The following is a 254,026-nucleotide window of genomic DNA, read 5'->3' on the forward strand; positions in this document are numbered from 1 at the left end:
GGATTCTGACATCTTCACCTGTCCTTGCAACAAGTATTTGTACGCAGTGTCAGGTCTGGATGGGTGCAGTTTCCTACAGGGGACAGTATGAACATTAAGGACCAGCTCACATTCACTCCCAGTACAAGAGCTGGGGAACACCAGGGAAGGCTGGTAAGTGAAAGGTTCAATGTAAGCAAAAGGATTTTGCTTGCAAAAGTGATTCTTCACGTAGTGTGTAGTTAAGCTGCGGATCACCTTGCTGCAAATGATGGAAGATGACATGGGGTCAGGAGGAGCCTTGGTAACTTTAAAGAAGAGAAATGAGAAAAGGGTTAGTAAATACATAGAAACCACCTCTGCCTTGAGAAATCACTGAGACACAGATGGCTGTAGTAAAGTAGTCAAAAGCCCTGTCACAATTTCTTGCCTATTACATTCCAGATGTCAACTCTGGACCACCAGGTACTGTCCTAGATGGATTTTTGTCCTGAGCTAATGGACACTTTTGTATTCTTCTGTCTCAGGCTGCCCTGGGATTGAATGGACCCAGAAGTTTCATAGAAGCTGGAGCACAATCCATCTTTGCCAGCCTATGAGTTGCCCAAGGTCACTTAAAATGTTAATGGCAGAGCTACAAATAAAACAGAATTGTCTCACCACCTACACTCATTCTGATGACTCAGCCTTGTCTGTACACAGCAGAGCAAAGAAAGAATTAACAAGCAATGAAGACAGCAAAACTCTTTCATCACAGCATAGCTCTAATTTGTCCTTTGCTCTTGCATATGCACACCATGATTCTTTATGAATCGGGAAGACAGTGACCACTTCTGAGCTGACAGCATGTCTCGATGACAAAAACTACTCTTAATGGAACCAGGTATGAATGATAGTTCTGTCATTGATATAAGAATATTCTGGTATTCAAAAAGTACAGGAGTTCATGGTAGTCAGTGAAGGTTTTAGCAACCAACCTTTTTTTTTTTTTGCTCAGCTAGGCCCTTTCCAAAGTACAATATTAAAAGCAAGGATTTTCTGTTGTATGATAAGGAACTACATAATGTAGAAAATCTTATAGGTCTCATAAATTCTGACATGAAAAGGTAATGAAAAAACATTGTTTGGAGTTTAATGTGAAGCCAGGATTGTGGAGAATGATGCAGTTCATAAATTTGTAATAAAGGTCAGATCATAGGCAAAGATAAAGTAAGCTAACTTCTGCAAAATTTATCTTCTGTTATTTGAGGATCCTTTCTTAAGTAGAGGGATCATTTGTGGAAATCCCAGTATTTCAGCTGAAGGTAAGCAGTCTTCATTTCTTTCCTTTACTCAGTCTTCTCCATAGCTTCATTTTTGGTCACTCCATCAGATCACTAATTACTCTGACAAACAGACCAGTGGCACACTGGGGATACTATGAACTCTAGCCTACTTTTTTTCCACAGATTTCCTAACAATTTCTCTAGCAGTGTACTATTTGGCAGCCGTGGAAAAGGAAGAGACCAAGTTCAGAGGCAAAGCCTGTAAAGGAAGTCAGGCCACATGGGACCTAACCAGTGACCCTGCGACGTCAACCCATCTTTCATTCCCTCCACTTCCCAGTAAGTTCAGGCAGGCAAATCAAGTTCATTTCTTGTCCTGCAGTGAAATTTGGATAAACATTGCAGGACTGAACCATGAAGCCGGTCTTTATCATCGTAAGGCACTGACGACATCTTTAGACCTGAATCCTAGCTTTGGAAATCAGATCAGACGTACATAGCTCACGGCTAACGTTCAACAGCTTATTGTTCATACTAAAGAAAACTGTCTATTTGCAGGTAAGGATCAGTGCAAGACATTATCACAGAGGACCTGCACAAGTGCTAAAAAATAAAGGTATTACTTCTTAGCGTTGGGGTTTTTGTAAAGAGTTGGAGCAAAAGCTGTTTTCTCACCCATCTTTTTTTTTCTTTATTACTATTAAAATGCATTTTGTGGACTTCAGGAAATTCTAGATGGAGACATACAACGTATCAAATCTATTATAAACTGGAAAGATATTTGATAAGCAATTAATATTAATTATCAGTACTAAGCATATTTGCAATTGCAGAGAGCTAATATCAAGGAAATTCAATGAAACCATCTCAAATTCAAGAAAGCAAACTAAAGCAGATCTAAAGATCACATGAATTGTTGCTTGCCACATATGTATAAGGGGTAAAAAAAAGTGGATTTAGGGATCAAAAGAAAACCTATTTGTCTTGGTAGATGCACTTGCATGGTAGTCCATCTTAGCTTAACAAACTGCATGACCATCTATTGAATAGAAAATAACTCCTGTCAGCTGTTCTGTGATGGTTTATGCAAGTAATGATAGGAATATATAAAATATTCAGACATATCTTGCAAGAATCTGAGTTCTCTTAGGTTATAAGAGAGTGAAGAGGAAAGTCTGTTTTATTGTTGTAGAACCAGACTCTACTGGAGAATCCTGTTTTATCTAACATCTCTGAAGCATTTATTGCACGATATCCTGGTAGAAGATACAGCTACCAACTTCATGCAAGACCCTGCTTATAAGCACAGCATTGTTTATTCCTGTTGAATCAGGACAATTGAGTGATTGAATCTAAATGGAAAAGGCAACACAAAAAAAAATTGCATTCAGTTTCTCTCCTTGTTTTGTCTAAAGCAGCTACTTTTTATATTTGGATTGCCATATAAAAAAAAAACACATCAAATTAAATGTGTAGGTAAAATTTGCATTGGCATTTTCAAGCGTAAAGCTTTTTACCCTTATTAGTATAATGTGTATCGTTAGTGCAATTTCATATATTTTTAAGATAGCAAGCTTGAGGAAAAAAAAAAAAAGAAAAATATCAGTATGGAAATTATATTACCCCCATAGAAGGAGGAAGCTGTAGATTATCAACCTAATTACCACCTTTCCTAATGTTAGAAGTGGCACAGCTGGAGTGGTGCTCTAGCTATATTTACCCAGTCAACACAGAACCACAGCTGCCTAAAGCAGGCTGGCCGTCCTTGTGGAAAAGACTCTGGCACACAACTGAAGCTGAATGCCAATAAAACAGCCCAGGAGAGAAAGGGGACAAGAGCTCCTGTCTTAGAGAAGAGTGTGCAGCATCCTGTTGTGGCAAAAAGGCCAGGATTTTCATCTAGAAACATGGAGACCAAATACTCCATCACCACATCTCAGATGCAGTGGATAGCAGCTCATTAGATCATGCCTCACTTTCATCGACTATGTGAGCAGTTTTTGACTGAACATTTGCTTCTGGTGACTTAAGTCACTTGCTAATACTGGACATGACAAGAGCAGACAGCCCTGATTTCTCAGCTGTGAGGCAAAACTACCTCCCAGTTCTAACTGACGGCATCTCACGGAAAAGTAAGTGAGTAAATCTAAGCTGAAGGGACTGGAACGTGCCATGTGAGGTGAGATACTCAGGTAGTAACAGCAAGCCTTTAAAAAGTTCTGTGCACAAATAGCACGAGGATTTACTGACACTAACTTAAATAGATTTTCATCCTTTGACTATTCAGTGTCTTTTTCCTTCTGACAGGCTTTTTTTTTTCCCCAACTCAAATTATACTTCCCCAATGTATCTCTTAGAAATAACTGAACTGGCTTTGCTGAAATTTCCAAAAAGAAAAATTATGCACAAAGAGGACATGTCAGAAATGTATTATTATTTATAGTTGAGTAAACTCACAAAAACCAAACTGAAGGAATTAAAAACTAAGCAACTTCAACTATGCCTGGTATCTTGACAAGAAATAAAAATCATCCACACATGTTCATATTCCTGTAGCACTGTATGTCCCAGGAGATCCCAAAGGACTTAACAGATCCAGGCCTCTGTGGTCTTACAGGCTATGGCTTTAAGGAGATGAATTGTCTTCAACTCAATGAGCTGCTTGTGTCAGAGTTAGGAGCTACTTGTTTCCATGAAATCAAAAAGTAAAATAATTATTTAAGTCAAAAGGTGAAGACCTTTTAATGGATTTCTGTATTTTTGCAAATACTGAGTACACAATTCTGTCAGAAGAAATATTATCTGCTGCCCCAATAGAATCACACAACAATTTAGGCTGGACGAAGTCTCTGAAGGCCATCTGCTCCAACCCCTCCTCCTCCTCTCATGCCACCCCTTGCTGAAAGCAGGGCCAGCCTCCAGCAGGTCACCCTGGCTTGTGTCTGGTGGAGTTTTCGGCCTCTCCAGGGATGGAGGTTCCACAGCCTCTCCAAGCAACCTCCTCTAGTGCTCTGCCACCCTCACGCCAACACTCTGCTCCAGCAGAGCAAAGTCAGTCTCAAGGAGACTCACTTAGGCTCCCAAATCAAACGAGTTCTGGCACTGCTTTATGAGGTGAGGCTCCGCTCTCTGCACAGGTCATATATAATGGCAGAAATGTACTTTCCATCCAACTAAAGTTGCAGCAGAATATTACTGATTTACTTTAAAGAAAATATATTGTAGGACTTTATTATGTGCATGTCAACCGAGCTTATTTACATTTCAACATAAAAGCAATGTACAAGTGATGAAACAGTTAATAATGTTAAATTTTAAATTTTCGGTATTAGGGGTCAGGATAACAACCAGCTGCTTGAATGCAAGGGAGGGAGAATCTTTCAAGCTCACGTTTCAGTCAGCCTGCTGGCAGGACTTCAGTGCCGTGCACTGCTGTCACATTCCACACCCAGCTTCTGAATGGCAGCTTTGCAATGTAAAATATTTAAACATAATCCTTACATCTTCCAGTTCATCCTTCTGCTAAGAGAATGTGAACATGTAGTAAATTCCACAGGCAGGGAAATGCATGCATGAGATTCTCAGAAAGATGGGTGTTTTCTGGTTGTGTAGCTGCTTTTCAAGCAGCTTTTGTAGAGTGTGTACTCTTCTGACCTGGTTTCTCTAGGCATGTCCATCTTAAGGAACAGCTGGGGAGTCATTTTATTCTGACATAAATCTGACCTGTCACTAACACGGTTAGTCCCATCATTCTTGTTCCCAGCTGCTCATACTTGCTGTCTCCATCATGCCACTTCAATCACTCATGTACCTGAGCTGTAAATTGTATCAGAGAACCCACCTTGCTGAAAAATAATCTCCTTCCCGGTTTGCTGAGGTAGGTTCAGCTTTCTGCTACACTGAATCTGATCTAACTGTCCTATCCCCTCCCTACGCTGCCCACAGCACGCTAAAAAACAAATTCACACACACACAAGATTTTTTGAGGGTAGATCAGTTCACTGCACAGCCACTTCAATAACAGCTACAGCATGAGGAACAAGTCCTTTGGCCTGAAGAGCAGGTGCCTCTCTTTCAGTAGCAGCTTGGACACATGCTGGTTTAAAGACACTGGTTTGGCTGTTTATCTCACAGAAGTACTTTGTCAGATGAAACATTAATAAACAAGTTTACAAGAGCACATAAATCATAACCTTGCAAGCTTTTCAACATACTACTATAGCAGAAGATGCATTTTTACTTTCTTGGGTTCTTCTCATGCATTTTCTTCTGGAAATGGATGTCTGCTCACCATCACACTCAGAAATACTGGCCTATATTTACTGCATAATCTCTACAAAACCTCTGAGCGCATGCCCACATCCAAAATAAATCCTGAAGAGAAACCGATTAAAACAGATTCAGTCAACAAAACGCGTTTTATTTTCACAGAGTATTCTTCATGTTAATGACCACAAACATAAAATGAATAAATGGAAACAATTACATATGAACATCTGTATAAAAGCAGATTTCAAAACATTACCAGAAAAAGCTATTTTGAAGTCCTGTAAAGGAATAATACTTCATGTCCTTGTTGCGATCAATAAGCTGGTAGAGAGAAAGGCAAAACCTCAGCCTACTAACAAATATTAGTTGTTTGTAAGAAATATTAAATTTTTTGTTACCAATATATTTTTATATAATAAAATATTTGTAAGAAATGGTATGCTGCTACCATTCTGACAAGCATAATGACTGTTTGATTTTTTTTTTATTTAAAAAGGTACAACTAGAATCACAGTGGGCCACTCAAATTTGTCTGTAAATGCTGTTTGATACAAAGTACAGGAAAGTGGTGTGCACAGAAAGTAGAATATTTTCATTGTTCAGCTAAACAGCCTTGTGGTGGTTTAATATATTGGAGCAGAAGGAGCCCAGTGGGCAAGAAGGAGCCTCTGATTAACATTTTTGGAAGATCACTGTCATCTTAATTTGTAAACACAGAAGTGACATAACTGACTGATGTTTAATCTGGAGATTAAGATACTCCAGTTGTACTGGAGGGCAGATATAAAAGAATGAGCTTGGTTTACAAAAAGTCAGTTAGCCTGGCAATTTGCCCAAGATTATTATTTTTTTTATTACTTACTAATGTCAGTAATTCAGGTTGTGGGCTCATATTACAGCTAAAACGCACAGACAACTACTGTCAAGGTGCAGCCTTGCTCCTAGAATGCCCAGCCGTGTACTCCTTCGACATTTCCTTCATGCCAACGCTGGGACTCACCTGCTGCTGTACTGAGCCAGTTCAGGCAATTGAACCTCAGAAAACCAGTCCCACAAAGGTAACGACTAATCTTCAGCCAGTCTGGCTGATCTTTGTAAGTAAATAAAAACACCTATACACGAGTGTTCCAAAACCTTACCAAAAAGGTATTTGAAAGTCCTGCAAAGGAATACTACTTCATATCCCTGTTGTGATCAATAAGTTAATAGATGGAAGAGGAAATTATCTTTCTATAATTAAAAAATTGTTAAAGTGAAGGTAAACATTTGGTAGCACAAATTTTGATTTTTTCTTTATCAGTCAGGAACACTTATTCTGCCTCTGGATCTCTGCTTAGCTAAGGTTGTAGTTAATTGTCTAACGATTTCTTAGTGATAGTTGAGAGTCAAGACTTTTCACCCAGCAGGAACTGGGGGCTCATCTAAGAGGAGCCACTTACAATGCAGTCAGAGACCAACTGGCACCCTGATCTCCAAGAAACCGAGTTACAACTGGTTTGTTTGTTTTTAGGTGCCCCTCATTTGCAATTATTTATTTTCAGGTCCCGCTGACCTCACTAGTCCCTTTGCGTTCAGGGTCAACAAACCACAGCAGAAAATGGAAAGCCATGTCACCACGCAGGTAGCGTTTCTCCCTCTTGCGAGCCTGCCCGGCAAACTCGCCGCGCTCTTCCCAAGTGAGAGCCGCGCCGGGCAGAGCCGCGCCGGGCAGAGCCGTCACACCCCGAGCCCTGCGGCCCTCAAGGCCCCGCCCGCGATTCCTCACCCGCTGGCGGCCACACGGCTCCGCCACCGGCTCCGCGAAGCGGGAGAGGCCGGGGCGCCCCATTGCAGCCACGCGCATGCGCACTTCCGTGCATGCCGAGTAACGGCCTGCCAAAAATCAGGCCCCGACCTGATTGGAGGAGCCGCCCCCGCCCGTTGCCGCCCGTCACCGGGCCCGAGGTGAGCGGAGCCTCCCCGAGCGCCCGCGGCTGCCATGGGTGAGGCGGCGCAGCCCTCGCGGCCCGGGATCGGCGTGGGGGTGGTAGTCACCAGCCCCGCGCACCCCAACTGCATCCTCCTGGGCAAGAGGAAAGGCGTGGTGGGGGCCGGCACCTACCAGCTCCCCGGAGGCCACCTGGAGTTCGGGTAGGAGCCCCACGTCCCCCCGTTGCACTCCCCCCCCCCCCCCCCCCGCGGCCCTCCCACCCTTTCCCGTGTGCTGAGGCGGCCGTGCCTTCCCCCCGCCCGCAGGGAGAGCCTGGCGCAGTGCGCCGCGCGGGAGACGCTGGAAGAGGCGGGGCTGCGGCTGCGCAACCTGCGCTTCGCCTCCGCCGTCAACGCGGCGTGCGCCGCCGCGCGCTACCACTACGTCACCGTCCTGATGAAGGGCGAGGCGGAGCCGGGGGCGGAGCCCTGCAACCGCGAGCCCGAGAAGAACGAGGGTGAGGGGGAAGCGCGCCCGCGCGCGCGCGCGCGGCGGGGGCGGGGCCGCGGCTCTCTGGGAATACGCGTTTTAGCTCAATTTACGTCATAGTTCCCTTTATTGCGTCGCGCCCTGACATAACGAGGTCAGGGAGTGGCTACGTTTGTTCCGCAGATCGGGGAAAACGCTCGTGTCCAGTAGCGTCGGGACTTCAGGGGAGGAGGGTAATAAATTTAAAATAATTGCGTAGGCAACCAATAACTCGAATACGTCGTTGGCGGTTTCTGTACCTGAACCATCCACCCAGGCCTGCAGAGGCCGGATTGTTACATGATTAATTTTAAATTCTGCCTTTATTTTTTTTTTCCCCCTACAGGTTGGGAATGGGTGCGATGGGATGAATTCCCTCCAGCAGATCAGCTGTTCTGGGGCTTACGCTGTTTGAGGGAGCAAGGTTACAACCCCTTTACGGAGGAGCTCGATCATCTAAAGGGGTACACAGGAAGCCACCAACTGGCATGAAGACTCATGACTTAACAAACTGAAGGACAGACCTGCTTTTTTTTGGTGTAAAAGAGAAAAGGTTATATCATGCTTAGTCCACCCATGTGAAAAATATTACCATTCTTAAAGCCAGAAAGATGTCAAATGTTTCAGTGCTTTTACCATATTTCACACAACAACTGTCTCCCATTCCAGAGTGGCTAACAATTCATAGAATTGTTATAGAAATAGAAAACTCACTTTCATAGAAAACTCACGGTGTTTTCTCTGTTTAACCTTTACATAGGCGAATAGCCCTGTGGAAGGCAGAACCAGCCAGAGAAGCTTACTCACTGGGAAGCAGTTGCAGCATCAGGCCCAAGAGAAACAGATTTGTTTGAACCACTGTCCTGCTTTCTATGCAAAACTACTTTGTAGATCGTGCTGCTTTCCTGTAATTGTGAATCTTGGACCAATTTTGAAACTTAGCCTTGTCAATAGCTTCAGTTAAGGTAACTGTCATGAACAAAAGTCACATCTTCCACACAATGCCTCATTCTCCTGCAGACAGTAGTACATACTTGAAAGTCAGGGTATCATAAACATGAAGAGGCTGCGGTGCCTTGTTGTGGGGAATGAAAATTCCCTGACCCTTCTTGCCACCCCCTTTCATTACAGAGTTTTGTTTGTAGCCTCAGTTGTATTAGAATTTATCAGCAGAAGCATTCCAGATCTCTGCAGTTGATCCTAACTCCTCATGATGTTACTGAACTCTTAATATTTTAATGGAGAGGTGCCTACAGTTCTCCTAGGCTGACACAAATAACATGGTACAAACTGGTCTCATTATAGATGTTGCTCTATGGCAGACGGTCATACTTTTTGGCTAAAGAGGGCTGCTGGGATGTGATAAAATTGTTAATTTTCAGTTTGATGCAACTAAATGATTGAATCACTAGTGAATGAAATCACAGTACACAAAGACATAAACAAAACCAAGGAGTTTATATTTTTCATTTTTCTAGAATCTGTAACCAAATTTGATGATTTCCCAGTTGTAGTCATTAGGACAACAGCAATTAGTTTTAGGATGACTTTTAAAAAATCACTAATCAGCTCTTTTTTTCTCTTCAGGGTTCTTTTAAAACACAGGTTTTTTTCTGTTTCCTTTAGATATATTCATCATGCAAAAAGTTCTGAGATACCTTTAATTTGTTTTAAATAAAGCATCAGCACAATATTGAAAGATTTAAATTGTCTGAAATTATGGATTGACTTGTCAGTTCTTAAAAGAAATGAGCTTGAAGAGTTTAAAGCTCTTCCTGACTTTGCACGTACATTTTCTTAAATGGAGACGGCTCTTTTTGCTGAGAAGCCGTCAGAGTGATACGAGGTGTAAGGATGTCACTGACGATCAGAAGCCTCCTGCTTACAATTTGTAGTACTAACTATGCACAACTTCCCTTAGGACAGATACACTTTCTCTGAAGCAAAGAAAAAAGATAAAATTATAAAGCAGTTTTGAAATGGGAAATAGCACTGAAAATGCCTTTACTACTGTGTATTTGTAGAAAGCCTGGTTTTTTTCTATTCACAAGTGGAGATTTTCTTCCTGAAAGCAGCTTTATGTATACTGAAAATTATTCCATTCAGCTCTTAACAAAGAGGCTGCAGGAAGAATTGACAGATGTTCTGCCCATGTGTCCCAAAGAACAATGAAAAAAAAAGAAAGTATTTAGTGCATTAGTGCAATTTTAAATTTTAGAAGGCCTCTAGTTCCTGATGGGAAAACAGGGGTCACTGTAAAATGGTTTGTCATGCAATAAATATTTTGTTACCATTAATGGTTATTCTATTTGTTGTAAATATACAAGTGGTTACTGAAATGGAGACACAAACAGCATTCCATATGTCAGGGTTTCTGTATCCTTTCTAAGTGGACTGATTAAATTGCTACAGTGCATTACTGCCATCAGCTGTCAGCAATCCCTAACTTAAATAATCTGATTCTTAGTAGTTTTTAGCTTCTAAGACTCGGTCCTTTTAACTGAATGTTATGTTTACTTTGAGTTTTGGTACTTTTGCTAAATAGGAAAATCTATTACATACACATCTAAGCCACTGAATAACAGAACACACAGTTAAAACTTTGTAGTTTGCTAATTCACCTAAAATGGCATTGTAGTTCTCCAGCACTGGGAAACAGTATACACTGAACAGTATATAGTTTTGAGCATTGGTGTAAAGAAGCTGATTAGGATGCATCTTATACCCAGAGTCTGATTTTATGCTAAGTGAAAAGTGGGCAGAGCTGTCTTCTTACCTATTTCTTAGATGTAACACATTGGTCCCATTTAATCCTTTAACAGACTAGCAAACAACCCCAAAATATAAGTGGTTGTTGCTCCTGTTCACTCTTAGTTATATCTGGAAACAATCGCCCACCTCCACAATATTTCAGTTAGTGAGTCACATGACAATACCCATATAAGAATTTTGGGTAGACTCTACATTACACTTTCCATGACTTAATTATCTCTATTTGTATTTAATTCCAAGAATGTCCTTACAAATGAGAAGACTAAAGAGCCTAGTGAACTGCGTCTGTCTTAAGATGTGTTGAGACGGGCACATACGGAAGAAAATACTAATCCCATAGTACAAAGCATTAAGAAACTGCATTTTGCAGTACTGTGTATGATTCTGATCACAAATGTTTAAGTTAAAAAAAAAAAATAACTAGAACAGGGGTAGGCAAGGTTAACTAGGATGATTGAGACAGGCCAGATGTATTTGGATTAACATGAATTAAAGAGGAAACACAGTTCTCTATAAAGACATCAGGCAGGGGTAAACACCAAAAAGGAAAAGATGATACTGAGTAAAGGTAAAATATATATGTATATGAATAACTTCAGACTGCAGCAGAGGAATGAAATTCTAAAGACTCTGAAAATACTTCCAAAAGGAACATCTGAGACAAAAAAAACCTCCCCATTCCTCTTTTAAAACAAAAAACAGTGCCCCATATTGTGTGATTGAACCTGACTGAAGAGGTCCTTTTCATTTTTATATCCTTAAGGGATTTCTACATATGTTGGTCATGCAGCATTACTGACAGCAATATTTGAAAAATTGAGCAAATGAGGAAGTACCTAATTTACCAGCTACTTCCTGCAAGGAATCTACAAAGTGGAAAAGTGGAGAGAATTGTGGTCTGTGCTTCAGGAAGCCTCGTTGCAGGGCAAAAACCTGTAACTGCCCTGAGCAACAGTTCACATTAGTTTTTTGATTTGATCAGAGGGTTACTTAAGAGAAAAGCAGTCATAAAATGACTCCTTAAGCAAAACAGAACACGGAAAGGGAAGCGCCTTTGGAAAGAAGAAAGCACACTGTAGCTTGGGCAAGAAATGCAACTGCTAAAGTAAACAAATCAGCAGGTTCAAAGAACTGAAAAAAAATATGGATGACAAAAATAAAGACTCTGTGAGCACTTTGAACTGAAAGGAGCTGAACACGCAGTGTGCCCCAAAGCATGTCATCTCCAGGGTCCCTGGATGCTTAACCAAAGCACTGTTGAAGCCTTGCAAATGGGGACCCTCAGGGTCTGCCCAGTTATGTGTGTCCCTGATGAAACTCAGCTGAAAAAGACAGACTTTCAGTTCCTGACTGCTCAGCTGCTTCTCATACTGACTTGGCATTTTGCAAAGGGGAAAACAGAGTACAAAGTTCTGAAAATCAATCAGAATTCAACCACATACTGGGATAAATATGCTGAGTATTTGTCCTGGTTTCAGCAGGGATGGAGTTAATTTTCTTCTCAGTAGCCGGTGTGTTTTGGATTTCGTGTGTGAAGAATGTTGATAAAAACATTCTGATGATACGAGTTGTTGTTAACGAGACCAAGGACACTGTCTGGCTTTCCAAGTCTCGCTAATGTGCAGGTGCAGGAAGCTGGGAGAAAGACAGACAGAATAATTGACCCAAACTGGCCAAAGGGAGTATTCTGTGCCGTAAATGTCATGCTCAGTATATAAGTGGGGGTTGGCCAGGGCAGGTATCTGCCTTCCTGACAGCCATCTCGCTCTCTCATTCACTGGCATCGTTCCCTCTACTTTGTTGGCTCCCTTTTCGCTCCTTTGCTGGCTGCTCAGTTTCATTTCTGTGATCACTGCTTGGGACGGGCTCTATCAGTCACTGGGTGGCGAGAAAACATACATTGTTCAATTTGTATATTTTAATATCCTTATATTCTGTTATTACTGTAGTTTTCCTTTGTTATTTTAGTAAACTGTCTTTATCTCAACCCACGAGTTTTCCTTTCTCGCCAGTTCTCTCCCCAGTTCCTGCTGGCGAGGGGGAGCGTGAGAAGAAACTGTGTGATAACTCAGGCTAAACCATCACAGTATTGAAGTTACACAATTAATCATCTAAGATTTAAGTTTGCAAAATGAAATGTAAAGTTACATCAAAGCTGAGTTTATTTATGACAAATCATTCATTATATATTACAATAATTACAAACTTCTTACACCTTATTGCCATATTTTTGTTCTTGGCACACGTGATCAAGAACATGGATTTAGGCAGTAACAAAAAAGATATTAAAATTACAAACCTCATGTCTCATTTCTGTGCCATACAAAAGGCTATCATCAAAAGAGTAAAGTTACTAACAAACATACAAGGAGATTCCCCTTACACCTTTTTTCCCAGGAACATTTGTCATCTAACATGTAGTAAATATATATATACGTGTCTCTTGCAAACATACACATTCACACATTTACATAATCACTGGAAATTTGACATCTCTCCTCAAGCAGAAAGCTCCCAGTCATTTTACTTGCAGATCTAATGGAAAAAAATTTCTGAAGTCCATGGTTTTAAGTTAGTCACCCTATTTCTGAGCCAGCTGTTATCTTCTCCCTACACAGGGCCGCCAGCATAACAAAAGGGTACTACTGCAGTTTGTGATGAACAGCATCCAACCTACCTTCACCACAGGAAAGGTCTACTAGGGATACTGTCCCTCTTGTACCTAGTCTGAGTCACTGCTGCTGCTTGAGGAGTCTGTTGACATAACTTCTACATCATCTTCATTCTCTTTATTGTGTCCTGGAGGCTCCAACATGAAGTCATTACTATGATTAGGAGGTAGCATGTTCATTGACATATCACTTGACTGCCAAGGATACTGAGGAGCAAGCACATCTGGAAAAAAGGGTCAAAATCAATCAATCAGCTTTGTGTATCAAGAAATTCAACAGGACAGCTCATCCAGAACTCAAATTTAAAATGAAAACAAATCTTAAAATCCTTCCTGAATTTTGGACAGATTAAATCCTCTGGTAACAGCTGGAAAACATCTCATGATGGAGCCATTACGTGGCTCTTGATCTCTCACCACTCCACTTCAAAATAGTATATATTTTCACACAGAGCTTTTCACCTTCAAAGCGTAGTTTGAACTGACTTAACATTCACAGCCACTGGTAGTAATGAAAATTGTCACTCTCTGTCAGTGTGCAAAAATAAATGAAAATGTTAGATCAAAAAAAAACCCCACAAAACTTAAGGTAGAGCAAAGAAATTCAGAATAAAAGGTTTTATCCAAACGTGGCTGTAACACCTTGGTTATTGTTTTTCCAACAGCAAATACGGTGCATCAAGTGCAAAGGAGAAGAGTGTCCTACTACAAAACCAGGGCCACAGACAGAGATACTTCAGAGGTAGGAATACTCCACTGTGCCCCAGGCAGGCCAGCCTCAGTTGCCTCTGACTTCTCTCAGCTCTCACTGCCTCTCTTCTCCTCCTACTTCCAAACCCATCTCATACTGTATTCCCTACCAACATACCCTCCTCCCACACCACTTTCCAGTATTTCCCTTCCTTGCCTCCAGAATGGCTCCCATTTCAAAGCTGCAGTACACACCCATATGCCATTTCTGCTCCCTTCCTTTTAATTTATGCTCATACTGCTGTGCTTCAGTTCCTCTCCACTTATTACCAAGCACTGCAGCTAAGTCTATCTCATAGAAGAAACCAGCTATCTCCTGCTTACAGCAAGAATTACAAATAATTACAGTCAGAAGTGGACAAAAGCCCACTCACATAGGAGTTTGAGTACAGAAAGAGAGTGTACTATGTAAGTGGGGGGTCATATATGGTAGACTTACTCTCACACTGTCTAACTCAGAAGCACAGACTCCACACACATAGTAGCTTCTGATCTTTAAGTCTGCAGACACCTGAGATGCCACATACAAACTACAGCCACTGTCCTCTAATACAAGATGCATTACCTAGCTGTACAAATCTGACCCACCAGCTGATGCGAGGACATAATACAGCCTTTATGCAAGTCCTGTGCTTGCTTTAAGGAGACCAACAATAGTACCTGGTGGTCTCATCCCAGCTGTGGTGAAGTGAACCAACTTCATTTGAAACAGCTGAGGATGTAAGCCAGTGTTTTACATCCTGTGGCCATCCTTCAGTGCTGGAACCAGTCCACTATTAAATCAGGTTGAATGCATGCACTAAGCAGCCTCAAAGTTTTGAGGCTACCAAGCAGCCCGGTGGCTGGCTTGCAGACTCATTAAAAACTCCATAACTGGACATCTCTCTGCAGAAGTCTCTAAAAGGACTAGAGCCCAGAATTAGCATTCTTGGCAGATGCCTCCACACACTAACAGATTCAGGATCCCTACACAAAAAGCCGGGGCAGCCTCTACTTTCTTTTAAATGAAGTTTTGATGTTTCCATTTTTCTGACAATCTAGTAATTAAGAGGGTTTCCCCTGACCTAGCAGACTCAGATTCAATTAACAACTTCACTTGAGGAGTTTAAATCACACATTTTCCATCTTCTAAAGGAAAAATCCTAAAGAGTGGGCTTTCAGTTTTTACTGAGACAGCACTCAAAAGTAAGAGGAGCAAGTCTGCACCTCCTAAAGCAAAGGAGCCAGCCAGAATGGGCTCTATCAAAACTTCTGGCAATAACTGCTTGAAGTCCATGAGGGAGACACAACCTTAACATCTCCTCTGACCATATTTCAAAAGAACAGAAAATACACATGGGCCCATCCTCAGCGTTTCACTGCTGGGTTGCTATGGACAGATATCAAGGTCCCACTCCTGTTCAGCTCACCGACCCATTTTATCTAAGGCCAGAGGTTTAGAAAGTGAGATGATGCAGAACTTCAAGTCAGTGCCTAAGAGGTGACAATACTATTACACTGATGATCAGAAACACATAATCCAAGTTTACTATTTTTCCAAAGGAGTAGCAATACAGGTTTTTTTAATATATTCAGTATAATTTCAGAAAACAAGCTTTCCGTAACACCTGCAAGAGGCTTAACAAGTAAGAACTGTTACTTATCTCTGAATCCACATTAAGAATTTTTCCACAATTTAGTCTAACCATGGTAGATTAATGCTGCATAGGTACAGAACCACTGAATTCTGGATTCAGTTACTGTAATTTACTGCTAAATTATATTTTAGCATGAATGACTGAATCTCACTAAAGTCAATGCAAGTGCCCATTTCACTAAGCAATTAAGGGATTAAAGCGCGATTCCTACACTCAAGGTATTACCTCACCAGCAGTCTTTTGCAATCTCTTTTCAACCCAGAACTTCTAAGCAAACAGTCTTGCTATATAGAGCGTAGACTTAAAGGAAGGTAGGGGATGACAATAAACCTTCTTCCAAATACACCTTTCACAATTCCATACTTTCTGACATCACTGCTAAGAAAAGTTTGCTTTGAAAATGCTTCTTTCTAATATGACTTGATATCACTTAATTTACAGCAATTTAAAATAGGTGAATTGAAGGGCAACTAAGTGAGTTTTGTTTACATTTATTTAGTTGTAGTGCCTGCACTATGATTTGGCATGAAGTAAAATAAAATTATGTAATTTCTAATTTTAAACTTTATTTACTAGATCTTCACTGCTAGGGAACATTAGCCATAACTTTCATTATTTTAACTCTGATTTGCCTTTTCTAATGGAAATGTGTAAATGCTGTGACTGTATAAGGAATAAAGAAAAGCAAAATCAAAGTGAGTTTCTCTTACCTGGCAGTCTGCCCGCAGCAAGTGCATCCCCTGGTAAGTGTCCATTAACTCCATTGGTAGATGGGTTGTTCATCTGACCCAAGAGACCGCTCCTCATTTCCAGATCTGTAGGATATGGCCTACGTGGGTCCCCTTTAAGAAAAAAAAAGCAATGTTTTTAAATATTTAACAATTGTCTTGCAGACATTAACTTTTTCTTCAGCATCTAGTTTCCTGACAAACAAAAAAACCAAAAAAAAACATACTCTGATCACTTGGATCAGCAATGAACATCCCACCTGTTTTGCTAAAATCCAAGTCTGTGCCTTTCACTTAGACTTTCTTTGTTCACTTAAACTTGGCAGAAAAAACACATTAAAAAAAAATCCAAACCAAACCAAAATGTTTAGAAGATATCGTAGCTCTCCCTGCTACTTCACAGCTAAACAGCAAGGACAGGAACTGGAAAAGAACACATTCTCATTTTGAACAAGGAGGATCGTTCCCAAAATTGAAACCTGACATAATGAAAGCCCTGCTTCTGACTCCACTGATAACTAACATCCTCTGAAAAGTATATTATATGGGGCAGGAGGGAACACAACCAAGCACATGGACAACCCTTTACATACTCGGTTTTAACTTATAACTGGAACCAACATTGAAGGGAAAAAGCAAATAAAGGAGAGCAGAGGCCAGCCAGTTAATGGAAGCATGCAGTTTCATAGCCTTTTGAAGACATACGTAAAGTCTACAGGACTTTGTGTATAAATTTTTGTTGAAAATATTAGATATAACAGCCGATAAACCCCACCGTTTTTCACTGTTTAAAAGCACTGTAAGACCAGATACTGACCATGCTTTATTATTTTAATAAATAAATAAATAAATAAAAATCTATTGTCATAAATGTGATAGTTACCTGGTACCCATGTCAGAGGGGCACAAACAGCATTGCTAGCACTGATCCTATGAGCATATTTAATTATTTCTTCAGAGGAAATGGCACCTAGAAGAACAGTAGAAAAGTTACTATATTCTCAAGAGATTGCATCATTCAATTATTCCAGAATATTGGACACTAACACCTAAAAGACTGGGAATGTAGTTCTGTTGGACATTAAGAGCATGCTTCAAATGCAATGACTTCTTAGAGGATTCTCAGACTATGCAAGGACAATCTTCACAGTGAACTGATTTTACAGCCACGAGTTCAGTACACCTTCAAGGTCAACAGTTCTTCAACTTTGTGAAAAACACAAACCAATCTCTTAAGCAGTGTACTTGACAAGCACGATTGGGAAGAAAACTTCAGGACCTGCTTTATTATGGAATCTTCTGTAGTAAAGAATTATTTTTCTTTGTTTAGCAATTGTTAAGCATACATGTAGCAGCCCTTCTAAATATGTGCCTATATTACAGTAATAGAAACTTCATGAAATTCCTTGATTTTTTTAGATGAAAGAGGAATAACAAAATTATAAAAGACACTGAAAAAACCCACCAAGAAAACGCCTCCCATAAAAAAAAAATCTGTTTATCTTTGTAAGTGCCACAGAATGGCAGGAGTTGCTACAAATACAAACCAGTATCACCAGCTAGTCAATCTTTCAAATACAATGCACATAAACATTTTCTCCCTTTCCTCAGCAGACCTACTCAGGCAATCTGGTGAGACACTTAAATGATCAGATAGACTATTATCAGTCCAAGAAGAGTGTTGAGACATTTAAATTTACATTTAATATTGAAATATGTTTGCCCCAAAAACTAATTCATTCCTGCCTTTATTCTGAGGAAATAGTTATAGGTTCATAATGAAATGGAAATTTGTTTACACATAAAGCATCTGAAGTTTGTGATGGTAGAACCAAATAAAATAACCCTAACCTGAGCTCACTCACAACTCACTTTACAACTGCATTTACGTAGTACATACAATTATAGATACTTACCTTTTCTTGCCTTTTCAATTGATTTCAGCTTTTCCTTTGCTTGATAAACAGCTGTTGCCTAGTTGTGGAAAAACAATAAACTAAACCAAACTTTCAATACATCTTTCATTTGTAAACTTCTACATAAAGTCTGCTTTTTGAATCAACCTTTGCATTTAACTGCATTTTAAGAGAGAAACTATTCAGTGAACATTTTCAAAATATGCAGAAATAAAGGAGGTTTGGAAGAAAATTAGCATTATAAAACAAAACTGAATACCATGATATCTAAATAGTATTTGACTACTGATAAAAACTCCAAACCACTAAGCTCTTAGCAAGTTTTTAATATTTAAATCTTCTCAAACGAACACATCACTTTCTTTAGAACCACCCTTTTCACAAGTAGATGCTCAAAAGCAAACACATCATTATGAACTTACCAGTATATGCTCTGCTTCTTTTAGCTGTTTCTGCAGCTGCTGAATATCATTATCCCTCTTTTCTACTACCTTTTCTAAAAGCTGCATTTCGTGATGGATTTTCCCCTGATCAACTGCCAACTTCATTAGCTCTTGAAACTCTCCATCTCTCTGAATCAGCAATTCCAGGATCTATTGAACAAGATTTTTGTAGGACTTTTAATTTAGCTAGAGTTAACAACACACCCTCAGTTGTGCTGCAAAGAACAACTGACATCCACAGGAGTATTTCTGTTTGCACAAGAAATGAAACAAAATTTCTTCCTCTGTTTGCAGAAACAGTCCATGAAGCATACAACAAATTAACAGACAAACAAAAAACAACATGAGGAGCAAGAATGCCTTTGTAATGGGGCCAAAACCTCATTATCATCAGTGCCCTGCAAGGCCAAAGGAGAAAGAAAAAAAAAAAAAGGAAAAAAATAGAATTAAAGCATTGTGCTTAGCCAAAGAAATACAGTTTAGAAAGTCAGCTTACCTGGCTCTCCTCTCCCGGTTGTGGAAGTTTCTGGTTTCTTGAAATTGCCAAAATTTCAATTAGTTCCCTGAAAGGAAAATTCTGTGTTTGTGCAATTTTCTAAGGCATTATTTGCAAGTCACGTCATGGCACGTATCATTACAAAAGCACTCATGGACTTGAGTATTTTACAGTTTTATAGTACAGTGTTGGCAGGGATTTCTCAACTAAGAGTAATTCTGTGAATAGTCTCACAACTGGAGCACGTTTTCTTCTTTGTTTTTAGAGCTCATGAAGCGCTCACGTGTATTTGTACTCATGCAACTTGCTCAATTCCTGCCAAACTACGTAAGACATAAGCAGAAGCTGAGAGAAGAAACAGCACAATGAAATGTATACACACCCTACTTCTACTGCCTTTGTTTGTTGCAAGAGGGCACGAAAGTTGTCTTCACTATTTTACTTCTCTACTTTTTCTCCACGTTTTCCCAACAGAGAGTTTCACACTTGCATTAAAAGCAATTAAGTCTACACTTTCAAACATCTAAAGAGTTTGTTGTGAAAGTACTTCTACAATAACAGGTGTTTCCACAATGGTATATTAGCTGTACACCAAACACACAAAAATACCAAAAAATAAAAATATTCTGGTGCTAGGAACAGTACTGATTCTTTGCTTGGTCTGTTGCACGCAGCTCAGTGGGGTGTACGACTAACACAGCAGTGGGGCCAGAACCTTAAAATGAAAACAGGTACTTTTCAAAACATCTGAAAGAGCCCCTCACCATTTAACCTCTAAATAGCATCTCAGTCTATGTCTGTTGGTCATTCCTGAACACTGAAATGACTTAAAACAATTAGAGAATAGAGAAACTTGTCATTATCACTACAGCTTTATTCTACCTGATCAACACTGAGCAGCAGAAAATAAAATCTGTTGTAAACAGATCAACTACTGCCATCAAGACTGATATCATGCAGGGTTGTAATTCTGTCCTGTGTCAGCTGGATAATGCACAGGCACAGATTCAAAACTATACAAGGGCTACAGGTTAGACATGTTGCTTAATTTTTGCCCCTACCCTCAAGCCAGCAACATTGACTGTGAAGGGCCTAGCTCCACGGTGCTGCAACACTTGCTGATCAACAGGAAGATTCACTAAATGCTGCTCTGCATTAATTATGGTGGAATATTAGTCTCAAGTTTTGGTTTTTTTTTTTTTTAAATAGATGGAGATCAAATATTTTTCTTAAAAAAAGACATGTTCTCCAGCAACCCATACGTCACAATAAAATTTAAAACTAAAAATAAAACCTAACCAGAAACAAGAGCAACTGACAAATATATTTATCTTGTCCTTCCAGCAGTAAACATACAGAATGAGCCAACCACATAGATAGCATGGGTTACTCCCTATGAAAAAGTTTTCTTAAGCTCCTGTTCTCCTTGAGAGGAGGAAAATAATTAGGAACCAGTTTAACTGCACTGCCAGCTGTGCCTCCACAACATGGTGGACAACTTGCACAAGTGTTATCAGTCCAGCCTCAAGAGCGTGGACTAAGTATCTGAGCACTTACATCACTTCAAAGGCGGGCTCTGCAGCCTACTCGGAGTGAGTTCAACACTAATACAGGCAACGGCCAGAATGACTTAAGTCATGTAATACCATCTACAAATTTCTGACTTAAGCATGTTTTTTAGCGAATGATAAAGAGCCTGAAATCAGAGTGTGTGTGTTTATTCACAGGAAATGCAGGTGTCAACCAAGAAAGCCTGAAATCCTGGGGGATGTATGTGTATTCACAGGAAACGCAGGTGTCAACCAAGAAAGACAAGTGGGAGAATAAGGAAGCTCTCCCCCTGCTCTGAAAATAGGAAATAAAGTGCCGTCGGTGCTTTCCTCCCCGGGTGAGAAGCGCGGAGCAGCGCATGAGGCCGGACCGAGCCCCCCGGCGCAGCACCAACCCCTCTCCCGCAGGATCCGGCCTGGGAACGACAGAAGAGCCAGGAACACGCCTGTACCCGGGCCGGGCCGGGCCTGGCCCTCTTGCCGCCCAGCGCAGGGTCGGGTCAGGCCGATCCCCTCCCAGCCCAGCGGCACCCGCTCCTCTCCCCGCTCCGGTCGGAGGTTTCACCCACGTCCAGCGCCGAGCACCCTCACCTCACCCCCGGCGCCGCTACCCGAGGCCCTCCCATCCGAGCACCGGGGGCAGTGCGCGGTACCTGGCCAAGAGCTCGAGATCCTCCAGCGCCGCCAGGAGCCGGTCCCGGGTGCTGCTCCGTTCCCCGCCTCCTCCGGCCGCCGACGCCGCTGCCGCCGCCATCACGATCCCGGGCGCGGACCCGAGCGGGAACCACCTCCCGGCGGCGGCGCCAGCCCCGCGCGGGCGGGCGAGCGGGCAGGCAGGCAGCCGGCAGCGCCCCCTGCAGGGGCGAGTTACAGCCGCCCGGCGGGTGGGCGCATGCGTAGTGCGGCTTGGCAGGCGGGAGGGCGGTGTCTGCCCCTCCTCCCCCCCGTGCGGCGCGCGCGGGGGGCGGGGAGGGGGCTGAGGGGTAACGGCTCCCCTGAGGCGCGGAGGGGCCGGGCGGGGCCGGGGAAGGAAGGGCTGGGCGGCCGGGGAGGGGGGAAAGGGGGGAGATGAGCGGTGCTGGTGGCGGAGAGCCGTGGGTGTGAGGGGAAAAGGAGGTCACATCTGCCTCGGCGACGCCAGATGCGCGTTTGTAAAGGCCCTCTCCTGGAGCCGGGTCGTTACACAAGGTTCTGCGCTTGTTGCTCTTGTGAATGCATTTCCAGCCCCCGGATTTCCACTGGAGAGCCTTTAAGTGAGATTCAGATGAACGCTAAAGACACAAAAAACGAACTGCAGAGAAAGGGTGTGTGACTGCATTATGTCTTAAGTATTTAATTCAATTTTTGAGAGTCCTGATATCCAAAAATCCCTTAGGTGCTTTTTATCAGTTGGAGGACGAAATAGTGCTTTACTAATGGCTAAAGAAAGTTAAGTGACCAATACTGAAAATATAACAAAACCCTGAGTTTTGGATCAGACAGAGCCAAGAGCTTTAACCTAGGCTGGCTGGCCGGTAAGTGACGGGAGCTGGCCTGTCACTCCTGTCTGTGGAGGCTAAAGGCAGCTTTGCATCCATTACAGAGGTCTGCGCAGGTAACAGATGCAAATCCTACCCCCAATCCTGGCAGCAGTTCAGCTATAATTAAAAAATACTGTTGTGTTGGGGTTTTTTTTTGTTTGGTTGGCTGTTTTTTTTTTTTTAATCTTGCTGTATATGGGCTGGTGCAGTAAACAGGCCTGTAGTTCTGGGTGGGGTCACAGTGAGGCCAATGGAATTTTTAATAGTTATGAAAGTTTCAGTAATGCAAAGAGACTGAGAGAGAAGTGAGGGTGGACGGCAGATGAGGGAGCGGGGAGTGAAAGCTAAGCTGGGGGCAGGGTTTATAACCAGGGCAAGCACTTCCACAGAAGAGCAGAGAGTCCCCAGACCCAACATCCTGCTGTCAGCAGGCAGCTGCAAAACCTGCCAGCAAACAGTGATTCTCTTCTCTCCTGATGAGAGAAAGCGCTAGATGAATGATAACATCCCTGACTATTCTGGTATTTACTCTGATTATCTTTCTACCTTCTGCAATAAATTTGTCCCTGAGAAATTTACACTTACTGAAAAAAAAAAAAGGCAAGAAATTAATTAGTTAGAGATTCTTTGAATTGTGGTTTAAATAAGCAATTCAGCATTATGAGATTTGTGATAAAGCAAGGAGATTTGGCAACCCTGAGAAGAAGATAACTGCCAACAGGAGTTATTTAAAATTCATTTACAATACACAACAACCCTCAACGTTCTGATTGTAGATAGTTTGGGAATTCTCTTTAAACTACATAGCAGATAAAATCTCATCAAATAGTTCTGCCCTTTAAATAACTTTTGCTTGCTTTTTTCCCCCCTGTATTTCACTAGTTTTGTTCAAGGAAAGACCCAGGTAACTACAGGCCGGTCAGCCTCACCTCTGTGCCTGGCAAGGTCATGGAGCAGATTCTCCTGGAAACCATGCTAAGGCATATGGAGAGCAAGGAGGTGCTTGGTGACAGCCAACATGGCTTCACCAAGGGCAGATTGTGCCTGACCAATTTGGTGGCCTTCTATGACGGGGTGACGGCATCGGTGGACAAGGGATGAGCAACTGACTTGTGCAAAGCTTTTGACACTGTCCCACACGACATCCTTCTCTCTAAACTAGAGAGACATGGGTTTGATGGACGGACCACTCGGTGGATAAGGAGTTGGCTGGATGGCCGCACTCAGAGAGTGGTGGTCAACGGCTCAATGTCCATGTGGAGACCGGTCACGAGTGGCGTCCCTCAGGGGTCCGTGCTGGGCCCGGCCCTGTTCAACATCTTTGTTGGCGATATGGACAGTGGGATAGAGTGCACCCTCAGCAAGTTCGCCGACGACACCAATCTGTGTGGTGCCGTTGACACGCTGGAAGGGAGGGATGCCATCCAGAGGGACCTTGACAGGCTGGAGAGGTGGGCCCATGCCAACCTCATGAAGTTCAGCCAGGCCAAGTGCAAGGTCCTGCACCTGGGTCATGGCAATCCCAGGCACAAATACAGGCTGGGCGGGGAACGGATTGAGAGCAGCCCTGAGGAGAAGGACTTGGGAGTGCTGGTGGATGAGAAGCTTAACATGAGCAGGCAATGCGCCTTTGCGGCCCAAAAGGCCAACCGCATCCTGGGCTGCATCAAGAGAAGCGTGGCCAGCAGGTCGAGGGAGGTGATTCTCCCCCTCTACTCTGCCCCGGTGAGACCCCACCTGCTTTACTGTGTCCAGTTCTGGAGCCCCCAACACAAGAAGGACATGGACCAGTTGGAGAAGGTCCAGAGGAGGGCCACGAAAATGGTAAAAGGGCTGGAGCACCTCTCCTATGAGGACAGGCTGAGAGAGTTGGGGCTGTTCAGCCTGCAAAAGAGGAGGCTCCGGGGAGACCTTAGAGCGGCCTTCCAGTACCTCAAGGGGGCCTACAAGAAAGATGGGGAAAGGCTGTTCGATAGGGCCTGTTGCGATAGGACAAGAGGTAATGGTTTTAAAATAGAGGGAGGTAGATTTAGATTGGATATTAGGAAAAAATTTTTTACGATGCGAGTTATAGAACATTGGAACAGGTTGCCCAGAGAGGTGGTGGAGGCCCCATCTCTGGAAACGTTCAAGGCCAGGCTGGATGAGGCTCTGAGCAACCTGATCTAGTTGGGGATGTCCCTGCTCCTTGCAGGGGGGTTGGACTAGATGACCTTTGAAGGTCCCTTCCAACCCTAACCATTCTATGATTCTATGTAATCAGTGACACTGTCTGGTTGTGCATCCAGTTCACTGATTTGTTAAGTGTCTGTATGGGTGCATAAAGAGAAAGAAATAGCAATTTTGAAAACAAAGCAATCGTTCCACTAAATCATTTTCTTCCTGATATTCATTTTGACATCTGAATTATTTAGACCTGAAGTACTTTGGATGTATTTCAGGGCCACAATACTAGTTTCACTAGAGCTAAAAGCTTGTGGTGTTAATAGGACACTCACACTTGACAGGCCAAGGAGTATCAGTTATAAGAGGTTCTTGTAGGCTGATCTTTCCCTCTGCTTGTGCCCAGGAGCCTCTTCTCTCCCTTCCTTTTGACAGCAGAAGTACTACTCCCACCCAACCAGGCCAACACCACCAGTCTTTCACTGGAGCAGCCCCTTGTCTCCCCACTTCTCAAACTGCTGCTCGTCTTCCAGGCAACACAGACATCTAGCTGCTTTCTGCTGCCCAGTCCTAACCCTCTCCTTGCCCTGGGGATGGGGCAGTGGCTGGGAAGCGCAGGTCCATAAGCAGACTTACTTGTGCTCCTGCCTCTATGTGGGAGGACAGGGTGAGACCGGAGGCATCAGGGAATGGCTGCCTGCGCGAAGACACAGAAAGTCATTCAGACTGTGTCGGAGGGGTCATCTCCTTCAGACAAAGGGAAAGGCTGGGTGAAATGGGCGCATGCCCCAAACTTGCCCCGTGCGTCCATTGCTTTAAGACTGAGTGGATAATTTGCTGAATAGACTTCTGAGGCACTTGCCCATACAAAACAACAGAGCCTCTGTTTCCCCAGTATTGGTTCCTCTGTTTCCTCAGTTCTTCAGTGCTTTTGGCCTTCTTTCCCCTGAGTAAACTTTTTTCATAGTTCTATTGGTTTTGAGCCAGATCTGCTTCTTTAAAGCTCATGTCTTTCCTGAATAACTGAGCATTGTTAACAATTTTTTTCAGTAGTCTGAGAACTTTTTAGGTTGTGTGGCCACAAACATATCTTTCCGTCCACAGTGAGAGTATCAGACATTTCAGAGCTCTTTGATTGCAGATTGTCTTTTCAATGGCATACTGAATGTATTCTTAAGACTCTGTTAGCACAAGCAAAAATAGCTTATTTTATCCTGTTTAGTTGAGTCTTGTCTTTTCGAGAATCGTCCTCTATGTGATGATCTGCAGAGCAAACTGATTCCTGTAGGCAGATCCATGAGCAGCTGAGTTGATTTAATAGTTCACCAGTGCTGAGAAGCAGAGATGTTGCTGACTCCACATCTCCCAACTGCAGATTTTCACCCTTTCTTAGATCCTCCTTGGTATTTGCCATATGTTTCCATGAGCCACTTCAACTCAAAAACAAGACTGAGGAATATTTAGTTTGGGGGGAGTGTTCATTTCCTTCTGGGTTAGTGAGTGAAACCTAACCTCACCATATGGAACCATGCCTTCAGAGTGTGGTTTTGTGTTACAACTAATTTAGTATGACCATGGGCCAATGCTGGAAAGTGCAGTCCTCTCCATCTCTCTCCAGCCATGTATTTCGTCTCGCTCCCCCCTTACATGAGGCGTAGTGACTGTGAGACTGCAGAATGAATCAGGTGAGAGCAAGTTCAGTGGAAAAGCGTCGTCTTTCTGGTGGATTGTTTTCTGTCCGATGAGCTTGTTGAAGCAATTGAGGTCAGGGCTAGCCATTGCTAGGTCACTGGACACAAGGGACTATGTGGCCAGGGGAGGGAAAGAGGGATGCTACTCTTATTCCTAGTTAAGTGAAATTCGGGCCTAGGATTCTTCTGGTGCAAATCCTTTTCTTCCAACATGCTATTGTGATTTCTTAACTCCTAGTGTTACTACCTTACTTTTCATGAACTAGAGGATCACTTTGGAACTTGGAAGTTGAATTGTAAAGAACCTCATGTAAGAAGCCCAAAGCAGATATGTGTTTCAATTTCAGCCTGTATCTTTTCCAGGCTACAGTGCTTTTTGTCTGTCTTCTTATTTATACGTTCCAGACACTAAACATCAGGTGTTCAGTTGGCAAGTGTTCAGCATCCCACACCTTAAAATAATAACGGAAAATATTGACTACAGAAGATACGTAACTCTTGAAGACTCTCAGGTGTCTCACCATGTGTAATAAAACATTGCAAACAGTACAAATAAAAAAGCAGGAGAATAAGCAAGGAGAGCAAGTAGGAAAAAGGACAGAACAAATACTAATTTCCACTTCTCCTAGATAATGCAAAAATAAAATCCTTTCTGTCAAATATCGACTAAAATAAAAATCAAACATCTAGAGCATTGCTTGGAAGGGTGCCACAGCTGTACTTTGGTCTGTGGAGATGAGAATAATCATCCCTTATTTGTCAAGCTGTCTTTACACCATTAATATTTTTATATGTCTTCATAAATCATCAATTTCTTATTGCTATTTTAAAAGAAATCTTTATTTCCCTGCACACTTATTTGGGACAGTGATTCTAGACTGATGAGATGAGAAAGGGAAAAAAAGGTGGTTTTGCCTAGTAGGTGTAATTCTAGAACAGGTTAAAGATGAGGAAAAAAAAATAGATAATACTATGAGCCAAAGCTTATTATTTGTGGAAGGAGTGTGAAACACTACTACATATGGCCAAAACTAGAGTTTGGTACACCATTCCAGACTGTTCCAGCACAAAATTAGCTCTGCTTTGAGCTATATTAAACCTGAGTTACACTGATTTCTGCTGCTGTAAATTTGGGCACAGAGTCCTCAAGACAGGAAGTCACCCAGGCAGAAAGCAGTTGCAGCTTTCAATCTGCTGGAGGGCTTGTTGGGACCGGTGCTGCCTATGAAGTAGGAGGTGTTGAGAGGGAGAGAGAATCAAAACTGGCCCTGGATAGCAAGAGGAGGAAAAAAAAAAACAAAACATGAATGTCTTTTGAAAAGGGAAAGCTTGTTTGACAGCTTGGCCACTAGAGATACTCACAATCCTGCCAAGTGTTCCCAGGAATAAAGGAAAAATTGGGGGCAATTAAATATGAGATCTTTTCCCTCACCAAGCTAAAAGTTAACGCTGACTACTTCATGAAATAAAACATCCAATTAGGGATAATGAGACTCCTGGGGTAACCCCTCAACATATATTAATTTTGAATCTTCATTAAGTTAAAATTGTTTATTTGGAAAAAATTCTTGTTTTCCTTGCGGCTCCTGCTGTAACCTGTTTACCAAACACTACTGGGACACCCACACAAGCTTCTATAGAAGCTAGGCTGAAATTTAGAGTTGTTTACTTCCCCTCACAAAAACAAAAACAACAAAAAAAAAAACAAAAACAAAAACCAAGGGCAGTGATGACAGCAGCAGAGTCTGTGCTCTCTCACATGCTGAATTCCATCTAGGCTGACAGGAGTTGTAATTTACTTAGGATGAATCTCTTCCCACACCTCCCTCATCCTTTTATTGTGCCCCATTGCCAGCTAAAGATAAAGCTGTCGTCTCTTCCTGTTCAGACTAGGTCACCTGGCCTTTAACCAGGCAAGTTCATCCTCTGACCTCCAAGGTGCTTCTCAGATTTTCACCTGCTTCACAATAATGCAACTTCCAGACAGGTTTTCAGATACCTGCAACTGACACCAGCTTCTGTTCATGAAATTCAGAAAGAGCAGAACACCAGCCAGAAGTAGGAGTCGCTGGCTTAAATTAGCTGTGAGGACTGAGTTCTAGGGTAAAGATAAAAAGGAAGATTTATTTAGAAACCTAGAAGAGCAATAATGAAAAAAAAAAAAAAAAGTGGTTTCTCTCCTAGCAGTTGGAGATGAGTAGTGGTAAAACTCCTTGTGAGTCTTGGGAGAAGTGAGGCAAGCTTTTATGGGCAGCTGAGAAAACAGTACGATAAACTATTCCAAAAGCAATTACAGAATGACTTGTACTCGGCAGACAAGCAGGATCCCATGGGAGATTCTGAAATCAAACAAACTACTAACAATGCTGGTTCCATGTGAAATGAGGGGACAGTTCATAGCTGTTAAGCCTGGGAAAGACTACTGTGATCAGTAGTAGTCTGTCCCATGTGAAGCAGGCCGTACAATTACATGCATGGATCTCTACTTCAGGACTGCGCCATTTCTTGGGACATTAACATGCCATGCAGAAAGGAACCCTCTGCTTCATTTAAGTGCTGGCAGATATATTATGTCTGTAGATGAGTTGTTCAAGGGTTAGTGGTAGGGCCAGGTGAGGAGTTATTTCCATAGTTTTGATCATCCACAAACATAGATACTGAAAGCACATTGAACAGTCATTCTTCTGCAGTGACTTACGTGGATGCTTTCAGGTGGCCAAGAGAGGCCCTTAGAGAGTCACCTCATCTGCTTCCAAAATGGATGAAGCCATTCAGCAGCATTGTCAATGCAGAATCAGAGACCGCATCTCAAATTCACACCAAACCTCCCTCCAGCAGACAAATCCCAACTACAGTTCATGTTTATTCATGTCACATCTCCTTTTTAGCTCAAACTGCAACATAGTATTGACATGAGGTCATTAAAAGCCATGCACTCTTATCATGCCATCTTGTGCTAGATAGGTGGCAGTCAATGAAAAGAATCTGCCAGGAGTCCATACATAGTTAAAATAAATGTATCGCTGGCATCCAGGGCATTTTGAAAGGATCTTGGGTGTTTCGCCTCTTTAATCTAAGCCTCTTCTGCCAGGAATTGTCTATCGTGCCTTGTAAGGACACAGAATCTTGCTCAGATCCAAGCTGCTTCTCAGAATTTTGTACGCTATATATATGGCAACACTCGCGTTGGAAAGTGCTTCGTTAAGAGCTGATTTGTAGGCATGAACTTGGGCATGCAAAGCATATATGCAAAATGCACTGTGGAATACAGAATATGAAAAGCAACCAGCACAATCTGTCACATTTTTACAGACCCCGAAAAGTGTCATGACAGGAGTATCATTTACATGTTAACCTCACCAAATTCCTTTCATAATCCCTCACTTGCCCTGCTCCCACCCCAGTAAGAGATATAGTCATTGCAGTAGGAGGGAAGGTGGCCAGGCTGGGATCGTATGTAATTCTTGTCCCCAGGTGCTTCATAAATCATGCTTAGGTTATCTGGTAATAAAGTTGGCAATGAAAAGGATGTGGCAGCAGTGAGTTTGCAGGTAGTGTGGCAAGGCGTTCACCCCAGAGAACCCTCTTACTCAGTCGTCTGCTTCTTCCCTCACAGTACCCCTTGTGCATCTCATTCTCCCTTGTCTCTGACTTTGTTCTGGTTACTCAGACCCTGAGTCATACACCTCGCAATAACAGTCACCCTCATTTCCAAATTCAAGCCTCAAAGACACATGAACAATTATGGTACTTCAAGAAATTAAGGTTCAGTTTTGCCAAGGGTTGACCTTGTGAAGTGCTGAGCTTCTTTTGCTCTCACTTCAATAGCATGCCTCTCCCTGTGTTTAGCTTTAAGCTTTGGATTCATTGCTTGCAGTTAAGCACATATTTAAGCCGTTTGGTAGATTGTGGCCTGAGTATACAGTACCTGGCAGATTCCAGTCTTGCAGGACAGAGTACTCGGGGACACATTTGTGCTAGGGCTGCACAAGTACATTTATTCTAGAGGCTGGTAACTCTGCCACGTGCTTGCTGATACTCTGCCTTCCAAGTTGTGACATTTTATCCTGTAAAATACAGTATAGTTCTGCTGTTCCTGGAGCACTTCCACAAGCATGGAATTGCACCCAGTATGGATGCAGGCAGGATGCTTATAGAATTGCGGGCAGTTTTATGGACTAACTGGCTTGCTTCTTATATGACCCCTCCATTGTCACAGGAGGGTATCCTTCCACTTTCACCCAACACCTCAAACTCCTTAGACAACCAGTATAGATTAGATGTTAGTGCTGGAGATGGCGATATACTGTACTCTCCCTGCCAGCACTGACTATAGCATTCTGTATGTGCAGCTGCAAGCAAAAGAATCTCTTGGGGTATGTCTAAACTCCAGAACCCAAAAGTGCCTCCACGGTAGTCCCAAGTCCAGACACATGTCTCTGGTATGCTAGGGTGAGCCTTGGGTGTGCACCAACCTATCCTTTTGCCTCACCCACTTCTTCACACCTTCATTTCATGGGAAATAAACTCAGGCCAAAAGACAACCATGACACATTCTTCCAGACCCCCAAGCGAAGAACATACTGTCAGGTATTCCAGACCTGCATTCTGCATGTAGCCACATGTTCTGTGTTGTTTTAGGGACCTAAGGCCTTCTCTTTCTGTTAATGCACAGCACTTGTCTTGGTATACAGTTTTAAAAATTTATTTTTCATGAAACACAAGTATTTCATCAACAACCTTGCTTTTGTCTCTGTGAAAAGGTTATCCTATCCCTCTGGCACATTTACAGCATGGAACTTCCACTTCTGTCAGGCTATCAGATGCCTTGCAAAGGTGTCCCTTGCTCATTAGGGACCCACATAAAACTCCTGGTTGTGAATTCACAGGTGCCTTTGGTTCTGTCGCCCTCCTGGACAAATAGCTGCCTCTCTCTCACCAAAATACGCAATCCAGGTGCAGCCTCAGAAGAGAGGGCCATGTCAGACTCTGCAGATATAAAATCCAAAATCCATAATCTTCCTTCTCATCCAGCTCCTCTTCCTGGCCTGAACAGAGGTGCCAAGAAAACAAGAAATGCAGAACTTCAAGGAACGAATAGTGCTTTTATAAATAACAGCCTAATGCTACAGAGTTTTGTAAACAAGAGGAGGACTCAGTACAGGTCTTTAAGATTATTTATGCAAGGAAATGATACAGAAATTCTGTTCTGATATAAGCAGTTTGAAAAAGGTTTCAGACTTTGATAAAATTCTACCCTTAAAATTTAAAAATCTTTAATCCTTAAAAGTTTTGCAAAGAGACTTTAGTTTTGCTTTTTTACATGATTTTAGTGTCTGTCTGTTTCAGACCTCATACAAGTATTTACTGTTGATCCCATGTGCCCGATTACCTCAAGGCTTGTTTTTATCAAAACAAAATGCTGTGGTTTGTTTCAACATCTGAACATCAGAGGTAGGTCAGCTGGAGAAGCCATGCGATATCCCTAATTTCAGACTGACCTCTGGCAATCCTACCTCCTGATGGAATAACGACATTGTATGTTCACTTCCAAACACCTGACATGCACTAACTTTCCAGAAGTAACAGCAGGTAGGATGGGAATCTTACCCTCAGTCAAACCCCATTGCGTCTATCTTTTGGAGAGATGACAGATTTCTATTAAGAGAAGGAGAAACAAGTCCTTTCCAATTTGAAGTTTCACACATTTGCAGGAATATGCTCACCAAAGTTTGCTGAAAATAAAATGGAAAGTGATGCGGAAGCTAAAGTAACTTCACATGCTATATTCAAAGCTAGACTGTGAATGGATTTCTTGAAATATCAAATTTTAACTGTAGAAAAACCTGTCAGAATGCATCACATATGAGCACAGAAAGATATTAGAGACTGAGAGGAGATTAATATCTGTGATGAGAAAAACAACCCAACTGGCATATAGAGGAATGCTTGAAGCCTCCTTTGTTATGACTACAGTAAAAATACACATCTATTTTCCTAGAATAACAAAGCATTCATTCTATTCTCCTGCTTGGAGCTATTGGTCATTTACAGCATGTTATTAGCAACTGTACAAATGTCTTGTGTTTTGAAAAATCAAAGGAATTAGTGAGTAAGGAGAATTAATACCTTCCTTATAGCCCTGCCTCTAGATTTGCTTATGTGTTTTGCTTTAAGGAGTCCCTGGATTAAAAAAATGTAATCTATTCCAGAATCAAGGACTGGCGCCCGAGACTTCCATCTCTCAGGGGAGCACCTCTATAATTAAGGTACAGAGTTGGGCTTCCTATTATTGCTTGTGCTTTTCCTGGCTTTGTGATTCTTCAGTGCTTTTTTGTCCAGTGATCTCTGCTGCGGGAGGGCAAGCTCATGCAGCTTAGCCTCCTAGCTCCTTCTTTGAGAAGAAGGGAGCTGCAGGTTTGAACACTGTCTCCTGGGTAGAACCCCGATCCCTTTTTTCCTTGTGTAGATATTCAAACCATAATGTATTTCTCCTTGAAGGCTATGTTTCAGCAAGATACACATTTGTTCCCTAGGGCAATAGCTAGAAGGGAATTAAAAAATCTAGAAGGGAATGAAAGGAAGGAGGGCTCAAAATGTGTTCCGGTCTCATACACACAGAAGTCTAAATCTGGGAAGAGGAACCTCAGCTCTCCTCTTTGCCTTCTCATTTCCCACTGGCTGGTTTCAACAGATGCCGCTGTCCCTTATTCAGAGGTTTTGTTGTGAGGAAAAGGATGCACCGCTGCCTGACTCCCTCTGATCCTGGAAGGTGAGATGGATGTGTGAATCAAACTCATTAATTACAGTCCTTGAGTACCTGCCTAGAGATAACTCAGCCTGAGCCCCTTGTGAATCTTATCCTTTTGTTCCTAGTGCCTAAGCTTGAAAACATGCCTACCATGCGTATTAAAATACTAAAAGGTTATTAAAAAGGCAAAGTATCTTCCTCTCCTTTGTTAATGCCATCAGATAAATGTTTGTACCCCTTCCCTTGCATAAGATGGACTTCTGCAGTGGTCTGATTCAGAAAACAGATTCCTTAGGAAACAAGCCACTTTCTAACAGGTTAGATTCTGGCTAGACCAGCTCCCTGAGCTTCGTTTATCTTCTGGTTCCACTGGCACCAATGCCATGCAAGACACACGGCCAAAACGTGCGGGAAAGGAAGAAATGTGTGAGTGAGGAGGGAGGGGAATCAAGCAGCAGTAGCCCAAATTTAGAGCAGCTTATGCTGTGTTGGAATCATACTCCAAGGTACAATTTGGGCTGTTATCTGCCCAGTGGATTGCCATCATCCATACCTCCTGTAAAATAAATCTGTTTGAACTGCATACCAAGTCCCAAAATAGATTAGATATCACCCACTGTAGGGTTTTGTGATTCAAAAAAAAAAAAAAAAAAAAAAAAAAGGACTTGGCAATGAGCAAGGCCCAAGGATGGGGTTTCATGTGACGCTGAATGCAATTTAAATGCAATTTAACAGCTTGCTGCTGCTGAAAGGGGGCTGCTCATCTTTTTTTTCCCCTGCATTTCCTCCCTCACAGGCACATGCCGTTAGTGCTTGCCTTGCACCAACTCCACCATTCATCTTGCACTTGGTTTGCGAGTGGGTCAGTCTGTCTTGCTAACCATGTCAGAAAACAAAGCCAGCAAAACAAGTGAGTGGTCTACTGGGCTTAGGAGCTGAGTCAGCTTTCTTGGCTACCTGGCTTGGTCGGATGAGCGCCACACTGAGCGATTCCAGGGAAGGGGCAGGAGGCCCAGCTGGGAGCAGGAGGATGCGGGGGCAGGTGGGAGCAGGATCACATCCTGTTGGCAACACGAAGGTGCTAGGTTGGCTCAGTTTCCTGCCAAATTGCAGCCCAGCTCTTCTTGGACTTTGTTATCCAGAGCACATTATTAAATGTATGCAACTCCTGCGTCAGAGTCCTGCCAGACTTTTACTGCTATGCATGATAGAATCATAGAATGGTTAGAGTTGGAAGGGACCTTCAAAGGTCATCTAGTCCAACCCCCCTGCAAGAAGCGGGGACATCCCTGAATAGATCAGGTTGCTCAGAGCCTCATCCAGCCTGGCCTTGAACGTTTCCAGGGATGGGGCTTCCACCACCACTCTGGGCAACCTGGGCCAGTGTTCTACAACTCACATTGTAAAAATTTTTTTCCTAATATCTTATCTAAATCTACCTCCCTCTATTTTAAAACCATTACCCCTCGTCCTATCACAACAGGCCCTATCGAACAGCCTCTCCCCATCTTTCCTGTAGGCCCCCTTGAGGTACTGGAAGACCACTATAAGGTCTCCCCGGAGCCTCGTCTTCTCCAGGCTGAACAGCCCCAACTCTCTCAGCCTGTCCTTATAGGAGAGGTGCTCCAGCCCTTTTATCATCTTCGTGGCCCTCCTCTGGACCTTCTCCAACTGGTCCATGTCCTTCTTGTGTTGGGGGCTCCAGAACTGGACACAGTACTCCAGGTGGGGTCTCACCAGGGCAGAGCAGAGGGGGAGAATCACCTCTCTCAACCTGCTGGCCACGCTCTTTGATGCAGCCCAGGATGCGGTTGGCCTTCTGGGCCATGATGGACCAAATGAATTTGCAGATCCGTGTGGATTCAAGAACCAGCTTTGTTCTTGGCTCTTGCTGGCAGCTTGGGCAAGTTGTGGAACAGCGGTGCAATGTGCTTCCCCTCCAGGAAATTCTGCTTGCTAAGGCAGCAATCTAATTACGTGCTTGAAGCTTTTGGAGAATCTGTAACGCCAGCCTCCTGGAGGGGAGCTGCAGTAATCCAGATGCTAGGCAACAATAGGAGGAAATGCTGTGATGAAGCCTGCATTCAGCAGGGAAAAATGTCACTTAAATGACAAATACCTACTTGAGAACTTCCTCTCTTTGAGCAGCAGTCTACTGACTCCTTTGTTAAGAGGAGTTGACCTTTTGCTCACTGTCAGGTCACAGATCTTACAGGCAGCTGTCATAATGGGCCCAGCCCCTCTCTACTGGCACTTACAAGCCAGGAGATTCACAGATCTGTTTCATAGGTCACAGCTCTGGCCCTTCCCTGTTCCCCAAACAAAACTGATTTCAGTTGGCCAGTAGTCAAGCAGAAAGGAGAGCTCTTTCACCTCTGAGAACCTGCAGGATCCAGTTTGAGTGATTACAATCTACAAAGTCATCCACATTCCTCAGACAGAAAAACAATCACCTCTGTCCCTGAGCCCCAGACACTCAGGCAATAAGATTCACTTAGAGCAGTTGAGACCCACTGTGATTTTGCAGAAGCTGTGATGGAGACATGGGAACCTTTCTTCCCCTCCCACACATGAGCAACATGAGCTTTCCAACATCCTTCACACTGAAGTCAAGTTACCTCAGTGAAAATTGCAGTGTATACACCGAGTTCCTACCAACAGCTCCTGCTGCTGAGTTGTTGTTGAGCATATAACGGAGCCATAGGAACCCCAGACTCCAGATTTTTCCTCACAAAATCATTCGGTTACTGTGTTTCTGTGTTGCCAAGATCTGGAAAGAGGATGTGTGCACTTTCTGACAGAATTTGGGAAGTGCGTGTGTTTCAGTATCGTGGCCAAGGATTTCTGAAGAGGAGGTGTGCGGAGTTTCTTGGCAGGGGTGAAAGAAGCAGGTCTGAGACACCCGTGGTGTAGCAGCGCTTCCATATTTTCATTCGAGATGGTGGTTGCATTTTCTGCTTTTCCACACTTATGCCACAGCGTGCACGGTCTTTGCACCCCATTTCAGGATCAAGTTGTGCAAAGGAAGATGATTTGTTGTGGCTGCATTCAGGGCCTGGTGTGGAGCCTACTTCCTGAGAACACGCTCGCCTTAGGCTTGCAGCCTGAGTCTTCAGATATGCTTAGCATTAAAATGCGGTTAACTCGGTTTCTAGCCCAGCTGAACTTCTACAATTAAGGCAGACGTTGTGCAGTGAAATCAGACTTTTGTGTTTATTTATTTTTAGCTTCTGTGGAAATTACAATGATGTAATCGTGCTCGGAGTGTATGTGTGCTCTTGTGTGTCTGTCTGTCCTCCCTTTGCAAATAACTCCTGGCCATTTTCAGCCCAATTTCAATTAAAGCTAGTGGTTTCAAACGTACTGAGTCCCTACATATTTTATGAAAACAGACAGTTGAATATAGCAGAGGGACAGCCTATAGCCTTATATGGAAGAAAACATATACCATCAACCCAAGCCATGTTAGGCACAGAAGTATCTACACAGGAGAGCAATATTATATGTCCCAACCTCATGAAAAGTTTTAATCAGAGGTGGCACTACCAGAGGATCCCACTAAGAGATGAAAATGAGTTGGAAACCAGGTTTCATTTGCTGTGTGGCATATGGAAATACTTGATTACTCAGGAGAGTAAAAATTAAATACTAATTTTGTCTCCCACTCTCGCCTGCTCTCTTGCTTTGCTTCCTTTGCTGCAGGCCTGTAATAGAGAAGCAGATCCTGTGTGACCAGGAAGTGAAGGTTGATAACTATGGATAGAGGGCTTAATTTTAAGAGAAAGTTAATGAAACTTATCCTTTGAATTTGAACAAGGATCATTTTACTTCTCAAGTCCTGTACGTCTTTTCCTTAACCCCACATTGGTTAGGTCTTAGCGTGTCACTCACTGCATGTTTGGTATGTCCATCACTGCAACTATAAAATATACTATCCCCATAGATGAATTAAAAGGCTTTATTGGAGGAAAAAAAAAAAAACAAACAATAAAACTGTGCTAGCTTTAAAGTTCTGGTGGGCTTCTAGCTACTTTCAACAATCCACATAATCTTGTGATTTCTGTCTTACCTTCCCAAAACTGAATGATTCATACTACCAATTTTCTGAATCAACATAGCAAAGTACTAACAGAAATATAATATAAATTTCAGTTGCCAAAATAAATAAATGAAATGTTTTAATGTGCATTCCCGGTGGCTTTTACTGTCTCTTTGTCTCAGCCACAGTACGTCAAACCTTTAAGTATGGAAGTAACTCTATGCATATAAATAGCCAGCAGATCTTCTCAAGTGTTTGGAGAAATGTGGCTTCACACAACAAATACATATGAGTATGCAGAGACTGATGTTGTAATAATTACTAATCAAATTGTAGTTTTACATATATAGTACAACGTACTAGCACTATACCTTTATTATTATGAGTTATTCTGTTGACTTCAGCATATTTATTCATGTTAGTAGACAAATGCACTGTCCTCCCTATACTGGTAAAGTAAACAGTGAATGTCCCCTGGAACTAGTAGAATTTGAGCATCCAGACTATTAAACTGGGAGGATTTTCTGACTCTTGTCCTAGGGTGTGCAGCCCTTCCCGACAGAGTTCCTAGATGCTGTGTGGTAATCAGTCGGGGACCATTCGCAATAAGCAATCTGGAAGCAGCCACCCTGTTTTGGGAGATAAGAGAGTTTAACAAAATGGGTAGTCACAGTGGGCCTCAGCGGGATCACCAGCACATTTAATTTACTAGCACAGGCGTGGCCTCAGTGTCTTGCAGTTGCTAACATGGATATAGCTAATGTGAATTTGTAAGTATAGAAAGAATCTCCTTTAAAGTCTGACTAATTATTTGCTACTCTTGTTTATCCATTTTGTTCTTCTAAAGATGGTTTTAACATCAGTTCCTCCTTCCCCTTTGAGGCCCAGCTGTCAGCATTTCCCATTTCCACAGCTCATCCTTAAACTAAGGTAGACTCCTGATGCTTCCCTAAGTAGCAGTGATGTCAGCAAGTATTGCAGAAGCAATGCAGAGCCAGAAAGAAAGGCCTGAACTCATCTTTGGCAGATTCAAAAGCCTGTCATCTCTCAGTGCAAGAACAAGCCTATGTAAGAAAGGATTAGCTGAGAATGCATTTTACATAAAAATTCAAACACTGTCATAAGAGAAAGATGCGTTTATTATTTTTTTTCTTTTTTTTTTTTTTTTCCCCCAAAGGAAAACATTCCAGTGGATATTTTAATTATTGTTTATTCTGCTTCTGAGAAAAGTCTGTGGAGGAAGAGTAAAAATAACAAAATACTGTTTAAATAGGGTAAAACTTGAGTAATAGCCATTTTTATTAGTCATAGACATATATTAGTCAATAGTATTAAACATGTTAAAACCTGCTGTTTAGTCTTCAATTACTTTTCATTTCCTTATTGCTATTTTTTTTTAATACTGTCAAAGGATCTAGATGCCCAGTCCTGACTGAGGAGTAGGATCCTCATTTTCCTCACACAAAGAACTTAATGTTTTGTGGGTTTATCTTTCTTTCAAAATGGTTGTTCCACTATGGTTATTACTCAAATGATGCAATACTATGAATATATACTTCTGATTACCATGGACAGATGGTGTTGAATCAGTTCACTGTGTTTTGTTGTTTTAATAAATTACATGCTTTAATTAAGAGAGAACTCAGCCAGACATTTTCCTACCAATTTTCCATAGGCTTCGTTTGCTCTTTTAATTGTAACATCAGCCATTTCACATTTATGTGTGAAGAATATCTGTATTAACGCAACCTTTCATTGATAATTTTGAAGCCACCTGTGAATCAAGTGCTTACAGACAAATTATTATTCTCTTGGTACACTCATCTGATCGTGAAAAGAGCTGCCATTGTCAGCATTCCTTGCTTTGCTGTAAAGTATTATTCCTGTTTTACAGAGGAGGGCAGTAAGAAACACAGTTTAATCTCTAATTTTTGAAAGCTGTTATCAAGCAACTTGTACCATCTGGGTGTGTCTCAAATTGTGGGACCAGACACTTTTAAGTTCCTAAAATGTACCCTGTCTGCATTGTAACTGCATATGGGGATAAAGTTCTGATCTACAGTTTTTTTTCACCCTTCCTGCATCCTAGTTTCCACTGGAAGGAAATTTAGGTGTGTGGAAAATGAAGGATCTACAGTGTGCTCCAACTGGTCTCCATCTGGACAGGCACAGTATCACAACAGGGGTGAGGACAGGGAAGGGGAAGGACAGAGGAAGGACACACCCGGTGAAACCCATAGTACCCTGCACATCACCTGTTACCAACAATAATAGATATGTAGGGTGAAAAACTCCCATTAGCATTGGGGTCCAGATAAATGAACTTCCTGGCAAATAGGGGACTAGGGCACATCTTTTTGATTGAGGGTTTTGATCTTATGCCAGGATCATTCTTTCCCTCGTTTCCGTTTGTCTGCTGCTACAGAACCATTCTGGATACTGTGATATTCATGTTACACTTGCAAAATAATGCTCTGTGCAGTTTAAGAAAGCAACTTGTGATAGTAAATCTGAGAAACCAACAGATTTCCTTCCTATGAAGGTTCATCTATAACCTCTCTCTACAGCCACATTTTTCCGGTCCCTGATACTCACCTATAGATCATGGGTTTTTTCAGTTTTTATTTCCATTACTCCTCTTCATCTATGAGAATTATTTCAGTTTCCCCGCAGCAGACTGGCATTTTTTTCTGGGATGTTTCAAGGGGAGCTAATTTACCTCAGGAAATTGCTTCAAGGTGATCCATCTGGGACAGTCAAAGACTTTGCATACTCTCTATGTGCTATGTGGACATATTTTGCTATTTCTTTTGTACTTCACACATCACCTCTGGCTCACAAGCATCCCCCACCATAACTAGTCTTTGCCATTTTCATAATAAGTGGGCAATAAACATGTAGTTGTTAATCATGGCATCCCAAGAAAACTGTGAGGGAAGAGTCCATCCAAACATAATCAACAGCTGGAAAATAAAAGGGGCTCCCATGGATCAAGACTGACTTCCAGCTTTAAGGGAAGAAGTGCTAAGGGACAAAAACAGGTCCCTTCTTTGCCTGGAGATATTGTGAAAAGACTGCTTAGAATGTCCTTCCTTTCTGCAGAAGGTTACATTTTTTTCTAAGTAGAAAACCTGTTTATTTTCTGCCATGTCCCGAGTTGGAAATGCAAAATGCTTCATTTAGCACAGAGCCATTCAGCATCCACTCGATGGAAGCCACGCAAGAACTTCAACAGGACTGAATAAAAACAGTTCCAGAGGGAGATGTACTGATGTATCCTACTTTGTTGACTGACACTATTCACATTCAGAGCTACATATGTGCCTGGTCACAAGACAGGGAAAACACTGCATTTCTGCAAAGCTCCATTTCCCTCTCCCCATCCAGCCTTGATCTCAGCCAGAAAGGAAAAAAATGGGATTGCTTCGAAGTGGGGAGTAGCGTGTACTTGCAATATGCTGCCGCATTTCAAGCCAGCCCATGGCACGGCTCTCATTGCACAGAAGATGTGGCTTTTCTTCTTTCTCTTTCCTCCCTCTTCCTTCCATTCAACCACTTTTTTTTTTTTTTATCAGTTGAGCTGATTAGGCCAATAAAAAGCTAGTTCAGGTGTCCTTCAAAGAGGCTACACAGCCATAACAAACGTGTCCACTGAATCTTCTAATGCCATGGCTCCATTAGACAGAGATGTCCATGCTTTCTGCCCCTCACGTCTTTCTCCTGAGAAGACTTTCTCCAGAAACATCAGTAAGCTTCTCATCTTACACTGTTCCTCAAGTACTTGATTACATTCTGCAAAACTATCCTTTTTGAGAAGAGCTGACAACGGTGCTGAGACTGTCATGCAGGTCTGTCATGACACCCGAGTTGTTGTACTGCCTGGTTTGTCTGTTCTGCTCTGTTGCCTCCCTCCTGAGAGGTAGAGACCTTCTGTCTTGTGTCAGTACAGCACATAGCAGTATGGTGTCCTGTGTCCATTGCTTCAGGTTTCTAAAAATGCATGCAATCTGATTGTTCCTAATTGCTCTTCTCCATTTCTAATGTTTAATCGTATTTTGTGTAACCCTATTCCCCCTGCCTAAACGAGTATGAAATGAGAGCAGCAAAATCTGCGGGGATGGGGAATGAAAACTATTTCCTTGACTTCTCATTAATTTTTGGGACTCTAGTATGTCTCCTTCTCAGGGGCTCCTACACAGGACTTTTGTGCTCTAGGCCTCTGAAAGTGCTATAGCCACACCATAACAGGCCTCTCAAACCTACTCCCTCTAAGATTTCTACTGGTTCACCCCAAAATGGGCAACCTCTGCCTGTAGCACACATAGGTAGTAAAAGTTCTCAGCCAGATCTGCCCTTCCTCTATCTCTCCCCAAGCACAAAAGAGCCAGCTTGAGATGGTACTGAGAGCATAGCCTTGCGCTGGGCTGGTGCTTCCAGGGCCAGATAGGAACCTGCTAGACGAAGTCAGTGATTAGAACCACAGTGTTAAAAAAAAAGATCCTGTGTCACTGTGTATTTGGTGGTTGCTTTGTGGTGGAGAGAACGCTGTCTGAAACTGCGCAGTTCAGGATGTGTTTTAGTAGCAGTGCAAGTATCAACCTAAACTGAATGTGTTAGATTACAAAAACACACAAACTGTTGTGTGACAGTAACGCAAAAGAAACTTGAAAAGATACTAATGCCTCTACATTGTCAGAAAGGTAAAAATGGGGCATAGAATCACAGAATAGTTTGGGTTGGAAGGGACCTTTAAAGGTCATCTAGTCCAAACCCCCTGCAAGGAGCAGGGACATCTCCAACCAGATCAGGTTGCTCAGAGCCCCGTCCAACCTGGCCTTGAATGTTTCCAGGGAAGGGACATCCACCACCTCTCTGGGCAACCTGTTCCAGTGTTCCACCACTGTCATTTTAAAAATACTGGAGTATGGATAGACAGGGCGTATGTGCAGGGTTACTGGTTTGGTAGAGTATTGAGAAATTGCTCTCTGTAAACTGTCTTTTCAGCATCTGCTCATTCTGTTGTTGTGTGAATGCACTGCCAAAGTGCTGGACACAACTTGCCATCACTCATAAAAAAATTGCCATTCAGGGCATCAGAACGCACCGCCCCAGTACAGCGCATCCTTGCCCACTCTTCTCCAAAGTGACATCATTCCCTGAAAGAGATGGGCAGCCAAGAGGAGGCAAGTTCATGTTTGTGGTGGCTGTAGAAGTGGCTAGGGTTGACCATCCTGTTGGAGATATGCAGAGGTAAAACAAGTAATATTATTCAATCCCTCTAAATAGTTAACAAGACAGACAAGACATGGCCCTGGGAGAAGGAGTAGGATGGCACCTTAAATCAGCCAAACAAGAAAATACCAAGATAAGCAAAGGGAAGGAACCTGCTGATAAAAGCCAAAGGGAAAATTACTTGAACTATGAGTGAACTATCCTAATTAACATAGTAAAAAACCCACCCTCGGGTAGGGAAAGCCACCTACCAAAAAAAAAAAAACCCTTCCTCATTGAATATGTGCAGTAAAAAGGGAGGATGCTGTGACTTCTGAAGACAAGAACCCATGGGAATGAGGGTGACTATGCACAACTGTAAGAACTACTGATAACTGTTGCTCAGAATGTATAAATGCTTACCGTGTGTTAGCTGAGGTGTACTACCTCTGTGGATTTACCACTGAGCACCCATCTCTGCGTAGAAATTAAATAAACAAATATCTCAACTCTGTGTGTGATTAGCTCTTGACACATTGGGTAAAGAACCCAGATTTCGCCACAACAGACCTACATGAGAGTCTGCCTGAAAACTGTTCCCACCCCAGTGACTGAAGAACCCTTTGACGACAGCAGGTTCCTGTCCCCAGTCACCTTAAGGAAACGTGGGGGAATTTACGGCAAAGCAAAGGGGCCTCAGAGGAGCCGGATCCTGGAAACACCCAGCTCGACTGGAATCCTCATTTGTCTTGTGTCACTCTATGAATCCGTAATATTTGATATTTTTAAAGCCATTTTTCATACTGGACACAAAAAAAAGCTTCCCATTTCAGTTTCAGGGTTCCCTTGGGCTATGTTTCATACCTAAGACATCATGCAGTCATTATTTTACTACCTCGCTGCTGGCTCAGTGTCCCTCTTTACCTGCTCCCTACTTAAAAAGTACCATCATCACAGCCACCTCCCATCCTCCACAGAGACACACACACCAGTGTACCTCAGTTTTTCTGCTAGGATCTCAGTTCCCATCCCACACCAAAAGGTCTCTGTCGATACCATTTTCCCTTGCCATCTACCCTCCTACCCAGTGCAAAGATTTTTTCTTCCTCTCATTTTTCCTACTCATGGCTCAGTTCACCTTGATTTCCTTATGCTAAGGACTTTATGCTCTTTTTTTTTTTCTTTTCAATTCAAGCTCCCCCCACTTCCTTCCCTCCTCACCTCCAGGGCTGGGTTCATACCTATTTCCCCACTATTGTAATGAGGCGGGGGGGGGGGGGTGATGGTTTCTGTCTGGGAGAGGAATTATTCAGTGTGTGGGTGTTTCCCAGCTGTACTAAAAGGACAAACAGAGGATGGATGAGCACTGTTGTCTTGGAAGATGTTAAGGGATTTTTGATCCAGTATACACTTAGAGAAGTGCCCAAGACTGTACTTCTGATAAACAGAAACTGGAAAAGACTCTGTACCCTCTTCATTTTTTCTTCCTTCTTCATTATTACATATTTACCAAAATCAAGAGAGTTCTGCCCGCTCATGCCAAGAATACTCCCTGAAACTTAAGAAATAAATGGAAACTGTGTTCAGAAGTTACTGCTTTAGAGAAGCCAGAGGTATCGTGAGGCTGTGCAGGGCTCACAAACTCCACCCATAACTCGTACAAAACAGGAGAAAACACAGAATCTAGCAAATATGATAATGTGACTTATTCAAAGATGTTTTCACACTGAAGAACATCTCTTTAGGCCTCCTAAACCAAAACAAGGTGATAGCCCCCATGCATACTGAGAAAAGCGTGATATGCCAAAATATGCTTACCCTTTTTTGAAAAGAAAATACTTACCACTTTCTTCTTAATTTGGGTTTAAAACTAGCATGAAAATTGTCTTAATCTCCACACTCCCAGTCTCATTAAACTGTCTCTTGCTTTTTTTTCCTCCGGTTTATTTATTTTTGGCTCCTTCTCTGGCATTCCTGGTTCATATTTATTTGTGTTTGTTCTTGTTTTTCAAACAGGAGACCTGCTTCTATTGTCTTTACCCAGACGATTCTTTATTGAAAGCAAATGGCAGTCCTACTGGAGAAAAGGCAACGGAAATGATCCATGGTTTTCATATTAGGAACTTGCTTCTGTGGCAAGCTGCACGCTAGTAGAGATATTCACCAATATACAAGTAGCCTCAGATTTAATTGCAGATGACCAGTTAAATACTATGTTTCCATTTACAATCTATATAAGGAATTCATTGTTCATAAAGTTTTCTGGTTTTAACCTATTTTTTAAAAATGGTTTCTGCTCAGAAGGAGCAGTATTATTTAGGAATCTAATTCTTGTACTATGAATTATTTAAGACTGAAGGAAAACTAACTGGTTTGCTGGCAAGGTACATACATAAAACACTGACCCATGCCTTTGACTGATGGTGGCTTCTTGTCAAAACATTTGAGTGATGCAATCTGTGCAAAAACCTTTGTATTCTTCTCCATTGCTTCCAGAAATGGCCAGGTGTTTCTTGGTACATAAATTTTATTAAACTTGAAAGGGTATTGTAAGATTTTTTTATCAGAGTGAAGATGGATGATTTATCTCTAAGGCAGTCAAGACTCATCATTGCACATATTCAGTATTGCTCTTGACTTCAGTAACTACAGAACAAAGTCATAAGCAGGAAGACAGATTTTTTTTTTTTTCCTAACCCTCCCCAGAGGAGATAGTTGAGAATTTTTCTTAGATTGAGACTATGGTTTTCTTCTCAAAGTCTTGACATTTCCTTATAAATTACCATTATCTTTATTTTTCCTGCTAATTTATCTCCCTAGTGCAGAGTCTGAGCCATCCTGAACAAGTAGGCAACCACCTTGCCACAGCTTGTTTTACCCTGTGCTGGTGCAGCCAGTGCTGTATTGTGTTGGATACGGAGATGTTCATAACAGACCACAGGGATTTCCTGAGAAACTAGGAAATATTTCTTATATGTCTTTCATCTTCGTAATCATATCACTACCCCACTAACCAGCCTCAAAAATATAAAGGAAACTGTTAGCTCTATAGCTTTAAATAATCCTGAAGAGAAAAATGTTGGGCAGAGATTGCATGTTACTGATTTTTTTTGCCTCTATAATCAGGCAAAAGATGAGGCCTTCTAGGGAGTAAACACCATTCCACAAATCCATTCAGGATTTGAGGTGGTGGTCTTTTAGTAAATTTTCCTGAAGGAAGTTTTAAAACAGGTTTAAATTATTGCCAGATACCCAACTCTCTTTGGCCCAGGGACAATACTTAACAAGCAGTATGCTGCAGCCCACTCCAAATTCTGCTCTCATTATAATCCATGGTTTTAAATTTTCTCTTCTCTTCTCTTCTCTTCTCTTCTCTTCTCTTCTCTTCTCTTCTCTTCTCTTCTCTTCTCTTCTCTTCTCTTCTCTTCTCTTCTCTTCTCTTCTCTTCTCTTCTCTTCTCTTCTCTTCTCTTCTCTTCTCTTCTCTTCTCCTCTCTTCTCTTCTCTTCTCCTCTCTTCTCTTTCTCTTCTCTCTTTAAATTGTGAGCAAGACTGGAAAGTTTGGGCTGTATGAGTCAAACAAGTCATAAGCTGAGCATGCATGTTTTATTGCTCTGCTTTACTAGAATTACCATATCACAAAGGAAACCTCCCTCATGTCAGGGGAAGTCTTTTCTTGTTCTTATAAAACCAGGTGATCTTACTGACCTTACAGATCTTTCAAAAATATATAAAATGGAGTGGGCTATTTTACAGGTCTCTAAATTGAGCAGAAACGTAACTAACGTCCAAGCATCTTAAAAACGTATTTTATCTTCAATGCAAATGTAAGTTGTCCAAAATTCAGTGTAATGTGAAACTCCTCAACATATCAGGTGGTGCTTTTAACACGCAGGTCTGGGTGCAGCCTCTGACTCTCGCTGTTTGGGAAGGTTTGTCTTAGGAGTGGCAGAGCAGCTAGCACATAAATTAACCCTTCAGCACAAGACATCAAGTTTGCTGTTCTCTGAGCCAGGTTGTGAGCCAACCACATTGAAACCTGTTTAAACAGGATAGAGCCTTTCATGCTTTCTCTTGTGTAATTCATGCAGCTTTGCAGAAGTTTATCCTAAAAACCAACAGTTGCTATGTAGAACCAATCTTATAGCATCAGTTCCTTCTTTCTTTTTTTGCCCCTATGCATTTGAAAATCAATAAAGTCAACCAAAGCTTTAGGGAAGGAAAAAAAAAAGCAACCAAAAACCAAACCTTGGTTAATAGAAATTTTGACAAATTTGGTAAATGAAAATTTTGTTCCGATCCCACACTGCTGACATCCCCCACCCTGAGCTTGCTTCAAACCCCCAAGACAAACAGCAAGGATGCTGTCTGGATGGTTTGTACCAGAGAGTGCCTAGGGGCACTGGGCTAGTTAGCTTGTTGCAGCAAGCACTGTGTGCATGCTCACACTTACACAGGGTCTATGAAAAGGCAATCTCAAGTCCAGAAGAGCCATGGGAACATAGTGACAGACAGCAGACTGGGGGAAAGGGGGTGAAAACAAGGGTGCAGAGCAATGGTAAGATGATTTGGAGTAGTGAGATGAGCAGCCTATCACTTCACCTCAGCAGAGCTCTCATCTTACCTGCACATCAGTGCACTGGAGGCTGTATGTTGAGACCCAGGACCGCAGAGGAACAGTAGCGTTAGGGCCTCACAGAGTGTGGGTCCATCCCGCAGGCTCAGTGTTTCTGGTCTGGCTTCATCTTCTCCTCTCTATAGACCCTGTTTGCCCCGAGGAAGAGAGACACTGTAGCGTTTTAAGTGCAAGTGTGCAAGATCTTAGGGATCTGGCTGGGAAGTGTGAGATAAGAGCAAGTTTGCAGCAGTAATGATCTGTAGGACCTACCATGAGATCTAATGACCGATATAGACAGGCCCATGTGCCAGCCAGGGAATGCCTGTGAAGACATTTGGCCTGTGAAGGCCAAGTGAAGACATTTGCATTTGATGCAGCAGAAAAGGAGACAAAAGGACAGGTACAAAAAAACCCTGCGGCCTGAACAGAAATTTGAGACTATCACACTTTATGCTAGGATATACTGTAATGGAGCAAGCTGAATTCGTCTTTAACCTCCTAAAGCAGGTGTCCTGTGGTAAATTAACCAACTGCACCCAGCAGTTCTGGCAGTCTTGGGTGCTAATGGACAAAACAAAAAGGAGTGATAGTATCAGCTCAATAAAGCCTAAAGGACAAAAGATATTTGCAGCATGTATTTAATGCATTAAAAGGGTGAAAATGGCATTTGTTGGGCTGGTAAGAAGAAGGCAGCAGCTGCTAGGATACTAGAGGATGAGGGCTTGCACACGTTTTTTATTTCTGTGAACGGAAATGAGAGAAGAAAAATTGCTTAAGGGAAAAGAGAGGGAGCCTTCAAAGTTATTCTGTGTCCTTAGCTTCCCTGAGAATTTTTTGTTACTGTATCTGACTTAGAGTATAAAATCCCTGGGGCAGCAATAGTCTTTAATTTGAGTTTTCTACAGTACTGTCCAAATCATTGATGCTTAATGAGCAAATAAAATGTTGATAAATTAATATAAAGGTTGCCTTCCTGCAGTCTGGCATTTAATAGATGACACCCAGTTAGAAGTGAGGTAAAAACATTTGTATTGAATCTGAGCACAGGATCAGCTCTACGAGAAGTGCATGAGAGTCCTTCCACTGCCTTCAGATGAGGGAGGATCTAGTTCATGAGATTAAGAGTGTGCAACTGGGTACTGTACACACAGGTATGTTTCTGTATATTGCATATGGTAATTTCCCACCAGACAAACTACAGACCCAGTCAGGCAAGCTGCTGTGTTTTGGTGGACCCCGGGGTTCCTCCACCCTGGGGCTCCTCCACATGGGTGCTGAAACTGGCCATGCAAAGCAGCTTGCTGGATTATGGCATAATTCATTGCTGTGGTGCCACTTCCACACTCTATGGGCTTTGTTCACAGCAGGGATGACTGAGGTGCCGGGAGGCACAAGCCAAGTTGAAATAGATTTGTCAAGCTTATTTCATGCTTTGTTGCAGTCGCTACACTTTAGACAGATTGTAAAAATTATGTTATTTTTAAGATTTAGATTATGATACTGCCTAGAGAATAATAAAAATTGGGGATTCTGCTGCAATGGTTGAATCTTAAAATATGTGACAACACCAACAGTCTGCAATCTCAACCATCTGAAAGCTAAAGCATGGCAAATATTTATGTACCATTCAGTTTGCCAACTTCAGCAGGCTCTGGGATTTTAAGAGTATAGAGGCTGATAAACAGATTTACATGCCTTTTGATATATTTTCTTTCCTATCCTATTTACAATACTAAGTGCCATCTTTTCCCTTCTCCTTTAGCCATCAGGAAAGGTCTTTTTGTTTTGAGCTGTTACAGGACAGGTAGATTTGGAGGTGTAGCAGATTTAACTCAAGACAAAGCTAAAAAAATGCTGCCATGGCCATATTCCCCCATCTAACCACAATAAACAATCTGGAAAAAGTTTCCCATACCAACACATGAAGAAATGGTAAAAAAAAAATGCCTTTTGTTGATAAAGTGGCATTCCCAGAACAGAGTTTTGTCACTGGAATTATACAAGTAAAACTACTAGTCTTACCTGTGTACTAATGTATCTAAGACTAAGTCTACTCATAGTACAAGTCCTTGTGAATTAATTCAGGGATCACGTAAAAGGGACACTGTGACAGCAAATTTTTTGTAGACCATTTGGGCAAGAATCTGGCAGATGAGACTTGTCTCAGGTGGAGCTGAGGGGGCTGTGCAGAGAAGAAGGGGAGGTGGAAGGCGGAACAGAGTAGAGAGGAAGAGCCACTGATGATGTGAAAAGCTTTGAAACAGTGTAAGTGGATTTCAACTTCTAGCTAAGAAAGCAAGCTGAAGAAACGTCTGTCACAGAAACAACTTCTGCTTGTCTCCTCCCTCCCCCTGCCCCAAGAAATGAGAATGATATACATAGACAGAGATAGATAGATATCAACATAAAACTGGGAAGAGTGGTTGAGGAAAAAATAAGACATACCGTATCAAAATGTCAGGCAGTTAACAGGAAACAAGGAGTAGAAGAAACACGTAAAAAATACTGTGACACCATATGGAACTTTCCACGTTCAGTTGCATTTAAAAGCTTTATAAAAGAAACTTAAAAAACAAATACATTCTGCTTATCTCAAAGTAATGTCCTTTTTTGGAAGACAATACTGTTATTTAACACACACCCCCCCACACCCCTCCGGTTTTACGTGCTTGAATCCACAGATTGTCTAGGACAGGCATTAGAAACTTATGATCCTAGTTTAAGAGACAGCATACAGGCTGATTTTGAATTGTAGATGGGCAAGCAGAGGTGCGGCTTGGAGCATCATGGCATTTTAAGAGAGTCATCAGAAAGAGAAAGTGACTCCCAGTCCAGATGGATGCCATAGCCATTTTCCACTCACAGTAAACAAGGAATCAGTGAGATGCCCCTTTTTAGTGTCAGCTGAAACAATGGAAAACCTCTGCCCAAGGACACAAACACACAGAACTAAACAGCGTAGGTTGACAGTATAGGTTGTCTATTCCTAGGGGGGTTCCCAAGATCCAATAAACAATGGGGTAGGGGAGTGAAGGAAATTAAGCCTTGTACATGAGAGAGAAGGGGCAGAAATGTGAGAGAGAATGAGAAAGTCGTCCGGATATAAACTGAGATGCACGTACTTGCCTGAGAAAAAAAACTGAGGCTGTGGTTTTGAGAGGTGTGTTGATCTGACTGAATACTTGTATCTATGCAGAAGAGAGGAGGCCTTCCTCCCCACTTCCCCCCTCCTCCCCATTCTTGGTCTCGCAGGCCCACCGTTTATGCTGGTGCTGGTCCCTATATCTTTATGAACTGATGTAACTCACCAATGCAGCACAAAAGTAACCCAGAAAAACTTAGATCTGCATGGATCATACATGTAGTTTGGGTATTGGGTGGGGTTGCTGGTGGAAGGAGGGGAGTATGAAGGGTGAGAGGAGGGGGAAGGTGAAGGGCAGGAGGAGGAAGAAAATGAGGCAAGATTTCCTTTCAGAGGAACAGAGCCACCTGATCGGCTCAGCTGCCTGTGAAACCACAGCCTGAAAGCAAGCATGTGGAAGCAAAGAATTGTCTAGAAGTAAGCCAAGAGGTTCTGGTGCTTTATTCTTACCATGTTCTCTAATAGAAAGAACCCCAAGTATCCTAAATTCTCACTAAAGGTCAGAAGTGGCAACACTGTAAGGGTGATGCTCTAATCCAGCTGCGGTAAGCTGCCATGATTTGTAAATATGATTCAAGAAGCAGACAGGGTATATTTGATCTGGAAAGATATGCTGCCCGGGGAAAGAGTTAGATATACTTTGACATGGATAATAAAATGCCATGCCTTGATTGTCTTTTGCATACCCATCTTTCTGTGAGGAATATCTGAAGATGTTGTTAAGGAGAACAAAGCAAAGCAAAACTCTGAACTGCAGCCTTTGCATGCTAAATATCTACTTGAATACAAAATGCACCTGCAGATTCCCATTGAAATGGGAGCAGAGGTGTCACTTGGTGCTTTTCTTGATCTGGAAGCGGGACAATGAAGTCACACTTAAAAAAAAAAAAGAAAATTGTCCAGGAAAATGTAGCTTATGATAGCCTTATTAAAGTATTTCATGGTTTTCATGTAGAATGCTCAAACACTTTTAATGAAAGTCTAAAGCAGAACCTCCAGGATCATACCCAATATGGCTGGAAAGTGGCTAGAGAAATCTCTATATTGTGTCTTCCTTGGCACCCATGACTTTTTATAGTTCAGTGAAATATCTGCAAATGATTCAGTTAACCTCTGTTGAATTTTAAGGTAGGTAGACTGAAATCTTGGAATACTTGGGGCAATTTGCAGTCTTGGGTGCAACTTGTACCATCAGCTGTTTTATCTTGAGATCACATAAAATTATCATGGTTTGCTTTGTGGATTTTATATCTTTATCAGAAAAAAAAAAAAGATCCTTAAATTATCCGTAGATCTTTAGGTGAAAATACTTTAGGATGATAGAATGAACCCGGTTAAGCTAGCTTTTCTGTCAGCCATTTTAGGTCAACAATTTTCAAGGACACCAATGACCAGGCACATAGCGTAAGGACAGTTCAGTCCTGGTGCCATCTAATGCCGTGCAGAGAAAGACCAGATTTTGCCCAAGTCAGCAGCAGAGTGCCCGCTGAGCTCAAGGACTGCATTTTCCTTGCCAGGTATCTTACCAAGAATGACAGAAACATTACTCCGCCAAGCTCTTGCCAGGAAATCAACTCTACCCAAGTGAGTCACTAAAATGAGATCCTTTTTGAAGCAGACTATAGCTATACCCACAACACGACTGCGTGCATTGCGTGGTTTTACTGAAGAGCACCCTACTCAGGATGGTGTGATGGGTTTGCTTGACTTCTTATACCCACGGTGTTGGAGAGGAAGGTCACACCTCAATTTTCCCTGTACTCCTTGTATCCTTCCCAAAGAGTTTAACAACTGGTGGAATTCACCTCCATGCTGCCTATATAGAATTTTTTTTATTTTCTTCCCGATTGTAACACCCATAAATTTTCTTTTTAATAAAAAATCACATTAAACCGGCAGCTTGAAAAATGCAGACGCTGCACCGAGTCAACCAAACCGCTTGTGCCACCCCAAGCCCCCCGAGGAAGGTGGCACCCCCATGCGAAACCGCAACTCGACAGCGGGGCCAGCAGCGCGCCAAGGGCCCGCCAGGCCGCCGCCGCCGAGCCCGGGCCGGCCCCGGAGGCCTTGCAGAGAAGCCAGGCCCGGGGCTGAGCGGGGACGGCTCCCTGCGGGGCTCCGTGCCGGGGCCAGGGCGCAGGCCCCAGGCCGCAGCAGGCGATACCGCCCGGGGCCGCAGCCAGGCACCGGGGAGGAGGTGACTGCGCAGGGCACTTGGCCGGTCCCCGCACCTCAACGGACCGGTCGGAGGGCGGGGCCCCGCCGCCCTCGTTACCTCCCCCATTCCCTCCCGCCCGCCCTGTCAGGTACCGCCTCCTGCTCTCTCCGCCCCATCGCAGGCCGCGGTTCCCTCTTCTCCTCCGCCGCCTGACAAGGGGACAGGGGTGGCAGTCGCGGTGAGGAGTGTGGGGACGACAAGGCAGGAGGCAGCCGGTAGCTCTCGAAGCTCCGCCGGCCCAGGCTCCCTCTCGTCTTCTTTCTTCTGCGTGCGGGGCGTTAAGGAGCAGCCATGGTGAAGGTGTCGTTCAACTCCGCGTTGGCGCAGAAGGAGGCGGCGAAGAAGGAGGAGGAGAACAGCCAGGTGCTGATCCTGCCGCCGGACGCCAAGGTGAGGGCGGCGGGGGACCGAGCCGAGGGGACTGGCCCGGCTGCGCTGCGGCCGCTCGGCTCGGTGCTGCAGAGAGAAGGGAAAAGCGCTGGGGACGATTTTATTCTTTATAGGCTTTTCCCCTCCCCACCCTGGCGATAAACCGCGGGCGGGTCAGCGGGGAAAGCTGCGCAGCGGTGTGCCCCGCCGTCCCTCTCAGCTCACGCTTCTAAAATGGCTGACGGGAGAACGAGCTTTAAAGCTCCGCTTCTCCCTACTTTGGGAATTTTTGTGGTGGTTTTTATTTTTATTTATTTATTTATTAAGCCCGGCAGCGCTTGGACCGGGTCCAGTTCGGCTTTTAAAGGCGCTTTCGTCTCCTTTTGCGGCGTGTCCCGTCCGGACCCGCCAGTCACGGCGAACTGAGGGGGCCGGCCCCGGGTAGGGGCTGCCCGGGAAGGGTCTGCCCCTCGCCGGCCCACCGCGCTTATAGGCGAGGACGGGCCAGCTGCCCTCAGTCCGGCTGTTCCCAGCCTGTCTCTGTCTGCGGTGGGGGAGGTCGGGGCGTCCCTTGCGTGTTTTTGGGGTCGGTCGTGGAGGCTGTTTTGTGTGGGTCGCGTCTGGTCTCCACACCGCCCTTAATCCCTCCCGACGAGCTGCTAGGGAGCTCGCAAACCTAAAAATGCCTCAGGTCGGGGTGAAGTTGGGAGGTTTGGCCGCGTTTGCAGAGCCGGGTGATACTGTGTTACAGCGAACTTCGCCTTGAAACTTGGGCTGGGTTAAATAAAGGAACAAAGAGCTGCCTCCCCCTGCCCCAAAACAGCACCCCAACTCCAGCCTCTTTTGCCTTCCCTTCGCGTCGCCAAACAGCAACAAAGAACAAAACAGCAGCAGCTTTTAAAGTTTTTGAAGTGCAAAACTGCCCAGAATATGAAGGTTCTTGGTTGCAATTTCTGTGCTTCTGTAATCAAAACCAGTTTTTAATTAGGAGTAGTGTAATTTGCCCTGAGCTCTTTGAAAAGAGAACGAAAACTTGAGTTTGCTTTCACAATCTTTTGTGCATCAGGCCTCTGAATTATGAGATTGGATCTGCAAAAGAGATAGTGGTTTTTTAATTTCCTAAGTCTTTGTGATGATATTGTGCCTGGGAAGACAGTATCTGTTAAATTTTTAGCATGAAGTTGTCCCCTGCTGTAGGTTTTGCTGTGGTTCTGATGCGGCTAGGTTCTTCACCAGCAGAATCCACTGTCATTTCAAAGCCAAGGGGGACCACAAGATGTTTTCTAGTTACATCTTCCTGATATAGCAAATGGTGAAATTTCACACTTCTGCTGAACATACGGCATTTTTCTAAAACTCGGATCAAAGTATTTAAGCCCTTAGAACAATGTGCCACAACAAATGAGACAATATCATTACTCAAATTGCCTGCGATTATGGGAAATCCGTTAGGTGATCTGTGTGCTTAGTTGTTCCTAGTAGGAGTGCCCTACTCTAGAAGGTAGTGGATTCCTTGAGCCCAGCTTGAGCTGTGGAGTTCCTTCCTGACCCCAGGTTTGGAGATCAGTTTGACACCAAGCACATAAGCAAGACACACACTACAAGTTTCAGAAAAGGGTTTTTCATACTACCTTGGAAACCAGATCTGCCCTGGATGATGTTTGTTTCCAGATAGCCTACCCATTTCGGCTTGTTCTTCCTACTGCTAAACAAACTAAATACATCTGGCTAATCGTACACTGGGGAGCAAATCCTCCTGACCCCGTCCAGATACTGACGGAAGTGTGTTATTTGACTATGGTTTCCTTAACGCAGAGCTGTAAACTCTTGCAGCTGAGGATGAGGTACAGGATCTGCTGTAACTCTGATCAGGTCTTAGCACTGCTTTCTTTGCCTAGAAATGAGACTTGCAAACATTTATTAACCAGGTCAAAAGGTGGTCTGGTCTTACAGTAGCTACTTACAAGTTCTTGCACAGTTATCGGGGGATGAACACGCCTGAACAAGGCTTAAAACAGTCCTAAAATAGCATGCTAGGGGTGGATGCTCTGTACAGATGAAAATTCCAAAAGCAAATGAGCACTCTTAAGGGACATCAAGCCTTTGACATTCTCCTTGACACATTTCCATCTTTTCTCAGTGGAACTGCAGACCTACAACTACCAGTGTGCAAAATTCTCTTGAATAAGCTTTTTTTCAGCTTACGTGTTTTAAAGCATAAATAAAAGCAGATCTGAGTACACTAACGTAATTTCTAGTCTTAGTAGAAAAGGCTATGCAATCCATACAGGATTAACAGTAATGAGGGAAATTATGTCAAATAGCTGTAGAGGTATTTGGATCTTCAAGTCTGGGAGTTTATTCTCAGATCTCAGACCAAAAAAGTAACCGAGGGCCATTGTAAAACTTGATACCTTTGAGGTAAGTGCAAGATATACTCTCTGAACTTTCCCTTCTGCAATATAAATGCATTGGAAACAAATCTTTTTACTCCCTCCACAAGGAACTTCTACTGCCTGTGCAGTTCTTTGGAGGGCAGGGGAAAAATAAACCACATCTGACAAATGTATTATTCCTATCACTTCATTGCTGGAAAACCCTTAGCTTCAAGTGAGGATTGAAGGCAATATGGGAAGATATGTAGAAGAGTGAATTCTGATAGATTGGAAAAAGGTCACATCTCCAAACCAGTGTATATGGGACACTTGTTTTCCCCTCTCTTGTATTGTTACAGACATTGTTTCTGTAGGACAATAAATAGATGTAGATCACAGATGTAGTAATTCATTACTACATTTTATGAATAAAGTCCTGGGAGGTGTGTGGGACTTGAAGTAAATGGAAACACTTAAGAATGGAAGAGGATCAGTGGAATGGCAGGTTCAGAATTTTATTATCAAGAACTTCCAAAGATTTGAGCAAGAGATTTTAGTAAACCAATTTATATTAATGAATAAAGCAAAATACTCTGAAATGTCCAGAAAATAAAGATTTGTGGAATGAGCTTTTGGGCTAGTTCTTGACAGTCTCGTTCTGCTGCTTTTCCCGGCATGGTGTCATGAAGACTGCCACTCTGTCTGCCATCACAGGATTACTGTCAAGTGGATAATCTTCCTATGGCTTATTAAAGAGCGTTTGCAGTCAAAATATGCTGATGATGTGCCACAGAAGTACTCTGATCTCACCGAAATTTGCAAAGTAACCTCTGATGCAGACACTGGGAGGAAATTAATTGGAGAAGAGAGGAGAGCTTCGAAGATGCGAGAAGGGATGTATCAGGGGAACAACAGCATAAAAAAAGCTTTGCAGAAGGCAATGGTCTTAAGGATTGGAATATGCTGCTTAAAAAGAAGTTTAAATATGAAGAGTGCTAATCCTGCCTCTGTATAAATTACTTGCCAGTATTATTGCATGTTGTGGAAGTGGCTCCATACTTCCTGTAGGGAACCGTTACACCTCCGCTACTGCTGCTGGGGAGGGGTACTTCTGTGCCATAATTCTTGGCCGAAGTACAGAATACTCTTGGTGAAGGTTCTCAGGCCACATTTAATTTTCCGCTTTGCTCGTTGTCAGTTCAATAGGGTATTTTATGACCCAGTTTCCCAACAAACAAACAATGCATGATATTTTAACATTTCTCCCCTACAATAGATCTTTGGAGAGCCAAAGATGGTTCTGAGCATAGTTGAAGTCTTCACACATTTTGCAGAGTCCATTCAATAGATAAAGTCCTCCTCAAAGCTCTTTGGGCCATCAGTAACTTGCAGGCAATTGCTCCCTTCTGCTAGGGTAGGTAGCAAACTTTTTTTTTCTTTTTTTTTTTTTTTTTTTTTTAGTTGAGGTGCTCAACTCAGCACATCTTTACAAAATACATCTTTGGGCACGGAAGCTGTGGGTTCACACGTATATATCATAGCTGACCTTTGGGTAGCTGTGTCTGCAGAGAGTTCAATGTGAATGTGTATTTGTTACGAATTTTAAAAGCAGCAGCTTTCTGCATTTATTCCTTATCAGAGCATTATTACTGTACACTCTAAAATGAATTTTTTTTTTTTTTTTCAGTTTAGCATAATCTTTTCTAAAGCATACTAAAATAGGCACTTTAACCACAGAGTAAGAGGGGTCCACCTGGGAAATACTGTTGAGCAACTAATGAGCATTATTTTTTCATGTAGAAAAACCCTTAGATTTAGTGTAATTGATGTTAGATGTTTCTGAATTAAAGATGTTAGCTTTACAGTTGCTATACTGTGTGTGTGTGTAAATATGTATAAATACTAAATAACATTTATATGCTATATATGCTAGTATACATGGTAATCAATAGACATTTGCTTATTGTTTTGCTCTTAGGAAAGCAGGTTTTTCCACTTTATGGGACATGTTTGTAGACGGATGTTTTGAGGTTGTTTTGTTTGGTTTTATTTTTTTTTTTTTCTTGGAGGAGCTTCCTTATTCCCTTTATAGCCTTCCTCCAGCTAAATGTTCTACAGGCTTTTCACCAGTCACCACTGGGGAAAGAGCAGTCTTTGTATTTTCTGTGATGCAACTAGGTCATTGAACCAACCAGCTTCTGCTGTCTGTCAGAGCATTCTGGATTAAGGCATGATTATTTAAAAGAGGACCAGAAGTAAAAAATCTTAGCAAACTGAATTCTCTCCTCCTTCTCCCTGACTTTGCTGAGATTTTAATGAAAAGCCACCAAACCTGAGATGAAAACTTTTCAGTTTCAGACACAGAGGATAACTAGGATTCTGTTACTGATTTGGCTTTATGGGTGCCTGCAAGCATGAATTCTGGGAAATTGAGTTTATGTAAACAAAACTTGTGGCAGGGGTTGTCCATGAGGAACTCTTCCTAAGAAAAGAAGCCTGGCTGATGTCATCCCCTGCATCCTTTTACACGGTGAATCTGCGCTACTGGTTAAGTACTGCAGCTTCCTGAAAATGAGATAGCTGTGTTCTTGAGACGCTTGGCTCATAAAGCTGTTCTGTAGAGGTTGCCAGTGGTTGAGAGAACAATACTAAAAAACCAAGATCTTTTAAAGTTTATGGTGCTCCTCTGAAAATCTCTTGCTATTTTGATTTGGAATTAGAAGCTAGAAAGTTCAAAAAGTGATCTGAAGAGCCTGTGTCATTCCCGTCCCCTCAAGCAATGGAAATGAACCTGTGGGACAGAGGAGTTCTGCCAGTGGTCCGTATCTTGCTTCCTTTTCTGTTTCTCATCACTTCCTGACCTGAATAACAAATACAAAGCTTTGGTTGGGAAATACAACCATTTCCCAGAAGAATGATATTTAATATTTCAAACAGGATGTGTTCTACCAGACCTTTGTGATAACTGCTTTGTCAGATGTTTGTATCATTTATGGTTTTGGCTGGCTGAGCAAGAGCTGATGTCTGTACATTACAGCTTCTATGAATTCAGTGCAGGGATGAGCATAGAGACAATGCAAATACTGTACACAGTTCTAAATAGTTTATCTTTTCAGATTAACAAACTTATACTTGGCTGAGGCTACTTGCCCTAAAAATGTATTTGGAGAACTTTTTCTTTGCTTAACATTGTCATGTGGAAAAGTCTGTAATTAGATGAAACTTTATATAGTGCAATATGTAGAAAACCTATCCTCTGCTGTCATGTATTGTTATAGTTAATGCCATAAATACTTCTCTTATGTTCACTCCTGTGTTTCTGTGCTGCAGTACTCTGATAACCTTCAAGAAACTAGTTTGGATATTAACATTGCATAGTGGTATGAAGAATGCCACTTAAATAGAGTCTGTTGGAACAAAAAGTTCTGTTCAGTGGGAAAAACTAAAGTTAAATTAGTTCATTTCTGAAGATGTGGATCAAGATGAAATGCTGAACTTTCCTGTAAAAACAAACATTTCAAATAAAGTGTTATTGGAATCATAATATTTTAAAGGGAAATGGTTTACACTCCTTCTATTATAGTGAATATTTAATCCAACATATGGACAGTGGCATAGAGTACACCCTCAGCAAGTTTGTTGATGACATCAAGCTGTGTGGTACAGACATCACGCTGGAGGGAAGGCATGCCATCCAGAGGGACCTTGACAGGATGGAGAGGTGGGCCCATGAGAACCTCATGAAGTTCAGCCAGGCCAAGTGCAAGGTCCTGCACCTGGGTCGTGGCAATCCCAGGCACAAATACAGGCTGGGTGGATAATGGATTGAGAGCAACCCTGAGGAGAAGGACTTGGGGGTACTGGTGGATGAGATGAGAAGATCAACATGATCCAGCAAGGCATGTCCTCAGCCCAGAAAGCCAGCTTCATCCTGGGCTGTATCAAAAGAAGCTTGGCCAGCAGGTCAAGCGGGGTGATTCTCCCCCTCTATTCTGCTCTCATGAGACCCCATCTGCAGTACTGCGTCCATCTCTGGAGCTCCCAACATAAGAAGGACATGGACCAGTTCGAGTGGGTCCAGAGGAGGGCCATGAAGATGACCAGGGGGCTGGAGCACCTCTCCTGTAAGGACAGGCTGAGAGTTGGGGCTGTTCAGCCTGGAGAAGGCTCTGGGGAGACCTTGTAGTGGCCTTCCTGTACCTAAAGGGGGCTTGTAAGAAAGATGGAGACAGACATTTTACTTGGGCCTGTGGGCCTGTAGCAACAGGACAAGGGATAATGGTTTTAACTAGAAGGAGATAGATTTAGACTAGATACAGCTATAGGGTGGTAGAACAATGGCACAGGTTGCCCAGAGAGGTGGTTGATGCTCTGTCACTGGAAACATTCAAGGCCAGGTTGGACTGAGCAATCTGGTCTGGTTGAAGATGTCCCTGCTCCTTGCAGGGGGCTTGGACTAGATGACCTTTAAAGATCCCTTCCAACCCTAACTATTCTATGATTATATGAATGTCTATTTCCATACAAGTTTAATTTAAAAATATAATGTGTATATCTGGAGGTTTTTTTCCTGTTAAGTATTTTAATGAAACATTTACAGTTGCAAATGTAATCTAATAGGTTTGGTTTTATAGACTCAAATAAATCATTTTTTTTTTTATTTGCATTGCTTTTTCCATTTTGTTCGTATCAGTAAATTAATAAATTTTGATGCTAATAGTCTTTTGAGGGGGGCTTATAAAGATGGTAAGCATACTTACTTCCAGTTATGTTTTCAGTTAACTATTCTGCAGTTGCGATTTTGGAATATTTCTCAGCTTTATACGTATTTTCTATCCAGTAGCCACTAGCTACAGGCACCAAATAGCTTGCATACAGATGAAATAGTTGTCCCTGTGACCTTTGGGAAATATGTTTGAAAGTAAATACTGCATTTTTAAGTCCTAGTCATTTTAAATATTTTCTATGCTGTACTTCCAAAAACATTATGATTTATTTACAACATAAGAACTACAGCTGGGATAAGTAATTGTCTGTTCTGTTAGCTATTGCATAGGTTCCTTTTTCTTTCCTTTTTTTTTTTTTCCTCTCCCTGTCCCTTCCATTTATGCTATGATTGACAAAGGTTAGTATTATCTGTTTTTAGTCTCCTGATCCATATGAATAATACAACATTCATTTTCTTACTATTTATGTACTGCTTTTTATCCTCAGTGGAAATTACTTTGAATCTACAGATGAGAAGCATGCTAATTTATAAAACTCTGATATCTGTCCTAATTTTACAGTTGTGGTAAACCAAAGGAATGAGGTAATTAATAAGACTGAGCTCTGCAATGAAGTCAGAAATGGTTTTGCAGCAGACATCACGTGGCCTAGGGTTTGGACCGCAATGGACTTACAGAGAGACTCCCGCTCCTATCTGGGTGATCCGTGCAGCATCTACAAGCAAGGGTCCTTTGTGCGACAGCCTTACAAAATGTACCATGCAAATACTGGCACAGTAATATTTGCCCAGCAATTATTGTAGAGGTCGTGGTAAAAATAGGTTGATTTTTTTTTCCCCATTCCAAATATTATTATGTCTATAATATATATATATAAAAATATATATACACACACACACACACACACATAAAAATAAAACCCACAAGCATTTTAAGAGTAGAGTTCCTTGAATGCAAATCCTTCCATAATTTGTGGTTGTCTTCCTCCTAGGGTTCAGCAAACTTCTGCTTTTGACTGTGGCTTTCTGCTGTTTTGAGAGCAGAATGAGATGGTGGAATGACTCTGGAAAAGAGTATGTTGGGGAGATCATAACTGGGAAGGGCAGTGGTCTCTGGGGTGGATCTTACATGGTTGCTGAATCATGAAGATCTAGTTACTTAATTTAGAAGATACAGTCTGCATAGAAAACACTTGTGTTCACACATTTGAAAATCCAGTATCCTTTGCAGGGTGGGAGGCTGAACATGATTTTTCGAGGCCGCTGCACAGTGTGGTGAGTTGTCTTGCCGAAGGCTTGCAGTTTTGGTGTTGGTGAGGTGTTTCAACACCAGCCAGTGTCTGTGTTTCTCCAGGGTGTGATGCAGCCAGGTGCTGCGTACTGGAGTGTGTGCTCCACTTGAGGCTTTGAATAGTCTAATTGCAGTGAAGCCCTTTAGATTGTTAGAATAGTTTCTTCTAGAAAGAGGGCATAATTAAAAGCCTTTCAAGGTCAGCTGTTCTGTGCTGATACTCATAAGTGCTACAATTAAATGATACTCTGTATTTGCATGTAGAATGGCTTCCACACAGAGAGCTCTGCTTGCTGTACAGGTACTATGCATCGTAATTCACCAACACCTGTATTAGCAAGGTATGTTTTTTGAGGACAGGGCTGCTGTTCAGAGGGACCCCAGCAGACTACAGTAATGGGCGGACCAGAATCTCATGAGTTTCAGAAATAATAAATGCAAAGTCCTGTACCTGGAATCCACCTGGAATCACCCCTCCATCAGGACAGGCTGGGGACCACCTTGGCTGGGAAGCTGATCTGCTTGAGAAAAACCCAGAGCTCCTGGTGGACAGTCAGCTGGGCATGAGTCACTGGCATCGCTGAAGGCTGAGAGCTTTCTGATCCAAAAAAAAAAAAAAAGACATCAACAAACTTGTGCAAGTCTGGCAGGTGCCACTACGATGGTTGGGGGCTGGAGCACATACCCTGTGAGGAGTGGCCAAGGGAGTGGGGCTTGTTCAGCCTGAACGTGAAACTGCTGCGGAGGGACTTCACAGCAGCATCTCAGCACCTAGGGAGGTAACTGAAAAGACAGTGGCCATAAATTGAAAAAGGAGAGCTTCCAACTGGGTATAAGCAAAATATTTTTCAATCTGAGGAGAACTGAATGCTGAGCCCAGAGGTGCTTTGAAGTCACAGTCCTTGGAGGTTTTCAAACCTGGCTGGACAAGAGCCCTGAGGAACCTGGACAGGCTTCAGAGTCCACTCTCCTTTTGAGCAAGAGGCTGGAATAGAGACCTCCCAAGTGGTTTATGTGATGCTATATTCAACTTTCGAGAGAAACTGAGACACGCTGTTTGTAACTTGCTTGAGATGACATACCATCTGTGGCTGAACTGGGAATAGAGTTATTAAATTCTGAGGCTCAGTGGTGCATATGTGCATGCTAATGAGATCTCTTGGGTGAAAGAGCCATCACCGCTTGGGAAAATAGCCTTGAGAGAAATCTAGGTTAAATCCACATAGCGTTCCATCATGCTGATGTCTTGAGATTCAGACAGTCGTAGGAAAAAAGCAGAGAAATTTCAGACATAAGAAGCAAGCAGGATGAGGAAGAGACAGGAACTGGAACAGTCAAGGTCAAAAAGATAATTTAGTATTGATCCATTTTAAGTGGAATAGGAACCTTCTCGGTTCCTGTTTTCAAACATTGATCTAATTCAGGATAAAGCTGAGAGAAATATTGCATTTAAAGTTACAGATTTATTTAGTGTGGTTTTTGTAAGTATGATAGAACACAAGTCAATTGTAAGTCAAAGAATGCAGATGGGGGAAAGGGTTTATTTTGGCAACGTGTGAAAATGAAGCCTTTTTCAAAATTGGACAGTTTAATGAAATGCCGTGTTTGACATGCTGTAACCATAAAGGGTGTAGTGATTTTGTTTTCTGAAAGCAAAATGTGTTCTGAAAAATGTACCATATAACCTCTTACGTTTGGGGTTTCTTGTTTTTAAAAAATAAACATCCCTCAGGCACCTCTTGCCAGATACTTGTGCAAGCTTTCATCTGCCTGGCAAAATGTTGTACCAGAACACTTCTCTCTTCTTAAAATACTTCAGAAGAATAGATGTGGAACGCAGAACAAAATTCCGTTGTTCTAACTTATGAAGATGTGTTAGTAAATTCATCAACATTTACATATCATGTAAAAAAACCTGACTTTCACCACCTTTTTCACTAGCCCAGCTTATGAAAACTTTTCGTATTCAGTGCAGTGGCAGTTGCAAATCTCTGTGGCTGTCAGTGGCACAAGAACTTTTGAATTCAGCGTCCAGACATTTAAAGGCAACACATTTTCCAAGTGTCATAGGTTTTATTGAAGTTTTGTGTTGTGGGTGAGGTGGGGGGAGACAGCAGAAGAGTCATAAAGCCCCAAAGCAAAGGAAATAGATGTGTGGAGCTTTACTCAGCGGTCCTGGATTTTTTTTTTTTTTTTTTTTTAATGATTTGTTAATCTTTTCCCTGCATGGTGTTAGTGTTACTTAAAAACTGTAGATGTGCATCACAGAATGGTTGAAGTTGGAAGGGACCTTTGGAGATCATCTGGTCCAAGCAGGGCTACCTAAAGCCAGGTGCCCAGGACCATCTCTAGATGGCTTTTGAGTATCTCAGAGGATGGAGACTCCACAGCCTCCCTGGGCAACCTGTGCCAGTGCTCAGTCACCCTCACAGTAAAAAAGTATTTCCTGATGTTCAGACGGAATATGAGCTGGTATTAAGATCCTGTTGTGCTAACTGCTGTGCAGAAAAAGAAGGGAGGGCAGTCCTTGGCCCCTGTTTACAGTGAAAATGCGGGACAAGAGGCACAGGAGCGTTGGTTGGTGGGGCAGGCTAAAGGTACAGAGCACCTCTGTGGCCACAGCCCAGCTCCTCTTCCCCAGAGTGTAGCACGGTGGTGCAGTGAATGGTTTATCTTGTAGCAGTAATGAAGGGAGAGGAAACACAAATAAGGTACATCCAGTGCTCTGCATGTGGCAGAGACTGGAGAACTTGGCTTTGGGATGGGGAAATATACAGGGGGCAGAGACACAGGATAAGAAGGAAATTATAGGAAGACTTGAAACCATTGGGTTTGGTGGTGAGAGAAGGGAGCTGGAGGATCTTGGAACTGGACAGAGAGAAAAGGAACAATTTGGGGAAGGAGCACAGTTTGAAGAAAATACAGTAAAATATAGTGTGTGGTTAGTTACACAGTTGCTCTAGACAGCCTTGGATGAGGATATAGCCAAAAGCAGTGCATGTGAGTCACCTAAAGAAAGTCCTTGCCTAGTCTATAAAGACAGAAATTTCAGGCCGTTTAAATAAATGTGTTTGGTTTTGTTTTTTTTTTTCCTCCCACTTTCTACTCCACGTAAGACCAAAGCTAACAATAAAAATAACCACTCTTGTCAATACTGCTCCCAAATTTAATCAGAGCAGCAGACTAAATAGTTACAGGCTTCTTCCTTCTTTACCTGTCCTCTTTAATTGTTAGCTGCTATCAAGTTTTGTAATCTCTTGTCTCAGAAGTTGAAGGCAGTGTTTTGGTAAATCAGGATTACTCACAGCAGTTAAGAGTTGCAGGATTACTCTTCCAAGACAGCTTTTTTAATTGTCCCTCCATCACGTAGCTGTGGGTGAACTGCTGATTCACAGCCTTTACATTCACTTTACAGCTGTAATTTTCCTTGACTTCCTGCAGAGAAATGGAAGTCTTCATGTTCCACCATGTTTCGCTCTAGTTTTATTTCCTGCTCCCCTTTTCTTGATGGGTTTTCTCCTTTTATTTTGTTCTCCCTTCACCTCTGTCTTTCCTGATACATGCAACTTCCTTCCTATCCACCAGCACCGATTCCCTTTTTAAGATGATCTTGAGCTAACTGCTTATATTAATGTTTTCATTCTGTGATGGTTATCATGTTTGAACCATGAAGTGAGTCATTTGACAGACACTTGATTTTTTAAATAAAACACTCCCATTTGGTGAAAGGTAGCATTCAACTAATATAAAAATGACCTTGGACTTTGGAAATCTCTTGGCATGTATTTTCTTCTCACTGCTGGATTTCCTAGTGCTGTACAACAGATTTTGTATTTACAATATTATTTTATAGAACATATACAAATATTAGAAATACAGGAAGAGGTTAATAGTACCAAGTGCCTAATTAATTAATCTCCTCTGTTATCCAAGCTACGTGACTGCAGCAAAAAACATCAGAACTAAGGTCTGGTTTTCATGCTATTCCTCAGGCAGAGAGCCTCTGGCCAGATGGACAAGTCCCTGTCCATCTTGACAGAAGAAGAACTGGCAGTGCTGACACAGAGGCGTTGCAGTGTTCAGATATCAACTGCACATAAACAACTATAGCTTGTTTTCAGGCTTCATCGTCCGTGTAGAGAGAATACGTCACTCCTTGTGGTAAGCGAGAGATCTCTGAAGCATCTGTTGTATATAGTTTGTTTTTCCAACTACCAAGTTAAAAGATCATTGTACTTAAATTTTAAATTTAATTTCATTAGGAAGCATAAAATTACTGCTTGAGAGGCAGCTCAGTATGATGTCCTTCCAGATTCACAGCATCTGCCAAGTGAGGAGTCTTGCAAAAGCCTGCCTTAATTTCCCATCTGCAACAAGTAATAAATAGAATACCAGGCTTGGAGCAGTCTTCAGGCAGGAATACCATGGGAGGAATGCAGAGCTCTTTCTAAATTGAGTTCATTTTAAATTGACTGTCTTTTGGGAGGATTTTCTACAGATGTCAGATTTACAAGTCAGAGCAGGCGAGCCTGACCAACAGAATTCAGTTTATGCAGCCGTTGGTCAATATTTTATTTTAGGACTTTTTAGCCTCCCTCATTAAAAAAACACTTTTAGGGAGTCATCATTAACTTCCCTTCTCCACATTCCACTAATTAAAGCGGCAGTTGGTCAATATTTGCCTTTAGGAAGCTCAGTCTGCCTCACTGCATTCTGTCCATCCGTGTGAGCTAACTGGCACACAAAGGACCTCGGAAGAAAACTGTTCTGAACAGCTTCCAGCCAGTTCTGCCCACACTAATTGTAAGCTTGGGGGGGGTGGGGGGCGGCGGGGAAATTTGTGTATTAGATGTTATTCTCAGATGCATAATTACGGATGGTTTGTGTATTATGCTGCAGACATTTTTAGTAATATTTGTAATACTCAGTAATACTCTGCATCTGCTTTTTCTGTGGATCAAAGACTGCGTGTTGGTTCTGAAAGACATTTCCCCCTCTCAAAATTATTGCTATTGTATCTGTTTTTGAATTTGGGCCATTATCTTTTGCATAGGTGCACATCGTTCATGCAATATTCTGGGCTCTCTACAGCATATCCATTGTATCTGGTTTAGGTGGGTTCTTACTAATTGATCCAAATGAATTTTTCTTTTACTCATATAATTGATGTGTCCTTAATTTCTGCAAAGGAACACGGTCTGATAATCTTCTCACCCATTTTAATATGAACTAGACATATGCCATGTAAGTTTTTAGACTGCTTTACTTTCATAATGTTAAAGCAATTATATTCCACTATGTACAAAAAGCCACAAGGGAAAAATCTAAGTAATTACCAAGTCTAATTAAACACATTTGTGCCTCAGTATTGAAGTTTCTTAGAAAAATTTTGTGATGTTACCCCAAATATGAATTTGATGGTTCTGAAATTCATCATTTATTTAAAGAAAACAAAAGTAGCACTAAAATTGAACTGAAAAGAGCAAGAGAATATAGGGCCAGTAGCCATTAATAATTGCTAATGTATGCAGATTTAGAGGTCATTAATTTTTTTTTTCTTTCTGTCCACTCAAGAACATTGTTTTAAGTATGTTCTTGTGAGGATCTCTCTTTCTGTAATTGAGAGGTGGTTTGGTAAATAGTTTGTGGTATCATTTGTCTATCTCTAAAGTATTTCATTGTTCCAGTAACAAGACAGAGTGCAGCTTTATATTAGCTGCTGTGGTCACTGATGAAGGGATCTTTAGTGAAAACTGCAGTCATCTTGTAACTTCTTTGTGAGAAGAAGACAGATTTGAATCTTGCCAATCTCAGATAATAAAGAATTTAATACTTCTCATTTTCTATCTACAGGAAAATTGTTCCTGCAGAGCTTGAAGCTATTCAGGTTGGGAAGTTCCGAACCATTTAATTTTGACGCTGTAGGATTTAGTGTACAAGTGGCAGAGAGGTGCTTCTGTTTCATGTCTTGTCCATGGGAAATACGCTAATCAAATGTTTTCCAATTAGAACAATCAGCTCATCAAGGGAAACAAGCCAGGATTGGGCTTGCATCCAGTTCCTCCTGAGGCATTTTGCATCAGAGGAGGTTAGTTCTGTGGCATCATCATAAGGTTGAGGATTCACCAGGGAGTTGGAAGTAATGGAGCAGGGATGAAGCAGAAGAAAGGAAGGAAAAGCTCCATAACAGCAATGATTAATTATTGCTGCTCGTAAAATAGAGCAGCACATTTTTAGAGGTCAATCTTCACCTCAAGTATACGCTGCATGCTTTTGTCAGATACCTCTGGCAGCGGAAAGCTGACCTAGAGAAAAACTAGTCAGTGAGGCTGCAATCTCATATTGCGCTCTGGCTTCAGAAGCTGGTGCTGCTATCTGGGAACAAAGTGCAGTCGTAACTATGTGGGGAGAGGTGCTAATTCAGCACTGTCCCTCTTAGCGGGGATCTGCTTTCACTTAATGTTTTTCTTTCAGAACATGAGTCACCTGGAAGGAGGGTGAGCATCTGTCACACTTTCTTCTCTTGCTGTGTGGAGGGTCAGATTTATACAGCGAGAGATGAAGTGTTCTTTTGGGTCAGTTCAGCCCAGACTAAGCTGTCATGGCAACAATACAAAAGCTTAGCCAGCTTAGCCACGGGACAGCTAATAATATGAGTATAATTTAGCTTCAGTAGGTTATTTATAATATTTTAATTTAAGATGGTTTTACACTGTTTGATGGTGTACTTGGTTTTCAGATTCAGAAGAGAAAATAAATTCTTTATTCTCTCTCCTTCAACAGCATAAAATGTTTTCAGTGTTACCTAATGCTTGTGGTTCCTCTGTACTGAGATGCAGTACTTTCATGCACTGTCCTAAGCAAGAGCTCTAAATTTGATGTGCTGTTTTCAGTAGGCTGTGGACAAATCAATGCAATAGGCAACTACAAATACAAAATATGGTGATGTGCCATTATTAGGGTTGCCTTCAGAAATAATAATGATAAAATTTAGCTGCTGTTAGAGGATTAGAGAGTTACATTAAGCCTGTTGTTTACATCTGTCATCTCATATATCCAAGCAAAATTATTTAGGATGGAATACTGATAATCTTGTCCTTCAGGTTCTTCCTAGTATGGCAAAAGTGTAAAAGTTACTTTCCTTTTTTCTGGTTATTTTTGTGACCTATGCAAAATTAATTTGACATTAATCCCCATGTCCAGGTAGATGTTTATGCTGTATATGCCTTCTGCACCATTTCCCAGATGCATATGTTGTCAGTCTTTCTGAACGTACAAAATGATGGACAAATGGAAGAGGCAGTTATTCCACTAATGGATAATTCTGCTTGAAGTTAAAAAAAGGGGGAGAATAAAAGCAGCACTGGGAAAGAATAAAGATACTCTTTATATTCTTCATTAGGGAGCATTTTGGCATTGTATCCTACAGCCAGTTTGCTATCCGTTTTTCAGACATAAACTTAGAACAATTTAAATTAGAGTTATTTTTAAAAGTTTCAATTGGGTGTCCTTTATGTTTTGAAATATCTAGGGAAATAGTTACCTAATGATAGAGGGCAACATAAAAATAAAAATCCTTGTTTTACCTGGTTTAGATTTATAATTGAGATGATTTGTAGAAGAATCCACAGTGAATCTTAACCTGACCTGAAAGTTAATTAGATTACCATGGGTATTATGTCCTATTCTCAGTCTTTGCAAACAGCCAGGTTAAAAACCATGAAGCCAGTAATCCTGTAATTCTTTACACTGAATTTCTTAAATAATTACTAATGTAAAAAGTTTTAATAGTTGCTACTTGTCTTTTCATTCTGCTTTTTCAGTTCATGGCAACTGTTTTCTAGCCACTCTTGTTTTGCTTTGCAATGTATCCCAGAAATGTTGGTTCGAAGGAGCCTCTGGAAGTCATCTAGTCCAACCTCCGTTTAGAAACAGGATGGTTGCCAAAGCAAGATCAGTCATGGCTTTGTCTAGTTGAGTCTTGAAAACCTCCAAAGATGGAGATTTCACAATCTGATTTATTGCAGTACTTTGCGAGGAGGTAACGTAAAACAAAATCTGTGAAATACCTTCAGAGTTTGACTCTGAATATTTCAGAATCAGATTTTGGCAGCCGCTTCCTGGCAAAGAAGCTGCATTGCCACTTCTTTGTGAAAGATAATTGCTATGTACTGTAAAGGTGGGTTTCACATCACCTAATTTTAGCTACATATGAATTAGGTACCCAGTTTGTTAACCAAGGAATCTCCCTCTATAATCAGTGTAAAGAAGTCTCTCCAAAAGACGACTACTCCCTCTCAGGGATGATTGTGATGAGTCATTCTCAGGAAGCGCCTCTTTTTCCCCCACCATTTACAGGGAGGGTCCCCTTTCCATTTGGTATCAGACTTGCTTAGATGGCTTTGGCTGGATGAGGGGAATTCCTTTCCTACTGGAGCAAGACAGTGTGGGGACTACATCCACAACTTTGTTCAAATGGGAAATCATCTTAGTTAGCAAATACTGCAAAAAAACCATGAGGCAGAAGATAAACTGAGAACCATAGCTATCAGTGCCTTCTCAAGTGCTTCCCTTATGCTTGTCTTTGATTTTCTGGTTTGAGACTTTTTGCTTATTTGGTCGTAATTCTTTTGCCTTAGTCATCATGCTACCCTATTGGGGTTTTTTTTTGTTGCAAAGACATAATGAATTGCTTTGTATTTATTTGAATTCTGGTATTTTCCCATTATTATCATGGCTTGGAAGAGGGTGAGTCAAAGATGGGGTTTTGTTTGTTTTTTTTATTTTTTTTTTGTATGAGAGTTATGCAAACACTCGAGAGAGGAAAGAGCATTGTAATGTGACTGATAGAGAGGAAAGGTTTTGCAAGCAGCAGTTTATTGCTGAGGATGCCTGTAGGGACTGCATGGTTATGCAAACTAGTGCCCCAGAGGGGAAACATCCCGTCACTCCTTTAGCATAACATGCACAGCAGATAGATTGAGGCACGGCCAACGCTGTCTTAGAGCAGAAAACTTCCTTAACTGCAACTTTTTTTCATTCCCGCTCTTATTGTTCTGCCAGCAAAGAGGCAGTAAAGTCTCTTTCTTCCTGATAGAACAACATAGGAAAGGATATATTTTGCTCTCCTTAGTACTTTTGATCTTTTGTCGGTTCTTCAGGTTCACTTAAATTGCGTATACCAAGATAAAAAAGAATCTGACCTTTCTGAATTGACTTCCTTGCTCTGCTATTGTTGGCATGGAGGTTGCCTGAGAACGGATATTTTTCTGTCTGCAATCTGTGAAGTGGCTTACTGTGTGTTATTAGGTATCTCGGGAGTTTTTGTTATGTTTTTCTCTTCCTTAAGTCTGCTGATTTGGTCAGTGATGATGACATTAAAGGTAACTGTTAGTATAAAGTGTTCCTAATCCTCAACTTAAATTATCTGTTTTAAACTTTGTTAAATAAAATAAGTTTTCAAACAATTGTGATAAAGAACATATAGCCTTTTCTGATGGATGCAATGTTTGTACTTGCTGGGCCTGACGTACCTGCTGTCATGTGTCTTGGGAACAGTGTGTTGAGGCTCTCTCTGATGCACTGCAGGACCCTGAGGATGCCGTGCCTGTTGGGCAGAGGAGGGCCTGGTGCTGGTGCATGTGCTTCGGATTGGCCTTTATGCTGGCTGGTGTGATCCTGGGTGGTGCCTATCTGTACAAATATTTTGCATTCCAGGTAAGTCGAATACATTTTGTTATGGGAGGGTTGCATTTTTCTCTGTTAGGCTTTATGTTTAGAAGAGGGAAGAGGAGCAGCAGACTAAACCAAATAGCCTTGCTGCTCGCATTTTTATCTTTCTCAAACTTCAGCTTTTCTAAGGGTAAAGCGTTTGACCTGCTCTGAAGTTACCTGTTGGGAGAGGAGGGCAGGAGCAAAGCTGGCAAATAAAAGACAGCAACACTTTTTGAAAACCTTACTTTGTGGAGAAAGGATTCTATCGAAATAGGACTTGGGTTTAGGAACCCCAGTGGTGCCCCAGATTTTCACCTGCTCTCATGTTCCGAAGTCCTGAATAGTGGAGGTAGATTAACCCCTTGCAAGCCTCCTTGTTTGACTCCAGATTTCCTAGAGCGTGTGGTACTGCTAATGCCCAGGGAAGGGACTGCTTCTCAGAGCAGTGCAGTGACTCTCCTCCTTCCTAGCCTCCACAGAGATAAGAAAACCAGACCCTGCAGGGGACTTGAGAGAAGCACAGTCAACCTGGTTAAACATGCTCTGTCAAGCCTAATCCGCGCTGACAAGATTAGACCTCTAACAAAATGTATTTTCGGTCTTTAACAAATGGCACCACTGCAAGAGGAGCCTTCTGAAGGCAGTGGTGCCAGGGAAGTGGAGCATTTACCTGAAACATGGGAGAACCAAGTTAAATGTTGTTTGTCTTCCTCAGGGGAAATTGTCACTGGGTGGTGGTGGATATTGCCCAAGTGGTGTGAGCACACGCTCTCTCCTTTAGAAACTGCCGGTGTTGCAAGATTCACAAGGTCAGAAAGGGAGAGTGTAAGCAAAATATGAATCCCTCTAGCCCACTGGTTAGTGCATATAATTATAAGGCAGAAATTCAGTGTTCTTGTCCCTGCTACCAGGATTATTTTTTTAAACCATTTTAGTAGCTGCTAGTGTAGAAGGCAAAGTAATTAAACATGAGAAATTCTAGCTGAATTTGCAATTTACAGTCTCTTTGGCTATCACGTTAAGCTATTTTACAGGGGAGTGGTAGTGTCGCAAACAGGGCTTAAACAACATAGCGTATCTTGGTGGATTAACAGGCTGAAGACCTGCTGTATTACTAATGCGCGTTTCATCCCTGCTTAGCACCGCAGCGCTCCACCTTTCACATGCCAGCTAGCTGAAACGGAAAGTGCCATTTAATTCAGCCCTGTGGTGCTTGTTAATGTGTCAGACCTGTGCTGAAGGAGATATCCAGGAATTGAGTTAACATAGCACTGAAGAGATGTTTTCAAAGTATAACTTTAAATTGATGGCATGTGCATATGCATAAGTTGTGTGTTTCTAAAACTGTCTGGCCTATGAATTTGGTATATGACTTCCTCAGACTCAGAACTGTATTTTACACTTCGCTTAGGTAACCTGCCGTATGTATTGTGACAGAAAGATACAAACTGGTTGTTTTAATTTATTTTTATTACCTTTTTGTCTTTTAAAACTGTTCACAACAAAAAATAATTTATAATTTATAATAATGTATAATTTTAGAAACTGACTTCCAAAACTTCTGAAGCCTTGCAAAACTGTGCAACTTCACAGAATAATTGAGGTTGGAAGAAAACTCCTGAAGTCGTTTGATCCAACCCCCTGCTGCAAGCAGGACCAAATTCAGAGTTACACTTGCATTTCAGAAGTGATTTTTGATTACCAGTTTCAATGTCTTAAAATGTAATTATTGACTGCAGTTAAATCATAACATAATAAAAATAATAATATGCATACATATAGGCATAGGAACTTCATTGTCCTTCTGAAAACAAGATGCAATGTGCCACAGATAATGGATGCAAAATAGAAGACTAGATTTTAAGAACCTGCTTCTGGGATCCTGTTTCCCTTGAATTCAAGGGAAGGACTCCCTCTGGGTTCAGTACAATCAAGGTTTTACCCATGGTCTTGTTGCAGAGAGCAACTGGCTCCTACTTTGATGTATGAATCAAATTAAAGGGAAAACATTTCCTCTAGTCTGACAAGTTTTTCTTCTCCACAGTCCTTTGAGAATATTAGTTTTAAACTTCTAACAAGGCTACTGCTGTCTTTGTTGCTGAGTTGTTCACTATTTTTAGCAGGGTGGCGTGTATTTCTGTGGAATAAAGTACATTGAAGATGGCTTAAGTTTACCTGAGCCTGGGGCAGAGGCTCAGAGTGCTCGCTACCACACAATTGAGCAAAATATTCAGATCTTGGAGGAGGAAGATGTTGAGTTTATCAGTGTGCCAGTCCCTGAGTTTGCTGACAGTGATCCTGCTGATATCGTCCATGACTTCCACCGGGTAAGAAATATTTCTGAAGAAGTTGAAAGCATTTAAAACTTGAAAAACGTTCCCCTTCCATCATCCTGATAAATGTACTCCCTAATTATTGTGGTAGAGGAAAGCAGAGGGTGGAGGAGGCAGCAGAAACATTTTGATCAGCAGTAGGCTGCAAGCAATTATTAACCGGGCATACAAAGTACAGCGTTATACAACCATGAGGTAGTTTGTAAACCACCATTTGCAAATATGGTTCTGTTTTTAGAAAGGAAAAAATCTTAGAGCTATTTCCTTTCCTTAGTATGAGGAAGTAAAGAGAATAAAGTTCTTGCTGTGCTGAGTCCCCCAAGCCAGAATTTGACCCAACTGCTGTGGTGCTGAGGGAAGTTTAGAAAGGGCTGTCATAGCTTTGACCTCAACTTGCAGGAGCTGATGGTGTCTGATGTCTCTAGGTATGTTCAGGCACCCCAGAGATTGCTCTCATAGCACAGCTCAAAAACTCCAAAGCAGCAGCAGAAAGGGAAGGAAGCAGCCAGCTGACTGACCATGGGAAGAGAGCTCATTTTCCGAATGCCGTAGGAAGCCTAGCAGAAGCTAAATTTTCCTTGTGCACCACAGGCTACTGTGATTCCTAAAGGCACTGAATCAGGGAATGGAAACACTTTAGCTGTTTCTTCCTTTTTGGTAGAAAAAACTTTTATAGGAATCGTGGTAATAAATTTTTAGTAAGGCAGCTGACAGGCCTACAGCTCTTTGTATTAATGACAGCTGTAAAACAATTAGAAGCCCTTCTTTGCTGTATCAGCCTGATGGGATCTGTCTGATAGCAATGAAATGTTCTACAGCTGGTTTTCAGGAAGCTAAATTTCTGTGAATATTTGAATACTTCACTGATCAACCTTTTAAAGCAAGGCTGAAAAAGAAAAATAGGGAAGCATCCTATTTTTTTTACGCAAGCTTCAGAGTTTAAAGTTTTCCAGGCAAAATGAGTGCTATCTATCAAAAATTCACAACCAGATTTGGAGGAAAACATTACTTGCTTGAGCTATGTCATTTAAAAATATTCCTGAATATATTTAGGGAGCTTCTGTTAAGAGTTAGAGCAAAGCCTCTAAAGACAGAAAAGCAGAAGAAAAAAAGCAGCAGTATGTAAGAAGTTAATAGGAACAATATAATATTACAAATTTACTTTTTGCTTTAATTGGTTAAAGGCTTTGCTCTAAAGGTCAGTGGAAGGATCATTTGCCATAGGCACAGCACTTACTCTCATGTAATGAGATTAGTTGTGCTGATGGTTGCTGTCCTGGTGCTATTTTGACTGTTGGGCTCTTGGTGCTCAGTATTTTATATATGTCCACAGCCTTAGAGCTTTCAGCAGCTTGAGATAATGTCGTCTTTAGCAAGAACAGATGCAGTAAAACACAGCTCAGTGAACAGAGCCATAGGATTCATCAGGATAATTCCCTGGGCTTTTATATCTCTTTTCTTACCAAATAATGGCAAATATTGCAGTTCAGGTACTATAAAGAGAATAATTCAGCTATGACTAATCATGAATAATTCAAGTCAGTAGTATTTTTTAAAATAAAAATATTATTGTCACATTATCTGTAACAGTATTTTTTTTCCTTCTATATTTTGTTCTTACCAGCAGCATTTCCCCTTTACACTGTAACAAAATACAAAAGCGTGGAGATTAGAGCAAGGTTTTTATCCTATTGTTTCAAAATGCAGGTGCTAGGAATCAGTGAATACTGTACTTGCTTCCCTAGCAGCTCAGATACACCTTTGTAATTTCATTACTGTAGTGCATTTGAGCTAATTATTGCCTGCTGCCTTGCACAATCCCTGTCATAGATTTAAACTGTCATCAAGACTGCCTTTTATTTCTGCGTTTGCTTACCCTCACATTGGAGTTTGTTGGACAGACTTTATAGTGAACAAAACAATAATTTGAAGAACAGCACAGGGCAATAGCAGTTTTGCAAAGTCTGTGTGTGAATTTTCTGATGTTCTCATTATTTTGATTTTGATTAAAATAAATATTTCCTCAACAGAGACTCACTGCCTATCTTGACCTTAGCCTGGATAAGTGCTATGTGATTCCTCTGAACACGTCAGTTGTTATGCCACCAAAAAATTTCCTGGAGCTGCTCATCAACATCAAGGTACAGTTAAATTGTAACTAATTTTTTCTTAAGACAGAGAGCAAGGAGAATTCCCCCCCACCCCCTCGAACTCTGGCATTCATATAAGGTGCATGTGTTAGAACTTCGCAAAGAGAGAAGAAAAAGTCAAAAACCTTCTTAGTTAATTAACTACAGTCATGAAGGAATTATTAATTCAGAGGAAGACAAACAAACCTGATTTCATTCTTAGATGCTACAGATTTGACTGACAAAACGTGTAGATGTGGTGTACCTGGACTCTTTGATAGTAGTCTGTGTGGATTTTAATTTATAATCCACTGTGACTAAAGTTCCCATAAGGCATTCATGCGCTGGACTAAGACTGGTTAGCTGAGAGGCTTAAAGCAGATAGACTGAGAAATCCTTTTAACGTGGGCATTATTTAAAGCATAGGTCCCTAGGGTTGGTGCCCTCGTTGAACTGATCCAGTGGCTTGAGAGTGATGTACATGAGGTGTGTTGGATCTGCTGTGTGTGCTCAGGGAAATTAGATGTGGCACTATGTGTGATTGACTAGCACTGGATGCGAGTTCAAGGCTGCTTCCAGCAGCCTTAAGACGGATCTTCCAGTTTCCAGGGAGGTTTTGTAGGAGTGATCAGGATTTGGACTGTGTGATTAGCAAAGCCCATTTAAGCAAGAGGGGTTTTTATATAGCCAGATTCCTGGTTCTGCAAGCACCAGACTGTCAGAACAAGATTCATTGTCCTTAAAAACAAGGACTGTGGAAAGGACTGAGATATCACAATCGCTGAACAACTCAACATGAGTTTTCAGTATCGTGTTGTGGCAACTCCTAATCGCTTCCCAGCAGGGTTTGATAATTGAATGCTACTGCCGGGCCTGTGGTGCTGGTGCTGGTGCTGGCTGGCTTGTCACCACCATGGGGACACACTGTTCTGTTAGTAGTAGTAACTGAATGAAACGTGATGGCCTGTGAAATTGAGGAGGCCAAAGTACATAATCTAATGGGGTATGAATCAGCTTTCTCTTTTTTTTTGTTTTTGAGCTCTTACATAGGTATGCTTTTAATGCAGATTCAAATAGTATTTACCCTGGTTTTCAGACTGCTTATTTCTTTACAGAGCAGCAAATCTCTCAGAGCGGGGATGAAAGCTGATAAGCTAACTTGTGTGTAAAATTTGGGGAGGGTGTTTTAAATTTTTGTTTCAGTGGACCTTTGTAACTTTAGAAATGTTAATATCATCTTTGGGTTTGCATCTTTCAAACAAGGCTTTGGGGTTAGGACTCCAGGGAGCATTTCAGCCATTTCTGAGTGGTTTGTGTATATAAATAAATTTCATGTGAAAAATGACTTCACAAGTAAGTCCTCTGCTGCTTTTTTGCTGTCTGTTTCGAGACTGGCTATTTAACTACACTTTCATTTCCTGTACGTAAGGATGAGATGGTGTCTGTAAAACTCAGTGACCTCATATTTTTTTACTTTGTGTATGCTGTTTTGTTTCCATTTCTAGTTCACATAAATTCCACTATTAAAATCTGTTAATTCCCTAGATTGTCATTGATTCTCAATCAAATACGCTTGGTTTACAACTAAGAAGATAACCAGACATCATGCATTTAATTGAAAATCTGTGCAAAAGCAAATTGTTTTGATCATTGTCCCCAACAGTGACTGCCCTAATTTTATGAGACATCTGTTTAATTCTCATTGTATTAACAAAAAGCTGTGGGCATTTGATGTCTCAGAAAATCAGGCTGAATGTTTTGTAACTGAAATTTGTGAAACCATTCTGCAGATGTACAAAGTGAGTAAATTTCTCTTCACTGTCCTGCAGTCACACTGGTTGCACAAGGAAAAAAATTAGGAAATTAAAGTGCTCAGTTAATTAAAATGAGCTCTGAATACATGCAGAGGGCATTTTATGAAAATAGAGGTGGTCTAGGCTGTTTTGTTTTTTTTAAGAAAAGCCATCATTTTAGCTTAAAGAACCACATTTCTATATATTGATACAGTTTACTTGCATATGCAGACAGTGAAAGGCCTCCTTTCCTTGAGAAGCAAGGCCAAAACTCAGGTATATTTGTTCATCTACCTTGTTCCCGTTGTTGAGACAACTGGCCAGTTTTAACTGTGTGCAACGCATAGGACCTCGCAGAGATAATGACATTTGTGGCTGTGCTGGGTCTCAGTGCTGGGTTATTGCTCCTGCAGCAGCTTAGCAGAGTAGATTCCTGCACTGAGCTCTCCCTCCTCCTGCGCCCCCCAGGAGGGCTGAGAAGGCCAAGTTTGAGGGAGATCCAGGAGATCCTGGGAGGTTCTGTGGTTTGGAGGGCATGGGCCCAGGAGTGTCCTTGCAGGCTGCCCCAAGTCCTCAGCACCGCTGCCCACTCTGCTGGTGCCCTGCGCTGCTGCTTTGTTCTGGGGCTCCCTCGGGGCGCTCTCCTGAAAATCAAGAGACCAGGGGTTAAGATACAGTAATTTACAGTGATTTAATTACCAAATAATGAGTGGGATAATTCGTTAGTGTGAAGTTTTCTAAGCTCTTATTTAAAAAAAAAATGCTGTTGTTTTCCTCATAGTGTGTGCTGAAGAAAATTTTTGTAATTTAAAGTTAATTTAATCCAGTTCTTTCTTTCTTTGCTAAAAAGAATAGCATTTAATCCGCTTTTTCTCAACATGTCACTTGGACTGAAAAGACAGTCTTGTTTTGCAATGGAAATTTCAAGTTGTTTATTGTCAATAAAAAACATTGTTATCTTTTGCCACAGAAGCTGAATTTGTTTCCATAATAAATGATCATTTTATTTTTAGAAGCAAGCAACACCTTCTTTACTGCCGTAAATAAGAATCACACGAACAGGATTTCTTAAATGAAGTAATATTTAAAAAAAAGCTGATGATTATTTACCAGTGGCAGTATTAGGAAATCGGCTGACAGCGAAGTATGTGCATCTTCAGTTGTGTACAGTGAGGTGTGCACACAGCCAGATTCCTGTGTCATTTCCACTGTGGCAAAGTAACACTGAAGGAAGTAGAAAAGGCTTGGGAAGCCTTTACGGGTTGTCCCAGCTCTTCTCTTTAAGTGTATTTCCTCAAAACACCTAATATGCTACCATGGCTTTCTAATACTTTTCCATTTAAACAATTGTGGGAGTTGCCATTATAACTTAACGAGGCTAGACGCTCTCGTCTTGCATTTGGCTTGAGTTGTGACCTACGCTATGAATATGTTCAAGGCTTCCCAAACCCTCTGGACTGCAGCTGGAGTATACCACAGCCGGTGTGCTTCATCAGCAAGAGTATGTAGAGCATGCTGCGTGTAGAGCGTGCTTCTGCCAGCTCCTGTGTGGGAGTGGCTCCCACTGAGGTCCGTTGGGCTGTTGTTAATTAAGTGAAAACTTTGCAGGACTGATCCGTGACAGTGGGTGCTCCTGGAAGGAAACGTTTCTTCTCTGCTGAAAACTGACGTCTGTAGCAGGACGTATGCATCAGTGGAAGTTTTGTGACCTTTTTGAATATAATTGTTATGTATTTCTGTAGTGCAGTGCAGTCATGTTTGCACATTTAGAATAAAATTCAGTGAGTAATACATATTTTGAAATAATTCAAAGAACATGTCACAGCCGTGTTAAAGAAACAGTGCAAAGTGTTTCTTGCGTACTTACACCGTGAAAGAGATGGCTTTTGACATTTTTGACATTTTTGTTGTATTTTTGTTCAACAGGCTGGAACATATTTGCCTCAGTCATATTTGATTCATGAGCAGATGATTGTTACTGATCGCATTGAAAATGTGGATCAGCTGGGATTCTTTATTTACCGCCTCTGCCGTGGCAAGGAAACCTATAAACTACAACGCAAAGAAGCCATGAAAGGTAAATGTTCCTCCTGTGAGCTTTTGTGTTGGCAGAAAGTTCAGTGCCACTTGAGTTCAATAAATAGGCTTGATTGTGTTGAAAGGAATGACTTTTATTAACGCAAGGGTTACTTATTGCAGTAAGCGGCTCTGTGGGCTTAAGTACATCTGATGTTTTCTGTGTAGGTATGGAAATAAGTTGTTTGATTGTGCAGTAGTGCTCAAGGCCCCAGTGGGCTAGGAGCTGCTGAAATGTGTGTGTATGCATGGGTACCTTCTCTGTGCTTCAGGCTTTCATTGATGCTTTTCTTTAATCTTGGTTCTTCACCCACTCTCCCCCAACCCAAAACAAAAAAACCCCCTTAAATATATGAGAAGCCATAGCCTTGTAGTCCAAGTACAGAATTGCAGGTTCTTCTTGTCATTAAAGCCATCTGTAAATTACTCCACATCTTCCTGTTTGTATCAGTGAAATTAAGAGTTGTCTTCACAGCAGAACTGTAGTGCTTGGTACTCCTTAATGGAAAATGTTTGAAAAACATAATTTGGAAGAGTCTTCACAAGCTATTAAGCACTACCTTAAAAATTTCACTCAGATTTTACTCAGACTTGCTTTTTTTTTTTTTTATGTTAAACTCTATGTGATGTGCAAGTGCACACTGAAGCAGTTTAATTGCTTTAGTCGTATTGTTGGACCTGGCTGCTTGGGTAAACAAGGAAAAGAAATAACATTTTACAAAAATAATTTAGAACAATGTTTAAAAATGAAAAGGTCTTAATAGCAAAATCCATTTCAAAATTCAGTATGTTGATCCTGTGGTAATAAATTACAAGCATAGGCTGGCAGTGAGCATTAGTTTGACTAAAATTTGGTTAAATTATTTCTCTGATTCCCAGATATTGTTGTTTAAACACTACTAATCCACTCTTTTTTGCCGATAGCAGTTTATTCCTTTGTTGTTCCCTCTCTGATGTCCCCACAACCATTTTTACAAATGCACAGAGAGGGAGTTTGGGAACTGATCTGGGTTCAAACTAGCCAGTGGGAGGTTTTGGCAGGTTGGTTTTGACTAAACCAGTACTGCGATTTGGTTCACCACACCTTCAGGATCATTGCCTGCTTATAGATTGTCAGCATATGAATGTGTGCCTGCGTGGGTCTCCTCTGAGAGGGGGCTTCTGGTGACATCTTATTATAATAAATGTAAAACTATTAAGTCTCTGATGCACCTCATCCCCTCTTCTGTTTACCCTCCTTTCTTCTGCGCTAATACAAACAGGAATTCAGAAACGTGAAGCCGTCAATTGCCGAAAGATTCGACACTTCGAGAACAGGTTTGCTATGGAAACACTCATCTGTGAACAGTAATGAGGAATATTACTGTTACAGGAGACTTAAAAACTACAGTATGACCCCACCCTTTGTATTGTGTGCAGTGATTATTTTTTAAAATCTTCTTTTATGTAAGTAGTGGACAGGGCTTTATTGCTGAACACCTTCCATACTTCTCATCTCATGATACATGTAAAATCAATACATTTTAGTTTTTTCCTTATTTTCTGATGTGGTGTTCTTATATTTGAATAGCAATTGTATAAAGACTTAGTTGCTAGTGCATTTCATGTGATGAATCCTGAATACTAGGAAGAAGAGAAGGTCTTTGAAATATCCACCAGTTTTTAATTAAGTAAAATTGAAAAGAATTATTAATGTACAAAGGGACTGCAAGAGCTACTTCTAACTGTAATATTACCTGCTATATAGTTTGTTACAGCATATAGACAAACCTGTATTTGACTCTCCCTAACAAAGTGCAATTTGTTTTGTTTTTAAAATATTGTCATATTTACCTTTTTAGATTGATTTCTGACTTGATGTTTTAAAATGGCAAGTGTTTGCTGTAACAATCTCTTTTAGAAAATTAAGAAGTAACTTATGTTACTAACTTGTATATAATCCATGTATGTGCAATGGAAAATAAATCTTATAAACCTGTTTGTCTAAAAGTCTTGTGTTTTCTTTTGCTATTACTGGGGGGGGGTGATTTACAGTTAAATTTAAAGTTAAAATTAATGCTTTTTACCTGCAGAGCTATTTTTTAAAGTAAGAGGATAAAACAGAATAGGTGATGGCTGAGAAATGAAATATGAACAAAGAAGCATGTTTTTCTGTTCTTTTTTTTCATTTAAAGGCAATATTGTGCTGCTTGCTTAAACTCTGGGTTGGTATTTCCACAATGCATACAATGGAGATCCAAAGCTGACTTAACGTGTTGTTAATATCCGAAATCCCTGTCCTGAGTATTTGACAAATGATGTACATAACCTAGACCGTGCCGTGAGTCAGGCTGACCCAGCTGACAACCTGGAGCGTTCATGCAGGACTTTGCATTCCCCTTTGTTCAATTTCTGTCAGCCTGTGCCATTGAGCTATGTCAGTTAGTCTGGAGCGAGCTCAAATATCACTAATACCCTTCTGTATCGTGCCATTTACACTTAAAAATGCCTTTAGAATCATAGAATGATTTGGGTTGGAAGTGGTCTGTAAAGGTCCTCTAGTCCAGCCCCCCTGCAAGGACCAGGGACATCTCCAAGCAGACCAGGTTGCTCAGAGCCCCATCCAACCTGGCCTTGAATGTTTTCAGGGACGGGGCATCCACCACCTCTCTGGGCAACCTGTTCCAGTGTTCCACCACCCTCAGTGTAAAAAATTTCTTTCTTATAGCTAGTCTGAATCTACCCTTTTTTAGTTTAAAACCACTACCCCTTGTCCTATCACAACAGGCCTTGCTAAAAAGCTTGTCCTTGTCTTTCTTATAAACCCCCTTTAAGTATTGAAAGGCTGCAATAAGGTCTCGCCGGAGCCTTCTCTACTCCACACTGAACAACCTGAACTCTCTCAGCCTGTCCTCATAGGAGAGTGCGGCCATCCAGCTAATTCCTTATCTACCAAGTTGTCCATCTGTCAAATCCATAGCTCTCCAGTTTAGAGACAAGGATGTTGTACGGGACAGTGTCAAATGCTTTGCACAAGTCCAGGTAGATGACATCAATTGGTTGTCCCTTATCCACCAACACTAAACCCCATTGTAAAAGCAACCAAATTGGTCAGGCACGATTTGCCCTTAGTGAAGCCGTGTTGGCTGTGACCAATCACCTCCTTGTATTCCTTGTGCCTTAGCACGGTTTCCAGGAGAATCTGCGCCATGACCTTGCCAGGCACAGAGATGAGACTGGCTTGTAGTTCCCCAGGTCTTCCTTTTTTCCCATTTGAAAAATGGGGGTTATGTTTTCCCTTTTCCAGTCAGTGGGAACCTCACTGAACTACTACAATTTCTCAAGTATGATGGATGGTGGCTTAGCAACTTCAGTCAGGAGGCTTTGGACTAATCTTATTTTTCATCTATTAAAGAGTCTTTTCTTAATATAGGTGGGAGGATGCTTTACTGGTTTTGGAGCTATTATACAGTTGTAAACATGCTATCATCCAGCTTCCTGCTATTGTGAATGTTTGGATTGAGATAAAATAATTTGTTTCAGAGGAAGTTTCTTAAATACACAATAACATTTTTAAAAACTCATCTACATTTGGCTTAATTTACAATTTAGTCTTAGTGTAGGAGCATTATCTATAAAATGAAAAGTCTAATTGTCACTTTCCGAAAGCTGGACTTTTAAAATCCATTCTTGATGGTACATCGCTGTCATGAACATCAAATAAAGCCTCACTTAGATATAGGTTAGATGCTCATGTATAAATTGTATTTACTTAGCTACAGTTCTGTATAGATGTAAACAAACTGGAAAACCTGCTGGGAAAAGTTCAGCTGCGGACATTCAGGATGTTGCAATTGTGTGCTTGCAATAAAGGTCAAACGTACATCAGGACAGGGTTACTCGTGCGTTCTTTGGAGCCTTGTGTGACACGAGATTCATGCTGAAGTACTTTTAAACGTTTCCTACTTATTTTCATGAGTGTACCGTTCCTATTTTCCGTAAGTTAAACATGAAACTTGTTAATTTTTAAGTAAGCCTCGCATCATCCTTAACTTATTTTCAAAATAAAACTCAGTAGGAAACTTTGTGATCTATGGTATGTCCTTTAACGGAGACACCAGCAAATGTGGCTGTTGTGGAGGGGTGAGAAATAGATTTGTTCTTATAGACAGGAGGTTTGTATGACCATGCTGCATGCCTCTGTCCCTAACAACTTCTGAGCCTGTTGGAGGGTGGAGCAAAATTTATTTCTATCAGTAGTGTGAAAATAATTGGGAAGAAGGGAGAAACCTGTGTATGCTGAGGGAAATCTCCCAGTGTGTGCTCATGTCTTACTAAATGCCCGGCAGTTTGTATGGGAAGGTGACCTAAAACATTCTGAGTGCAGGAAAAGCTCCCATTGGAACTTCTGCTTTCTTAGACAAAGTTGATGAGGCATGGGACACAAATCTCTGGAAAAAAAAAATAGCTCTAGGAGCTGCTTGGGCTTTTTTTCCTTTTTTAGTTTTTAAGTAAACAAAAGAGCATAATAAACAAACATAGCTGTGCTATACTGTAGAAAACCACATTTCTAGCTCAATGAATTCCAGAAAAGGGTTAGAATAAAAATGACCTCATTGGACAGTTATCTTTGCAAATATTTTTAAAACTCCTCGTAAGACAGAAAATGAATCCTAATGCTGAGACACACTTTGTCACTGAAGTACCAAAATCAAAGAAGTGCCACTATCCTATGCCACCGTGTTTATTTGGTGGAGGGGCTTGTGTTGATCTCTCACAGCTGCTTGGTGAAAAATTTCATCATCCAAGGCGCACTCTTAACAAAAAGAAAAAAAAAACAAGATCACAGGTAGATTTAATCCAGACAAATTCCTGTCTGTTCACTATAGGCTACGGTTGGTAATTTTCAATTGGTTTACAGGTTGTCAGTTAAAATTCATTTAATTCCTGAGACCTGCTACTAGTAGAATGTATTCTGCTTCTTGTGGGCTTAGGAAATCTTGGAAGAGGAGGCATGGGAAACATCCTCACTGGGGAGACCGCCAGCAGCAGGACAGGGTGTTGCCCGTGCCGGAACACGCTTTCTCATGAGGTCAGAGGAAGCAGAACCTGGGACTGAGCAGGATGGGAAGGAAGGGATCACAACGGGGTCATTAATGTGGCTGTATAATTGGCAAGCAACAAGAGGGCTGTGGTTTTTTTTCTGACCTTTATTTCATTACCAGTTGGCAGTATCAACCAAAATGAACTGCCTCACAGAGGGGAAGCAGGACGCCCTGCACACCCCAGGGGTAGAATGTGTCAGGGGTTAGAAGCGCTTTGCCTGCTGGGGACACACAGGACAGTACCTGCATGACAAAACACGTAGGGTGATGCAGCGGTGCATGCAGAGACATGTTTTATACCAGTGTCTGGACACCTTCCATAAGCAAGGAAAGCTGTACCAGGAACGATTAGTTTTTTGTTTTTTTTTTTTTTTCTGCTGGAATTGCACTTGCCCTAGGGCTTAATCTGATAAATTGCATCTGTCAGGGATTTTATTTTTTAGTACTCTGGTCCTCAATGCCAGAACAAATCTGTAAAATAGACACAACTCTGACAGACATTTTCACTTATAAAGAACACGCAATGTATAAGGTCTTTATACAGTTATAAGTACTTAGGATTTTTCTATAAATAGAAAAATAAAATTATCTCACTAAAAAGAGAAAAAAAATCAAGTCTAAATATTCTGATAATACAAAACCTCTCTAAACCAATCTCAAAGGGTGAGAACTAGAAGCACCTGTGTAATGGCATGGGTTTAGATTTTTCATATAGGCATCACATACGAGCAGACAATTCTCCATCCAGCAGCAATAAGTCATCGTGTCCTTTCAGATCCCACTAAGAATTTGGTCAGACACTTTATTGATAAAGATTCCTGCCTTAAACTTATCACTGCAGTATCTGAGAGCCCAGCAGCACACTACATAATGCTCTGAGAAGAACAAGTCACAGATGTGTTTAAATGTAGAGTGAAAATATTCTTTTTATTAATAATGTGTATATATAGAGAGAGGCTTTGAACTGTTAGAGGAGGCAACATCTAACAAATAGCTCTCTGTTTAGAGAGAAATGAGCTGAGGTTTGTCATGATCCCTATGGATATTACATCACTATAGGAATACTTTTAGAAATGGTTTATATCCTTCATATTTTGAATGGGGTCTTTATGTAGGATACAATGATATTAGAGGCCAGGCTCACCAACAACAGGTACAACCAGCCAGCTTTACCCCATCACAGCCCTAAACCATTTCCATCTTCAAGGGCAGAGCTGATGGCAGCACAATTGCAAGGCAGCATTACCAGGGGAGGTCATGCTGGAGTGCAGAAGAGGCCTGGTTCAAACCACGGCCTTAGTGTTGCTGAGGCACTCCTGAAGCGGAACCGTCAGTGAAGTTGCTCTAGAAGGTCCAGAGAAGTCCTTCGTAAAGCCTGGGGCTCATAAGGCAGCAGCTGGAGAGAAGCTAGCCTGCTGGGACAGGTCCATCACCTCCTTGCTCCAGCTAGCAGTTGTGCTGGGGCGTTAAAAGGGACAGCTGAGCTCCAGGTGATGCTGATGATGGGGGAGCTGGTGGCTGCTGCACAGTGCAAGGGATGTCCGTGCACAGCAAAGGCTGGCTGGGAGAGGCTATGCCCACTCCCTGGTCGATTCTGCTTGTTACAGGCAGGGAAATGGGGTGTGATTTGGGGCAGACATTTGTATAATCCATGAATTTTACAGTCTATGGGCTTTATTAAAGCAAAAATTCTGCCAATATTTAGTGCTTGGACTAAAACCCAGAAGCTCCCAATGTAGTGGTTTTAGTGTATACATTTCTGTCATGCATCTCCAGAAGAACTGATTTTATTATAATTGTAACTAAGGTGGTAGAGGTCTGTGATAAAGTAGGAACAAGCAGCTAGTCTTGGTAGACCATGAGGTGCACTTAAATCAGGTTTCCCCATCACAAATATTTCATTTTTACAAAAACTAAAAAAAGTAGCAACCTTCTATCATATCTGAGCAGTAAGAGTCAAAATAAAGAGGCTTGGTTTCATCTGCAATGAAAGCATGACTTCTATTCCCACCAACAATTACCATAAAACTATAGCAACAGTTTTAAGTGAAAAAAAATTAAGATAATAAAATTACTTAAGATTGTGTAGCAGCTGGAAACAATGAGTCAGGACTGCTTGACTGGGCAATGTTTCACAGGCTGCCATCTGTCTATGACCTACACTTTAAAAGCTGTTGTAGCAAGATGTTTAGAATAGAGATTTTGTCAGGTCAGATGAGAAACTATCGTTAATACTTTATTTGACCTTGCAGTGTTTCCTTTGTTTCTTTTTTATTCCCACTAAGAGCTGTTTTTCTTCTTTCCTTTGTCATTTTATTCCAAAAGCCCAAAGGCTCCATTTAAAAGAAAATGTTTAAAAATACAGGATCAAAACATTCAAATCTGTGTATCTAACAATGGGGCGGGGGGGGGGGAAGCGCAGCAATTTACATACGGTTTTACACATCCATGTGCCTTTCTTTGGGAGTACATACATCCATGTTAAGTCCTTTTACTGCAGTTTAGATGTAGTTACTACATCTGAGGCTCTGGGATGGAGGATTAAAGGTTATTGTACCTCAATTCATCTGCTGCGTCCCTTCTTCTCCCTCCAGTTGTAACGCAAAGCATTCTGAGATTATATTTCGGTTGTACCTGCTTATGGAGGGGAGCCCTAAGTGCCTTGCTTGATGAAAATGTGCATAAAATTCGACTTGAGAAGGTGCTTGGCATACCAACAATTCTAGAAAATTAGCATTCACACTGAGGCTGGTTGTTGACTCTTTAAAAGGCTATGGTGTTCCCGGAGCACTAACGCACAGGGGGCTATGAGAGCAACACGAATTATTTGCCTACCATTTGGATGATCTAGGGCCTGACTCTAAAAGCATGTTAAAGCAGCTGTGAGGGAAGCTGCCCAGGAGGGTGTGTTTCCTTCTTGCTGACAGCTGGGAGGGTCTCCACTGGGTCCGACCAAGTTTTCTGAGATGCTTTGCTCTCATTTTAAATTCTTCCATGCTCTTAAAGCCAGCTGTGAGGAGAGGGCAATGGAGTCATCTGTGGTTTAGGGTTTTAGTTTATTTTTCCAAGCTGGTAGATCTGCCTAGCTGTCTGTGGTTCAACTCTAGACGACATGCAGTCTTAGACTCTGAACCTTCCACAGCATCTGCTATCACCTGATTAGAAGAAGTATTTTAAATACGCTTAGAAACAGGGTAAAATTACTGTGACAGTTTTACTGGAATCATAATAAGGAATGTCTAAATCCCCCTACAATCTACAATTCAAACATTTCATTTGGCATTTATGTACCTTATTTTGCCTCAGAAATTCCATTTGTTCTGTATTCACTTTACTGTAATTGGTTTAATTCTCATTATAAACCAGAAAAAGACTGTTCTCCTATTTTAAAATAAGTTAATGAATATAAAGAAAAAGCTCGAACAAATTAATAAAATGTGTGAATCTTAAAACTACTGGCAAAATTTTATTGTATACAATAGTTGTACTCATGGTTTTTTTCTTTAAATCCAGAACTTTGACTGCAATCTCACTAAAATTAGTTGCTTTACAGATGAGTGATAAATATGTGCATGTATTAAGAGTCCTTACATACATGCATTTTGCTTTTTCTAACAAGTTGTCATCATAAAAATCTGAAAGGAAATGTGCTAATTTGCAGCACTCATCTGCCTTCTAAATGCAGATATGTGATTGCAGACAACAGAGTGGATTTTTAAGATCTGTGAATCACGGCACTGGGGATTTGAATCTCATTGGCTTAAAATCCAGAAAATGCCCAAAGCCTGGAGAATTTCCTACATTAAATGTAACTGTAATGCACAGTGTTAAAAGTAGTATTTTAGTTAGGACTCGGATGAATGTCAGATTGAGAGAGAGTCATTTGTAATTTCTGTCCTGCTCTACATCTGTAGTTATTTATTTTTATGTGTATGTCTACGGTTCTTCCCATGCCGATGTGTCGACTGCCTTCCACTTGTTGAGTACCTGAAGTGTCAGAAACAGCTAGCTGAGTGTCTCTGGAGTGACTGAAGGACCCTGGAGGATCTCTTAATGCTCAGGCTACAAGTGCTCATTCTGGGAGGAAGCAGCATTGACCTCCTCGCCAAGACATCCTTTCTCTGTCACCTGCCATCTACGGCTGAGATAGCCGGATGCTGTTGCTCCTTCCCTTGCTGCATCCTCAGCTTTGACTCACTTCAGCTGTGAAATCAAGTCTAGGAGGGTGGGAGACATCACTGGGCATGGGGCAGCTGCCCCAGTGTTGTCCCAAAGCTGGGATCGTTTGCCCAGTGTGCAGTATGCCGATCTTACACAGAGCAGAGGAAGTTATTCATTTATTTATTTATTTAACGTCTGCACAGGGATGGGGTGCTAGGCCGCAATTCCAAAAGAAACAACATAATTTGTCTTGTGATATGATTAGTAAGAACCTGCCTAACTTTATGCTCATTGGTTAGTAATGACCATTCTGTCTGTCACCAGGCAGCTAAATCAGCCTCGTTTGCTCTGTAAATTGCCGCTCGTGCTCCTTACAGGTGTGGGGGGAGAGTTTTCTAGGTCTTGAATTGAGTCGGCGGTTGTGATCCCCCCCGCCATCTCTACCTTTCCCCCCGTTACTGCAGATCCTTGCTGACTTCACGTTCCTTTGGCAATCACCCAGCTTTCTGCACCTTCCGGGGCAGGACGTTTCTTTTTTGTCTGTCCTTCCGTTCTTCTTGATGGGTATGGTGGCAAGCACGGCACGCATTGTTTACACACAGTACCCTGGCTTGCTCCAACCAGATCCTGTTTCACCCGATACCCATTGTCCTTGCCTAACGGAAAATTCCATAGAACTGTTGTCTCTCACCGGTACCCGCCGGCGGTGAGGCCCGGCCGCCATCACGCCGCTACCTCAGGGCGCCTCGCGCCGCGGGGCGCGCCCTCGCTCCCGTTGCCGGGACGTGCGAAGCAGAGCCGGTTCCTATTGGCTAGCGGGGAGAAAGGAGCGCGTTCATTGGCTGAGACGCTGGCGCGGGCAGCGTCTCCTTCCGGGTTCGGGGACGCGCTCAGCCGGTTTGTGCTTGGGGGGGGGGGGTGGGGGAGACGCGGCCGCCGCTCCTTGCCGGCGGGTGGGGCGGAGGAGCGGCAGCCGGTCCGGAAGTGACGGCGCGGGGCTCGCGGTGACGCAGTTTTCCCGCGTTTTGGGGAGAAGGGAAGGGGAGAGCGGCAGCCGGCGGCCCGACGTTATTGCGCGCCGCCGGCGGGCGCTTGAACGGCGGGGCCCAACGGCCGTCCGCGCGCGCGGGCCGCTATGCCGCCCAAGCCCCACCGCAGGGCGGGCGCCGCCGCCAGGATCCAACGCGCCAGCCCCGACAGCGGCTCCGCGCTTCCACCGCCGCCCCCCGCCGCCCCCCGGTAAGCGCCGCCCGGGCCGGGACCGTACTGCGCGGGGCTGGGGGAGCGGTCGGGCTGCCCCGCGGCTGGAGGTGGCGGGCTCGGGGGTCCGGGTTGTGCCTCTTCCCGGGCTCTTCTGCGGGGTGGGGCGGTGTCAGCGCGGGGAGCCCCGCGGTAGCGCCCTGCTCCGGTACGCAGGCGGTGTGCGGTACCGAGCCGCCGCTGCTGATGTCTTCTCTCCCTAGGCTGGAAATAGGCGAAGCGGACTTCGTGGTGCTCTGTGATGCTCTGAAAGTGTCGGAGAGCGTGAGGGAGAAGGCGTGGAGGACGTACGAGAACTTGTCGGCTGTGGATGGAGCTCTAGTGAGTACCTGCTGCTCGTAACTCAGGCCCCTGCTGTGGTGTCTGCCCTGGGCCCGAGGTGAAATATTAAACTGTAACTTTGCTGGAGCCAAGGCTTAGTGCAGTTAGACTGAAGTTGGATGTTGCTGTGTGCGTATATACCCTGGTTTCTATACATCTTACTTTTCTGTTAATGTTTTCCAATAAAAGTATGGACTCAAGAATTCTTTTAGATTACTAATAAATGATAGCAGAAAACAATACCATGTGATCAGCTAATTCGTCAAACTGCAAGTTATTTCAAATATGGCTGAGTCAGCTTTATACGGGATCTCATCGTGTGTTTCTCTGTATTTCTTCCCTTCGCATCCTTCTTTTTGCGGCTGCAGAAAGGATCTGGAGAAGACTGTTGCAGAGAAAGGGATGTTTGTATGTTAAACTCTCCTTTTTTCTACTTCATGATGTTAACCTGTATGTACTTATCGTTCAGGTATTTCCGTTTGAAGTTAGTCATTGGGCATGTGTAAACAGATTAAAATGTTATGCCCTTTCCTGATTTTTTTTTCCCCCCCTTCTTCTCAGCATATCAGTGCTCTCTCAACAAACTGACTCAGAGAACCGCTCCAATACAATTAAGTCATGACTGAAGCTTTGTTATACAGACCTGAATTATATTTAAAATACTTAGCTAAGGTATTATTTCCACTGTGTGGGCTAGCGTCCATGTATTTGTTGTGACTTCTGCTTACTCTTCTGCAACGTGAACTGACCTGCCACAGCAATGCTGTCGCTAGTAAAACCTTGTTGTCTGTGGTTTTTAAACCACAGTATGAGTATGCCAGCTTTTGATGCATTTGAGTTTTGCAACACAACATGGTAACAGCACAGGAGAGAGACTGTGTGTAGCTCTTTCAGTAACAGGTACAATTTCTGGCCACGGATGTTTGTAGGGGGAACGTTTACGTAAAAGCATAGCCTAGCTTGCCTATGTGCACTGAAACAGGAGTAGTCTGTTCTATTGAGTGAAAAAAACAAGGCAGATTTCAGTATAACTCTGCAAATTTCACTCACTGGTGAAATTTTCTTTTCACTGATTATTACTTAGCAGTGGCCTGGTAAGACACAACACGTTTGCAACTCTTCAGCATCTGAAGATGACCTCCTTTACTTATTCAGAAGAGGACAATGACTAGATTTTAATTATGACATATAGCTAGTATTTATTGACTTGCATTTAAAGCCTATGCAAAGAACCTTTCAATGTATAGGAAAAAGCCTACATTACATTGTGGTTCAATCCAAGGCCTTTTCCTCAAACTTTCTGATGCATTGCCAAGGTGTTGAAATGAGGAAGCTGGCAAGCATGTGCCTTCACGGGGACCTGGCAGGCACTGGAGTTGCTACTTACAGCCGAGACCAGTGCAGGCTTCGTCTGAGTGTGAAGTCAAGCAAATTAACAGCCTGACTAATTGCTGCTTCTCTTTCCAAGTCAAGCTGTTGTCATGGGGAGCAGAGCTTCTCAGAGTGACTCTCTGGTTCAGGCTGCAGGGATTGATGAGGAGGCTGTGTTTAAAAGCCCACTCTTTTCTCCCCTGTGGAAAAGGTAATGTGTTGAAGGGTCTGTCCCAGGGTTTGTCCTGCAAGCACCAGCTGTGTATGTTTTGATCAATGTGGTTTAGTGCTAACCTGTTCAGTTCTGAACTGGAACAGAAGCTGCTGCTTATGCAGTAGCTTTCTGTTCTCAAGCAAAAAGGGAAATAGCAGGACACCACTTGAGACGAATACTTCTAGAACACTTTTCTTTAAGCCTGTAGTTAGTTTGACTTGAGGAAGCTTAAATCATCAGACCACTGATGGAAATAGAGGCAGCATCTCATGATTGTATGTATGCATTTACAGAGCATAAAGACCTGAAACCTTACTTTCCCTGGTACACTGGCCTTGTTTGTTGTGGTTGATCTCAGAATTGTGCCTGCCAAGACTCTGAGGATGTGGAGGGGACTTGTAGTGCTAACTAGGAAGCAATGTGGCCCAGGCATAAGATGCTGTGGTAACTGGCAGAGAATCAGGGTGCAAGTGTAGGCTTGGACCTAGTGTAAACACCTGCTATGTCCTTGCTCAGTGAGTGTTTAGTGACTTAAAGTGAAAACATCTATTAGTACTGCCCTTTTTGGGTAACTCGGAGTACTTGTAGCCATGTTGCAGAGAGACTGCAAATAAGGTATAGGCAGCTTAAAAGTATAAAGCAATTACTTTTGGCACGTGCACACAAAAGATTACTAGGATGTAGTGACCTATCAGCTTAAGTGTGCCTGCACTCCAGTGAGACATCCAAGGAGTCTTTGCTGGCCAGGGAGGCATCAGTTAGGAGGAGAAAAGTTGGTATCTGCTGCTCCATGGAATGAATTATGTGGGCCAATGCCCGCCTAAGCCACTGGCACCACCAAAACTGTCTGACGCGCTGCTGTGTGGAAAGGATGTCACACCTTTCCACACTGATATATTTTCTTTTGAATCTTTGAGCTACTAATGATCCTACTTCTCTCTGAAATTTCACCTTTCTTACCTTGCATAGCTCTGTGCTGTAGCTTTTCTTGCAGTGCTCTCAACTTACCTGTTTTGGCAGCGATGTGAGTCAAGGATATACAGCTGCACCCTGTCACAGTTGAGCCTTGAAGCAGCTGAACCCCTGTGGGAGATGTGGAGGAGGAGGAAGATGACAGGAGAGAGATTACATGATCTTTCTGGAAAAGTGAGGCTGACTTGTAGTTGGAAGACTAGACCTGCAGAGAGAGATTGTTCAAAGCACTACAACTGGCTGTTAAGTATGGTGGTAAAGTTGTCCTTTATGACAGCCAGAGTTTAATTACACTTTTCTACAATCAAATTGTGACTTGAAATCTCTGAGACAAAACCCCGAACACTGGTTCAGGAAACGTGGTTCTGAATCAGTGCTGTTGGTGTGTGGTGTAAAGGAAGATATCTGATGCATGACGAGAAAGATGTTTTATTTTAAAAATCTTTTTATATCTGGTGAACTCCCACCCAAGTTTATTGTAAACACAGAGGTGTATATATAAGCAAGAACTTTTGCATTAGTGTCATACAAAGACTTTTGTTCTTTGTCATTTCTCTTGTTTAGCAAACCAAGCTACCTAAGTAAACAGAATACTTGTTTTAGAGTTGTGGGTTTTACTATCTTAATTTCAAAACTCTTAGAAACCAACAGGGGTTGCCTTAGAAGATTGACTCTGATGCTTGCTTCTGCTGTAGTGTTATTTTTTTGTAACTGTCCTGAAATCTGTATTATGAATCAACAGTGCTTGTAAACTCTAGATGGAGTAAATAGATTTAGTGGAATTACTAATGTACTTTGGTGCGCAGCATGTGATTGTTGGTCTAAGAAAGACTAGGAGAGGTCCTGGAAGCCATACTGATACTGCTAGAAAAATGTTCAGGGTGTTCTGCTGCTGCTTGTTTTGGTAAAGAACAGCAAAATGAGATCTGCAGTAGAGTATTGGGTGGTGTAAGCAGGAAAAAGAAACTTAAGTGAATTGTTGCTCAATATATTGGAAAGAACCAATTTGAAGAACAGATGATATGGTGACTAAATTGGAACCAAATCTGAAGTGGTTTGGGAAATTGATAGAAATTGGAGTCTGCCAGGGGCCAGAGGCATAGGGTCTGGTGTGTTTCAACTTCAGCAGCCCAACTTGCTGTAGTACATAGTGTGTGGGTAGGAGCTTCATTTTTTGTTTGCTATTCATAGCACTGTTTGGGAAATGTGGCCCACTGTTCTCCCACTGCTGCTCAGCTGTTCAGACTCATGAATTACTGAGTCATTTTTATCAAGTATGTCTCTAACCTGCTATTAAAAAATTCTGATAATAAAAGATGTACAGTCTGCATAGTTAGTCCTTCTTAGTTTAATTTTCTTTGCCTGTGAATTTTTCCCCCAAATGCTACACTAATCTGTTTCCATGTTTGATTCAGGCCAGTCACGGTTATTCTATACCCCATGGACATGTGGCTGTATTATTGCCATCTTTTTTTTTTTTTTTAGAAAGTCTTTAGCATGTGAAAATATTTGTCATCTCTTCTTGTTTCTAATCACTCATCTTAGGTTCTGAAATTCTCTCCAATTTGTGACTTATGCTGGTATGCAGATACTGCAGAGCACTTGATTTGCTCAGGAGTTCAACTATGTTCTTAATGAAGAAGACGTAAAAGATGAACTCCAGCTTAAGTGGAGGAATTAAATGAGCTCTTAAATATAGGAAAGTTGCTCTGTATAGACAGAAAAGTTAGTGATCAGCAGGTCAAATCTTCCCAACCGGTAAAACTTCACATTTAAATTAAATCAGTTCATTTTGGTTGTAGTTTCTTGTGAAAAAGACATTGCAGTTGGTAAACCACCTACTGCTCATGTTAAAAGACATGCAGAGGTTTCTTGCTTTTGGCAAAAGCATGAAACACACATGAGCTAATAGTCTTTTCTGTCTCGAGCTTTGTCTCTTATTTATAGAACTGCAGCAAAACTGAACCTGATTCCATGGAATGAGCAGAATTACAGATCTTTCTAGGATCCTCTGTGGTTAAACAAAATACAAAGAGCTGTTGAAAGTCTTAAGGCAAACAAGTCATCACCATGGCCTCTTGCTGGTGATATTTAGTATCTTAGTAGCAGGTGTATTGCATGTGTGTGTTGTGCCCTTACACTTTAAAAGCATAGCTGACTGGCATACAATTTGGTTTTTTTTCTCATATTCCGCCCATTCTGGGGAAAGACTGGTGTCCTCTGCAGTTTAGCTACATGCAAGAAAAGTGTAATGATAAGTTTTCATATCAGAAGAAATATTTTCATCAGTTCAATAATTTCCACTAACTTAGAATCATAGAATGGTTAGGGTTGGAAGGGACCTTCAAAGGTCATCTAGTCCAACCCCCCTGCAAGAAGCAGGGACATCCCCGACTAGATCAGGTTGCTCAGAGCCTCATCCAGCCTGGCCTTGAATGTTTCCAGGGATGGGGCTTCCATCACCTTTCTGGGCAACCTGTTGCAGTGTTCTATAACTCGCATTGGAAATTAGGAAAAAATTTTTTACAATCTAAACCTACTCCCCACTATCACAACAGGCCCTACTAAACAGCCTCTCCCCATCTTTCTTATAGGCCCCCTTGAGGTACTGGAAGACCGCTCTAAGGTCTCCCTGGAGCCTCCTCTTCTCCAGGCTGAACAGCCCCAACTCTCTCAGCCTGTCCTCATAAGAGAGGTGCTCCAGCCCTTTTATCATCTTCGTGGCCCTCCTCTGGATCTTCTCCAACTGGTCCATGTCCTTCTTGTGTTGGGGGCTCCAGAACTGGACACAGTACTCCAGGTGGGGTCTCACCAGGGCAGAGTAGAGGGGGAGAACTTCCATTACTAGTATTGTAATTACTTTTAGCTAGTATTGTATTTGAATATTGTATTTTTGCTGAAAAATGGAGGTGCTAACTGTCTTTATGTGGAACAACCTCTGTGTAGACAGTGGTTACTTTATTTGTTTTCCAATTTTTTTTTTTTCTGGAAAATTTTTCCTACAGGTCTTAATTCTGATCAATTTTTTTATTATGAATGCTTCTTGACCCTTTTTGACTGCTATCTTCCCCATGTAATCGTAAACATATCTGTGAGTGTTTCTTGCAGCATCTAGCAAGTTCTCTGTATTGATTAGAATATGGTGGCTGAGGTTTTAGTAAGCCAACAATCTTCCCCTTAAAAACCTAATGGTTTTGGTGTTTACAGTGTGACATCCAATATCTAATTTAATTCAAGTACCTGTCTCTGCATATTTGTCATCTACATTTCTCTTGACCTTCTTTTACACAACATCATTCGGATTTTCTATTGCTGGATCGCTTTTGTAGGCTATCATCAAAACTGTTATCAGGGTTTGGAGAGTAATAAACATATCTAACAGCAAACTAGAACTGAGACTTCCTGTGACCTTCTCCTCCATGTGACTGATTTAGCACTGGAGAACCTGTTGAGGTAGAGAACAGAAAATATTTCTATTAGTGCCTTTAACACCTTGCAACAATATCTGGCAAGGGTCCCATTTCACAATAGTTCAGTCTGATGTGCATTTTAAGCCTATGACTCCTCCAGCTTGTTTTCACCTGATGAGGCATACTGATGATCAGCTAAAAATAGATTAAATAGTAGTAATAGTAAATCCAGAACGAGAAATGAAGATTTTGAAAGAGTTTGTAAGAGTTTTAGATCTTTTCCTGCTGAGAACTATATTGATTCAACAGAACTGACCTATATTGCACAAAGTTATAGCATTGGTTCCCCAGAATCCTAAATTAAAAAGGAAGAAATCTATGCAGACTACTAGGTGCTAAATAATCCTTTGAGTTAGTGACTGGTAAGCTCTGATTTATGATGAGTTGAAATAAGGTCACTGGGAGTCGTCTTATTGGAACTGACTGACAGCCAAGGACAAACGTTGAACTGTTGTCCTCTGCATTTTCTGTAGTGGTGTTGTATCAACAAAGATCTTGAGTCAGGCTGTGGTCAAGAAGAAAAGCCCTCAGAAACGAATTTCTCGCTGTGAATTTGCCTTGTGTCTATTCCCATGCCCTCAGGTCCATCTGGGATGAATCGTCTGGCTTTGGCTGTAAACAAACCGTTAATTTGTGTCATAGGATTGACTCCCCTGGAGTTATGACACTGGCAAAATAGTTGAACGGAATGATACTGCCATATTTTTGTTCAACAGTCAGGTTTCAGTCATTTGCATAGGAAACAACTTAAAAAAATGTGAGCTTTGTGCAGGAAGGAGTACGAGGAGGAGAATACTCAGGAGTCCTGCCTGACAGGAATAGCTCTCCTCATCTCTTCTTCCTTTCTCCTACCCCATAATGTTTATTTTATGTATTAAAAACGTTAAAATCTTCATGCATGTGTATGGGCAAATAGTCTTATTTTCTGAGGAAACAGTAGTTTGCCTACATCTTTGGGTGTTTTAACTAGCAGTAGCTGGTGGGATAGCCCAGCCTCGTAGTATTACATGTTTTCCTCTCTGTTGTGCAGCTGATGTTACAAGAGGTGGACACACTCAAACACTGCTTACATTTTCTTAGCTACTAGAAAAAGAAAATCATAATTTATTAGTTTATCTTGGATTCTGGTAATATTTTTGTTAGGCCAGCACTCATCCAGCATCTTCTGTGTGGTTGAGGAGAAGGCCAAAGCATCCTGTAATGTGGGGATAATGCCGATACCGGTTTGACTCACTGTAATGGTTTGAATCCAGTGGATCGACATGCTTGTCATCTTGTTTAATGGTAGAAATGAGTTCTTACACTGAACCGTACTGGTTTGATAAGGAGCCTAAAGATTATTCTTGCAAAACCAGACCTCACTTTTACTGAATAAACCATTCAGGCATTCATCCTCCCAGGGCAGAGCTAAGCTGCCTAGAAGAGCTAGGTTTGTTTGGCTAGGCAGCAAACTGGGAACAATTTCACCACTTCCTAGAGCTGAGTCCTCTTGCCCTACGAGATGATATATTTACAGAACAAAGTCATGGTCCAGGTTTGCAGTAGCATGAAGCGAGGGGAACTTATTTATTAAGCAACGTCAACCGACTCCCGTGGCAGCGGTGTCCTTGGTGAGTGAGTAGTCATCCTTCTTGTTGGTAGGTCACTAGCTAGCCTTAACCTTCAAGATTTTTTACAATGCATCACAGATGTATTACTGCAGGAAAACAGACATCCTCATCCTACAGGACATGTTTTGTTTTTATGTGCCTGGTAGCTTGTTGTACCTGTCAGCAAAGGACTGGCTGAGACAGTGGAAACTCATCTCTTAGCAAAGGTTTTCTTCCCTGCAAAACCACATCGAGAGCAATTTTTTTCCCTCATCTTTGGGTTGGTGGTGGTACATGATGGTACATAAAATATCTAAAAGGTGGGAGTTTCCAAGAAACAAGAGACAGTGACTATTTATAGCAGTCTTCCAGTACCTAAAGGGTGCTTATAGGAAGGACAGGGAAAAGCTCTTCAGCAGGGCTTGTTGTGAAAGGACGAGGAATAATGGTTTTAAAATAGGAGGCAGATTCAGACTAGACATCAGGGAAAAAATTTTTAGAGTAAGGGTGGTGAAACACTGGGACAGGTTGCCGAGAGAGGTGATGGATGCCTCATCCCTAGAAACGTTCAAGGCCAAGTTGGACAAGGCTCTGAGCGACTTGTTCTGGTTGGAAATGTTCCTGCTTCTTGCAGGGAGGTCCCTTCTGATCCTAACTATTCTATGATTCTATGATTCCATTTGATATTAATATCTATTCTTATGTATCATCAAATGCATCTCAGTCTTTTAATAGTTCTTTCGAATAATTCTCTGTTGTACAAGGTTTCACAATTCATAGAAATACTCAAATAGGAATGCAGGAAGAAAGCAGTCACTTAAATAATAGACAGTTACCTCGTTGTTGAAGGTGGCTGGTTACTTTAGTGTTCAGCCTTGTTCTATAACTCTTATAAATTGCATAAACCAATGAAACTTTTCATTCTTTGGAGGCGGCCCTAGCCAATCTTCACGGATATCTATGGTGCCAAGAAAGAAGCAGAGAAATTGCAAAAAAAAAATTGAAAAATTGTTAGCAATGTTAGTTAAATTGTTCTTGTTTATGAGCACAGCAAGCTATTCATCATGTTTATGCTGGTAAGTGAGGATATGAGTGGGTGCTGAGGATGCAGAGCCTTTCAGGGTAGTTTTTGAAGACCCTCTAAGGTGGAGGGAGCCAGGTATGGGTGCAACTTCATTCCTTTTGCCTTTTGGGAGTATTTTCTAGAGCGAACTGACCCCTGTGGTTTGCATTGGTGTTGTCTGGAAGGCAGCTAGGTGGAGAGATCAGGGAAGGATAAAAAAATAGGCCAGGGAGAGAGCTGAAGCTAAGCAGTACAGAAGGACTGGGGTTTGGTATTTCAGCTTAGTCGCTCCCAGGGGTCCATTTCACCTCCATCCCATAATGGATATCACATCCAACCTAGAGCAACTGAGAAACGTGCTCAAACTCTGCTGCTTTGCTAAAGGGGCTGTGAACCTGAGTGGCATGGGAGATTTATTTACAAGGACATCCAAAGAGTATTTCATGACTATACAGTTTTAGGAGTTTTGCAGGACTGCACCAATGCCTGTGGTATACCTGCTTGGGGTTTTTCTTCCGTGCTTCTACAGAACATCCCTCTTTAGAGATTTTTCCGTTGAGATGCTGTTTTGGTGGAAGGGTACTGGAGTCATAACTGATGCCCAACTGGCTCCAAGTGACTAGCTTGTGAACCATTAAGAGTGAACTCCATTTGGATGGCACATCTGTCATGGTGGGATTTTCTTTGGTGGAAGATGATGGATTACAGCTTGTACCTTATTTCTAAGCAGCAGAAGACAAACCTTAAGTGTACATGTATGGTAGGAAAATGCCTGAAGGTGCTTGTTACTATCACGCTTTAATAAACAAAGATATGGATTTGTGGTTCAGTTGTGATAAGTGGTTGAGACCTATCTGGAGAATAAAGTTTATGAGTGTTTATTGCCTGTTCTTGTAATAATTTCATATTGCCTTCTTATGGCTTCTCTCTTGATTCCTTAACCTTCAGAGTCTTGTTATGGTCAAATACGGTAACTTCAAAATAAAAAGAATCATGGCTTCTGCTTTGCATAAATGTTCCACGGAACCAAAGCGTCTGTTTTGAAGCTTTACTAAATTGTATGGGTAAAATTGGTCTTGTACTCTAGAATAAGAGTTGAAGTGCTTGGTCTTTCATCTGTAATATAAAACTTGTAACGGTTTTCAGTTGTCACATAATTGGCTATCATAGTTCATGTTTGCTTGAGGGTGTTTTGTTTTACTATTTCTAATCTAGTTTGGACAAATTAATGCTTTCAAACTGTTTTCTCTTTTTCTGAAAGGCTTATAACAAAAAGAAAAAGGAAACCTGGGGAGTCTGTATATTTATTGTAGCAATTGATCTGGATGAAGTGACATTCACTTTCACAGAGCTTCTGAAAAGTATAAGCATAAGGTAAGAGAATTTAAGTGTGAATTTAGATTGCGAGAATTAATAGTCCACATTTTTATAAAGAGAATGTTTTTAAGGCATTGTGAGTCTTCGTGCTTATCAGGCTAGTTGATTTTAAAATGAAGGTTACTTATGGGAATTCTGAATATTTTGGTAAACTAGGCATCTTGCTATCATATTTTAGTTGAGGGAGCAACGATACTTGTTTGTTTCAACTGTGATTGGCTTTGGTTGTATCACACAGCTGATTTTTGTTCTTGCTCAACCAACAGTCTTCATCAATTTAACTTGGTGTAAGTTACACTTCAAATATTTTCCTTTCTTCTGTCAAGATTTTATATAAAAACTTTTTTCCATCATTAGGCTTATGCTAAATCAAGAAGTAGAAAAAAGTGTTACTTTTCAAATAATTTGCCAGTATACTGCTCTTTTTCAAACATTTTAATGCCAGTCTAAATTTGTATGTGCTTTTTGCTATGGGATTGTATTATATATTCACTAAGTTCATAAGACAGAAATTAAGATTATAGGCCAATATCTGCTTTTAAGGTAAATTTAGGTGACAACAGCAATAAGCATACCCTTGTGTAAGATTAATCTGAGGAAAGGATTCCAGTGCCATCTGCCTCATAACTGTGCCGTACGTTGAAAGCACGTGCAGGAGCAGAGCCCTTGGATGCTCTGGGGCAGGAGGCTAAGGCAGAATGCCGGGCACGTTGTGGTGGTAACCCCAGGCTTGGGGTTAAAAATCCTCATGTTGGAAGTAATCAGTTACAATTAGACCTCCGTGCCGCTCCTGTGTTCCCCATCGTCTCTCAGAGCAGGGGTCAGGTCCTATATTTTGACTTAATCTCTTCAGTCTTGACTGTATTGGAACCACATGGATGAAATCTAATTGCATTTGTGCAGCAATATTCAGCATCTTCCACCTGAGTACAGACCAACTTGTGCTGCTAACTGAAAGAGACTTTTTTCCCTTGGGGTTTCAAAGAGTGAGCTATTACTCTGCCAATTTTTATTTTAGCAATACTCAGTTGTTTGTTAGCCCTGGGCTTTTTGTCAGCTATAAGGTCAATCTGGCAGAGATTTCTACCAGTCATCTTGTCCTCTAGAGCCACACAGATATATTGGAAAGATTTTTCATTCCGCGGTAAAAGAATTCCCAAATGGATTCCTGACTGGTTTTGTATTCTGTTTTCTAATCTGACAAAGATCAAAAGGTCTGTCAGAATCCTATATTCTGATAAAGGATCAAAAGTGATATAGTTGAAATAGTTGAATATACTTGATAGCTTCCTCCTCCTTATTTTTTAGTAATCTGCGCATTTTGGTTATCAACATAACAACAAAATGCTTTCTTGATGGCCATAATGTTTCGTGGATGAGTAGGGAAAAATTTGGTCCCCTGTGTAATACTATTTCCAAAGGGTAAGACTGTCATTGTCTCTGGTGGCTGTTAAAAGACTTGGAATTCCACATAATTCAGTGCATTCATCTCAGTTTTCATTCCTAGGTCTCTCTTTAACATCGATGGAGCCAAAGTTCATATTCTTCGAGTAGTAACAACATTTCTGAAGTAGAACTTTTGTCTATAACAGAAGAGTTGAGATGTCTGTGTTGGATATTTGTGGTTTTACTGGCAGAGCAAGGAAGAAAGATGTGTCTAGTTAGAAATTCTGACTTCCAAAGATAATATCTGTGCTTGCCAAGGAAATTCTCTTTCTGTAGTAGAGCCCATATCGCGAGAGGCCTGTGCTATCTAGTTGAACAGTTTTCCTACATCTGGAAAATGTAAAGGTGGCATATGGGGCTCAAGGTAAGCAAGCAGTGTTTTGCAAAGCAAGGTTCTCAGTCACTGCTAGTTGTAGTAAGAATATACTGGACTCTAGTGAAGTAAGGCAGTGGGTTTTGGTGGGGTTTTTAAAGGGCTGTTGCATAATGGTCATTCTCAGTTAGATAATCTGGTATCTTTTTTTCCTTTTTTTTTCAGTGTATGCACATTTTTTCAGTTTCTGAAAGAGGTGGATGTTAACATGGATACTGTAAGCACTAAAGTTGATAGCACTGTATCAAGGCTGAAAAAAAAATATGATGTATTACTTGCACTATACCACAAGTTTGAAAGGTAGTGTACATTTTTCGTTTTGAAATTATGATTTCTTTATGGCTGTCAAAATTTAAGTATTTAGATTTTTCAAACTGCATATTAGGAGAGCCCATTTAAACTCTGTGTGCTGGTATTTACAGAACAGTGAAATGGAACTGTTTGCATGCATTAAACAAACACATCTTACATTTTATTCCATGACTATTACAATGCTTTATTAAACAATCCCCTTGTTGCAGTACAAACAATAGTAAAAGTGAAATGAGGAGTGTTTGCTTGTCCCTTTGTTAAGATTTTTAGAAATATAAGGATTGGTTTACTGTCTAATACCTTTTTATTTAAAGGACTTTCCATTTCTACCTGCCCAGCCCTCCCCAAATCCTGATCTAAGGGTTTCTTTCTAAGGAGTTCTAGACAGAAAAAAAGGCACAAATAAGATAGTCTCTCTTTCCCAGATCTGGAACTGAAGGCTGTTTGTTTCAGTGTCTAGGGACATTGTGGAGCCTGCTCTATTAGTAGTTCTCACTTGTAATCAAGGTAAACCTTCCCAAGTGGTTTAGCTGAACATACGATGAAAATGGAGGACCGTTCTCTTTGTACAGAGTAAATTGAATGTGCTTATGGCAGAGTACTAAGCGCTCTTGTAACTTGAAAATCAGGAAATTCTCAGATGGATACTTTTTTTTGAGTTGCTGTTTCTCCAAGGTGGTAAGTTGCCGCACTCTGCTTTAATGGGAAGATGGAGATGATAAAGGCTTTAGATCCTTTTACTGGCTAATGTGTGCTAGCACAGATGTGTATTGGCAAGATCTGATATACTCTGAGGCAATTTTTAATCAGTCTGTGAAATTCTCTATAGTATATACCAGTAGAAAACTGTTTCATGTTATTGAATTACTGAAACATCGCTCTGTGATGCTCATATTACTTGATCCCATTGCTTCAGAACATTGTGGTATTTTTTACCTACAGGAATTTGAGTCACTGTAGCATTTTGCTTCCCAAACCACAAAAGGCTCTCAAATATCCCTTGAAGACCTTTGAGAGGGGTAGCAGGTCACCCCTTGGTAGTTTATAGAATCAAGGCACAAATGTGATATAAGTTTTATTTGTCTTTTCAAAGTCCAGTCAATCACACTTACCATTGGCTTGGATAATGTATATATCAGCATTTTTGAAAGTTTGTAGTCGCATTAAAGCTATAAATGTCTATGAAAGTTTTAGATAATTTGTTCTTACCCATTGCAAGTCTTTTCTGGGCTGTAAAAGTGTCATTACATATTTACACAGGCATGTTTTGGTTTTTGTTCCTCCTCTAACTCTTCTTCACTTGCTTACTATTTCAAAACTTGAATTGCAGTAACAGTTTTTTAAAACGGAAGTATTTGAAATCTGTGTTTTCCTCATTTTCTTTTTGGATAAACTGAATTTGTCTTGAAGTGACATGTACCTAGGATAATTGGGAAGAAACATTACACCACAAGGTTTGCAGTGACACTGCAGAAGGAGTAAAGGTTTAAAATGCCGTTATTGTGTTCTGCGCAGGTGTAGCACATACTTTGCTGTGTTTTACAAACCACTGAGTAACAATGTACGTACGAATCCTATCTTTCTGGAAGAAAACAATAACAAATTTTATTATACAAAATTAAAATTGTTTTTGCTATGTAAGCTTTGACATAACCATGCAAGCAACAGCGTTATTTCAGCTCTGGAAGGACTTTAGTTGGTCTGTTGTTAATCTGTTGTCCAAGAGTCAGCAACTTTTTACGTTAGAACAGTGTTTTGTGAGCTGGTGTATTTTTTTTACTACATTGAAGTGAAAGATATTACACAGTTTGCTTTCAGAAAAGTGTTTAAAAATAGGTATTTATTTTTATTTTCTAGGACTTGTGGCCTTATTTATCTGGAACAACCTAGTAGTGAGTAAGTTTGACTTTCCTAAATTGTGTATATCAAGATAAGATCTTAAATGTGTCAGCATTTTATTTTTTAACCCAGTAAGATTGACCTAAGTCATAGTATGTTGTGTGTTTAATTTAGATGTAGTGGGGACTTTGAATTTCAGTGAGAGATGATGAAAGCTGCAGAAGTGATATGTATGTATTTGATCACTTCCTCCATGAAGGATCGCCACTCAATGGTGGGTGTCTCGGCATGGTGGAAACGAACATTTGGAGAGTGAGCTTCCTAATCATGGCAACAAATGAACGGATGAAAAGATGCCTTAGCAACTCCCAAATGAGCTTGCGTTCATGCTGTGACTGGAGAATAGGGCATTAGTCAAAGGCACAAGAGAGAAAACAGCTTATAACAGTTAAGTGAATTATCCACATTCACTTTTCTTTTCCAAGGATGATCCAGATATTTCCTGATTCTTGAATGGCTTTACAGAGTCTTAATTTTTTCAAATGTGTAGTCATAATTATGTAGGGAATGGAATGAGGTCCTGCTGACCTGATGACCCAGGTCCTGCACCTGGGTCATGGCAATCCCAGGCACAAATACAGGCTGGGCGGAGAATGGATCAGGAGCAGCCCTGAGGAGAAGGACTTGGGAGTGCTGGTTGATGAGAAGCTCAACATGAGCCAGCAATGCTCCCTTGCAGCTCAGAAAGCCAACCGCATCCTGGGCTGCATCAAGAGGAGAGTGGCCAGCAGGTCGAGGGAGGTGATTCTCCCCCTCTACTCTGCCCTGGTGAGACCCCACCTGGAGTACTGTGTCCAGTTCTGGAGCCCCCAACATAAGAAGGACATGGACCAGCTGGAGAGGGTCCAGAGGAGGGCCACGAAGATGATCAGAGGGCTGGAGCACCTCTCTTATGAGGACAGGCTGAGAGAGTTTGGGCTGTTCAGCCTGGAGAAGAGGAGGCTCCGGGGAGACCTGATAGCGGCCTTCCAGTACCTCAAGGGGGCCTATAAGAAAGATGGGGAGAGGCTGTTCGATAGGGCCTGTTGTGATAGGACGAGGGGTAATGGTTTTAAAATAGAGGGAGGTAGATTTAGATTAGATATTAGGAAAAAAATTTTTACAGTGAGGGTTGTAGAACACTGGCCCAGGTTGCCCAGAGAGGTGGTGGAAGCCCCATCCCTGGAAACGTTCAAGGCCAGGCTGGATGAGGCTCTGAGCAACCTGATCTAGTTGGAGATGTCCCTGCTTCTTGCAGGGGGGTTGGACTAGATGGCCTTTGTAGGTCCATTCCAACTCTAACCATTCTATGATTCTAATAAACTTAACTATATGGGAAATGTTGCATGTTATCTTAAATTTTTCCATAGACTAAAGCATGTTTTCATAAACTATAGTTTAAATTATTACAGAGTTGTTAATGCAAAGAGTTAAAATCTTTGTGTCTTTACAGGATTTCTGCTGAACTCAGTTCTGTATTAGTCCTAAAAAATTACTGGATTACTTTTTTGCTGGCAAAAGGTAAGTTTTGATTAAAAGACAGTTATTTTAATGAATATTGTTGAAGTGAGTTTATGGGTTTGTTTTACATGTTCAGTATGATACTGATGTCCTTATTATAAACGTCCATAGTACACGCCCAGAATATTTTGACTGGCTTTTGTAACTCCTCAGCAGTATTTCTTTCTATACAGTTTGGCTCTTCTTTTAACTTCTATTACTTCCTGTGTATGTATTTTTTTTTTTAAGCCTTATAAGTTTGTTTGTTTTTTTTTACTTTGAAGGCTGGTATTCTGTATTTGAGTCTATTCTGAGGTGCTTTATAATCTACCCGTATTTTAATAATGGATGATTACCTGAAAAAACTGGCAGAATGTTTTAAATAGGCTTACATATATTATAAATATTTTTTAAAAATATAAATAAATACATTAAATCAAATAATAATTATTATAAGATAATAAGCCCCTGAAATGATATATACTACAATTCTTCTTAGACAAGGCTGAAGTTCCAGTTAAAGCTGAGTGATGGGACAATTACAGTAGTCCATGCAGTCCTGTCTCATTGTACTGCTCCTACAGAGAGGAATGAATCATGTATCTTAATTGCTGCTTATGCCAGGTCTGTGTTATCAGCGAAGTGTACACATCTCTGCCATCAAAATCGGTCTTGGATGAGCTGAGCTTCCTGGAGCTTTTTCACTAGAATTCTCTAAGCATAAAGCAAAACCCACAAAGTTTTTCCAGTCTGCCTTTTCATTGAGAATAAGGAATGCTAAAATTTACCAACAAATAGTTGAAATCACAGGAGAGCCTGGGTGATGCTTGCTAATTCTGATGGAAAATAAATATGAAAATCGCATGTGTAAATAGAGCACAAGTAGCGGTCTGTCTGAATCACTATCAGCTTTCCAAATTTTTCATGGAAAAACATCCCATCTTGGAATGGCCCTGTATATCTTTTCTGGCATATGAATCATAATTTGGGAACAGCTGGAATAATGTAGTTTTAAAAGTGCTCTTCATGCTAATATTTGTGTGACTTTTAAATAATTTCCTATAAATTTGACATTTGAGCATACAATGTAGATAGCAAGTTTTGAATTTCTCTTCACTATATACTAGCAACTCCTCCTTTCTGAATACTTAGCAGCTTTCACAAAGCTTGCGTAGCACCACAAAAAAGAAAGTGAAGAGTCGCACAGAAATAAGAGGTACATGCAGGTAAAATGGTCTACACAGTTACTCCACTGTAGTAAAATGAAAAAGAAATCAGGAGAGAGCACTGAGAGGCAGGAATTTTGTGCGCACTGAATTTACTTATATGTATGCTATCTAGGACGCAACAAACCTCTTAGGAACTGTAAGTTTTAAAATTGATAGCCTTTAAAGAACATTAACATCCTGTATGATGCTTTCTAAGAACTCTTATTGTAGTGTTTTATTAAATGAACTTCCAAACATTTTTTTTTTCAAAATTACTTTTAAAATCAAGTTAAACATCTCACAAAGGTTTTCTTTGCCTTTTTAAACATTTGCAGGTAAAGTGTTGCAAGTGGAAGATGACCTGGTGATTTCTTTCCAGTTATTGCTGTGTGTCTTAGATTACTTTATCAAACTGTCACCTCCTGCTATGCTCAAGGAACCATACAGTAAGGATTTTGTTATTGTTCACTGAAGTAGAAAGTAAATTGGTTAAATTTCTATTAGAGTCATGCTAACATTCGTAATTAACATAATCAAACTTCTTAAGCTTATTAAAATGGATTTTTGGATGTTTTAGTTTAGATCATAGTGAACTTGAATTAAATTATCTGAATGTGGCAGTGTGTCATAGTTCAACCCTGACCAGGACCAGACTACGCAGTCTCTCTCTCACTCCCCCCACTCCCCGAGAGAATAGGGAGAGAAAATGTAAGAAAAACAGCTCAAGGTTTGAGATAAGGACAGGGAGAAAATCCTTAAAGTTACTGTCATGGGCAAAACAGACTCGACTTGGGGAAAACTATTCATTTATTTCTAAAATTAGCAGGAGAATGAGACAGGGAACAAGATAACCTCCGCCCACCCCTCCCTCTTCCCGGGCTTAACATTATCTCTACCACCTTCCCAACCCCCCGCCCTGAGCGGCACAGCGGGGAAGAGGGAATGGGGGTTATGGTCAGTTCATCACGTGTTGTTCTATGCCGCTGCTTTGTGGTCGGGGAAAGAACTCCTCACCTTCCTCCTCTGCTCCATTGTGGGGTCCCTCCCACGGTCCACAGTCCTTCATGAAACTGCTCCGGCGTGGGTCATCTCTTCCATGGGGTGCAGTCCCTCCAGAACAGCTGCCCCAGCGGGCCCTCCACGGGCTACAGCCTCCTTCAGGCCTCCACCTGCTCTGGCGTGGGGTCCTCCACGGGCTGCAGGTGGATCTCTGCCCCTCTGTGGGCCTCCATGGGCTGCAGGGGGACAACCTGCTCCACCATGGTCGTCACCACGAGTTGCAGGGGAATCTTGGCCAGGAGCCGCATTACTCCTCCCCCTCCTTCTTCACTGACTTTAGTGTCTGCAGCTGTTCCTCACAAAAAAAATTCTTCACAACAGGCTGGCAGACACCTCTCAGAATCTTTTTACATCTCATTCACTTCTCATCTCCTCTCCACTTCTTGCAGCTGGGCTGGGCCAAGTTGGGCCCAGTCAGCTGCCCGGCGGGAGGCCAGAGGGTGAGGGCTGCAAGGCCCACAAGGCTCGTGCTTCCCCCTCTCTGCGCCGGCTCAGCTGATTCACATCTTCTCCCCCCCCACCCCGTTTTCCCCTTCTTAAATACATTATCACAGAGGCTTTATCATGGGACATTCTGCTACCAATAGGCTCGGCCTTGGCCAGCAGCGGGTCTGCCCTAGGCCCAGCCGAGTCCACTGCACAAAGGGGAGCGACTTCTAGCAGTTTCCTACAGAACCTACCACCTTAGCCCCCTCCCCACTAAACAAAACCAGAACACAGTGTATTTAATATAATTTTTTTTTTCCTATTCCTACCATCCATTTGCTATGTCCTCTGACTATACAAGTTGTTCAAGGGCTTGTTAAAACTTGTTTCACTTCGGTAAAAGAATTCAGGTTCTGGGTAGGTGATGACAGAACTATTTGGTTTGCTTTGAGTTACAAAAGGAAAAGGTGATGCTATGACTCTTTTATTTCATTGGCATGAAACACTGTGATGACAACAGAAATGTACAAGATACTGGACGACACAGGCATTTAAGAAATATATGGTGGATAGAAAACCAGATTGCAGTGGTAGCTCAAAATAAAATGTTAAGAGGTAAAATGTACATAGCTTTGCTTTTATTACATCCTCTTTGTTATTAGCAAATGTCTTTTTAAAGAAAAGATATAAAGGATCTTCACTGTAGAAACTCCTGTTCAGCAGTAACTTTTTGTATACTCAGTTTTTGTACCTAAAATCTGGTAAACCTCACTAAAAAGTCAGAGAAAGTAAGCATTTATGGTAACTTTCAAAGATAGAATTCTATTTTTGTAGAATATTTTATTCTGCAAGCTGTGGAATTGATATACTGAAGTATGGAGCTGCAGTATGTAGAAAACATTTTTTTTTAATATTAATTAATATTAATTAGCCTAAATCTACTTGCCTTATTTCTTTGTTTCACAACTAAATTATCTACTTGGGTTATAATGTTCTAGAGTAGATGATGTATTCACAATTATATTCTTTAAATCCCATGTTTTGGAGGATATTTATCTGACCTAGTAGTTATTTGTTGCAGGTAAGAACAAATAACCTCACTTTTATTGTAATGCCAATACAAATAAAGGGTGGGAGTGGATGGGCTTGTGGCAAGCAAATCTCTGCCCTCCTCCAGTGCTATTTTGAATTTAAGTTTGTCCTTCATAGCAGGACACACATACGCTACGGCTTATTTCAGATGTTATAAAGTAGATATTTTTCAAAGAACACTGAATTGCGGCTACCTGGTTTTGAACTCTGTGTTCATACTGATTTTTTATTTTTTTTTTTAGTGAAACTAAGGACTAGATGCTCATTATTAGAAACAGTCTGGTTCTGGGTTCTGTGCATCGTATCTTGAAAAGAAATGCTGCCGCTTCAGACTAAATTACTAATATGGGTATCATGATCATAAGTTAGAAATCTAATGCTTTACACTTGAAGCTGTGTGCTATGTGCAGGTGCTGTGTGAAGTGTCAAACAGCGCTTCTTTCTTTCAGCACATAACACAGTGTATTGTTCAAATCCTCGTGACAAAGAGGCTTCACGTTGTGCTAAATGATGTCAAGCTTCATGATCTGACTAAGGCTGAGGGGATTAAGATGCAACCACCCAAGCAGTGTAGTTTGTCAGATTTTCTCAGAACAGTTATCAAATACAAATGAAGTTACAGATGAGAACAGCATGCTGATTAGAATGTCACTTTTAAACCAGCAATATTTAATGATATTAATGTATGTTATTAATATAATTCACATGTTTCAAACTGGCAACGTTGAAGCCATGTACTTTTTGCTTAACAAAATTAGATATTTTAACCTCACTGAATTAAGGTTTTTTGATATCTTCTTCAAGGTTAACTTGTTTGTTCCTACTTTTTTTCCTGGGGCTGTTGGGGAAAGGAGGAATTCCCTGCAGAACCATATTCCAGGTTCCCACCAGCACTTAAGTCCTGCATTGACTTTATTAACCTTCAGACATGTAGAATGAATTACCCTTTCAGCTCCTTGTTTTACGCTTCTGTAAAAATAGAAGAAATAGTTACTTATCTGTGAAAAGATAAGGCTTTCCTTGCTTTGCAAAACAAATGCTTCTTCAAAGCTACTTATAAAAAGTGTTATTACATTCTGTGTTGAATATTTTTTTAAGACAAAATGTCCAAATACTGATACGGAAATTTAAAAATCAGTTTTCTTTTTATATAGACTTTCTGTAATGAAGGCCTCTTACCCAGCTGAACAGATCAAAAGAGAAATATTTAACAGGAGGACCTGAAAAATCATATAAAAATTTAAATCTCTCAGGTTTAAAAATTTAAATATCTTCTCTCTCAAGATGACTCTAACCTTGTGATCGTTCTGACTATCTTTCCAGAGTCTGCTGTGACTGCAGTAACTGTTAATGGTTCAGCTCGAACTCCAAGAAGAGGTCAGAATAGGAGTCCGCGTACTTCAAAGCAGATCGATACTGATACGAAAGTTATTGAAGCCCTTTGTAAAGAGCATGATTGTAATTTAGATGAGGTAATGCCTGTGATTTAAAGTCTCTTAGATCTTTTTGCTAAACCTCACCTGGAATGTGCATTTATTTAAATGATCTTTTTAAATCTCAATACTTGCTCTTGCTTAACTATTCCCTCAAGTTCAGTAGTGAAGGTATTCTGCCATTCTGTAGTTTCTCTAGTAGGTAGTTTAAAAAAAAAAAAAAAAACCAACACAAAAAACCCCCAGAAAAACAAAAACTCAACAAAAAACTACAAAAACCCAGGCCCTTGCGTATGGATGGTAACTTTGCCAGGGAAACTGAACTGTGAAGAATGCAGGACAAAGTTATGCACTGATCACTGCATATAGTGTGTGGACACAGGGCTGCTCTGGTGGGGTTTCACAGCTGCATCCCACAAAGAGAAAATGTACACAACAAGCATAATCCTTCTGCATGGGATCTTAAAGACCCTGTTCCCCTTTTCCTTCGCTGATTAATCTATTCCCGTGTAAAAAGGACTGATTTTTGTTGATCCAAGCAGATAATGGAAGCAGAAATTCAAGAGGGCTAGGAAAAGTACAGTTCTTTCCCAGTTCAGTCTTTTAATGTTCCAGCAATGGATTATGTGCTGCATGCTTACATATCCCTATGTTCTGGATGTGCAGGCAATTTAATTTTTGCTTTATTAAGACAAAACACAGTGCATTACAAAAATGTCTCATTTAGTTTCTTGATTTAAAGACACAGAAGCAGTGTATGCATGGCTGCCTCTGTACATTGCTAATGTTATGTTTTTTCTTTTTTTAGGTCAAAAATTTGTATTTTACAAGCTTTCTTCCTTTCTTGAATTCTGTTGGTATTGTAGCTTCAAATGGACTACCAGAGGTAATTTAAGACAGTTCAACAGTAATGCTTTACATAATGCCAAATTACTTAAGATTCTCTTTACACATTGATGAAGTTCTACTAGATTCTTCTAAAATAATCTAGCAAAATGCATTGTTTTTCAGGAATGTGGCTTAGCAAGGATTCCAGTATTCATGGAGTATTTTTAGCTTTTACATTTGAATTTAAGAAATGAATTTCTTGAGGCTGAACCAGTGCTTTTGCTCAAAGCAAAACCTGACATGAGTTTCATATCCGTGATCTTGTTGTGATTGTTAATCTAGAATACAATTATTACAGTATCAAGTCTCTGAAGTCACTCTGTAAATGCATACAGTCTTAACTTACACACCTTAAAAAATGATGCCTTTGAAGAAAAATCTGGTCACACGATCCTTGCTTCTGAAACTTGAGTGCCTGAGGGGATGTTCTGAAACAAAGCACAAAGTTACAGCTATATTTCAGAGGTAGTCAGTTCATATATGTAATCCAGCTAACCATCAGCCATAGCTGAGATCATTAGTACAATAGCTAGTAATAAGGGCATTTAAATTGAGTTTCATTTTCCTAAAAAACTACTGAGCTTTTGATAAATTTTAATCTGGTTTCCAAACCAAGAAAAGCTTTTGAACCTTAATGTTGGTGTTTCATTTGTCTTCACTGTGTTTTTGATAGTCAGGCTGTATGAACTGATGAATAGATTGATTCAGAACTTTTATTTTTGGCTCAAAGTTTCTTCCTACTTAGTCCAGTAGAGCCATTTTGTCTAAGAGCTACTGTTTTTGTTTTTTTTTTCAGTGAGAATCTGAATTTTCTAGAGGTTTATGAAATACTGAAATATTTTGGACAAAAAGAACACATAAGCCATTAGGAAGATAATGGAAAATGAAAAGATAATTAACTTTTAAAATAAAAAATATAGTGAAAATAGGAATTGAAAGATCATTTTTGATCTATTAGTCCTAACCTCAAAGATTAACCATGAGATCAGTTTGGATCAAATTCATTTGGCAAAGGTAAAAGGAGAGAATGAGGAGAAAAGCTGTGTGAGAGGTATTTGCAGCTGGCTTTTTCTTGGGACTGGAAGAGGACTAATTTGGTTTCTTACGCACTGTTGCCTCTTTTCTAGCAGGAATTTGCCAGAGCACAGCATCATTTAGTATTTTTAAAGGCTCAGTGAATAGATAAATGAGGTGACTGCCTACTTCTGTAGGAGCACAGCAACAGATTTGAAGTGGAGGCTAGTATCTGTCCCTGATAAAAAAATTCCAGATTTCCAGTTAATATTAGTCACTCAAAATAAAAAAAAAAACCCACAAACTTGTCCATGCAAAATGAAGTCATATCAGTATGGGATGTAATCAACTAAGAAACTTTTAACAGTAATTTAAAAAGCATGTGAATATGAAGTAGTGGTCTGATTTTCTGTAGAAATAGACATGTGTCTTTAAGAACTACAACACTACAAATGTTAATATGAAATGGAGAAACCCTTACACTTAGGAAAAGAAGGTTTGAGTTTAGGTCTTAGCCTTCATGTCCAGCTATTCTAAGGACAATCATTTTACATTTTCTGCTCCTGGGCACACCTCTTTTTTTTCTGGAAGGAAAGATTTAAAAGCCTGGAAATGTTAGTTTGATTTGCAGGTCTGTGTCTCCCACTGTAGCTATTTTTAGCTCTTTTACAGTGTCAAGACCTACATTTCTTTAAAAAAAGTCTCATGATCTTGAATTGTTTTCTCTTATAAAATATTATCTTTGTTTGTGTGTGGGAACAATAATTTTCCTCTGAGTATGTTTCAGCTGTTGTGCAAGAAGTGACTTTGTGAGCTCCAAGGTCTTTCTCTTAGCATTTCAGCATTGTATTCATGAGGTAGGACTAGCTTGTATTATTCACTAAATTGTCAAACTTATTCCTATACAATAAAGGGATTTTTTTTCACTGTTTTTTGAGGTTGAGGTTCTCTCGAAACAGTATGACGAGCTCTATCTCAAAAACAAAGATATAGACGCAAGATTATTTCTGGATGATGATGAAACTCTACAGCCTGATGCCATAGCATGGTAATATTTCCATTTACTGCTTTCATTTTATAGTAGAAAATGTAAACTTGTGGTTTTTTCCATCCCTTCATGTTATAAATTAAGATCTCAGTAACCTGTTGACCTCAGGTTTGTAGTTCAGCTAAGGTATTTCTGACATCACCAGCCTTGCTTTACATTATTTCTTAAATAATTAGAAAACATATGACTATCACTCTGCCTAAAATGATTTGGAAGAGCTCTACTCTAATTCTTACTCTGCAAGCTCCTGTCATCCAGGTGAAGCTGAGGAATTGTGAAGAGGAGCAGGAGGCTGATGCTGTGTCATGCTTGTTGATTTTATATGCCTGAGGTGGTGTTACAGCTATGGGGCCAACTGACATGGAATGGCTTGGGTCCTCACTGTCCAGCCTCTCCTTCCTAAAACCAGACGGTGGCATTTGGAAGCTGCCTGCTGGGAGTGGCCCTCAGCCCATTCTGACTTCTGACCTGTTACCCACAAATTGTTTGGGGAATGGTAGTTTGCATGGGACAGAAATGTGCCACCGATGGTTTAGCAGGAGAAACAGTAGAGTAGCAGTGCCCAGGGACATTCACTGGTGCTGTTCAGTAATACAGTTGTCATAGACCTCTTGGAGCCAGTTGAGAGGAGGGCCACAAAAATGGTCAGAGGGATGGAACACCTCTCTTCTGAAGAAAGACTGAGAAAGCTGGGGTTGTTCAGCCTGGAGAAAAGAAGGCTCTGGGTAGATCTTTCAACAACCTTTCAATAGTCTTTCAATACTTAAATGGGGGCTCATAGGAAAGATGGGAACAAACTTCTTAGCAGGACAAGGACTAATAGTTTTAAAATAGAGGAGGTAGATTCAGACTAGGTATAAGGAAGAATTTTTTTACAATGAGGGTGGTGGAGCACTAGAACAGGTTGCCCAGAGAGGTGGTGGACGGGGCTCTGAGCAACCTAATCTGGTTGGAGATGTCCCTACTCACTGCAGGGAGGTTGGACTAGATGGCCTTTAAAGGTCCCTTCCAACACAAACTATTCTGTGATCTTATTTGATTTTTTTTTTTGTCATGCTCTTAAATTCCAGTAGTTCCAGATAAGTCAATATTTCCATAACTTGTGAGCTCACAGTGTGAGTCTCTGACTTTATCTGTGCTAGAAAAATACATTCATTTAAAAATGGATTAAAATGGAGCTAATACTACCTGTACATATAAATTAAGCTGTTTAGAAATAGAATTCTAGAAAATAATAAAGAAGTTGGAAGGGAACTTTGGAGGTTATCTAGTCCATCATCCTGTTCAAAGCAGATCTTCTTGGGAATTGAAATTATATTGTTCTAACAACTGGAGTGGTTGGACATTTAGATCTTCTATCTGTTCTACAGTTTTCTCTTCAGATTAATAAATCTTTGTAGAAAATACACTTTTTTGAATTAGATTAGTTCTTCACAAATTTGTTTTCCATTTCTGTAGCTCACAGTTGGAGAGGACACCACTAAAAAACAATCCAGATGAGGATCTTAATGTTATACTTCCACAGACTCCTGTTCGGTATGAGTTTTTCTTATAAACTATGTGGTGTTTTTTGGGGGTTGTTTTTTTTTTGTTGTTAGAAATACTCATCTTTAGAGCAGTTGTTTTAATTTTAAAGCAACTGGAGCTGGTTTTTTTTTTTGTTTGTTTTCTGGGTGTGGGTTGTTTGGTTTTGTTTTTTTTTCATAAAACAGACTGTAGTTCTGGTGACTAATGAGCAGTGAGCCTGTACTGGGGAGCGCTGAGTTCCCTCAGTTCCTGGTGAAGCTGTTGGAAAACAGACAAAGCTTTTTACTGAATTGTCTAAGAAGTGTAAGATATCTGTAAGTTGATTGCTGTATTTGTTGTTTGCTCTTGTGAGAATGCAACTTTATACTTCCATGGTAGTACTTTTATCTGCTATAATTCCATCTTCCATTCCCATCTTTACTCTAGCTCTGTCTCTTCTGGCTTCCTTTTCTGACACCGAATTGTGTATGCACGCGCATTTCTTCTCCCATGATTTTTTTCTTCTTAGTATTGTTTTTTTTTCTGTATGGGAAGATTACTATTACCAGGTTCCCCCCTCTGCCCCGCATAGGGGAGATGAAGATTTTGGAGTGCAAACTTATTTTGGTATGTGGGGAAAATGAACAGATATGGTAGAAATGTGCTAGCAGTTGGAGATTGTTTGATCTACAATCAAACACAGAAAAACCACAAACTTAAATGCAGTTAACCAAAGGAAAGGAGATTTGCATGTACCATTTCTCCTTTCTGCCACAGAATTTTTTTGACAAAATCAGTATGGTTTTGCTTGATGGTGCTTAGAAATTCCTGGACACTCAGGAACCAACCAGCTGTGTCACTGCAATGCCATGTGCTGTGTGGACAGAGAAGTGTTTGCACAGGCAGTCATTCTTAAGGTGTTAGGTTTAATAAAATTAGACAGTGAAGTTCTTGTTCCATGCTTCGTGTACAAATGCCTTTCATTTTAGCCTGCTGTAAAGATGTAAGAAGTTAAAATATTGTACCCTTAATTTTTCTTCAGTTTTCTCAATTAAGTAAAATTATCTTTGCTTTTATTAAAAATACTTTTACAGTCTTTATATGCTTGTGGAGGAATTAATTAGTCTGGGCTTGTGCATATGCTATAAATCTACTAAATGGCGTCTGCAGAAACTAATTGTTTTTTAGCCAACAGAGCAGCAAGGTTCTGAAAAGCTTCTTCATAAAAATAATAAAAGGAGACATGCAGCTGAGATAGATACTGATCAGTATATGAAAGAACTTCTGATCGCCTGTGACTGTGAAAGACTTTGTTTGCCTTAGTGGTCCCTTCTAGTCTTACGCTTCAGACCTTTAACTGCCAGTGATGGTTTTTCAGTCGTAAAGGCATCAGCTTGCCTTTCAGTTCCCAGAGGGAATGTGTGGTGTCAGGAACTAGACCATCTATGTAACATGCAGTGTGTTTAACAAGATGGTCATCGACAATAAATCCCATTTTTTTAAATAAATATAGATAGCTATTGATGCTTTTCAATTGTATTAGAATTAAAGCCCTGTAACACTGTGAAAGATGCTTCATGGAAGTTCTTGACATGGAAGCCTTACTAAAGAAAGTCAAGGAGTACCAAGTTTCTGCATTGCTCAACACTTGAAATGTGTTAAACCAGCTTTGATCTTGAGAGGAGGTCTAGTGACATATTTTGATTCTCTCCATCCACACTTGGGCTTTTCTCAGAGTTTTCCAAAACTGATGCCATTTAAGAACGTTCAAGTGAATGCTTATTCACCAGCTATGATTTTGACTGTAGCAACTGTTTTTCATAAAGCACAGAGTTGTCACTAGATGGCAGTAGAACTTTGATCACCAGCAAAGAGTGGACCGTGTATCATCAACTCTCACTGCATTAAATAGAACCCCTTAGGGGTTATGTTAAAAGCACCATACTTATTACTTTCAGTCTTCTAACAATGTCTTCTTTCTGGACCTAGACACTTAGGATCTACTTTAAAGACCCCTGAAATTGGTGAGAATCTAATAAATTTAATTTGTGTCTGGTCATTTATGTAGAATCAGTAGATAAAACAGGTGTAAGTACTAGTTTAGAGCATAATGAGAATGGGTTGTCTGTTTTCATTTTAGTTTTTTCCACTGTCCTCGTGCTTTTCCTTATCACTAGTAGAGTTTTGATGGAACTGGTTTTACCAAAACCTTCTAAAAAATACATTAAAGAAAAATGCATTTTTGCACTATTACAATTGTAACAATTGAACATATTTTTCTTCTTTTGCCACTTTGAGTGATATGAGCCAAATTATGGTTAAATAGCACAGAAATTTAAAACAAACAAACAAAAAACCCCACAAAAAATAAACCACAATGAAAAATTCAGAAAGTAACAATACCATTGGAAGAATCAAACTGTTTCTTAAATGTTAGGAAAGACATTAATACATTAACCTCTGCAAAAGAAGAGAGACTTAATGCTGTTGCTTATTATGCAACTTAAAATACTTTTAAAAAACAACCAGGCCACATTAGTACTTATGGACATACTTGATATATTATTACTTCTGTATGTATGTGCAAATAATAAAGGCAGAACAATACATGATACCCCCAGAAGCTGGAAATGTGGGCTGTTTAGATGCTAGTTCATGCGCATATGTTCTTGTCCTATATGTTCTTATTTTCCCATCTATAGATACTTCAGTCACCTCCTGGATAATACATGCTTTTTCAGAAGAGGCCATGTTTGTTATTGAAAAATAATGATCTTTCTGAAAGTCATGAAAAATGTTTGTCATCAGGATTTTAGTTCTAGAAGAGAAACTGAAAAATGCTTTCTTCGGAGTGATACACACTCACCCTAACAAGGCATTTAACTTTGGACTAACAAGGAATTTAACTTGGAATAAACAGGATCCTATGCACATGTCTTAAAAGTATTCTCAGTTCTTTAAATTACTACAGCTTTTCTGAAATACTGCTGTTACTGGGGTTAGCTTTAGTTGTTTTCTATGTTAAGACATTGGATGTGTATCAATGGATATTACTTGTGGCTTTGAATATTTTTTTAGCAAGAAAATCCTTGGCATTAAGTAGAGATACAAATAGTTTTGATGTCAGTGTTTTTTGTTCACTCTGTACCTGTAAAATAATGACAACAAGATTGTATATGGAGGCATACTTCAGTATGTCCAACTTAATAAAATGTTATTCAGATTTCTTTATTTACTTTCCAGGTATACAAAAAAATATTTTTGTTCTGCTTTTTAGGAAGATACTGTTTGTGTTTATTGGGAACACTGAAAAATGTCTTTCGTGTCCACATCCTTTTCCCGCCCCATAATACTTTAAAAGTTAAGAAGATTTTGTATTTAAGATCCTAACCTAGTGATGGATACAGCAGGTAGAATAAGAATTACAGCAAATGGGTACCATTTTCTTGAAAATAGAGGAAATAGGAGTTAAAGTAAGGATTTAAGTTTTAATGTGACTTTTGGGTTCAGATCCAGAGAGGGAGAAGACTGTATATTCATGCCGTTGCCAATAAGAATTTTGACAGCTCTGCCTCTGAAAAATGTAGGTTTTTAAAAGCATCCGTGTTAAAAAAGGCTGTGTTTTCTTGTGACTACCATATTTTAATACATCTTACTTATTATGTGTGTGAACAGGTGACTTGAAACGTAAAAGCTGTCTTCATTCACCAGACATTTCTATTATTTTTGGACAAAAGCCAAAGAGATTTTTTGTTAGGGAGTTGCTTGATTTAACGTAATATTTTCACATACAAGGATTGCCATTCCACCATTTTCTTGCTTTTAAAAGTGCTTGTTAGTGTTTATTACTTAATTTAAGTTCTTTTGCTTGTTTACTTATGGATTGTAATAATTCTAATAACTACATGATTCAATGAATTAGATTATTAGGATTCACAATGGTGGACACAGTACAACAGTTTTTCCCAGCAGATTGTTTGATAACTGAGTTGAGAACTAAAATAATAATTTTGAGTTTTTACTTGTAGAAGTACTGTTCAGTTTCTAGAAACTGTCTAGTCAGCCTTAATGTTTATTATGCATTTTGTTGTATTTTTTTCAGAGCGGCAATGAATAACATTCAGCAATTGATTATGATTTTAAACTCAGCAACTGATAAACCTTCAGATACTCTCATCATGTATTTCAATGTAAGTGACTAGAAGGAAGATTTGTGAAAGACTCTTGGATTATTGCTCAAGTGAAATATACACCTGTAGATCTGATGCACGTGTTTTGGGAAACTCCTTTATTAACAACGGTTTTTTGAATAAGTACATTTTAATTGGGATTGTTTAGATGTAATTACTCATTTTAAAAAGCACATTAACTGGTGTGTACAGGAACCTTGAAAGTCCTTAAATCTATCTGTTACTGCACTAAATATTAAGGTTGGTTTATATATGTATCAGATGGAAAAAAAAGGGAGACAAAGAAGAGCAGGAGGATGTACTAATGGAGGATCTCTTGTATCCACATTGAGCAATTTAAGCATATTTCTAAATTTAAAGACATCAACGTTGATGGTACTACTCGCCTATTAGTTAGGTTAGTTGCGGCTATTTGCTTGTGAGGCATGAAGTTGTAGTTACTGGAAATTGTTGAAACATATACAATCATTCTGTCTTTTTTTAAATACTCCACTTTTATTTATGCTGATGAGCTGACTGAGAGATGTTACTAAGTGACTCAGGACTAATGTGATTAAACCTTTAAAATGTTTTTGTAGTAAAATGTCCTTTCCTTCTGCTGCCCTCTTTCCTGTACTTCATTAGAATTGCACAGTGAACCCTAAGGATAGTATCCTGAAAAGAGTGGAAAGTCTTGACCACATTTTCAAAAAGAAATTTGCAGAAGCAGTTGGACAGGGATGTGCTGAAATTGGCTCACAGGTAACTAGCATTTTGGTTGAGTGTTACTCATTTCAGCTCTGTTGGTACTACTTAATGTGAGACCTGGCTTATTGATTGTCCTCCTTCAGTACAGATTAATAAAGGTAAAAAGAAGCAATATTGTTTTCAACTTGACTGACATATTTTTTCCTAAAGCTCTGTAAAGATAATATTCAACAAATTATTCTTAATATAAAAGGAACTAGGAGGAAGTATGTTGGAAATACTTTAATGAAGAATGGGAAAATTGCGGGGCAAAGTATATTTAGTGAAACATTTGCATTCATTAAGGTAACTTAGCCTAAAACTGCACAAGGTGACTCACTTCCTCTTAAAACCTGTAGGTGGGTTGTGCTTTCAGCAAGGATATTGGAAAACAAATCCAACCAAGTTTGTACTTGACAGTCTCATGTCTGTCAGCACTGGTTTTTATCCTGTTAGCTGTGAATTGACATAAACACTTGATTATTTGGTCTTCATGTGGTTGGAGTAGTCACAAACCCTAGCAACCTTTGAAGCCTCTCCAGTGCTATTGGGAAATGGAGCTGAGGATAAAGATTTCTTTACAGTGACTCTTCCAAAAAATAGACATGTTCTGAACTGTTAAAACACGAGAGTCTACCTGTTGTAGTCTGTTAATTCTTACAATATTCTTTAATTTCTTCTTTTTTTAACAGAGATACAAGCTTGGAGTACGTCTGTATTACAGAGTAATGGAGTCTATGCTAAAGTCGGTAAGTTTAGTACTGGTAGCTCAGTACTGGCATTGCATTTACAAATACTAAGAATATGCACAAGTTTGGTTTTATTTATTTATTTCAGGAGGAAGAGCGCCTCTCAGTGCAGAATTTTAGGTATGTGCTTCTAACTTGTTATTTAAGTCTGCTATTTTAGTGTTAGGACAAGTATTAATAACTTTCTTTCTCCTCAGCAAACTTCTGAATGATAACATCTTCCACACATCTCTTCTTGCGTGTGCTGTTGAGGTGGTCATGGCTACATATGGCAGTAAGTTGAATCTAAAGTGCTAAATAGCATTCTTATTTATTGATAATCATTGCCATTTGTTCTAATACATAAAGTAAAATAAATAGCAAAAAGCCAGAAAAGTGCTCACAGAAATTTCTGAACTAGCAATGATTCAACAAATGCAAAAAGGAAAAAATGTCAGAAGTGAAAGGATGCAGTACTCTTGACAATATTAGTCCATCTTCCCTGCAGGAAATGCTTCACAAAGTGATGGTACCAGTGCTGAAACAGACTTGTCTTTCCCGTGGATTCTCAATGTATTTGATCTGAAAGCTTTTGACTTCTACAAGGTGATTGAAAGCTTTATTAAAGCGGAGCCAAGCCTAACAAGGGAAATGATAAAGCATCTGGAACGCTGTGAACATCGAATTATGGAGTCTCTTGCTTGGCAATCTGTAAGTGATGTTTTAAAGTAGTATTTGTCTGTGTGTAACATGCATATCTAGAAAAAGGAAATCACAATCAATTCTATAAAGCAAGTTGTGGTCTTGCTAGGATTTATTTCTAGCAAAATAAATTACAAGAGCAAAACAAGATTAGTTTTGACATGTCTCTAGATTTTGAAAAAAAGATATATCAGAGGAAGAAGTCGACATAGCTCTACTAATTTATGTGATTGTAAGCCAACATCATCTTAACTATTCTGGCATGAATCTTAAGGATAGTACCCTTAAACGGTATTTTGGTGCCAAAGACAAGGCAATAAATTCTATGCTTTTATTTGTAGGTTAACTTTTATCCAGTTGCTATTTCCACTTGGCAATAGGGCCTTAGTTCTGTTCGTCTGATGTGTGTTAATAGTACATAAAAATAGTGATTTGCATTGTCCTTTGCACTTCAGTCACTTTGGTGTTTTTGGATGCCATTAAAATAAAATACTGGGAGGTTAGGTTGTTTTTTTTTTTTTAAGTTGGATCTCAGTAAATCAAACATTGTTTCTTTATATCATGCATTACCTATAAAACAAAAATATGCTATTAATGCCACAAAACAGGAGACTGTAAAGACTGCTAATTTTTACCAGAGAGACATAAAGTGACTGTTTTAAGAACCCATCCCATATCTTGCAGTTCTGGGAAGTTTAAGGAATGCAGTATGCCATAGTTAATGGGATAGTTTAATCGTGAACAAAGTTTTATTTTCAGGGTAATCTGCATTTGGTTTGTGTATGACTTCAGAGTAAAAATCTAAGTTTTCTAGTACTGGTGGTACTTTACCAGGCTGTGGGCTTGTACTCCTGGATTTGAGGAGCAATGTTTTGCCTGAGCAGCGAGAGCCCCATCTGTGTTCGGGTTTCGAGGAGAAGCACGCTGGCCTCAGAGGTGTATGGAAGCAATTGCCATGCTTCAAACTGAACCCGGCCCTTGCCACTTGATTTTCTTTGCCAGCACAGTCAATGGGCACATGCCAGGCAGCTCCCTGAATGTGCCCTGTTATGAAGGTGACCTTTCCATTGAGTGAACCAAGACTTGTATATCCAGCTCCACGCTCGTCACTACGACACTTTTATTTGCCTCAGGATTTCTTGTGCAGTGCCATAGCTGCTGTACCAGAGTGTAAATTTTTTCCCTCTGTAATGCTTTTTGCATGTTTGTTTGATGTCTTGAGAAATGCACATAGCTTCTCCATTGCTGTATGAATTTCTTTGTGGTTTTGCTGTTCTTTGAACAAAACTACCTGAAAACTGAGAGCCTTTTACTAGAGCCTACAGAAACAGGGAAAATGAGGTAGTGTTTCAAGAGGCAGCCAGTATTTTAAGAAGCTTGCAGGCATATAAAAAGTGCTTATTTAAGAATTGTAACAGTCGGAGGACAAAGACAGAGGTACAGATACCCAAGGCAAAAAGTGGCTGCTGCTACCTTCTGTAAAGCAGGCTGAAGTCAGCTTACTGATCAGCTGCACCTACTCATTTCTACCCAGCAATTCAAGTACCACATGCAGATAATCTGATTTGGACTTGGGCTTTCAGACTGGAAAATGCAAAGCATTATATTTTAAAAAATTACAGATATAGTTGCAGGCTTTTGTGAAACAAATTGTAACGGCAACAACAAGCACAGGATTATTTCAAGTTTTCAGAGTGCTCTGTTTGAATGTATTTTAATGTACTGAATTTATCGAGTTGACAGAGGTATTATGTTTGGTACTATTTTGGGATGGCTTACTTAGTGATTGGAGTGTGAATAGAATAGCTCAGTTGGAAGGGACCTACAGTGATCATCTAGTGCCAGTGAAGTATGTGGAATGGAGCACAGTGGAGGGGATAAAAAGAAATGTGCAGTACAAGGGCCCTTCTGCTTCACTGACCTGTGTGCCATGTCTCACTCATCTGGCTCTCCCCAGGAATGGAGGTTTGTCACTAGAGCACAGAGCAGGGTTCCCTCAAAAGCTGTGGGAAGCTGTGGCAGCCAGCTATGAGCAAGCAGTTGGAGCCGGCATGCAGGCACCCTGTGATTCTGCGCTGGCCGCCATTGCCTCTTCCAGCTGCCCTGAAGGGATGGGCTGTGAGTTGTACGCACAGACGACTGCGTAGTGGTGGCTCAGGAGATGTATACTAGTGAAGCATTATCTGTGCTAAAATGTCTTGCTGAGTCTCTGGGTCACTGCAGTGAAGGACCTGAGGCCTGTACATTGTAAGGCTGCACATGGAAACGTAAAGCCATGAGTCCTCTAGTGCAGAAAATCCACCAGTGCCTCACATCTAAATATTGGCTTAGTCTGAAAATTGTAATGTATTAACAACAGCAGAAAATGCTTCCTTCCGTGGCTGACTTGCAAGGCTGTTGAGGTCAGGTGTCCCAGAAAGGCTCACCTAGTGAACAAAGGAGTGGTTTACCCTATTCCTCTGCAGTTTCTTACCTGCATATTGTTTCACTACCTGGATATTATCACATGTAATGGTGTACAACATTTACAAAGTGTCTGCTTAATTACTGGTTCCCTCAAGCCTCAAGAAAGGGTAGGTAATTGGAGAAGTGTAGTTCATATCAGTAAATGTCTCTTACCTCCAAACACTCTACAAAGGAGGAGAGAAAATCCACATGACTCTTGCTTAGTCATAAACAGTATCTCGCCAGAAGTTATTGCATTGGGTTAATTTTAAACAAATTACCCCGTAATAAAAAGAAAAAAAAAAAAGGAATCTCAAGAAGATTCAAGTTTGCTAGTTTAACATTGCTGGGGTTTTTTTTTCCCCAAAAATGTTAAAAGGAAGAAAAGCATGGAATGAGTAAAGCTTATGCAAAAATTATAGCTTGGTTAATAAGAACAGCAACATTTGCAATACATTTATTTACAAATATTTGCATAATCCAGCTCAGATTCCCCCAGTTATTTGCCATATATTTTTTTAGTTCTTACCTTCCTCCGCAGGTAGTACATTTAATTACAATACTTGTCTGCTCTTTGGAGAGTCAGGTCTATATTTATCCAGTCTTTCCTCATTCTCCTGACTGCTTTAGGAGGCAGGACTTCAATATGAGATTTAAAGGGACTGAGCAATTGAATACAGAATAGCTGGAATTTACTGTAGTTTTACTTGTCACAGAGCTTTTGTGAGGAAAAACACCTCACATAATTTCTCTGAAGAAAAAAAATCTTAAGTGTATCTGACCTTTATCTGACTTTGAAAGCTGTATTGAATAAGTGCTAAGGATTCTGCTTCTTACTGGTATTTGAAGATAGTATATTTGCTAGTCATGGTGAATATGTTTGTTGCTTTTGCATAGCTAGCTGATTTAGTCATCTGTACTTTAGAAAGGAGATGAAACTTTTCAAGGTCATCTTTTATTTTAACAAAAAAAAAGCCCAGCCAGACAAAATAAAAGGTGGAAAAAGGTTGATTTCTTCTAAATAATTCTTAATTTTGAAAAGGGGCAAGTGTCCATTGTGACTAAATCATGTGGAAAATACTCCCTTTTCTCTAAATCTTTATTCAACCCTGAAGGAAGAAGCTCCTTTTATCCACTCAAATATTATCTGCCAGTGAGGTTATGATGCTTCGAGGTGCAGATTGTGTGGAGGTCAATTTAGAATATGATACTCATGCTGCATAACTTTTGGCAAAATAAAAATATACTGTACAATATTCTTTACTGTAGAACATTTGTGCTTCATCTCACTGCAGTATTTTGGGCACAGTTTTAATTTCTTAACTTTATTTAAAGGGAACTGAAATTACTTTAGACTCAAAAATAAAGATGCTAATAGCCTTTGATTCATTTTTATCATATTTATATAGATATGATTGAAACTCTGGCGTGGTTAAAATCTATTTTCTACGAAATGGGAATAGCTTGTTACCTGCCAGCCTGGGAGTTCATGATCAACATTTTTCATAATTACCTCAGATTGATCTCTCTTGTGACCAGTCAGAAAAGTAATTGTTTTGAATATCTCAGATTAAGGTTGTGTGAACAAATTCCAGAATCTCTGAATTTCCCTTAGAGAAAGCCCTGTTTACTGCCATGTCACATATCTGTCTCAAGTGTCACAGCTTGCTACATTGTGTTAGGAAGAAGCAGGGAAGAGCAGGTTTTCTGTGCAAGTAAATCGAATACAAAGTCTGTCAGTTTTCATGGTTGATATTAAGAGCGAAACATCTGTAATATCTGAAATGCATTTGTTTCTGGGAACGGCATGACTTGGTGGGGGTTTTTTTTGTTGTTTTTTTTTGTTCTTTTGCTGTGTCATTCAGCAAAGTAAACACCTGTGGAGTATCCATCTTTGCTATCTGTATCTGCAAAGCAATTCAGTGTATTTCACTGCCTCTCGGATTGCACTCTGCTCGTAAGCTGTGAACAAGGAGGAACAGGCTGATACTGGAGTTCTTTCATACTGCTGCTTAGGGAATGCACTTCCTGCAGATGCCTTTTCACATGTACAGTAAGTGAAGAGTGTGGAGCGAACACATGTTCTAAATGATCACATTTGCCATACTTAAAATAGTTTGGGTCATGCTACAAAATACTTTTTCTCCAAGCCAGCCTTTGGTGGGCCAGAGAGGAAATGTGTGAAGCCCTTCTGCTCTGTCAAGCTTCAGCTGCCCACTACTGGGGTGGTGAAAGGGTCTTGTTCTTCTGCACTGGTTTTGCAGACCAGCTGCGACCTTGTCCAAAGATAAGGTAATTCATGCCAGGTCAGTAAGGCGGGCTAGAGAAAGAAGCATAGCCATGCTTTCCTGGTTAGCTCTACAGATAGCAAAAAGTTCTGTTGTTAACTCATCCACATGAGCACTAGAAGTCCTTGTAGGACTGCAGTTTTAAAACGTTACCTGGTAGCTTTTGCTGTTAACAGGTATGAGAGGCAGCTGCGTTGTCTTCTACAATCTCACAGCAGCCAAGAACAGGATGGGAAGGTGCACTGTGGCAGGCTAAAGGGAGCTCATTTGCAGTCTGATTTGGTCTGTTAGCTTCAACTGGTTTTTTTTGGTGTGTGTTTGTGTGAAGGACAAACAGATATTGAACCAAAACAGTGCATTGCACGACAGCTCTTGACACTGTAGCCTTCTTCGGCTATATTGCTGTTTAGCACTTGTTGTCCTAACTGGTGTTTGTATTTTTCAAAGGAAGAAGGAACACCAGTGTTGGTACATGTTGTTATTTAGAGTTCTAATGCAGCTTAGAGTTTTAATGACTGACACAAGATAAAGATGGCTCTGCAAGGTTACTTTTCTTAATGGGTAAAATATGATCAAAAGTAGGCAAGTGTACTTTGCTGTGTCTATAACTCCTTCCATGTAGCATTACTTAAACTGTGGTTGGTAATGCTTCTCCTTTATTAGCTCCTTCTTCTCTGTGGTTTCTATTGTCAACTAAACATTTGCAATTAAATCTACAGTACTGTTTTATCATGTATCGTTGATTTAACATAACTCAATGTTTGCAATAAGTATTTGTCAACTAACTATGTAGTTAATGTTTATACTCATCCCATGCCAAAGACTTCTGTTGGTTTTAAATTATGCAGCTTATTGTGGGAGAAATGCCTTCCTGAGGAAAACTGTGTATTCCCAAAGAATATATTTTATTGCATTACTATGACAAACTCACTGAGCTGGAATAACAGCAGACCTACTTTGATCATGCAGTAATGAGAAAAATATTAAATGGGTATGTTTAAGATTTGCTTAGAAAATGTTAGACAAATCCAGGTCAGGGTAAAGCTGTAAGAAGTTACAAGTAAGCAAGTACTCCTTGGTGCTTTGGTATAGTACAAGCTTAACTATGCAGCCTCCTGGTCTTTGATTGTATAACACAGTTATTGTGGAGTTCACCGTACTCGAGTGCGTAGTATCTGTTTCCTTAGACGGAGTGTAACATTTAAAATTAGGTTTCTGTGTTCCTTGTAAGGAGTAATTGATCATCTAGGAAGGGGAGTTGGTATATTTTCTTGTGCTATGTATCTTTCTCCATAGTATTTTCTGTTAGGTTTTTGTCTGAAGTCCTACACCTCTTCTGGAGGTAGGTGCCTAGAGGCAGTTTGAGGTCCTCTGTTTGATTTCAACATCTCAAGTCATTCCTTTTAAAACTGTTTAAGAAGTAGGAATGATCATACCATCAATACTTTATACAATAGTTTACTAGATAAATTGTTTACTTCTATATTAGAAGAATTACTCTAAAACCTTGTTGATAGGCAGCCAAGTAAGGCCAGGCAGCAAGGACCAGCTATTAGGGTTGTATTGGTACTACTAACCTCAAAGGGACAATAGTTTGGGCTTGAGTATTGAGTCATTGGTTGTGTTTCATTGGTAACGTGTTCTCTGGCGTGTTTTGGCCTTTGTCAGCAGTCCTCTGGACATTGCCTAGACAAGATCTGGGGCATAATGCAGCTCAGGGAGTATTTTCAACTGCTAGTATAGATTAGAAGTGGAGCAAGTTTAGTTGTGTGGGTGCAAGCTGTGCTTTGCCACTTGCCCTCAAGGTCTTTAGGACAGGCTGTGGCTCGTTGTGTTACCAACTACAGACGTCGTCATAGATTCAACCATATGAGTGACTTCAGTGCTGGCAGGTGAGTCACACGTTCCTTTACTGTCTCTCCTCTAGGCTCCAGGAGTCATATGTGTTTCTGCACAGCAGCCGGTTTCTCTTAGAAAAGCTAGTGTATGCCAGACATACTCCTTTCATGCGTACTAAATTTTGCCTTTCCTTAGATATAGGAATACCTAATTTGTGATTGAGAGACAGTCTTAGGCACAAAAAAAGCAGTCAGCTTATCCAGAATGACAGCATTTGCAAGGATGCTCAGTGGCAGGATATGAACCACCAACTTCACTGATGTAAAGACAGGACCTCAGGAACTGCAGACATCGGATTGCTCTTGCAGACATCACCCACCTCCTCTGATCTGGATTTTAGGCATCTAGTATCCTGCCTCAGTGTGGAGGTTGCTATGGACAATGATTTCTAACGTGGAATTTGCTAGAGTTTTTCTTACAGGGGAAAAAGTGTGCTAAGGGTCACCAGACTATACCATTTCATGTGCTCACCATACCCCTTTCAAAAAAGTTATGTTAGGAGGGTGCGACTTTAACCTTAAATAAGGAACTGAGAATTGATTTGAGGTTTTCTGTCTGTACATACTAAATATATTTCTGCTTGCATCATCAATGTGTTCCAGTAGCGTGTGTGATGAGAGAGAGGTCAGTGCCGCTGCTGCTGCTTGGTGTGATAGTGCTAAAGGATCATAGCAGTTTTGCTGCATGGGTCACTAATTAGGTCTGGCATTTCAGTTGTCACAGCTGTGGCTGGAAAGCCTTCTATGATTTTGCCTTCACAATACAAGACACGTTCTTAGAAGTCTGTAAGGTGGTTGCTTTTTGGGTATTTGTGGTTATACCATATAGTATCATATAAATATATATGCTTATATGCTTTTTTAGTTTTAGCATACACACACACTTTTTAATAAATGCATAAATAAAATATGTACGAGTGTTTCTCGCATGCCTTTCCAGTACTTTTGAAGAGTTCCCTTTTATAGAAATCATGCTGTGCTTTTTGAGACTTGGAACTTTTATCTGCCTTAACAGCTGAAGGCAAACTGAAAAACCAGGAAGAATACTGAATGGTAGTCTTCACTGTCTGCACCATCACTTTGAAAATCTTCCCTGCCACTCCTATTTATCGTGAGGATGACTCAAGCTGTTATTTATGCTTGGGTGTTTCCATCCAAGCAAATCCTCTAAGCTACTGGAAGAGAAACCAGAACACTTAAAGCTGAGGTCCTGCATTTCCTGCTTTTGTCTGTGTTGGCAATGTGTTCACTCCTTGGTAGGGACTCACTAAGTGTGCAAAACACTCGATAAAGTTTTTAAGATACTGGTTATGTTAGCACATTATTAATGGGTTTATCTGTTGCAGGTATACCAAGTCAGCCCAACCCTTAAAATGCTATTTTGATTCAAGTACAAACATGACCAAAGGGATTACCTAAGACACAGCAGCTATGTGGAGTTTTAATTCTGTGAAATTTGGATGTCATTCTTGATTAAGGATTTAAGTTTCTCTCTACTTCATCTACTGCTTTAAAGTATATAGTTTCTTTACGTTGTTAGACTTCTATAACTTGGGTATTTAGCCTCCTTCTATACTTGAGACAGAACTGCACTTCCAGAAAGCAAATCATTCTGTTTGTTTTAAACAGGTGTTTTACAATGGGATTATTAATTTTTTGAAGGTGCCTCTCTCCACTGATTGTAGAGAGCATCTGTCTCAATTACAAACCTAAACTAGATGGAGAAAATTTGTTAAAGTTAGTAGAAGTGAATTATATGCTTAATATTAGTCTTCGTAACTGCATTTCCCTCTTCCTTTCATCTTTAAGGGGATATTAACAAAAAGTAGTTATTTAATTACGCCTAGTTTTCCTTTAGGTGGCTATGTGTGCTATAGGTCTCACCTATAGTCACTGTTGTGGTTTCCCTTCATGCGAAGGTCATGTAGTGTTCCCGTGTGGCTACAGAAGCAGAGGATGTGCCATGATCTCTCTGGCTGTAGATTTACAGCTGTAATAGGGAGCTGGGTTTTATAGCCTGTGCTCAGTGGAGCTGGAGCTCTGTTGGTGAAGTGTGAAGATATGTTGTCTGTGTCTACACTGGTCCCAAGTACAGAGTTAGCCCCAGAAGTGACACTTGGTTAACATGATCTACTTTTAGTCCTTTTTTTTCCCTTAAGGTTGCCCTGATTATTAGTAACATTTCTTATAAAAAAAAGAAAACAGTGAAATAATCTTCTAGGAATCCTTGTTTTTTCAAGTTTTTTTATTTTGTCCAATATTTTGGTGGTCATACTACAGCTACAGGACTTTCATTTTAGGCCTACTTTGTTTCTAGATTATTTGAACTTTGACTTTTCATCCTGCAGCATTGCAATATCTGTTTTGCAAATACTTTGTAGGAATTTTTAGAGGTTGCCCATGAGGAAAAAATTAGAATTAAGGGAGATATACTTGCAGTTTTTGAATTTTGTAAAATATTGCTGATTTGGGGCAAACTTGATGTGGCTATTTCTTTAAATAAGAAAATAAATAATGCTTCGGTTAAATTCTGCGACCATACCCATACTGCTTCTTCCTTAGATGAGATTATGCTCTCTAACTTTATAGTTTTGTAAATCTTTGTAGTGAAACAAAACCGGTGAAATGAGTAGAGTGAAGTTTTCGTTTGTTTTTTTTTGTCTTGCTTATTTTATCTAAGCCACAGTCCTGAATAATTGTCATAAGCTTTTTTGGCTCTTTCTGTCCTCATTGCTGTGTTATTTGAGCCATTCCGTAGTTAACTTTTCTGCAGAAGACAGAATTAGCCTCTATAAGGAAGCAAAGTAGGTGCCAAACAAACATTCTAATGTGATTTTTTTTTTTTTTTCCCCAGCTACATGCTCAATTTTCAAGCTCTTAAGGGGATAAGAGTATCCTGTCAAACTGAAACTGCCAAATTAAATGTCATTGCAAGTGGATTTTTGTGTCTCTGCTTGCTGCATTTTTTTTTTTTTTTTTTTCAACTATTGCATGCATAAATGTTTGTGTTCTGTTTTGGGTTGGTTTTTTTTTTTTTCGGGTAGGCCAATTAGGAGCTTTTGTGCCTGCTTTTATACTGTATAAATGTACAGTTCTTCAGTTATATATTTTTATTACTGACTGTATGTCTTTCCAGTAATAAAAAGTCCTTGTCAGAGGTGAGGATCCCTCTGTTTAGATCTGTTGAGTGGGCATAGTGTTCACTGTCCTCCAGAAAGGTAATCCCTCTAGGTTTTGTTGACCAACCTTCTCTTCATTTGGGTTGAGTTTGCTTGTCAGAATGGGTTAGGGGCAGGCTGGTAAAGTGCCTATGGTACAGCTGAGTGCTGTGCCATTAACGTCTGGACCTGTGTGTGTCATATTCTCCTGAGAATGCGACATTTGAGCAGACACTTCAGGCTTACCCAGTTAGACTGTACCTAGCCTGAACTTGGTTTGGGTAAGTAGCTGAACCGTCATCACCCTGTCCTTCCAGTTTGGGAATTAGCCTGCCCAGAACAGAGCCTGTGCTTGGCATGCTCTGTCTGTGCCTGCAGCTCAGAGGAACTCACAAATCTTAATCTGGACAGAAGTAGTAGCTGATATTTTTTTTTTGGTGGTTTTTTCTGTACTTACCCACCCACAGGAGCACGTGAAACACAGTATGAGCACGCAGAATAAATGGTAAAGTGCTTTCACATATAAAACATTTTAAACGGCTCAAGTAAACAAGCAGGCTGAGAGTTTTTGATTTAGTTTCATTAATGAAATATATTTTTGTTTGGGCTGAAAAGGCAGGTACTGTGGTACTTCCTTCACCATCTCTAATTCTCAGGTTTTTGCCATGCTTTGCTATATACTTAACAAGTTTCTCCATTAAGAAATATCTGCAATGCTGTGGGTACTTTTTTCATTACTTTATAAAAGCATCAAAGTTTTATTAAAGATGCTTCTAGCTTTAGTCATCTGTAGTTATTGATGCTATGATGAATAGTAAGTTTTTCTAATCCAGTATCACTCCTTGGTGACCAGGAGTGTCTTCATTTTTTTGTTACATTAATAGTTGCTTTTAGAAAGTGCTTACCGGGACAAACTTTCAAAAATCAGTAAATCTGATGTTGCGGAACTTTACAGAAGGGTGAAGGCTTGCAATGAATGTGTACAATTGACTTCCTTTCATAAAGCAGCAGTTTTTGCAGAATTCGTTTGAAAAGCAGAAGAGTTAACATAGCCACAGTTGTTTTCATGTGAGATAGACTTCATATTATTCCCAAGATAATGGAATTAATTTCAGGTGCCTTCTGTTACTAGCATTGTTATTTAAGATTTTTTTTTTTCTTTAAGGCAGTGACTCACTGTTGAAAAAAAGGTGGAGTTAGGGCAAATCTTAAAGCTTTGTGTGTTGAAAAGTATTCTTTCATCTCTTCATAAAAAGACAGGAACTTCTTGTTAGAGGCCTGCCTTTGTTGCTTGTGGTTTGATTCTAATGTGTAAACTGTAGAAAACTCATCCATTCTTAGTGCAGGCCAGCTTTTGGTATTGTTATAACAGTAGTGGACAGACTGGTTAAATAGAAAAAAAATCTCTAAATTCTCAGCTCTGGAATTTTTAGTTTTCCAAAAAAAAGATAGGTTTTATAGAAGACCAGATGATGCGTGCAAAGATACTTTTGTTTGTTTTAATTTTGTGATAAGCTCAGTTTTCTTACAGGAAAAACTGGGCTTGCTTTATAAGCAGTTGTGTAACAGGAACTGAATGGAGGGGCAGTGGTAAATGTGAAAGACTGCAGACTGCTTCAGTGTCAAAGCAGAATTAGAGGATTAGAACAAGCTTCTCCATCTAACTTCTTGCAGAAGTATTAGACTGTGCAAGTGTGGCTTTCTGAATTTGCATTAATCTTAAATGAGCTCTATTGAGTACGTTCTGAAAACGTGCTCAGTGATTGTCAGTTGTGTTTATATAATTTTTTTTGGCGCTCTGACAATTGAATAACAAATGAAATCCAGGCATTTACAACTTCTAGATTTAGAATAGTTTTGATTTACATTTTGCCTTAGTTGTTCAAGTATGTAGTCTTTCATTTTGTCAGTGATGCTCAAATGCCAGTAACCCTAAGGTATAAATGATAATAGTCTAGGAAAACAGCGTAATTTGTCAGGATTTACAGGTCTGCCCAAGTGCAAGAACCTTACAATACTACATTTACTGCTGGAAAACTGTGCACAAATTGCTCTTCATTGATAAAACTCCTAGAAAATAACTTGGAAGAATATATGATGCTACAGATGCTATGCTCAAGTGGGATTTTAAAAATTATCAGTCTCAGTGAACCTCACTGGGTTCACTGTAATTTTAGCTGAATTCTTTATGTAATTCTGACAGTGTCATCTTTGGTGATGATACTGGTTGAAATTACAAATGAAAATTATTTTCTCATTTGCTAGAAATGACGGAAGACTGTATAATCAGAAGCAATATGGAAAGGCAATCAAGTGCTCCTTGCCTCTTCCGAAAGAAATGAGGAGGCAGTAATGAAACTAGTGGATTTGAAACAAAAGGAGGTTTGGTTTTTTTAGTTTTATTCCCACTCCAAACACACACAATGTGAACTTTTTACTGCAGAATGCTGTGGATGTTAAAAAAGGTTACATGAGTTCAAAGGGAGACAGAACAAGCACACAGAAGAAAAAATTTTAGTGTTGCTGAACACACAAACACATCTGACCCAGAAAGTCCTGAGATAAAGCTGGTGAAGTGAACAGCACTTGGAGGAGAGAAAGCCTTGTCTGCCTCTCCTGCTGTTATCTTCCTCCGCAGGCATCCAGCTTTGGCCACTGTTGGAGGCAGGATTATAGATTAGCTGATTGTTTGGGGTCTGACCCAGTACAACCGTTCATATCTTCTACTTGATCTCACAAGCTCTTTTTCAACCTTTGCATTTCTATGACTGAGGTTACTTTCTTAAGAAATGAAAGTTTGGAGGTTGATTCCAGTTAAGAATTTCTTACCTCTGTGAAGTATCCTCTGTGGATTTTTTTTAAAGCAGTTTTAGATGAAAAAATGTAAAGAAGTATTTGACTTTGTATTGGTATTTCTTTAAATATCAGAGACATGTATACTGAGTGAAACAAATTTTGACTTGTGTTCTGTTCCTGAGAAAGCCAGAAATTAAAATTTCAAGCTCAATATAAGAAGTATAAAATGGGAAATATTTTGCTTTTAAAATAATGCTATGTTGAGGTAAATTAGAGATGTTGATAGAAAGTTTGTTTCTTTTTCCTTGTCTTTTGAAACTGCTGGTTAATTATCTAGTTATCAATGGCTGCCTACCTTGTTTAGATCAAAAAAATGTTTGGAGTCAACTCAATTTTCACTGCTTTTATTTTTATAGTAAATGTGGAGTATCTGCACTCTGTAGATGAAGAAACAAGACTACAAAGAACAAATTTGTAGGTTTTGATCCTAAAATGGAGCTCTTAACTTCCCCATGAATAGGCATATGAGTAAAAATAATATACTTTTAGGAAGTAATGCCAGCAACACATTCAGATGTTCAGGAGCTCTCGCACTATAAGCCTTCTTTTTTTGAAGATGCCTAGGCATGACTTAGGAACATAACTTATGATCTCTTACCAGAGAGGCAGAAGAGTTGGTATCAAAGGCAGGAGCAGAGGGAAAAAGCATGGCTTTTCAGGAATGTACCGGTGAAAATGTTGCTCCATCCACACACAGCTCTCCAGGATAATCTTGTTGCAGAACTGGAAAAGGTGGAGAAAACCTCACCAAGTGCTGAAAAGCTGGTACTTGGCTTTATATCAGCTTGTTGTAGAGGTACAGGTTCACTCTCCTTCTTCTGAATTAATAAGATCAGAAATTTCTGAAGTAATGATCAGATTCTCTCAATTACAGATGTTACTTTTTTGACCATGTTCTTTTTTGGTTTGTTTGTGTGGGACAGCTATTGTACTGTTTTGCACTGCACTATTGCAAAAAGCAGAAGCTATTGCCCTGGATGGTGAGTGCAAGGCAGAAAGAGCTGCTTTTCATACTTCCCCAGGCTCTTTGAGCTCATACACCGAGGAAAGTCTCGTTTAAAGGGGAGTACACATACATGCGGCTTTATCTGTTTGTTCTGCTTTTTAGTCAGTGATTTTTTATTTTTTTTTTTTTTCTTCTCTCCCTGCAATTTCATAATCTCAGAAAGAACAGCTTCTCTTTACCAGGGTGAGGCTCTGGGGATGCTCACTCCTGTAATGCAGAGGCATTGCTGAACAAGTTGTCATTCAACTGAGTAAAAGCTTTGTCAAGCTCTGAGAGAGTCGTAGCGTAGAAACGTAGCCCAGCAGTGACATTAAGGGCTTAAGTCTCAGTCTTTGGAGGGAGTCTAATATTAAACAGGCTCTTTAAGAGAGATGCATTGAGACATTAAAGATGTGTATCTGGCTTTTGAACTTTGCGTTTGTTGTTAACTTTGAATTGGTCAGTGGAATATGGAAAACATACAGAATTTTTAGTCATGATGAGGGTTTCGTGCATTTTTCTGAAGTCAAATATGAATCATAAGAGTTTAGGATTCTCAACTAAGACAACTGCCTATTTTCAGATATTATGCAGACATTTATATCTGTGCTGTCTTTGTAGCCTGAGTTCATAGTTTGAATTTTCCTCTTATAAGTTATGTGGATAAAGATTTAAAATGCTGTTAAATTTAAAATTCAATTGGTGTTAGTTTCTAGCAGTCTTTGAGTAGCTCAGTTTTCCAGTAGTAGTAGGGAATGTACAATTGATTTATAACAAGTAAGCAAAAACTTTGCAGAGGGAAGTAAACTCAATCAGATAACACATCATATACTCTGACAGCTCAATGTGCATTTTCTCCAACGTTGATTTGCGCTTCAGTATACTGCCCCGAAGTAAAAATGCCTCAGTGCTATATCTGCGTTGCAACTGACTGCCCTAAATGTAAAGTGCAAATTCATTTTAACTCAGTTCTTATTCTTGACTCCATTGTTTTTGGGGAGGAAGAACCAACACTTATTACTTACTTATACCTTTAAAATATTTATTTAATTTTACAGTGATGTTAAATTAATTTTGAGGAAAATGTACACAATGTTCTAATAGGTGGGAAACATACATAGCAGGACCTTTTAAAGCACTCTTGTCTATGTATTCCTGTTTGTAATGGTAATATATGCAGATTTCTCCCTTTACATGGCTCTGACTTTTCAAAGTGTCTTGATTAATTTTGCCAGCATGTAGCCCCAAGTAATTAATTTTTATACATTATAAGGTTAGCAAGAAAATAGCATGTGATATTTTAAATGCTCATGTTAAAAATATTTCTAGGACACGCAGATTGAGAGGAAGTTTCACTCTAAAAATTATTGTATTGAATTTCTTTATAGGATGTTAGTAGTTTCCTAGGAGAAATATTTGGGTTGGTGCACATCCTCATTTCTAGTTAGCAAAGGTCATGTTTTTCTAAGAAACTACTACTTTGAGATTGAATTACCTTATTTGGAGGATGTTATTTTGCTCAAAAGTCATGTCGAGTTGAAGAACTTCTCACAAAAGAGTTTAATAAAGTGGTACTATACCTAAAGCAGTAACTTCAGTCAGCAGAGGTTATTTTGTTATAATTACACAGACATCTGAGACAGAGGTGAGAAGAAAAACCAGTTTGTTTGAGTTGTTTCCAGATGCCCTAAACTGCCAGAAGATTTAATTGCTTTATGGGGGCCAGGCTTGTGGAGAGAGCATATGTTTTATCAGATAAACCTGAGAGAAATGAAGTTCTTGTAGCCCGTTGATCAAAGCCTCCTATGAATGTAATGGTCCCAAAGAAGGAAGGTGCAGGGAGAAAGACAGGAGGGAGGAGGAAGATAAAGAAGAGGAAACTTGGGAGCAGGCACAGTAGCTGCAGCGGTATGATCAATACGGTGCTGTTTTCCTCAGCAATTGGATCCTGCAGTGTAAACCAGGTAGTTTCACCTCCATCCTCAATAACTTGGAAACCTGTATCATTATAAAAAACGAGCAATTTTTTCAACTTCAGAAAAAAACCCCACCTACTTCTTAATTTGTTTTTGACTTGACAAGACAGTCCTTGGACTTCGGTTAACCTAATCCGAAACCAAAAGTTCTTTTCTAACATACAGCCTGTCAGAACAGACATTTGACAAAAATTCTTAAAATACTTTTTCTGTATACTATTCTACTGAACAGCTTTACACTCTTATCATAAACTTCTTTGATGTGAAGGAAGCATAACATTTACATATCAGGACATATTTCCACAGCTGAAGAAATGTACAGGTTTCTAATTCCAGTTTAGTCCCAGTAGTCTCTTAATACTTTTTAAAGTTTATATTGTAGAGTCACTGTCAAATATTTTCATTTTTATGGTCTGAAGGCTGTGTTGAATGAAGTTTTCTGAAACTGGCCTTTCAGAGAATCTGATGTCCCGTGTTCTAGTGGACCGGTTCTTTTTTATTGAATTTTGAATTGTATCCGACGTAAAGTAATAGACTATAGGGTCAAAACAGCAGTTTGAAACAGCGATGCATAGAGTGATGGGGTACATAGTCCTGACTGCGGTTACCACCGAACAATTAATCCAGGTCTGTGTTCTCATAAGAGAATAAAGTATTAAGGTAACATTATAAGGCACAAAGCAAAAGCAGAATATCACCAAATGGACAAAAATCATTTTGAGTACCTTTTTCTTGCTCACTTTATTCCGACTTAATGTAAGTGGTTTATTCAAAGTGCGTAAGACCATAGTAGAGCAGGTCACGTTCAAGATGAGTGGAATAAAAAACCCAACTGTTTCAATGAAGATAACAATCCGGGATAGGTAGGTTTTCCACGTGTCCTCCGAAAAGTTTTCGAAGCACGTTCTTTGTTCAGTATTATTACGGCGGTTTGTAGACTGGAAAAAGCTTGCTGGTGTGCTGCCTGCTAGCACAGTTATCCACACCGCAGCGCAGACAATTTTTGCGTTCCTTTTGGTTCGGAGAGTCTTAGATTGAAAGGGATGTACTATAGCTAAAAAGCGATCTACGCTTATGCAAGTCAGAAATAAAATGCTGCCATACATATTTGTATAAAAGAGGGTGACAGAAATCTTGCAAAGAATGTCTCCAAACGGCCAGTTTCTCGCTACAAAGTAATAAATCCTGAAGGGTAACGTAAACACAAAAAGCAGATCTGATATTGCTAAATTAAGCATGTAAGTTGTAGTCTCGTTTCGCACTTTTAATGTGCAAGTGAAAATGCAGATAGCAACACAGTTTGCTATGAGACCAAGAACAAATACCATACTAAAGATACAGCCATATAAAGTATATTTAAAGGAGTCCTCAGTGGAACAATTAGAGCTTACCATTATAATGGTATTTTTTAAATTCCTGTGATTTGGCGGCTTCTCTGGTATTTTTATTGCAACTTTTTTAAAATTCCAGAAGAACTTGCAGATATATTTGAACTGTGTGCTTTGCTAAATTTGTTGCACTCCAAAGCTTCAGAGAAGAAATGCAAGCTCTGTAGCAGAGGAGTACATCTCCAGCAGTAATCACCAGGAGGTCACTCTTCTCTTCCAAGTGCTATTTGTAATCACATAGCCGGTCTTCAGAAGTCAAAAACCATATCATTGTGGCAGATGAGGGCATCCCAAAGCTTGCTTAGTTCCATTTTTTTCCCTCGAGTTGATGAAAAGGTTGTAGAACTTTATGCCTTATTCTTGGCTGCAGATCATGATGGCAAAGTCTTGTCCATCCAAATTCACTGGGAACGTAGGCTTTAGAAAACAATTTCCTGGACGCCGCAAAGTGTCGGCGCTTGCATTTCTCTCCCAGCTTTCTGTAAAACTAGCTTTTCGGCTCCTCAGAGCACTCGTTTGTTAGCCCCATGGGGCGGAAAGCAAGCTGCTTGCGAGGGCAGAAATGAAATTCCAGAGCGTGTTTGTTCCTGCAGAGCACAGCCCTTGCGTCCTGCGCCCCGGCAGCCTTTCACCAGCCCCGCTCAGCTCCTTCTGGAGAGGAGAGAAAGAGCGCAGGCAATTTGTAGCATGACATCATAGGAAGAAGAGGTCGGAGTCAATGGTTTCAGTTTGGTTTGTTTGCCTTACCCTAATCTGATAATGTGTCTGCTGGGATTGTACCTTGCAGTCGGCAAATGGTCACCAGCAGAGTGCTGCAGCTGCAGCCTCCTGTTAACTCTTTCCGTGCTTCCTGCAAGGTCCTTTGGCAATGTGGCTGGAGTCCGAAAGCTTCATCGCAAAATCTTTTTCTTCAGTTATGAGAGAACTTTTCAGTGTCTGAATGACTCTCTGCCTTAAAATGCCTATATGTTTTTTTTTTTGAAGATAGTAGTAATTGTGGGATTTTATATTTTATGTAGCATTCAGCTAACATGACATGTTTTGATAGATATCTTTGCTTGTGATAGATAACATGTTAATCACCAGAAATCAGCGCAGTAGTCTGTCTCAGTTCCCTCAATACAGCAGTACAAACCTCAGGAGGGACAAAGTAACACTGATAAGTAATTAAATAATTTCACCAAATAATTACTGGAAGAGACAAAAGGATTATGGACCTGTGGGTTGCTCTTGGATATTCCCAGGGCTGAGATGTGTTGCAGTAGGAGAAGAAATTCTTAACTTGTTCCATATCAGAAAGCATATCCCAAGCTGCATTTCTACTCAGGCAATGATTCTTTTAACAAAAAAAATATTCATCTTTGGTTGTGTTTTGTTTTTTTTTTTTAAGTTTGTGGTACAGAAAGCATTTTCTTCAATATGTAAGTACAGAATAAAAAAAAAAATTACTCTGCTATGCAATTGTTTCTGATAATTTAAAGGAGGCCAGTTACCGCACATCCACAAAATACTCCCATTAGTCACTGATTAATGAAACAAAAACATGTTGTAACTAATTAAATTGTTAAGTAAATATAAAAAAAAAAAGCAGCTCTTATTGCCTTTAGGGGCAGATATGAGATAAATCTCAGTTTAGACAGGCTCATTTATTTAACAACGGCTTGGATAGACTCATTCTGGCATCAAAACCAGTCTAATTCTAAGTCTTAGAATAACAAATCTCTTCATATCTGGCTGGGTGGCATGGTTCTTTTGAACTAGATTTTAATCAGTTGTACCTAAGCAAGGCTCTGGGCAAAAACTTTCTAGTCTGCTGTAAAGGAGAGTAAATAATAGCACTTCACAGGGTTTTGGCATAGTTTCTTAATGTAAGGTATGTCAGACAAAATTCAGAAACATGCAAAAATGGGTCTTGCTTATTTTATTTCAAGTTTTCTTGAGAAGTTTCTTCTGTGAAACTTTCACCTTGATTGTGAGGTGAAATCAAGCATGTTCACTTCAATAGGCTATAGCCACAAGAAACCTTTTTGGCTATTTTTGTATGTCGTACATAACTTTAAAGCATAGTGTGTTTTTCACTTCTAACTCACCAAGAAATGAAAATTTGAGCTTGGCAGAGTTTTTTATGTGTCTAACTTAACTTGTACCTTAGCATAAAGTTGCCTTATCTGGCTTTCATCGCAAAAGCAGTTGTCATACGTGGTTAAATTTAGTTTCTATTCCCAGCAGCCTTCCTCGGTGCAAGGGGAGTTTTCCTGCAAAAGTTCATGAGTTCTGCATTGGACCTTGGGAGCTCTGAGCTCAGTTTTCCTGCTCTGGCTTTGTCTGCACAGGAAAACTGTGTGGGGCAGACTCAGTTACTGGAATGAAAATCCCTGAAGTCCAGGAATTCAACATCACATGTCGAAACCTCAAGCAATGTTTCATGTTCAGAGAGAGAAATTAATGGAAATGAGTTGGTCTCTTATTCATCAGTACTTGATTTTCTGTTTGGGCAAAAGTGTGGGTGCACAGAGAAAAGCTGGAGTTGTCTGACCAAGGGCACTGTCCATTTTAACGTGGAAATGTGTTCAAGAGCAATCATGAAGGTGCATCCTCAGCCTTGTGTTTGTCTGTCAGAGCCCCTCCCTTCCTGTGGCCTGTGTTATTGCTCTTGTTCCAAATATGGGTACTATTCAGAGCCGTATTTTCAGGGCTTGGATACATGCTTTTGCTGTCTTTGGGACTTTCTCGTGCCCCTGCAATTTTTTGGTGCAGAAGAGTACATGCACCTTACACTAACTGAAAAACTAAGTGATACTTGTGTGCTTATGCCATCCAGAGGGACCTTGACAGGCTGGAGAAGTGCAAGGTCGTGCACGTGGGTTGTGGCAATCCCAGGCACAAATACAGGCTGAGTGCAGAATGGATCGAGAGAAGCCCTGAGGAGAAGGACTTGGAGAGTGATGGTGAATGAGAAGCTCAGCATGAGCTGGCAGTGCGCCCTTCCAGCCCAGAAGGCCAACCGCGTCCTGGGCTGCATCAAGATAAGTGTAGCCAGCAGGTCAAGGGAGGTGATTTTCCCCCTCTACTCTGCCCTGGTGAGACCCCACCTGGAGTACTGTGTCCAGCTCTGGAGCCCCCAACATAAGAAGGACATGGACCAGCTGGAGAAGGTCCAGAGGAGGGCCACAAAGATGATCAGAGGGCTGGAGCACCTTTCCTATGAGGACAGGCTGAGAGAGCTGGGGCTGTTCAGCCTGGAGAAGAGGAGGCTCCGGGGTGACCTTATAGCAGCCTTCCAGTACCTCAAGGGGGCCTACAGGAAAGATGGGGAGAGACTCTTAAGCAGAGCCTGTTGTGACAGGACGAGGAGTAATGGTTTTAAAATAGAGGGAGGTAGATTTAGATTAGAAATTAGGAAAAAATTTTTTACAATGCGAGTTGTAGAACACTGGAACAGGTTGCCCAGAGAGGTGGTGGATGCCCCATCCCTGGAAATGTTCAAGGCCAGGTTGGAGATGAGGCTCTGAGCAACCTGATCTGGCTGGAGATGTCCCTGCTCCTTGCAGAGGAGTTGGACCAGGTGGCCTTAAAGGTCTCTTCCAACCCAAACCATTCTATGATTCTAGAAATAGCATTCAGCTGCAGGGTTTCTCCACCTGCAGAAGAAAATTTGAAAACCCCAAGTTGACAGGTTTTTACACCATATCACGTTTCAGGGAGGAGGTATATGACTGAGCAGGCAATCTGACTCATTTTAGTGTAAAAGTGTGAATAGAAAAGGTGAATTGCATAGCTCTTTTTTTTTTTTCAGTTAGATATGGCTGATTGTTATCAAGCAGTGTTTTAATTAGCATGAGCTTCTCAGAGCTGAAAAACCTGTGTTAGTGCATGGTGAGCTGCAGGGGTTGAGAGCAGCCTCTCTTCTGGCCAGGCTCCAGCATGAGCAGAGAGGAAACTTCATCTCATGCTTTCCTGTCGTTGGATCATGTTACAAGATGTTGAGCTCTCTGTCGTCGGATTTGGAAAAGCCTTCAGTAAACTCCAATGCTTTAAAAACCCGTAAAAACTACCAGTTGTTACGGAGGAAGAATTGATGCGGTAATGACCTTGCTTATGCTCCTTCACCGTGGGCAAATTTTTCTTTGGGGTAGGGGGGAGCATGGGCAGAAGGAAGCAGCTGCAGCGAGAGCCCCGTACACTGAGGGTTTTTTTTTTCCCCAAAGGAAATGATGGTGCTGCTGAATGGAGATGCGTATGTAAGTCTGTCTGCATCAGAGACGGGAATGAGTTAGGACCCGTCATTCGTTGCTCGTGTGAGATGAGCAAAGACTGCATTACCATCAGCAGGCTTCCTGTGGTTCTTGAAGCGGCATCGAAGGGAGAGTGGGCGTGGGCTCTTTAAAGCTAAGAGCTGATGAGATGATTGAAATACTCTCTCACTTCAACAGTGAACAGATTTCATATACTCCTTCAGTTGCTTACCGCTTAGCTCTGCTTCTGTGATTTCAGATACCTGACTTTAGATATCTAGGGCTCCTCATACCCTTGAGTGATCTTGGAAACCTATTCCAGCCTTGAACAGGGGGACAGAAGAAGTCCGTATAACCCTAGCAGTCTGCTAGTAGGACACTGCCACCAACAACTGCTGCTTCCTCCTACCCCAAGGTGTTGTAGAGTTGGAGACTTGCTCTCATTTAGGATACAGGTGCAGGGTCCTTTAAATTCAGAAGTCCAAGCTGAGTGGTAAAGAAACATTTCACTGAAATAAAACAAGAATTGGAAGGTTTTGCAAGCCTTTGGAGTTGTTTTGGCCAGTGTTGCATATTCCTCTGGTGTTACTCTGGTTTTCAGTGCTGGAATCAAACAGAAGTTATAGTCAAAGGTGAAATGAATTTTGAACTTGTCCCGTGTACTGCGTTTCGTCTGGTGCTGATGCTACTGCTAAAAGCTCTTACTTGAGATTAAAAACAACTTCAACATTATTAACATATTTACTGAAGTTTCCCTTTGAGCGTGTGTAGGTACAGGAAGGAATTTATTATGGTTGAGACATAGGGCTGGGAGTCAGGAAGTCTGTTTCTGGCTATGCCGCAGATTTTCTTTTCTAGTCCTGGCAAAGTTTTCTGTGACTTTGTGCTTTAGCTTACCTGCATGTAAGAGCTTGTACACTTCCTCACTGGGGTGTGAGACCATCTTAATTGTTAAATACAGTTCACGGTGCTTGGATGGAGAACCCTTCATTAAATACGATATTGAGATAATTACAGTGGCTAGTGAATGCAATAAAAACGTAGGAAGATTAAAATTTTGTATTTTTAGATTAGATTCCTGCCAAGGAAAAGGATCTATTAAATGACTTCACTTGATCCAACTCCATAAGTCTATGGGGAAATAGGTACAGAGAAAGCAGGGCTGGGAACTTCAACCTTCTCAGCTGCCTTTCAGGAGCTGCCTGGCCAGACACTCGTAAGCTGCTGTAAGACTGCTTCTGGTGAGTGGCTTACTGCCTTCTTAAAATGCCATGATGGTGTCCACCATGGAGACAGTGTGAAGTAGTTAGCACACTGAAAATTCCCTTTTTTTCCCCCCCCTTAAAAATTTTCCAGTGTAGTAGGTAAGTCTTTAAATGAGCATTATAAGAGTTACGGTGAAGAGACCATTTTTTTTTCTAGCCGTGCTAATGCTGCATGATTATTGCATAGCCAGTGAAAGACTCCTCTGTATCAGGAAACTTATTAGCTTAATGCAAATGAAACCACACATACAAATTACAAGTAAAAGTTAAAAGAAAACTGTAAATATTTTGCACTGAAAATTTTACTGACCTTCTAGAACCAATTTTCCTGATTAGTTTTTGTTTCAACAGCTGTGTTCTAATACATAGCTGCTAAAAATCTTTCAAGTACTAAAAAAAAAGAAAGCGCGAGGGAACATAAAGTATTTGGTCTGTGAGGCTGTTAGGTTCTCTAAGTTAAAATAATTTCTCTGTGTGTAGTTGCTTAAAAATGGAAAAGGAAGCTTGGAATAAAATTAGAGTTCTTAATTCCTATGCATTTGAAATGCTTCTCTTTTCTCTTTAGAATTGTTTTAATTTCCTTTAAGGAAACAAAACTGCTCTTCTCCTGCTTACAGAAAGAGGAAACGATTTTCCTCCTTTTCTATAAATCCAGGCTGCTACAGTCCCTTTTTTTCCCCTCTGCTCTTGGATTCATGGAAGGTGGCTTTTTAAACCCAATAGATTGCTTTGGTTCTTCTTAAAAATAAGTGCAATTAATATGACAATCATACTTTAAGAAATCATAGAATTATAGAATTTTAATTAGTTATATGAAGTCCCTTCCTTGCAGTTCCCTATACTGTCCCTTATATACCTGGTGTTATAAAGAGAAGTGGACTACAGAGAACGTGTTTTTTCCTCAAGGAGTACTTTATGAAAGCTGATATAGGTGGAAAGGAAAACCAACACGTGTTAATAATTTTTAAGCAACTAAGAGACAAATAAGTATATTCTGTTGCTTTCCTTGCTGGAACTCTCTCATTTGAAGTGTAATTTCAGCTCTGAAGTGCTGCTGTTCGATCTGTGTTCAGTTATCATGGTATCCCTTAGCATAATATAATCCTTCAGAATACTTACAAGTCTACTTGAGGCTACCTTATGGGGAAGCTTCTTAAGAGAATGAGAAAATGGGAGAATCTTTAAAAATACTACTAATTTGACATTCTTTTTCTTGTTTCCTTTTGATTTTGTGTAAAAGTTTTTTGGAGCAGGATTTTGGGAAAAACTTCCCATGCACAGTGAGGGAGAAGAGTGCAGAACTTTATCCTGGAGTTCATCATATAAGTTCTGCAGATATTTTTAGAATCTTTCATTTCAGAAAATATTATTTGTGCCCTCTGTTTACGTTTTAGAGCTTGTTCTTGGCATTATTTGGTTTGTTGACCACAGTAGTTGAGGCAGAGATTGAAAATACGGGGTTCATTTTTTTAAAGCACAATACTGCAAGTTTGAAGGTAATTTTTGTGATAGCACTAGTAGAAATATGCAGTGTCTAACAGTAAAAAAAGCTTTGTTATCTCAAAGGTCCAGTTAAAGCTAATGAACACATTAAGTTTACCTGGAATTATGTAAATAGTATAATGGAATATGCAGATTGGTTGTTTGCATTGTAAATACACGAGTAGTACGGCAGTGTTTAGGCCACTAACAGGCGACTGATAAATACCTACATGAAGGTTCTTGAGTTGCATTTTTTTTTGTGTAACTTGTGGAAAGTCCCAGCAGCAGTTTTTGCTTACGCTCTCAAATGTTTTGAATGTGCAAAGTAATTTTTTCTGCGAATGCTATTAGAAAGGTATCCAGAGGACCAAGAAATAACTGAATGAGATATTATCAACATGTCCATTTGTTATCTGATACATTTAAAATAATGGCCCCCACCTCCCTCCCATATATGCAGCAACAGCAGGTAAGAAATGCCGCACCTACTTACCCCTCCCTGCAGCCTTAACTTTAAATTCTTCATTTTCTGAGCTGTGTGTGTGTGTGTGTTTTAAGCACTGCTGCTTTAAGTCTCTTCCTCACTTTATGGGAGAAATTGTATAACCTCACTTTAAGGGAGAAATTACTTTGCACGCAGAACAAAACCACCATTTCCATTGCATCTTTGGAGCAGTTTAATGAGTCCACTTGGCAAGATAGAAAATTCTTGAAAGACAATTGAAAATGGTTCTGCTGCTGTGTAGTACAGTATTTCTCAGAGGCCCTATTGTATATGTAGCAGAAATTGTACAGATGTCTGTTAGGGACAGTGCCTGGAGGGTTGGTAGTTTAGAACATGTATCCCGATACTGAAGTGATGACTGGAGTTGTCCTTTATAGATTAATGCAGGAAAACTTCTTTATGTGTATTGCAGTGTATTCCCTGGAGAAGAGGCAGCATGGCATCATGCATTAGAAGTGTGTGATTATGACATATAAGTGTAGCTGATCTTACAGTATGCCAGTGGGAGGCTAGATAACACAAAACATTTTCCAGCTTGAATCTATAGATGGAGTACCTTAAAAGGGATGGACTATAAAGCAAAGTTAAATGATCATAAAGATGAAAAGCTTGAAAAGTGGGCATTGACATTGTTCAGAGGGAAGGAAAACAGGAAAAAGGATTAGTAAACAAATCTTAGCAACATCATTTTGAATGGATAGGAATAGGATGAATTTCTAATAAATTTCTAAAATGTCAAGCAGGAAGAGAGATGCCTGCCTTAGAACAAAATACCTGAGTTCTGAACTCTCTTGCATTTTTTGGACCTTTAAAAAAAAAAAAGTGTTTATTCAATCACTCTGCAAACATGATTGACATAATATCAGTGTTTGTAATTTCTCTCCACCTTGTATGCAGGAAAGAAGTTAAATGATTTTCCTAACACTGTGGCAAATTCTGGCTCTACTCAAGCTTATGCCTTCTGAATCATAGAATTAGAAATTCAAAGTTTATTTGGAGTTGGCAGGAATTTGCCAAATGTTCCATGACTAAAAATTCTAACTCAAAATACTTTGCAAGTGCAGAACATCATTGTTTTATGAAAAAAAAAAACCCCAAACCTGCTATAGTAAGCAAACACTAGGAATGATAGGAAGGAAATGGAAGAAGCTTCATTAATTATTTTGGAAGATATTCCAGACATGCAGGATGAAATGGGTTAGGGGAACAGAATTTGTAGAAAGACATTTGTGAGTTGTTTAGTTCTAAGGCAATTACTCTTTATTTTTCAGATCTTTAGTTTAAATTTTTGCCCAACCTATATTCTCTGTCCAGGATTGAGGTAGGCTGGTTCCGTGTCAGGATTACTGGTGTTTATCCATGTAGTTCTTGTGCATGTATTTCTCTTTCATGCCAAACTACTTGAAATCACCGCACCAAGTACTTGCAGCCTCTTGCAGTTTTGGCCGAATGGAGGCCTCTGACTTTGTACGAGAGTATTTTAACCTCTGCTTGGCAGAGACAGCACAAAGCCCACAGTCACATTCCTGTTATCTTTTTTTTTTTTTTTTTTTTGTAAAGGATAACATCATGAAGCTATTGAAAGAATTTACCATAGTCATTCAGTAACATTTATGTGAATTCATAGAGTTTTAAAAACCCCTATGATATTAATTTGGTTTCTTTCACAAAACTGGAATGTAATGTTAGGGGAAAAAAAAGAAAACGTTTCGTAAGAGTTATTCAAGCTGGTAAGCTAATTAGTATAGATAAATACTGACATGAAAGTGCATGTCAGGGGAGAACTGCTGCCAGAAAGCAGAACTTGGACTTGATTAATGTGAAGAACTATTACTTTCTAAATATGTAAGTCAGCAAATAACCTCTTTAAATTCTGCATTGTAAGATCACTTAAATGATTATTTAGCATATCATTACTACTGGTAAACAACTATTACAAGTACTTCAGCTGATTTCCCTCCCACAACTGCTCCTTCCCTCCAGCCCATCTCCTGAAGCTTTATGAAACAAATTAAGTACCTCATGAACTTTTTAATTACATTGTTGGCCACATTTAGTAGTTGTATTTTCAGTGTGGCAATCAGCTAATACCTAGAAGATAAGAAAGGATATGTCAGAACTTTGGAGAAGGGACAAAGGACATGCTTCTCACATGATATTTTAAAATTTTCTGCTGAAATCTTGGAAGGAATGGAGTGAGACTCTCAGATGAAAAAGACATAGTGTACATTAGAAAAGGAAAAAACATTTTTCCATTGGCTAAAGTTCTATAGAGATCTGAAGGTTGGTTGAAAGAACATTTGTCACAAGTGAACCATTTTCACTTGAATCTGTGTTAATAAGCTTCCTGGAAAGGACAAGGGGTTTGTCTGGGAGATGTCAGATTGACCCTGGCAGGAGAGACAAGGCTGGAACCCACGTCTCGTGCTTTGAGTAAGTGCTCTCATTATGAGGGGTTTCTCATCCTTTGCTGTAAGAGAGTCAGTCCTCTGAAACAAGATCTTTAGCCTCAGAAAAAGGCACTGTATTGAGAACAGAAGCTTTCCCCTGCAGTTCCCAGCGAGCTGTCTGTGCAATAGGGTTTGGCTTCCTCCAGCTACTTCCAGTGGTGGGGTTAGAGTGAGATCCGGGTGGTGGTGTGCAGCATACACTGGCCTGCACACCCCTTACTTAAGTTTCTGGGTTTTATCAAACTTTCTCAGCTACTGTCTGTGGTGATTTAGTGGTTCAGTGGTACAGATGAAAAAAAAAAAACAAACTGTAACTGTGTTCAACTCTGAGGCTTTCAGATCTCTCTTGTGTTGACTATTGGCCAGACATTAACTTAGTGTTGGCTGAGATTTAAAAGCCTCTGCTTCTGGTCTGGCTTAGTCATTGGTTTATATGCCTCAGAATAGCTATAGAAAATGCCCACTGAATGACAAATGAGGAACTTGTTAGATATCTAAGCTTAAAAAAAATAGAGAAGTCTACATAACAGAACTCCTACTGGAGTTGGATTGTTGCATCTGAGTTGAGGCGCCTTGTACAAGCTTTTCTTAAACAGGGACATTTATATGTAAGGCTTCTGTCTGCTGTTTTGCTGCACTTGTGGGCGCACCTTGGACTGTAATACTCCACATATTTGCTTTGCTGCCTATGCAACTTTTTCATCAGTATTTTTGCAGTGAAGTCAGCAGAGCTGCCCATAACAGATACCACGCTAATGAAAAGCAGAAATGGGCATTTTCTCTACAGTGAAAGAGAAGACAGCAGAGTAAAATTACATCTAAAACAAAGTAAATCCTTTAAATTTGACAGCTATTTCCATGCATTCTTTCTCTGTCTTCCTCTGAGATAGCAAAACACTGGAATGTATAGATGCACAGAACAACTTAAATGTATGTACCTAAGTCAGTGTGAAAATGGTCTGTTGCCTTACCAAAAGCAATGTGTTGAAATTTCAAGGTCAGCTTGTGTTTTTAAGTTCTCTTTTTATTGTCTAAATTTTCTAAGGCAGGCAGGTTTCCTTATTAAAATCCAAAAGAAATCTGTGGTAGCTATGACTTTTTAATTTCTTAGGAATTCAATTTCAGAGCTCATCTCTATAGTAGAGTTGATAAAATTGAAGGTGCGTTTTGTTTTGGTTTTGTTGGTTGTTTTTGGGGTGTTTTTTTTTGTTTTTGTTTTTGTTGTTGTTGTTTGGTTTTTTTTTTTGTTTTTCTTTTTTTAGAGTTAACCGTTTGTTTCTGTCCCTCAGCCTTTCTTAAAAATTCTTTTCAGTTTCTGGTGGGAGTGAGAAAGGTGTTAGGAGATCTGTATAGCTGGGATTAGAAACTATGTGTTTAATAATCTGTCTGACCATGCTGTGCATCTGCATTGTTCTTCCTGCACAGACCTATCAATCAAAATGCACTTTTAGTTGCTTTTGCCATAGCTGTGCTAGCTGTACGCCAGGCTGTAGGTGTGAATGAAGTCTTTCACGCCTGCAAGAAGTAGGTTTTAATCCTTGTCTACACCGTTTGAGCATGCTAAGCTTCAGTATTGCACTGCATGCTGATGGCAGGAAATGATGAAAGTAGAAAGTATGTGAAAGGTAGGTTTAGGAGAAACGGCTAAGCTGCAGTTTAGGTTTGTTTTTCCAGTGCAAATAACAGGAGAAGCTGTAAAATTCAACTGACTTCAAATTGCATCATTCTCCATGTAACGTGTGACCTTCACACTCTGGAGTTTGAGAACTAAAGGAAACATTTTGGGGAGGCATCTATAAGCCTGGTGGTTTAAAATTCCTTGGAAGGAGAGGAAGGCTTCCAAGTCATCCCAACCCTCCTGCATTTACTCAAGCCATAGAAAGTAAACAGTACCAAGTTCAACATGGTTGTTTGCCAACTTTAGTAAAACAATGTTCAGATATTTCAATTAAATCATGCACAGTGTTAGTTCATGGCATGATCAAGTTTTAAAATTAGTATGATGCCTTTTAAAACACTAATCAGTGAGCTTCTGTTTTGAAATTACTGAAAGAGATATCACAGCTTGATGTAGGACTAGCATATGGAGTTTGAAAAGCTTTGTGTTGGAAAACATTGGCAAAATGTAAGGTTTCCATAGTAGTATGTTTCAGTGAAATTTCTTTCAAAAAGGCCAACTGAGTTAAAAAAAAAAAAACAACTTTGGAATCTAATTTCGTTTTTCATAAATTTCAGGAAATAAAGCTAGGAGCAAAATACTTAAATTTTCTCAAAATAGGATGTAAAACATAGTGGTTTCATCAGAAGCATTGGAACTTTGGTTTTGCTCTGTTTACAGACAACTGAGAGTTTCTCACAATAAGAATTCAGAGAGCTTGAATAGAAAGGCACTTTGTTATGGAAGGATTTCACATTTTTTTCTTGTGGAAACAGCAGGGTATTTTAAATTTAACGTGATTAAGGGAAATACAGGTTTTGATCATTTGGTAATTGAATGTCCCTTATCAGCTAAGTCAGTTTTACTGCTTTGATGATAGGTGCTCTTCATGTATTGCCTAATGTTACTGATTTATTACTTCGGGGAGAGACACGTACATTCTTTTCTGTACGTGTTGCTGTTTTTAATTATATGCCAATAAAAATACAACTGAAAGATAAGTGGTCAAGGAGCAAGTATTGCACAGAGGAAGGAGACAACAGAAACCATGCAGATGTCTGTTTTCATAAACACATCTACTCCTTACTCTCAGGACTGTCTGAGCACAAAAAAAAAAGGCATCAAAAATGTTCTCAAAATTTAAAAATTTTTATATTCTTTTAGGATATGTTACTTTAAAAATTTTGTCATTGTAAAAGGAGAGTTGACTTCTTCATGATCTTTATGAAGACCCAAGATGTACACACATGTGTCTCCGCTGGGCAACCTTGCTTTTAAGTGCCCAGTTGGATGCATGCTTCTTGGCCAGTAAGGCTTTTGTAAGGCTCTTCTTCTGAGGCAGCTGGTTGACCTCCTGGGTCTTGCAGGGAGCCTCCAAACCCAGTTCTGGCTTCACGTTCCAGAATGGATGGGCAAAGGGGCTGCAGATGGGAAGACTGGATGCTGAGTGTGGATCCTTCACTGCATACATGCGTAGTACAAGGCCTTCCCATAGGGAGGGAGGTTTTTGCATTGGTGTTATTCAAATGTGAAGTGGAGGATCTGGTATGTGATATGTCAGAAAAAAAAACCCTATCATCTTTATATTTTTATAACCATTGATTTTAAAACTGGAAGATGATTAACATAGCTTTCCTAGATCCCTGTGAAGTCATCCAAATAGAAACGCACTGAGTTTTAAAAGCACATTTGTGTCATTTCTGTGGGCATGAGCAGGATCTAACTTGCTTTTGTACTTCAGCACTCAGGCATTTTTGTCCACAAACATGTTTTCTCTAAAGTCACCTTTATGCTCTACTCCGGTAGTTTATGTAATTCAAACAGCTAAGAAAAAAAAAAATTTGCTCAGTTTGATTTTTAACAAGCTTGAAGGAGGCAAAAAATTAGAAGGTTGAGTTGGCAATAAAAATTTTGTGGTGCTGTCACCTGGCTATACTGCAACTCTATTCTACATAGCTGTTATTTGTTAGTCAAATAATTCAGAATGACAGCGTGCCATTATTTCCATTCATTCTTTCCACTGTCCCCCAAACTGGCACGGTGAATTGAAGTAGCTCATTTTATATGAGGTAGTGAGCAGCAATTAGCCTCTACAACATCAAGTAATCAAACATTGTATATTAGGCTGTTGTATTTACATAGAAAAGCATTTATGCTTGACCTTATGGTGTAAACTGGAAAGAAAGTGTTTTAAAGCAGTATAAATCAGTAGTTTCCTTCATCATTTTGCTCTAAATATCTAAGGGGGGAATAGTCTGCCTTCCAGCATGTTTTTCCAGAGCCTGAGCTAGTCTTCACTGATCAGTCTTCAGAAAATATTTTGTGTGTGGTCGTGGGGAAAGACACAGAAAAGTAATACTGGCCAAATTTGGAGATACGTTACTTGAGCTTCTTGCAGATGTCACTGAGGTCCAAGTGACCATAGCTGTATCCGTAGTTTACCACATAGATACACTGACTTGGATCTTACATATATCGTTTAGATTTTTTTGGTTCCTTTTTAGGATTTTTGCCCTTCTTTGCTAGCTCAGCTACATCTTACTGTGTTACAAAAAATAAAAGCAGATATATTGTGTTGTATTAAGGTTTATGGGTTTTTTTGAGGATCCTAGGGTAACTCTGTGGATACTTCATGTATCTTAGTGTAAGACACTTCTGACTAATTTACTAAGGGATAGTTATATGTTGGATAATACTAATGACATTTTTTCCATCTCAGATCTATGTAAGCTAATGCTAACATGATACTTTCATAATTTTTTTTCTGATATGGATGTACAAACTTACAATCTGTAGCTAAGAAAGTCAACTAATACTGTAGATCAGTGAAATTGCCCTCAAGAGGAAGGGGGGGCAAGTGAAGTGATAGCCAGAAAAAAGCCAGGGTGGTAAGGAGACTAGCACTGTAATATCTGCCTCAGAACTAGCTGCAAAATTTTGAGAGAAAATAGTAGAGAAAAAAAACCCTAATAAAAATACTATATTTGTAAAATTGCTAAAAAGTTAGCATGAAATGGGTGTAACATCAAAAAATACAGATACCAGTGTCTTCCAAATTTTTCTTTCAGATCTGTTCAGACAAGTTATTGAAAAATTTGGGGTGTTTTGAGTGATTTTTGTTTTTTTTCTTTTAAACACTGCTCTGTATCATACAGTCAAAATTCAGTTGCTTATTTTCAGATTGAGAGGAATGTATTTTTAATGAAGACTAACCAATAGCCCAAGACTTTTTCAATCTTGTTAATCTGTTTTTCAGTGCACTACTCCTTATCTTTATTATACTGTATTTTGTCTGATTGTTGAATAACTGCTTGTAAGGCAGAAATGTTTAATTGGAGACATCTTGTTAAATTCTGTCAGCTGAGCGCTCAGAAGCTCTGCATGTGCTTCTGCTTTGAAAGCTAGGAACAACATGATGGCTGCCAGGTTTTGTCTGCCTTGAGCAAATACTAGGTACAGGCTAAGGTAACTGAACCTGAGATATTCTGTAAGCGTAGTCACAGAAGTATTGGCTCGAATGAAAATCAGAACCCTTCTTAAGGGATGGGTTTATGTCCAAAATGTTGTTACACTGATACTTTTGTTACCGCTGTAGTTTTTTTTTCTTCTCTTTTTCATGTGTAATTTTCTTCAGATTGAAATATTTTCTAGAAGTGGTTGATAAATTGGTCACATGAAACAGTTTTCATGCTCGTGTGGCCATAGTTTGTTAGGAAACATGGCATGTTGGCTTTGGAACTCCCAATTTCTTTGCCCTATTTTTATCTTTTAGACTATACAAAGCACTTTTCAAGATATTTATAGTCCTTTTTGCTTTTGAGTATCATAGAGCAGTCTGTTCTTAATGTTTTCAGGACATGTACCATTGCCTAGCTAGTACTACTTTGTCTAGAGAATTGTTCTTTCTTTACATGCAACTCATCCACATCCTCTGAATGTTATCTGTTTTATCCTTTTTTGTTCAATTCATAATTTGTTGACTCCTTAGTTATGTTGGTAAAAGATTCTGTCCTGCTTTTTCAAAAACTACTGTCTACAAAGTTTCCCCGCACTCTTACCTCTTCAATTAAGAGAATTGCTGCTGGTACGTTGTACGTAAATTTCTCGTGCTAATGAGAAACTGGAGGGAACACAAAACTTTAAACTGAATTACTGACTTTAACCGAAAAATCTCAGAGGCTTCACGACTTCATTGCCGTGTCTCCACTTGTACTTGGAAAAATAATTCCTGGAACAGCTCTTAGTTGTTTTTCCGGGAACCAACGCTGTGTAAGTCCGTTAGGTGTGAAACCGCTACAAAGTGTGATGTGGTACTGTGGCCATCTGATTGTTACAAAAGGAACTACATAAATAAATTATTTTTACTGAGATAGGCATTTGGTGACCCAAAAATTCTTCTGAAGAAAGTGCTCCTGAGTGTAATAATTTTTCTTGTATGGAAATAACTATAGGAGTATTGTTTTTAATACTCTGTGATGTCAGTTAATGTAATGGTCCTTTAAAGCATCTCTACTTCCTGTACTGAAAAAGTCTTCACATTCTGTAGTGTTTTCACAGTTTAAGACTGTTGTTATTCTCAACCTCCAGATTTTTGGCAGGACATTTTGTTGCTGACTGATACATTATCATTTCCAGCAGTGAAATGGTTCACATCAGATGGGGTTTAGTTGATATACTGCACACAATTTCTTGCGCTGAGGGGGACAAAACTGGTATCAGTTCGCTTTGTCCCTGAGACCTTTGGCTTTCACTTAAAAATCTTGAGAAGTCAGATTTGTCCAAGAATTAGTAATGTTGAAGCCTGGTTACACTGGGGAGCTAGGCAATAAACATGCTAATTATTTCAGATGGAGATTGTTTCTGTAGCACCACTGCCACTGGAGACCACAAATCTGTCTGGAAGATGCTTGTAATGATTACTTTGGGGAGAAAACTCGTGCAGAACTAGCCTACAATGCTGTTTTCTTTGATAATGTTCAGCAAGAAATACATAATAAGAATTGCTGTATTCTGTAGTGCTTTGGGGACCTGCGGGTGCAGTTGTTTTTTGAAATAATGTGTATTTTCCAGTGCTTTCGATCTTTTACTTCCACAGCTGAATGCTCGGGCTGTATGAAAAACCTATTGTTTTTGGCTTTCAGTCCTATTGCCCAGTAATTTAGTTTGGTGACTGATAATCCATCGGCTACTGTACTGGCATATGAGAACTCTGTTTTATTATTTTGCTAGTAATTCTTTAAGCTTTGACTTTTGAGTGTTTAGTTGATTGTTTCAGAATTACTCTCACTAACTCCAAAATATACATATATATATATATATGTATATATTTAAAGAATGGTAGTATTAGAGCCCTTTTTTAAAATGTAAAGTTACAGTCATTTTCCCCTGTTCATGATTTTTGCTTTTATCATCATAGATAATTATTACAGCTGTTTTATCATCCAGTCATTGAAAGTCATGAGATCTTTTTGCAGTGAGTTTATTTTTTCTAAAACTGAATAATTTTGTGCTTTTAGCAGCTTTCTCTTCCTTGTCTCAGCCACATTTCCCTGTGATTTGTGAATGTTAAACAGCAGCAGTCCCAGCAGAGAGCATCAGACTTCACTGATAAAATTGACTATTTATTCATACTTTCATTATCTGTCGTTTAGCCAGTAACTGCATTCCCATCTACCCTATGGCAGCAATTTCTTTAAAGAGCCTTAGCTGAAGGATCCTGTCAGAGCCTCTGATCTGAAGATTTTCTGCAGGATCACCCCATTCAAAGATGTGTTGACTGCTTTAGAGGAGAAACCTGGTAATTTGTGAGGCATGACTGCCCTTTCTCTGCCCTGCTACTGTCACTGAAAGATGGTGTCTCATGTCATCCTCCAGCTGCTCATTTCTGTCTATTCATTTGACCAAGCGCGAACAGTTGCATTGCCATAAGGTGAACTGGATGGGGAAGCTGCTCTGAGTGTAAAACTAAGGCCTTCTCTGCCAACTGTGTTTAAACAAATAAGTGAAAACCCTCCAACTAAATAAAACCAACACCACCTCAGTTCCCTGGACCAGATCTTCACCCCTGCTGACACAAGAGGGATTTGGGATGATGGGGAGAAGGGAGCAGGTTGATGGAGAAGTTTGGGGACTGTGTCTCTTGGTGGAATACTGGCTTGTACTGACTTAGAGTATTTGTGTAGTTAAGACTTCAATGTTCTGAATATTAACTACTTAGTTACTCAGCAAGCCTTTAGTTTTCTTTTTATAAAGTGCAGTAAGTTGTGTGAGTCCTCAGCAGAAAAACTACTGAAGAAAGTGGTGCGAGAGCTGACTGCAAGCCCTGTAGTAGCAGTCGTCCCAGGGTCATCCTGAGTAGTTTAAACAAAATAGTTGAATAAGAATGTGGTTCTGCTTGTAGACTGTATTTCAAAACTCCTTTCAAAGCAATTTTTAAAAAGTTAGTCTCACAGACTTGCCAAATAGGAGCAGTCCTGATGACCATGGTTCATTTTTCTCTTCAATATTCAACTGGTGATTGGTTTGCAGAGCTACAAAGTAATCGCTGAGTCAGTAGTTTCCCTATTTGCAGAGCGTTATCATCAGTCCCTGTAATATTTTTGAACATACCAATAGTATTAGTCACTGTCTTAACATAGAAAGTCTATCATCTAGGGTTAAAATTTAAAAACTGGAGAAAAAAAATGGAAGTTGCTGGAATTCCTGGTTTGTCTTTAAATTTGTTTCACTTGTTAATTCTTCTGCTATTTTTAAAAGCAGCTATCACCCCAAATATCTTATCGTGCCTCTCAACTGTTTGTCTTGATATGATATGCTTTTTGAGGTTTTTTCATCTCTCCCTACACATTCCCATAGTTTTGGGGAAGACGTGTGCAGTCAACCTCTCAGAAGGTTGATGGTTGTTTTCACATGCATCCTTCTCCATTGCTAGGAAGCATATCTTGATGATGTTCTTGTATCCTGCTGCAAGGTGGTCCCATGGACCTTTGCTGAGAGACATTATGTTTTATGTAAAACACAGAGAATTGTTTAGTAGAAAACCGTTTGGTGAAGAACAATTTTGGAAGTGGAGGGATTGAAAACAGTAGCATTGATTATTCTAATGTAATGTCTGAATTCTACCAAGATTTGCCAGGTCTCTCCAGAGGCTTCTGGGGAAGACTAGATTATCACAAAACTGTAAAGAGAATGGATTTGCAGCATCATTTAAAGCAACACAAGTTTAAGATGCATACCCAGGCTGTGGTGACCTGGCTTTCCTTCTCTGAGTGAGAGATTTGAAGTCCATTTTCACTTGGCCTTCAAATAGCTTTTGATAGGAAATCTCAGTTTCTTCCATTAGAGATGCTTGATTTCATATTAATAAGTATCTGTAGTCACTAGAAACTGCCTAAATTGGTTTCACATTTCCATGATGGGTCCTGTGAGCCAGACCAAAAGCAGTTATTCTTTTTCTGGTGCAATAACTATTTTTCTTTAATTTTGTAAGAAATTGGAACATGAGAGGACTGAACTTGAAAATACCCAACAGGCTTGAGGTTAGAGCACCTGCTTTCAGGTCAGCTGCTTATGTGCTTTGTGTCAAGGACTTCAAATAATCCAAGTTTTCATGATTTGTGTGTGTATCAGTATGTGCTTGTCACTTCCTCTGTAGTTTATGACTTTCTAAGCTTCTTGTGTGAGGAGGAAAAGCCCATCAAAATATCACTCTCAAATGACCAGAACTAATTAACAGTCACTATTTCTTTTCTGCCTTTTTTTTTTTTCCTCTGCATACTATACGTTTAGATAAAAGGAGATCCTCACAAAGCTTGGTGACAGTATTACTTGATCTTAAATGCTGGAAATGAGTAAGGTAGGAATAGAACTTGTATTAAAATACATTTGCTCTAAGGAGTTAAAAGCAAATCTGTCGGTATTCTTACATGAATTAAACCATTAACACTGCAGTTGTTAATGTTTTTCTTTATAAATTTTGTAAGAACAAGCTCTAATAGGAAGATAATTTATATAACATAACTCATGTATAAAATTAAAACATGATCCTTAATCTTACTGGTTTTCCATGGTAAATACTATTTAAACTTAGTATATATTTTGTTTTGACAGGCCTAAATTATTTCAGAATTCTGAATACTAATTGTCACGTGAAGCTTCTGAAAACACAGTTGCACCTTTCTGGGTGTGCAATTCTGTCATAGAGGGATGGAAATAGCTCGTGCTGATCCAGTCCTTGCCCTTCTATTCCGAAACTGTCAGTTCTAAATCAGCTTTGTTTTTTGCCATGCAAAGTCACGGCTGCCTTTTAGCATGTTGTGAAGAAGAACATTTCTTAAGGTTATGTGTTGTATTGACTCACTCAATAATTTGAGGTGGTGTTGATTATTTAAAAACAAAAACAAACAAACCCAAGGGAGCTTGACGTTGAGATATACACGTAGTTTAGTGATAAACACTGCATTAAAATTTATTGTGGACAAATAGGTAAAACTTGAAAATTGATTTGGAGATTATTATAAAGAATAAAAACATAAAGCAATAGAAAACAAAGAAGCCGTTTTTAAAATACTGCAAGCTGCTGATTAGCACTACTGAGAGTAACACTGCTCAGGGACTTCCTCTGTAGTGGGTGGGGTACACCCAAACCCCAGGGCAGCTCTTCTCCACATTTAAGCATTTAGGTCTTTCATTTAATCTTTTTATGGAAACCAAATTCCAGTTAAATATGTTGTTGGGACAGAGCTGATGTTAAGATCAGGAAGCTGGGAAGCATCTGTGTCCTGTAGTTTCACCATAGCCAAATAGAGATTAGCCAACAAGAAATTCTGCCTGTTTTGTCCATACAAGGAGCTTTTGGATTGGGGAGAAATCATTGCAGATGCTTGCAATGCAGGTGTTGCTGCGAGGAAGCCTTCTGCAGAGGCTCGCTTAACAAAGGCCAGCTTAATTCAGAGTTTAGAATTGCAGTTATAGTTAGCCCTGGGTAGTGTGACAGGGGACTGAATCAAGTTTCAGTCTTATTCTTCATTCTGATGCCATTGGCCATTTGTTCCTGAGAAATTTTAGGCCTTAATTGTTTTCTCCCTTTCTCACTAATAAAATGGAGCCATCACAGGGAAATTTCAGATGAAAAGCAGCATTTCACTTAGTTAAATTTATTCTGTGGCTGCATCTAGTAACATTAATCCCTTTCTCAGCATTAAAATAAAAACTGTAAAACTCCTTTTCTGTGAAAGGAATGCATTGGAGGTGACCTGTTGACCTTAAATGCTGCTTAAAAGCTTTAAAAAGCAATGTAAAATTTGTAAAAGATAGTGTGAATAATGTTGCTTTAGAAGCAAGTTACTGATAAACATTGCTGGACCTGAGTTGTTTTGTGACTCTTGCTTAGAGGACTGGTAATTGTCTGGTTAATGACGTTATATTTTGCTCATTCGAGCAAGTGGTAGATTGTTGAATACCAAGTAGTGGGACTGAAGCTGAACAGAGTTTGGCCTGATAAGCTTGAAAACTCCCTGCAAGCTGCACAGTGCACTTCAGATTCACTCAATAGAAGTCTTTTTCATGTTTAAATATAAGGAAAGGAGGCAAAAGTTGTGTAATTACACCCATGGGTTTTGCAGAGTGGGGGGTAGATGCATTTGAGAACTCACCTCTGTATATTTCCACGTTATGACATACTCTGGGGTTTTTGTGAGGCACCTGTATCATCAGGGTAGCACCTACTTCTCCAACTACATAGCTGTGCATTTGGAAAGCTACCAGCGAGAGTGGTGTGGCGTTCCTGGAGAAAGAGCACAGGGGTCTTCCTCTAAAGTCCTCTCAGATGTAAGGTGGAAATTGTGATCGGCAGAACACCCACCTTAAATTTCACCAGGTCTGAAAACTAAATAACCTTTTCTTGCTTGTGCAACTGCAGTGCTAACAAAGTTTCTGCACTCAGGGTAGGTCACCCAGCCATGGTTTGCCTGAGGGCACGTGTTGAGGCAGTGCTTTCTCACATCCCACCAGTGCTGGTGCTGGCTGGTCTGCGCTGCTGGGGGTCAGCTGGGTGACAACACCCCACTTATTTTGACACCTTTTTAACTGCAGTGTCAATATTTGTGGCAGCCAAAAAAAGATGTATTGGATTTGCTGCATGTTGCTACTTGGTCTTTATAAGCAGATGTTTCCACCTAAAGAATATTCTCTTGCCAGCTGTAGTTCATCTAGCTGACGGAAAGTAGCAGTAGGTTTCACAAATTCTTGTAGGGTAAAGTTTTGCTTGCCAGTCAGCTGATTGAACAGGTCATTGTCAGTAAATGTGGGACGTCATTCTCCGTGTTTTCTGCTCTTTCGTGCTTTCCTCCTAGCCTTTGTGGTGTTGCTGCCCTGTCTGTTCTTAATGCCTGTTCTGGCTTTGCTTGTGGTTCTTTGCAGAACTAGCTTAAATGTGATTTTGCTTTTTCTGTTGACTTCTGTAGTGCATTGAATTGACGTATGCGGAGGTTGGTTGCTTGCCAAGGCTGGCTAGAAGAAGAGAGAGTGCAAATGATGATCCCTTCCATAGGTAGCAAACTGCTTGTGTCCCTTCACCTTATCTAATGAAATCACATTTTGTAGTGAAAATCGGAGCAGGGTTGAGAGAGGACCTGGAACTGCTGGTCTGAAGTGCTAACTTCAAAAATAGGAACTTTTGCTTCTGTTTCTTGACCTCTCATTCTCCTTTATCAACCCCTTTTCCTCCTACTGATTCTTCATTGAAAACAATACTTTCTCAGTCATTAATAGCCAAAATGTGAAATTAATGAAGCAGGATTCTCTCTTAATCAAGAGATGTTTGAGCAATGAATTAGTGATTGCTCTGGGAAAGACACTTGGGTTCTTCAGAGCATAGTGAAACACTGATGAGAATAATAAAAAGGAAGAGGCCAAGCGGCCAGAAGAATGAGAAATTGAGAAGGTCATATGTCTGCATTTCCAGCAAAAGCAGCACTGAAAGAAGCAAATGAGAAGTGCGTGCAGTCCTAAGTCCAGGGAAAGATGATGCAAACCAGCCCAAGAGCTGATCTGATTGAGGAGAAATGGAGAAATAACTGTGTGGTTATGAGTCAGTAACTGATGCTTTTCTCTTATGAGTGGAACAGCTCCAGTATTGCCAAAATCATAATTTAAAATCACACAGTGTGAAAAATTGTAAATCTCACTCTTGTCATGCTGCTCTGAATTTTTAGTTGATCCACTTGAGAAGAAAAATGTTCTTTTTTTTTTAGGAGTAAGGCTAAATGAGGGAAGTCTTAATGCTAGTTTTAATCCTAGTAAATCTGATCTGGTTTTTACTAGGCTTTCTCTTACTGCCTTAGCCATGTGATGCAGCTTGCTTTACATGCATGCTGTGCTCCTCTTTGTTATTGTGGCTGCAGATTTGTCATCTGTGCCATCCTATATTAATATCAGTAACATGCATTTGTAGGATCAAATAAACCTTGGACAATCAGACGATGCATTATGTGCAAAGTGTTGAGCTGATTGGTTTTACTGCTCTCTTGGGAGATCATTTGGAGGAAAATGCTGAATGTCTGGTTTTGCCCACTTCATTCCCAGTCGTATGGATACTTCTTTCGCTCCAAGAAGGCAGATAGATATTTGCTCATTAGATATTATTCTTTTGCTTCTGAACTTTTGATTCTGTGCTGTGAGGCAACATGGTGCCTCCTATTTAAAGAAAAATAAAAAAAAAAAACAGAAGCCAGCAACCCTGTGTTTTCAAAATTAATTATAAATATGATACCAAAATACTTTCCCATACAGTCTTGCTGTCTCAGCATAATTCTACTCTGTACATGACACAAAAGCAGCAAAAGCCTGAGATTTTGTTTCTGCAAGACTTCTGTTTATTACTAACATCAGCAGTAGTACTAATGTTACTTCAGCCAGAACCTTTTCCATTCCGCTTATATCCTCTCTGCATCGCCTCCGACCTCAAGCTCTTAGTAAGTTCAGATGTATTCCTGCTGCCTTGCCCAAAGCACTGATCATTGACCTAAAATCAGAATGGTTTTTGGTTTTGCGCATGAGGGCAGAGACTTAAAGTGAGAGACTGTAACTCTTGCCCAGAGGCAGCTCTGGAACATGACACTGTAGAGATCTGAGTAGTCCCCGGTGCAGTTAGATGATTAATGACTGTGTTTTGTGTATTATCCTGTGTGAAATATTGGGTAGATGTTGTAGCAGAAATGGACTGACGCTAGATACAGCGGTAACTTCCAGTCACGGTTGTGGGGTTTTTTTCTGTAAATGTGACCTTTTATATATTTTCTGGTATTGTTTGCTCTTCTACTCAGGAATGTCTATGTAATAGAAAGCAGTAAGAGACTCTAGAATACAACTATGCCAGCGTGTATCTAATGGACTGCTCGTGAAACAGAAAAAGGCTTTGGTGTATTTAATAGTTAAAATCTGTCAAATAGTTAAAATTTATCTGGCAAAATGAGTGTTCTGAAGTACTTCAAAGCATTAGTCTTTGATTTAGGATCATATTTTGGGTTGTTTTTTTTTTAAAGAAGAAGAAACAAAATTCATCCAGTGTGGTTGTCTAGTCTCAGTAAAATGTACTGCTACTCTCATTTTTCTAGGGGTCACCTCTGTTCGATCTTATCAAGCAGTCAAAAGAACGAGACAGCCAAACTGATCAACCTGAGCCCACTTCCACTCTCAATGTGCCTCTGCAACATAATCATACTGCAGCAGACCTGTAAGTGATGTGCGTGCTTGAGGTCTAGTAAAATGTGAAGTTAATATTGCTCTTAATATTTAAATCCACTTATGTTCTGTTTTCCTACTTGTTAGGCCTGGAACTTAGGTTATCTTGCACTGTTGTAGTGGCTGCTGCTTATTATACATGTAAATTTAGCTAAAACAAATTCTGAAATATTGTTTTCCAAGGTCTATCAAACTTGTAATTGCAAACTGTTTTCTTACTTGTCTATGAATAAATAAGTCCCTTTATCAGATATTTAATCAATAGCTTGACTTTTTAATTCCTGATATGGGAATAACAGGTTACAGTAACAATTAATTTATTCTAATGGGGAAAGAGGGAAGAGTTCCTGCAAGTATTATTCATATAAAATTGCTTCTTTATCCTGTGACGTTGAAGTGCTTAACATATGTTGAATCTTCAGCTATCTTTCTCCTGTGAGATCTCCTAAGAAGAAAGCATCTGGACCTCCTCCAAGTGCTACTTCCACTCCAGATGCTCAGCCAACTGTGACCTCCCAAACACAGAAACCACAGAAATCTACCTCCCTCTCTCTGTTCTACAAAAAAGGTTTGTTGCTTCTGTATGTGCTGAAATTGCAAAGTTATTTCTTGTTCTTTATCCTTTTTGAGTTTTGGAGCTCAGCATTTATTAAAAGATTGTAATAGAGTCTGTAGGAAACACCGTGCAAACAAACCCTCAGTTACCGTTGGAAGGAAAAGTAAAATGGTGCGAGCAGGTTAGTGCCCAACACACTGCAAGGTCTAACTGAAAACTTAGCTACTGATTGTAAGAATGGCCATATGGGCTCAAATGGAGGGTTCTTCTATCATAGTATCCTTTTTCCAGCAGTGACCATAAATAGGTACCACAAAAAGCTTAAGAACTGGGCAACCATATATGGTGCTTCCCCTGAATGTTCTCCCAAGCTTTGACTTTCTCCAACTTGTGGGTTTTTCTGAGGCTTTTGTTGATGTGTCAGCTTAATAACTCTCAGTAGATTAGTGTTCCAAATGCTTGTTCAGACTCTGTTTGAATCAACATAGACATCCGTGTGCAGCATTTGTTTGGTGTGGACTTCTCTGTGTCTACTACCTGTTGTATGAAGAATCTTTTCCATTTATTTGGAACCTGGCTTCTACTGCCTTCATTTGATGGCTCGTAGTTCTTGTAGTGGGAGACAGTGATGGTTCAATTGCTGTCCATCCTCCGTCATGCTCCTTTTATTTTGTATACCCCTATTACTACCATTTCAGTTTATTTTTCCTCTCTTTCTCAAGTGTATCTGCTGGCCTATCTTCGACTACGTACCCTCTTCTTTCGGCTTCTCTCTGAACATCCTGACCTGGAACCCTTGATCTGGACCCTCTTCCAGCACACATTGCAAAACGAGTATGAGCTTATGAGAGATAGGCACTTGGACCAGGTAACATTAACAAAACAGTTTCTAAATGTTTAAAAAGACTCTCCTGAACCAAATGTTCCTTATACATTCTTTGACCATTAGAAATTATAATCTGAGCTTTTCTCTGTTGATCACTCAAAGGAGAAATTAATTTAGAGGGAAGTCTGTCATCTCAGGTTTTTTAAGTACTGGCAGTTACTTACTCTGGCATCTTCAAATACAATTTACAGCTATTTTCAAAATAATGAAGACACACCAAATTTTCTAATAATTTACTGGTTATTAAAATACTGATTTTCTTTGGGAAGACGTGTGTAGCTGATAAATGTTTTGTTATTCTACCCTGAAACTGCAGCATGTGAAATGAGTTTGAGAAGATACTATGAGCTCCAATTAGTTGATTGCCTTACAGAAATGGAGGGAACAGTAGTTGACTGATGTTCTGGAAGTTCTTACGAAGTTGAGTTGCTTGCTAGTTTACAGAGCATAATCAGTAACAGAAAGCTCATCAATTGATTTCTGAACTTGGAGAAGCTGAATTAATTTTCTGCATTTCCAACTGTCTTGTCTTGTTTCTTTAATAGATCATGATGTGTTCCATGTATGGCATATGCAAAGTAAAGAATGTAGATCTTAGATTTAAAACAATAGTTTCAGCATACAAGGAGCTTCCCAATACAAATCAAGAGGTAAGGAAATTCTTTTAACATTATCCTTTCATAAAAATGTTATAAACTAATTCTTTCTCTCTGTCTAAAACAAAAAAAAAACTCCACCAAACTACACTTGAACATACAAAAGAAAACTTCTGCTTCACTGCATCTCCGTTTTGTGGAGGAGAAAACTGGCTCTAATACTAAATGTCTCTTTAAACACCTCGCACCAATAGTTTGGTAACTCTTCTCAGAAAGCAAACTTCAGTCCACCTTTTTACTTGAAGACACTAAATAATGGATTGTGATTCTATTTGGAGACTGGATGAAAGAATCAGGCCTAGTGCTAATAGGATTTTCAAAGACAATCCAAGTTCTTTAAAGAGTCACCTAACTTAGCGTTAAGGGGAGATAAGCAGATAACTTTCTGCAGAAGCTTTCAATAGAAATAAGATGTCAAGTAGATATGTATGGTTATGTATCAGCCAGGCAAGTACGTATTAACATTGCAGGCTTAATTCTGACACTAAGAAGTTCATTTCTTTATAAGGGCCTTACTGTACTTAAATCTTTGCACAAAATGATAACTTAATCAATGGAAAATCAAAGCAACAATCAAAGTTAATTGAACTGTGGGCATCCTTTTAGTAGCAGAATTTCTCATCTTCTATTTGTGCATCATGCCTAAACTCCAGACTTTTGTCTCCAAGCTTAAAGAACTATTTTATGGTCGGTAATAGTTTTTTTTAGCCATGCAAAGTGTGCACAGTAGCAAAGCCTTTTTTGGACAATTGTATATGTGTATGTAAATGGAGCTTAAATTTGGAAAATGTTGTTAAAATACTGATGAACTGCGTTTGCACTAAGAGGCTGTGCCAGTTAATTATGCGGATGCTTCTACTGGTGTTCATACATTTTTTGGAAAAAAAACAGTTTAAAACAGTTTTAAATAGTAGTTACAATGGCTTGCATACAATATACATGCCATCTTAGTTTGTATATAACAGATTTTTTTTTAATGGCTTTATGAGTTTGTCAAATGTAAAATTGTCATTTTTTTTTTTTACGGTGTTTGATTTTTCTCACCCTCTGTAGACTTTCAAACGTGTTCTTATCAGGGAAGAACAGTATGACTCCATTATAGTCTTCTACAACTTAGTGTTTATGCAGAAGCTGAAAACAAACATTTTGCAGTATGCCTCCAACAGGGTAAGCTGCTAGTTGTGTTCAGTATTCGTTATTTAATAAAATAGGAATATATAGGCATAAAACCTTATGATTATTTTATTATTTTTATAGCCTCCCACTCTGTCACCTATCCCACACATTCCTCGCAGCCCTTACCAGTTTTCCAACTCTCCTCGGCGTGTCCCTGCTGGCAATAACATCTACATCTCACCCTTGAAGAGCCCATACAAATTCTCTGATGGGTTTCAGTCCCCCACAAAGATGACGCCAAGGTCTAGGTAGGTTGTTGGCAAACATTTCTTTGACTAAATTAAAGGTATTTGGGGGATTTTAGTGAAAGCAAATTAGAAAACCGCACAGTCTAGTTTGTCAATATTCTGTGGTTATTATGTCTTTTCTGGTTAAAAGTTTGTGTCCTGTATTTGGCATCTTTATTCATCTTTGAGTGCTTTTCTGTTTCAGTTGAGTTGGTGTGCTCAAGGAGTTTGTTTTTTTGTTGTTGTTGTTTTGTTTGTTTGTTTGTTTGTTTTTTTAGAATAGTCACATCCAAAAGGGGTTTTCTGACCTAGTTACTTAAACGTTGTTGGCTGTGTCTCGGCATCACGCTCCTGAAAAACATAGATGAGCTTTGTACACTTGTTTAGAGACAAAATACTTTTCTGGAACAAAATGATTCAGAGTATATAGTTGACTAAGCAAAAAATTTCAAACTGTTGGTCACCAAATCAGTTATTAGCAGACGAGGATGATAGCAAATGTCCAAGTCTCCAGTGGGCTTTTCAAATTAGGATTAAGTAAGTCCCATCACACCTGGCCCACCATGGAAAAAAAGTTAAAATATTATTGTATCTTTTAGATTGAAGTCCTGCATAGTTGTGATTAGAAAACACCTACAGGTAACGATGAAAAGATGATTATCTGGATACCCAGCACTGAAGGGACTTCCTGCTGATACAGGATGGACTGTGGGGGCCCCTGATTCTTTCAAGCCACCATTTCTTTTCTATCTGTGTGGCTGTACGGTGCGACTGATGTGGTGATTCAGCGTTCCCTGGCCCGAATGGAAATGTGAATGGTCTCAGGACGGAGAGAACACTGTTAACGCAGAGAGAGAGGAATAGACTTCGTTAATGTCTTACGCGAAGCTGTGCAAATTAGTGGATATAATTAGTGTTAAATATAGCCTAAACACTTTTCTTCTTCATTTGACAGAATTTTGGTGTCAATTGGAGAATCATTTGGGGTGAGTTTTAACATCTTTAATGTCTGGTCTTGAATGCATGTCACTTCTGGAGGAGTGGGATTAGCTTGCTGACACCTGTAGAACTGGACAGTGAGTGTCTGTAATTTAATGTAGTATTTTATGGAATTTGTGAGCACAAAGATTACAGGGATGTTCTGTTAACTCCTTTCAGATATCCAGACTTCACTTTAAAATGTTTTGCATTGTATTTCAGTTGCTTTGAAAGAAAGTATTGTTCTCAAACTGCAGAGTTTTAGAACTCCTAATTTTTTTAGTGGATAATCTGTAAAGTTTGAGTAGTTTAGGGATTTATTGGCGAATCTTTCCGTATTTTCTTGTAATTTCAGACTTCTGAAAAGTTTCAAAAAATAAACCAGATGGTGTGCAACAGTGAATGCCAGCTAAAACGCAGTGCAGAAGTAAGCCCTGCTCCTAAGCCACTGAAGAGGCTGCGCTTTGATATAGAAGGGCAAGATGAAGCTGATGGAAGGTAAGAGATTATATTTGGTTCTCGGGGCTTTCCATCCTAACTTCTTCCTGACATCTTAACTTCTGTTAATTTATGAACTTTAGTAAGTACGTTAAATGAGAGATGGTAGCATAATACTTCTCAATTAGATGCTCTAATGTCAGGAGCAAGGATTTATTTGGCACCTATATATCCAGCAGCCCAGTGTTACTGCTGAGTGCTCAACCATGCTATCATATTTAGTCAGTCTTTTAAAAAACAAAACTCAGGGTTTTTTTAGACATAAGAAATCTAAATTAGAAATCAAGCAACTCTTGAGTTTAGTGTGGAAGAAAAAAGGAGTTTGCATCTTTGTAAGAGAGGGAAATAGCACTGAAATAAACTAACCTTGATTTAAAGTTAGGTTATGAGGATAAAAAGCTAGGGCTTTTCTTTTTTTTTTTTTAATTTCCACTTAATCATATGCTTTCTGTCTACAGCAAACACCTACCCCAGGAGTCCAAGTTCCAACAAAAGCTTGCAGAAATGAGTGAGTATTATGTTTTCATTAATTGAACAGCAGTGAGTGCCTTAAATGTAACAGTTAGTGGCCACTCAGATAAAAACATTGCTCAACATTGATCTCATTTTGGTAACTTGCTTAGTTTTTTTTACTTGTTCCATTTAATCTTGAAAAGGCAAATTAGAAAATGGCAATTTTCTAGGCTTTTGAGGATATTAAATGGCATAGCAGCATAGAAGATGCTGTATTACATGTGAATAAGAAAACGAGCATGACACATTCTTTCTAAACACTGGAATTCTTGAAATGGAATTAAATGGTGGCCAAGGCTTTTCCATTTGTTCCAACGACAGACCCTTAGCTGAGAGCTTGCAGGCAGAAATCAGTAGTAATTGCAGCAGCATTGGTTGACCAGAACACGTTTTTACGCGATTACAGTAAAGGAAAATTATATACACAGGAAAATTGTAGGTGATTTTGTATGTTGCTTTGCTGTCTTTTGCACTAAAATGCCTGAGATCGATTTTTTTTTTTTGTAAGGCAGATCAGCATTTCTTTCGTATTTTATGAGATCACTTTTCTGTTTTTCAAATAAAATTGAAATTTGGCTCCTGAAAAGCAAAACATCCTAGTCCCCACATCTGAGTTTGTATTTTCCACTCCCAAGAAGGAACACTCTTGGTCTGACCAGGCATTTTCATTCTCTGGTGCAGTTTGAGCTCTGTAGCTGAGCGGATTTGTCCATCAAAAATTCTTACCTAGCAAAGTGTTTAGTTGTCAAGATAGGTATGAGTATGGATCCAGGCACCTCATGTTTATTTTACAGTAGGGGAAAGGTTTCAGTGTTTACTTGTGGCAGAGGTTAAGAAGGGATGTTCTATTTCACATCCAGTTGTTTTAGTGTGTCACTGGGCGGAAAAGGCGTTTCCTGGCCAGGCTGGCTCTGGATGCGGGGACTGCTCAGCCTGTAGCATCTGCCTGCCTGCCTTGAGGATGAAAACAGACAAAGTGAGGGTACAGAAGCAATGAGAACTGCAGTGAATGGCTGGAATGAATTGAAGATGTGTGAGATTGAGCAGGAATTGCTGAAGCAACTCAGAATTGTGTGATCACTTTTAAAATGTGGGATTTATTTTATTTAGAATAGTGTAATTCAGTCCCTTGCATCATTACCAGTTTTTACAAGAAATAATCACATCCGAAGTAATTCCGAAGAAAGTATTTCATTTCATTCTTTTTAAAAAAATTTTTTTTTTTAGCATCTACTCGAACAAGAATGCAAAAGCAGAAACTGAATGATGGAAACGATACCTCACCCAGTGAAGAAAAGTGAGATTCTTCTCAGGACCAGGGGCTGCACTGCAGGCCCTCTTAGTTTTTGTTTTTGTTTTACAGCCTTCATTAATTGAGTTGCTTTTTTTAGTTGCTTTTTATTCCGAACTGCTAGTTGAAAGCATTTGGACTTTTAATTTTTTTTAATGTTTTTCATTATACTTTGCCTTATAATGTAGCATGTATACAATGTAAGCCACTGAAGTTAATTTATATATTTTTTTTGAGGATTTTAAAAACAGACTTGGAAGATGTCTTAGTTTCCTATTGCAATGTTACTGATTTAAGCCAATTCAGTCTACTTGGATTGAATTTTTCTGTCTAAAGACAAAATATTAGCTAGAATGATTTGAAATGCACTAATTTTGTTTTTTTAGATTTCATTTTCAGATTTTCATTACTTACAAGTTTTGAAAATGAGGGGCCAGATACTGCAAAGATTTCTATCTCTCCATAATTAGCCCATCAAATTCCCATTACCTTAAACTGCACAGCAGTCACAGACCTTGCAGAGTCAGGGCCTGGCATGAGAAGTACAACCGGAATTCCAGGTGAACGAATTACGTAGCCGTACTACTGAAACCAGTACTTCCCGTTTTCCAGTTTTCCTTCCCCAGCTCTCGCCCCAGTGTAATTTCAGAGGGCAGTTACATTGTCCACCTGTTTGCATTTCATGGAATATGAATCTCACAGAGATTCCTCCCAGAAGCAGAGGCTTCTTACCACATGCTGAGTACTTGATGTGCACTTTCTTATCTTGGAAAATCTCAATGATAGAAAAAAGAAGCTGAAACCTAGATTGTACCTAGTACATATAAAATTTCAAAATTCTAATGATGTAGAATTTTCTTGATTTCTTCAAGTCTTCACCTAACTTTAGCCAAGCCAAATAGCTTGAGAAACCAAACCTGTTTCCTGTAGCTGAAAGCAGAGTGTCTCAGGTTGGGTTCCAAGAGTAGCCTGCCTACAAGCACAGAGCATCTCCCATTGGCCTTACTGCAGCATCTGCACAAAAGCCAAACTTGATGAGCCTACATTGGGAAAATCAGTCTGTCTTATTTTACAAAAAAAAAGAGCAGAGTTTAACAGGCAGCTTGTGTGAGCTGTTACGACTAGCAAAAAAAAAAACCAACCCAACCAAACTCCAAAACTTTTTTCACCTTACGTATTTGTAAGTTACTGACTCAGATACTGGAATTTTTCTTGCAATATTAAAGGGTTTGCAGAATAGCCAGTTAAGGAAAGCACAGTTTTTTACTTCCAGTGGATTAAAATATAAGTAAATAAATGAAGTCCTGCTTTAAAATTACCCATTTTTATGAAATTTAGCTTTTGCAGCTACTTAAATTGAAACCGTGGTAGTAGAAAAGCATGCTATTCGTTACACAAACATTTTACAACAACATCTTCTCCAGGTAGGTTATTTAGAAATTGGTCAGCTGAACCTAGAATACTTATGCTAGTACCTTCTAAAGATCAGTTCTTGTGTTGAACGAAGCTAATCCTAAAGCTACTAAAAATTCTACAAACAGCACACTGATTTGTTAATGAATTTTAAAATAAAACTGAGGGGTTTTTTTTAGTCTTAATATGGCTTCAACTTTCTCTCTGAAGAATGTTCAGAAGTGCTAGAGTACCATATGTTTATTTTCTCACTTTTTGCAGTTTTACAGACAGAATATATGTTAACATTGGGGTATGCTGACCGTAAGCTCTGTAACAGCTGTTGAAGTTCTTCCACGATCCTGTGGCTTGAGGGGTATCAGTACAGAGTCCAGTACCTAAGCAGATTTCTTATTCCTTTACTGTGACAATGTATTTTTTTGTTCAAACAGACTGAAGGCTTTACATCAAATGTATGATAATATTTTATACAACTAATCAGTTTTTCTCCTTTCCAGATAAATAAAATAGCTTTTAAAAGGTTTATAGTTGGTAATTTTATTTTATTGGAAGAGAAGGTGACTTCATATGGTAATGATGTCTTGCTATATCACACTTCCACCATGATGCTGCAGCTGGTAGAAGCTGAGGTGACTCCACTTCCAGTGATTCCCTCTTGGTGCAGAGGTTGGAACAGATGTGCTGTTGGCCTTGTAGTTATCTTCAGAAGTTTCCATACAACGTTCTGGAAATGTTGTTCTCACCAGACCTTTTGTTCCAGGGTCACCACTGGTAATGCTCCTGGCAGATGCAGGCCCATATCATGGTCTGGGTCACCCTCCCATCATTTCATCACCCTGCTTTTCATATAATTGATTCTTTTGCTCTCAGAACTGCTGAAAACAGCCCAGGATCTCAAAACTCCAGCGTAGGGCACCATGGCTTTCTACGCCGGGTACGTGGCTGTAGGCACGTCAGCCTCGCCGGCTCCCTGGTATGGCTTTAGTAGAGGCCAGAGGTGCCTGTGACATGTAACTTTGCTGAACTTGCAGTGCTATTTATAGCATCGGTGTTCATGACAATGCTTAGAGCACAAAGCATGCTGGCTGATTTGCCAGTCCCTGCCCCCTGTAAAAACACATTTTCAGAGTCTTACATATAAGCAGATACATATGCAAATAAATGTGTATTGAAACTAATGCCTTTTTATCAGATTTGGACATCTTGCTGTGTTTTGAGAGTACCTTGCTTACAGTGTTCAAAATGAGCTAGAATACTGTCTCAGGAAATAAGAAAATTATAATTCAGAGCAGAAGAGTTGAACAGAAAATGGGACAGGCATTTCTGGTGCCTAATGGTAAGGATTGCACCACTGATCAAACTCCTCTTACCACTGTGGAGAAACGTGCACATGGGGAGAAAACTTGTCTCTGCCTAAGCTGTACGTGTAAAATGCGGTCAGGTGAATCGCATCGCAGAGAGGCTCGTTTCTCTCCATTGATGCCAAGGGGAATTTAGTCTGTTGGCTTGGCCATCTGGAGATGGTTGAGCTGACTCCCCAGCCTCTTTAGTTGCACATTTATACCTCGATCTCTTGCTGCTGTCCCGCGTTTCCAAATGCTGTTTGTTCTTACATGTCACAGAATGTGTAATCTGCGTGTTGTCAGGTGCAGGAGGGGCCGCAGGAAGATACCTGTGAAACAGCTGGAGAAGATTACAGCTGTGTGATACTGGTGCAAAGTACAAGCTGAAATATTTTACAATGTAACAAATAAGCTGGTCATACTGTACATTTACTTCAGAAACACTTCTTGGTGTTTTGAGGACAGTTCTATTAATCATGAAGTCACTAGGGCATTAATTTCTTTGATTCTGCAGCTTTTTTTGCAGATTCAGTTTTCATTCTGCTGACAAATGCCTTACTGGGTGGTGGCCATTTCCTGAAGAACACAAATAGTCTTTAAAAAATCTCTCTGAAATGTTATCTCTGGTTTATTTCTTTTTTTCCCCCACTACTAACTCCACAGTCATCTCAGTTTACAAGTGTCACACTTCTTCACTTTTACTGAAAAGAAAAAAAAATCCCACTCATACTTTTTAAATATGGCATTTTTATTAATGTTATATTAAAACCAGGCAAGTTTATAAAGAAACAAGAAATCAAAACAATTTTATGTTCAGGCTGTAAACTTTCTACATCATTAGGTGGTAGCCAATGACTCCTCTCTCTCTGGAGTAATGAAATGCTTTGTTTTCCAAGGAAAGCCCATGGAAATGTTTCAGATCATATAAAACCAGCAGTTTACATAGTTAGTGGGGATTGCAATAAAACTAGAGGTGGGTATTAGACGACAATGCACTGCTGGCTCTTAGCCACAGTAACTTAAGAGAACCTTTAAGTGACCCTAGACTTGGAATTTGAAAGGAAAAGAAATGACATTTGATTCAGAAAGTTACCCACCTGCTTGCTTTTCTACAAAGAGGAACATCCCTCTTTATTTGAACCCCAAATGCAGTTTCACTTTTTGGCAAATACCTTTTTGCCTGTGATGTCCTAAAACAGAACACTACTTAAATACTTAACAAAGTATTTAACCTGCAACCTTAAGTTTGTTGCAGACCATCTCACAATGGTAAAATACATCCTGAATTTCTTCTAAAATGTCCCACGACTGGGTTTCAAACACATGCATCCACATTTAACCACTTAAGCCAGTATGTTTTTTTTAAACATTGACCTTTAAGTGCCAAGGAAAGTGCATGCAAATAAAGTTTTAAAAATGAAATAAATAAATGCCTCTATGAATGTAATGCTGTCACATCCAGGTCAGCTGGTAGGTACTGCATGAATAAAAGCCAACACCGACACATTAGAGCTTTAGAATCACCCTAATTCGGTCCAGAGACGATGTTTTTCCTCAAAATCACGCTGAAATTGCAATTAGGCTTTAATGTGTACAGTAGGTTGGAAATCATGAGCAGGAAGGAAATAAACTGGAAAAAAAATGGCACTATTGGTTATATTAAGCCAAAAAAATGCATTGCTAAGAAAGCGTGCCCTTCTGAGTACAGCAGTTGTTGAACTACTGAGTTACAGAGTTGAGCTGGAGTAGGAGAGCGGCGTCATGCTCCACTGCTGTCACACCATGGTGTCTCCAGGGAGCCAGGCTCTTCCTTGAGCAGAGAATGTTTGTCATCAGACCTTGAGTCAAAAACAATCATTTCCCATTTACAGTTTTGGTTTGGTTCTTTAAGTAAGACAACAGAAACATTTGGAGAGACCTTTCGTAGTACATTTCGTGGCACGGCTGCCCAGCTGGTTCCATTTCCTAGGGAGGCTGGCTGCGTGCCAGTGCAATGCTGAGTACGTGGGGCAGGATCCAGTACAAGCGGCTACGCAAAGGCGGGCCGTGGCGGTGCACCCTCCTTCTATGTGCTGCTAGGGCTCAGGAAATGTTGGCAGGTGAACGCAGCAGTTCTTGAGCCCAGAACTGAAAGGAGCAGAGAGACTTTGCTCCAGCCATCCCTGGCTCAACCAAAACATCTGGCAGTCCCCAGCCCTGGCTTGTGTACAATTGCCTTGTGCCTACGCTCTGGTATGATGAGTGCTGGGCTCGATAACGTAAGGTTTGCAGAAAAGTTGTGCCCCACCATGGCACTGTTTTACTGTCTGCATTAACTTCTATCTGTGTGCCTGAGTCAAGTGCTTTTCAACATAAATTTATGAAAGCTGATTTTTTTTTTTTTTTTTCTTTCCCCCTCCAGGGAAGTTGTGGTTTTGATGAAACTGCATTATGTACTGGAAAGTTTTTGACCAGTTCTGTTTGAATATAAAATACTGACACAGCTGCTGAAGTGTGGACTTAGACTGCTGGAGGAAGTTGTACTAATCACTGAGGGGGTGGCAGAACTCGTTTGTTTGTTAGCAGTAGAGGAGCCAATATATTTCTAGTGAGAGTCTGAGGTAATTGCCTCCAACAGAAGTAATTTTTACCACAGCATTTTCCAAAATAATTTGCTTATGGCCCTCTTCCTAAGTAAATTCTGCTGTCTTCATGCCTCACCCTTCCACTTCCACTCACAGGGACTGATGTGAAGAGAGGCACTACTCCTCCTCTTCTTCTCTGAGGATGTGCTTCTCCTTTTCCTCCTCAGAGAACAGGATTGTTCGAGAAATGATCATCCAATATAATAAAGAACAGTTATTTCTACTTTTGAAATGAGGAAATGAGGCTGCGCTCATTTAAGGGAATTAGGTTCTTGGAAATGGCATTTGAAGATCAGAAAAAGTCATCGAAGGATTCTGTGGCATAGTGAGGATCTGAAGGAAGGTTGCATGCCTAATTACATGAGTGTACTGAGCCTGGTCATCCAGCTTCTTGCCTTCTCCATTTCTGAAACACTACAAAAGGCACTTTAAGCCGCTTCATCCAGCCAAAATTTTAAGAGAAATAATTTTGCAGGATTACTTCACAGTTGCCTATTAGAAAATTCAAGTAAACGCTTCATGAGCTCAGCATTTTCTGTAATAGGGCAAACCTCCCTCTGTGCAACACGGGGTGGGGATTCATCTTAACTCACTTCAGTCAGAAATTAAGTATCTACTCTGCCTCAGCCATCGGGTCCCCTTGATGGTCCATGGTGAGAAAGAGGCCTGTCCAGAGGGCAACTATTTTCAACTAAAAAGGCATGGGATGGTCACCTCGCAGCACTGGTCACAGAAGAACCTGAAACAGTGTACTTGGACAAGGTGTCCTTATTGCCACATGGAAAACAATGCATGTTTTGCTCAGGATTTAATTGTAAGACCCATTTTATCACCTCAAACCTATCTTTCTCCAGTTTTCTTAAGATGATCTATGTAGGGATAGATAGTAAGATAGGAATAAACAAACAAACCTCGAGTGGAACATCCCTTCCCTTGAGATTTTGTTTGAGTTTCTTTTTCTTGATAATAAGCAACCATATGGTTTTCTCAGTACCAAAACACACAGCACAATAAGTCACATCCAGATAACTAACTGTGGATGATTCCTGGCCCACTGGGGTGTCAGGGAACGTGGCTGGTGTAATGGAAAGAAAGATCCTTTCCATTTTGTCTAGAACAATGGACGGGAGTGCCAGGAACTCAAAACTGAATATCCAGAGAAAGCTCTTCATGGCTTACATATTTATACTCCAAACAAACACCAAATGAAACATATCCTCCTACCAATCAGAAAGCCTCTCATCCTAAAGAATTTATGTTACTTTATCATACGTTCAGAAAAACAAGTTTGTATCTTCACCGGATGATAAACCAAGCGAAAAGCAGCCCACTATGGCATATTAACTTAGTTTGGTGATAAAAGTATACTAAATAAAGTTTTTAGCAGCAAACAGGTCACTGTCCCAAAAAAATCCAAATACAGGTTGTTTAAAAAAAAAAAAAAAGAAAAGAAAAAAAGAAAAACCAACTCAGACAAGCTAACGACAGCTTAGTTTGCTTGACTTTAAGTGGGAAAGGGTAGTTAATGCATTAGATTTTTGTTGTTAGATTCTGACTCTTGGCAATGAACTCTCACTGTACATCTACGCTGTAGTGATCTTTACAAAACCTCTGTGTTAGTGGACTTTTACACATTTCTTAATCTGATGGACAGTCAGTCCATCTTTCCAAACCTTCGCACATTCTGACCATGGATAAGTTCTCCAACGGAGAAGTAGTTCCAGGAGGGAAGAGGACATGCTCTTCAGGTTGGTGGTAGTCAGACCTCAATTTCGGAATGCTCCCACTCTGCTCGCTTTGCTAATGAAGTTTTTCAGGAGGTCGTGGTCCATTTCTGCAAAGCCTTGAGTTTGTGTAACGACCGTTAAATGGTTTATGCAAAATCTGAAGCAAAATTCTTCCAAGTCCTAGGAACAAATTGAGGTAATTTGTAACACGAATGACTGATAGCAAAATTGTTATTATTATTTCTCTGTTTCATATCTGTAATTTAATTAGCAGATAATATACCATACATTACAAATCCCTTTTCTGATCAGTTTGATTAGATGACAAATGATAGGATGAAATTTGTTCATACAAACTATTCAGTAAACCCCCTTCGAGAAAACAGGAGTAGCCAACTAAATCAACCCTAGAACTCCATCGCATTTACTGAGCTCATTAGAAAAGTTATTAATAAGTGAAACCATCACCTTTCTCCACATAGAACTACTTAGAGCATCAGAACATCTTTTTCCTCCTTGCACTGAATTCAGTAGTAGTCCTGTGAAAAACAGCAGATATCCTAGTCTTGCTGAAAATAAAAGCATGTATGTATGTAACATTCGATGATGCTTGCTGAACGCAAACTGGGTGTTAGAATCGTGTGTCTTTGGTGGTGAACCTAGGAATTGTGTGTCCCCATCTAGGAGCCAGGATTCCTAGATACCAAAATGGTTCTGTCTTGTCCTGGTCTTGCTGTAACAAGATGTGCAGATCTTCGGCACGGGACAGGTACGTGCCATTAGGCCATACGACCATTTTACACTGCAAACTTTGAACTACACAAACATTGCAGTCAGGGCTTAATAATAGAAAGAAATTTAGCAGAATACCTGTGCATTTCCCTTTGAAACCTTTTCCTTAGATTTAATGTTTCAAGTCAAGACGTAACTAAAGCTTTAACAGAGGCCACACAGCATAAAATGTCTTTTAAAAAGAAATAAGTAGCGACAATGCACAGAAGTAAATTGTAGCTACTCATCAAAAAGTCCTAGAAAAGCAAGAAAAGGAATGAGAATAGAAGAAGAAATAAAAAACATAGAAGAAATAAAAAACATAGAAGATCAAAGACACTGATAGCTTAAGTTTCAGCAGACCTCTCAAATGCTACTGCCAGAACTTGGGTTGCTTTACAGTCAATATGTGAACTTTTACACTAAATAAAACGGAACTGCTTTTTCTGGTACTGATCTATGAAGAGGACCACAGATGTCATACAATCATAGTCCCTAATTTTGCAGTTTCAAGAAATACTAGCTTTGAATTCTGTTATATAGAAGATGATTAATCTAAAATTTGCAACAGTGTATTTTAGAAATATGCTTTAAAATAACTTGTAGCAGCAAGTCTTTGTATTTTCTGAGGCTAGGACAAAATATTTTCAAGCATTTTAAATCCTAACAGATGCATACAGTAAGCCAAGTCAGTCTTCAGTTAATTTGATATGTTGATACCAGATGACACAGCACTATAATCTTTCACTTGCAGTGTTCACATTTAATGACAAAAAAATGAATTAATTCTATCTTTTCAAACGTCCAGAGTATCAGGTCTCTTTTGTAATCTTTTGGGCAGTTTTCTACTGAAGTGCTGGTACACTGCACATGGTTCTCAAGACAATTTTTACCATATTACCGTAGTACGCTAAAAGCTCCTGGCTTACTTCCTGATTCCTTAGACAGAGAGCATCCCATGTCTTTGCTGTGCTTCTCTGATGCAGTTCTGCTACATCCAGCTGTGGATGTCAGAAGGAGAGCAACAATGCACTCCTGAGTTTGGCGCATGCTGCACCCAGGGCAGGTGAACCAGTTAATTATCTGAGGATCGTGTTAAAATATTACATGTTTTGAAAGAATAAAACACTGAATCACAGGAGGAAGAGGAGGATAACATGTATTTAGTCACCTAGCCAATCTCTTTTATTGTATCTCAGCCATTATAAACTCCAGTACTTTGCCCAGGCTAGTTTTACTACTTCACAATACACCTAAACTACTCTTGAACTACTTCACCTGACACAGGTCAACTAAAGGTACTTCTGCTGTGGAGATGTTCAAAACTGTGGAAAAGCTTGTAAAAGGAGAAACTCCAGAGTAAACGTTCAATTAAAACTGCTGCTGTTAGGAGAACAAAATTCATGCCTTCTGTTACTGATACCTTGGTTACAATGGCCTCGTAACTGGCAGCTGATAATCTCATTATCTTCTCATCTGATGTTATCCCCTGCTTCATTTTACCAAACTCACTGACTTCTGACCTCCTCTTTGCAAATTCTACACAAATTCAACTCATCTACTATGCTGCTGCCATACAGCACAGACTGTTGCAACATTTTAAACTCAGTTTTTGTTCCAGTCCCTTCATTCTACTTCCTTCCTATACCTGGAGCTGTTTATCAATCCATCGTAGGATACTTCTAACTGCTCCTCCTTTAAATCTTCATCCTGCATTTCACAGCCAGGCAAAAGCAAAATACAAGCATTTTTTAAAAACATTATTACCAGCCACATATTTTGGCTGTTCTAATATGTTTGGCTGTTTGGCTATGTTAATTTTAGTCTTATAAAGCAGAAGAAACATGGAACAGAAAGATGAAGACTTTGCAACTAAGATGCCCAGTCATAACAACAGCTACTAAGTCTAAAGTACATACACAGACTTCCTGAACAATAAATCCCACCACATCATTATTTCCAGAATCAGCATAACACTAAGAAGCTGAGAAAAGGAAAACATCTTTGAAAGTATTTGTTTACAAAAGAGCACTTGCAGTACTGCTGATAACAGCTTGAGTGCTGGTGAAACATTCCAGAGCCAAGGGCAGGCCAGATGACAGGATACGGGGAGGGGAATAACAATAGGTAATTCGTTGCATGTCAGCACGATTCATTGTAAACAACATGGCAAAAATGAACTTTTGATACAACAATTGTAAATAGGGAGGGATTTTACAGGTAAATTCTCCCATTGCCTGTAAAAGGAAGTACCAGAATGACTGTACCAGCCACGGGCAGACAAAATGATCAGGTGGAGAACTCGGGAACTGAACAGGCAATGCAAAATACAAAGGTGGAGAAATAAACAGCAGCAAGAAATTTACATGCCGTGCTGTGCCTGATGACAAGGCAGGAAGCAGATTAAGAATCCTGACTCACAGGTGCATGCCAAAAGGCCAGGAAGAAAACACTAGTAGCTGCAGTTTTTAATAGCTTAAAAAGGAGAAAACAAACATCTGGGAAGGCAGAAAGGGAAATTGCAGTAATCATGCCTCATCAGTTAAATGCAGTTATGTTCATAACAAATGTTCATAACAAATGGTTTCATTTCCCAGAAAACAACTGTTTGCCTGAAGAGAAGTTCTCCTTACCTGAGCTTCATATTTGACAGCGGCAGAAAGAAGAGCAATGGCATTCTCTTCACAAATGCCTTGTTTGATCGTTTGCTGGCAAAGCTTTTTCAATCTGTTTTCTCTATACAGTGTTGCCAAATCTAGCAGTCCTGTGAAAATTCATACAGCTTTAACTATCCTGGTGCAAGACTTATACTTTTATTTTCAAATTAATCAATTGCTATATTGTTTTAGGCTGAATTAATCAAAGACTTGTTCTGTTTTTTCCCCCTAGATAATGTGTGCATTTTTAAAGGTCCTCAAAAGACACATCAAAAAGGGACCCTTTTATTACTATGCAAGTGTTCTATCTTCTTGTTCGCTGTACTGTATCTCATCATTCAAGGCATCAATTAGTGACTTACATCCTCTTAAATTCACGTGGGGAACAGCTCCCATTTCATTCATGATCAAATTGCCACAGCTACTCAAATAGAAAAGTTTTAGTATGGCATTAGTGCCTCTTTAAGGAAAAAAAAAAAAGTTCTTAATATGAGAAACAGTAAGTTCTTTTTGAACATTTTGCATCTTTGATCTTATTGCATCCCCACCACTCATTCTCCTTGGGCACGTTTCCTGCTACTGCATCCCTTCTTCCTGACACTTGCCATAGGCCCTTGCCAAACTCAAGATTTAAGTGCTAATAAAACTAAAATTAACAAGCCCTGCTTTCCTCACCCTGTTATGACACACAAATCCAACTTTTCAGAAACAGCAACCTCGAGTTATTTCAGTTTACAATAAATAATACCTATTGCATCTTCAGGAGGGAGCCTAATGTTGTCTGTATACAGGTATTCCAGGAAGGCTCGGTAAACAGGATAAGAAAATTCACTCATTTCTATAATTTCATCATCATTATTCAGTATGGAACGAAAATGTTCACACCTACAAAACATGAACAAAGTTTGTGTACTGTAAAGGGTTAAGCTTGAAAGGTGAGCTGCACAAGAAGTGGGTAAAAAAAAAAATCAGTCATAACAGACTAAATACAGAACCGTGAACTCTAGCTACAGATTTCTTGGTTTGAACGCATTAATTTCTTTAAGCCTTATGAGCCTTATAATTCAGAATTTTCCTTTATTTCTTTATTTTACAGTAGGCTCCATTTCAACTTACAATATATCTTTAGGGATCGTCCCTGTGGTTTTGATGTCATTTCCTTAAATATGTTATACATTAACCATGAATTTTATTACCTAGCTTGTAACAGATAAAGTTTACAATTAAGTTAGACAATTCTCACATTTCAACCTGCTTTCTCCAACATGATCTAGTGAGGAGGGAAATGACTAATATTTTAGATAACATTTGTTCCAGTGACAGAGTCCATACACAATTTAACATTAGATTTAATCATTACACTCAAGGATTAAAATATTTACAGTGATGACACTCTCGCCCAGATATTTAATCACCTTTTTCTTATAAGTCTGAAGACTTTTTTGATGGACAAAGATACAAACAAGGAAAAAGCACTGCCTTTGATAGCCTTATCCTGCAACGTACACTTCACAGAAACTCACTGTAACTTACTGCTCCCTAAAAAACATCCTGTAACATTTGAATTGTTTTCAAAATTTTTGTTGATGCAAATGAACATCATCACCTCAGACAAAACGTCTGTCATAAGAAAAGTTAATGTAACTTTTTTTTTTACTACACTACTTACTTTCTAGATCTCCCACATCAGAATTTGCTTTTCTTTTACTAAAACTTGTGTGTAAAAGGTAGGTTGGTTTCCTTTTAATGTCTCTAGGACAAGTCTACATCATAAAGACAGCATAACTTAAATACAAATGAAAAAGAATTATTCATCACTTAACTTTTTCACATTTGATTTTACTGGTTATCGAAAGATTTTTTTTTCTTAGTATTTTATTTTTTAAGAAAACAAAATAACCCTTAAGTCAAATTCATAAAGAATTAAAAAGTCTGTATCTAGCTTCTGCCACATCTTTTACCACATTCTGGCACTGGAAAAGGCAGACCAAACCCTGTTGCTTTGTTTCCCGGAGCCTTAGGTTAAGTGGTGGTGACCATGCTGTCCACCCAGCTTTGGAGCAGACCTTTGGAATGGTCTGCTGCCCCAGTGGCACCACATGAAAGCAGAAAGTCAGAGAGAAGGTGGTGAACATTGCTCCCTTAAAAATAAGTAAGTAAATACATAAAAATCAGTTGGTGCTCATCCTTCAGTCTGCAAAGAACCCTGGAGTGACTCATCCCTTGCAGTGCTTCTCTCCCTCTCTCTATCTCTCAGGAGAGACAGACCAGACACCTAATTTTGGCTGGCTAAATGCAGAGCAGACAAATCCCACCCACACACTCCTAAGTATCTGTTTCTGCAGGCACTATGGTGCTTGGCCAGCCCCTCACTGGGCTGGGCGTTGCCCTGCCATTTCACCACCATCACAAGCTAATAACCAAATAACCACCACCATGATCTAATTCAACAGCAGGCATAGAACAAGATGGAAAAAAGTCTTCATAAGTAGTAAAGGAATGACTGGATAATTAAAAGGAACTTCTGCCAGCACTGCATTCATAACAATACTCTGGAACAGGCCGAATGCTGCAAAATACCATGTTAAATACATTATCCTCTGACCCAGTTGCATCATGAGGCTGTAAGGCTTAAAGAAAATATTAACTCTACAGACTGTGCCTGATGCTCTATTATTCCTGCATATTATTTTGATAATAGCATATATTCAAATCCATTTTAAAGCAGACACATTTCCTTCCCAGAATGTCATATAATCTGAGAAAAGTAGAGAAGAAAAAAGAAATAAGGAAAAGTTACGTATAGTCTGATGATCGGGAAAAAGAACCTCAGAAACATTTTGGGGACACACAAGATTTGCAGTGGTATCTGATTAAGGACACGTGGCATTCCAAACAAAAAGGGTGGGCTATAGGCACAAGTGTGATGTACAAGTAATGAAACCAGTAAAGGGAAGAAAATAGTAATATAGGTAATTGGAGTAGGAAGAGGAGAGCAGAAGAGACAGGAAAAAAAAAAAAATGCCAGGCAAGAATTAATGAGAAACTTGTATATTGCTGCATAAAATTGAAGAAATCACTAATGAGACTGAGGAACAAAAGCAGGAAGATGAAGGTGGTGATAAGCAGGATGAGATAGCCAAGCATTTTGAGAAAGAAAATAGCAAGGAGAAAAAAATATTTTAACAATGAGGAGGATGGAGCAGAAGCAGTTAGAAAGACAGAAGAGATCTACATCAGTGACTCTAGAATATTCTAGTAGAAACTGTGTCAGCAATAACAAACTGATCTCTGCATGTTAATAACTATGATTACTCTCTAGATCTATGTATGTCAAATCTCACTGTAAAGTGGTGTTAACTTGCAAAAAGTTGTAAAAACAAAAAGAGAAGGCAGCTTAAAATTCAGATTCACCGATAAGGTTTAAAACAAGTAGGATAAGAAATCTGAGAAAAAGGGGAAAAAAAAAAAAAAAAAAGATCATCTGCAGAGCATCTACAGAAGTTGCTGAAGCAACTGAAGAGTCATGTGGAAGAAAAGAATAAACACAAAACCCTCAAACCATTCCAGTGGAGGAAGCCTGATTCAAACTACTGGGCAGGCAGCAGAAAGAACTGAGCCTTTTCCTCAGCAGAAAAATGTTATTATAAATCAGAGTCAAAGCTGTGAAGGAGGATACACATCAGACAGAAGGAAGTGATGAAAAGATCGGTACTAAACAGTACGTTTGGTAACTTCAAGCAGCAAAAAGAAAGTAATAGTGAAGAATAGCAAGTGAATCTCATGGCTGAGGGAAAAGGGAGTTTGTAAAAAGAAGTCAAGAATTTTGAGCAGTGAGCAGTCCACTCAGCAGAGTAGACTACACTATAGAGTTTAGTATATTAAACTATACAGTTTGTGCCTTACCTAATTTTGAGAAGAACTTTATGAACATGAATGTATTTTCCATCCACTAGAAACTTCAGGTCTGCGGTTTCAGGGTTATCAAATTCTTTCTTCAGGGACTGGGCTACTGTTAGATGGTCATCAGGCTCTAGAATAAAAAGGGGAATTAATAGTAAGTAGTAAGTAATACAGATATCTCTCATGATAACATCCTGGACATCTGTCAGCAAATAACAATAAATACGACATCTCTTTCAGGCTAGTAAAAAAACCTCAGCAGACTATGTGTTCAGTATGAACCCCCAGAAAAACAAACAAAGGGCAGCTTTCTTCAGTCCTTACCTGTTCCCTGCCCCAAACAAATATCTCTATTAAAAGAAGTGTCCCACTCTTCTAACTCATCTATGTGAGGCTAGAAAAAAAGATTTAACAGTCTCAGAAGTTTAATGCTGCACCTGATACCAAATGCTATCAGTTGTTACTGAGTAAATTATTCTGAATGAAAAATGTTACTTATTATAAGATACCCAAAAGGTCAATAAAAACCACAATAAGATTTCCTAAAATACTCCCACGAGGAGACATTATCTTACAGCAGAAATAAAGCTATTGCAAAACCAACATACTGGTTCCAGTGAAACTGCCTGGTACAACATCCCTAAAGGTAAATACCAACAGTTACAAGTCTATTCTAAGTATTTTCCCCAGACTTACAGTGTTAGAAGTACTTGTCGTGTGGATGCCTGCATATTCCTGCTTGTATCATGTGTTTGTACATCCCGCTGCACATGTGACATTTGCATTACAAAGTTACCAGACAGCCTTGAAAAGTCACTCATTGTCTGCATACAAATGTTTATCTCCTGAACTGTTTCCAAATCCCCAACATATCTGGCAGCCTCAGAGAACTATCTTCTTTAATATTACTAAAAAATTAAACCCTCAAAACCTCATTTTTATCCCAGAAAATATTTTGTGTTCTTACCATATAAATACACATTATTGGTTTATACTAATTTTGTGGGTCAATAATAAGCTGTTCTTTACAGAAAATTACATAAATGTTAGGTCCTGTAACCTACCAAGCTAGAAATAAGAATAGTATTCTGCTGGAAATAGAAAGACTTTCACCACAAGCTCTAGAAAAAAAACTTAACACACACAGTTTGATACTGTTACACTTTGTTTAGCACAATTATTTTCCATCTCATTTAGAGGATGTCACTTATGTTCAGGTATACCCAAATAGGGCACTAATTATCAGTGTGAGCTGGATTACAGGTAAAAGGATTGCAGGGAGCGGGAATCCAATGTAATTGGAATAAAAAATCCTTCTGAAATAATGACACTGTAAAATACTTTGTTAGTTCTTATTTTGTACAATGTAGTTTATTTATTGACACCTCTGCTATCCAAATAATTATAGTGATTTTAACAACCAATGCAAAGCTGAAGCTCCACTATAATCATTCAAAGGATTCTGCACTATCCTATTGTGATGCCTACCTTCCAAGTTAACTGGCAATTCAGATGTTCACCAAAATGCACCTCCAGATGACTTCTACAGCCAGAGGTAAGATGAATATAGTGGGGTTTAGTTATGAAATTCTTAGAGGGAAAATAGGTGCTTTTATTTATTACAGCAGTGAAGGGGCAACCAGAGGAAGGAAATGAAGAGGCAGTTCACACTGACAAAGCACAAAGCCAAGAGAGTTCCTTAGTGCTAAGAATTGTAACAGAAATGTGAGAACTACCATGAAGGGGGAATGGATGGGAATGCCTGGTGTGGAAGCACCAGCATACAACAGAAGGAGAAGGGCTGTAACCATGGCAGATGTCCATGGCACCATGTTCAGCAGATGTTAAGATCCTAGGACACAACTGTCTGATGATTCTCACCACACTTAGATCAGAAGACAAACAACAGTAAGTCAGTCCTGACAACTGCCAAGGTGGGACAGGATGGAGAGATGAGCCACTCTCAGCTCACAGAGCATGCAAAAAAGGCACATCTGAAACCAGCACATAGTTACCTAAGTAAAAGAAATCCTGGAGACATGATGACAGCCTTACAGCCAGCATCATTTATCCTGTGTTGTCACAAGGAACCCTGCTCAGAGCACCTGAATACACCTTTCAGAGACAGGATGCTGGACAGACCATTTGGCACATATGATAGTGAGTTCGAAAGTGCATCTGAAATGAATTTTGTTTAAAAATAAAACAATCTTTTTCTCCTGTAAAGTTTACTTTGTGCTTTGGTACAATGTTGCTACAGTGTTGCAACATTATTTCCAAAGGGATCAACAAGTCAAAGTCAAAAAACAAAAATAAAAGGAGCTCCTACAGTAAAAAATCACTCCCAAGGCGTGAAGCAGTGCAAGGAGGCTGGGTATTTTGTTCATGGTGACAATGAAGGCTGGGATAAAAGATGTGCTGGGGAATAGTTAGGAATGCAGTTTTAACCACATTTTGTTAAAGAAAGTTAATATCTATGAGTATTAATGAGCAACATGCTTATTAGTAAGTCTGTTACTTGGAAGTCTTCAGCATACTGAAAAAGTTATCAGGCATTGATACAGGCTGCCCAGGGAAGCGGCTGAATCACCATCCCTGGAGGTGTTTAAAAGAACTGGTGCTTAGCCACATGGTTTAGTGGTGCACTGGCAGTGCTGGGTTTGCGGTGGGACTTGATGATTTTAAAGGTCTTTTCCAACCTAAATGAGTCTATAAAGGTGATAATTACATGAATTATAATACATAATCCCATTTAGGACTCTGAGCCAAAAGAGCATTTGTAAAAGAAGGTATGAAAAGGTGAATTTGCAGAAAGGAGCACCGAAAAACTGTAACAGACAGTTTCAGTCTCAATCAAGCAGTTGCCTTCTCCGTGAGGAATGAAGTAAGAAAAGATGGAGTTTTTACCTCTTGCCTTCCTCCACTCTCAGAAAAATTCCTCAATACTCTGCACTAAACTGAGAAGAAAAGGCAAGAGAAAAAATGGAGGGGAAATTCTGATAGCATGAAATAATATTTTAAGCGAGCAAGAAAAAATGGAAGATGAAGAACCCCAGAAGCCTGCTAACGTATGTAGGAGGATACATATAACTGAATTTATGGTTACGCTACATATCCTAATAATGCCCCATTTCCTTCACAAAATAACCAGTTCTTATGGAGGAAAAATCTGAACATACCACAGACACTTTTATGTGGAACTTACAACTGACAAACACGTATTTACATGGAATGGACCACCCCATTGCCTGAGATTTTAGTGCAGTAACACAATTTACATCCAATTAGTAGCAGGCAAATATTAGGAATATTAAAATTTTCCACAGTAATTAAGCATATATCTTACAGTTCCAAACAAGACACCCTAGAAACCACAACTGCCTCAGCCTAAAGCAAATGAGGGTCTTTGGACTGTGCCCTAAACCCTGAATTTTGGCAAAGCAGTTTTCTGACAACAGGATCCTCCATTTAATCCTCTAGTCTCTCAAAGCTGAAATATGAGTACTATAATTTCCTTACCTTGGCATCCAGAAGACACCAAGGGAGCAAATTGTCTCTACAGTTGTCAGATAAAAGCATACAGCAGCACAAAAGCAATTACAAAGGCAGTACAGAAGTGGAATGGAAGCATGATGGACTCAGCAGAGTTCAAATTACAAATTAATGAGTTGCTGCATTCTAGTTTTTACCCAGATGACACCTGGAGACAACCCCAAGAGTCTCATCTTTGATTAGGTCAGCAAAGCCAGTAACTTTATTAGCAACCAATATGGAATTGAATTTGTAGCTGAAGAATGAACTCTTAAACAGTGCTATACGCTTAACTCTTTCTAGTCAAGGCCAGCAAGACAGACTTTAACATCAATCACAGATCCAGCAACTTGTCTCTTCCGAAGCCCAAGTCATGATCACTTGTGACAAGACTCTAAGTGCCTGTGGCCAAATCTGAAAAAGGGAATTTGGCTTCTTCATTTTCAGTAGTCTACTTACTTAAGGGCAACAAAGAAAGCTTCAGAGTTCCTAATGGTTCTGCATGGCTTCCTCAAGTCTCCAAATTTAAACTCAGCTTCTTCACCTGTGGCCATTGTATGGTAACATTCAGTGGTTACACAAAAAAACCCTTCGCCAAACCCAAGGCATATCCCCACAGAAATAAACCACATCAGTAAAACAGACAACCATTTAGCACTGCCATCAGACCTTAGCAATTTTTTACAATTCCATATTACCATTTACATCTATGTAATATATGACTACGATTACGCTTCCCAGTATAATTTTTTGCAATAAACTTAAGTTTAGGCTTCAAATACATGCAACAGTTTTAGGCACTAATGATTCTATTTAGAAAATGTCAAAACAAAAAATATTTAAGCTCACCTACTGATAGAAGACGCCACATAACAGCAGGGGTAGCAAAGCAAGCAAAGACATCGTCAGTGCAGGCAAAGTGAGTGAGGTGGGGAAGGATCACTGACTGCCCCCGGCATTGGCCCCACATGTACACCTGGCCGCTCTGGGTCTTGGCAGCCGACGTGTGAGCAGAGTGGCAGGCTGCAATCTCTATAACTCTGAATTTACAAGCAAACAGAGAAAAAAAAGCAAGTCATTCTGATATGAACAAAGCGCAGTGAAGAAGCTCACTACCTCCTGTCTTTTTCTGGTGCAGAACATATTTGTCGGCATGCATGCACTTCCAATTGCAAGAACGTTTTCCTGTCATACACAGCAAAATTAAAAGGGTTATCAATGTTTCCTCAAATAGCACGCACTCAGAAATTTTCTCAGCAAAACAGCATCTTGGAAGTGAGGAGGCACTGTTGCAGCAGAGCATATATCTGCTACAGCACATGCTCTGTTGACCCCCTCGGCTCTCTCAAACAGAGCTATGGTGAGTTTCAAGTCTCTAAATGTCCTCGGTGGCGCTGGGCAGTGAGGTGAGTGGCTGCATTAAACTGTAGAGAAGGAGTGCTTGGAAAAGATGAAGAAAGAAATGAGGAGACATTTAAAAAAAATTTTAAAAAATTCCAACTTTTTCCTGCTTGCTTATTGGTAACAGTTCTAAACTAACAATTTAAACATACTTCTTTTAATAAAATACTGAAGTGTTATTACACATGCAATTACTATTACCTATGTTTAACGGACTTTCATTTTGAAAATTAAAAATTAGAACCAAACAGCACTGAAAGCTGTTTCTAAGTGTACTTTAGCTATGTGAGGCTATCTCACTAATCCTGAAGTTGATTTAGGATTTCAAAACTCCCACTATGTACTACATTACACAATCCACTGCTTCGCAGTCTGAACTGCAAAAACTGCTCATTTACTTGTTTTCCCAGCTGCCTGGGGAAAATAGCTGGGAAACAACTTGTTTAAAGCTGTATGTACAAATCTTGTAGGCTTTACAGAGGTAATAGTCTCACTGACACCAAGAATGTGTATTCTGGCCAACAAAAGGGAAAAGCAGCATATAATATTAAAATTTACATTAAGATGTGGTAGCATTTTAATTGCAGCCAAAGTGTCTGGAAAAAAATTCAGTTACATTTTAAGCAAAAGCACAAACACACATAAAGAAATAACAACATTCAAAAACAGGCCATGTCTCATCACCAGAGGCGAGTTGCCTCTTCCTTACAATAAAGTTCACAGACAAGTTTAAGAGAGACATCTCACCTTTCTCATTTTTCAGAACAAGAGGCCAAAATCAAGACCTCAGTAGTAAGGAACAGATTCAAATTTCCGGCCACATATATACATGGTTTTACATTAGCAATAGAAATAACTGCTCCACTACCCATTCAAGGACTTATGGGAAAATATTTAACTCTTAAAAATCTGAGCTTAATTTTCAGGCAACAATACAGAGAAAGAACTCCTCCCTTTCTCTCTCTCCTGGGTTACGAGCCAGATTTAATAGCAGAAATAACACAAATTACAGATGTCCACTCTTCACTTTTTCTGTGTGTACTTCTTGTCAGAAGTAGCATATTAAAATGCAATTTATATTCAGAGACAATCAAGCTTTTGTCATTGACTTCAACCAATGAAAGTACACCACTCAAAAGAAATGGCAATTAAGGCCTATAAAGTACAGCGTGAGCTTAAGTAGAAAATGGCACATTTAGACTCAGAACATTCAGTTTCTCTTTCACAAAGACAGTTATGGGGCAGATTCAAGCACTTTCAGTGAAAATCAAACTTTAATGCACTGATTTTCTATGTCAAACAAATTTTCAACCAGTTTACATTTAGCAGAACCATTGCAAAAAAATTATAGGCTATTTCTTACAATAAAATAGATTTAAAATGCTGTAATTTTCTGTAGCTCTTCTCAGAGTACGCCAACTAATGTCTGACTGCTAGACTTGTAAGTATTACCTGTCCTTATCCACAGTAACTGTTGTAGGGTAAGACTGGTTACTTTTATTCCCAGTACCTAACTGGCCATATGAATTGGCTCCCCAGGCATAAATCTGACCTTCATCTGTTAGCACTAATGTATGTGCATAGCCACAGGCAACCTACAGGGAATAATAAACAGAAAAAAAAAATCATTTTTATGTAACAGTAAGTTAATACAGACAGATACAAGTTATGCTATATGTTAATGTTATTGATTCTATATCTGTGCAAAAATTAAAAAATAACAAATATGTATAAGTTTATTAAAAAGGGAAACAAAGTCGATGAGGTGACTTTGCGTAAAAAATGTATTAGTGAGGGACCTTCCAGATAATCTCAAAAGTACAGCAAAAGAATAGCTAGAAATTGAGAAAGAAGGAAAGCTATATGACAAATATGAACAGTACGCAGAAAAAAATACAGAAATATGCAGATCAAGTCTTGCACTAATCTTGCTCTATGGGCAACTGCTCCAACATGAATAGCTTACCACCGTAAAAACAGACAACATCTCCCTACTTGCTCCTCTCCTTCTCAACTGCCAGCCAAACAGAATTTCCCCCTCCCTGTGCCAGTTCTACTGCTTACCAGATCCTCTGCTGAGATAACTTACACCACTGGAAGAAAACTCTCCACAGCTGGGCCTGAGGACCACCAGTGCCCACACAAGGCAAGCAACAAGAGCAGCCAGCCAGTAAAGAGAGGGAAGAGATGAAACTCTCCATCCTGATGGCTGCACACAGCTATGTCAGCTCATACCCTCTTGTGGAAACCCACTTGGTCCTGCTGAGCTGCCCCCTCTGGTACTCTGTATAAGGTTGCTTGAATATCCACTTTACAGCACGTGCCCCACATACAGATATGCACTGGCAAAATACCAGCAACGGTCTTGCTCTGCATGAGTTAATGTAACCTATTATAGCTAGATGGCTATCAATAACCAATTTACATTGTTCAAAACCAGCTCACCAGTTAGCTACTGTGGCTGGAGTGCAATTCTAAAAGTGATATTCAGTCAGCCAGAAAAACAAAACGCTAAACAGCAGCGTTTTCCCAGAAAAGAAGGCAGGGGTTAATGAAGAATGGAGTAGCCTAAGACTTTCTCATTTACTAAAGTAACAGGAATTTTTTTTTAATTAAGTTTCACAGGAAAAAAAAAAAAAAAAAGATGAAACATTTCTAATTGTCTAGTCCTTTTTAAGTAAAATCCTGACCTCACTGAAGTCAATGGCAAAATTCCCACTGAACTCCACAGGGTCACAGTTTCTCCCTTACTGACAGAGGTCCATTTGAAGATACATGTTTTTATTCTGATAAATGGCATTTTAAACAAAGAGATAAAGGATTATCTCTTGTCAATGTAGAACATGCCTTAGCATATTTTCAGTTGTTCATAAAGGGTTTGGCATAGAGCACCGCACGCATACCCGCTGTACACGAATGCCTTGCAGAGCTGCTATTCGGCATGGTGTTGGCTGATTGCCGCTGCTGCCCAGTCCAAGCTGGCCATTCCCATTGTAACCCCAGACATAGACCTTAAAAACAGAGACAGGAATTTTAACTGTTTGCTACTATCTACTTCACTTGAAAGCAATATCACTGTTTCAGAGTTACAACAATAACTTTCTTCAACATTCCCTGTTCCCACACCTTAGGATCTGTACTTTATATGTAGATACACACAAACACAGACATATAAATACACACTTATATAAATGTACATAGCTATATATACACATGCATATATGTTTTTCTGTACCAGAAATTTTGGATGCTGTGTAAACTACCAACTGCATGCTCATCTAAAATTCTAAACCTCCATATTCAAGTTGCTCTCTAAGAGTTAGATTACGTAAGACTGCAATATTTTAATGTGAAGAGTGGAAAATAAGAGATTCACATGGCTGTTCCCCAGCACAGAGGAAATTCAGCATGAATACTTTCCTTTTTCAAATAGATAATTTCTCATTCAAAAATCCTCTAACAGAAAAGAAAACATGCTAAAACAAGTATAAACCAGAAGCTATGCAGAACAGTTTGAGTAGGCTGTTAACAGCTTTATGCTGAACATAAGAAAAGGGAAAATACTAAGCTCTGATGATTTCAGTGACATATGTTCTACTGCAAACAGTCAATAGCTACTTAGGTCTAAACTGAAATGCCTCGGTTCTTGGAGTGATGGAGCTAGAAGATGTAGGCTGCCCAAAATCTTCAGCTCATATGAACTAAAACAACAAGAACACTACAACCTCTTTGTATCTTAGCAATGAGGATAAAAAAGTTTGAGAGCGACTCAAGGGGTACTGCAGTAGAACAAATACAGGTAGTGTACTTTCATTTTCTGTTTTCTCTTGAGATAAAGTATGCATATTTGAGCACTGAAAATTAAAATAGTATTCACTGATTATTCTCACATTCTTGATATTTAAGACTCTAGTATAGACAATAAATGATTTTTATATGAATGCTAAAGACAGCAGTGGGATAGTGTATTAATCAGCACTTCCATTTTTGGGAGAATATAATAGCAACTCTAAAAATCAGTATATCAGTGACACAAACTTAGCTATTTTTACATAGAGAAAATGAAGCTAGCATGAAATGTTAAGTATACATATATAGATTAGATATGATTTAACCCCCAAATTTGTAAAAACCTCTTGACCTGCACAATGCTATTTTTACTGTATTTTCAAGTGAATTTGAGATTTGATATTTGAAGTCCTTCACTTCAAAGCCAACTTCAATAGTTGATACAAAGTAATAGCTGTCAAATTTTATGAGTGATCTCATAAACCAAAAAGCCATAAACCAAATGTTAGCGAACAATTTTCCTTGTTTCACTCTACCTCCTTTCTAAAGAAAAAACCATAATCAGCATGGCTAGGAAGATGTGCTTAAGTATGTCAGAATGTGCAGGACAATTTATGATAAAGGTTTTTATAAGCAGTATAAGCAGGCAGATTTGAGGGAGTCTGGAAAGGTATACTTGTTTTCTGAGTAGTAGCTCATCACTTACAGGTTTGAAGTTATCTACATCCCATGATATTTCATAAAATAAAATTCAGGCAGAATATTCACTTGAAGTTTCATACCTCTCCATTTTCCACCACAGCCATAGAGCACATCTGTCCACAAGCAATATTAACTACTATTTTATTTTGTAGGCAGCTGGTAACTCTTCGAGGAATTGGTTGGTTAGCTGTTGAACCAGATCCAACTTGGCCTGAGTTATTATAACCCCACGTGTATACCTGTTGTAACAGAATTGCCATAAAAGAAGGCTTTACAGTTCCAAGTATATATTCAAGAGATAAAAAAGTTATATGCAAAACAAATTATATTTTGAGTTCAAGCGGATGTATTCTTTTAAAGATCTAGGCAGATACATAGGTTTATAATTTAATTGTTTCTATAAAAAATATGCCACTCACAATATATCTATATTATATTCCTTTATGTTCCTCCAATCAAAGGTAAGAGGCAACATGACAGTTGTGTTAATGCTGGAAGAATTCATTGCTAGTTTTCCAGAACCCAAAGCAGAATGGCTGACTGGACACAAGTGGCACCTCAAAGTAAATGACAGAAAAGTTTTTACTTTGGTGGGCAGAACTCCTTACATGAACATGATTTATATTAATCTCAGCTTTAACACTAAGCATTTACGCTAGAGTTTAGCATAGGAAGGAACTGGCTGCCCCCTACAAAGAAATTATAATTTCTTATTATAAGCAGATATTGCACAAAGATCAATGTTTTACATGCACTCAAAACAGTAAGAACCTAACAAGTTTTCAATTTTTATCCAACATTTTTCTTACATCAGCACTGCAAGGACAGCAAGAAGCAAGGTCTAACACTCTAGGTACAGAATGTTTTCTCACATACATGAATTTCCTAAAGAGAAAAGAGAGATTATTCCAGCCATTCTCACCTCTCCATCAGATGTTAACACCATAGAATGATGAGAGCCACAGGCAACTTCAATTACTTTCTTGTTCACCAAATTAGTAGAGACTTGACAGGGAATGAAACCATGATTTGTTGTACCATTGCCCAGTTGACTGTAAGCATTATGACCCCAAGTATACACTTCTCCTTCTATAATAAAAATGTAAAAAGCTGATTTAAAAACTCTATTATTCCAATGAGTACACAACACAGAATTACAAACTGAAAAGACAAATTCAATAACAATATACACAGTTAAGTGTATATATAAATATATATGCCCTTTGGGGCTCTTAAGCCCATGGACATACCAATGCTACCTTCACATAGTGCCGACCACAAATCCAAATGGATAGTATCACCATAATCTTAGTAAAGGAAATCATAAAGCTAAACCAAAGGAGATAGTGCAATATAGAAGAGAAAAGGATGAAATTACAGTCAGGAGTCCCCATTTCAATTTCTTTCTTACTGACAATCAATCAAAATTTCTTGTCTATGTCCTATTTTCCATTTTGGAAAACTCAAATAACAAACTTTCATTCCTTTACAGTATACATGAAGGTGCTTGTAAGAAAAACTTATTATTACTTATTAATAAACATACTATTATTTACTTATTATTTAAACACACTATTCATGTCCTCCATTTTGAGAAACATGCTAGTAAAATTAAGAATGCAAGAAATGTCTGACTGGGTTAGATCAATGGTTCACCTAGTGCAAAATTCTGTCTCCAACTGGCAATAGAAAAAAAAAAACCTGTTGTTAAAGGGAACATGAGCCTGGTCACTTTTTGTAGTTTCCAAGCATTTACAATCACTAGAGTACAGATAATACCAGGTACTTCTGATTCTCTTTAATGTGCATCTATTGGCCCCCATGAAGCTAACACCTTTTCACACTCACTTCCTTTCATCTGTTTTAAATCAAGTGTCCTCTAGTTACAGTACTGCAGGACTTGAAGAATAGCTGTCCTACATTCACCTTCATTTTCTAAATCTAAATTACACTGTAATTGCAGGAGAGAGAGGTCTGACATACAACTCCACCAGATTTCTAAAGAGATCATCAAACTCCTTATGTCTAAGAAGGATTCTCTCAGAACTACAAAGGCAAAATGTGCTACACTAAACCAGTATTTCTCTATAACAACAGGTTAAATCTAATAACTTTACTCTGTCAAAAGCAAACAACCTTATCTTCGTTTCACCAACATGAGAATACAAATTTCAATAAACAGGTGAAACAGCCACATAGAAACATACAATATAAACTGGAAATGACAGTAATTAATACAAGAACTGTGAAATACATAAGGGCTGTCTGAAAGGTAGTTTAAAAGAGCCTGTGCTGAATGGAAGTTACTCATGTGAATGGAGTTATGACCAAAAATCATCAAAGATCAGTTCTGGACCTGTTCTTTTGCAGTACTTCAGTTCATCATCTGGGTAAGGAGTATGAGTGTGTCAGTGAGATCTACTAGGAACAAAGCTCAGAAGACCACAGATATATATATATATATATAAAGCATCCAGAATGGTTTACCCTGAAGACTGGAGAAAACAGTGGAATGTAATTGAATGTAAAGAACAGTCACACATTTACAACATATTTCCTCCACCTACCTTTAGTCATCTAATATAAACTACTCAAGAAGATTTCCTCTGATTAATGGAGAAAAAGAGACAAATTTTTACATCACCAGTCAGGCTCTAACAAAACCTTACTGCAAACACAATATTCATCATTTGTCTTCGAAAATAACGTACTTGATTATAAATAGAAGGGCCACTAGCATGATGTGGGTAAGAGAGTGTTAATGAGACAAGAGAAAACAAAAGGTTGAAGGCAATATAACTGGTCCTTAAAGCACATCCAAAAGTAGGCACAGGTGGGAAAAGATGCATTTTAGCTTAAGGACAACGTTGGCACAAGAACATATAGGCATAATGCAGCCACTAATGCACTTCAGAAGCAATCAGAAGTTCCAAACTTTACTGCAAAGTAAAAGAAAAAAAACTTTGAAAAGTAGTAACAAGATCAAAGCAGAGCTTGAAAAACTTTGGAAAAGAACTAGCCATGAACAGAGCTAGCTGACATGTCAGGTTCACCAATGAAAATACGTTGGACCTGATAGCCCAGAATGGCTACCTCAATTCCTCTCTTACGTTACCAGCACAGATCTTTCACACATGCTGGTCTAATTAAAGTGGACATATCTGAAACAGCAATATTCAGATCATACTTTACCTTCTGTAGCAAGAACAACATGAGGGCCGCTTCCATAACTCAGACAGGCTATCTTTTTGCCACACAGAGAATCTAACCTTCTTGGTTCAATAGTGCTCTGCATATCACCTGTTCCCAAACACCCACTGCAGTTCATGCCAAGCACAAAAACCTGTTATAAAAGAATCACAGAATCATAATTTAGGTTGGAATTCAAGACCTCCAAAGGTCAACTAGTCCAACCCCCTGCTCAACAGAGGTCTACATAGACTGGTTGACTCAAGGCCATGTCCAATTGAGTCTTGAACACCTCCAAAGAAAAGAACTCACAACCCCTCCAGGATTTAACCACTCTCCTGGTAATATTTTTTTTTTTTTTGGCCTAATATTGAATGAGAATTTTCCATCTTCCAGCTTATATCTATTGCTTCTCATCCTGCCACTCTGCTTCTCCAAGAAATGTCTAACTTCATCTTCTCTTTATCCTCTGACTATGGTAGGAAGTCATTAATTTGAATTGAAAATGTTTTAATAGAAATCAAAATTACCAGACATTTTGCATGCACCTTTTTCTAGGTACACTATCGTAGCACTGGCTTTCAGAACAACTTGCTACATAAATGACTAAATATGTCATGTTCATACACACTCTTGGCCAATTACCTCATCATTTTCAGTTGCATACAACACTTCATTACCAGCACTGCCAAATACACAGGCCTGACGAATTAACTTGAGCTCTTCTTGGGAACACAGAGAAAAAATTGGCCATTTCCCAACATCCAGCATCTTCAGTGCTGACAATAATGTTGCTTCCAAGACCTGATATTATAAAAAATGGTATCAAATACCTAGACAGAGAGAAATTGATATCTTTGCACAGTTAAAAGGATAAATTAAGAGAAACACCACCATCTCCTTTTTCAACCACAAAACAGTATTTTAATTCTAGAACAATACTTGGAGGGAAGCCATAAAATATATAATGATCTAAAAAGCAAGGACATATTCTTCTACCTTTCAAGATTTTCTCCCCTCCCACACTTCACCATTGTATTTTGTCTCAAAAATACAAAAACCAGCTTGACCTATCAGCCTGCCAGTATTTATGTCCCATAGGTAATCAGTTCCCTCATTATATTGCACAGTCATGAAAGACAGAGTTAGACCAGAATTTGAGATTTCATATGGTACATACCTATCCCAAAGGTGTATCAGTTACGCATCCAGAATTCCTAAAACTTCTACACTTCATTTGACCTCAGCAGTCAGTTTGAAAGGTGGTTATTGTTTTATTTGTCATACAGATCACCTTAAAAGGCATAATCATTAAGCTCAAAATCTGAATGATATTTCATCAAGTTTTACACGTAGAGTGTTCAAAGAAAATAAAGAAAAATGGGAGGAAGTTTTTACAACAAATTATGCTACAAAAGTTAATTCTAACAAGTTTATGTTGTTGAAACAATAGGCTGGAGCATGTAACTTTAGAACTTAATATTAAATTAAACCAGCATTGTAAGCCAAAGGAACAACTAAAACTAATTAAAAGGAATATATTGCTCTTTGAATATTTTGTAGATCATACAAGCAACATTTCTTTTGCTGGTATTATTTTTCTACCTATAATTTTGTTCTTCCATTTATCTTAAAAGCTATTAGCGTGTACTAAGCCACTCCTAAATGGAACCAAACTTCTTCCTTTGGAGCAGAACAGTACGGAATTCTCAATACACATTCACACTCTGACCTTAACACTGACTCCTTGAGAAGGAGGAGATTCATCCTCCATATGGACTTGTGCTTGTGACCCCCTGCAGAGAGAGAACTGTGGTTAAAATCAGGACATCATATTGCTGCAGCAATACTTTATGGAACTACACACATACTTAATAGTAAGCCAGACTGTGTGCTTCCATGGGGTGAAAAAACAAGAAACGCGAAGCTCAGTCAATTTTGATTTTATATTCAACTGTACAGTGATCAGTTAGACAGACTCTGCTCTTCTGTATTCTTACAAATAATTCTTGGACAAAATATTTTTGGAAAACAAGTGGTAAAATTAATCAGACTGTAATTGGAAAGAAAACAGTTTTATTAAACACAGTACTCCAATGTCTTTTTATTGCAGTAAAAATAAATTTAGAACCTTGCTGACGTAATTTTCCAAGACATTTCTTTCAGCAAAGAAAAAGAAACACGCTTGTAGCTTTTCATTTCTGGCTTAAGCCTTTAAATATCCCAGTTCCATTATGAAAAACAACGTTAGAAAAGCATTTGGCTCTTTTCAGGTTTACTGACAATTGTTAAAATATTCACTCTGTTTCAGAAAATATTGGCAGACCTGGAAATTACTTGTATAATTTCTATGGCATGCATCATAAATACAAACACATTTTCAGATCAGATGTTTCTTCCCAAATAAATATGCACAACTCTACTATCCACGAAATATTTCACAACAAAGTCATGCAACTTCATTTTCAGTAAAACTGCAAAAATGAGTAAGCAGCTCTGAAGCTGCGCAAGTCTCTTCCACTCAAGAAGTGAGAAAGTTGTACACGTTATTTTCTTTGAGGTACGCTGGTTCAACCAATGCTAAACATCTGTTTACTTCATTGTTGTAAACAACCATTTCTAGAGGAAATGCACAGCATTTTAAGACAATAATATTAAACTTTCACAAATCTCTTATCTGCAATCCAAGTACAATTTAAGAGTCTGGACTGCATATTCTGGCAGTCTGAGTTTCGGTTTTGGAATCTGAAAGTTCTGACCCCGGTTTCAGTCCAACCATGGTATGTCTTTGGGTAAGGCACGTACGATTCTGCAGTACAGATAAGGTTGAGTTAAGGAACACAAACAGTAGCACTAATAGCCAAGTTCTATTAGCAGTCCATGACCATTTAATACTAAATATTTAAACATGTTCACTGACTCATTTGAATGTAAACATTCTTGCAGATTCTCTCTCTAGGAACTTGGCAAGCAAACAAAAATATTCTGAACTCCACTTAGTATTTCCTCCCACTTAATTGGAGCATTTATCAATCTCATCTGCTGAATCAAAGGTCTGTCTGGAGCTTCTTCCCCAAGGACTCTAACCACAGGCTTAGGAAAGATTAGGAGGAAAAAGTCACAGAAAAAATGGACTTGCTGACATCTTTCGGATAGGAACCTAACCTCTGATATTCTTTCTAGGAAGACGTGAGTCTATTTTCAAAATTATTCTCCTTTTTTCATGTACAAAACAGTGAAACGTCACTACTCCATCCAGTGCTGACAATAAACTGACAGAACTCAGCTTGTCACTCATTCTTCCATTGATGCAGCATTTTCCATTACCAAGAAATTGCAGATCAGATCTGAGAAACAGTAAGTGATTGTTTGAAAAACTGCTATCTCCAACTAAAGTATAGCTTTCTCTTGTTCCCTTCTTGCTTCTTGACACCAGACTCTGACTTCTCAGCTCCTGAGGCAAGCCTCACTGACTGCCTACTAACTGCAAGAGCAAATGTACCTGCACTTTAGAGGCTAGATCCAAGACTGAAGTACTGACAGTCTGAACGACTGCCAAGCTTCACCTTGTAAGGTAGGTAACTGCTATAGAAAATTCTAACCTAAATGACCAGAGATAAGACAGCTTTATTTTCTCAACCTCCAGAGACAAAATTTTAGCCAAAAACATCTCACAAGACACCACCTCTCTTTTGGCATGACATCCAGTTCCACCTGTTGGCTTCAGGGATGGACCTCCAGCATGACCCCACTGAAGTTGTTAGAGGTTCATCTACATGAAGTATGCTGTACTGGAGCTAGACGCTTCAAACCTATTTGCAAAGGCCTTTTTTTTCAGTAACATCATCACCCTCTAAACTAAATTGGTTGCCAAGAACAAAAGTAGTGAAGGATAAGACGCAAACAAAACACAAAGGAAAACATGGGTGCACAAAAAGCAAGGAAGACAGTGGGAATACTGTTCTTTTACCCATGCTCAGCACTATCCTTCAATAGAGGTTCAATACGGCTGCAATAAAGAGCAAACACATCAGGGAAAAAAACGTTTTGAAAGATGTGAGAAGACAGGAAAGAAAACAGAGGGCACGATTTTTCAACGCCAATGGTTTAAAAATAAGTGTTAGGGTCTGGTGTGAAATTTCTGCCTAAGTAACAAAACTGCTTTGAAAAATCACATGTAGATTCTTGGGACATCTTCCCTTCCCCTCAAAAAAACCACACCTTGGGGTTTTGGGCTACCAAGAAAATTTAACTAATTTGATTTTTATTAAATCACCTAGGACTTTTAAAAGTCCTATATGATGGTAAGACACACTGCTCATATTAAGTTTCTTTATTTCTCCCATTTCCATTACAATTATTTATTTTTTTTTCTAATGATGGTAATTCCTTTTTTTCCCCCAAAATGATGGTAAGATGCACTGCTCATATTAAGTTTCTTTATTACTCCTGTTACTATTTCAATTACATTTTTTCCGCTCAGAACTGTTGCCTGCTATCATCATTGATGTACAATGGTGTATTGTTTACCAGTAAGCAACAACAATGGAAGTGACTGAAAAAATGCATCATCATCCACCAGAGGGAAAATGTTTAAAGTAGAATAAAAAAATACCTCAAATTCTTTTGCCATTCTACAAATCCTAGAGTCACCCTGAAAAAATAATTTCAAAGCTTTGGCTATCCATCTACTTGACTGGAAAAAAAATGAAGATTTGAATAAAGCAACTAACAACTAATAAGAAAGAGAAACTATATAGCAAACTAATGAAAGTCAAAAATAGAAAGACTAGAAAATAGTAATGAAGTTTACAATAAAATTATGCCTCTAATAGACATACTGAAATGTCAAGGTTAGCAGCTAAAAAAGCCTGATAAGGTGTCAATCAAAAAAATATTTTCACTTAAAAATATTTAAACTTCTTTCTACAAGTGCAAAAATACTTTTTGAAAGTAATAAAGTGTTTGAGATCATGGAAACAATGCAAGAACTACCTTCAATGTTGAAAAGCATTATAGGAGGATGCTGGAGTCATTTTCACACAATTAGTGGTTTACTTCTGCAATAAAAGAAAAAAAAATATAATGAGCCTTATCTCTAGACCTTGACATGTATTAAAATAATCAAACACTGAGTTAGCCTCTTGGGAAAAGGATGTCATTCCTCTATTGAAAGCTAACATAACCTAAATCTAACCTGAGATGCTGAAGAAAAGCATTTGTTTGCATTTCTTAATGTGGCTGATTCAAGATTTTCAGAAAATTAATTTTAAAACCTCTTTCTCTTTCCCGTACTGTTAGCCAAACTCTAAGTACGCTTCAGTTCCTGTAATCCATACATATGCACAAATATAATGAAATACAACCGATGCAACTGTTAGCTCTTGTCTGTTTCAAATGATACATAAAATCTAATTTACCATATAATTGATTTGGTAGAACTGAAACAAATTAATTCTTCACTTTGACCTTCTGATATGACTGTTAAAAGAACTAGCTTTAGGGAAACAAAAGTATTCCAAAGATTTGGTTTTAAAAGAACTTGATTAAAAATATTAACAATGTAACAGAGTAAAATAATTCAAAATAATGCAATAAATATGTGAAAGAAACAGCTCTTATATTTTAATAAACCTAAAGAATAGAAAATATTAAAGCTTTAAGAATTTAGGAAACACTAACAGGTCAACAAGTTGTTCAGGATAAACCATGTACAAGCTTCAGATGTTAGGCGGCATTGCACCTGCACGTGGGAGCCTGACTGGACATCAGTTCAACGCCATAGGAGCAGCATCTCTGGGAAGAACCCTTCTGCTACCATGTAATCATAAATACTACATTGCACTACCAGAAAAATAGCACACATTTTGTTATGCCTCTTCTAAGTAGATCTGACCTAGCCTAAACGTTAGCAGTCCACAGTTGCCTGACCCATCCAAACATTGAGCCATATCAGGTCTAGCTGTTGGATCTTTGACCTCAGTGTCTGCTCTAGCTGCTAAAGAAATACTCACAGCTTCTACAGTTCTAACCTTTAATGACTTCCTTCGATGTCCAAGGAAAGTCATTCCAGCCTCATTTAGACTAAAAGCTTTAATTTATAAAATCTATCTTCTAAAACAGTCTAAGCCTTAATAAAAAACCTAAACGTAAGAATTACTAAACCACATCTGGCTTTCTTTTCTACACTCCTTGCTTACTTCACTTTAGCACAGACTTCAGTTTAGCACAGTCTTTCTGCACATGAGAGTATTGGTCCATGGGCTCCTTCCTACAGCTAAGAGGGGATACATGTTGGACCACCAAGAGAAGAGTTTTCTCAAGATGATGTTTAGCATGATTCCGGCCTGAATCTGCCTGTAGCTATGCTTCCCTGTAACACCAGGCACTTGCTAGAGCACTTCCCATGAACCCGGCATGCAACGCCTGGGTGGCGGGAAGACGGTGCAATCTTTCCCCGATACAAAGTCAGAATTTGCTGAGGCATATACATCAAGCACATATATATATATATATATATATATATATATATATATATATATATATTTTTAGATATGCATGTATATATACACACACATGCACTCCCCCCTAGATATTACATACCTGGAGCTGAGAATTCTGATAGTTTAAACTTTGATAGTTACAGCTGTTGGCATAAAAAGATACCATACAATAGCATGTCTACATGAAGGAAAAGTTATCCCACTTCCCCTGTGAGTAAATGACTGTGTAACTGTCCATTTGCCTATTTCTTTAACTGTCTTCTAATACTGGAACTGACTGACATTAAGTGGCAAGAGCATTGGATTGGATTTAACACAGAGAGGTTTTCCAAACTTTTAAAAAATAACTAAGAGACAAAATGTTATTATTTGTGGTATAAGTTTAAACATCTAACATTAAATCTATCCAACACAGCAGTCTCCTCCAGATGCCAAGGTTATTTTACCTCAACTTTATCACTCAGTGGTCTTACTTCTATTCTTGGTTTTACTTACATGAGTAAAGAAGCTTTAAAAAACAGTTGCCTATAACTAACCCAGAATTACTTTTGTCAGTTCTCACTTTAGAATTACACTTTATATCTTGTATTTTCCTTTGCTTATCTGCCCTTTTTCTAGTCTTTATTCCTAAAATCCTTTCTGAGATGGGTAAAGGTTATTTTCAACAGATGTTCTCTCATTTTTTGGATATAAATTCCAGATAGACTCTATCTTCGGCACAAAACAGCTTCATACCTTCTTTGCTTCTAGGGCCCTCAGGACTCCAGTGCAGCTAACATCAGTAAATTTATCCTCTTGATTTTTCAAAGTTTGCCCTTCCGAAATTGAGACTTTCAAACCTGTCTGTTTACTCCTCTATGCTATTCTATTTACTTAATCTAATTAAAAATGTCATCCAAGATCACAAGCTGAGTAATAAACTAGCTTCTCTCAAAATTTTTCACATTACCTGCTGAGAGCAAGTCTAAAGCATTTCAGCGCTTATGTGGCAAGCTCACAGCAGTCGTATGTAAAAAAAACCTGGATCGCTCTATGTACTTTCCAAATTATGCTGTTATCTGTACCTAAGAAAGAAATTCACCTGTGACACAATTCCTGACAGTATTTCTCAGTAAGTGATATCCTTATCCAAATCTTGTGGTTGATGGCAGACACCATCAAAAACTCTTACAATTTTATTTTCTCAAAGCAATTACACGCTTGACTCTTTTTTATCCACACAATCTCTTCCTGTTACTCTACAGTCCATCACATCATTCACATCCAGTGTCACTCTGCCACATTTATTTCTCATACCTGGACAGTATCAGCTCTCCTACCCCACGCTCAGTAGGATCACTGTATCTCCGTGTTTCCTTTACTCCAAGACTGCTTTCATATCCTTTGCTGCAGGTTCAGCCCAAATGGTTTCCAACAGTGCACAAACACAACTGTCTACAGACCTTACTCGGTTCACAACCTGGAGTCAAATCCTTTCGCTAATTGTCCCCTCTCTTTATATCCATCAGTACTGGAACTTCTATCTCCACAAGGAAATACAATATAACCCTCCCATCTCCCACACATTAATAATCCTTGGTTTCTCCAAGTATTCTTTCTCTTAAAACCGTAACCGGCCATCAAGCCAATCTTGTCTAACGTACTGCAAGCTTCACACCTCCTCTGCACACTTGCGGGCACAGCTCTCCAACACTACACAAATTTAACCCCTGACAAAAGTTGCAGAGCCCCTGTTACCAGCCATTTACAAACCAGCTGCCTGGGAAACAGAACCCAGGGGAATACAACACCCCGCTGGCCCAGCACAGACAGAGCAGGCGGCAGCACCCTTCCCCAACCCTCCCTCCCCACGAGTGCGGTAGGTAAACGCCAACACAAGGCGAGAAAGCCCCCCTAGCCCCCACACCGGAGCGCTTCGGGCCGAGGCTCGGGCAGGCCGCGGGCCCGTCACACCCCCGCGGCCCGCCCCGCCGCACGGGCACAGCCAACGGCGGCGGGCGCTGGGCGGGAGGGGCCGGAACGCACCGCCCGCCCCTCCGGCCCCTTCCCCCGCCAGCGGCTGCCGCGGGGCGGGAACGCCCGGCCGAGCCCCGCGTCACGGCCTCGCCCGCCGCCCCTGCCGCCCGCCGCCTCTCCGCTCTCCTCAGCGGGGAGGCACGCAGGGCTCTGCCCGCCGAAAGGGGATGGGCAGGCGGCGGCGGCGGCGGGCCCTTTCCTCCGCAGCTTACCTTCCCCGCAACGGCGGCGGCTCCTCCTCCCTCCCGGGAGACGAGGGAAGATGCCGCCGCGCTCAGGCGCCTCCTCAACCGCGAAGGGAGGGAGCGGGGTGGGGGGAGGAGGGAAGGGGATTGGCACCTCCCAGGGATCCACCTCCTGCAGCAGGAGCGTGGGGAGCCGCGGCCTCAGTCCGCAGAGCCGGGTGCTGGCGTCGGGAAGGCCCTAGCTGCGGAGGGGTTCCTTTGTGCCAGGGAGTGCCTCTCTGCTGCCCAGCTGAGGCCAAGAGAATCCCTCCCTTAATCTTCTCCGCCAAGGCCCATCTCTCTTGATGCTATGGCCGCCTTAGGAAGAGTTAGAGGCTCAGAGCGAGCTTGGCATTGAGGGACGTAACACCGCTTTCCACCAAGCCTCAGGCCTAGGCCTAAGGACGTGTGACAACACCGCATAGCGAGAGACAACGGTCGAAGTGACTGTTAAGGGAATGTCAAATATTGCCATGCTGCTCCAGTGTGCAATCATTTATCCTTTTCCCATGGGAAGTGAGACGATGTAACTATTTTTCTATTTCTCCTAAGTGTTAAGTTTAAAATTAAGTTCTCCCAAAGAGAATAGGCTTGAAATGTTTTCCTAAAAGCAAAAACCTCGCTGTTTTGCTTGGTTATGTCTCTTACCTTGCTATGTTGCAGTGGTCCATGTTCAGAGACCTTTGCTCTCCTTTTTCAGAAGGAGAAAGTTTGCTCTGGGGCTAAGGAACTAACTTTCTGTCAAAAATTAAATTCCTTGATCACCTAGGGGAGGTCTCAGAATGACGCAAGGGTGCCTCACAAGGGTGTTTTGGTATTTTAAAGACTGATGTACTTGGGTACGAGACTTCAGATGTCCAAAAATGAGGTTTGCACAAGTACCTAAAGTAGCAAGAATTTGTCCTCATGGTTACCAAAGGAGTAAAGACAATATGTTTTCCATACTTGCTGTGTTGTACTACGTACAGTATGTCATACAACATACAACTGTTGTATGACAGTCTCATGTGATACGCTACACATGCCTTGCATCCTCTTATTCACATATATAATGCATTAAGTGCCTGTATCGCTGCACCAACTACCAACACCCTTTCCTAGTGTGCTTCCATAATGCACGCATGTTTTCTGCCACCGACTGTTGTGTTCTGTTGAGTCACTATCTCCTTTTAGTTTGTCAACTATTTTTTTGCACTTCAGAATGCATTAAACTTCCTATGCATGCATCCTGAGTGCAAAGGGTGTATGTTTTCTGTTTTGTTGGCTCGGTCACTTTGATTCTTCCAAGATAAAATAGAGACTATTTTTTTGCTAGGAGTGGTTTACTAATTCGAAAGAGATATCCATAATGATTTGTGTAGAGTGTGGGATGGAAGACAATGACTTTTTGGGGCACTGGGCTCAATAAGGACTATGTGTGGTGCCTGATAATTTTGTTTTCTCGTTATGTAGAATAAAATGATTAATCTACAACACAAAGCAACTTATTATTGTCTGTTACCGTGTTCCCTTTTCTGTTTTCTTGAATGCAGTTCAGAGGGAAAAAGCTTGCTAGATCTCGGATGCATGTGTAAATATAATAATATACCTGATAATTTCAGTCATGCAGACAGTGTACAGGTTTCATCGTGGGCTGTGAGCTGTTTGTTGATCCTTCAGTGCACATTTTAAAGCAGCATTGGGAATTTTTCTGAAAGTTATGCTCTATTTAACTCAAGGAAGTCTTGTGTACTGTGTTAGGCAGAAGGTCACACCTAGAATCAGTGGAACAGATGGTGTATTTGACCCACTGAAACAACGTGCAGTCTAATACAGTGAAGTCCTTAAATCTAGAAGCAACGGACATAGATCTACAAGCAGAGAAACTGCATTCTGCAACATTTAGCTAAAGGATTAAAGTCAGTGAACAATGACCAGAAGTGTAATGCCAGAGGATGTAGAAGTGAAAAGGGCTAGTGTCATTTCTGAACGTATAAAGAGAGGAATCAACAGCAGTTAAAAGGTAATTTGCCTCTGGTAATTAGTATTTTGAGCCAGCTAGTGGAACACTGCATATAATGCTGCTATAAATTTTGATAGAGGAGTTGAAAATGGGATAGGCTGCATGACGATGATCAGTGGTTTGAAAATAAGAGATAATTAAAGAGATTATTTGTTTAATTTATTAAAAACAGTTTAAAGATGATTACAGTTTAAAGGTTCCTTACAATGAGAAAATACTAGGTACTGAGTAGCATTTTAATTTAATGGAAAAAGCCATAACAAGAAGCAATGGAGAGAAATTAAAGACACAGGAATTCAAATCAGAAATAGAGCACAAATTTCTGACAGTGAAAGTGGAAAGTCATCTCTTTTATTTATGTCTTCAAGTAGAAACATGACCCAGTTACTTCTGCCATTCCTTAAATGCCAGTTGTTCTAAACCTTACTTATTTTCATTTGAGCTGTCTCCAGTTATGTTTTAATTCTTTCCTAAATGTAATGCCAGATTTAGAACTCAACAGCACTGAATGGAGTGGAATATGTGTCTCTCTGATCTTACAAACACGCTCGTGAGTATGTACTGGGATTGTATATACCTTTTTTTCCCACTGGCAGTGTATTGTTGGCCTCTGCAGTTTGAGCTTCATCTCTCTTTCTTAATTTACTTTTCATTTGAATTTCTGCATTTCCCCTTAGTCTTCAGAATAACTTCATTGATGTTGACCTAATTTTCTTTTCTGATCAACTGATGTTTATTTTACTGTAATTTGGCAGAATTATTTTGTACGCTGTAAAAATATAAGTAGACGTTAAGTGAGAATGTAGCAAGAATCAAAAACAGTTGTACCTCAGTGAACTGACTTGCCAATCCAAGCACCAAAGTACTCCACATAGGATTTCAATTGCTTCTCTTCAGTACTAGGTCTTCAGTGTGAAGTTGTTTAGTTTTTCAGTATCTAAGCACCAGTTCAACACACCAGTGGGTCCACTTGCCTTCATGGAATATGCATTCTGCAAGCCCTCCAGGAGTCACTGGGCAGATCTGTAGGCCGGCTTGAGCTGTGGGAGGCTACAGATACATGCCAGGTGTTTTTGGAGATCATGCTCTTCTGTGACTGCAAAACTAGAAGCAGCATAGAGCATGACCATGTTTTTCTCCAGGACTACAAAGAAAAGGAAGGGCTTAGCCCATGTAGTTCAGACAGGGAGAGATTTTGCATCCAAACACTTGGCTTAGAGTAGTCAGTCTGCTACACCTTGGTATAATCTTGATATCACAAGGAGAAGGATGGAGGGATTACTACTCAGGACGAGAGGAAGCCAAAGAGAGGAAACAGAGTGGAACAGGATTTTTTAGAGACCCGGTTGGTAAAAGTGCAGATATTTGGAGGTAGTAATTTTTTTTTTTTTACAAAAGCATTTAATAAAGTTATTATCTGTAACATCTAAGTGGTAGCTCTGTATTTTTGAAGCATCATCTCTTCTCACATGCAGTTTTCTTCATAGTAGTTTGCAATGGTTCTCTATCCAAATAAATGTGTTTAATAAACCTGTGTGAAGTCTGGCATGGGTCTCATGCTTTCCAATGTTTTTGATAATGACCTGGGTGATACTCATTACATTTTTGGTTGATATGAAGCTGGGAAGGACTGGCAGTGCACTGGAAGGCAAACTGGTTTTGACTAATACAGTACCATCGTGTCATTGCAAAACAGGTAAAGATCATACTAGGATGTTTAAAAAGAGTATCTTAAGATAGAAAAGAAACATTGCCCTTTTCTTGGTACTGAGATTTTCAGTGGGATATTGTTCCCAGTTATGTGAGCTGCAGAAAGTTGTGTTTCAAGAAAGTTGTAAAGCAACTGAGTAGTTCAAGGGAAGTTAAACTTAGAAAACTGTTAAAACAGAGGAGGGGAAGCACTGAAGGAATAGGACTTCTTAAACTGAAGAAGAAAGGGCTGAGGGAAAAGAACATTCTGAAGAATGTAAAATGCAAAAAGGAAGGGAAATTTTTTTTTCCCCTGCATGATCAGGAGAAAAATTGAAGTAAAGGAGATTCAGCTTTGGCAACAGGGAAAACTGCTCTCACAGTAATAATAAGGAAGCTGGGAATAGATTGCCCAGTGAGGTTGTAATTTCCATCATTAGGGATTGTATATCAGAAGTAAAATAACTTTTGTTGATCCTAATTCAGGTCATGGAAGTTGATCAGATGACCTGTTGAAGTCCTTTCCACTTTTAGGATTCTATCATTAATTCCATTTACCATACAGGAAATTACAAAATATTTGTGATAGAAGTGATACAACCTGAAGTTAAAATAGGAACAAATAGGTGTTTTTAATCAAAGGAAAATGTCTTTCATATAAGTGATGATTAATAAAAAGATTACTTCACAATAACCTAATAGTTCAAAGTATTCAAGCAATTTTAGTGGCTGAATTCCCTTTAAAAATCCATTGAAGTTCACTATTCTTTTTTTTTTGGATGAAATGTTGTAAGAGTGGAATAACAGACTACGAGTTCGTCTTCACACAGCTGATAGAACAGCAAGACCCAAACGAATCATATATTTTGCTTCCATATTCAGTAATGTCTTATATGTTGGTCCTGGCAAATCTTTGTACATATCAAAATGTCATTTTTGTTGCGATTTTGTGAAACTACCCATTACTTTTACAACAAATCATTTTTTCCCCATTTTTTAAAAGACGTGGTTATGGAAATAGAATTCTTCATAATTTATTTTTAATAAATGTTTCAATAGATTATCCCTGGCTCCTCTTTCCTTTCAGTATAGCTCTTTCGACGTCTTTAATAGTACTGGTTTTCAGTCTAATTAATCCTTTTTGATCTTTTCAAAATATACTGACAGAAATCATGTTTTACTATCAGTCTCAGTGAGAGAAGAAGCAGGGCTTCACTTTCTCCACAATTATATTGCTTTGATACTACATATATAAAATTGGCTTTTCATTATTTTTTAATGTTTGAATTTCAAACTTTACTGACTGTCGATGTAAATTCTGAAAGCAGTTTTCTTTTTAAGTTACTTCATAGTATATGCAAAGAGAAAAGCGGGACAGAAACTAGAACTGCGACTATTACCATCTTCTAAAAGTCCTGTTATTTAATTCCTTGCAAAGTTGCTATTTCTAGCATCACAGACATTCTTTTTCCCACAAAAAAAAAACCGTTGCAGACAGGAAATGTTTTGGATAGCGTAACACCATTTCCTGATAAACATTTTGTCACAGCTTGATAACCATTTCCTGTTGGTAGGATTTGTTTTAACTATTGTCATTTTGTTGTCTTTCTTGCTATAATTAACGCACGTATGTCATCTGGCTAAGTGTGCTTATCCTGGCAAACAAAGGTTTCAGCAAGTCAGATGCTTAGTTATAATGTGATGCAAGGTTTTATATTGTCTCTTAATTTAGGCTTTGTCTGGAGCAATAAATGAAATAGCAATATACGTGCAGCATTCTGGGAGCTAGGAATTCCCAGAAATGTGGAGTTTCCTTGATATTTCAAATAGACCATTGTCTGCTGTGGTCTCAGGGATTTCAGCAAGCTTCTAAAATAGCTTTAGATGAGAAGGTGGGACTTGATGTAGGATCTAATTATTCAATGCGAACTTGAACCTGAATTGTCCTGGAAGGTTATCAGCAGAACTTTGGCACTTTCTAAGGAGCTTTAAAGCATTGTCCTTGCAAACTAATATTAAAATGAGACTACGTTCAGAAGTTTTACTCTATCAGAATGTCATGTTTTCAGTCAACAGAACCACTTTTGCCATTTCTGGAGTTACCTTCCTTAGTTTCATGCTAAGAAACAGGCAGTATCACTTACATTCAGCTGATTCTGGTTCTCAGTCACACAAAGATTGTAGGCATATTTGACTGTGCTTCTACTAGACAGTAGATGGCCAGGACATAGCCCCTGACCCTGAAGCATAGAGGAATAGCCTAGCCCATCTCCGTATTATTTAGGGCTGTGTTTCCCTTAAGATCAGACTGGGCAATCAACACTACATAGCTCTTGACCCTGGCGCTCCTCTGTGCTGTTTTAACATCCTGTGGCCTTCAGACATAGTACTTAAAATGTCTGTGGGGTGTTTTTTTTTCAGTTCATTGTGTTTGAAAATGACTGTTTATTGCCTTTTGTTTAAAAGTTTTGACTCTGCAGTTTTCTTCCCCACAGTTTTTCAAGAAAAGTAAAATTAAGGCACGTTACTGAACACATCTAGTATTTGAGGGTGCAATGCCTGCTGAGATAGCTTTGAGAGAGTCTGTAGGGAGCTAACTTGGAGCAGTGCTGTCCGTAGAGCCCGCTGGGAACAGTGCGTGGTGTGCACTATCCCTGAACTGTGCTAGTTGGTGTAGGCCAAGTCTGCAGTGAAGTCAGCTAAGAAGATGTCCCATCCCTGGAAACATTCAAGGCCAGGTTGGATGGGTCTCTGAGCAACATGATCTGGTTGGAGATGTCCCTACTCCTTGCAGGGGGCTTGAACTAGATGACCTTTAAAGGTCCCTTCCAACCCAAACTATTCTATGATTCTAAGCAGTTTGGATGTTTAGAAGTCAGGTGTTCAGGCTGTGTGTCCAGTTATGATGGGTTTATGGAGTCTAACTAAGGCTTTGCCTTAAGTTTTATTTCTATTGGAAAGGCCTGAGGAAAGAAGAATGTGGAGGTCAAGGCTTTAGGCAAAGGTACATGCATAGAGCTGAATTTGAAAAAAAAAAATTACTATTGGTGTATTGTGGGTAGGTATATTTTGCATGCACATCCTGAAGATTTCCTCAGAAAAATATCCAAGGAAACAAAATCTGAAATAGAGTGAAACGGTTTTTTAGAATCAGGCTGGAAGACAGTAAATAAAGTACTCTTTCAAGAGTTGATCCAAGTCATGCAACCCAGTGCTGACTGCATATTCAAGCTATTTAGTCATCTGACAGAAGGTGACATTGATGTAAGCATCTGTGTCTCTCCCTAAGGATTTGTGAAAAAATGTGAAGTGTTTGTGGAACAGGAAAATGAACTCATATCTTTGATTTATATTTCAACAACAGAACAAAATTAGTTACACTGAATCCACTAATGGCCAGGATAAAGTAGATGATAGATTGATTTTCCATTATTAGTCTCTAGCAATAAATAATAAGTAAGGTAGTGTGAAAGCTATATATGGATAGTGTATCATAGCCATTATCATCATCTGCTTTCTATAGAGCTGACATCTTAGAGGCATTTCCTTTGACCTAATGAATAAAGCAGTTTTAAGATTCTGTATTATGAGTGTAAAAATTATGGTGACATATGTGTGATGAGGTGTAAAATTTTCACTAAATTACCTTCAGTTCTGTAACTGTGTTATTAAAAGACAAGGTAATTGCTAATATCTTAGACCATCTAAACCATCTAAGGCTGCTTTAGCATTGGTCTTAGAGATTAGCAATTAGCATTGGTCTTAGATAGCTTTCTGGCAAGGAATGTATGCAGTAATCTTATAACAGATAATGACATTGATGTATTCAGGTTGTGTGGGATTTATATTGACAAAAATGTCTTAAAAAGAGTATGCGTTTTTTTTCACTGACAGTAATTTGCAAGTCTCTATGGGCTGTTGCAAAGCTAAATAAAATCAAGCAATTGCTTTTTGAATACACATTAAAAAGAATTATATAGATGATAGGGGCATCCCATTTCATCAGAAGCCAAGAGCAATATTATATTATTTGTGATTGCTATCAAAATGTGAACTTGTAAAACTAATTCTCAGAAGAACAGAATATTTTTTTTAAAATTTGCAGCATTAGGCCTAAGAGTTCAAACAAAAAGAGGTTTTCCTGTGGCAATTCAACCTGCAGACCTTCCTGTCTGTGAATGCTGAAAGTTTGCATGAACAGGTCAAGGGAGAGCAATCAACTGCGATTGCTCAACAGAGTCTCCAGCTCAGGAAATCTCTGAGCTACAAATGTTCAAAGGCTAGGATAATATTTAAAGGAAGATTCATATTTGCTTACCCCGTTCTTTTCTAACACTCTCTGCCAGGGAACAGGTTTTGTTAGTGCTGGAGAGAACGCACTCGCTTCAGTAAAACTTTGGCCTTTATAGCTCTTTTTTTTCATTCTGTGCCCTTATGTGGAGGATGTTTAATTATGCGGCTAGCTTTTGAGATAACACTGATATGCGCTTTTAACTTCCTGTGAGGAAATGCTCAATGCTTTCTGGGATTGGGTTTTTTTTGTGTGTTTTGTTTTTAATGGAAGCATCGTTGCTGTTTGTTGATGTGAGAACTGTTCTCTTTTTAGGTCAGAGGGACTGAAGATTTTATACAAGTCTAGGAAACGTGATGCAAGACTAGCTGGGCAGCAGGACATGCCCAAACCCACACTGAATCTAACATTGAACATGTTTTATATATACTATACTAAAAAACCCAGAAATTAACAGCTTAAAAAGGGAAGCTTATCATATATTCTGTATAAATGTAAATTATTATATTGCAATTAGAAATGTTGTAGTATTATACTATGTACACATTATATATGTACACCATATATAGATGTTGATACACTTAAAATGCTACTAACCCGTGATATATCAGCTCTAAAGATGACTTACAGAGTGCCATTCATTAGAGAAATAGATGGCCATATTTACTAAACAACATCAGAAAATAAAGCAAGAATTTGAAATGAAGGTGAATCAATTATGCAACAAGTCTGGGTCTGCTTGAGGAAGTGAGCTCCCTAAGGTGTCTGTCTTTATTATCAACCTTAAAGGTCCGAGCTTCTTCATAGCCTTATTCACCTGCATTTTGAGAACAAGTGAACAGGCAAAGACGACTTGCTTGCTCTATTACCTTTCCAATTTTGTATAGCCTAAGCATGTGCCTTGTTATGCACCTTCTGTTTGTGCTTCAGGATCTTAATATATCCAATGTATACTTATATTAAAATCTTTTCATCCTTTCCATCAATTACTTTGAAATACGTAGTTAATTCAAATAGTCCAGTGTCAGCATTGCGAAGTCAATGTCTCTATTCAGTATTTAGCACTCTTTGGAGGAAATGTGATATAGAAATAGAATTTATTATTTCCTTTTAAACTCATGTTATGTTTTCCCCAAAGTGGTGTGTAACCATTAGTTCTCACAATATATGGGGAAAGGAAAATAAACAAGTTGCTCAGGGGAAAAAGCTGGAACTGTAAAGCTGGAGTTCCTTGTACTAGCTGCAGACAATCTGAGTTCTCATCTTAATTTGAAATGTTCCTGAAGCCCTTAATCTTTTGCAGTGACAAGGGTCTTTGGACCACTATGAGGTTTTCAATGTTCTTTTTTTTTTGTAGACTGGGGAATAGCTTACACTGTACTTCACAGTTTTTCCTTTATTTTGATAACTGCTAGTCATGGTGTGTGACAGTTCATCGATCACCCTGTCTGTTTCTCTTCCAATGGAAAAATGAAGATGACTAAAAAGCATGATGGAAGCTCTGCCATTTAGGGGAGCATTTGCTATCAGGAGAGAAGTTGGAAGAATAAAGAAGCCTTGCCAAAATCCTCATTTGGTCCTAATTCTGATGTCAAGACCCTTTAATTTAAGTAAAATTAATTTATTTGAGTCATAGATATGAATTATGCTTTACAGTTTAGCAATGGAACAGAATAGTTCATCTGTAAGTTTTTATTTGCATGAAGAGTGAATTTGATCTTTTTTTTTTTTTAACTCCACTTTTAACTTCTTCATCTTTCAGGGCTATGACTTTTCTCTTTCACTACTGCTTACACATTTTATACACCACATGTTCTACAGTATCCTTTTCCTTCTTTTCCCCAGCCCTCTTCCTCTCAAGTGCTGTATGTCTTCCTTGAAAATGTCACAGATGGGATGAAATTGCTTCAATCCAATCTTGCCTGCAGGCTAGTCATTAAACACCCAAAGCAGAGCTCTGACCGCTCTACTATCATACAAAAAAACCCACTTCTTAAAACCAATAGATGCAGAAGTCCCCGAAGCACTTTTGATGTGTAAGTCACATTCTTCGGTAGCGTGCCTAGCCCAGACCTGTAATTAAGCACCAAGACAGAGTTACTATTTCAGATGTTGCTCATCTTTACTACTTCTCTTGGTCTGAGCATCATGTGTAAGCATGCTGTATGGTATAAACCTCAAGTTTGGGGCACACAACTCTTCTATGACAATTTTTCAGGGAACACAAGGAACTGCCAAATGATGGTCAATTCCATTTCTTTCAGTACCAGAGGTCACACAGCTTTGTTGTACATCACAGCTTTGCTGTGAGTTAGTGTTCTGTCTTTAATGGTTTTGAGATAAAGGCAGAAGGGCCCCAACTGGTCCTGAGTGTTCAAGAAATGTATCTGAAGTACTCTAAGTTAAGTAACTTACTTTCCATCAGTGGATTAGTAGTTCGTATTATCTAAAACATTAGGATGTCTACGGTGTTAGACATCCTCACTGTGAAATATTTCCTCTCCCTTCTTTTTCAAAACTGATACAGTTTTGAAGAGACTTAACCTGAAAATGGATTGGACAAAATCAGAAAGGATTTCAAATACAGCTGAGAACATTAAAAGGCCTCCTGAGGAAGAGTTCAATGCCTTAACTACAGACTAGCCAGTCTTTGTTGTCTAATTTCAGAAAAGAGTTATCAGCATTTGGCACACTACTTCATCATGTGAATGTTGGTTCTACATACTAATTTGTAAAGACGGCTAGGAAAGTAGTACAGTTTTGGGTAATGGATCCAATCAGCTTAGCACAGAAATCCTTAAGATCTCCTGCATATATCAGATTCAGAAGTTCACCTGAATGCATATACATTCTACTGACTCCATTTTCAAAAGGCAAACTTGTGTCACTGCTCCACACTCAAACCCTTCTTACCTGTACATCAGGTTTACCATCACTAAAGGTGTCTGATCATGTGAAGGAAGACTATTATGACAGAACAATCTTTTAGCCCACAGCTCATTAAATAATTTTTAAGGGAGACAGATTAAAAAAAAAAGTACCCCCAAAATATATGTGTATAAAAGCTAGCACATACAATCACATAGTTGGACTCCAGCTGTTAGGCAACTGGGTGCAACATCATCGCTTTGTGTTAGCCCTAACATTACTTAACTCCATCATATAGAAACAGCCACTCCAAGAACATCAGGACACAGCTGGAGCACATCGGTTTTTGCTCCTTCCTGCCAAGTCCCAGTGACATGCAGAAAACGGACTCCACAATCTGTAAGACTGTAAAGTAGGTACGTTTATTCAGCCCTGGGCAGCACGGGGCGGGGGGGGTAGTCCCACCAAAACTGTGTGCACCTGACGTGGCAACTCACTTCAAATTTATACAACCAAGTGTTACATATACATAAAGTTTCACAATACGCCTATACATATGCATGAGTATCCCTGCTTCGTATTAAAATTAGTCCCAAGGGGTCATTTTCATAAACTCCTCCCATCTGGGCTTGCACAGTGCCTCCTGGTGGTGGTCATCAGGATGAAGGCAGGTGACTCCTTCGTCACCGCTAGTAACCTTTTGTTCTTGCGCAAACTCGGTTATCCCTTGGCTTTTATTCAAGCTGCACAGTACACCAGTCTGTCTGTGTCCTTTTGAGTGCTGGTCAAGAAGAAAAAACAAATGAGAACCTAGGCCTTTCAACAGGGCATGTATCCAGTTGAACTCATTTCCCCAGGACACTCATGTCTAAGGCTGGGCAGTGGCTTTGTGTCAGTTTCCATAACTCAGAGTCAGGAACCTACATTCTACCTAGGTCCAAGTTTCAGTACGTAAGTACATGGAAAGACCATGAAATGATTTATCTCTCGACCATGTGATCTGAGATGGTTTGGAGAGGTCAGGCACAGTGGGACTGGTTCCTATGGCTGATAAACACGTTGAGAACACCCTGAAAAAGTAGGTATGGTTTTCTCTGGATATAAAATTTAGGCTGCCTCTGAAGACTTACCTGGAGTACTGTGTTCAGTTCTGGAGCCCCCAACACAAGAAGGACATGGACCAGTTGGAGAAGGTCCAGAGGAGGGCCACAAAGATGATAAAAGGGCTGGAGCACCTCTCTTATGAGGACAGGCTGAGAGAGTTGGGGCTGTTCAGCCTGGAGAAGAGGAGGCTCTGGGGAGACCTGATAGCGGTCTTCCAGTACCTAAAGTGGGCCTACAAGAAAGATGGGGAAAGGCTGTTTAGTAGGGCCTGTTGCAATAGGACAAGGGGTAATGGTTTTAAAATAGAGGGGGGTAGATTTAGATTGGAAATTAGGAAAAAATTTTTTACGATGCGAGTTATAGAACACTGGAACAGGTTGCCCAGAAAGGTGGTGGAGGCCCCATCCCTGGAAACGTTCAAGGCCAGGCTGGATGAGGCTCTGAGCAACCTGATCTAGTCAGGGATGTCCCTGCTCTTTGCAGGGGGCTTGGACTAGATGACGTTTACAGGTCCCTTCCAACCCTAACCATTCTATGATTCTATGACTTCCACAGGTTATTATGAACAGGCAGTAAATTGAGCCCTAAGTTGAGTTTAAGTTTGCTATTGCAAAGCAGTGCTGACTGGGGTAGGATGCAGCTCCTTTCACGATTTTAACGATGCTCACAGTGGGCTCTAAAGTGTCCTACTACTTCTGTCTCTCTGCATCCATCATGTTTAACACAGCTTTGAATCACCCCAGTGCTTATCCAGTTGCATGCAAATGCAGTTGTGTAACTGCTCCTGGAGTTAAATGGGAGTAAAGCAACAACAGTGAAGAATGAGGGTGCTTAGGTTGAATACTGAAGCTTCTTTTGGTACTTCATCTTTCAGACCATTAAGAGGTTTGTATAACCTGATTGTCAGCATTTTCATGATTCAGTGATGGAGGAAGTCCTTCAAGGCTTCCATTCTGTGGTCATAGGATCACCACACTTCATGCATGAGTGTGACATGTAGGGTGGCCATCCTGTACCTGCTATCATTGCTCCAAGGTAGCATCCTACACACTGAACACTGATGTTATGGGAAGGCTGCAGCCGGCTCAGTAGAGGAACAGCACTGAGTGTGGCTCAATCTTATTTAAGCACCTTCCTTGTCATCCTGAGCAGTGTTATTTCTTCCAGATGGAACCAGTCAGGATGCTTCAGCCGTGAAAAACAACAGTAACAATCAGGAGAAACACAAAAGCCAGAACTTGTCATAAGCAAGTCACAATGAATAAACAAAGAAAACTTCAGCTTTATTTAGAACATGTAATCTCACATGTCCTTGCTGGCTTCTTCTTTTGTCTCTGCCACAGCCTATTTGTTAGGCCGCCTTCTAAGCACATCTGCAAAGGCAATTCCCCAAAAAACTTTAAGCCAGTGGAGCCATTTACAGTTTTCTATAAAAGCATAGAACAAGGAAGAATGAAGGCCAGTGGTCTCTTCCACACTATAATGAGAGCAAGTCAACTATAGAGGACGGTCCAGATATCTCAATCTCTGGTAATCCTTCTTGGTAACCACCATTTTGTGTCTATCTTAAAGTCCCTTATGTCCTTTCCCTTACAGAAAACATTCAGGGAAAAGAAAGTTTGCCCTCTGATTCAGTGCCTTGGTGTTGCCAGGACACAAGTCTATGCAAACAAATGTTAAGCTCTTTAGGGCTAAGCAGTAATTATCCAGCTTTGCCAGCTGACTGGTTGACTTGCTGCCAGGGGACTGAGGCAAGGCCTGCGACTTCTAAGCGTGACAAGTGACAGAACATGCAGCAAGATAAGGGTACAGATTAGTACGGTTCAGTGAACAGAAAAACAAGCAAAATGGGGCTAAATGGGTTGTGGTCAAAATAGGTATTTATTCATCTGGAAGCCATCTGACCTTTTGGGTGCCAACTTTGTATTGCAAATGCTAGGATGGAACTATTCAGAATTTCAAGAGGAGTTTCTCCCAGCTCCAGTTTACCAAGAGTATTTCCTTTGTACATTTTTGTCCCTTACAGGGGCTTCGTATGTAGAGAATTGTTCTTCAGAAGCTCTTTGGGTTTTATTCCTTCTTAGTGGAATTTCCTTTTGAGGAGCTATTTTTGCAGTCCTGTCTAACCTGTTCTTTTCTGTCCTCTCCTCAACCTCTGAAAATAAAACTTTAACCTTTTTCAGTTCTTCCTCTTGGTTCTTGGAATCCAAATGGCTAATCAAACCCATAAGTTAGCAAAAAACCAAACTAATATTTTGCCTATGGAGATAATAAATTTCAGATGCAGCTGAACTTCAGTATCAGAGCCTAAATTAAGGAAGGTTGAAATTAAATTTGAAGCTTCAGTTTATTCATTGCTGTCCTTGAGCAACAGGAACCTTGATAGGATGGAGTTCTATGAAGCAAAATAATTAAGAATTAGATTATGAACCAAAAAGTACTGTTCAAATCTTCCCAGCACAGGCATGCTTTCCCATCTGCTCTACAGGAAAACATTTCAGAGACACAAAGATTGCATAAGCAAATAAATATGGGTAGAAGTAAACCTATGTGAAGAATGCCATGCTGGAAGTGAGTCTTTTCATAATGTAGGATATCAAGAGGAATCTGACTTGATTCTCCAGAAGCAAGGGGCTTCCCAGAAGTACAGATATCTTCCATTTTTAATGAATCTAAAATGTAAGTTCTTTTGTACTGTGAAAAGCCGCAACCTCTTAAGCACAGACCGAAGTTTATAGTGACGTGAGCTGAGAGAAATGTCTGTGGCCCTCAGTGAGGCCAAATCTAGTCCCCACACAAACAGGCATCACGAGTGGAAGCATCTTTCCTACCTTGTAGGTATCTACAGGGTAGACTTATACAGTCACCTGCATATCCTTTTTTCCCTTCTACTGTGCTCACGTGAGACCCCACCTGGAGTACTGTGTCCAGCTCTGGAGCCCTCAGCATAAGAAGGACATGGACCTGTTGAAGAGAGTCCAGAGTAGGGCCATGAAGATGATCAGAGGGCTGGAGCACCTCTTCTGTGAGGACAGGCTGAGAGAGTTGGGGCTGTTCAGCCTGGAGAAGAGAAGGCTCTGGGAAGACCTTATAGTGGCCTTCCAGTACCTGAAGGAGGCCTATAAGAAAGACGAGGAGAAACTCTTTAGCAGGGCCTGGATACGATAAAGGGTAATGGCTTTAAAACAGGAGGAAGCAGATTCAGACTGGACACAAGGAAAAAATTTTTTACACTGAGGGTGGTGGAACACTGGCACAGGTTGCCCAGAGAGGTGGTGGATGCCCCATCCCTGGAAACGTTCAAGGCCAGGTTGGATGGGGCTCTGAGCAACCTGATCTAGTCAGGGATGTCCCTGCTCCTTGCAGGGGGTTGGACTAGATGACGTTTACAGGTCCCTACCAACCCAAACTATTCTATGATTCTAGCAGTGGAGAATAATACTCATTTTGAGGGGTGATTTATTTTACTTTAGATGTCTGCTGCAGGACAAGATGAATTAAATCCCGACAATGTCTCTTCCTCTCTGTTGATTACAGAAGGAATTTAGGATGGTGACTGGCACAGAAATCCTCGTTTGATGGAGTAAATCCATCACTGGCTACTGCTCAGACTTCATGGACACAGGGCTGCTTACAAAGTGACAGCATGATAGCCTGAAATGTACTGAGCTATTGAATAGGTTTTTTATAATTATAAGTTGATGTTTTCTATTTGAAGGATGTGTAGAAATACTGTAATACTGTAGTGAACTACGTATTATATCAGGAGAAATTCACTCTGATGTTTTAAGCTGGTTTTCATCAGAGCAAATAGCTTTCATTCACACTTAATTTTTATTACTCTGATTTGTACAAAGAATTAGAAATGTCTATTCTCTGGCTCAATCAGGAAATACTGAATACAAATCAATAACTTTTCTGGATATTTAAATTACAATTAAAATATTAAACAACATAAATAATTTTTTAAATCTTGATTTCTCTTTAGAACAGTGACATGAAAAATAAAAAAAAAGATATTGGCTAGTATTAGTTTCAATATATAGTGGGTTACTTAAAATGCAAACTGCTTTTTGAATCCTTAAACCTGAAGGTCTAATTATTGGTATTTATTCTTATAACTGACTAGTTCTCTCTTTTCTCATCATGCTAATGATAATCCTACTGTTCCTGTTTTGTGGGAGTTACTCACTGTTTGCATTTTCCTAGATTTTTAAATCAGCTTTTCTAAAAAAAACCTCGAGGTCCATATGACCACTTCATTTGCTGACCTCTCCCCCTCCGCAAATGACTTTTAAACTCCTTGTTCTGTTTCAACCAAAAGAAACAGAGGGATAGATGTTTCCAAAATAATTACGCTCCTACCAGATTTGTGGAGACTGACAACTGGACAGAGGAGAGAGCTGAGCAAATGCCTCCCTGATGGACAAACAAGCAGACCTAGGTTGTGACACATCTTCTGCCCCAGCATGCACTTATTTGTGGTCCTTGGAGGAGCCCAGTGGGACTTGGGGGATATTTGGGTTACTGTAGGGTGATGATGAAAGGAGGGGATGCAAACCAAGAAGTTTGATATACTTATTAATTGCGTAATTCATGAAGCAATTTGTCTGCCTTTTTTTTTTCCCTCTGGTTCATTTTTCTTTGCTTTACCCTCTATGAATGAACTGATAAGAGCTTTCTAATCTTGTCCAAATATGCAAACAAACTGAAAACAGAGTCCATTTGACCTTGGTTCATTGCCTTAGAATAAGCGTTTCAGGGCATTTTTAAGAAAAGTGTGTAAAATTCCAGGAAAAGTGATCTACAGTCTCAGAGTTTTAATCTGAACTCCTTGAACTCAGAAGCAGGGCTGCTATTTCTGTGCCAGATAATGCCACATGCTCTGTATGCACCACAATTAGTGTTACATTTGTTCACATGTAGAAGCCTCAAGTGGGATTGTGGCCTCTTTGAACTGGATGTTTTACAACTGTATATGCACAAGAGAGAAAATGAAACACAAACCGAAAGCAGAACACATTCAATAAAATTTTCGATGAAGATCAGAGATAGCCAAGAGCTTTTCACCAAAGCGACTGTCATCACAAAGTGCCAATTATTTGAAATGGAAACTCCTTTTGTACAAATGCATTTGTTTCAGCTACCTTTTTTTTTTATGAAATAGGAAGAAGTCTTGGGCTTGGTCTGCCCTATGTGGAAACCTTTTGCTGTCTGGAGAAGCACCAGGCACAGGCACACACAAGGTCAAAACCTCTCAGGAAATTCAAATACTGGGTGCTGAAGCTCTTATGGTCAATCCTGAAAGCCCTATCATGACCTCCCGCCCGAATGTCCTGCTTGTGGAGTGATCTATGTGAGCCTGGTCGTGGGAGCTGCTCCTTGGCAGAGCATGGGTGAGCTACCCACAGCTCCTCAAATGGGCACACCTCAGGCTCTAACTCAAACTAGGATCTCTGTGAGAGGGATTTCCCACTTTGTAAGGAGGAAATCGTGATGCACCTGGTACTCTTATGATTTTATGCTAACTACTGGGTAAACCCTGAGCTTAGGTACAACCTAAGTTATTAACGCTCCACTACAGAACACTCTTTACCCTGTTTTGGCTGGGAAAACTAGATATTTTGAAATTCCCACGTTGTTACACCTTGAGGCAATTGGAAGAAACAAATAATATTCTAAAATAATATTTGTTAATCCCCATCACATATACAATCATGAAAGTTATTTCTTAAATATTCATAATCTGGTATTGAGATGGACTGAGTTATTTGTTGAGTAGTATCAACAGACTCTCTCAATAAAGTGCTGCTGAACTTTGAAGATTAGCTACCTTTTTTTTTTCTGGCAGTTTTATTTCAGGGAGTGGCAGAATTGTGTCCCACTCTTGCCATGTACAGCTGACACTGGCTTATTACTGCAAATTAAAGCAGTCTGCAGGCTAATCTTAGATGTTTTGAGAGTGAACCAAAGAATTAGGAAGTTGTTGCTTTCAATTTTGTTGTGAACCTGTTTTCTTTTAGGGATGTCAGGACTGGTAGGCAAGAGAATCACGTTATTTATTAATTTATTTGTTCATAGCAAAGTACATCAGATACATGATATTTCATCATCTCTGATCTCACAGGCCCCCTGCCAGTGAAAAATAATTCTAGATATTCATTTCGGTAGCATTTATGCCCGAGGTGCTAGGCCCAGTCACTTCAAATAGAATGGATGTGTGCTGACAACACTCAGGACTCTTTATGCTTTTTTTGATACCGATGACAAAAAGTAGTCATCAAGCCAGTTTAACAGTGCAATTAGGGTTGATTTCTGATTGCGATGGATGACTGAAGGTAGAAAAGCAGATGGGGTGTGTTGGGAACCTGCCCTGTGGCTGTATACCCTCTGCCTCTATTGTCTTCCTTTATCAACGTTCATCAGCTCCGAAAGCCCACCTACAAGTCAAACAGCAGCAGCTCTAACTGCGTTTGCAGGGCATGCTATTGCTGGGAGCAATTTCACTGACAGACCCTTTCCCTCCCAGAGGTGCATCTATTAAACTGTATGTGCCATAACGCAGGAAAAATATGGGTTGTTGGAAAGGATTACTGGACACTGTTTCCATATGTTTCTCCAAAGGAAGAGATACTGCAATATGTGAAAATATGATTAGGAACAAATTCTGGCTAGTTGCAGGCAAGAGTGGTCGCAGGGGAAAGATTTATTTTGGCTGCTGCTGAGAGCTTTCCTCTTTAAATTTGTAATTGGTCCTAAAAATCAGACCAGATGGATTTGCTTTGTGAAGAAAAGTTTTGAACTGTTGATGATTCTCAGAAGCTCTGAAACCAATACCTGGTTTGAATTTAGTAATATGGGATGTAAAAAAACATGGTAATAACTTTTTACTGTTAAACTCCTCCAAATTATCCAAGACAGGTAATGGTTCCTTCCTGCAAAACCATGAACCAACATAAATTAAAATAAGACTATGGCTGTAATAACCTTTCTGGCTTTCCTGGATTTTAGGCTATAATGTGTGAGTGATAAAGCTGTTTATGCTGCTGAGTCACTAGAGTCACTAGAGAGGGACAGTGGTGTTGGGGGATGATTCTTTTTATCTTAATGTAAGTGTCTAAAATAAGTCAGATACACTGCCTTATACATGCCTACTTCCCTCCATTTACTATAAAGAAAACGTGATGTAAGTGAAACTACACAGATTGTAAGTTATGTACAATTTGGCACTAGCAGGAATTCTGTTTCAGTAATAGGGCCACCTTACTACCAAATCATAATTTTAAAATTTACTATAATAGTGTCTTCCAGTCTTCTCGGAGTTCATGCCGAGATATTGCTAAGATAGGAGTTACCACTTAGAATTAAAAAGCACATTAAACCTTTTCTGTGACTCTAGCTAATTTATATAAATGGAACCAGATCATGGATGTAATATGATATTCATTCTGAAATTACTAAAAACAAGAGAGCAGTGCCCATACTTAGAGCTACTGCAGAGGAAGAAATTAGTGAGTTGGAGCAAAGTTGTTTAAAAGTTTGACTTCTGGCCACAGTACTCAGTAATAAGCACGTGGAGGCAAATTTTGGCAGACCATAGATGGATGTAGATTTGGAAAATAAGTAAAGGAAGAAGGCAACCTTAATTTTACTAAAGCTGCAGGTGTATAATTGGTTCTAGATCACATTCTACATTGCCTGTAATTAATTAGCTGTATTTGGCAAAAGAGGCACAGTAGTGGTGCCTCTGCCACGGTAGTGGCGGAGAATGTAATTTGATAATTCCCATTGTGTTTCCGGAAAACCACAAGAGAGAGCATAAGACAAGACAGGTAGGTTGCATGGCACTCTGAATGACGTGTATGCTCTCAACGTTCAAGGCCAGGTTGGATGAGGCTCTGAGCAACCTGATCTAGTCAGGGATGTCCCTGCTTCTTGGACTAGATGACTTTTGAAGGTCCCTTCCAACCCTAACCATTCTATGATTCTGTGAAACACAGCACTGTTTGCTACACCAGTCTCTGGGTGTTGTCAGATGTCAATAGCCGTAACTTGTAACTCTGTTCACTTATATGTGATGGGAGATGTTGGAAATGGGAGCAAAAGTGTCTTTCCTTAAGTCTCTTTTATTCCTGTGAAACTTCACAAAAATAGCTTAGTATAACATGGCTGCTTTCCTGAAATAACATTAGTAACCCAAAGGTTTAACTCAAATATTCATACTCAAGTGTGTAAATCATTGCAGCAGCTAATTCCCTTAGTAGAGAGACTATAGGAAGAATGATGCTGTGTGCAATTCATGCCAAAGAGTATAATTATGTGATACCTACATAATTATACTCTATAAATAACATGTTCTGGATATGCTGTGATGTGGCTTTTCCACCCGGAGCTGCAGGAAAAGGGGAAGGTGAGAAGTGGTACCTCATCAGCAGCTCTGGCCAAAGGCATGTTACTGTCAGGTGCTGCTGCAGGCTGAGCTTTCCTGTGGCTCCTGCGAAAGCTTCCTCTGAAGCTGCTCAACACCACTTTTTAGAGATGTACTCTCCGGAAACAGTGTATACTGGAGTTAGGGGGCTTGTCTGTAAGCCCTTTTTCAGCCATACAGAGGGAGTATCTGGGTTGACTTTAACACAGGTGCAGAACAGGGGGAAGGGGGCTGTCGAATCCGCGTCCTTTCCTCTCGCAGAACCTAAAGGAAAACCAGAATCCAGATATGGCAGAGATATTGTTATTTCCCCTAAAAAGTCCTGTTCACTTCAGGTATATTTTGATTACCTAATACTCCTCCTAAATATACTGTGTATTGCAATACACTTGTATATCTATAAATATGCTGTGTTTTAAATAAGATTGCATGATCTAAAACCTAACTCGCAGGTTCACTGAGTGTTTCTGAATTTTAAAGAGATCCTGTATCCAGCCAAAACTGAAAATTGAAAAGTAACAAAAATTAAAAAGGCAAAGTACTGTTACTGGTCTTTGATTACCAGTTTGGCCAAGGAGCTGAAGCTGACATATGTAGATCTAGCAACAGAGAAATTCTGAATAAATGAGCGCTATCTGCACATCTTGCACATCAAGCTATACTAAAAGAGCATGAAGGTTTTGGATTCAAGCTCTTGAAAGTTAGGAAATGCCAGGAAAAAATTACAGCCAGCCTTAATTTTTCCCCTTTGTACAGATATGTTATAATACAGTCTTTAGCTATTGGTTCCCTGGCTATTTTTGCTCCACAGAATTTCTGCCTTAAGGTGCACGAAGAGGAAGAGTGCTGGTTGTTCAAGAGCTGCTCCTCAGTGGTTTGTTTTATCATGTTTTTGTCTTCAACCTTTGGCCTGGTTTACTGGCACTAAAATTAGGGGACAGTTGTCCAAAGCTCCCTCTGGAGTCAGTGGAGAGACAGTAGCACTTCCTCAGGGTTTTTCAGTTCACTGTAAAATCTGAGTTACTTTCTAGAAGTGTTTCTTTCTCTCCTTTCTGCAGCAGGGAGCCTAAGGTGAATAAGTGCGTATGCCATGCACTTCGAGTATTTATGTAGGTGAAATAAAGCTGGTGCATAAGCCTTGTTTACAGCACCTTGTTCTGCTCCTCTTCTCAAAACAATGCCTAATTTCCCTGTGTGATTTGCCATGACACATGTCACTTCAGTGTCTGAATGCTTCACAAATTATAACTTTTTTTTCAAGATCCTGATCTGGTTGGAGATGTCCCTGCTCCTTGCAGAGGGATTGGACTACAAGGCCTTTAAAGGTCCCTTCCAACCCAAACTATTCTGTGATTCTATGATTCTAAATGAGGGAATAACACAACTGCAGTTTGTCTGTTGAGAGCTGAGACCCTGAGCAACATTAAAAAAAAAAATCTGCAAATTTTGATTCTGGTGTACTTTGCATGGATTGTACTTATGGATCAAGAGGGAGCTCTCATCGCCTTTCGCTGTATCTGTGTGTTGATACATGAGCTCCAAGTCAGCTCACAGTATTCAGGACAAGCCCAGAAAAATTCAGGATGCTCTCTTCTGAAAAGGGCAGAGTTTCTTTCTCCACAGCAACATTCAGTTAGCTGAACTGCACAGCTATCTTCTCTTTCCCTTGCCTCATTCATCGGTCCAGCTTACAATTTCTATTAGTCCAGGTGCTCCTGCTCCAGGTCTCCCTTCCTCATGTCCCCCTTCACTTCCCCAGCTGCCTCAGTCTGGGCTTTCATTCCCCTGAGCCTTCCCTTGCTCAGCTACCTCAGTCCAGCGGAAAGGTCTCCCAGGAATAGCTTTTTACAGAAATCTCCTTAAGGAAGATGTCTTGGTAGTAAGTAACCATCTTGGCTCCCATTTGAAGCCACAGCTGGAAGGTAGCACATCCAGCAGTGCGTAGGTCAGCTTCAGCACTGCAGTAGGACCCTGGTTCAGATAAATTACCTTCCGCTTGCAGTAGTTTTTTCTTGTAGCATCTTGGCTTTGCTTGCAGGTTTCTCATCCAAAGAAAAGCCTGACCTCATTAAAATATTGGCCCTATGGGCTTTATGTCATGCCATGCGTGCTGTTACTTATGCTTACCACAGGGAAAAAAGCATGCCAGCCTTAAAAGTTCAGAGGTAGAATCAAATATGACTGCCAGCTTTCCTACATTTCAGGTTTTCCGTATCAACATCTTGACTCAAGTCTGAATGTTTTGAAAATTCATAAGCCAGAAAGTCTGGAGTCCACTTTTGGATTTTAATTTAACCCCACTGCTCTTGGAATCAAACACACAGATTTCCTTCTGATTAGATTGAATTTAGGCATAGTCCAAATAAATACTGGTTATTTTATTTTATCTAGGAATTATTTGGATCACTCACCAGAAAAGTGTAACACTGAGGTCATAAGCTTAGTTAAACAGAAATCAGGAGGTAGAGTTAGTGTTTATAATTGCTAAAATATATTTTAAAAAATCACAAAGAGAAACTTCATATTAGCTTATTATTTTTTTTTACACTCACAACCTGCTTTTCTGGCCAGAAGAAGAGAAAGAACAGATGTAGAGGCAATGACCTTGGAGGGCATTTCCAAAAGCATTCCCCAGTCATTGCCTTTTAAAGCCCAAATCATCTAATTTACAGTACATTTTGTTTCTGTGTCCCTCTGGTCAAGCATCAGTTGATTATATCTATGTCATTATAGCATTGCTATACCAAGATCTTGAAAGGTCCCGATGACCTTACACATACCTCATCAGAGCTGCTGGTGCAGCAGCCACCCCAACTCTCAAATGCCTTCTCACATCCTCCATATCACTCAGTGTCAAACGTTGTGATCTCTCTCTAAATTCATCCGCACTGAGAAATCAATACATCACAAAACTTTCTTGCCTTTCATCCAACAGATGCCTGCCTTTGTTTCAAAGACAGATCATCAGTACTTCCCTTACAGCTGAAGTGAGCTCTCAGCCACATTGGCCTCTCAAGCTGCACAGTTTGCACCACAGCAATGACCAGCTGACATGGTCAGCAGCGTGCAGCTCAAAACCACAGCCTTCTCAAGTCAGTGATTTGGGAACCACAGAGGCAGATGCATCTTTCATACTTTGACTCAACTTCTCCCATATTGCTGGCAAAACTGACCCTGGTGTTTTTACTAGTTAACTCTATGATATGATCTATAAAATAGCAGCCCTGAGGAGAAGGACTTGGGAGTGCTGGTGGACGAGAAGCTCAACGTGAGCCGGCAATGCATGCTTGCAGCCCAGAAAGCCAACCGCATCCTGGGCTGCATCAAAAGAAGCGTGGCCAGCAGGTTGAGGGAGGTGATTCTGCCCCTCTACTCTGCTCTCTTGAGACCCCACTTGGAGCCCTCAGCATAAGAAGGACATGGACCTGTTGGAGCAAGTCCAGAGGAGGGCCATGAAGATGGTGAGAGGGCTGGAGCACCTCTTCTATGAGGACAGGTTGAGAGAGTTGGGGTTGTTCAGCCTGGAGAAGAGAAGGCTCTGAGGAGACCTTATAGTGGCCTTCCAGTTCCTGAAGGGGGCCTACCCAGATGATAGGGAGAAACTCTTCAGTAGGACCTGTTGCAATAGGATGAAGGCAATGGTTTTAAAATAGAGGGAGGTAGATTCAGATTGGATATAAGGAAGAAATTTTTTACAATGAGGGTTGTGAAACACTGGCACAGGTTGCCCAGAGAGGTGGTGGATGCCCCATCCCTGAAACCATTCAAGGCCAGGTTGGATGAGGCTCTGAGCAAACTGATCTGGTTGGAGATGTCCCTGCTCCTTGCGGGGGGGTTGGACTAGATGGTCTTTAAAGGTCCCTTCCAACTCAAACTATTCTATGATTGTATGAGTCTAAATTTCCTTGTTCAAGGCTTCTGCCATGAGTTTTGCTGCCTCCCCCGAAGAATGAATCAGGGACAGAAATCACACATAAGCCCTCTTATTAAATAGATATGTCAAAACTCTCCCTGTTTAGGACCATCTCGTGAGGATGTTCTCTACTGGAACCATAGTTTTTAAAATGTTTCTGTCCTACATTTTCTCTTTCCATTTTTGAGTTAATTTTGGTGGAACAAATATTCTCAGAGTAATATGGATGTGCAGGCAGGTTTTGAGCTCAAAAATCATGGCTTGTCTAGTCCTGTGGAAACATGCTAGATAGTTTCTACCAAAGGTATGAAATTTGTTGACTCAAGCACACAAAAGAAAAAAAGAATCAAACTGAGAGTCATTTGAACTCAAGCGGATATCAGATGGAGTTTAAACCTTAGCAAACCTTTCCTGAGAGAGGGCATTTGCTGAAGTCTCCTGCTCTTGAGTAGTCCTTTTTAGTGGAAGGACAGGATAGTTAATTTATTGAAAGTGAGGCTATGAAGAGGAGTCAGTTATTCTGTCTTTAACAAAACAACAGATGAAAGAGAAGACTGCAAAATTAAAGATGTGTGTGCAGAAACACAGCTTGGGTAGATACTTTCAAGAAATGGCAGTCGTAGATGGGAATTCCCAGCTAATAGGTTATCCTAGATCCTCCGGTTCCTGATGATCAGACTGGTTTGAGCTGTGCCCGTTTTTTTTTCCTGTATTGCTCTATTAGCAGACATGACAAGCTGAAGCTGCTGTATCTCCTTGTTACACTAATGCCATGCAGCATCTCCCTCCTAAGTAACGACGAGAGACTCCACCTATCCAGTATGCACCTGAGTGATGACTGTCATGTTGAAATATGAGATTTCATAATATCCAAAATATTCATGAGTCCCAGGCTGTGATAAGGACGTCATGAAGAGTTACTTCTCAATGTGCCAGCCAGACCAGTGCAGTTCTCCCATCTTTGCTCTCCCATCTGGAGATGGTTTCTCACATGCCCTAAATGGCTATTGTATGTGGCAAAGGAAGGAAAAGCCCATAATTTTCCCCTTCCAAAGCCTGCCCAGCAGCAAGCCACAGTCATACACCCCACTGTAATTTGGGGTACTTCTGCAATGCCTCTCTGCAGCCTTCACAGATGGGGAAAGGGTGAGCAACAGCTGCCTAAGTCAGCGCTGAGAATCTCCACTTCATGGGAGGGTCCTCATTCAGCGACTAAATTGTATGAAAAATATGAATAAAAACAGGATAAATACACTTCTAAGTATTTTTAGTATCACTGAGGCTTGGAAAAGTGGAGAACATTCGTCATTGAAATGTGTCCTCATGATTAATAAAAATACCGTGGATGAGAAATGCCCTTTTACACTTTGTAAACTACACTGAGCTGCTTTTTGTGCTCCATGTAACTTTTGTTCGGTGAGTATTTTATTCCTCTTCTAGATGGCGCCAGTGTCTCATTACTGACACGACACCTTTCTCTTCATGGATCTTATTTTCACGATTTTGTTTTAATGACTGCTTGTGTAAACCACTGAAACAGGTATTTGTCAAGACCCAGCTTTGCATCCCTTTCTGATAACTTTTGCCAACTGCTATTATTTTGCACGCAGTCTTGACTTTATGGTACGGGATGTTCCTTTTTTCATATTTCTTTTAAAACTATTTCATACTTTATTATTGTTATATGGAACATGCTAGTTTATATGAAATATGGAATATGAAAGAAAATTAATGATATTACTCTAATTTTTCTGTGCTCCTGGACCACTTGGGAGAGCAGCCTGTAGTAACAAACACTTTCTAAGAGCAGAACGGAGTCTGTGTGTACCAAGTCATCCCAGTTCACATGTAAGGAAGAAATCAGAGATGCTGCTTGGTTCACCTACTAAAAAAAAAGACTTTCAGGGATCCTGCTTGGTTCACCTCCTAAAAAAAAGATTTTGTGGTGCCCTTTCACATGTAGCTGGTGCAGTCCAGTTTGTCTTCTGTATGCCAGTGTAGTTTTCAAACTCTTTACTGCCTAATGTCAGATGGTTCTTCCTGCAGGACAGATGTCTTTGGTTATGAAGAAATTAGTTTTCCCATGTTCCAGCTGTTTCAAGAGGAGCTTTTACTTTCAGATGCATCATGCAAAGACCCAAGAAAAGCAGCTGTTAGCTGAAAAGAGCTATTGTTAAATACATATTTTTTTTTTATGATAAGGGTTATATTGCTTTGTAAAGTATGGGTGAACTTTTCTATTGGTCTACCCTCCCTGGCTAAAAGGTTTTTGATTCTATTGCTCTGCTAATCAAAATCTCTATCTGTCCCAAGGTCTTCTACAGTATGTGTCATTCAAAAACCCAAGTGGCCTCATTAGAACTGGGATTTTCTGGCCTCTCAAGTGGGAGTGCTGAAAGAAGGAGGAAGACTTTGCAGCATACCTGAAGGTTAATCACAGTTTGTATGATTTTGATTTCCTTCAGGATCTCATTCCCCACTGGCAACCTTGAAGTGAAAACATCTCTCTGTGACTCACTGTTTTAATGCTGGGATTTGTTTCAGCAGCAAGCAGCTGCCTGGGAGGATGTGGCATTGCTGCAGCGGGTGTCTGTGCCCTGGACCCGATGCTTTTCTGCCCAGCTTCTAGCATGGGTGTGGCTTTGCACCTTCAATATCTTGATGCCACACCCTTGGTGACACGGAGAACCTGCTATTTGCAGCCCTACAGCCTGGCTTTTACTCACAGCTCTGCACCCTCTCACTGAAGCTGCTGTGGCAGCATTTTCCAGAGCTTCTAAAGCAGTAGTTTTCCCTTGTTGGCCTCAATGTCTTGTCTTTTTTCATGCTCTTTTCATGGCTTTGCACCTGCAAATCCAGATATTGTTATAATGGATTTTCGCAGGAAACAACTGTCATTGGCATGAGACTGACACCTTATTTCCCCTCTTTCTTACCTCTCATTTTGTAGATTTTTAGTTTACATTAGAGAAAACCAAAATGTATTTTGTAATAAAGTAGAGAGAAGTCATTTAAAAGCTCAATAAATACTGTTCAATAATATGTATGCATAGAAACTTAACAACCAGTAAATGTGCAATGCTCGCACCTAATGGGCATATTCCTGCCAGCACTAAGAGCATCATGAATGGGAACAAGTAATAAGGTGGGCAAGTGGGTCCCAACAACGTCTATGTAGCTGTAGGAAAGTAATACAATCATCATCATCGCTGCCACCTGCCGTACTGGAAGGAGACCAAGAGGAGGATGCTCATCTGGATCCCCATCACTGCTCTCTTCCTGGCTGGTCACTTGGAGAGTTTTTCCTTCCCCCCTCTCTCTCCTGTGGGTTTGGTTGGGGTTTTTTTTTTTTTTTTGTTTTCTTTTCCTAAAGTAACTTTCAACTTTAGAGTGATTGTAAGTAGTCAGCTACAGAGCCTGCAAACAAAACTGCACGTACACCTCTGAAGATCCTTTGTGCAACATAAGGAAAATACAGTCTTCTGCCATTCTGTAGTGAGACTGTGGTATCCCTAAATATAGCCCATATGCTTGAACTGTGTAACATAACAAGACTCCTTGGTCTCTCTTTTGGCATATATCAGAGATAGATGAGAATACACGTGTGTTTAAAAGGAAGTTTTGAGTTCAGACTGAAAATAGTTTACTGAAGCAAGTTCAGTGAACAAAAGGTACTGGTTTAATCCAGATGTCTGCAAAGTGTCAGCTGAACCACTCTGCAGGTAGCAACTTGCTTTCTTACTTTAACAGGAACTGGCAGGGACTTAGGCAAACTCCGTACATATAAATGGAGATCAAAGAATGCTCACACCCACAGCTCACATAGAACTGAGCAGATTACTGGAAAGGTTAAAAAACCCTTAATCAAATAGCAAATGGCAAAATTATACGACAAATAGGCATTGAAAGAACTCATTAAGAGGTAGTGCAAGAACCAACATGCCTGAAATTCTGCTCTCCCTATTCACACAAGACCAATTCTCTTTGCAAGTGTCATTGACACCTCTTGAAGAAGTGAATCCAAGTCAGGTTTTTAGGTATTTTTAGTATTTTTATAACATTTTTCCAAACACACAAAGTAGAAGTCTGACCTTTTCAAAGGCAAACTGAAGCTTCACTAGGAACAGGTCTGTCTAATAGAGGCTTTGTCATCCTGTGGCTCACGTTGCGTGAAAAGCTATTAAAGCCAGCTACAAGAAGGGAGAGGAGGTTTGTGGCTAACAAATTATCCAGTTTTATGTGAAGCGTTGAAGCTTGTGGGTACTGTGGCTGCATGTGCAGGCCTTCTGCCTGTATTTACCCTGGTACGATGGTGCCAGCAGTACCCTGAGACCAAACCCTGTGCCATCCCTGATGTCCCAGTGTTGCCACACACCAGGGTGGCTGAGCTCCCCGCTGCTGCTGGCAAGGGCAAGCTTTCCCAAGCAGGACGCAGCTGGCACATCTGGCCTTGCTTAGACCCTGCACCACCTTACCAGGGCATCTCCTGCCTCACTGCTGCTTCAGTGCCCAGAGACCCACATTTACCTCACAATAAGTATCTGCCTGAAGAGATTTTGTGCTTAACTAGCTGCTGTTCACAGCCACAGCCTGTCCTGGCTTGAACGTGTGTCATCTCCCTCCCTGCATCTTGGCAGTGGCAGCCCCAATGGACAGGCCTTTGGGGCACAGACTATTGTGGCACAAGGTCAGATTTAGAGGACACATGGAGACATGGATGAGTGTCCGTCTTCTCCTGCATGTCCCACCTGGGCACATGAGGAAGTGTGCATCCCTCTCTGGGGGGAAACTAGGACAGGGAGACTCATTGTGCCATGGGCCATAGGCACAGTGAGGTCTCTGAGGCCACAGCTGTCAAAGCTTCTCTTGGTATTTCCTGTCTTCTGATGAATTGCCCTAGGCTGGCTCCCCTTGTGCACTTGGTGTCTGAGGATGCTAGACTGCGCACAAAGTCTTGTGTGGCTTCTACAGGGCTTTCTCAGGAGACTGCCTGTGAGACCCCTGGCTTTGCCTACAGTGTCTGTGAGTAAGGAGAGCAGAGGTGTTAAGCCTGGCAGCAGAAGTGGAAATAAAATGCGTGTTGCTTGACTACGTGTGCCTTGCATCCTGACTCGTTGCATTAGAACTCCCAAATCCCACCCTGCTCCTTCCTCACACCCAAGTACAGATCCCCAAGGACAGTCATTTCCCCTCTCCCATAGCCTAGGCGAGGGGTCTGTAGTGGCTGTGGGTGTTCCCGAGTTGTGCTGCTTTTGTCTGAGGCTTGTAAGCTCCTTCTGTGGAAGAAGATGTTCAGGGCTTTACTCCATGCCAGAAGAAGTCCTCAGTGTGCTGATGATTTGTCTGTGAAGTCTGCATTATCTCATGGATAGATGGTCTTGTTCTCTCTTCTTCTGTGACAGGAGGAAGCCACCTTAGGAAAAACAATGATCTCACATGCTGAGGCACAATATGAGTTAATGTGGATGGAGCAAGACCTTCCTAGCACTACCAAAATAAGTTAGGGATTAGAATTTTACTCAGAAGTTGTACCTACTCTTTGGCAATGGTAGATGCTGGACAAGAGGCACACTTGACTTTTAGATATAGTATGGATGGCTTTGACTAAATTTACTTTCAGACATTGACATTATAAAGTTCTTCAGAAACTGCATGATGGTAACAATCCACTCTAAAATCAAGAAAGAAGAAATCTACAATGACAAGGGGAAGAATAAAGAAGGTTTGTAGCCTTCAAGTCAATATCTGTTCTGAAACAAAAGCAAAACATATAACAGCTGCTAGGATGTAACACACTTATTGACCAGGTCAGGAAAATGAGAGTTCTCAGGACTACCTGAGTAATCCAAAATAATTTTAGTCGGTCCATTCAATTCACTAGCATTAACTGCAGATGTGAGTTGTTTTGTTTTTCATTTCTGGTTCCTGTAGAGGGTGTTAAAGTACTTCTTAATACAGTCTCTGCCTATGCTTGTTTTGCTGGTTCATAAAACTGCAGATACACCAAAATACATCTCCTGAAATCATAACCCTGCTTCCAGTTCTTTGCTCAAATCAACATGGAGACTTGTTTTTCAGAATTTTTTCCTCTGTCTACAGGGAGATATTATGAAACTGGCAACCTAAAGTGTAAGGAGCACTGTATTAAGAAGTGTCCATGTTTTTGGTCCTTTAAAATTGAACTGCCACAGTCTAATTTCTTTGGAGCACTCCAGCTCTGCTGGGCTATTCAGTTCAGGGGGCTGCTGCATTCCTGGACTCCTTTCTGACACCAGTAGAAAGTACTGGCTTGAAGACTCTGTCCCTTTTGACAGACAGAGACCTGTCACTTCTCAGATCATCCTTGACATATAATCTGTCACGCACAATAAAACCAACAAAGCCCATCACTCTTCATTAGCACCTGGCAAGGAGAGAGAGCAAACAAGTAATGGACCTTTGTAATGTTGTCCTCAAATCTTGCTGCAATGGCTTGGGCGCTGATGTGCTGGATGCAGTAAAACAATTACTTGCGATAGAATGGTATTGGAGGGACTATTTAAGGTGCCATATAATTTACCTGTAGTTAATATTGAGAAAAACTTACATTTTGAAAGAAAATACTGCATTTAAGAATCAGTGTTTCTGTGCCCTTTTGTATTTTACAGTCTTTATCACCCTGGTCTCTTCAGGCAGGCAGTGCTGTTACCAATATGCCAGTGTGGGAAGGAAGCACTCTAAGTGAAAATACTTCTAGATACTTCCCTAAACAGATGTATTTTAGCTCTTTCTCGATATTTTCCAGACTTGTTTTCTATACCTTTATGAAGATAATATCTTAGTAGAAGTTCCTTCCACCAGTAGACTGGAAAAGCAAGCTCAAAGTGTGTCAAACATTACTTTATTCTGGATATGATCATACGGAGACAACAGTGCAAACTTCCTTCAAAATCAATAACCTTACCTTTTATTCACTTTCATGATTTTCTCACTGGCAAGGCCATGATGTTCATGTGTACCAGAAATGAATGCATATTGATTCACTTCAAAGAACCTCTGTTACTGCATAGGTAAGTAATTTTGCCTTAAAAAGAGAACATTTCCTATTTGGCCATGCATACACTAGACGTGTAGAGTTTTAGCTTTCTGATTGCTTAAATCAAAGTCATTTAAGCTGTTTCCTGAAGGCTTTTTGTTGCTTTCGCTAATAAGTTGCTAAGGACAACCAGCCTTCAGACAAAAAACATCCAGGTGGGTTTTAGTAGATAAAGATTTGGTTTCCTGTAGATAGCCCAGCTCCTCACAGTCAGATGCACTCTAAAATAGCTCAGGCTGGTTCTTCAGCTTCTTTTGGGAGTTTTACAATAATTTAGATAGCCATTTGCACCTTGTAAACTTGGGTTTGTGCACATACCCTGATTAGTGAAATACCACTCCATCACCTGACAGATGTGCAGTCACAGAGTCAAGATGCAGAAGTGTCAGTTTGAGCCTTGCTCTGGAGTGAAAATGAAGGTTACATAAATAAAATACCTAGTCTTTCAGACTGGAGAGCTCAGTTGTAAAACTAGCCTTTACTTTCTGTTCTGGTTTTGTTTGGTGAGGGGGGGCTACAGTGGCAGCTTCTGTAGGAAACTGCTAAAAGTTTCTCCGCTTTGTTCAGTGGACTCGGACGGGCCTAGGGCGGACCTGCTGCTGGCCAGGGATAAGCCAACTGGTAGTAGAACATTCCATGATAATTCCACTGCGATAACATATTTAAGAAGAAAAAAAAGGGAGTGAAGAAGTGAAGAAGCTGAAGCGGGGGCAGAGAGGGGGAGGAGCGAGCCTTGTGGGCCTTGCATCCCTCACCCTCTGGCCTCCTGCGGGGCGGCCGCCTGGGCCTGACTCGGCCTGGCCCGGTTGCAAGAAGTGAAGAGGAGATGAGATGTGAATGAGATGTGAAAAGATCCTAAGAGGCATCTGCCAGCCTGTTGTGAAGAATTTTTCTTGTGAGAGGAACAGCTGCAGACGCCAAGGTCAGTGAAGAAGGAGGGGGAGGAGTAATGTGGCTCCTGGCCAAGATTCCCCTGCAGCCTGTGGTGATGACCATGGTGAAGCAGGCTGTCCCCCTGCAGCCCATGGAGGCCCACGGAGGAGCAGAGATCCACTCGTGGAGGACCCCACGTCGGGGCAGGAGGATGCCTGGAAGAGGCTGTGGCCCATGGAGGGCCCGCTGGGGCAGCTGTTCTGGAGGGACTGCACCCCGTGGAAGAAATGCCCCACACCAGAGCAGTTTCACGAAGGACTGTGGCGCGTGGATGGGACCCCACGATGGAGCAGGGGAGGAATGTGAGGAGTTCTTCCCCCGACAACGAAGCAGTGACGTAAAACAATGTGTGATGAACTGACCACAACCCCCATTCCCTCTGCCCCCTCTATGCCGCTTGTGGGGGGAGGCAGTAGAGATAATGTTAAGCCCGGGAAGAGGGAGGGGTAGAGGGAGGTTATCTTGTTCTCTGTCTCATTCTCCTGCTGTTTTTAGTAATGAATTAATAGTTTTCCTCAAGTCAAATCTCTTTTGCCCGTAATGGTAACTTTAAAGATTTCTCTCTGTCCTTATCTCAAACCTCGAGCCTTTTTTTCTTATATCGTCTCCCCCTATTCTCTCAGAGGGTGGGGAGAGTGAGAGAGAGACTGCATAGTCTGGTCCCAATTGGGGCTAAACTACGACACTTTCTTTTGTGCAGTTTTTGCTAGTATCCCAGTTTGCTTCTGGGATACTTTGCTCATCCCACCTCCATAGGTTACCTTGGCTCAGGCAAATCATTCTTTAACAGGACTCCAAGCACTGCTCAGTGCCAACAGACAAGTGTTTGTGCATCACCAGAAACAAAGCGTAACCAGGCACTCCTTATATAAGCTGAAATATTGTCTATCGGCATTCTGATATTGCTATGTTCTCTGCTGCAATGGAATCAAACAACGTTGTAGCCCTCATGGCATTTTCCACACTTTCATTGCCCTGAGGGTAAAAGGGAATAGGGACTCACTGGCTAATTAATTCATCACCGTTGATTTGAAGCAACTCCTTCAGCAGAGTCTCTCTCTCCTGGACGTCTCCACAGAGTTTTTCTGTCTTTTGCCTTTAATGGGAAATGTTTCAACCCCTCTAGCTGCTGAATCAGTATGCCTGCCCTGCCAAAATGGCAGTGGTTTTGTGAAATCTCTTTGTAATCTCCTTGGGCAAGATATTTATACTAAAAATAGGAATACTCAGTTCCTTACAATTAGTGGTGATGCCTTTGCTTGCTAGGCAATTGTTAGTGTATTTTTCAATGTATTTTCCCCGCTTCAAGAGCCACCCTAAGTTGTTTTTTGTGGCCAAGGAGCCTTTCCCTCAATTCATTTCTGTCTGTTTTCTCATAATCTCATTTTTTATTTACTCAGAAATCTGCTGTTTACCAACCAGATTGTGGTCCCACTCTTGTCCTGAACTTTTGAATTACCGGAGAAGATGAGTCTGCTACAATAGGTTTGAATCATTCCTATTCTTCAGCTTATTTTCCAGATCTATTGCAATTCCCATGGCTACAGTTATATGAGTAATAAGTGTGCTGAACCATTCTCTCACATTGAGCTGAACGGCCCAGGTCCATATTGCAAAACTTTGACCCCTTCAATCTTTCTGACCCTCTATCTTTTCCAAACGGCCTATTGCAGTGACCATTGTAACTTCCAAATCATGCATGGAAATTAGGAGAGCACAGGTTGGTGCTCCCAGTACCAGATTGTTTTAACCATTTAACACTGTAGACCATCTGAGAACATTTCCAATGTGTGAGAACATCTCTAGGCATGCATTATTTCACTCTTATAATTGTAGCCTGTTCTTAAAATAGCTGTTTCATAGATTCTTGCTCTTCCCAGGGATTTCTATTTGTCAGATTTCCCAGTGGGGATTTTCCCAGTAAACAACATCTAAGGTTTAAATTTTTTTCTACTGTAAATACTACTGGTTTTTACTGCTCATCTCTAATCTTAAAGACACAGAGCCATTGGTAATTGCTGTCAGAACCTCCTCATCCCTGTATTTAAGAAGAGCCCAGTGATGGCTTTCAAGGGGCACAGTACGCTGATGGCCCTGTTGCCAACCTTCCTCTGTCTCAGAAGCTGAGGATATTTCTTTTCTCACTGGATTCCCCTAGTGTATCCAGTCCTGTCCAGTTTCCATGCACTCCCCCTGCCAGCCAACACCAATGTCCAGTGCGTGGTGGTGGAGTCAACATGAGGGGACAATTTCCTTACCTCTCCAATGACTCTGTCTTTTCTTTTCTACCCACTGAGCATCACATTTTGTCAGGATCGCCTTTCTCCTGCTGCACAGTAGGCATCCTTTCCTGCTAGTCTCTGCCTAGCTGCAGAGACTTCTGTCTCTTATTGCTTCTGTCTACCTATTGGAGACCTCCTTTGATACCCTTCCCACAACTGAATGAATTGTGTTAACAAAAACAATCATTCCTTTATTACTTGATTTAGGAGTTCACCAACAACCATTTACATGCCTTGGGTCTTGTTGTCCTGGGGGCAACAATCAGATGCTCAAACCCAAGACAATCTTCAAAGGACTTGACTCTTCCTCCTTCTGAATTAGTCTGGGCACCAAAGGCCTCATACTCTCCCAGGCCTATCTTGAATGATAGTACCTAAGGTTTATCCAAGCCTAGCTTTACCAGCCTAGGCCCTGGAGAAGAAACAAGCATTTGAAATCTCAATATTCTGTCATAGCTGTGTTAGCAACAGTCCACCTCTTTCTATTGCTGCCCACATTTTATTAGTACTTTTCCAAACATAAGTGGGCATCATTGCTATGAATAAATAATAATTCCTACAAGAGAATTCCTCATCTCTGTCAATTCAGGTCTTAGTGTTGATCTGTGTGCTTTACTGTTCAGCCTGTGTTTAGCTATTGATTAGTGATGCCACTGGAAGAGATCTCTGCCTCCCTCCTGTGCCCTTCTAGTTACAGTCTGGCAAGCACTAAACATGTCTGGATTAATCATCTTGTGCTATTAAAATAAAAAAAATCCACCCTTTTCCCTTGATTCCTTTTGCCTCTTCCTGCAGTTCATTAAGACCCCTTGAAGCCTTTCAGAAATCTTCTCTCTTAAAATTTCCTCGTGGCTGTCTTCCTTTTTTTTTCCATGGAGTTTCAACCTCACTTAGGAAGGCGTTTCATTTCCAGCATGGCCCAGGTGTGGCCTGCTAGTACTTCTATAAAAACAGATTCTCCTGCATCAGACATATATCTTTCAGGTTAAAATTAATCCCCTGGTCTTTAAGTTAAGGAATTAAGTCCTTTATTAAGTCCATAAATAAACCCTTGAGGAGTAACTCAATACTGAAATATTTCTACCTTAAGGTCAAAACCACAAGAAGTTGACTTTTTTTTTCCAGCGGTGCCCTGATGCTGTTGTATTTTCCTTTCCGATCAGAAGGAAGTAGCTGCCTTTCCCCTCTTCCCTCCCCCAGGTCATATATCTCAGAATTAGGCTGCTTGCATAAGGTTAACCCTCTGGAGGCAGAGATACCTGCTGTAGGGAGGAAAAGATGTAGCAGTGGTCAGTTTGATCATCGCTCATATAAACAGCTGAACCAATAGCAGTGACTTGCTTACCAAATGAACCTCAAAATGCATCTGAATCAGCTTCTAGGAAATACTGGAGAGGTGTTGGTACTTGTGACCTGTGCTTGGTAGGAAGCTGAGTATCAGGATCTCTCTGGCTCTACTCCTGGCACCTTATGCAAGACCAGAAAGAGGCAGAGATGTAATTCCAATAATTGTGTGAGAAAATGGTATAACGGGAGGCATAAAAATTCCTTGGGAACAGACGAAACTTCTAGAGTAAAGGGAGCCATACACAACAGAACCTCGGTTGAACCATAAAGTTATCATGCTTTTGGCACTTAGCTTAAGAAGGTCACAGGTCAGTATTTAAATGGAAGTGCACGTGGTTTGAGATGTAGCATCCAGTAGAGGAAAACTCATGGAAACTCTGTGTTACTGAGTAAAAGGCAAGACTGAATATTGCAATATTCAAGTAGGAAAATGGGACAGAGAGACTAGAGTAGAAAATTTCAATGAGGATATTGGTGTAATAGGTATATCAGAAACCTGATGGGAGTCCTGATGATACAGGATGCAAAGTATTCTGTAAAGATGAGGAGACCTGTGCTGATGGAGGAGATCTGCTCTGTTACAGAAAACTTTACTCATGTTAACTAAGTGTTCACAAAGGAACATGGAATCTTTGTGGACTGAAATCCAGATTTATGAATGAAAAATACAGTATTAGCATGTAATATTATATGATCATATTATGAGTGTAATTATACTCCTATTACATTATTTTCTAGTATATTATTGTTACTACGTAATATTACATTATAAAATCACAGAACAGTTGTGGCTGGCAGGAACCTCTGGATGTTGTCTAGTCCAGTCTCCCTCCTTGAGACGGGGTCAGCTGGAGTAGGTTGCCCAGGACTTCATGAAAGAACAATATCAGCATATAGTGTCTGTTACCATGGCAGAGCCATTTTGTAGTTGTGACCATGATGTACTTGGATTTACAACATTTTCAGAATAAAAAGAAGCAAGAAAACCCAAAGAAACAAGAAAAAACCCCTTAAAGCTATTAAATTTTACAAACGGGAATTGTACAGAAGTATGGATGCTTATTAGAAGGTGTTTACAAAGGCATTGAATATGCCTTCGAGACCAGTGATGGGTACCACAGTGGAGAAATAAAGCAAATGTTTTCTGCCAGTCAAAAAAGATTTTAGAAAGCACAGAATGTAGGCAGCATAGATTGCAATGAATGCTATTAAAAACAAGACAACTTCCTTCGAGCAGCTGAAGTCCTGTCCAAATAGGGTGAATGGAAAGATCTGTAAGCTGTAATTAAGCACAAAAATGTAGCAAGGCAGGCCAAAAAAAAAAATCCCTCCTAAAAACCCCCCAAAATCTAAATAATCCAGGAAATTATTTACTAAAAACCAGTAATAAATCCTAAAACCACATCAGGAGCAGGAAACCTGTCAGCGGATTGTTAGGGTAGCTCAGTGATCGAAGTGTGAAAGACACAGGGGAAGAAAAAGCCAGAGACGAAAAAACCCAAATGTATTAATACTTTTTAGATCTGTCCACTGAGGAAGAGCCTGGATAGTCCTTCTTGCAGAGGATTTATCAGTGTACATGTCTCAATTTTAACTAAAAATGTCTTGGAACAAACAGACAGAATTGACATGAATGAGTCCCCATTACTTGATGGTCTTTATCCAAAGTGCACCAAAGAAGCTTCAGGTAGAAGTTGCTTAAGTTCTCACTGTAATGTGTAACTTTGCACTTACAGCTGTCTTAATACCAAAGGAATGGAAGATAGTTAATGTGAAAAATGGAACCACTCATTCAGAAACTTGGCCTGTGTACTAGACAAATTACTAGTAACGCTATTAAAGAACCATTGAGAATTAGTGGGTAGATGCATAAACCAGATGTAGTGAGAAAGAACATTTTGTAGTGAGAAAATAACTTTTTTTTTTTTTTGCAGTGAGGAAGAAATTTTACAATGGGAAATTGTGTCATGAAAATATATTGGAGTCCTCTGAAAGAAAAGTCATGAGAATAAAGGATATCTGGATTCAGCATACCTGGCGATGTTCAGAAGATATTAAAGAATCTAAATCTAAAGGGACTTATAAAACAATTGAACAGCTGTTGGATAGAAGGGAAGATCCTTGCATGAATAATCAGGAGTGAGAGGGTAGAGGTTGCTACCAGTGCGTTTCAGCGGTCTTGTCTGGGACTTTATTGTTCCACATAATTAAATCTAGAAAAGAAGGCAAAAAATGAGGAGATAAAATTTGAAGATGATATGCAGAATGCTTTGCAGAATAGCAAAGATGAGGGCTGCCTTTGAAGAACTGCAAAAGCACCATGTGAGTATGAATAACAGAGCAATTAGATGACACATGAAATTTAGTATAGACGGATGCAAAATGTTGTGCATCAGAAGCCTCCTTGTTCAGCAGTTTTACCTTTATGAGTAAGATGCGGGGACTCTGAGCTGACTGCTATCTCTCAAAAATGAGAGCTCACCATATGAAGACCTCAGCTTCAGGAGCTGAAGAAAAACCCATGTTGCTGTATCACAGTGTAATCTATAATGCACCAGTGTTTTTAACATTCTGTGCAGCACTGAGCTCCTCTGTCACTGGATATTAAATCCGATAAGGTTTAGGGTTAAAAATGACCAATGTGTGCAACCCAGCTTCTGTACATGGAATCAATGTGTAGGTTGGGACTCTTCAGCCTGGCAAAGAGATTACAACAGGATGTGGCAACAGTTCACAAAATCATGCTGTGTGAGGGATTTCCATGATGGTCCGTGTAGGGCCACTGTGTGAAATTACAAGCTGCACACAGCTGTGAGAACGCGACTTTGGAGAGAGGAGCTAGGAGGGTTGTTATCTCGGAGAGGGGAACTAGGAAGGTTGTTATTGAGCAGTATGTTGTCGCTATCCGGGAGCCGCTGTTAGGCAGCAGGGTTCGTAATTGGCAGGCCTTGCTGCATGCGCTGGCCATGCGTGCATCAACACCTGGTCAGTACTCTTCCACTGAATCTGCTGAGGGTATAAACAGAGGCGGCTCAGAGCAGAGGGGGAGAGAAAGGACCCAGAGCACACTCAACGAACAACAGGGGATGCTCTGAAGGTGCTGCGCCTACCTCCCTTCTCTGCTCTGACCCCGCTGATCATCATCCTCCTGCTCGGCAGTGTCTCCGGCTTAGTTGGGTTGGTAAAACTCTCACAAAGGGAAAACAGTACGCTGGTAACTGCTTATGCTAGGAACTGTAACTGCTTATGCTGGTAACTGCTTGTGCAAGGCTATAATAGAGCAATAAATACTGTTGTGCTTTTAAATATCATATGCTGGGTGATCTTTGTGCATAGGAATCCTATGAACCGGTTACACATGCGTGACTTGGAAATGGTGAATACAGATCGACTGTATTCACATCGAGTTTGGAAATAAAAGGAAACTTTTCACCTGTTTTGATGCTGGAAAGTTGTATGTTGTCTTCAAAATGAACCACTTTTTTTTTTTTCTGTACAGGATTGAGGGGTCATCAAATGAAGTCAGTGGGAGCCAGGTTCAGAATAAACAAAAGAAATTCTCTCTGCTAAAAATAGTTGTAATGTGAGAGAATACTAAGGGGAAGTACCATGTAAATTTGCCTTGTTCCTACACTTCTCTGTCTGCCGCTGATAGGATGCTGCTCTAGGTATATCCTCATCCTAAATCACCCAACCTTTTCTTCCTATGTACGAAGAAACAATTTCTTCCTGCCCTTTTTCAATACAAGAAGCAAGGAGTATCAAAGAAACCTAGCAGGCAGCAGGTTCAAAAAGGATGAAAGGAGGTGATTTTCATGCAGGTAGTTCTAATATACATATATACATATGTCTAATGTACACGATTGAATTCTGCAGCAAATATTTTCCATGATGTGTACTTCTGCAAAGGAACTCTTCTTTGCAAGATGTTGTGATTGCCAAAGTTTGACATGGGCAAATTCATTGAAGAAAAGCCCATCAAGCATTATTAAATCTCCAGGCAGTTCTCCTGCAGCAAATCCTTGAGCAAGAGTTGTTGACAGCTGAAAGACTGTTCTGGGGAAGCATCACTACATACTTGACTTTTTATTGAACTACTCTATAGGCATCCTTGATTGGTCCATGTCACAGGCAGGGTGCCAGGCAAAGTGAACATTTTGACTGATTTTGTGTGACCTTTCTTGGCATCTGATTTTCTCTTGCAATTACGTGAAGAACGTGTGTACCTCTGCAGGTTTGATCTTCCAAAACCTGTCCTTCAGGATAAAGTTTGGGGGTTTTTTTTAAAAAAAACAACTGACGGCAGTATATTGGATATATTAGCTCTTATATTTTCATCTCTGACACCAGAAAGAGCTTTTTCCCAAGCACACACAAGTGACTGAGATCTAAGTCTAATTCTTATTGCATAGCTTATCGTTCAACATGATTTAAATAAAGCTACCATTGTGCGCTACCAAGGTGGTCATTGCTTTCTAGTTATGTCTCTTATGTTGCTGGTGAATAAAGTATGACCTGATGGCCACCCAACAGTGTGTTGATACATATTGGCCAACTGGTTCAATTTTTTTTTTCTTCCACTGAATAGTTGCATAAAGGGAAGCAAAATATGTTTCAATGGCTATGGCCTGCTAACATTGTGTATTGTATCTCAAGAAACGGTCAAACATAATGTGGTTGGTATCTTTATAGATGTGAATCCTAGCTGTGCCTAAGATTTCTTATGCTGAAGCAAAGGAAGCTTTCATTTTAAAATACTGTGTTAGCTTTACTGCAATTTGCCATATCAAACAGAAAAGAGCCTCTATTGCCCGTTTGCAGACTCTTGACATAGTGAAATTGTGCTTTCAGCTTTTGGCTAATTTTAGCACTTTAGTTTTGCAAATTCAGTTCTAGTGTGTTTTGGCAGTACAGGTGCTGGATCTGTGCACTAGAGAGATGAAAAACAGAAACCAGAAAACATCCCTAAAGTGGGATCATGCAGTTCCCACAGCCGGTTTGCTTACACAAGCAGATGTTTTCAGGATTGCCTGTCAACTGGAAGCCAAATTTTCTAGGGGTGTATCTGGAGGATATCGTACATAATGCTGCTGACCCTACAGAAGTATTTAAGCTTTGCAGAGATGCAAGCAGAGGATACTTAGACCTAGGAAGTTTGCTTGACAAAAGAGAACGGCACCTGCTACACAGATATATGGAAACTATTGCCTACAGAGGTTATAGTGACCATGCTTGATTATTTTAAAAGAAAGTGAGACATGATGCTATTGTTAAATTAGACCATTTGCGTTATTTGCTGAAATTGCCTTTGATTAGTGGTGAAATGAAAGGTTTAAGTTATAATGTAATGATGCTAATACAATATAAGTGCTGATAAAAATTTGCTACAAGTAATTTAGCTAGCTCATAGGAATTATACTTACTATCCTACTGAATGCACTGGAGAGATGCCTAGGAAATTAAAGTGCAGAGCAGAGCAAATGAAGGCATACTAAAGGTGTTCTTTTAAGCTTTCCTCAGAGTGATGTTTTTTGGAGACCGCATCATGTAGTTCTATGAAGTCATATTAAGATCCAAAAGGTAAATGCCTTGATTTTAAAGCATATTAACTTTATCTTGTTTCCTCTTTACACAAGTCTGTGACTTTCTGTAATAACTTAAGCATCACAAAATAACCTGACATCTCCTCAGATGTGATGGGCTGCAGTCCCACTCCTGTCCTGTGAGTGGGTAATAGTGATTGTAGCAATGTTCTGATTTTGGCTGGGATAGAGTTAATTTTCTTCCTAGTAGCTGCTATAGTGCTGTGTTTTGGATTTAGTATGAGAATAATGTTGATTACACAATTAATGTTTTAGTTGTTGCTGAGCAGAGCTTACACAAAGTGAAGGACTTTTCAACTTCTCACATCCTACTGACAGGAAGGCTGGAGGTACACAAGAAGCTGGGAGGGGACACAGCTCAGGACAGCTGACCCAAACTGGCCAAAGAGATATTCCATACCATATGACGTCATGTTCAGCATACAAACTGGGGTGAGTTGGCTGGGGGGTGGTCATAGCTGCTTGGGGACTGGCTGGGTGTTGATTGGTGAGTGGTGAGCAGTTGCATCCCTTGTTTTTCTTGGGTTTTATTTCTCTCTCTTTGTGTTGTTTTCCTTTTCATTACTATTATTACTATTACTATTACTATTACTATTATTATTACTATTACTATTACTATTACTATTACTGTTACTATTACTATTACATCATTAAATGGTTCTCAACCCATGAATTTTCTTACTTTTACCCTTCTGATTCTCTCTCCCATCTCACCAGGGTAGGGGGGTGGGGAGGGTGGGGGTGAATGAGTGACTGCGTGGTGCTTAGTTACTGACTGGGGTTAAACCATGACAAGCAACTAAGAAAAATTATGTTTCTTAGCACTGAGAAATGCAAAAGATCAATTTTCTGGTCAGAGGCATCCTCCAGCTGACTGAAGATCATTTACACTGGTAAGAGCCTTCCTCACCTCAGCAGAATGCCACACACACCACTCATCATGGTGTTCCAACAGACTTTGGAGAGGACCTCTGGGTTTTCTGGATCTCTCCTTCAACCTGCTTGGCCAGTGATGTTCTCATTGTAGGGAGATCGGTCTAACATATGAGAGATTTCTGTGGCAGCAATGCTTGCCTGATGCATATGAGGGTCTCATTGTGGAAAAGCACAAGATTTGTGTGAAAAAAGCTGTGAGATTTCATCTGAATTGGAAATCTGCTGACAGCCTGCTGTGTGTTTTGCCTCCTGTCTATCAGCCAGGCGAAGCATTGTTAAAACCAGTCTAGCATGTGGAAAGCAAGAGCAGGGAGTTCTGTGCTAGGAAAACACAGCCTTAACCTGGGAATTCAGTATCAGCCTTTTTGCTAGCATAGTACGGCACGACGCCATGGAAAAGGGACAGCCACTGAAGATGTCACCAGACTACACAGTGCTTTACCATGGGAACCACTTCATCTGCTTGGGGATATGGTTTTTATGGTGACACAGCACAGATTCAAAACGTGATGGTGCCACGCAGGCCGACATTTTGGCCGGTGTCCTCACTTTGGAGTGGTTTCCGCTTTGCAGCCATGAAAGCATGTTAGCTGAGCTTATAAAATGCCTGGGTACAGGGGAGGAGACTTCCTTCCATTCACCAAATTCACTAATTGTATAAATCGTACCTACACTTAATCCCCTCATGGCATGGGAATTTGACAAATTTCTTATCCTAAAATTAGCCATAACAAAGCTTCATCTTCCTGGTTCTGTGAAGAATCAAGCAGAGCTAATTGTGGCATAGGCAGCAAGTCCTACTGCAGCTAACTAGGGGTAGAAAAAGTACATTTTCATTGTGTCATTCTTTTTAATGAGAAGTAAAATAAGAGTTGATGGAGGAGATCCTGGGCAAGAGAAAGCTTTATTATGTATAAAACCTCCTCTACTTTTCCCCCAGCCTATTATGTGAAAAATGAGTCATATTTTTGACAGTAACGGATAAGAAAAGTTGTGGCTGAGGGACTGTGACTACAAAGGGAGGCAGATGGACGAGTGTTGGAACATGCTGAACAAACAGCTTACTTCATTTTGTTTATTCTCTTCTAAAGCGCTCAGTTGCTGGGTTTGGGGAATGTTACATAAAACTAAAACCATTGTGCTAATTCTTTTCTGGTGGCATGCTCCAGGTTTCAAGAGAATTACAGCTTTGGTCTTGTAGCAGCAACAACAGAGTGGAAGAAATGTCTCTGCCAGACAAAACTCAATTAAACCATATATTTCCCTTTATTTTCTTTCTGCAAAAAAAAAAAAAAAAAGACCAGTTAGCCTTTGTCCAGCTTGTCCTCATTGCTCTGAGGACTCTGAAAGCAAAACATGAGGCAGTTTAATCAAGACGGAGTGAGCTATCATCTCCCCGTTTTCCTGTAAAACCCCATGCGAGTTTGACTGACAGTCACCCAGTTGCATGGCCAGCCCATGTCAGTCTGCTCAGACCTTTCCAGACTGGTCCCAAGCACTAGCTGTGCTGGTGAACAAGGTCATCTGGTGACAACCAACCATAAAGATGGGTGCTGAGGTGCCCCTGGGCTTGGTGCTCAGGCACGTGTGGGGTGACAGTGCACCATGGGCTTCCCTTGTCTTCTGCAAAGAAATACAGATTTCAGACTTAAATGCTTAAGGTAGAGGGCAAAGATTGCATTAATCAGCTCAACGTGGCAGCTTCCCCATGCACAGCAGGGTGGGATGTGAGTGAGAGACTCCCCTTAGCACCCAACGATCCCTGTCCTCTAACAGTGGAGGAACCCACTGCTGCAGAACTTCCCCCTCCCTCGCCCACCCTTGTCACCACCGCATCCAGCCCCGCTCAGTCTTGTATTCAGTATATGCCAGTGAGGAGGATTTCAATAAGTCATGTCACAAAAGCATGTTGTCTGTGGCAAAGATCAGCTTAAATTAGTTCTATTTTTTATCTGGGGGGAGACTGGTTGCAAACTAGTCACAAAAGAAACATGTAATCCAAGCAATTTTCAAAGCTGGACGTTTCATTTATAAGTGGACATTTTTCACAATGAATTTATGACCTGTCGTAGACACGTAGGTATTTTCCTAAAATTCTGAGTTAAAAAACTAGGACAAAAGGTCATGTTATTATCTTCTTCAAAAATCACATATCTAGACTATTTTTCTATGGTATTTTAAACCGCAGTTTAAAAAGTATCAAACAGCACACAATACCCTAAACCATTTCCCAAAGCCAATAGAAAATAAAATGTGACCACTGAAATCTAACTCCACCTCAGTTTTATCTGAAGAAACATTGTTAAAATCCAGACTGAGGACAAGAATTTAAACTTATTTTTTTTGTGTCAGCTGCATCCTGTGCCTGGAGGAAGAACTTCCCACCTGCTCTGGTGAGAGGGGCCTCCAGCAAATGAAAGTGATCAGACTCGAATAAAAGGAGCGGAGGTCTTGTGTCCCATACTTATTCTCATGGGTCCCCAAATTCTGGCCAAGACAATTCAGCCTTGATGCTCGAGTTCAACCTTTTTGTCAAGCATCTGTATGTACATATGCATTTATCTTACAAATACACAAGCACACAAATGGATTCTCCGTAAGCGCTTGCATCTGAATGCGCTTCTGTGAGTGTGTACGTATAAATGCATACATGCCACTGCACATACACCTGTTGTATGTGTACACACACACACAAGCTCCCACATACAGAGAGAGCATGAAATAGCACTGGAAGTGCACTGGATGAGAAAGAAAAGGGACTACAGTGAAAAAAAAGAGACTTGCATGAAGATGCTGGGGTTGGGGAATGGAGGGGCAGCAAGACATGTTGTTGTCTGTGGGAATTTTTTTTCTAAGTACTAGCAATGGTTACATTGACATGGAATTGGATTTGGTGGTAGTTGGAGTTTGTGTGTAAGGACTTACAGGTTGTATCCCTACAGTGGTGTTTAGCCATGGGACATAAGATGCCTAAATCTGGTCATTCCAATTTTAGAACATTGTTGTTGGTTTTTATTCAGCTGTCAGGTTAGGGATATTGTAAAAGAGTCACAGCTTCTGACACTGTCTTATTTAGGTTTTAATTCAAAAAGGCACTGTTCTTTCCAATGACTTCAATGGGCTTTAGATTAAGACCTTAGGATGTGATTGGTGTTTTGTCCTACTCCGGTTCAGTCTTTTCAGAGTGGAGGATTGGATCAATTATTCTCCCATAAGAACATTAATGCTTTCAGCTGCCATCGGCTCCACAGCTTTTGGAGACAATCAGTTCTTCCCAAGGCCCATAGGCACCTCTGGAGGGGCTGGCAAAAGACATTTCCAGTTCTAGTACTTCATACTTAAAAAACCAGTTTATTTTACAAAAAAACAACATGAGATCTCTTTCCCCATTCCAGCTATGTATTAACTTTCCTCTGCCCTCAACAGTATATTAATGAGGAACAGCAAACAATTAAGAAAGGACCACAGGCAATTAAAAAAAGATGTTATTACTAATGTTGCAAAAGAAACAGCTTGAAAAACTTCTGTGCTTTTCCATTCTGAATAATTCCTCTTAAAATTGCCCTTGTTTCTTCCCCCTCCTTCATGCATCCATCACTTTCATCTTCCCGTCTATCCAGCCTCATGGCTGACAGCACAAGAGCTGCTAACATTGAATGCTGTTTTTTTTCCTAGATTGCACAGAAAATGAATGTAGGCTTTGTAATTTTAGTCTCTGGAAATAGATATGTGTTAGTAGGCTAAGCTGCTGGGTTGAAAACACGCAGCGCTAAAATCTTCAATGGAGGTAAATCCTTCTGTTTGTTTGACAGATCCATTTTTACCAAAAATCTCTTGGCGTGAAAAAAATTAAACTCTGCCACTGGAAGTTCGTGCCTGTAGACAGCAAAGCACTGCCTGAGTGACTGGAAAAATATTCAGACTCCTTCTGGGTTGCCTGGGACACTTGATGTCTCACCCCAGCTCCCCTGGGAGCGTGCTCCCCTCCCACGCACAGTCCCCATGGCCGTGGCGCTGCCAAGCCATCCGAGCTGGCATGCGAATGCATCCATGAGCTTGCAGAAGTCTCTTGGGCCGTGGACGTGCATCTGTGACAGTGTGCTTCCCCTCCTCCTTGCCCCCACCTGACCTTTTTCCTGTAACGCTACTCAAGCGATAACCATCAGTGGTCATGATGGATGCATCTGGTCGTGATGGCTGCATCTGGCTGAAAGTGGATTTGGGGGAGACAGATAACCACACAATAGCCAAAAGCTAATTTATGGTGATGCGCCCACCTAACCACTGTGCTGGTCAATGTACGACCCAAGCCAAATTTGGAAGAAACTAACATCTGCGGTTGGTATGCAAATATGACTATTGGTCAATTATCTTACTCCATAAATAGTGGACAGCCCAAGAGCGCTTTGAGCTCTCCTGCACGGCAGTGGGCTGCACGTTGGGATGTCCCCTTGGGTAGGGATGCTTCTCAAGGTTACTCCTTGAGGCTGAGAGGATCCTTATCATGTCAGATACTCAGTAAGTGAATTGGGAATAAAAGGGCTGAAACTTTGTAACCTTAGCTAAGTGATATAAAGGATTGATTGTGCATATATAATCCTTCAGAGATAAATTTTTGGTCAAGCCTGGGACTAGGATTGGATCCAGCCACACCTAGACTCCTCTCTGAGAAGCAAAGGGGTCCTTTCTGAACCTCATGACTCCAGAGGAGGATGTCCCTGACGGTTTTGTCTGACCCTGTCCTCTATGCAGTAAATAATCCAGTGTACCTTGCCATCGAATCTTGTTAAATCACTGTCGCATTTACCGCTTACTTTGTTAACTCATTGTTTTATATCAATACAGTATATGGTTTCTTCTCTCTTACAAGTGAAGTGCATCACTCCATCCACAACAGCATCAAGACCCTAGTGGGTTTCAGGCAGCTCTTGGTCCCCTCCGCTCTGGTGCAAAGGGGACGACAGCCTGCCCGCTGAGACTACAACAACGGAAGGATGCACCAGACAACGGAGCATCCTCACACAGAAGCCCTCCTGACTTTAGGGTGACACTGTACAGCTGTGGCCAGAGATGTGGCCCTATCGAGCACGTGACAGCATGATGTCTATTTGGGATGTCCATACTGCGGAGCAAGGTGCGCTATACAGGGAATGCTGGAGACACTCCTTGACTGGCATTCCCACCAGGTAACACACAGCCCACAAGAACACTTGAACTAGCTTATAGGAAATGCTGAACAGGGGAAGGAGAGTCTAAATTTTTGCTTCTGCCTGGCCTGGAGTTCTTATTTCAGATCTGAAGTTCAGCTCCTTCATGCAATGGAGATTTGGAACCTGCAGCGGTGGCTTTGCTCGCCGCTATGGGCTAGAGGGAGTGGAGCCCTTCTTTGTGGGCAGTGCCCCTGCACAGGGGGTTTGTGAGGAAGGGGAAGGAAAAGGATGAGTCACCCCCCATCTGCTTTTCTGTCTTGAAACTGGGCTGTCCATACACAGAAATGCAAAAGGGAACAGAGAGTGAGGCAGGACGGAGAGCAGTTGCAGCCCAGAGGAGTGGTTTGCACTCTGCTGCATCCTGGACCATCTACGCGTTTTATGGGACTAATTCAGAAATAATCTAGGCTGTTAACTGTTGAATGTGTGATATGCGTGCAACGTCTTGTGATGAAAGTCTTTGATCCTTCATGACATTCTGAGATGTCTTCTTTGGAATTACCAAAGTTTTTATTAGTACGAAATGGAATAAACTCCCCTCGGAAGCTGAGTCATCCAGTGACAGTTTCTAAAAAATCACAAGCAGTCACTCCAGATCTAGCTCATCAGGTGCAGGGTGAGTTGGCAGCCAACCCTATTTATTCAAAGCCAGGCTAAAAGCAGACTGCAGAATTACTTTATAAAAGGGAGGAAACAGTATTCTCCAGATAGCAGGGTGTTTAAGAAGGTGAATGTGGGAAATTATCCTGGCGACGAAGATAAGCATATCATATGGTGAAAGAGATGTTCTCAAAACACATTCAGGAAAATAAAATGTGATCAATGTCTAACTTTTCTGCATGTTTCAGTCTCTAACTTTGTGTATCTGAGAACAGCCTGCCTATCAGTCCCAGAATGATTATTGCAGCATGCCATGTGATGGAGATGTCATCAGACTGCTACTGCAGTGCCTAAATTAGT

The 254,026-nt window shown here is 40.2% G+C and overlaps 6 protein-coding genes across 8 annotated transcripts; 3 read left to right on the top strand and 3 right to left on the bottom strand.

Moving 5' to 3' along the window:
- Window positions 1-6,805: 6,805 nt before the first annotated feature.
- On the top strand, window positions 6,806-9,296 carry NUDT15 (nudix hydrolase 15). The gene is made up of 4 exons (XM_086741856.1): window positions 6,806-7,189; window positions 7,227-7,643; window positions 7,749-7,939; window positions 8,297-9,296. Exons 2-4 carry the CDS (start codon window positions 7,492-7,494, stop codon window positions 8,440-8,442), a joined length of 489 nt encoding a protein of 162 aa, XP_086597982.1. The 5' UTR covers window positions 6,806-7,189; window positions 7,227-7,491; the 3' UTR covers window positions 8,443-9,296.
- A 3,565-nt stretch (window positions 9,297-12,861) lies between these two features.
- On the bottom strand, window positions 12,862-21,753 carry MED4 (mediator complex subunit 4). Its single transcript, XM_086771845.1, has 7 exons — window positions 21,567-21,753; window positions 19,364-19,430; window positions 18,847-19,017; window positions 18,425-18,482; window positions 17,392-17,478; window positions 16,491-16,622; window positions 12,862-13,617 (listed from the first exon to the last, which is right to left on the bottom strand). The coding sequence occupies exons 1-7, from the start codon at window positions 21,665-21,667 to the stop codon at window positions 13,445-13,447; spliced, it is 789 nt and encodes a 262-aa protein (XP_086627971.1). The 5' UTR covers window positions 21,668-21,753; the 3' UTR covers window positions 12,862-13,444.
- A 30,634-nt stretch (window positions 21,754-52,387) lies between these two features.
- Window positions 52,388-81,049, top strand: ITM2B (integral membrane protein 2B). Of its 2 annotated transcripts, none has more exons than XM_086771853.1 (6): window positions 52,388-52,655; window positions 70,615-70,743; window positions 72,864-73,067; window positions 75,104-75,214; window positions 78,922-79,072; window positions 80,334-81,049. In XM_086771853.1, the coding sequence occupies exons 1-6, from the start codon at window positions 52,557-52,559 to the stop codon at window positions 80,420-80,422; spliced, it is 783 nt and encodes a 260-aa protein (XP_086627979.1). In that variant the 5' UTR covers window positions 52,388-52,556; the 3' UTR covers window positions 80,423-81,049. The 2 variants fall into 2 exon arrangements, with proteins under 2 accessions (XP_086627979.1, XP_086627978.1); XM_086771852.1 differs by having other exon boundaries at window positions 52,391-52,655; window positions 72,861-73,067.
- An 8,280-nt stretch (window positions 81,050-89,329) lies between these two features.
- Window positions 89,330-171,528, top strand: RB1 (RB transcriptional corepressor 1). Its single transcript, XM_086771847.1, has 27 exons — window positions 89,330-89,555; window positions 89,780-89,897; window positions 99,838-99,950; window positions 101,938-102,072; window positions 103,942-103,980; window positions 105,416-105,483; window positions 107,006-107,116; window positions 110,571-110,719; window positions 111,489-111,566; window positions 113,521-113,630; window positions 115,089-115,166; window positions 119,239-119,326; window positions 119,951-120,067; window positions 120,745-120,801; window positions 120,890-120,921; window positions 120,999-121,075; window positions 121,289-121,491; window positions 162,685-162,803; window positions 163,234-163,379; window positions 164,090-164,235; window positions 164,799-164,903; window positions 165,963-166,076; window positions 166,167-166,333; window positions 167,268-167,298; window positions 167,646-167,788; window positions 168,247-168,296; window positions 169,529-171,528. Exons 1-27 carry the CDS (start codon window positions 89,452-89,454, stop codon window positions 169,600-169,602), a joined length of 2,772 nt encoding a protein of 923 aa, XP_086627973.1. The 5' UTR covers window positions 89,330-89,451; the 3' UTR covers window positions 169,603-171,528.
- LPAR6 (lysophosphatidic acid receptor 6) lies at window positions 134,456-139,081 on the bottom strand. Its single transcript, XM_086771846.1, has one exon. It carries the CDS (start codon window positions 138,480-138,482, stop codon window positions 137,460-137,462), a length of 1,023 nt encoding a protein of 340 aa, XP_086627972.1. The 5' UTR covers window positions 138,483-139,081; the 3' UTR covers window positions 134,456-137,459.
- Window positions 171,529-173,075: 1,547 nt separating the features above from the next.
- On the bottom strand, window positions 173,076-205,456 carry LOC104473998 (RCC1 and BTB domain-containing protein 2). Of its 2 annotated transcripts, XM_086771848.1 has the most exons (14): window positions 205,374-205,456; window positions 201,638-201,702; window positions 198,375-198,438; window positions 197,288-197,446; window positions 196,646-196,796; window positions 194,376-194,542; window positions 193,534-193,692; window positions 191,866-191,973; window positions 190,415-190,557; window positions 188,411-188,601; window positions 184,034-184,160; window positions 180,876-181,012; window positions 180,104-180,234; window positions 173,076-176,879 (listed from the first exon to the last, which is right to left on the bottom strand). In XM_086771848.1, the coding sequence occupies exons 3-14, from the start codon at window positions 198,414-198,416 to the stop codon at window positions 176,739-176,741; spliced, it is 1,656 nt and encodes a 551-aa protein (XP_086627974.1). In that variant the 5' UTR covers window positions 198,417-198,438; window positions 201,638-201,702; window positions 205,374-205,456; the 3' UTR covers window positions 173,076-176,738. The 2 variants fall into 2 exon arrangements, with proteins under 2 accessions (XP_086627974.1, XP_086627975.1); XM_086771849.1 differs by lacking the exon at window positions 201,638-201,702 and having other exon boundaries at window positions 205,374-205,423.
- Between the last annotated feature and the right edge of the window lie 48,570 nt (window positions 205,457-254,026).

The sequence above is a fragment of the Chlamydotis macqueenii genome, chromosome 1, assembly GCF_036417535.1.
Source record: "Chlamydotis macqueenii isolate bChlMac1 chromosome 1, bChlMac1.mat, whole genome shotgun sequence".
Taxonomy (NCBI): domain Eukaryota; kingdom Metazoa; phylum Chordata; class Aves; order Otidiformes; family Otididae; genus Chlamydotis; species Chlamydotis macqueenii.

Excerpts from the sequence above, each read along its gene's own strand:
- NUDT15 (XM_086741856.1), top strand. The coding sequence starts at position 7,492 with ATGGGTGAGGCGGCGCAGCCCTCGCGGCCCGGGATCGGCGTGGGGGTG. Across the intron at positions 7,644-7,748 it reads GGAGGCCACCTGGAGTTCGG|GGAGAGCCTGGCGCAGTGCG; the intron begins GTAGGAGCCCCA and ends CCCCGCCCGCAG. Across the intron at positions 7,940-8,296 it reads CGAGCCCGAGAAGAACGAGG|GTTGGGAATGGGTGCGATGG; the intron begins GTGAGGGGGAAG and ends TTCCCCCTACAG.
- MED4 (XM_086771845.1), bottom strand. The coding sequence starts at position 21,667 with ATGGCGGCGGCAGCGGCGTCGGCGGCCGGAGGAGGCGGGGAACGGAGC. Across the intron at positions 19,018-19,363 it reads AACCGGGAGAGGAGAGCCAG|ATCCTGGAATTGCTGATTCA; the intron begins GTAAGCTGACTT and ends CTTGTTCAATAG. Across the intron at positions 16,623-17,391 it reads CCCTCTGACATGGGTACCAG|GGGACCCACGTAGGCCATAT; the intron begins GTAACTATCACA and ends TTTTTCTTAAAG.
- ITM2B (XM_086771852.1), top strand. The coding sequence starts at position 52,557 with ATGGTGAAGGTGTCGTTCAACTCCGCGTTGGCGCAGAAGGAGGCGGCG. Across the intron at positions 73,068-75,103 it reads TCGTCCATGACTTCCACCGG|AGACTCACTGCCTATCTTGA; the intron begins GTAAGAAATATT and ends TTTCCTCAACAG. Across the intron at positions 79,073-80,333 it reads ACGCAAAGAAGCCATGAAAG|GAATTCAGAAACGTGAAGCC; the intron begins GTAAATGTTCCT and ends TAATACAAACAG.
- RB1 (XM_086771847.1), top strand. The coding sequence starts at position 89,452 with ATGCCGCCCAAGCCCCACCGCAGGGCGGGCGCCGCCGCCAGGATCCAA. Across the intron at positions 115,167-119,238 it reads CTTCCACAGACTCCTGTTCG|AGCGGCAATGAATAACATTC; the intron begins GTATGAGTTTTT and ends TATTTTTTTCAG. Across the intron at positions 121,076-121,288 it reads GGTCATGGCTACATATGGCA|GAAATGCTTCACAAAGTGAT; the intron begins GTAAGTTGAATC and ends TCTTCCCTGCAG.
- LPAR6 (XM_086771846.1), bottom strand. The coding sequence starts at position 138,482 with ATGGTAAGCTCTAATTGTTCCACTGAGGACTCCTTTAAATATACTTTA.
- LOC104473998 (XM_086771848.1), bottom strand. The coding sequence starts at position 198,416 with ATGGAGGATGAATCTCCTCCTTCTCAAGGAGTCAGTGTTAAG. Across the intron at positions 193,693-194,375 it reads TGTTAACATCTGATGGAGAG|GTATACACGTGGGGTTATAA; the intron begins GTGAGAATGGCT and ends CTGTTACAACAG. Across the intron at positions 176,880-180,103 it reads CTGTCAAATATGAAGCTCAG|GACTTGGAAGAATTTTGCTT; the intron begins GTAAGGAGAACT and ends ATTTGTTCCTAG.